At 45.7% G+C, this 288358-nt stretch overlaps 1 protein-coding gene and 1 pseudogene across 3 annotated transcripts; one reads left to right on the forward strand and one right to left on the reverse strand.

Moving 5' to 3' along the window:
• Nucleotides 1–4215: 4215 nt before the first annotated feature.
• Nucleotides 4216–204332, forward strand: BMPER (BMP binding endothelial regulator). Of its 3 annotated transcripts, none has more exons than XM_070424770.1 (15): nt 4216–4702; nt 5730–5815; nt 37605–37704; nt 55779–55861; nt 59013–59103; nt 63385–63467; nt 114461–114560; nt 116133–116242; nt 118911–119051; nt 121629–121733; nt 125863–125908; nt 142016–142345; nt 149389–149725; nt 198024–198154; nt 202573–204332. In XM_070424770.1, the coding sequence occupies exons 1-15, from the start codon at nt 4570–4572 to the stop codon at nt 202752–202754; spliced, it is 2058 nt and encodes a 685-aa protein (XP_070280871.1). In that variant the 5' UTR covers nt 4216–4569; the 3' UTR covers nt 202755–204332. The 3 variants fall into 3 exon arrangements, with proteins under 3 accessions (XP_070280871.1, XP_070280873.1, XP_070280874.1); XM_070424772.1 differs by having other exon boundaries at nt 4216–4563; XM_070424773.1 differs by lacking the exon at nt 142016–142345.
• LOC139016659 (S-phase kinase-associated protein 1 pseudogene) lies at nt 153764–154285 on the reverse strand (annotated as a pseudogene).
• Nucleotides 204333–288358: the final 84026 nt, after the last annotated feature.

Below are 288358 nucleotides of genomic sequence, written 5' to 3' on the forward strand. Positions count from 1 at the left end.
CTGGGGATGTGCCCTTGACCAGAATCAAACCTGGGACCCTTCAGTCCTCAGGCAGATGCTCTATCCACTGAGTCAAACCAGTTAGGGCAAGTTCTTTTTTAAGGAAAGAATATTATAAGCTCCCCTAAATCTCCTAAAGCTCATAAAACACATGTAAATGGGGACCACAGATCTGTGGTCTTTGGCTCTGAAGGTGCTTCCATCTTTAATTAATAAGTACGTTAATGAATATATTTAGCTTTTTATTGGGTACTTATTCTTTGGTGCTAAATATTTCAGAAGATTTATTTGGAAGTAACATGGTCAACAAAGAACGGCTATAAGATAGGTGCTACTTTTCCTTCAAAGTCAGGAAGGTTGGAGAGAGTCAGCCCAGGGCTCATGTTGCCTAGACTGGTATCAGAGGCTAATCTTCTTTCCTTGTAGTGCCCCATCCCTGAAGCTTTCTTCTCAAGGTCTTTTTTTTTTTTTTTTCTTCTCAAGGTCTTTTGATGAGTCAAGGTGGTTGCTGCATTATTTATGCCCGCATTCCAGCCATCAGAAAGGAGGGAGAGAAGAAAGAGTACTTCCTCCTTTAGATCCCCTGCCATTTCCACCCCGTTGGCCAGAAGTTAGTGGAACGAGGGTGGAAATGGTGCCCTCCATGTTGGGATTAACAATGACTCAATGTGCACATTGCTGAATATGCCCACAGGAATAATTTCCATTCTAAAGAAAGGTAGCCTGGTTGTTTCAAAGAATTAGGAACTTACTCCGAGGTCAACTTCCTGTTGCTCAGGGGTGGGGTGGGGTGGATCCTTCAGGCGCTCTTTATGCATTCCTCATTATCTCTGCCTTCCCCCAGCTTCAGTTCAGCCTACAGAGCGCCAGAGAAGGACTGCCCCCTTCTCTTTACAAACCCCGTGTTTCCTGCAGGTTCTAGCTCTATGAGGTTCCCGGACTGCCCTCCCCACAATGAAAGCCTCCCCCTCCCCCACCTTCTTCAAGGCTCAGCTCTGGAGCGGCCTTCTCCAAGAACTTAATCTCATCTCTCCTTAAGCTTCCAAGGCAGGGCATGCTACCTCTTCCTCTTACATTCACTCCCTACCTTGCACGGCATTCATTTACAAACTTGCTGTGTCGTCCTTACCAGACTGTGAGCTCCTGGGTAGCACCTTCCCTCATCAGGTCTACAGCGCCTGGCCTGGCGTCCTTTGTGAGGTAAAGCCCTGGCGTATTGAGGAAGACTGTGGGCCCTCGTCAGGGTTGGTACTGCAATTCCTTTGCCAGGGCGCCTTTGGGAAGGGTCTATTCACTTCTGTTTATAAGAAAATGGGTTGATGTAGCTTCTCTTGAAGTAACTTGGAATCCGCATTACTAAGTTCTATACATAGTGGATTTTTCAGGGCAAAGTAAGCATCAGAGCTTTGCAAGGAGCTGGAGAGAATTTCTCCTGCCTGTGTAGGCCTGGCTCCCGTTGAATCTGGTTCGGTTCCATACTTCACCTTAAAGAGGAGGAGGCAGTGCTTTGCCTGAGACCGGGCAGGCCCTGAGTTACATATGGTCTTATGGACCCATGACCTCCATCCCCTTGAAAAGTATCATAAACAGAGAGCCAAACACAAGTCGTTCACGGTTTGATTTCTGGCAAGAGCATTTTGGATTTGGATAGTGCCGCCATGTATTTTTAAAAGTGAAAGCAGATCTATGTGCCTTTCCGTAGAGGCCTGCTTGGTCATCTGGTTCTTTTCTGACCCCAGCGTATCTCAGTCTTGTGTAGGCAGAGACCAGCGGGCAGCTGTAGACAAGTCCCTTGGAGGGTGGTGGTGGTGGCAGTGGCAGTGGGTACACCCAGACGCGTTCTGATCAGCCGTTTGGGGAGGATGCTCATTCACAAGTTGGGCCCATTTGCTGAGAAGACAGCAAGCGAGGTCACTGGTGGCAGCTGATGAGAACAAATAGGAAGACAGACAAATAGGAAGCGTTTGCCTAAGGCTTCTGTACATCATCCGGGTAGACCAAAGGGTTTTCCAGATGGCTTGGGGATTTGTACCTTCAGGGAGAGCACCCCCAAGCACCAGGCCCCTGGCTAGAGAAGTGCCACACACACTTAGGTTCCTCATGAAGGACTTGGTCATGCGAAACCTGGAGGCTGTGTGACCGGTGCCAGGGGAGGCCTATCAGAATAAGTCACCCGCAGCTCTTCCCAGGTCCTGCGAGTCCAGAACGTGTACTAATTCCAATCTACCACTGAATCTAGGTAGGGCAAGGAAAGGCCGCCCAGCCGCCCCACTCTTCCATTTCCTGAAGTCCCATTAACACCCTTATCTGAAAAACCCTGCAGGGGGAATCTTTGTAGATGGAGGAGATAGTGGTTTCAATTGATGGTACGTATCTGTAGTGCAAGTTCTGATTATATTTTTTAGGCAGTCACTATAGATTGGAAGGCTGTTTTTTTCTTTTGTTTTTCTTTCTCTCTTTTTTTTGCACGTTCTCTTTCTTTATGATTAGTAAACACATTAAGCACATTCTGATTTTCAAGAAGCTGCCTGGCCATGGTTGTTATTTGAAGGGGGGGGGGGGGCGAACCCAACCACACATCATCTTTCATCTCTTTTAATTTAAGTTTTACCCTAAAAAATCTGTTTTGAGAAGGAAATGGAGCATGCCAAGCTAATGACAGCCTTCCCGTCTCTTGTTTTTCCCACGTCAGAGCAATGCGCTCCTGTGAGCTCCTTGGCGTGCCGGGATGTTGGCAATGCTGCATTAATTAAGTGAAACCTCCAAACCACTCGAAAAAACGAAAACAAATAAACACCACCGTCCCCTCCCCAGAAGCGGGGAGGGGTTAAGATGAAACTAGACTAAATGTGTCAGCAAACAAACTAATTTATTTTCAAAGGCACGGTCTCTGGGAAGGCAGACAGCCTGCTCTGCTGGGAGACTCCTAGTTGCGTGCGTCCCGCTGAGAAAAGCGCTTGGCGAGCCAGGGACAGCCCCTGGGATCCACCCAGGCCAACCCGGGAGGATGGCGTGCGGGTCCCAGTCTCCACTCTCGGGGAGAGGAAGCCGGCGAACCACGGTCAGCTCCGAGGAACACTGACCATGAGGTCCCACACTTCCCAAGCACCCCCTGATTCCCACCGCACCGTCATAATTTGGTTACAAAAATCCTTCCTTCCTCTGCTGCACCTCCCTTTGAGCAGAGGGCGTCTGGGCTTGGGCGGGAGGCCGAGATTCGGACGGGAGGACGCGCCGGGCGTAGGGGTCCGACACCCCGACACCCGCGGCTGCGAGGCGACTAGGGCGCAGCCGGGGCCGCGGCGGCGACAGGACTCCCAGCCGCCTGGCGAGTCCCTCCCTTTTCGCGGGTGAATGAATGGTTAGTCAAACAGCATCTCCCCGCCCGGGCCCGCCCGAGGTTGGAAGGGAGGAGTCTCCGAGCCACTGTTCCTCTTTTTTCGGGGCTGAAGAGCACTCGCCTCCGCGCGGGTATTAACCGTCCTGGCATGTCGTGTCGTTTCTGCCTCTGCCCCCCGTGGTGTCGGGACGCGCAGACACCGGAGCACAGGGCGCGGATCGCGACCCCTCCGTCCGCCCAGCCCGCGCGCCCGCCGTCGCACCCCCGCCAGAGGGAAGCAGAGCGGAAAGTGAAAAGTTGCGCCTCCCCCACGCCCTTGCGCCCCGTTTGTCGCTCCTTCCCAAAGCTGGGGCACCTGGGAACGAGCAGGGGTGGTATGGCACCCCCGAACCCCACTTTCTGCTCCCCTGTTAGAACTGGGGCACCCCGGCGTGAGCAGGGGTGGCGCGGCACCCCCGTTAGGGGAGGGTTCCCCGGGGAAAGGGAGGCGGCACCGAGTGCGTGGGGCGGCGGAGACACGCCTGCCCCGCTCCCATCTGCACTCCGCGGCCGGTGGCCTCCCTCGAGGGACACGGGAGCCAGGGCGCCCGGCGGGGACGGATCCGGGCGCGGGGCTCCGGCGCCCGGGCGCCCCCAGCGGGTTCCCGGAGGCTCCCGGTGCGCCCAGGCTTCGGCGCGGGAGCGAGCGTGCGCGCCGGCGGGCGGAGAGCCGGCGAGGCGGCCGGAGGTGGAAGGCTGGAGCGGAGGACGCGGCGGCGGCGGCGGCAGCGGCAGCGGCAGCGGCAGCGCCCGGGGCAGTGGCTGCAGCCCTGGCGGCGCGGAGCGCGGTGCGCAGCGGGCAGCGCTGCCAGTCCCGTCCGCCTATCTCCGGCCGCTCCGACACCCCCTCCTCCCGGCCCCCTATCTGGCGAGGAGGCAGACGACTAAGCTTCGGGAGCAACTCCCTAAAAAAAGCCGCATTGGAGGAGCCTGGCCGCAGGACCCCTCCTCCCGGGCGCCCCCCACCCCACCCCTCCCCTCCCTCTCCCGCTTCCCCCCCCCCCGTCCCCCCCCCGTCCCCCCTGCCTCTCCGCCCTCCCCGCCCCCCCTGCTCCCGGGCGCCCGCCTCCCTCCTTCTCGGACTGTCTCCCGACTCGCCCGCTGAGAGCCCTTTCAGATCGCGAGCGGTGGTGGCGGAGCCGAGGCGGCGGCACGGGACCTGCAGTCGCCGGGATTCCCTCCAGGTGACGATGCTCTGGTTCTCCGCCGTCAGGGCTCTGGCTGAGCTTCCCCGCCGGCGCTCGCCCGGGATTACCTGCTGCGTCTTGCTGCTGCTCAATTGCTCGGGGGTCCCCATGTCTCTGGCTTCCTCCTTCTTGACAGGTAGGGGAGGGGGCTGGAGGGACCGGGCCTCCCGGGCGCCGGCTGGGTACCTGGGAGAGGAGGCGCTGGCGCGCCCGGGGATGGGAGGGTTCGGAGCGAGCACCTAGGCGCCTGCCCCTCTCTGGCTGGTGGGGATGAAGCGAAGCCCGCGGGGTTAAGGGGTGGGAGGCAGTGAGTAGGTTAAGGGTGGAGAGGATGCTGACATCAATATAGTAATAGAAATTCTTCCATCTGAACTGAAACCCCTTGATTTGTTTTTAATATCCCCCTCCACCTTTTTTTGACCTACTTGCCCCCGGTACAAGTAAGGAAAAGTGCGCACCGTCTTTCACACATCCTTCTTTCTGACTCTCTAAGGTTCCAGTATATCTCGTGTTAGGAGTGCTTTTTACAGCACCCGCTCTTCAGACCTTGAATTTAGAGAAACGACCCTATTTTAAAAGGGTAATAGTAGCGGGATATAGTAATTACATGCTTCCCGGCAGGTGAGGGCCCCAACTGCTATTCTGAAGGACATACTTTACTGACACCTGGTGCAGAAAAGAAAATATTGAGTCAATTTCTAAGAGAAGAGGAAAGAAGATATGATTTCAAATCAAGACAATAAGAGGCAGATTCATAGAAAGGCCTTTTCATTGACGCGGTCCTGAATGTTGTTCAAATTTAAAATCTGCCCGAATGGCCAATTTGAATTTATTTGTCACATGGGGGTGTGTGTTCAGTTGAAATGCTTGCGTAAAGGAGGAGTATTATTAAAGATCCCATGAATTGTGCTTAACCCCTATGGCTACAGTCCTTTTAAAAATAAAATCTGTTCAAATAAAACTATTTAGGGTAGTTTTTTTTTTTTTTTTTTTAGAGGGGGGTGGAATTATATTTATTTCTGGTGAGTTTGATCATTTAAAACTCATTAGGAATTTCTGAAACTTGGGTAGTCATTTCAAAAAGCATTAGTGTAAAAATTTTAAATGTTGTAATAATGCCAATAAGCTAAGTTTAAAATATTTTTTTTTTCTCTTCATTTCAGGTTCTGTTGCAAAATGTGAAAATGAAGGTGAAGTCCTGCAGATCCCGTTTATCACGGACAACCCCTGTATAATGTGCATCTGCTTGGTAAGTAGGGAGGGCAGGTCATGGGAAGCCAGCCAATTGCTCCCTCTGACCAGGGGAACCCATTCAATGTAATTATATAACCAGATCTTAAACATGGTTTTTGGTTATTACAAAACTGCGTATAACTGGAGAATAGAGTTCAGTTGAATTTCCGAGTTTTATGGACTTTGGCAGTTTCTATGTCATCTGGCTGGGAATTCTTCTCTTTGACCTCATCTTTACTGAAGTAACTTAAAGGATGGACTTTGTATGGCATTGTCTCGGTGACAATTACCATCTGCACTGTCTGCTCCCAGGAATGGCCGTTGCCATCAAATCACAGGCGCCATCAAACTTGCTGCCTTGATTCTGTCATCTGAGCTCAGTGTGAAAATGGCAAGATAACATGTAGGTATCTTACCAATGATAAGGTGCGTGACAAGGGGAAAGAGAAGTGACAGTTACAAAAGACAAACATGAGGACAAGATGTAGCCTGGGATTTCTTGGCCTGTTAGAGCCTAAACTCTCAAAAAACCGTCCTGATATTTCGGATTTGGAAACATGAGTCAGGAAGGACATTCGGTTCTTAATAGAGAATGACACTTGGCTGTCAGCTGCTTCGTTAACCCTGGCAGTGGCAGTAGATTTAAAAAAAAAAAAAAAAAGAATTTGTTTCAATTTATTTTAGCTTAATAGTTAATGATAAGAACCAGTAAGTAACCACATGGGGGAGATTAAGTTATAGGAATAAGAATCTCTGAGATGAAATGTAGACTCACAAAGAGCAGCGTTTTTGTCTGAGGGAGTGTTACCTGCCAATCACTCTTGGCAAGCCTCGATGAGAAGCTACACACCACGAAACCCTGTTGGAAACGCATGAAGGCGTCAGTGCGAAACTCCAAAGAGAGAGGTGATGGTTTGTGATCAGATCAGCGTTCTGCAGGGAACTGGCAAAGGGGCTCTTCTCTGTGTAGGTGGGAGCCAAGCCATCTGGGTTTAAACTACCCAAACTTTGTCATGACGAGAGATGAGGTCAATGTTGTGAAATGATAAGTGGGTGAAGGTGCGTGCCTGGATCAAATGATGATCAGGCCCTGCTCACGAAGGGAATCAGCAGAATCAGAGGTGAACATGCCTTTCGCCGGCCGGGAAGAGAAACATTGCTGCCTTGATAGGAAAGGGCTCCGAGAGGCAGGCTCTTCAGATTTTGTGTTTGTGAGCTGCCCTTAATGATCTTTCACTAAATGGCCTGTTGAAAAGAAGCTCTGCATTTGAATTTTGACGCAGTTCTATATTTACAAATGCAGTGTGTGTGTGTGGGGGGGGGGGGGGGGCAAAGAAAGGGGAGATATGACTTTCCTTTCATTTTCTCTTATCTTGATATTGTGAGTGAATTATTTTATCTTAATCTCTTTATAGGAAATTACCCCGATGAACATTTAAATGTGCTAGCTCCGAGCACATGTGAAAACATTGTTTTTCTTCTCCCCGATATTACTGTGCTTAAAGTGTAAATGGGCCGCTTAGGTTTTGCACAAGGTTCCCAAATTACATTATGAAAAATTTCCCACAGAGCGTTCCCCTTTTCGGGACCACACCCTGGCGGGAAGAAGTTCTTTCTCTCAAAGTGTGGCCTTACTGATTATCCGATCAGGGCTAGAATCCTGCCCTTTGAGAGTAAGGAGTGACTCAGAAGAGAGAAAAAAAAAATGCATCTGCTGGTAATCCAGTGAAAATCATGTATATTTCAGAAAAGTATTGATTAAGCTTAGAAGGATAGTAGGTCTATGTATGTCTTGAAGTAACATTCGGAGGTATCTGCCTTGGTGGAATCCTTTTGAAATGTGCTCAGGGGGAACTCTGGCGCCCCAACTCAAGTTACTCAGAAGATGTCTCGGAGCCTCTCTCTAGCAAAGGCTCAGTCACGTGCTCTGTGGCCCGTGCATGGGTTTGGGGTCCTGGGCCCCAAGTTATCATAGTCATTATTGCTTCCTAAACATTTGTAATGACTTGATAAAATGGAGTAAGAATAGCCGGTTGGCGTGGCTCTGTGGTTGAGCATCGACCTATGAACCAGGAGGTCTTGGTTTGATTCCCGGCCACATGCCCGGCTTTGCGGGCTCGATCCTCAGTGGGGGACGTGCAGGAGGCAGCCGATCAATGATGCTCTCTCATTATTGATATTTCCCTTTCTCTCTCCCTCTCCCTTCCTCTCTGACATCAATAAAAATATATTTCAAAAATACTGAGTAAGAATAGATGGATGACCAGATCTCTATTTGTATATGCTCTTGTAACTTTCCACTGCAGCCCATGGATGTCGGAGTGGCCCGCACTGCCATGAGGCTGCTTAGCATTTTGATACTTAGGATTTTGATACATTTAACAGATGGATAATATTATCAGTAGCAGCTAATATTTATGAGCCACTTTATTTGTGGCGCTTATCTACATCTGCATTATTTCACTGAATCCTCTGAAAAATCTTTCGAGAGCCTTTACCCCCATTTTACAGATGAGGAAACTGAGGTCAGCAGACTTAAAGGCATATTTTAGCAAATATCAGAGCTGGAACTCATTGTTTTCCTCTGCCTCCAAGGCAGCGGTTCTCAACCTGTGGGTCGCAACCCCTTTGGAGGTCGAACGACCCCTTCACAGGGGTCGCCTAAGACCATCCTGCATATCAGATATTTACATTGCGATTCATAACAGTAGCAACATTACAGTTATGAAGTAGCAACGAAAATAATTTTATGGTTGGGTCACAACATGAGGAACTGTATTTAAAGGGCCAGCAGGTTGAGAACCACTGCTCCAAGGCACATGCCTACTAGCAAGTGAAACAGGCTATTTGCTGAGTGGACGCGTGGAAAAGCGAGGAGAAAGTGGAAAGATCGTCGCTTATTTTACTACTTGGCGTCGCTTTGAGTTATTTTGTTTTTTTCTTTGGAGTCTCTCAGGAGCCCGCTTAGCTAACATTTGTTAATCAGATTAGATGAAAGGAAAGTCTCCTTAGGAGTTGGGCTGACCTGTGGGGAGCTCTGGTTGTGAGCTGGTTTTGTGTATGTACGTTAAGAGGGTATGTAATAGTCAAAACTGTATTTTGGATAAAGAAAATAGTCACATTTAGTTTGTGTTGGTCCAGCCTTTTGGCAGAAAGGCACCTAAGACTGAACATAAGCTCATATCTTATTTCATAACATGTATTAAAAAGAAAAAAGCTAACCTCAACGTATGCTTAAAGAAGACGTAAAATGTTACAGTTGGGAGGAAATAGGTGGCACAAAGTCCTGCATATAATTACGCTTTAAAAGCTTGAAAAACCCCACAAAATCAACTTGGCCTGATTTAAACTTTTAAGCTCCGAAATGTTTCAAAGGCGGAATGAGCTCATTTCTGTGGGAATTCTGAGGATGACAGCGAGGGCAGTGGCCCCGGCGAGCAGAACGGGAGAATTTTCTTCTCATTTAGCCTCGCCTGCATGGCCCCCAGCATCTTGCCAGAACCAGCCGGGGTCAAAGAATAACCTGTTTGTTAGCTGGTGATGGCTATCGCTCTAAAGCGTGTGGGACAAAAAGCTTGGGTGCCTCTGTTCCAGGGGGAAGGTGAGAAGTCGGGCCACTGGCCTGAAATCTGGGGGAGCGGGAGGCAGTTTAGGTGAAAGCGGCAAAGTGTTCCATTGTTTAGTTAGGAAGCAAAGCAGGGCTGCTCACCGCCTTACAAAATGGTCTTGTAAGAGCCGCAGGAAGGCGGGCCCAGACCCACTGCTGTTGTGTGTGAGTTTCTTTACCCCGTTCTTGCTAGAATTATTTTCCCATGATGTCTGGGGAAGCACATCAGTGCTGACCCTGAGGCCCAGCCCACAGGAGCCAGCCGCATCCAGATCAGGAGTCTAAAGCAATTGTCTGGCTCTTTCGGGCGTCCCCAAAGCCACCCAGTGGCCCTGAGAAGTGGGGGTTCTCCGACTTCTCACCCCTTTTCCTAACGGGAGCAGAGAGGGCGTGGCGCAAGCTGGTGCCTTCGGCCCAGTCCTGGAAACCCGACACAGCTTCGGAGGCCGGGACTCCGAAAACCAGAAGTCAGCCAGAGAGCTTAGTTTGGCAGACATTTTGTTCAGCAAAAAACATTGTTCCGAGGTTTAAATTCCCTCTTTTAAATCCAGAGGTGCCATGTAGAGGTGGACCCTCTGCCCATGAAAAGCAACGTGAAATTCGGTGTCACACAAAGCGCCCCCGCCCCGCACCCCACCCCCCTTGGAGCCCAGCAAGTGGTGAAAACAGAGGAGACTTTGTCTGCTGTCTTCCACTCCTTAATCACAGAAGTCTTCCATCACCGAACAAGTAGCTACCAGCATCTTGGGTTCTCTTGGGGGCCTTATCTCTATAAAATCCTCATGTATTTTTATTGTTCAAATTAACTGGCTAGAGAAAAGATATCTATTATCTGAACAAGTGTTAGGCACATGTTTGGGAATGAGAGAGATAACATTGCATCAGGATTCAATTCGTGTGAGTGTGCATGTGTGTGTGAGAGAGAGGGGGAAAGGAGTTGGGGTGCAGATAGGGAGAGAGAAAGAGAGAGAGAGAGAGCTAGAGAGATAAAGGAATCCAGATGTGTTCAGAAAGATACAGCACTTAATATATGCACATATACATAGGTTGCAGTAATTTTTTGAAAATTGCTTTGTATCATTTTTTAGATTTTGCATTCTCACTAAGGAAGTGATTAGGATCCCTCCCTCCCTCCCTCCCTCCCCCCCTTCCTTCCTTCCTTCCTTCCTTCCTTCCTTCCTTCCTTCCTTCCTTCTTTGTATAGAAAGTGTTGTGACCAATTGCCTTTCCATGGAACAAGGTATTCAATAGAACAGTTTCAGGGAAAGGTAATTAGTTTGTGGCATTGTGCTGGCCAACTCACCAACACCAGCTCTGAGGCCATTGTTTTTACCGATGCCTTATTGAAACCCAGAGAGCAGAGCAAATGTCCTGTGGTCACACAGTTACTAAGAGACTCACTGGGATGTTAAGCCAGTGCCTTCCCCACTAAGCCAGTTCGCTGCTTAAACATGTCGAAAAATACCTCCAGGGATGTCAGAGAGTGGTTCTGACCTCCGCAGAGCTGACCCAAGCACTCTCCGGGGGCTTTTAGAGTGGTTCTGGTCTCGTAGTTCATATCGTGTCTGGAACTGGGAGAGCCCTTTCAAAGGAAGACACAGGCCAGGTAGCTTTTGGTGGGCATCATGTCATTTTCGCCAAGGGCTTTGGCTCCGGCATCAGCTAGGCCTAGGTTCAAATTTTGGCTCTGTCACTTACTGGTGGTGAATTTGGGGAAGTCACCTCACCTTTCTAAGCCTCAGTTTCCTCGTCTGGACTGTGGGGTGGATAGCAGTGCTGAGCTCACAGGCTGCCGTGAGGATTAAATGAGATAGAGCACCTAAGGCCCGGCATACAGTGTCTCTCACGATGACGTTCTTGCCTCAGTTCTCATTTCCTCACCTGGAACAGGCTGCAGAGCCTCATCAGAAAAGGGGAAAAAGGGGAGCTGGTGGAGAGGAGACGGAGGGATGAGGATGCCAAGCCCACCCACCGTGAGGCATGACCGGGGCTAAGTCAGTAACAATTAGCGGGGTTTTCTGTCTCTCCAGGCTGGGACTGGGCCGAGCCACGCTGCTTCCTAATTGGTCCAGCGGTCTGTGGGCCCGGGGATAAGTTTTCCTCTTGTTCTCCATTAAGCACAAAAAAAAAACTTTCCATGGAAGAGGGGCCTCACTTTTCTGCGGAGTATTTACATCTCGGAGCCTGTGGGGTCACCTTCACTTGTACTTTTGTTGGCAGCGGGGTCGGGTTGGGACCCAGGAGCGCTGTAATTCTGGAAAAACTGCCGAGTGGTCTGGCATCGCGGGGATTTTCCTGGCCCGCCTGGTGGAAGGCCCTCCATCCAGACCCCGGTGGGTTTTGCTGCCTAACGCACGTGCTCCCGGCCCGGCCCCACCCCATTGGAAACACCCTTTCATTTTGTTTGGCGACACCGCTCTTTCCAGCGCACATCAGCAATCAACTGCGTTCTGCGACTCGCCATCAGGAAATACTGTGAGACACTAACATGGTGCGGACAGAGAGTAGGACCCGGTGCTGGGAGAAGCCAGGCCAGGCAAAACCATGGCGAGTGAAGGCGATCAGTAACAATCTGCTGAATAAACACAGGGATCAGTTTTTCACACCCTCTTCCACGGGACTTCTGTCCAACCGCCGGGATATGGACTCCTTTGTGCCATAAAAGAATAGAAATAACACCACCTTTCGTGGCACCGGGGGGTCAAGTGTGCTTGTTGAACTTAGCCAAGTCCAGCCAATGAGCTGGGTGTATATTTTAAGACCTCTTGATTTTCAGCTCTAATTCTATAAAACAGCACTCAAGGCACTCGGGATCGCAGGTTATAAACTCCATAATATTATTCTTTCTTCCTTCTCTCCACACTTCGTACTCCCCTTCCATTTCATGTTATTATTCTTAGCCTGCGCTGTGTTGGAAGCATTGTGCCGCGTGGGCACCTTGGGGAGGCCAAGACCAACAGGACGGATTCTTGCTCGTAGCCGAATGGGGGAGACAGACACAGGCATAAATACGTCTTACAGGAGCGACCCAGACGCAGGCGCTCGGGGACTTGTAGATGCGTTCTGACTGGGTCACCCAGGGCCTGGAGGGCGGGAGACGGGGGTCCTGACAAGGCCCCTTTGGGGGAAAGGCACAGGGAAGTACATGTGTGAGACCCTTAGGAATGGCGGAGTGCCCTGCACCCAAAGCTCTGATGGAGCCCGAGTCAAAAGCTTGGTGGGCACCAGTGAGGGGAGAATCGTGAGGGCCATAACAAAGACATTAGTTCCGCTCATTAATCGGGGGAGCCACTTAATATGTTGTGCAGTCATATGATCTAATAAGGTGTGTTTTATGCCCGGCCGGGATGGCTCAGTGGTTGAGCATCGACCTATGAACCAGGAGGTCATGGTTTGATTCCCGGTCAGGGCACATGCCTGGGTTGCAGGCTCCATCCTCAGTGGGGGGCATGCAGGAGGCAGCCAATCAATGATTCTCATCATGGATGTTTCTATCTCTCTCTCCCTCTCTGAAATCAATAAAAAAATATTTTAAAAAAAAGTTGTGTTTTATATGAGCTCCTCTGGGTGCTTTTATGGGGGGTGTTAAGAGTGTGCAGGGGCTGGAGCTGGGCTAGGGCGTCCAGGAGTGAGCAGTGGTCAGGTGGAGCAGATCGGCAACAGGAATGGGAAGCAGGCTTTGGGATAAACCAGCGTGGCTCACCCTTCTGAGTGTCCTTGAGCACCTTTTAGTTCTAGAATATTTGGATCAAAAGGCTCTAAACCGTGCCCAGCAAGACACGGCAGTTAGCCTGCAGCTGCCACCACAGTGGAGCCAGGAGTCTCTGGAGCAGGACGCTGCTACCTGATGGTTTACTTCCCAGAGTTCACTCTAAAAATTCTATTTCGGGTGCCAGCTCTCACTTCTTACTCACAGTGACAACCTGCTGTGCACGACCCATTTGGCCAATTATGTATTACCATGATTGCATTCTCAGTGTTAGCCAGATTTTATGCAATAATTGGAATTGGGTGGCTCACTATAGAAAGGGGGTACCAGTATGCTAGGACTCCTACACTTGCACAGGAGTTTTGGAGCCCAAGTTGATAGCACTTGGCAATAAAATAGATAGTAGAGGTGAGAGAGAGGGCGATTGAAGGGAATTTTGAGACTCACCAATGTTTTTTTTCCCTCCACACTTTAAAAATTATTTTTACTGCTTTCAGAGAGGAAGGGAGAGGGAGAGAGAGAAACATCAATGATGAGAGAGAATCATCGCTTGGCTGCCTCCCGCAGACCCCACACTGGGGATTGAGCCTGCAACCCGGGCATGTGCCCTGACCAGGAATTGAACTGTGACCTCGTGGTTCATAGGTCGATGCTCCACCACTGAGCCACACTGGCCAGGCATTTAGCCAATGTTATAGCCCATGTAGGAAGAGAAGAGACCAGGACGTGGGTGGGTGGCGATAGATTTAGACTTGATGAGTTGGACTGCGTAGACCTTCCAAGTAGAAAAGCTGAGAAAATGTGGATCTTGGTCTCAGTAGAGAAACCAGGACTAGAAAACACCAATTTGTTAACTGTCTGCAATGAAATAAACTTCAAGACTTTGGGGACAAATGACTTGTCTTGGGAAGGGGTCTAAACTGAGATGTCAAGAAATGGGCTTAATATAGTAATGAGAAGGGTTATATTTAAGAGCATAGAAAAGGGAGAAGCCCATGAAAGAGGTTGGAAAGTGGTTATGGAAGAAAGAGGAGAACCACACAGAAGATGTTTGAAGAAGAGACAGTCCAGTAGTATTAATGATTGCAGAGTTAGACGGAAGATTCTGGAAGAATATGAAAGAAGGACTGCTTACCGTCTCGGATGATTCAGAACAGGCAGTAATGGTGCCCACCTCCCTCGTACCTGCTGCACATTTGCCCATGAATTGAGTTGTTGGTAGATGGAATTTGACAGAAATCCAAAACTTAAGGCTGCTGTAGGGATTTTGAAAATTGAGTGCAAAAATCACAGATTTTCCAAACCTGGATTTGAAAAGACCTTAGAAAAAGGGGCTAAATACCACATGAAAATTTCAAAGGTACCAAAACAAAACTAATTTCATGGATAAAACTAATATACTTTTTGCAAATGTCTTCGGAATGTTTCTGTCGTTAAGTGCAAAGTGGACCAGGCCACACTGAGGCATCTTTTTTTATTATGAAAAAAAGCAACAATATAAAAGAGGCTAATATAAAAACTTACCATTGTAAACTTTCAAGTTTGCTCTATTAAACTGTTAATGGTGCTTTTAAAATATTATGATATAATTTGATCTTCAAGAAAAATATTTCCCCTTTCCACTGAATTTTTAATGCCCGTTTTATTATTGAAGTACAGCGATGGCGTGCTGTCTGAAATTATGGATTCACGTCTCATCTGGGCTGCCCGGTGGCTGTGCACCACCACGCAGGTGCCTGGCTCTCTCTGAGACTTAGTTGTGAGGACCGGGCAGGCCACAGTGGGGTTTGTGCCCTTCAGCTTCATCTCTGAGGAGGAATAACATTGCAGACCTTGGCTGTTGGCAGTCGCAATGGACAGAAGGGCTGTATATGGGTTAAATCTGCTGATGTCTGTGAAAGCCCTTTGTAAGCAGTGTAAGTGGAATTATTTAGAACAGGAACTTAAATAGAAGAAAATGAACGATAGGCCATAAACCAGTTTTTAGTACATCATTTCAATATATATTTTTTAGATTTTGGGTGAGTTGCCTAGTATTCTTGTATCTCGACATCTTTATTTTCATCGTAGGGCTTTTGTCGGATTTGTAAGTTAAAACAGGTAAAAAATTCTTAAATCAGGGTCTGGCCCATGGTGGGCACCTCAGAAATGCCAGCTGCCGCCACCACCTAAATGCTGTGCAATTACTGTCTAGAGCAGTGGTTCCCAACCTTCCTAATGCCGCGACCCTTTAATACAGTTCCTCATGTGGTGGTGACCCCCAACCATAAAATTATTTTTGTTGCTACTTCATAACTGTAGTTTTGCTACTGTTATGAATCGTCATGTAAATATCTGATATGCAGGATGTATTTTCATTGTTACAAATTGAACATAATTAAAGCATAGTGATTAATCACAAAAACAACATGTAATTATATACGTGTTTTCCGATGGTCTTAGGCGACCCCTGTGAAAGGGTCGTTCGACCCACAGGTTGAGAACCGCTGGTCTAGAAGGCACTTCTAAGAAGTGATGTAATGCACTGTTCTTACTACAATTTATTGTCAACTCTATGAACATGTGTTTACTTGGAATTTCTGTTCGCATCAACAGTGGAACTGCAGTGAGGTGGCAGCTAGCCTTTCTGGGAAACCCTGGCCGTATCTGGGGCTTAGCAAGATGGGTCGCTCCTCCATTTTTATTTAAAAACCGGCGCATCTGCTTGGCTGGTGTCCATCTGCGGACAGCTAATCACAGTGTTGCATTTCTTTTTAAATATGTTTTTATTTATTGACTTTAGAGAGAGGAAGAGAGAGAGAAACATCCATTAGCTGCCTCCTGCACGCCCACTACTAGGGACCAAACCCGAAACCTGGGCATGTGCCCTGACCGGGAATTGAACCTGTGACCGTTTGGTGCACAGGACGACGCCCAACCAATTGAGCCACGCCAGTCGGGGCCACAGTGTTGCTTTTGTGGTGAGGGCCAGATGTCGTCCTCTGGCGCTGAGTCAGGAAGTGACAGGTGGGCGGCAAAGATGTAAAACTAATTCCTGAGTGGGCCCACCTGGCCCGGGACCGTGAGTCCTCCCCACTTTGGAGTGTGCAGAGGCCCGCTATGGGACTGACCACGGTCGCTCGCGCGTCCCCGCGGTGTGGGCCTCACAGCGTGGCTCCTGAGGGGCTGAGGTGACCGGATTTGGACCCGTGGACCTGTCGGACGCGCACCGCTTTGTGTGTTGGCGACCAGAGGACCCGGCAACTCCTCTGAGAGTCTGCGTCGTCTTCTCTCCATCTGTGGCGTGGTTACTTGGGCGAATTCCTGCCTGAGAAGAGGAGGTCCTCAAGTCTACGAACCTCGTCCTGTCCTCTCTGCGAGCCCATAGCTGCGGCGAGAGGTCCGCAACCTTGGACTTGAGTGGGAGTCAGGCTGGAGTTTCCTGTTTATAGTTTGCGTTGTTAACACTCGGGAGAGCTCCCCGCAGCATGGGACTCCAAGTTCCCAAACACGATTCTCCCAGGAAGCTTGTCACAGGAGGTCAACCTCCGCTCTAAAAGGCATCCTAAGGAATCATTACAAAAACACACTCTCCCCTCCCCCGCCTATAAATGGATTGTACTCACATTTGAAAATTTAGTCATATAGACACCCAGATCTGCTTTTCTTGGCGACAAGAGGAACATCCTCCCTGACAGAAATAGCAGCGATGCAGGCTTTGGTGCGGGCACCTGGGATCCTCACTCCTGCTCTCAGAAGTCACAGTGAAAAATGCCTCGGGTCCCTGGAGCTGCGTCCCCCCTTCCAGCGAGGCTGACTCCGCAACCTGGACACAGCCTCGTGTTTATGTTCGGGTTTGGATGGTAGCTCCCTTGGCTTCTGGGAGCTGCTCTGTGGAAAATTATGTTTTTCTTTTAAGGACAAAGGCCTTATTGTATGTGCATGTCGTGTAGCATAATGAGGTTTTTTTTTTTTTTTTAATGTTAGGTCAGGGGTGGTACTAACCCAGGTCTGCCAGATGAGAAAGGCAGAGGTCTCTACCCTGAATGGCGAGTTAAGGTTTCGCTCAGGTAGCTCAACGAGAGGAAACCAGAGGGGGGACAAGTGGCATCTTCACTGGCCAGAGCATGTCCCCAGGTGACTTGCTTTGATGGAATAACCATAAACGAAGGCGGGAGAGGACCTGCAACACGAGAGATGGCACCCAGACACTTGGCACAGAATGACAGTGACGATAGAAGTCACCGAGATAACAGCGTCACGCGTTCACTTACAAAAGCACACACGTTTCCAAACAGCTCCTGCGCTCTTGGTCAGATAAATAGGTGTGGCCGGATGTGTTCTCATGGCTGCGAAGGCCGCTGGGCGCAGGCGGATCCTCTTCTCAGACCCCGTGCGGCGGGCCTCTGGCCGGGCTGCTGGCCTCCTGGCCGCGCCCGTCCCGGGAGACTGTTGCCAGCAGAGAAGCCCAGAAAGGAGCTGGAACACTAGGAGGCCCAGGGCTGTTCTAACATTTCTTCGGGCCTCCGTGAGAGGCGTTTTTAGCATATATATATGTTTTTATTAATTTCAGAGAGAAAGGGAGAGGGAAAGAGAGATGGAAACATCATCAGATGAAAGAGAATCGTTGATCGGCTGCCTCCTGCACGCCCCTACTGGGGATCGAGCCCGAGACCCAGGCATGTGCCCTTGACCAGAATTGAACCCGGGACCCTTCAATCCACAGGCTAATGATCCAAACCGGCTAGGGCCGTTTTTAGCTTTTTTATCTTCATTTCTTTTCCTCCTTCTCCATAAACATTTTGTTTGTTTGTTTGTTTTGTTTTAACCTAACTTCTTAGGTTTCTCTTCGAGGCAAATGTGTGGATGGCAGCAATAATTAAGGTTCCTTGGGCCTCACACTGATTTCTTTGTGATGAGCAAAGAAATGGCATTTTTATTCTGTTTTCCCCCCTTTTTAAAAAAATAAACTTACCTTTATTGTCGAAAGTACAGATGTCCCTTTTTTCTCCCACATTGTCTCTCCACCTTGCTCGTCGTTTTCCTTCTTTTCCGTGTTATCCTCAGAGTTTATTACTTAAAAAGTCCCGGGGCTTCCTAGTCCATATGATGCTCTAATGCAGCGGTTCTCAACCTGTGGGTCGCGACCCCTTTGGCGGTCAAACGACCCTTTCACAGGGGTCGCCTAAGACCATCCTGCATATCAGATATTTACATTACGATTCATAACAGTAGCAACATTACAGTGATGAAGTAGCAACGAAAATAATTTTATGGTTGGGTCACAACATGAGGAACTGTATTTAAAGGGCCAGAAGGTTGAGAACCACTGCAATGGGACAGAGCGGTTGGAGCGGAGCTGTGGCAGGTGCCCCCTCGGCTCCCTGAGCCTGTGTGTGGCAGGGGTCCCAGGAGCCCGACCCTTCTGCTCCATAAAGCCTCCTTGTGCTGTATTTGCCTCGCTCTGTCCCTTTACTTCTCAGAAATTCACAAATTCTCGTGGCCTGCGGGGTCCCTCCTGCTTTGTGGATTGTGGTGTGAGAGCAGTAGATGGGGACATTCACAGAGCAGTGCTTCCTGGGCTCCGGGGGACACTCATTTCCTGATTGAGAGGACATGGAAGATCAATCAGATGTTTTCCCACGTGAGAGCTGCTGTGCCAAACCAGTTTGTTTCCCGCCAGTACCTGTGTTCATGACCCTGGCTGGGTGGGGGAGCCCGCCTATTAGAATTGAGATGTGGCAACTTCTGTTTTCAAGCCCGTGTGAACAATGGTTCCTGTGCCAGTGGGACCCGCCAGAGGCCAACTCTGAGTCCATTAGCGCACAGGTGGCCAGCCGGGGTAGAAATCCCTTTCCTCTGGTGACCTAAGTTAGAATTCAGGGAGGAGCTGGATGGCCGCGAAGGGCCAGGAGCCTGCCCTTTTGTGATATGGCTGGTCCAGGAGGAACCAGCTCCTCATCCTCCATGCTGGGATGGGCCGGGATGAGCTGGGATGAGCTAGAATGAGCTGGGATGTGCTGGGATGGACCCAGATGTACTGGGGGTGCAGGTGCCAGAGGGCAGTTGCTTCCTTCTGTGAATGTCATTGTGTGTGGGGAAGAAGCTGGGATTTATTACAGAATGTGATGTGGGTTTTTTTCCTGTAAATCTTACCGTGGACAAGGACAAAGGGAAGTGTGCTGAGAGGACTCTGGACACGAGTTCAGGTTTTGGTGTTCTGCTGAAGCATACGGACTTTCCATCGTCCGTGCTGACCTGTAGAATCAGCAGTTCCTCCTGTGGTTCAACCTGAGAGCCCTTTGAGCACCTGGAGACTTTTTCCGAGGGAGGAAGTCATTGGTCAGGTTATTGTGATGGTCTTAGTGAGGGGACTTTACATTCAGCGGGACTTCACTCTGGGTTCATAGACTAACAGTGAAATGCAGCCAATACAGTAACATGCAATCGCCTCTTAATCTCCCACCCCCAGCTCTGAAGGAACTGGCCTTCCCTCATCCCCAGGAGCCCTCTGACCGCGGTGGGGAAGTTCCCTTGGTACCGATGATGGGAGCCCCTGGGTGCTCTGCAGGGCTGAAGTGGAGCAATGATTGATGGTCATTCGACTCAGCTCACAGTTATTGAGCATTTATGTTAATAACGGCCCGGGGCACTGTGAGATTGGAAAAGATGCTTTTTTTTTTTTACATGAACAAAGAGATTAAATTATGTTTCCGAAGGTTTTGAAGTTAGCTATCTTTTATTGCTTTAGAGTTCTTTGAAAACTGATGAACTCACGCAAGCCACAGATATTAACCCTTGGTTGGAACAGTTGATTAATCAGAACTGACCGCTAGATTACATATATGGATATATATGAGCACGTGCATATACACATACATATGTAAGGATATGTATGTACCTAATATAAAATTCGGGTAATGGGTTTAGGTGGCAAACTACCTTCTGTCATTTAAAAAAAGTGTGACCATGTGATTGAACTCGAACTTGTGCACAAGCTGGGGGTGGGGCGTTACAGTGGGGACAGGGGGCCCTGAGCACTGGGGACAAGGAACAGACAGACAATCCTGTTCCGGCCCTGGCAGCCTGTCCTCTCCCTGCCCCGCACCCACACTGACCTGACTCCCACCTTCTGTCTCACAGTTGTGGGTCATTAACAAGTCCCTTCCTCTGTTCTCCCACCAGGGCCCCAGCCATGGTGGCTCTCACATTTAATGCACAGATAAACCATCAGGGAACTTGTTAAACATGTAGATCCTGGGGCCTTACTCCAGAGGGTCTGACTCAGTAGGTCTGACAGAGATCACAGAATCTCTGTTTTTTCTTTCTTTTCTTTCCTTACCTTTCCTTTCCTTTCCTTTCCTTTCCTTTCCTTTCCTTTTCTTTCTTTCTTTCTTTGTAAAGGAGGGATAAATGGTGAAGGAAGGAGACTTGACTTGGGGTGATGAACACAATGCAATATACACATGACTTATTATAGAATTGTACACCTGAAACCTATAAGAATCAATGTCACCGCAATACATTTAATTTTATGAATCAGTGTCACCCCGTAAATTCAATAACAAAGACAAAAAGAGATTCTCTATTTTTTTTTCTTCTCAGGCTTTTAAAAAAAATGAAATCTTTATTGTTGAAAGTATTACCTAAAATAATCTCTATTTTTAATACTCTTCCAGGGACTCTATGCAGGGGCTAATTTTTGAAAAACTCTTCCATTTCAGGTTAGGGAAAGGGAAGGCTATATAAATATAAGTCAGTTCCCAGTGAAGCAACATATGAACGAGTGGTTAGGCCCAGCCGTCCTGTTGTTGGTACAACCCAATAGTAGGTCAGCTCTCATTCACGTACCGTTATTGTTGTGGGGTATTCTCAGTCACCGTGCACATTAACCATATTCATCCAAGTGCCACTTCTCCTCTTGTCCTCTCCTCTACCAAGCTTCCCCTAGTCACTGATCAGAATTACTCATCCTCTGAAGCCTCACTTTGTCCCTTCCTCCTGTCCACCCTGAAGTTGTATGATTTGCACGGCCATCTCCCCGACTGGACGCGAAGCTTCTTCGGGGCAGGAATAGTGTCCGGTTCTCCTCAGCATCACTTCCAGCACCCAGAGCAGCATCTTGCGCACTGGAAGTCTCCACAGCTATTTTACGAAGAAATGCCACATGGGCTCATCTGGGGCAGCCTGAGTGTCACTGTCCAGGCTGCGAGGTAGGGCCGGTTTTCTCAGGAAACCTGTCCAGTGTCGAGATCATCAAGGCTCAGGAAAGTCAAGCAAGATGAACTCACACTGCATGTCATGGAGCCTCGGGACTGTAATTCTAGTTGGGAATCCTGGCCAGGCCGAGGCTCCATGAGATAGGGATCTTGCAGACAGTGCCTCCCAACCGCAGGGTTGAGAAAGCGCCCCAGGCCGGGAGTGAGAGAGACCCAGCAAATCGCTTCCCTGGGGATTCTGTTTTTCGCAGTCCTTGTGGTTTGGTTAGGTAGGGTCCTGCCTGGCGCCTTTGGGTGGGACAGGCTGGCCCTCTGGGGGACAGCCAGCCCTTTCCCGGGACGGATTCCCACGGGGATGCACTCCATTTCCTGTGGTCTTTCTGTGATGGGCAGCAGCTGCGCGATGCAGCTGATGTGACGTCTGTGTGTTGATCCTTCAGCGTGAGCCAACTGGATGGAGCAATTCGACACAACGGCCAGGGTTTTATGACGGACCTGCCGGGCCCGGCAGCATCTGAGGGAACCGGGGACAAGCGGTGGCCCCGCTGATGGCCATGGGAAAGGGGTTGAGAGATGCCCCACCCCCTCCCCTTCCATTCTTTCTGGCCATGCCCACCCAGCAGGTGCCTTCCTCATCCAGAACAGAAGCCTCCTGGGAAATTTTAGCTCTTTCCTCTTTCTTTAGGCCGCCGATTGCTGCCCACCCCGGCCTTTACCTGATCTCGGAGAGAGCGAAGCCAGGCACACCTGGTGCTGGTTCACCCGCCTCCACACAGTTCGGGTCACGTTGATGAACCGTTGTCCGCGCTTTAAATGAGAATCCTTAAAAAAAATTTTTTTTTTAAATTAGCCTGGCATTCCATTGTCCCTGGGTTTTACCTTTATCATCCCGATCTTTATTATTATTTTTTCACCATGTTATTTTCTTTCTCTGTAATTAGCCCAGCATTTCCATGATGTCACCACTCCCCAAGTTCTGTGGCTTGTTTTTCTCGGTTTCGGTTTTTAATTCTTGGTTTCAGCCTGATAATGAAATGCACCAACAGAACCACAGTGGGGTGGTTGTTCTTCCTACACACACTGGGCCAGATGTTTGGGGGGGCGTGGAGTGTCCAGTGGGGAGGTCTCTGACACAGGCTGTTGGTGATCATGACTAAGGGGTCAAGACCAGGATGGCTGGGAATAGCTACGGGGCCAGCTTAGAGCAGAGCTGAGCGCCTAGGTGGGGGCTAGGAAATATTTTTCACCAATGATGACGCACTGATATAATGTAGCCTGGTGGAGAGAAAGCCCGGAGGGACTTTCAAAGCCTTCAAATGCATGGGAAGGAAATGTCTCGAAAGGACAGAGAGGAGTACAAATCCCACAGTTGTGTCTTTTCCTCAGCTTGGCTTCTCCACCGGCCTCTGCCTCTTGCACACACATCCAGAGTGAGCCCCAAGGCGGTTGTGGGGTGTCGGCTCCTCAGCGTCTTGGCCGATGCCTCCCGTGAATGCAGGCATCTTCCCTAGAGCCCTACACTCTAGGTACCATGGAGGAGCTCTGCTCAGCCACGTGTGTTGGGATCAGAAATTAAAAGCAGGGCCTGACTGTGGACTCGGTGGACCCTAGGGCCTTGTCTTCAGACCTTGGTGTCATGGAGAAGGAAGACTTAAAATGAGGGATTTCCCCCCTTTTCTTTCTATGACTCCATAGGGTTTACTATCCTCTCACCCCCACACCCATCTTTAGCACTTACCTAACCTTTGGTCACGAGGCTCTGGTGGGTCCCAGCCCTGTAGGTTGGGGACATTGGTCCTAGAACTTTCCCCTGACATTCTTGGCTCTTCCAGCCACTCAGAAATTTCCTAAACTTGAGCCTGTTCACGCAGGGATGTAGCGTGGCAGGAAAGGTGGGTCTTAGCACTCGGGGTAAGGAGTGGCCGGCATGGCCGAGACAGCGTCTTTGTGAGCCTCACGTGGTGGACAGGGACAGGGAGAGCTATCTTGGTCTCTAGGTAGCTGGCACAGAGGCAGGTGCTGAGAAAAGGTGACCTCTGGTGATCACTAGATTAATGTCATAATCTCAACCAGTGACCGAGTACAGTTGTGTATGTGCGTGTGTGTGTGTAAGGACTTACAAATATAGAGTTTTCAGCATTTGCGTGATGGATTTATAAGAATTCTGTTTATTTGGCTATTCTTTACCAGACCTTTTTTGGTTGGGTCTTCCTGATCTTCTCAAACTTTGAATGTTGGAGGGCCCCAAGGTCCAATGAGGGTGTGTTTCCCGTTTACAGCCCTTCCCGAGGTGAGTTTATCTTGATCCATGGCTTCAAAGCCACCTGTCTGTTCAGAGTTCCACTGTGATGCCCAACACGCCCTCAGCCTCCGAGTGCACACTCGTACATCCAAATGTCTCCGTGACCTCTCACATGCGTGTCTAGGAAGCGTCTCAAACTGAAAATGGCTCCAGCAGAGATCTTGTTCTCTACCTTCCTCCCCCGTGAATCTAGCTTTCTCCAACCAGCAACCTCAGGCCACCAACCATGGGTCCTTTATTCTGCTTTCTCTTACACTCTACGTTCAATCTATTAGCAAATCTTGACAGCAAAGCCTCGAGCATGTATCTGATCATGTCTAACTACCTCCATGATCACTTTTGCCTCCAGACAATAGATTATCAACTAGTGATCATTAAAAACAAACATCCAATTTTTTCACTTTTTAATGAAAAACCCTCCAGTGGCTTCCCTTCTCTCCGAGAAGACACTCTGAAGTATAACTTGGTCCACGAAGGTCCTACCTGACCTGGTCCTGATGCTGCCTCTGGCCTCGCCTCCCAGGGTATCCTCCCCTCTCCTCCGCTCCAGCCACACCCCTCCGCTCCCTGCTGCTCCTGCACAGTGCCCGGCACTCATGCTGTCCAACACCCTCTCAACAAGAGCATTTGTGCTCGCTCTTTCCTGCACCCACAATGCACTGTCCTCTGTTTATATCTCCTCATTCCTTCTGGTCTCCGAGCAGTCGGTTCCTTGTTAGAGGGTCCTTTTCTGGCCATTCTCCCCAGTAGTACCATGTCTGACCATTCTGTCCCCTTGTCTTGCTTCATTTTCTCCCAGATCCTCCTCCGTGCCCAGTAAATGGTATATGTACATGTCTCCTGTAGGTCTCCCTACTGGAAGGTCAGTTCTGTGAGGAGGTAGACTCACTGTCATGCTGTAGCCCAGGCCTGGGCCAAGGCTGGGCCCATTCAGTGCGTAACTGTTGGATGAATGAGTGTGTGCTGTTTACATTCAACTTTGTTGTTGTTGTTGTTAATCCTCACTCGAGGATATTTGTCCATTGATTTTTTTTTTTTTCAAGAGAGAATGGAAGGGTGGGGGATAGACAAGAGACAGAGAAAGAGAAACATTGAGATGAGAGAGATACGTTGATTGGTTGCCTCCCACATGCGCCCTGACCAGGGCCTGCAACCAAGGTATGTGCCCTTGACCGCAATCAAACCCGGCTCTTCAGTCTTCGGGCTGACGCTCTATCCTCAGAGCCAAACCAGGTAGGGCACGTTTAACTTTTTTAAGTCAGTAATTTGAAGATCTAATTCTCTTTCCCTAAAATAAATTATACGTTTTTTTTTTTTTTTTTTTTTTTTTTTTTTTTTTTTACTTTACACTCTGCTTTTGCTGTAGTGGTGACTTGCCTTTTTCATAACTCACATTACTTTGCATATTGAATCTGGTAGCAGGAAGATTATACAAATACACTGGCTGGAGGATGAAAAATTGTCTCCAATGACCAATAACATAATCACAGGAAAATATACAATAAGCAGTAATAATTATAAAATGACTTTTCTATAGAAAACTATTTTAAAAAATAGATAGTGCCGTTCCCACTCGGCAGCACGATTCTTATTGCTTTTGGGATGGAAATTAAAGTTCAGTGTGTTGCTACTTTATGCTTTACCTAAAGCATAAATATCCAGGCGCAAGGCTAGCGACCTGTGTTCATTATGACGGTTTCGTAGAGAAGAAGAAAGCGGCACAAATTATTTCCCCACGACACACATGAGACGGATGGGTGTTCTGCTCGCAGCACCGAGCCAGGGGCCCCACCCGAATTGGAGTGCCCTGGGATGTCATCACCGAAGGAGGCCCCTTTGTGGGTTGTCACATCCCAAGGTGCTGACGTATGTAGGTCACATCCTGCCTTGGTGACAGTTGTGCAACAAAGCTTTGTTTGGGGCTTTTTCAGGGGCTCGTGTGGGGGGCTAAGGAACCGAGATACACGGATGGGCCCTGGGAGTTTGTGGCAGTGAAATGCGGTTGAAACTGATCTTTCCCTCTGAACTCGGGGATGGCTGCGTGCCTGTCATGTTGAGGGGTGAGCGGTGCTTTTGCTGTGTCTGTGCCCTGGCCCCGCCCTCCTGGATGTTAAGCTCTCGTAGGGCAGAACACGTCTCCGATTCATATTTTCTGTGCCCAGCAAAACCTGGCACAGTGCCTGGCCCACAGCAGGGGCTCGAAAAATATTTGTTCAATAGGTTCGTGGATTTTCCGTCAGGTAGACTGGAGTTCCGTAGCGCTGAGTTTTAACCTGCAGGAAAATCCAAGCTCAGAGTCAAGATGTCTTGTTTCCTAAGGGGCATTTGTCTTCCGTTGACACTTTCATCTTAATTTAGACTAGAGGCCTGACGCATGAAAATTTGTGCAAGAGTAGGCCTTCCTTCCTGGGCTGCCGGCACTGGCTTCCCTCCGGCACCCGGGACCTGGGACCCGGTACCCAGGACCTGAGCTGGCTTCCCTCTGGCGAAACCCTTTTACTAGTAAAAACCATTTTTTTTTTTTTTTAATGGGGCACATGTTACAAATCTCATTAGCGACAAATTCATGTTCATGTTTTGTGGGTAACTAGTCCTTTTCTTTTTCTTTTTTTAAAAAATATATTTTATTGATTTTTTACAGAGAGGAAGGGAGAGGGATAGAGAGTTAGAAACATAAATGAGAGAGAAACATCGATCAGCTGCCTCCTGCACACTCCCCACTGGAGACGCGCTTGCAACCAAGGTACATGCCCTTGACCGGAATCGAACCTGGGACCCCTGAGTCCGCAGGCCGACGCTCTATCCACTGAGCCAAACCGGTTAGGGCAACTAGTCCTTTTCTTGATCACATCTCAATCAGAAGTGGATTATTGCAAAACTAGCATTTGTTGTTGGTTTAATGAGTTTAAAGTGGAGGCGAATGGACCCACATTTTGTCCTGAAGCTATGAAATACATCAGTGAGCCCTGGCCGGTTTGGCTCAGTGGATAGAGTGTCAGCCAGCCTTCAGACTGAAGGGTCCCAAGTTCGATCCCGGTCAAAGGCACGTACCTCGGTAGCAGGCCCTGGTGAGGGCGGGTGCAGGAGGCAATCAATCCATGTGTTTCTCTCACTTTGATATTTCTCTCTGTCTTTCCCTCTCTCTTCCACTCTTTCTAAAAATCAATGGAAAAATATCCTCAGGTGAGGATTAAAAAAAAAAAAAAGAAATCCATCGGTGGCTTCTCCGGTTCTTTCTGACATCTGCATGTGGCCCTCGGGGAGCCATGGCGAAGAGTGGGTGCTGCCCAGGGCCCTGGGGGGTGAGTCGGGACAACCTCGCTCACGGGGCCGCCTTCCTGTGGGGGTCGCTGTGAGAGGCTGGCCTGTCTGTGTCCGTCTGTGAGCGCCCAGCCAGCCAGGGGCTCCTGCCCCCTCGCTCCCCCGCCTGGCGTTCCTCCCTCGGGCTCACTGGCCACCCTCTGTAGTGGGCACCGCTGTGGACATGGCCCAGGAGCCGGATCCTCCCGCACCTGCCACATCGCGGCGCCCTCACTGCTCTCCGGAGGCGGCTGGCGGGAACCGGCTCGCCAGCCTGGCGTCCCAGGGGCCCTTTGAAAGCCTCTGCGATGGCTGGGGATCGGGGTCAGTTGCGCAGATGTCTCTGAAAGTGTCTCACCAGCGACCAGAAAGTTACTTTGTCAAGATGACAGATGGGCTGCGAGAGGCCCCTCTGCCGGCCTAGTCCCTGGATGTCAGCTCCGGGCACTTGTCAGAGCAGGTGTTTCTCAGCTCCCAGTGGTGCGTGGGCTTTCCCGGGCGGCCCGGGAGCAAGCCGCTCTGTCCTGTGAGAAATCGGCTCGGTGGGCTCGGTGGCTGGCTGTCTGTTGGCCCACAGGAGGGAGAGGCAATGCGGATCTGGTGAGTCCCACCATCGTGGGTGGGGGACATGGGGAGGGACAGGTGCCTGGGGTTCGCCACCGCCGGTCACAGGTGGGAGCGGGGACGCCGGCTGCCGTGTGGGGGAGGTGTTCCCCTGCTTTGGCGGAGAATCACTTCTGTGCACGGGTCCACAGAGTTCTCCGTTTCTTTGCAGAGTCAGGGAGCTCGGCTTCTCCTAGTGACTGAGTCAGAAAAGGGGCGCTCAGCAGAGCCCCTCCAGCCTTCACACATCACATCGCAACCTTCCGCAGGAAAGTCACTCTAGCTTTATGATTATTTATTTATTTTTAAATATATTTTTATTGATTTCAGAGAGGAAGGGAGAGGGAGAGAGAGAGATAGAAACATCAATGATGAGAGAGAATCATTGATTTGCTGCCTCCTGCAGGCCCCACCCTGGGGATGGAGCTTGCCACACAGGCATGTGCCCTGGAATGGGAATCGAACCGTGACTTTCTGGTTCATAGGTTGATGCTTAACCACTGAGCCACGCTGGCTGGGCTATTTTTAACTCCTTACCTTTCACTCTACAGTTGCTCTAATGCCCCTGCCTACCTGGCGGACAGCCTCTGTGCGTCCCCCCTCCCTGCCCCCGCCCCCAGACTGGAGAGCCGGCTGTGACCCGCTGAGCTGTAGACCCTGCTGGTGGTCAGAGTTGGACCCCATCATCTTCTGGAGAATTCACAAGAACTCAGTAGAAAGGCACGAAAATGTTCCTAGAATTGTACCTCCCCTTTCTTTTCTGTTTTCTTTTTTGGGCAGAAGCAGCAGCTGATCCATTATTCCTCACGCGCTGAAGGGCGCCCTGCCCTGTGAAATAACCAGAGATGTTGGCAGAGGCAGCGGGGCCGCGTGTGCGTGAGGCCGGGTTGCTTTTCAGGACCCCGTGCCCCTCACCCTGGTTCACACCTTCCTCTTGTGGGGGGGTCTGTGGCCGTTCCTCTGTGGCACTGACTCCGTCCCACATCCTACTGTTCGAGTCCCTTCCGGTTGGGTAGACTTGGGCATGTGGGCCAAGTAAAGGAAGGGTGCTGACCCGGACTCCGCTCCTCCTGGTACCTGGCTCCTAGCTCCTGGCTCCTGGCTCCTGGCAGATGGGGACACAGTCCCGTCTGGCTTTCAGGTCTGCCCCTGGGGGCCCGAGGATGGTGGCAGCGCTGCTCCAGGACGGCCCTGTGCTCAGGCACTCTGACCCTGACCCGGGTGGCGGCAGGCCCCTTGCTTACACACACGGTAATAAAAGCCAGGCGGTGCGGCTTTCTTTGGGCTACTACTTTTATTTGGTGGTTATTTCTTTCGTGTTCTGCCATCTCTAATGCGTTGGTTCTATTTCAAAATACGATTAAACAGAATAGGGAGCTGTTTGACACTGCCCTGTTTTAAATCAGAGCTCTACTTGAGGAGCCGGGACATTCTAATGGCCTGTGTTTCTTTGTTCTGAGAGTTCCTTGAAAAGGCCAAAAAAGAAAAAAGAAAAAAAAAAAAAGCCAGATCTCAATCCTTAAATGGCATAGGACCCACAACAACCCCTGCAACAAACGAAAGCCCATTAAACGAGAATTGAAATGTTAGGTAAGTTAAATATAAAGGGGGCCTCCTTGTTAATCCCCCGTTGCTTCTGCTGGCACGCGTCGTATTTTCAAGGTACAGGATCGGGAGAACACTGTCATCTCGTGATGTATGAGGGCCATAGATCACCCGAACATCGTCTTTGTAGACGACACGGGCACTAAAAGACACGATTCTGGCCAGACGGAGCAACGGGGGGTCTCGCTGCTCTTCTGCACCCCCTGCCTTTTTCTTTAATCTCCCTCTGTTTTGTGTTGCAGAGAAGTGAATTTCTTCATGGGATATGACTTGTTGCAAAATAATCGGGGGCCCCCGTGGGCTTCATAAAGTCTTTTAAACGGCTGGGCTTCAAGGGCAGCTTTGTTCGGCGTGCGCACTGTTAGCCAGGCCCAAGGAGGCGGCGTTGGCCAGGGTCCGGGCCTCTGGGGGATAGGCCCGCTCAGCCTAGACGGGCCGAAGGAAGAATAGCACTCTCAGATGTGGTGCAGTGAGTTGTGGGATGTTTTTGTTGTTCTTGCAAAATGCTTCAACACGAAGCCTCCAAAAGCAGGGCTGTGGGGTGCTGCCGGCCTCTCAGGAGAGACGCTCAGGGTAAGAGAGAAATCAGAGGACCTGGAGGCCTGGGGTCCGGGCCCTGGGCCGTCTTTGCAGAGACCCAGACTCGTTTTCAATGGTGAGGTCAGAGACTTCACCTGCCTTTCCGACCAGGCACCGTGTTTGCTCCTGGGTTCCAAGTGAAGCTATCAGCCACGGAGGTTTATCATGTCTGAACTGGAAGCGTGTTCCTCAGAGGCAAACATTTAAATTCTCAGCTGCGAGGAGTACATGGCTCATCTCAGCCTTGAAAGCCGGCTGGCTGGAGACCGCAGCCACAGAAGCACCGACGGATACCACTGCCCTGGGTTTGAATCTCTGCCCGGCCAGCTGGTAAACCTGGGCGAGCCACGAGAGAGAGTATTTTCTTACCCCAAATAGGGGTAAATCAGAGCCTTCCTCGGCTCGTGGCAAGGGTTGAAAAGGACATAATCATGTGCGTTCCTCGCAGTCTAGAAGGTGATAGACCTGCTCTGACGGTCAGGGGTTATTATTCTTAGTCGTTCAACAGCTGCCTGCAGCACCATGTGCCCTCCGTTGGCCGGAGGTGGCTCAGCTCCGTGGCTTTGACTATCCAAGGGACCTGCCAAAGCAGTGGAAGTTGGGGGTTCAGAAAGATCTGGAAATGCTAATTTACGTTACCCCCACCTCTCCTGCCGACCCCCCTTAATTGGGAAAAAGGAGAGATCTTGGAAAACCATTCTCCTGGCTGGGAAGTTTGGGTTATTTTTCCTCTTAAACAGAGTTTCTTCACTTTAGAAATGGTTTTGCTAGTTGTTTAAAAAATTTTTTCCTCCCATTATTTGCCTCCTCCCCCACTTTGTTTGAGCTGAGAACCGTGGCCTACAGCCTTATACTTGGACCCAAAGGCTTTGTAGTGGACCAACTGCCTCCCCACCCCCCTCCCCCCAACACACACTTCCAGCTCTTTCTGTGCAAGAGTTATGGGGAAGTCAATTGCACTATTGGTAACAAAGAACAAGCCAGTAAAAGCTTAATTAAAATAATAAATTATCAGTCAAATTTAATACTGCCATTGGCAACCACTGAGCTATCTCAGCCCCCCCCCCACCTCCCTCCCCCCCCCCCCCCCCCCCCCCCCCCCCCCAGGCCTCCTGTGATTCTTTTCTAAGAGATGAAGACCAGAGTTTGTCCTAAGGAGACAGGCTGGAGCAGGTCTGAGCTTGTGTTGTCTCCTCTGGGAGGGGTCATGCTCGCTGGCAAAGGATTTCCCCTGACCACCTGTTCCAGGGAGGGAGCCCCTTTATTTAACATTGTTCATTATCATAACTGGTGACAAGCAATGGAAGCTGCCCCCTGGGGTCTTTTGCCCACATCTCTGCATTCTAGACCCCTAACGTTTTGAAGTCAGGTCTGATTCCCCAAGTTTTGGCCCACCCCTTCCAGGTTACCTTAGAACAGGGCGGGGATCATGGCAGGAGACCTGACAGGTCTGGCCAAGGGGACCTATCTTTCTTGAAAGTTTCCCGATCAGCTCAACTGTATGCTGATCTCTTCCTAAAATCTCAGTGGTCACGTGGAAGCTAACCGAACACTAATATGATGCATCCATGCATTTTAATGCTGTGCCTTAGCAACCGGCGTCCCTGGTCGGCCCCGGGGACCAGGTTGCATTCCCAAGTCCGCTGCTAGCCAGCTGTTGGAGGGACCCGAGCTGCTCAGATTCATTGTGGGCTGTTCCTCCGCCTGTAAATCACAAGGAACCTGTGAGCGTAGTGAACTGATGCCTGCAGACTTCGTTAGAAGAACGGCGCTGTTCAAACATGAAGTCTTCTGCTTATGAGAAGTTTTAGGATATTGCTTAGAAGATGTTGCGGCCTGTGTTCAAAAACACCATAAAATTCCCTTTGGCTCTTTGGGGACTGGAATTGGGTTACCCTGGGGGCACTTCAAGGAGAAGCTGACCTCTGTGACCTCATGCAAGCGGGGGTGGGGGGGGGAGGCTGGAAATTCCTAGGAGAATAGTGTGCTGATGTTGGATCACCTTCCTTGGGAAACTTGACCTACGACATCATATTCCCCAAAAACGAATTCCTCTGTGAGCAATTTCGAGACTCTCCAATAGTAAAACCCTATTGTGTGTCTGCTCCAAAGGAATTCTTCAGTAAAAAGAATTCAATTACGGGTCAAACTGTCCTACGGGTTCGCCAACCATGATGGCTTTGGAGCAGGCGAAAGTGTCCCCTGTAAGCCTCTCTGGGGACAGAAGCTACCGCAGTGTGTGTGTGTGTGTGTGTGTGTGTGTGTGTTCGGCAAACGTCCGATGTCTTGTTTGCTCGGAGACGGCGTACATCTCTGGAGAGTGGATAGCACCGGTGTAGTGTGGTTTCATTCTCATTCCCACAGCCCTGAGTGCAGCGGCACACATGCCAAGTCTTTGGTTCGGGCCATTCTAGAACTTCCGCTCCGGTATTTCTCAGAGCCGCTGGGTGTCTGCGGGGTGTTCATCCCCTGACAGTAGCTGATGACAAAGGGAGCAGCTCATTCAGAATTAATATGGGTTCCCCTCCCCCCATGGATATTTGCATTGTGGTAGGGCAATTCTTGTTTGTTTGTTTGTTTTAAATCAGCAGGGATGAAACTCATTTAAAAAAATGTGTTTTATTGATTTTTTTTAGAGAGAGAGAGAGTGAGGGAGAGGGATAGAGAGATAGACATATCCATGTGAGAGGAACATCGACTGGCTGCCTCCAGCACACCCCCTACTGGGGAACAAGCCTGCAACCTGGGGAATGTGCCTTGACTGGGCATAGAACCAGTGACCTCTTGTTTTCTGGGTCAACGCTCAACCACTGAGCCACACTGGCTGGGCAAGACGTAGCTCTTTTGGAACCACATATCACTGTATTTCTATTTACTGATTTTAGAGGGAGAGAGGGAGGGAGGGAGGGAGGGGAGAACAGAGAGGAACATCGATTTCTTGTTCCACTTATTTATGCATTCATTGGTTGATTTTTGTATGTGCCTGACCCGAGATTGAACCTGTAACCTTGGCGTATGGGGATGACGGTCTAACCAACAGGGCGGTTGTTAGGGCGATTCTTGAAGGCAGCAGCACCTATAGAACCACTTCCCAAATAAGACACAGTGATGCGACGACAGAGGGGCGTGTGTGTGTGTGTGTGTGTGTGTGTGTGTGTGTGTGTGTGTGTAGGAGGGCGGGTGGCCTTGGCGGCTTCTAATTTAGGACGGAGAGTTGCTGGCACCTCTGTACCCCCTCTTGTGATACCGATGCTGCCTGGCCTGTGTGTGTCATGGACGTACTGAGTGCTGTTCGTGTGGGCGGGGAAAAATATTGCCACGTCAGAGCCTTCTTGACTTTTTAAAAGCGGGGCTGGCACTTAGAGCTTGCTGGCTCGCCAAACGACAGCTGTTTGCCCCCCAGGCAGGCGTTGCTTTCATGGGAGAGGACGCCAGGGAACGGGTGCCACCTTCTAGAGGGGGCCTCCCTGGCTGCCGCCTTCCCCATGGGGCTGCGGAGGGTCGCAGGCAGGGCGCCAGGTATTTTTGTTTACATTCTAATTTCAAGGAATTTGTGGTTCCGTTTCAGTCTAAACGGAGGGTCTCTGCCCGCTGCCTTTTCTCCCTGCCCTGACCACTCTCACCGTCGTAGCTGCTGTGTGTCCCTCCCCAGATTTCTATTTTATTATTATCTGAAACATAGAAACGGAAGGCCAGGCAATACCTCCCATATTCCTGGAAGAATCTTAGAAAAAAAGTATCTTCAAGACATTGGCTTGACATAGAACCAAAGCATCTCAAAACTTCTTTTTCCTCCCTTTTTTCCCCCTGGTTTCTCTGCGGAAAGCGAACAGGAAAATCTCACGGGGGTGATTTGTTCTCTTCTCTGTCTCCAGCCCCCTCCCCGCCTCCCCCGGCCCCCCATCAGGAAGCGAGATCCTTTCCTTCCGCACCAGACCCTGGAAAAGGCTCCGGAAGGAGGTCCTTGCAAGGTCTCCGGCCCACAATTCCCAAGGCCAGGGAGCCAGGGAACTCGGTGCTGCCATCTGGTGGCGCATCTCTGACACAGCAAGCTGCTAGCCAGATCCTGTTTGAACTTGGCTGTGGCGGGAGCTGTGGTTTGGCGCGCATCCTTACGGAGCTTTGTTGCCAGCCATGTAGGTTTTTTCCCTTTTCACTCCTGATGCCCCCGTTCGTTTCTGTACGTTGGCGCTTAATTTCACGTGTCTCCAGAGGCTGCATTTGGGGTTTTGGTATATTTGGTCTTTGAGAAAGGAGACACTAATGCCAGCGGGTGCCTTTGACGAGGGGTAGATCACAGGCTGGGCGGCCCTGGAAAGGGCTGGGCTCGGGGAGACAGAGGCTGTGAGTGAAACGCGCGATGAGGTCTATTGCCCGTCTTCACGGGCGAGGTCGGTGTTTCAGAGCGTGGTGACGTGTGCCTCCGTACCTATGTGCCACCCTTTCTGTTGCTTAGACTTGGGGAGGCTCAAACCCAAGCTGGGATCTTGAGGGAAATTTGTTTGAGGATGCCAGTCTGGTTTCCAGAGGTGTGATGTGCCCAGAGACTTGTCCGTATCCAAAATGGCACATCCCCCTCGCTGCCAGGAGGCGGCTGGTGTTTGCAGACCTCCCTGCGGTTGGTGATGACCCGGCTCCTGGGAGTGTCTCTGCGCTTGTTGGGGAGCTCGGGGCGCACCTGTGGGACTGCTGAGGCGGTGCCAACCTCCCCCGGAGCCTCGGGGCCCGGCATTGTTTTGCTCTGCTGTGCATCCTGCACACCTGGAGGCAGCCACGTGTGACCTTTCGGTGCATGATGCCTTTGGAGTCAGACACCGGTCTGTGTGTGTGACCCGGGGGAGCTCCTTAACCTGGGTTCTTCATCTGTAAAATGAGGACCATGAGGAGCTTTTGGTGATTTAGTGTATATAAGATTCTTAGCACAGAGTCTGGTCCATAAAGGTGTTTGGTAAGTGTGAGCCGGTATCCGGGAACCAAATGAGTCGTGACCTTGAATCAGAGCAGAGGACACCTGGTCCCGTGGGGGATGAGGCGGCCAGTGGAAGAGGACTCTGAGGCCTGGCTTTGTGGGTGTCGCTCCTCACCGGAGCCGCTGGTTGAAGACCAGTGGTTTTGTCTTTTGGCAAATCAGGAAAAGTGAAGCGAGGGGGCCTGGTTGACCTGTGCTCGATCGTCCTCTGTCGCTGCTGCACCCACTTAGGGGATGGGGGCATCAGCCTCTCCCCAGGGGCCCGTGTAGCTTTTCCTTCTTTCTCGGAGGGCCTGGGGCTCTGAGCAGGTGCTCCGTGTCCACGCCGACCAGACGCCAGGGGGATGATCCAAGATGGCAGCTCCGGACCCACGTGACCTTTGGTAGACTGTAAAAAAGCTCCAAGGGTTCGTCGAAGGAAGGAAGAAAACTCCCACTAACAGATAAGGTTTAGGTTTGTTCCCTGTGTGTGTGGACAAAAAAAAAAATTCCAGATGTGACTCTACAAGCCATCTGGTTGGAATAACTTTTGTGCGGGGCTGTAATTACAAGCTATTTACTCTGAAGCTTGGGATCCTGTTATGGATCTTGACTGGCTCCCAGGTTTCTAACTGAGCACAGAGTTCCTGTACTTAGGAGTGTGCATTCTATGTATCCAAACCAATCCGATGCCCTCGGAGCCTGAGTTCTTGGGCCTGAGTCTTCCCTTCGGAGAGGAGATGCCCTTGAGGTGGTCCTTTCCTAAGGCTGAGCCAGCTTGGGGTGGGGAGTGTAAGGGGGCGAGGCGGGGGAGGGTGACAGGCTCTGCTTGGGAAGGGGATTGGGGATTGAGGCCACAGCCAGGGCATGTGCCCTGACTCGGAATCAAAGCATGACCTTCTGGTTCATAGGTTGATGCTCAACTACTGAGCCATGCCGGCCGGGCCTATTACATTTTTTACTAGTAAATGTGCTTCTTTAATGGCCATTGTGGCCATAACTATACTACATTTGTAATATGAAGAGAATTATGCAGTGAACTGAAGGGCTGTGACTCACAGCGTCTCCATGCCACCACCTCTGCCTGCCCGGCCACAGGAACGCTCTGTGGCCCTGGCTGCCCCTTGGAATGACCTGGGAGCTTGGAGACCCGTCTAGGCCTGGTCCTCCGAGACCTCAGACCTGAGCTGCAGGGTGGGAGGCAGAGCCGGGCGTGTTAGGAGCTGCCCATGTTCTGAGTTGGAGCCTTGTGTGGGGACCACGGCCTCACGGGGCTTTCAGGAATTAATGAGGGCCCTGACCATATAACAGACACTCGGGGAGAGGGGGGCGGAAACTGGATTATTCAGGTCAACCACCAAAATCAGACACCGACAGCTAATAAATAAAAAAACCCAAAAGGTCTGCAGCGCCAGCCCATGGAGTGGGTGCAGGTGGCTGAGGATGGACACCCTCCCTGGGCCAGGCAGGCCCTGAGATGGCCTCGCCAGCGTGTTTACCACGTTGGCCTCAGGGGTCCTGACCTGAGATGCTGGTGAGATGCTGTGTCGTCCAGTGGAAGAGGGAGCAGTATTCTTCCCTGGTGGCTCGTGGTTCCCAGCTTCATGGCCAATCAAAGTGAAGCAGCAGCCTGGAGAAACAGCTATTGGGATGGCGAGGTCCCAGGCTCCATACACTCCCGCTGGGGGAAGCGGAGTTCTGGAGGGAGTGGGGTTCTGAAGGAGTGGAGATCTGAGGGGAGTTGAGTTCTGGAGGGAGTGGGGTTCTGGGTAGTGGGGTTCTGAAGGAGTGGGACCCTAGGGGGAGTGGGGTTCTGGGGGGGCAGTGGAGATCTGAGGGGAGTTGAGTTCTGGAGGGAGTGGGGTTCTGAAGGAGTAGGGTTCTGAAGAAGTGGGGTTCTGGGGGAGAGGAGTAATTGGGGGAGGGGAGTTCTAGGGGGAGTCCTGGGGGGAGTGGGGTTCTGGGGGGGAAGGGAGTTCTGGGGGGAGGGATGTTCTGGAAAGAGTGAGGTTCTGGGAAGAGTGGGTTCTGGAAGCTCAGTGGTTCTGATCACTTGGAAGGGGGAGGGCTGACAACCTGGATTCATTACAGAATTAGACCCTGGGAGCATCTTGGGGGCTGGTGAATTCCTAAGGACTTGAACGAGAATGAAAGCCACAGCCCCTAGCAGTTAGCAGACACTTGTTAACAAAGCCCGAACTCTGCTGAGTTCTGGGACGTGGCCATTTCGGTGCCTGTGCATTCAGCCCACAAACAGGCACGTGCATCCCATCCGCTTGGGTCTCCGCCGAGTCCCTTTACCAGCTGACCTCTCAGGGTAAAACCAGGGTGCCAGTGCCCGCCTCCTCCCTTAGCCTCCGCGCTAATGGGCCGCAGCTGTCCCCGCTGGGCTGTAAACACTGAGCACTGTGTCCTGCTTGGCCCGGGGAGTATTCCTTTCCCTCTCCCCGAGCCCAGTCAGTCCTCCGCCTTCCTTGGCATTATTTGAGTTGGAACTGCAGGTCGCTGCATTTTAATGCACTCGACTCTGAAGGGTTGTTGGATGGCCCTGTGCAAATATTTTTGTTCTCACGATGCAGTCCTGGCTCAGGTAGCCCAATGGGCAAAATATGATTTACGCAAATATTATGGTTTCTGTGGTGCATGCTGAGCGGAGCCCTGAGGGTGGAGCGGAGGAGGCCTCTCTCCCTGTTGGGTATCGGGTGTCCAGGTGAAGCTGGCTTGTCAGGAAGGGCCTCTCCAGGCCCTCGCGTCTGCCCTTGATCTGAAAAAGCCGTGCGTGCGTTCCCGATGAGGACTTCTGCTCCAGAGAGAGCACAACCCTGTTGCTCTCACAGAGCTTTCCTGCCAAGATGCAGGCGAGCGGGGGAGGGAGCTGGGAGAGCTCCGCGTGGGCTGGGATTCGGGGCTTCTGCTTGAGGTTGATGTCGAATGTCTCTTGTCTCTTTGCCCAGAACAAGGAAGTGACCTGCAAGCGGGAGAAGTGCCCGGTGCTGTCCCGGGACTGCGCCCTCGCCGTCAAGCAGAGGGGAGCCTGCTGCGAGCGCTGCAAAGGTGACGGCTCCTGGCGGCCTTCTCTTGCCTCCCCTTTTATTCCTCTTTCTCGCCCCTTCCTCTCTCTCCCCTTCCTCTTTCTCCCCCTTCCTCTTCACTCAGCCCTTGGCACATGGGTGTTGGGAGGGAAGCTGGTGTGTGTGTGTGCATGCATGTATGCATGTGTATGTGTACACGCATGTGTGTATGTACATGTGTGTGCATCACGTGTGTGCATGCAGGTGCGTGTGTGCATGGTTGTGTGTGTGTGTGTGTTGGGGGGCTGGTGGTGATCAGGGGGCACTCCTGGTGGGGGTTTGAAAGTGTGGTGAGCATCTCTCTGCCTATTGCGTTTGTTTCTGAGGCAAGTTGCTGCAGTGTCACAGAGATGACCATGTGAGGGCTGTGCACGCCGGTACACACGCACGTGGGCATCTTCATCTGTAAAGTAGTTTCACTCTGTTTTTCCCAGGCTCCTCCTATGCCCTGCCCACCTGAGCCCGAGTCCCGAAGCCCAAATGCTATCACTTTGGTCCCTGTTGCCTGCTTGCTTTCCTTCCCAATGAAACGTAAGCTTTTGTCTTTGATGCATTCCCACGGCGCCCGCACCCCGACCTCCTTTCCTGTGGCCTGCGGTGCACATGTCCCCCCGGAACACACTGTTGGCTTTTTGTTTGCTTTTGCTTACTTGTTTATCATCGTCCTCAACATTCTAATTATCGAGCATCCTCGCATCCGAAGCATGTGAAGGCTCTCTGAGGCTATGATGGTGTGTGTGTTTGTTTTGATACTTTCAATATGGGAGAAGCATGGAGAGAAGAAGGCAGAGAAGGCGTATTGTTAGCTCATTCATTCTACTAAGGAAGTTGGACCACTGAGAATTCCCATATTAGGCCGTGCTTGTGTTCAGATTCATATTTTATCCTATGTGTACTACCATCTATTTGGGCACTTCTGTAATTGTGTTGATAGTTTATGTATAACTATTGGACCCTCATTTCATCCCTTAAACCATTACAGGAGTTTCTGTGCATTGCATCCTGGTAGTTATGACCATGGCCATTCTTGATGGGTTTTTCCTGGCTCATGGCCAGTCTTTGATTGAGGCCAGGCCGCTGGTCAGGAACATCTTTCCTGAGTGAGGACACTGTTCCTTGGAAAAGCCCCGGGCCCTGTGGGTTGTGAGGTGTGAATTACCTGGTTAACTTTAAGACCTTTCCCCCCACCTGTTGTTTTCATCATGGTCCAGAGGGACTTGCTTTCCCAAGATGCTGGGTAATGGGTTCATTGGTTTATACTCATCACATAGCCCACACAACAGCAGGTCATTTCTATCTCATTTTCCATATGAGGAAACTGGGGGGCCCAAAGAAGTTAAATCATAGACCCCCAAGATCAAGCAGAAGGGTGTCTATGCCTTCAAGGAGATTGCTCTACTGGAGGGGTCAGAGAAATGCCATCCGTGGGGGACATTCTCCAGGGAAGCAGCTAGAGGGGAGGCGGACAGCGGGTGGGCCCGGGGCTGGGAGTGTGCGGGGGAGGGTTTCCCCAAGGGGCAACCCACTGTCATGAACAAGAAGGAGTTAATCACATCCAAAGAGGGCTGTTCAGGGGAAGGCTCCCAGGGAAACCGGGGCACACAAAGGCATGAAATAGTTCTTAGGCACCGCCTGCCACTTATAATCACCCAGGGAACGTGTTAAAGTACCAGTTCCCGGGCTTCCCTCCAGATCTGTTGAATTAACACAAATCTGGAATAAGTTTTTGTTTGTATGTTGCTGATTGTTTGGGGGAGGGGAAAGGGGCAGGCAAAAATGGAACAGAATTCTACCATGATTTCTATTTTCCTCTGAAAGAGTTGTTGCTATTGAAAAGGCAATTCGGGTTGAGGACAGAAATATGAAAACTCTGGTTTCCAAGATGGTATGTGTGTGTGCATTTGTGTTCACATTTGTGTTCCTGTTTGCTTCTGATTACTCATGTGATTCATTCGTTCATTCATTCATTCATTCATTCATTTATTCTACAAGTACTTACTAACCTACATGCCGGGTGTTTATGGCATGGCACTGGCTTACCAATTGTTCTTAACTTTTAGGAAGCCAGAATATTCTTTTTTTTTTTTTTTTTTTTTAAGTAAGTAAATTATAAGGAACTCTTCTCAAGCCAGTGTTTCAGTGTACTTTTCAGATCATTTTATGTTAGGAATGGTTATACATTTTTACCCAACTATCTAACAACACTGCAAAAGAGTCATCTAATTAGAAAACACTCAATATTGCTTGATGAAAACAAATGAGATCATTGAGAGTCAAACAGGCATTTTTGGCCTGTTTTCTGTATTTACTTGGACTGAGAATCACCCTTTCATTTGGGGTTCTTTCATAAACAATAATGTATTTGTTATCCAACTATATGTTTGTTATTAGTGGATCATAAACAAATAAGGTGTGTTTCAAATATTTATAGGTCAGATTCCATCTCCATCATGTGGAGCATAAAATATAATTGTCTGCAATACTTCGACGAAAGACGTAAGAAAAGAGTCTTTCATTTGTCAACTGGGGTTTGTTTTGCACAGCCTTCTCTTGTCTTTGATTTCTGTGAGCTGGGTCTTGTTTTTCTGAGTGGTGATCCCATGGGCTGCATTTTTTAAAACAGTTTAACTTTCATATTTGATTTAAAAAGTATCCTACGATGTCTCAGAAAATGAAAGAGGTAAAATGTAAATATTTGCACACCAATTTCCAAAATTAGGACAGCCTTCCTCAGTTCTGATAAATAAGATTTTGAGAGCGAAACATGCATGGAAAATTTTAAGGGGATTGGGCTCATTTATGTAGACCGAGGGCTGACCTGTGTAGCTGTGAATAATAGTTAAAGATGGAGCCTTATTAATTATCATTTGCTTTTCATACAGTACAAGGCCATGGATTAGGGGCCTCTTCTCAATGTTGCCTTGAGAATGACCTGGAACATGACCGTGTCTTTTAGAATATTACTATGTGGCTGTTTTTGAAGGGGTCCAGCCACTTATCATATACAGGAATGAGCATTAAAAAAAAAACAAAACAAAAAAACACACAACTAAAAAAAAAAAAAATAACCACACTCTCTTTGTTGGTGGAGTAAATTGACTTATTGTTTAAACTGTGGAAGATAGAAAGGCTGAGTTAGCCATGCATGTGTCCATCTGTTTGTTTTTAACAAACTTCTTTTGACAATTGCATCCATGCATTGCCCAAACAAAAGACTGTCACTTCCCTCCACTTCTGTGTTCCTTCCCCTTAGTCACAACCAAATTCTTAGTAGCATCGGTCGTATTTATGATGCCGTTTGCCCAGGTTTCACATCCCAAATACGGAGCGACCTGGACTTGCTTAAGGTCTGTGCTCTGTCATTCATCTTCACTACACTGCGAACGAGACTAGGAGACTGTTTGGATACACACAAACCCCGTCTTTAGATAGTCATAGATACTGCTGTCTTCGGCCCTGTGGTGGTGATGGTTATCATTCTGCCTTAACAGATGGGGAAACAGATGTTGAGGGAGGTGATCTTGTTTTCCAAGATTACACAGTTGTGAGAAGCTGCAGGGCCCCTGGTGCAGGAGGCTCATTCTTGCTGGTATCACACTGCCTGTGAGATAAGGAGGGAGGAGAGACCAGGGCAGTGAGGAGGGTTCTGGAGATAGAGGAAAGAAAGGGAGGGAGAGAGAGAGAGAGAGAGAAAGAGAGAGAGAGAGAGAGAGAGAGAGAGAGAGAGAGAGAGAGAGAGACCTGAGGTCAGTTTGCCTGCACCAGTCTGCCACAGCCTCCTGGGTGGACCACCGCGTCACAGGAAGGATGCGGATGGAAGCTGTGTGTGGACGCAATTGAAGATGGCATGTGGCTTAGAGGCAGGGGCTTTTCTTCCTAACTGACATTCTTTTGGGAAACTCTAACTTACTCTTTTCCTCTTCAGTATCCAAGATGAGCTTGACTCCTTTGTGAGGATGTGTGTGCCTGATTTCCTAAAAGAGTTTTAATAGGCAATTCAAAGTATACAGAGGCATCGATTGTAAAACCAGGCTTCCTCCCTCTCTTGACCCCAGCCATCGGGTCCCCTTTCCTGGGGACAGCCACTGAGCAGGTTCCTGGGGACCCTCCAGAGCCAGGCTCTGCATGCGGTGAGCGTGGTTTTCCATTTCCCGCCGCACAGAAGTCTCCACCAGTTTACTCCCAGCTGGGTTGTTGTTAACCCTCAACCGAGGACATTTTTCCGTTGATTTTTAGAGAGAGAGGCAGGGAGGGGGAGAGACAGAGAGAGACAGCAACATCAATTGGTTGCCTCCCACACGTGCCTGACCAGGGCAGGGGATGGACGCTGCAACTGAGGTATGTGCCTGTGACTGGAATCAAACTCCAGATCCTTCAGTCTGCAGGCAGATGCTCTATCCACTGAACCAACTGGGCTAGGGCTGCTCCCAGCTGTTTTAACGCAGAGGCTGACCTAGCACTTAAAACATCTTGGAAGAGTGTGTTGCTCTGAAGAACATTCCCACCATGGAGCTACCGCGGTCTACTGACAGTGCTGTATTTTCCTCTATTTAGAGCTGAGGAGACTGATGTGTTTCTTGATGAAAATTGTTAGATGATGGTATGCCTGGAAGTACATTTAACCGATAATTATTTGAACCTTTAGCAGTATGACTAATTTTGTCTACCCAGCCCTAGACATTTGAGTGGGGTTAGTAATATATTTTTAAAGCTGAGGGGGAAAAAAACAAAATAAAAAAGTATGGGGGTTTCTTTTTCACTCTTCTTTTCTCTAACTGAAAAAAGATGTATAAGAAGTTATATTTCATAGTTTGGCTTTTCCATAATATAAACCAGGCTATTTTGGCATTTAAATAAAAATGACCCTATTTGTTTGAGAAGATTTTGTGAACATTAAAATCATCCTTTACAAAAATCTGTTTTCATTGTTAAAACTGGTCAGAAAATTTAAACCAGAGATCAGCTTTCCCTGTCAAGTTTGTCCCAGTCCATCTCTCCCGGCCTCTGTCTTTCGCATCCTGTAGGATTTTGGAAGGCAGTGTAAGCGGGGAGTTTGTGGTTGCCTCTGAGTTAGAAGGCTCCATGGCCAAGGCTGGCTGCTGACTTGGGCTGCACCAGGTTTCCCTGTTCTAAAGTGGGTGCGTTGAGAATGGTCGCCATTGTGACGAAGGAGGCTGGGGGCCCTGTCCCTCTGTTGAAGTGCTGCTCTCAGCACCTGGGTGTCCTCTCCTGTGGCCCCCAGCCTGACAGTGCTGCCTCCAGTGACTGATGCCCTGTCTGCTAATTTCCTATTGATGTGTGACAAGTTCTGATGAGCTTAGTGGCCTAAGATAAGTTTGACGACTATGAAGTGAAATGTATGTCTGTGGGTGTGACTTGTGTCTCTATATAAAGATGTATGAATGTGCATGCACCTCTTTATTATTTTAAAAATAGTCACCAGGCTGCAGTTATAACCATTCTTATTGGGCTTTGATCAGTCTCTTCACATGTTGGCACTTTTTTTTTTATTAACATCAAATGTTCCAGGTTTGTGCCCTGGTTGAGCAGTGGTTAGAGCTTCTGCCTTCAGACCTAAGGGTCATGGGTTCGATTCCCGGTTAAGGGCACACACCTAGGTTGCAGGTTCAATTCCTGGCCCCAATCAGGGCATGTATGGGAGGCAATCTATGTGTCTCTCTCACATCAATGTTTCTCTCTCTTTCCCTCTCCCTACCGCTCCCTTCCACTCTCTAAAAACCAATGGGAAAAATATCCTTGGGTGAGGACTAACAACAGCAAAACATGTTCTAGGTTTGCTTTTCGAAAGGAACCTTGTTGAGAGCTCATGTGCATCTGCCTTAGGATTCTGTCTGCTAGAGAGTGCATTTACCAGGACTGATGTGGTAATGGAGGTGAACAAAGTACATTGGTATGCCCGTGAACTTGAGTGCCTCCTTCACTCAGATGAGCTTATTGGCACCAAAGCCAACTAATTATGTCTCCAGTAGCTTCATGGTGAAAGGGCCCGAGATGTTTATCTGCAGGCGTGCTCGGGCAGCGACCACTTGATGTAGAACACAGGCAGCCTTCCGACCTCTGGGGAACGTCTGGGCATCCTCCGAGCCAGGCCCGGGACAGGCAGAGGGGTCCGATTTAAACATGCACTCTGAGGTTTTGACATTTTGAGTTCTGGGGACTGTGGGATGGCCAGCTGCATGAGGCTGTGAGTGCAACTTCAGACTTCAGGAAACTTTGAAGGCCGCATTGAGGTGCTGAATGAGAGGGAGTTCCTGTGCCGTGGGGCCTGTGCATTGGAGGGTAGTGATCACAGCCCTCAGTCACCTGAAGACTGGAGGGAAAGGGGACTGGACTTGGAATTAGGTGTGGAATTCGTTTCCTCCTCTGCCGTTTGTATGACTTGACCTTCACTGAGTATAAGTATGTGCTCTTTTGTGTCTGACTTGTTTCACTTAACATCAAGGCTCATTCATGTTATAGCATGTTTCGTTACTTCATTCTTTTTTAAGACAGCATAATATTCCATTGCATGCATATGCCGCATCTCGTTTATTCATTCACCCATCAGTGGGCATGTGGGCTGCTTTCACTGGGCAGCTGTATTCTTATTAGCCCCCAGCTGGGGAGCTTGGGAGCCACGGGAATGAATGTTCTCCTGGTTAAATGATGAGTTCTTACGTGCTAGGAGGAGAGGAAGGCCAGGTGCAATGCCACAATGGAAAAGATGCGAGTCCTGGTATTCTTATGTATTTTATCTAAGTATCAATAAATGTCTGTCCCACTGGTAGCTATGACACGCACTCACCACCAGGGGGAAGATACTCAACACAGGAGCCGCCATGATGCGTACTGGCCAGCTATAATAATAACAGCATAATATGCTAATTAGACCAGATAGCTGAACGACCTTCTGAACGTCATTCCGGACATCCTTTTGGATGACCTTCTGGACAAAGCCGCAGCGATGGGGGCTGAGGTAGAGATGGTTAGGGGTGATCAGGCAGGCAGGCAGAGTGGTTAGGGGCAATCAGGCAGGCAGGTGAGCAGGTAGGGGCAATCAGGCAGGCAGGCGAGCAGTTAGGGGTGATCAGGCAGGCAGGCAAAGTGGTTAGGGGCGATCAGGCAGGCAGGCAGGCAGGTGAGCAGTTAGGAGCCAGTGGCCCCAGATTGCGAGAGGGATGTTCGGCAGCCTAAACTGGCAGTTGGACATCCCCCGAAGGGTCCTGGATTGTGAGAGGGTGCAGGCTGACCTGAGGGAACCTCTCCCCTCTGTGCAGGAATTTCATGCACCAGGCCTCTAGTTTAAAAATAAACGGCATCACGGACCTGGCACTGACAAACTAACACTTGGCTTCCCCCAAGTGGGACACAGGCCCCGCTAACACCCCAGAGCAACACCCCACCAAATCGCAGCAATGCTGCCAAGACCCCATGTGGCCCACAGCCCAGCCCAGCCTGAAAACAATTGCTGTGGGCACCAGGTAATGACATCACATAGCAATGCCTGGCTTCCTCTCCCTAGCAACTAGCCTCCTTGGAGTTTCTTCAGACCAGGAACGAGACTTGCTTTATAGCCAGGTGCAAACATTTTACAGTTTAACCAAATGTTTGTGAAGCATTTTCACATGCCTCATCTCATTTGATTCTCACGGAAGTCCTGGAGTAGGTAGATAGGAGACTTGGTGGAATCCTATTTTCTTTTCATTAGCCAGAAAATGGAGATTTAGAAAGTTTAGAAACTTGACCCGACTGAAAAGAAATAAGAAATGTTGAAACTTTGAAAATGACTTCAGGTTTTCTCACTGCGCAGAATATAGTCAAACACTGCTGCAGTTAAATATTTTACCCTTTGTTCTCCCTGTGTGATCTACAATAATAATCTGCTTCATGTTGACATTTGCTGCTGTGTTGCTGACAATTACCTGAAAGAGAAGTTGGGGTGCTTCACCAGGCTGGAAAAAGTTTAGCTAAATTAGAAAACAGGTCTAATTAAGCAAGTTTATTCTCTATATATAAAAGGCTATGTATTGCGCATGCGTGGTATATATAAAGCTCTCGCTGATGCCAATCGCACACGTGTGTTTCGATCTGTCATTGTTGATTGTGAATTTGGTTGACACTTCTGTTATAGAGGGCGAATAGTGATATTAAAATACTTCTTCTAATTAATTTTCTTTCAATGTGCACGAATCCGTGCACCAGGATAGTATAGAATAAACAGCTTGACCTCTGATGCCCATTAAATACCCTAAACCCTAGTGAAATGTTCCTGGTCTGTTGTAGGCAGAGAAGAGGTTTCACAGACCCAATAGCCTCTGATGTTAATAAATAGTTCTGGGTACAGTGGTGTGTTGGTAGCTCGAAATGACCATCGTGGGAGTATTTACACCTTAGAAACTGGAACACACTAAAAATCGGGGCTTTTAGCAGCATAACTCAGATTGTCCGTTGTTTTGTGTTTTTTAAATTATCAACTGTTTTTTGTTTAATTTTTAATTTACAATTTTTTATTGTTGGCAGTATTACAGATGTCCCCCCCCCGCCCATACCTCTCCTCCAAGCCCCTGCTGCACCCCAGGCCTTCACCCGCTATTATCTGTATCTATGGGATCATGGACAGTGTGTACATCAAGCCTGACTTTCTCACATCCATAACCTAAGAAATGGTATGAAAAGGGATATGCCCAGCATGGGTATTTTGTAACCATAAGCAAGTTTATTCTAACATTTCAATAAAAAGCAAAGGACCTACAATAGCTAAAATAATTTTGTAAAACAAGAATGAAGTGGGGAGACCTTATTTTCTTAAGCTGCTACCATGTACCCTGAGCTGTGAAACATGTGCCTATCTGAAAAAGGCATGAATCCACCTGTGGTGTCTGAATTTAATCTGGTGATCTCTTAAATATTTTTTATTTTTTTATTTTTTACAGAGAGGAAGGGAGAGGGATAGAGAGTTAGAAACATCGATGAGAGAGAAACATTGATCAGCTACCTCCTGCACGTCCCCTACTGGGGATGTGCCCGAAACCAAGGTACATGCCCTTGACCAGAATCTAACCTGGGACCCTTCAGTCCGCAGGCCGATGCTCTATCCACTGAGCCAAACTGGTTAGGGCTGGTGATCTCTTATTGTTTGTCGCTTCACAGCGTCAGAAGCCTGAGGACCAGCGTGATTGGGAGCCAAAGGTTCAGGCGTTTAGAACAGTTTAAACATAAATCCTCAAAACCAGGTTCTGCCTCGTCGGCTACAAGGCCTGCATTTTAATTTATCATATTGGCCTTCAGACACCATGGAACATGATGGTAAAGCATCCCTGAAAGGCAGGGGCCGTCTTCCCCAGGGAATCATCTTTATTCCTGAGACTGCCCCTCTCTGAGCTGCTCCCAGGCTCCCGGCAGGACGCAGCTAATGAGCGGAACGTGGATTTCGGAGCAAGATAAAGAGTGTGTGCGTGACCTGCACAGAGTGATGTGGCTTTTGTGGATCCTGCTTTCCTCGTTTTGAAAACTAGGGGTAAAATGTTCTCTGCCTAGAATGCATTTTTGGGGATAAAATGTGAAAACTCCAAGTCTGATGCCTCACCTATAATAATTATGCAGTGACTTTAATTTTCTCTCTTCTTTTCGTTTCTCCTGTTGGAGGATGATGGAGCTAACGTTTATGAAAGTGGTTTTTGGAACTCGTCCTTGGCAATCACCTCGGTGACCAACGTCTCCTGCCCACATCAGAAAACCAGCCTGGTGACCTCACAGGACGGTCTCTCCCATGTTTTCTCCCTTCCCCACTTCTGCTCAGCGTGAGCTCAGCTTCCCTCTTTCTCCTCTGCCCACAGAAGCAGTGGGCGTGGGCTCTCTGAACGTGGGGCGCAGAGGGTGGAATAGCAGCTGCAATGCTGACTTAGCCGGGGGTGGACGCACTCCCACATTTAGGGGTGATTCTGAAAGAACCGAGCAAATGCAGGAATGATGGACCATGTGCTCATATAAAAAAAGTGGTTGCAAGTATTTTTTTTTCCTTAACACATCGCATATTTCCTTTATTGTATTAAAAATTTTTAAAGTTAGAAAACATATTATACCTAATAGAATACTGAATTAGTTTTGGCTCATAGAATCTGTGTTACAACCTTGATGTAGGCCAGATAGTGTGTATGTCATAATCCTAGGCAGTTCAGAGGCTGGTTCTGTAAGCCACACAATTCCATCACTTTATAGACGCCAATAAACACATAGATATCCAAAGCAGTCACATGGAGATTTTGCGTTCCTTTTTATTGGTGAAATGAGCTGAACTTGCACGCCACCTGTACTCATCTGCTATTTCTGTATATTCGGGGTTTTATTTCTAAAGCCATCAAAATTAAGTAGAGTTTTCTATCATTTATCTTCCTATTGCTGATGATTTCATTTCAATCATATATTTAAATCCTAATTGGAAAACAGAACAAAGAAGTTATGAAAACGAATGTTGTGGCCAGAAGGCTCCTCTTTAAGAACTCGGTTCATGGGTCTGATTCTTTCTCTTGGGATCGAGGAAATGGTTTGGCTATAAAATCTCCATTAGCCCCAAATAAGCAGCATTGCCTGCAGGATCCCTGGGAGGTAGGGCCTGGAAGAGTAGTAACGGCCTGTTTTCAATGAACTCCTAAGGACACCATTTAAGCCCTAGAATGGCTGGTCCGATTTTATGTTTATCCCTCCTGACTCTGCTTCTGCATGTTTCTGGAGAACAGCGTCTGAAAAGTGGTTCATTACACAAATTGGATGGGCCTGGGGGAATTGGGGCTCACTGACCAAGTCCAGGGCTGGGTGCCGGATCAGGTGGCCTGGAAGCCCCAAAGCCTGGCAGACCCGCCTGCTCTGCCACCCTGCTCCATGAACTGACTTCAAAGACCCCAAGTTTGGTTTAATTTAAGTAACTGTGGTAGTTTGCATGCTAACTCTGCCCCCAACGGACAAGAATAAACTAGTAATTTGGGGGAGAGAAGTGGATTTTGGAAAGAAAAAGACACCTGAAAATCAGCTGGAGGTGAGTCTTGAAGAGTGTGGGAAGAGGGGCCGGAAAGTGTTGATACACTTGTCATTTCAAAGGTTTGGTAGATGGTGGGATGCTCAAGGGCTTTCCAGAATGTGTTCCGTCATAGCCTGCCTGGTCCGCAGAGGAGGAAGGAGTCGGTTAGGAGACACAGATCTAGGAAAGCTGGCTGTTTCTGCGGGTGGAATAGTGAACTGAACTGTCCACCTGCCAAGAGGAGAAGACAGGAGGTCCAGGGAATGTCATGCTTCCTGTGTTCGCCGCCGTGGTTTCTGGGAATGGCTCTATGTTGGAACTTACTGTTCATTACCAGTGAGAGCAAACAGTGATGAAGCACAAGCTACACACAAAGTACTGTAAGGGATTTGGACATGGATATTTCAGAGGCCATGTGTGCATGGAGAAGGGGCATGCCCTGAGTGGGGATGGCTTCCCAGAGGCGGTGACCTTGAGATGAATCTTTTTTTTTTTTTTTCGCTTAAAGTATTACAAAGGGTATTACATAAGTGTCCTTTCCACCCCCCCCCCCCCCGCCCTTGACAAGCCCCTGCCCTCCCTTACCCCCCAGTGTCTTATGTCCATTAGTTATGGTTATATGGGTGCATACAAGTCCTTCGGTTGATCTCTTACTCCCCTCCCTCCTGTCGCCCAACCCTCCCTGGCCTTCCCACTGCAGTCCGACAATCAGTTTGAGGCAGCTCTGCCACTGTATTTATTATTGTTCAAAAGTTTGTAATGGTCTTAATTATCCATGAAAGAGTGAGATCATGTGGTATTTTTCCTTCATTGACTGGCTTGTTTCACTTAGCATAATGCTCTCCAGTTCCATCCATGCTGTTGCAAATGGTAGGAGTTCCTTCTTTTTAACAGCAGCATAGTATTCCATCGTGTAGATGTACCACAGTTTTCTAATCCATTCATCTACTGATGGGCACTTAGGCTGTTTCCAGATCTTAGTTATGGTGAATTGTGCTGCTATGAACATCTGGGTACATATATCCTTTCTGATTGGTGTTTCTGGTTTCTTGGGATATATTCCTAGACGTGGGATCACAGGGTCAAATGGGAGTTCCATTTCCAATTTTTTGAGGAACCTCCATACTGCCTTCCATATTGAGATGAATCTTGAAGGAGGAGTTAGTTAAGTCAAGGAGAACCTGGGTGACCTGGGTGTGTGTCACTGTGGGGATGATGGAGATGAAGGGATTGGGTAAGATCTGGGTTTTTCAAGCAGGGACCAATATTTGCAAAACATTGGGATGAGACCTTCTGGCCATATTGGTGGGGTGGGCGGATTCTAAGTGTGGCATGCCTGCAGGGAGGGAGTTTGGGAACAGCAGGTAAGAGAATGAAGCAGTGAGCACAGGCCAGGCCCAAGAGCTCTATATGGTACGAAGTTTGACTTGTAAAGGCTCCACTTCCTACCTCCAGAGACTCGGATCCAGTTGGTCTGGAGAAGGAAGGTTGGGGGTACCAGTCTACACCTCAGCCAGGCTGTGAACTGCCGGGAGCCGGTCCATCCTTGCTGTTTCAAGGGACCTGGCATATATGGCATACTGTTCTTAATATGTTTGCTCACCTTCTTGGCGCTATGTGTTTTAACCAAGGTCACCTCTCCGAGAAAGGTTGTTTCCCCAGGTAGGGATTTTTCCCTGAAGTTAGGGAGGGGATAAAATCCCTTAACTAAGTGCCAGGTGGGTAGTTAATCACTTTAACTACAAACAATCATGCTTAAGCTACATAATCTTTACTCCCTGGAATGGAGATAAGAAACGCCCTAACCTTTGAAATAGAGATTGATAGGATTGGAATCAACTGGTATAAATACAGATGTAACAAGACAACAGGACACAGAACCCAGAGACAGAACCTAGACAGAGAACCTAGAGAGAGAACCAAGAGATAGTACTTGGCTGGAGATCCTAGACAGAACCTAGAGACAGAACCTAGCAAGAGAACCTGGCTGAAGAACCTAGACACAGAACCTGGCTACAGAACTTGGCTGGAGAACCTAGACAGAACATGGCTGGAGAACCTGGCTAGAACCTGGCGACAGAACATGGCTGGAGATCCTGGATAGAACCTGGCAAGAGAACCTGACTAGAACCTGGCAACAGAACCTGGCTGAGGAACCCAACTATGATGATCACCTGAATGCTGCCTCCGTGTCCTTCCTTCTTCACCGACTCCGTCCACACCTTTGGGGACCCCTGGACCCGCTGGGGTTGGACCCCAACAGTGAACCAGTCACTGTAAGAGTTCAGCTGTGCGAATGAGATAGTAAGACGGGGATTTGAAAGAGCCCACACTTGTAGCTGTGCAGGAGGATGCTTGAGAAAGCCCTGTTTCTTTGAGAAACAGTCAGTGAGCCTCTGTGATGGTCCAGGTGAGAAATAACCAGAGGCTTAGTGGAGCAGGTGTGGAGGGAGTGAGGATAATTGGAGGAGAGCATCTAGAAGGCGTGTGGGGTGTATGAGAAGCAGAAAAGCGTGGTCAGATGGCCACAGAGAGGACCTACAAGGTAAAGACTGGGTGTCCTTGGTTTTGGCCCTTCAGTGGGATGTCAGTGGGATGGTGGAAGCCAGATAACCTTGGTTGAAGAACTTAACCTGTTTTAAGAAGCATTCAAGTTCATTATGATCAAGGAAAGGTGTATAATCCCAGGGACCTAGATGGAGTTCCAGTTGTGAAGGGGATGGGGCTGGTAAAGTAAGTTGGGGCCATGGCATGGGCTTGACTTATTGATAGCGGGAAGATCAAGTTCTCTGCTTCTGGCCTGATGTGAACTTGAGAAATGGACAGATTGAGATTAGAAGAGTGCAACCAGGTGGGATGAAGGCTGTTATAAGGCCATTGCTGTTTTTTTTTTTTTTTTTTTTCTAGTCCTGATGATATTTAACAGCTATTTTAACAACAGAGTGATGAAAATGTGTGGTATTCTCTCTCCCTTGGGATACTGTGGCCACTGAAAAAGGCCACCACTAATAGGAAAAATGTATTTGATTGCTTAATTGTGGACTCAATTTATTTGTGTTCTTCCTGTTTCCCTTGCCACATGTTTTCTGAGTTGACTCATTGACTACGCCAAGTTTCTCTCTAAGAGTATGTGTGTTTACCAAAAAAAAGCTCTGCAATTCTTCTCCACCCTGAAAATATTAAACAAGCAAAAAAGGCAATATACACACAGAAGAAAAGTGTAGCTGGCTTCGTCTTGTTTTTGTGTTATTTCAGTTTTGTAAAGAAGAACCACTTGGGGCGACGTGTGATGGTTTAGATCAGGGTTTCTCAGCCTTGGCATAGTTGACAGTTTGAACTGGTTGCTTCTTTTTTGTGCATCATGGGATGGTCAGCAGCATTTCTGGCCTCTCCCCACTAGTGTTTGTAGCACCTCGATCCTCCATTTGTGACAACTGAACACATCTCCTACCATTACTCAGAGTACCCTGGGTGGGGGGTGGGGGAAGGCAAAATTGCCCAGATTGAGGACGATTGGTTCAAATGAAGTCTAGTGATTTTATCAGAAAATAACCACTTCCTCCTGCTGCAATGGTTTTATTGAAGCTTGTGGATTCGGCACTGCTTTTTTTTTTTTTTTTTTTTTTTATTGCCAGACGAAAACTAATGAATGTTTATAAATTCTTTTGTCGAAAGTTTATTTAAAATATTTAAAGAGCAAGGAAACGCTACTTTACTGGTTGTCTAACCATTCATTTGCTTACCCCACTTACCCAGTCTTTCATTTAGTTCTTGGATCTGCTCATTTAATTTTATAAGGATAGAATTGGCTTTTCTCCTGGGCCTTTAAGTCCTCAGTGCAAAGGTATTATGAATTCGGAAGTGCCCAAATAATACTGCCAGTTTAGACCTGGGTGTGTACATGTCGATTTCGCACAGGACTTAGATTCCAGTGTTAATTTCACACGTGATGCCTTCTTACTTTGAGTAAGCTACTCTGATTTTCCTGTACAGTGAAGGAGATAATCTATATTATCAATAAGTTGGCTTCTAGTTCTAACTATCTAAGGTTGAAATATTTTGATTATTTCTTTGGGTTGGTCCTGACCCCACAACACATCCCCCAGTATAGTGCACCCCAAAATGTGCTTTGTCGGCCACTGATGATCCATAGACCACGACTGGTCTACAATTAGGTATGTGCAGAAATGGAGAGTAAACAATTAGAATTTTTTTTATTTTTATAATTCAAGTGTGTAATTCTATGCGTGTTAAGTTTAATGATAAAGCATTAGGCCTATATTTTGTCCTAGTCTTTTAAATTTAAATTTTCTAGTAATTCATTTTGATTATAGTTTATGGAAGTTTTAGTCCACGTTTGATTGGGAGAACAAAACAAAACAAAACAAATTGGCCTTTCACCAGAGGTGGTTTGAGGAGCACTGTCGAGTGTGCTTAAGGTATAATGGAACCTTTTCTTTGCCTGCTCATCTACCGTGGCCAGTAGGAGATATGTAGTATATTACTCCTCTGGTGAAAATAAAAACAAAGGCAAGATAATGCCTGTCTGCCGTATTAGCAGCATAAAGTTGGTGGCTAATAGAATTTATTATAAAGAAAGTTGCCTTACAGAGAATAAGAATTAATTCTAGAGTAAACCCGAGATTCTTTTTTGATTGCATGTACATGTGTCTTCACATAGCTCGTGTTAGTGTTTGGCTTAGGATAACATGTTTATCTTAGACTATGAACCAGAGAGCAGTGGGCATAGCCTTTCTTTCAATATTTTATTCCCTAGAATCCCTTAGGTAGAGAATCTACCATCATGCTTGGTATACTGGAGTCTCCATAACTAGCCGATGCTGGTGAGGTTAGGCGAAGAAGGAAAAGGTACGGATGTGCATGGCATTCACTAAAGAGATTATCACCGGTGTTTTTGAGTGTGTTCTGTCACTCAGACTCCTCCCACATTTGGGAAAATCTATTCTATGGAGTCAGGTGTGGTAGGCTGACAGGCAACAAGGGCAGTTAAGCAGTAGAGCAATTTACAACTTGACCTTGGTCTTTGCATGTTGAAATAGGGGAGAGGAGCCAAACTTCCAATCGACAGTTACTTGAAGCAGAAAACCTTGCTGGATTCCCTGCACCGAGACCACTTGTTCCAATAGCTTTTATCCCACATCGAGCGGGATGATTCAGAGAGGCCTTTCCCCTCCTGGGAGCTCGTGCACATGAGCTGGCCTTGCTGAGCAGCCTCTTGGCCAGCAGTCTCTTCTTGGTCTGTGTGGGTTTTGTAAGCACTTCCTCCTCCACAGTCAAAAGGCAAGAGCTTTGCCTGCCCTATTAGCGGCATAAAATCACCCTTTCTTTCGTTTTTTTTTGGTGTTTTTTTTAATCCGGAGGATGAAAATATATAACATATTTGGAAACCCCACGGGCGGACTTGGCAGGCATCTCATATTTACTTGGACTGAACACGAATTAGATTTGGCCCCTGATTTCCCCGCCTCCCTCTCTCAGAACAAGTTATTTATTATCCGCGCGAGTCTGCCTTAGCGGATCAGACATGCACAGGGCGCGTCTGTTGTGAGTGCGTGAGTGCAGGAAGATTTATGCTCGCCCAAATTGTTTTATATTGGTTTTCATTGTTGAAAATTCACTGTATTCATTCTTGGTTTGGCGTACGCATTTGTAGTGTGCTAGGGGTTCCGGTGGTTGAACGTTTTATCGCTGTAACACTTCATGCAAAGGAAATTAAAAAATATATAGTGAAAGCATTTCCCTAATATGTTTTCAATCAGCTGTGTACTTTCGTAATTTGATTTGTAGGAACTAGAGAGGAGAGCATTACTGAGCTCTTTTCAATCATTCATAATCCTCTGGGAATTCAGAGCATGGTTCCAAGCCCATGAAAATGTCTATCGAAATGTTCTGAAGCCCTTTATCATTCTGTTTGTATGTAGTAAGAAGGGTTTATTGTTGTTACCACAGCAGAATTCAGGGAAGGAGGTGAATCTCTTCCCTGTATCCTGGACAAGGAAAACTGATGTGAACTGATGTGATTGGCTTGGCAGACGTCAATCATTGGTACCGAGAGGCGGGTCCTTTCAGTGCTACATTATCCCATGTGTGTGTCCTGCCTCTGTACTCTTTGGGCTTAGCATTCGGATTCTCACTGATAAATCCCTTTGCCCGGTGGGCTCCTAATAATCTAATATGTGGTGTTTCTTCCCACAAAGTGTCACACACAGGAAGGAGGGTGTTATTTAGACAAATGAAATCAAGATCTAGGCTGTGAGCTTTGCGTCATTATTTCTTTGGCTCTTTCTACAGGGACTTAACTGGCCAAGGGCCTCTTTTGAGGATCTTTGGCCTTTGGCTCCTGCTTGTTTCTATGAGTGAGCCTGACTTCTGTTTGGCTAGTGAATTAACATGTGATCATCTATACATTGACCGTTTCAGATTTCCTTAACCTAGTTCACAACCTGAAATAAATAAAAGTGAAATATGAAATCAAAGCTCTAAGGGCTGGGAGGCAAGACTTGGGGGGTTTCAGCTGGTGAAGATCATAGCTTATCATGAGACTCAGATGGAAATGTAATTTTGCAATTATTTCCTGTATTTTAATTTTCTGATTTTAGTTCCTACCATGTTTTAACCTTCCCTCTTGACCTTCAGCAATTTTGAGTCCACTGAATCTTATATAAGATCCCTTTCACCGTGTTGTTTTAGCCTCGGTCCTCCTCATATTTCATGTGGCATAGATAAAGTCACGCACAAGGTTATGCATTTTGGCCAAGAGGGCTCATCAATCCATGCTTTTTCATGTGAAAATATAGTCTGTGCAGTTAATCTTCTCAGTAGTCAAAGAATTAATGCAAGTGAAAGCCAAGTGGATATTTTTAAAAGCTTAGTTGTGTTTTGGGGAGAATAGCAAAGCAATTTGATAGGTCCTGTGATCACCAGTCCCTGCTGAGATGACATGACTTCTTTTGCTTCAAAGATAAAGGGAAAAAACCCATATTCATCGTTGGCCTGTCTTCCTGCTTCCGTTTCCGGTCTAGGTTGCACCTATGAAGGAAACACCTATAACAGCTCCTTCAAGTGGCAGAGTCCTGCGGAGCCCTGTGTCCTGCGCCAGTGCCAGGTACAGTCCAGCGATCTTACCCTCCCATGAAGGGGAATCTGTAGAGTCCTCCTCAGAAGTTCCTTTCAGACAGCACAGCACAAAACAACAACAAACAACAACAAAACCCAACTGTGTTCTTGTACATATTTATTGTGGAATTCACTGAACCAAGACAGTACAGGATAGATATTGTATAGGATTTGCTTCTAGAAACACACAGCGAAATTGTTCACCATTGTTACATTGTGCCTGAAAAAACTCCTGGAAGATGCATACGTCCTTGGGGAGAATTCATGACTTCCTGTGAGCCAGCTTTAAGCAAAACCCAAATTCCTGTGAGCAGAAAGAGGTACTGTTAGAGGTAATGTTTTCCTCCTTTGATTCAGACACATTTTGAACTGGAGCCAAGCTGTGCACTATATTCAGTCAAAGCAATTAGTACGCTGCAACCTCCATGATTTCAACCCAACTCATTTAAGAACCACCAGGTCCGCTCCTGAGGAGTCCACTGTGGCTGGTGCTTGCGGAACTCAGAAAGAGCGCTGACCCCATGCGGCTCTGATGGTGACAGGTCTGAAACACAGCGAGATAAACAAAAGAACAAATGCAGAATCTCAATGTTCAAACTTCTTTTTTTACCCCTTGAGAAATGCTCTTTAAACAATGCTCATTGGGTTTGGACATAATTTTAAAAGTCTCCTCTGTAGAGAAGGTGCTGTTAAATCATTCTACCCCACCCCATTTCACTGTCCAAGCATATGCTTTTGCATTTAAAGGAGGAAGGTTAGTATAATAATGTATATTTCTCTCTGATCTTTTTCTTAAAAATATGTTTATATTGATTTTAGAGAGAGAAAGGGAAAGGGGAGAGAGAGAGAGAGAAACATTGATGTGAGGTGGATCAGTGGCCTCCTCTATGCATCCCCAACCAGGGATCAAGCCCACAAACTGGGTATGTGCCCTGACCTTTCAGTGCACAGGATGACACTCAACCAACTGGGCCACACTGGCCAGGACTCTCTCTGATCTTCTCTCAAACTTTTACATTTAGCCTGGCCAGAGTGGCTCAGCGGTTGAGCATCAACCCATGAACCAGGAGGTCACCCATTTGATTCCTGATTGGGGCACATGCCTGGGGTGTGGACTCAATCCCCAGTGGGAAGTGTGCAGGAGGCAGCTGATCAATGATTCCCTCTCATCATAGATGTGTCTATCTCTCTATCTCTCTCCCTTCCTCTCTCTGAAATCAATAAAAGTATACTTTTAAAAATTATATTTACATTTAGTTTACTGAAATCTGAATTTTACCTATTCATGTTCTTATTAAATGCCCACAGGTTCAGTAACAGAGGAGAGAGTGCAGTGTAGCAAGGAACCTATGGGCCTGCCACTCATGGCACTTGCTATCTAACCTCCCTGGACCCCACTTTCATCCCCCGCAAAATGAGGCTGGGACTGTCTCACAGGGTGGTGGTAAGCAATGAGGAGCCTGGCGTTAAAATCACTTCAGGCAGAGCCTGCGTGTCTGGGGTCCAACTAGGTACCAGACAGGTAACAGCTGGTCTGATGATCTGGTTTATTTCCATTTGCGTTGAATTCGAGCTTATTTCTTAGACTCAGACCCTCCTACCAAAGGAGTTCTGATGGTGAAAAATTCACCTTGATTTTCTGCTTCTCGTTTTTTACTGGCAGAGGATGCTCTGAAGATGAGGCAGGAAATTCATGCAAACCTGAATTCTCCATCTGGATTGCAGATAATAAAGGGAAATGGATGTTGAGCCATAGCTCTTTGCATTGCTTCAGTTATATAACTAAAGCACAGATCCTTTTTTGATGTCTCTTACAGAAATTTGGCAGCTGTTTTGTTCTTTCCCACTGTGATATAGATCACAATAAACTCCACTGGTGGCAGACGCCTCAGGCCTGACAGATATGAAGACATGTAGGAAAGAACCCTTCCTTGTAGGATTGAGATGCGCTGGTGGCGGACACGATGAAGAAAGGCATCTATTTATTAGATGGTTACTTTATTTTTAGCCTGTGCTACACCTCCCCTCAAAATAAGACTAAACAGTCAGCAAACACACATACACAAATCCATGTATAAAATAGGTAGAGAATATGGTGAACATTCTTCAAAAGCCAACTCTAAAAATTAATTTAAGTAATGTTTCAGTTGACGTTAAAATACTAGAATCCCAGGATCAGTTTACAAATGAGTCACTTGATTTTGCTATTAAGACCTGAAGTCTCTCTTTTGACATAGGTATTCTGAACTTAAAAATCGTTTTATCTAATCTCTTCAGTGGATGTTGGCGAGCCAGTCTCTCAAGGAGGCAGAGTGGAATGCCTAAATTGCGGAGCTGGTCTAGGTATTTCTAGAAGGGTTTAGGATTTAGGTCTCCAGATGCCCGTCTGGGATATTATTGTTCATACTCTTTGCCTCAAAATTAATGGCTTACATACCCTTTGTAATGCTTTAAGCAATAAAAAAAAAAAAAAAAAAAAAAAAAAAGAGTTCTAAAGGCAACTACTGAAATGAAAGGAAAACTTAAAAAAAAAAAAAAAATTAATGGCTTACAGTATAATGACAGTGATAGAAAATACAGTAAGTGTTGAAAATTTAAAAACAATTGTGAATGAACAGCAAGGCACTGCAGGCTACTAACTGACATCAGGGTCTTAAACACTAGATTTATTTATTTAAAAAATTATTTTTATTGATTTCAGAGAGGAAGGCAGAAGGACAGAGAGATAGAAACATCAGTGATGAGGGAAAATCATTGATCGGCTGCCTCCTGCACACCCCCTACTGGGGACCAAGCCCGCAACCCATGCATATGCTCTGACCGGGAATCGAACCATGACCTCCTGGTTCCTGGGGCCACGCTCAACCACTGAGCTATGCTGGTCAGGCTTAAACATTAGATTTAAAAGAAAGAAAGAAAATAGGGCCAAAGAGAAAGAGTAAGATTAGGGTGAGGAACTAGCCTCCGTGGGCTGAGCCAGGGAGATCTGACCTCATCTGGGCCACGTACCTCTGGACCTGACACCACTCTCGCTTTGCACGTTTGTGTTGGGACTCCTCTCCAGTTACCTTGGTTACTTTCCAAAAGTGAATGAGTCTGCAGCGGGGATTCTGGGCTGACCTTGCTGTTCTGTTTTTCAGGAAGGCGTGGTCACCGAGTCTGAGGTGCGGTGCGTCGTGCATTGTAGAAATCCCTCCAAGCATCTGGGAACGTGCTGCCCCACGTGTCCAGGTAAACTCCCAGGACGGGGAGGCTGCAGTGACTGCTGGAACCTCTGAGCGCTGTCCAGAATGCCTGCTGTTCCCCTCTCCCGACCAGACTGTTTCTCCCTTTACATCTGTGCACCCAGTGGGTTTAGAGAGCAAACTTCTTTGCCTAGAAATGTCCGGTCGGCCTCCCTGGGAGCCCGGGATGAATGCAACGTGCTGTAGGTCTTGGCATGTGGCTGCTCGGGGCTCAGCGGCCTGCTTTCCACTCCACGGGCCGCAGGTAACGCTTATTTTGGAAGGAGAGGCTGTGGCTTTGCCTCGCTACCAGAAATGTCTTTACTGCTTCAGTTTGCAATCCCTTGGCCAGAGCTTGCCTGGGTGATGAGGTAACCAGATGTTTGCTGAAAACCGAGAGCTGTGGCCCCGAGGGAATTCAGCCTCGGCTTGTGCTGGCCTCCGCCGTCCGCCTGGTGCAGCAAGTTGGGCCCAGGTCTTTGCGGAGGCCTCGCAGCCCAGCTGACGGTGGGGGGCTCCTTCCTCTCAGTGGCTGGAGGGCTTCCTCTCGCTTCTCTGAGCAGGATTACCAAGGCCTCCTGCACCTTCGCTCGCCCTAGGTCTGAGCCCGGGATTGTGAGGTGAGAGATTTTTTTCCTGAGCCCTTAAGCCCCTGGCCCATCCTCTTAGACAGATGTTCTGCATTTTGGGTTTTTCACAGAGTGTTTTTCCTCATTGGAGGTGATACTCACAACTCCTCCTTGCTTTTGAGGTTAATCTCCAAAGAGCCTTCTGTTCTGCAAACCTTCCTGGGTCATGGCTATGGCCACATGGTGGGTCGCTCGGCAAAGATGAGGCTCCCTGCTCAGGCGCCTGCTGTTCCCCTCCATGCTGTCTGAAATATATCCAGACCCGAGTCCCTTCTGAGGTCTGGTCTTTTTTCATCTTCAAATGACATAAGGACAGGCCCCTCTCCATTACTTCTGACCTTCCTAAGTTCCCCGCACAGTTTTTTTCTCATTTTTTAAAAATATGTTTTTATTGATTTTCAGAGAGAGAGGAAGGGAGAGGGAGAGAAACATCAATGATGAAAGAAAATTATTGATCAGCTGCCTCCTGCATGCCCCCTATTGGGCATCGAGCCTGCAACCCAGGCTTGTGCACTGTTGGGAATCAAACCATGACCTCCTGGTTCATAGATCGATGCTCAACCACTGAGCAACACCAGCCGGGCCCTGCACAGTCTTTACTGAGCCCATCTTCCTTTTCACAGTGGGACTGCTGTGGAGTATTATTGGATGAGCTTGCATGAAGACCAAAAACTGGTTGATAATTCTTTTTTCTTCTGAGTGCACTAAATATGCTTTGTATCATGTAGCATACTCATAAATGCCTAAAAGATCTTTATTAAGTTAGATCACTGGTTTTCAAGGGTGCACATTAACAGCACCCAGGAAGTTTTAAAAAATAAATCTTGATGTGTAGGCTGCATCACAGAGCAATTTCATCAAAATCTCTGAGGGTGGAACCCAGCCCTCCCAGGTAATTCCAAGCTTGAGATGGATAAAAGAGCAGTTTTTTTTTAATGCTGTATAGATTTTAAAATTGTCATAGCTCTTAAATATGAATTCAGTCATGTTGAGTAGACTGTTGTTTTATTGATACAGAATCCATTGAGCACATATAACATTCCTCTTCAGTCAGGAGATAGTCATATTTTTTTGGCTGCCTTTGAAAGTGTGAGTGTACAAACATCAGAGTGACAAAGTGACTTTATTTCAGCAATTGAAGTTATCATATTCGAGCAACTGCTTCTTCCATTTTGTTTTTGGTTGAGTTCCCCGAAGGAAAGGGTGAACTCCATGATTGTACGTACCATACTATTGAATGCACTTGACCCACCAGTGAGGTACTGCCCGAAGTTCATAGAGGAAGGAATGAGACCCAATGGAAATAAGACCTGTGAGTGAGAAAAGGCCAAAGGTGGAGTTAGGGTCTGGCTCCCTCTCTTTCATGGCCACCATATTGTACTACCTCCCACCTCCCACACACCATGGTAACTCTTCTGCTTGGTTTCAGATGCTCTGTGAGGCAAATCTTTAAGTTAGCATGCCAGTGGCACACACTAGGCCCTGACAGCTGGGCAAGCTCTATGCCCTCCACTATGGTGTCAAGAATCAACTGTTGCTAACTTTAAAGATTTGCTCAGTGGTTGAGCATCAATCTATGTACCAGGAGGTCATGGTTCGATTCCCAGTCGGGGCACATACCTGAGCTGTGGGCTCAATCCCCAGTAGGGAGTGGGCAGGAGGCAACAGATCAGTGATTCTCTCTCATCATTGATGTTTCTATCTCTTTCCCTCTCCCTGCTTCTCTCTGAAAATCAATAAAAACATTAAAAAAAAAAAGAATCAACTTTGCCCCCCCCCCCCCCCCCCTTTCTCAATTTCAAAGGCCAACCTTCGGGATGCAAATCAGAGGCCACATCCAGAATGTGTCACCCTTTGTCTTGGGAGGGTGGTCTCAGCTAAGTCTAGACAGGGACCCTCAAGGGAAGCTGTGGGACATTCTCCTTCATTAACTCAGGACTGGCATCTGTCATTGATCATGGGATGGTTTTTCCACATAATGACAAACATGCACCGTCTGTGGTCAGCTTCTTCCTGAGACACATTTCAGGGCATTCTTGGTTGTCTGCTCCTTCCTTTCCTCCTGACCCTTTGTTCAAAGATGGCGAGTTGTGATGGGAACAGTTTGCATGAATTTTCATTTAAAATTCCCTATTGAAGTTGTGAAACGTAGATTGTTGTGGTTAATCATCTGGAAATCTGTCTGACAGAATCAGTGGTGCAAACATATGGAAGAATGGAAGACCCTCTGTTGGCAGCGTCCTTTGTAAAGAGATGACCGGGCACCTGCCTTTATGAGCCAGGCTGAGCTACAGCCACTGGGAGGGCCATGGGTTCACCAGGTCTTCCCTAATCAATGGGAACAGCAAGGAGGTGGGGAAAGGCTGGGCGTGGGCATCAACAAGCAGTTTCACTCAGTTATTCAGCTTCAGACTCAGTAGTGTTTGTCTCCACGTCTTTCAGTGAACAAAGGGCTCTATATCCAGCTTTAAAGTGAACAGGTCCAGCAGCCACATCAGGTGGATGAGGGTCATACTTGTTTCTTCTTGGAAGGTACCAGCTGCTTCAAGGCTTTGGTGGGTTCTGTTGATGAGTTCAGTTGGCGGGCCTTGAACACTCACTCCCAGGGGTATGAGGCTGTCTTTTGCAAGAGCCCCCTTTGCTGAGTGTCGGCCGGCAGACTGCTGCCTCCAGCACTGTCTGTTATGTGGAGAGTGACCTCGGCTATTCTGGCCAAGTGCCTCCTGAGCAGGGACCTGAGAAATAGCTGACAGTCCCCCCATGGCCTGGGTGATAGGGGATTACTGGCTAGGTCATTTGTGAGATTTGCTACGAATATAACAGTGTCCTGAGCATCTTTCTGAACGGGAGACACCTCCTGGGCTTCTGGTCCTATTTTTATCCAGACTTGGTGGGGGAACACAATCCCTTTAACAGGACAAAGGGTGGGACTGAAAACCTGTGGGTACCTCCTGACCTACCTTTGTGTCTTCTTGTCTTGGTGCCTGGTTATTTGTACAGTGTGGCCAGTGGGTCAGAACTGAGTTTTAATCCCAGCTCTGCCACCGGCCAGCTGGGTGAGGTGAGTTACTTCTTCTCGCGGAGCCACGTCTTCCCCATTTATGGGGACAGTGACAGAAGTCCCTACTTGGTAGCTCACTGGTGAAGATGGAGTAAAATCATGGGTATGGAGGGCCTGGTAGAGGCTGGGCAGTTCCTGCTACTCACCGAGTGGCAGCTCTTTATGTCATTTGCTGTTTAGCTCATTATTGATTTCTCTCACTGGGACTCTTCTGTTTGTCTCCTCTGGTCCCTGTGGCGTTGGTTCCCCTGGCCATGGTCAATGAGGTCATGGTGAGTTCCACAGGCTCTGCAGGGCTCACCACTGTGCACTGTCCCCCTCAGGCTGACCTGGGCCCAACTTCTGATGTGCTTTCAAGCATCTTGAGATTTTGGGGCCCATGTCAATCTTTTGTACTCTTTTGGTCTTTTTTTCCCTCCCTCCCTCCCTCCCTTCCCTCCTGTCTTTCTTTTTTCTTACTACGAAGCGATATTGTCCTCTGGTTAAAGAGGATGCTCTTCGAGGTGGAGATGGGAGATGGATGAGCAATGGATAGAGAAATAGGGTCAAATTGAACAAAGGCTGCTGCCCTCATTCGAAACTCTCCTTTGCTTTCCAGGCTGTGTGTTTGAGGGTGTGCAGTACCAAGAAGGAGAGGACTTTCAGCCTGAAGGAGACAAGTGCACCAAGTGTTCCTGTGTTGTAAGTACAGCCCTGGGTGGTCCGAGGATGTTCCTTCTGGTTAATTGCAGCCCTGACTCTCCTTACAGTCTCTCCTTCTCTCCCTCCCGCTGTGGAACCCGGCGGGGGAAGCTCATCTCTCTACCGCAGGTGTATTGCTCGATCTTGGCACTGTTAGCATTCGGGGCTGGGTAGGTCTTTGTCGTGGCAGCTGTTCTGTGCAATTGTAGGATGATGAGCAGCATCCACGTTCACCCTCAGTTTTGACAACCAAAAATGTCTGCAGATACTGCCACCTGTCCCCTGAGAACAAGGTCGCTCCTGATTGAGAATCACTGGTCTAAGGAATGAGGGGAAGAGGCTGACTTTCCTCCACTTGCATCTTCTTTGGGGAGACACGGATTCGCTGTTCTTTGGGCAAAGAAGCTTCTTGCTGGAGCAGCTGTTGAGTTTTTTAGTCAAATGGGAAGCAGATGGGGTCAGCTCGCCTCAGTGTATTCTGTGTGGTGGAGAGCCTGGTCTAAAGATTGGTCAGTTGCGTTGGGGGAATAAACAGGAGGAAGTGGCCCCTAAGCTGTGGGTTCGGGGTGGAGTAGGGATTGGTGAGGCAAAGCCACAGACCTGCCTCTCCGAGCATTGCTGACTTGTAACTCATGTACCAAGGATATCTTCAGAGTGCTTAGGAATGAAAAAGGGAACTTGGCTGATGTGATGATGTTGAGGGGATCTTTGTTTTTTAATTTCTTTATTGATTAAGGTATTACATATGTGCCCTTACCCCCCCATTACCCCCCAACCCTCCCACTCATGCCCTCACCCCCCTATTGTCTGTGTCCATTGGTTAGGCTTTTACGCGTGCATACAAGTCCTTTGGTTGATCTCTCCCCCTTACCCCCACCCTCCCCTACCTTCCCTCTGAGGTTTGATGGAGGGGATCTCTTTTATTTATGTATTTTAAATTTGGAGTAAAATCATTGGTGATGATGGTGGTCACAGTGATGATGGGAACCTAGTCTTAACAAGCCGTTCCAAGTTATTTACACCATATATTTTTAAAGCTTTTAATCTTTTGTCATAAAGAACATACAGTGTGCATCTCAGAATATTAGAAATAATGGGGAACTCTAGCATCGTAATTTCACCAAAGTAGAATCATATGTGGATCATCGTAAATCACAGCATTTGTCATTTCTCTACACGTCTTTCCTAAACCCTTTCCCCTTCCTACAGCACATAGAGCTGAGAGAGTCCCGAGTGAAGTAAGCATGACCCAGAGGAGGGTGTTTTTGTAAGGGGAAGGGGGAGGAAAGTAGGAAGGGGGAGGGAGACTGGGAAGGAGAGGATATATGTGTATATGTATGTAATATGAGGTATATAATGCACATCATATTGTAATATATAAAAACAAAGATAATTGAGTAATGAAAATGAACATGATTTTGCATATTCAGATTCCACTTCCATGTGGATAAATAGCTTTGTTTTTTATATAGATAATTTCTATTTGCTATTAAATATTGCTTATTTTTTTCCTATTGGCAGCTGTAAAGTTTGCTGATAATTTTGTGTGTGTATCCCATTCTTTTGGGTAGATTGAGGAAAAACAAGGCACCTCTTAAGTAGGAAATTTTAAATCTGCACCTAAACAAACCATCTTTCCCGGAAAGGTTTGCCAAGGCTGAGCAGATGAGCCTCCTTGAGGGGGTGGGGATGGGGTTTAGGACGTGGAAAGAGGATGGACGATCCTGTAGATTTACCAATAACAGTCATGCGAAGTGATTCAGTGTTGGGGAGCGGAAGTGAGTTTGGAGATCATATGCCCAGGGTCACAAACTCAAATGCACTCAAGGCATTCGGAGTCCATGTGTTTCTAAACACAACACACCTGAGGGCCAAGCCCAGGGCCCTGGAAGTCCTGCTTTCAATTTTGGTTGAAGAAATAAAAGTTCAATGATGTTGGTTGCCCAAGCTTTCCTGTTCAGTGAGTTCTCTGCAGCCCTATATTCGATATCATTTTCTGTACCCCTATATCTGATGGCCCATGTTCTTATAGTCCTAATCCTATATTCTTTCTAGTTCCCTTTTGCTATCCTCAGCACTTTGGAGCCACTAGTGGCTCTGATATCCATCTTTCCACTGATAGGACGAGCGGCAGAGAGGACGGAGCCATGCTTGGGGATAGGACACTTGTGAGTAAGTTTGGGTATGAGAGGGCCATCAGAGCGTTTTTATTTTTGAGAATACAAAAATTTTTTTGCAGCTTGTTATTTTTTTTTTTTTTTATTGATTAAGGTATTACCTATGTGTCCTTATCCCCTCTGCAGCTTTTTATTAAAAATAGCCTGGGCGTTTTTTTGTGTTTTTATTTTATTGATTTTTCACAGAGGAAGGGAGAGGTTTAGAGAGTTAGAAACATCGATGAGAGAGAAACATCGATCAGCTGCCTCCTGCACACTCCCTACTGGGGATGTGCCCGCAACCAAGGTACATGCCCTTGACCGGAATTGAACCTGGGACCCTTCAGTCAGCAGGCCAACGCTCTATCCACTGAGCCAAACTGGTCAGGGCTTGTGTGTGTTTTTTTTTTTTATTATTATTATTATTAATCCTCACTCGAGGATATATTTTCATAGATATTTGAGGGTAAGGGATGTGGAGAGACAGAAACATCAATGTGAGAGAGATAGATCAATTGGTTGCCTCCCGCACATGCCCTGACCAGGGCCGGGGATCAAGCCTGCAGCTGAGGTACATGCCTTTGTGACACAGAACACTAAAACCAGGACTGTCTTCTCTTCCAAACTGTGACATTCTTGCCCTTTAAAGCCACCAGCCCCTTCTTGCTGGGGAAGAATAGCTATTGTTAGATAGATATCCCCATCTCATTAGATTGCTCTCTGCCTCAGACCACCGCCTCTGGAGTTGTGCACCTGTGAGGAATCCTTCGTGAATATTACCCATCTCTGATAAATGAATCTCCAACCCTTCCAGTTGCCACGCCCCCCCCCCCCCCCCCCCCCCGCCCCAACTCTCCAGTAAGTACTGTATATGTCAGCTGGCTTGTGTTTCATATCCAACCACCTTAGTTACACTTTTCAAATTTGGGAAGCTCTGTCTACCCATGGTTTTGTGATGTGGTGACGGAGGCGGACGACTGGAGAGACACCCATCTCATTGAGATGGCTTCTTCAGATAGTGAAACACATGCCTGACCCATGATTTTACATCCTGACTCGGGTCGGGCAGTCTATACGGCGGGCGTTCCAGACAGCTGAGCGCATGCTGACGTTTGAAGATAACTGGAGAGGATTTCACAATTTCACTCTGACCTGTTCCAGAAGCAGAGCGCCTGACATTTTTAGGGGTGAATATCATCATGACTCATGTGAAGAATCCTTTCCTATTGCTTGTGAAACCATATCACCCCCATCTACTCAGATACGTAAGAGAGCCAAGAGAATCCCCTCTCCAGAGTCCCAGTACTCACCAGGGGGTGCAGACCTGAGCCCCTCTGGCTGTTCCTCGGAGTTGTCTGAGTCATTTAGCGTGTCTTCCTCATGGCCTGTGTTCAGTCTGAATAAGTCCTCTATTTATTTTATTTTTAATATATTTTTATTGATTTCAGAGAGGAAGGGAGAGGGAAGGAGGGAGGGAGGGCGGGAGAGAGGGAGGGAAGGGGAGAGGGAGGGAAGGGGAGAGAGAGAGAGAGAGAGAGAGAGAGAGAGAGAGAGAGAAATATCAATGATGCGAGAGAATCATTTATGGCTGCCTCCTGCACACCCTACACTGGGGATCGAGCCCACAACCTGGGCATGCACTCTGACTGGAAATCCAACCATGACCTGGTTCATGGGTCAACACTCAACCACTGAGCAACACTGGCTGGGCTCTGTATGAATTTTAAAAGGGAAAGAAGTTGACTCTCTCCTAAGGCAGAAGGAAAGCATATAGTTTATACCAAGCACTGGTCAAAGCACACATCTGCCTCTCTTTTGCTTAATCTTGAGCTTTTATTACCTGCCTCATGGAACAGCACACAGCTCTGCATGCCTTTGTCAGGCGATTCGCAAGGAACGGGGTGGTGGCAGTGGGCACAGACCTTTCTGTGAAATCCCGTGTCTCCCAGGCCTCTGAGACCAAAAACCAACGTGCCACTGAGAGATGTCTGCGCTCTCTTTTTGAGAGAATGATTTTAAGAAGCCTCGGTGCTCTGGGAAACTGCTGGCTGAAGGGAGGGCAGCCCCCGGAGCTGTCGGACGCTCTTAAAAGAGTGGCAAGTCCTCAGTCTGTAAAAGCAGCCAAATTAACCGGCCAAGATCAATTACTTCTGCTGACAAAGGCGTATTAAGTTCCGAGGATTTTTACTAATAAACATGGGTTGTTAATGGGCTGTCTGTGATGAAGGAGCCGTGCTTTATTGGCTCTTGGAGGCCCTGAAGTCCATAAACACCTTTGCTCTCACTTACACTTCGGAGATTGCAAAGAGCTGTCTCCCGGGAAAATGAACTCTGAGGATGGTTGTTTGGCGAGAACAAAGGAAATGGAGATCTTCATGGTTTCCACCCCTCTCAGACCCAGGCCCCTGACCTCTGCCAAGTTCTTTGGCCTCCTCATCGGCCCTCCCTCGTTCTCTCTGCTCTGGCCTCTGGGCAGAACCTCGGGTCCTCACTGCACACGGTGTGGACCAGACCCGCAGCTTTGGCCTCCCCCCAGAATTTCTTAGAAACACAGAACCTTGGGCCCCTCCCCAGGCCCACTGAGTTGAAATGCAGTTCCACAAGCTTTTCAGAGGATTCATTTGCCGAACAGAGTTTGAGGAGCACTGGTCTAACATTGCATGGCCTTGACTGGGCTGCTTTTTCTTCCTTCTGTCCTTTCGCATCTATCATGCTCCATACCTAGTTAACACCCACCCATCTGCCTTTAGAAGCCCACACATTCCTTCTGACCCCCAGACCAGAGAAGTCCTGTTGCCGAACCCTTCAGAGCAACCATACTTTACTTTCCAGATATTGAAAATGATCGCTAATATTGTTGTGATTGATCATTTTAGTATTTCACTTCACTGGGGTACAAGGCTGACTGTGTACCTTCAGTCGTGGTCCATAAAGGGCATTCATAAGCACCGCTCAATTTTCCTGTATCCCCCACTGCCTCTCCCGCACTCTGCTGCTTTATTTCCCCGGCACGGTTAGCCCTCACCAATTCAGCAGGGAACAGGGAGATGCGCATCGCAGTTGATGGCGCTCAGAGAGGAAGACGGATTTATAACCCGCTGCTGGAGCACTTATTATAAATTGCATGGAATGTGGATGACTTCCCTGGAGATCTCTGGCTTTGAAAAGTGTTCTCTCAGCCTCAGAAATTGCCACGGCGCATGGCAGCAAGACGCAGTGGCAGGAAGCGCCCGCGGATGATCTGGGCCACGCTCAGACTTGACCTTGCCCTGAAGCAAGCGGGGGGGGGGGGGGGGAGGGGACCTCCAATCTCTCCCTGTAACAGTGTCTGGCTTCAGGGTGCGCTTTGCTGTAATAGGAAGCACTGGGCCATCCCAGCAGCTCCATGGTCACAAGAAGCCATGGCCATGCAGGTGCCGTATTCCCAGCCACACTGCTGTTCCTCTGGCAAGACTGGGACCCGCAGCACAGAACCCTCTCGTGGCCTCCGTCTTACTTGTAACGTGCAATTCAGCGCATTTCCATTACAGGCTGTCTCTTTGTCTTTTCTGTCTAGAGGGAGGAATTTGGCTACATCTGGGCAATAAATTGGAGAATTGAGCAACTATTGAGTGAATTAGATCAATGTGGGCCCCAAACCCTCCGAGTTGTTTGCAAAACTATGCTGAAATATTGGTGGTGTTGCTGCAGTGTTCCTTTTGGCATCGTGGGTGTACCATCACTCTGAGGACAAGATGGTCTTGGTTTGGAATAGTCAATGGGGGGTGGAGGTAGGGTAGGCTTTTCTTTAAGAGCTGGATAGCATTTAACAATTAGGAGGGGCCTCTAACTTGCTTAGGAACTGGCCGGCGCTCTTGGTGTTTTATGTTGGATGGATCTGTGCAGTTGTGATCCATCTGTCAGCTGAGGCTTCCATTGGAAGGTCTGCTGCAGTGCCATTCTCTTTAGATTGAATCCAACTATTGTGCGGGAAGCGGGGTGTTGGACTGTTGCTTCTTGAGAGTACCATCCAGATGACCTGCTTAGAAGACAAAGTTGGGTTTATTGCTTTCTGTGGTTGTTGATCATTACCTTGACAGAGCCTTAAAATAGTGTCTTAGAAGGAAAAGTTTCCGAAATCAATAGGGGGCCTAATTTTATTTGATGTTGAAAAGATTGGGAATGATTTATATTTTTTGAATTCTATTTCAGCCCCGCCTCATATGTTTTCAGGCCAAATCCAGAATTTTAATCCCCATATATGTCTTTACTTTTTGTGTTGTCTAAGGTTCTTTATATAATTTATAGTTGAATCACCCTGTAAAGTTATTTTTCTACCCAGGAGCCACCATCCTATAAATGAGTCAATAGGGAAAATAGTCAGAAAGAAAACTTCTCATATGGCATTTGAGCATTTAGAGGAAAGCACACAGTTTGGAAACAAATCAGCAAGTGAATTAATTACAGAGACATTACTAATAACAATAGCTATTTTACTAAGAGTATACCCCATGCCAGACGCTTTAACGTTCATTTTCAAAATTGTTTTGCAGCAAAGGAGGTATTAGTATTAGCCCCATTTTTTTGATGAAGAAGCTGAGGTTCTGATTAGTTTAGTAGCTTGCCTCAGGGCAAAGAGCTAATAAGAGCTGAAATCCTGAACTGCCTGATTAAAAAGCCACATGTCATTTCTCTTCCATTCTCCATCCCTCCCCACCAACCAATGCAATTCTGGGACAGTATGTATGAGTGTTTGTAGGCATTTGAAAGTGGGAAATGCCACTTGGATCTATGGAGTGAAGAGCAACCAGACATTTTGAGGGAGAAATAACGGTGACGTGACATGAGCATCTGCAAAGAACCCCAGTTTTGGTGCAAGAGATATGAACACACGAAGATGTGAATTATTCTTCCTTTCTCTCAAGTTCACAAGTCTAAGCAAGTTTAAACTCAGACCAGATTTCAGCCTTGGGCGCTCAGCCGAGTGTCTGTCACCGTGATGCCAGAGGGGGTGAAGAAGGCATATCTGTTACCCTCAATCAGCTGGAGAATGGAGACACCGCATCTCCAAGCCAAGAAGCTGTGAATACACACAGAAAATGTGATCGTTGCTGGGACAGAGCCATTCTTGTTGTCTGTACTTCCAGAGATGGATAGAAATACATGTTTATCTGATGGGACCCATCTATTCCCTCTAATGAAATTGAAGCATCAATTTTGGAAAGCCTTCCTTGGAGATTATATACCTAGACATGCGTCTCAGTGGTTCTGTGAATTAAGTGCATCCTCCTGGTAGGTCGAAGGGGGCAATTGTGTGATTGCTTTTGAACAGTTGCTTTCTCCTGTTTCTCTAAGAAGCAGATGCATTTACAAATTTGAGCAAAGTGTGGAATAGACATTGCGAGTTGGTAGAAGAATGAGCTCAATCAATGAAATCTTAACCCATTGTATCCTTGTGAAAATCATTCCTTTTATTTTTTCCCCCTCTTCCTTTATTCTCTTAAAGGCCTGCCACACGATGAGCCCCTTTCAAATCCCGAAAATCCCAGGAAAGATACCAAGTTTACTAAATGCTGAAGAGGTTTCCAATTCTTTATGCATTCCTCTTTTCATCTTTCCATCCATCACTTATGAAAAGTGGTCATTTATTAATTTAAGAATGATAGAATGTCTCCTGTGCGTTAGACACTATACATTAGGCACTGAATGCCCAAAGATGAAGGGATTTCACTTTTTCTCTACAGATAATTACAGTGCATTGGCTTAGATATATTTCTTAAAAATAACCCCCAAATCAAATCATTCTGCAACAGTGCTGTGTTTGCTATGTATATGGTAATAAGTATATGTGCCAACATAAGATATATGGTAATTATAAAAAGTCCAGATATATTGAAAAACAGAAATAATTATACAACTCAAAGTTAATTACTGATGATATAATTTGACATATTTTCTTCCAACCTTTTTTTCTTTATATTTACATGTAGCTATATAACTAGATAGGACCAAATTTTGTATGTAGTTTTGCATCCTGGTTATTTTCATTTAATATTATATTGTGAGCACATCTCCATTTCATTAAAAAGTCATTGTAAAATAATTTTTAGTAGTTACATAGTATTCTATCAGTACAGTACGTCCTTGGGTTACGTCGGAGATCCATTCCTATGGCGAGGTAACATGTTTTCACTGTAAGTCAGAACCCACCTACATAAGCACCTATGTCACTCATGTGGAGCACATACACAGCAGTAATGAAGTGAAACAGTAAAAAAAATTAAAAGAAAGAACAATTCCTGACCTTTACTTGTGGTAAATAAATAATAAAAAACATAAAGCACATATGTACATACATCGAAATGACAGACTTTTTTTTTTTTTATAAATAAATGGGAGATGGCGACGTAACCACAAAACGACCTATGTCGAGTCTGACGTAACCTGAGGACTGCCTGTATACTGTCATTAAAAAATAAATTTATTGGGGTGACATTGGTTAAAAGGATCATATAGGCTAGAATTTATTTAATAATTTTTCTGGTATTAAAATTAATACTGTTTTCAGCTTAAGCTATTATGAATGATGTAACAAACATCTTTGAAAATTAATCTTTTCTTGTTTCTCTGAGTATTTCCTTCCAGTGGTCAGCAAACTGTGGCTCGACAAACCGCGGCTCGTGAGCCACATGCGGCTCTTTGGCCCCTTGAGTGTGGCTCTTCCACAAAATACCGGCTCTTCCACAAAATACCGACTTCTGCACATGGGCCACGAAGTTTCAATCGCACTGTATGTGTGCACCTGCACGTGGTATTTTGTGGAAGAGCCACACTCAAGGGGCCAAAGAGCTGCATGTGGCTCACGAGCCGTGGTTTGCCGACCACGGCCTTAGGCTAAACTCAGGATAATTAGTGAATTAAGGATACAAACATTTTGAAGGAGGAGTGTGTGTGTGTGTGTGTGTCTGTATTGCTATAATACTTCATATAGGTACATACATGTACATATGTGTATATTTTCCTGTCTCAAAACTATTTCCATTTGAGAATCTTGTTTTCACTGGTGTTTGGCTTCTGAAACTGAATGTTTTTCATACATTTATTAGTCAGTTGTGCTTCTGTAAATTGTGTGTTTTTATTCCTCATTTTCTATTGAGCTATTCAAGTTCCATTGAAGTCGACGTGTGCACTATGGATATGAATCTTCTGGTAGTTCTGTAAAGGTATGTTTTTAAGAACTCTGAAAAAACGCTGTGTGCGCACTTTGACCTTAGTGTGTGTTGCATGTTGGATAATGGCAGAGTTTGCTGAAATCCCGTGTCTTCTTCCAGACTTTTCTTAAATCTAGATCCAAATATATTAACAAGGAGAAAAAGTGAGTCAACATTGTCAGCTCCCAAGTTTAATTAGTCCAAGACTTTTCTTTATTTACACTCCTCTCTTTCCATCTCTGACTCCCTCATTTTAAGATAGCGACCTTTAAGATAGTGACCCTGCTCCCATACTAAAATGACGCTATTCTGTGAGTTCCTACAATGCCTCTTCCCTTCCCCATGGATCTGCAGCCTCCCGCCTCTCTCTGTCTTGGCCCAACCTTCTCTTTCTCTCCTGACTCAGAGTGAGGAGTGTTTGAGCTGCTTTCCAGGCCTGATCATATATTTGGGCTCTTCCTCCCATACCTTCCTGCCTCTTGGTCTTCTTTGTTTTAGATTTTAACTTAAAAAAATACTGATTGTCTGCCTCCTAGATGCCCCCTACTGGGGACTGAGCCTGCAACCCAGGCATGTGCCCTGACCAGGAATGGAACCGTGTCCTCCTGGTTCATAGGTCAATGCTCAATCAATGAGCCACGCTGGCTGGGCATAGATTTTAACTTTCTTGAGGACAGGCCAGTGTACCTCACATCTTTGAGTATAGTGTCTTGCATGTCATAAGCAGAAAACACTGGACTAAACGCCTGGCCTTAACCGTTTTTGATTGGAGTATTTATGTTCTTGAAAATGAGTGATATGATCTAGAACTTTCTTTCTTCTTACTTGGCTCTTTGTTTCAATCTATTCATTGTTTTTCAGTGAACATGGTGACATGAAGGATTTATGATAAATCTGTAGAGAAAGAGAATCCAATCTAAAGCATTAAAAGAACCACCTGTTGAGAAAGCTTCAGAGTAGCTGTGTGAAGAGGATGGGGTAGGGCTAGGTGAGCTCTGGCTCCTCACAGATAGGATCACAAGTATAAGAATGCATCTTCCTGTATGTGAGAGGAAGAGCAAGGAAACAGGTATTAATGAAAGGAAAAAGAAATACTCTATTTTGTTAGCAAAATCGAATAAAATACAGTGATACAGTACTGTAGAGTATTTCTTCTTTTTCTTTATTATTATCCTGACTTTTTTTTCTGTTTTTTATGATTTTATTTTTTTGTTGTTATATTTTTCAAATAGAGTTGACATTCAGTATGATTTTGTGTTGTTTTAGGTGTGCAGCATCATGGTTAGATGAGACCTTACCTGTTTTTTTTAAATGGGAGCCTATGGGTCTGCTCCTCTCTTGGTTGCCTTGTTTCTGCTTCATGGTGACACCTACCTCCCCACCCACACCTCTACCCCTTTCCCTTCCCCTCCCACTTCCATTTTCCTTTCCTGATAATTTCCGGTCTCCCCCTAAGCTGTCCATCTTGGATTCTCATCAGGAATCTCCCACGATAGCCTGTGTTAATAAAGCAGCATCATTCATTTTCATTGCTATCCTGGTCTCTCCTTGAATAGCCATCCCAGAGTGCTGTATACACTAGATGTTCAGGAAATATTTTTTGGATGAATCGATTACACAGTTTGGCACCTTTTAAATGTCATTCAAATGTTCGATTTGGAGGGTGGCAGCGTTTTTGTGGTCCCATGAATGGCTTCAATTATCATTTCCTTTGAGTGGAATTTTAAATGGTACCACTTGTCAGCATAAGCAGCGATGTGTTCGGTTCTCCCAAAGATTGAGGGGGTACTGAACCGCAAACACAGGAGAGAATTATTTCTCCTGTGTGCATCCAACACAGTTTTCTAAAGTCCATCTCTGAGCCATCAGCGTGAATCATCCCCCGTAAGCCCACCAAAGCCCTCTACCTGGGCTGAGAAGAGCCAGCTTGAAAAATTGAGCAGCCGTTAGTGTTTAGAACGGGGACAGGCCTCCAGGATCGGGGTGAAGCTTCTGTGTAAGGAGACCGTGAAATGTATAAATTACCTGGAGTTATATCCCGTGTCAGATGCCTCAGTCATATAATACCTCGCACTACTGTTTCCCTCCAGTGCCTTTCTGTTCTCTATGAGACACATAACAGAATCAGACAACGTGGTCCCAGTTAAAAGTATCATGTTCCAAATGTCCTATGCAAGGACTTTTCAAACCTCGGACTATGGCTGGAGTTAAACAACAGGAAAACAGATACATTCATAATGAATAAGAGGACATTCCCTTCAGTGAGGGGCAGAGGTACCTGTTTCATTTTTGGTCAGATTAAATAGAAATTTGTAATGTAGTCAAACATCAATAAAAATAGTTATGCATTACACAGGAATATCCCTTGTTCCTACTTCAAGAACTAAAATTCAATAATAGAAAAATTACTTTCTAATTTCGAAATGAGAATGGAAATTTACGCTCACCGCTTCAACACGGATACATATCTTAACGTTGTCATCCTTTAATGGGACAACACAAGCTTCCAATGTACTTCCCCACGTTTGTTGCAGGGCTGTGTTGATCTTAGGGCTCTTCCCTCACCAATCTGAGCTGGGGACTGTGATTGGTAGATGACAGGACTGACTGTTCCTGACATCGGTGGGAAATGAGTGTCTTTTCAGTTTCAAGTTCAAGAAAAGGCGAAGCGGGGACTCTTGAGACTTTCTGGTTTTGTTATTAGGTTTTCAGCATCCACAAAATTCATAAACAATGGACACAGCTGTCTTTAATAACACAGCCTGCTGGCGGAGAGAGCCGAGCACCGCCAGGGAACATCAGGCTGCAAGAAGGCTTCTCCAACACAGAGATTTTCATATGCTGAAGCAAGATTGCATTTTTAACCAAACTGGATATTTACCCGAAATGTCTATCAGTAAGCAAAATCATTTGGCCAAGCGCTAGGAGAAGTGGAATGACCTTTTGGTATTTTTAAAAGCCTTCCATTTATTACTGTATGGTTCTGAATGGGTTCAGGCGTGAAGATGTATCCCTCAGGAGGCATTGCTGTGGGCAAAGGATTTCAGCATTGGTTAGACCTGTGCTGTCCAATGTGGTAGCCGCCAGCCACACGTGCTGCTGTATTCGCAACATGGCTAGTCTGAAAGAAGGCTGTTTGTGTGAAATACACAGCAGAAGTGACATCCACGGCAGGTATGAAAAGAAGAAAAAATGGAGAGCCATTTCTTGGCAAAAATAAAATAAAATAAAAATAGCCAGGGACCTTATGTTTTCTTCCTCTAGCTAGAACATACCCAATATTAAGGCAAACAGGACCTACAAAGCCGTTCCATACGCAAAGGGTCTTATGCAAAACGAAAAGGAGAAGGTCCTTTGCTTCCTGTTGTAGAAACAAAATAGAAGATTTTAGAGAAACCGCTGCCACCGCCATCTTTTTCTTTATTAAATAAAAGAGGTCCCAGCCCGTTGTGAGGATTTCGTGCGTGGGGTGATGAATACAAACCCCCTTGCCTAGTAACCAGCGCTTAGTAGGTGCCTTCTCTTCTCTGCGGGACCAAATACGTTTCAGTGACAGTCCTTTCGATGGTGACCTGTTTCAGTTCAGGGCATTTATGTCTATATCGAACCTCATTATTTAAAGGCAGAGTTTTCTGATGGGTTATTCTGCGGAGAAACCTACCAGACAGCTGCTTGGTGTCCGATTGCTGCCCTTCGCCCAGAAGGCTGCACGGGGAAGCTGCCTCATTGCCCGCAGATGCCAGCGCCTCGCTCTTTGCTCGGTGGGAGATCGGTTTTTGAAGTCGGTCATTCTGTCTCTTCCCTTAAGGAGCTGCTGCACTTTCTTAGGATTTCATGATGGGGAGGCTTGAGCCCCATCCGGGTCACAGTCTAACCCGCCCTGTGCAGTGGGAGTATAAGGGAGTCACACATACCATTTTAGATTTTCTAGTAGCCACATGGAAAGAAGAGAGAGACAGGTGAAATGAATTTTGATAATACACTACATTTAATGCTTTGTATTAGAATATTATTTCAATATATAGCATTATAAAAATATAAATGGGACATTTAACATTCTTTTTACTTTTTTCCTATTTGCTATGTATTTAGCTTCCTGTGTGTATTTCCCATGAACAGCGCTTCTTTTAGACTAGCCATGTTTCAAGTACAACAGCACCCGCGGCTCCTGGCTGCCACGTTGGACAGCTCAGGTCTAGCCAATCCTGAAAGATAAGGAAGGACCAGGTCTCACACCCACACTCAATGGGACTTCCCTCCTGACTAGCTCCGTCACGTACCACATTGATGTTCTATTTGTGATCTGCCTGGTTGATACGTGCCAAGTGCCAAGACATCAGCATGGACGTTGTAACCAGCTAGAGTGGTCCTTTCTAAGGGTTTGCCTCCCTCTTCTCTGAGTCCTCCAAGGGCGCCCCCTCTTTTTCAGCCAAAGCTCTACCCCCAACCTTATTTTCCAAGATTCCCCCATCACATAAGCTTTTCCAGACACAATGGACTCCGTGCAATTTCTCCAACGTTCCAGGCACACTCTTACCTCAGGGTTTTGTATTTCTAGAGCCACCCCTGTGTCTGGAACATTCTTCCCCAGATGCCTAGGTCTGGCTCCTTCATCTCCTTCCAGGCTTGGCCTGAGTGTCACCTTCTCAATGATGTCTTTCCTCATCAAGTATTGTCTAAAATGGTGACAATGCTTTGCTACCAAAGTCCCTCTGACAGCTGCTACTCCTTATTAAATCCACCTTGGTAATTTTATTGTCATCTGAAGTACTTTTTTCCCCTCTGTCCCCCCCTGCCCCCACACCCCCCCCATCCTACCTCCCTGAGAATACAAGCACCATTAAGACAGGAACATGGCTTTGCTCATTGCTGTGTTCCACTACCTAAAATGGAGCCTAGCATATAGTAGGCTCTTAACAAATATATGCTGGATGAATGAATGAACAATACCAAGCAATACTAAGAATGCAGAATTTTAATCATAGTATTTACCAACAATTGATTAATACTTTGTGCAAGTCCTAACTACCACCCTGCCCCAGATAAATGGAGTTGCTTTGCTTCACTTGGAAAACACAATTGCATCGTCGGTGCCTTAGCTTTGCTCTGGTTTGGGGCTCCCTCATGTACCCCTGTGTTGTTCAGATCAGCGAGACCCCAATGGGAGTCTGGTCAGCGCCTTCCAGTAGGCCCTGTGCACTCTCAAATGGGGACTTGTTGGACTGTCAGAGCAGATTCACATGCATGCGTTCCTGAAGGCTTTCTTTCTTTGCAAGTAGATCCTTAGGAATTCTCAAAAGTTAGCAACTCTCAAGTTGACTATTTAACAGAGACAGGTTGGATTACCTCCTGTCTTTACAAATCCACAAACCCTACAAACAGACCTCTCCCGTTCAAGCTTAGCAGAGTCCTTGAGAACGTTGAGAGCATGTGCACAGGGTCAAGGCTGAATGGGAAGGGGGGGGGGTGTTGTTGTTGGCCAGATACGTGGGGAGCAGTGCTAACCATGGGGTCGTGCAGCCAAACAGTGTGATGTGATCCTCCGGCTGCCGAGGGCCTGGCAGACACCAGAGTCTGGCGCAGTGGCCGCCTTGCTCTGCAGAGGAAAGGCCAGTCTAATTTAGGAGCCAAATATCTTTCTGTTCTCTTACTCATTTTTTTTTTTTCTTCAAGAAGGCATCGTTTCGAAGGCCTCAGCAGGAGGGAAGTGTCCTGTGTCGGGGGCTCTCTCAGATGAGAAGACAAATATCCTGTCTAGTGGCTGCTCAGCTCCTGACCTTCCCACAATCCTCACTGAACAAGCCAAATGCTTTTCAAGGACTGATGTTAAGCTATGTGTACACTTGGGGCCTGGGGTGATGAAGAGACATGGGGACAGGGAACCCATTTTATTCTCCGGTCTCTCTTTGAAACCTTCCTTCTGTTTCCTTCTTCTGAAGACCTCTTTGGTTTCTCCTACCTTCTCAGAACTTCAAAGGTGACCATGGTTGAAAGTAAGTTGGGAGACCTTTGCCACCCCTCTAGTAGGGGGTATAATAACCAGAGCTTCGTGGTTAAGATCTGCAAGTTTTTCACTTGTCTGGCACAAATTGGCTGATGATGGTGTTCTCTTTTTCTGGTTGTGATTTCTGTAACAAACCTATAAATCCCATAATATTCATATGCTGAGTGCCCAGGAGGGAGAAGCGAAGGTGGGAAGGAGGGTTGGGGACACCTTGAGCTTTAGAAGCTGTGTGACTCTAATATACCAAGTCTCAAGTGCCCTTATGACTCTGACACATGTGAGTGTGGGAGGTGAATCCATTTACCCATTCTTCCCCTCTTCTCCCAGGGTCAGCAGGTTAAACAATTACTTTCAGCTGCAAATGCTTTTGTATAGCCATCCTTCCTCACACATTTTGTAAACCACATGCTTCTTCAAGCATGCCATGTCTTCTCATCTCTGTGACTCAGGACAGTGATATTTTATGTCTGCAGTCTCTTCCTTCTGTTCCTCTTCTAGACACCTTTGAAAAGGAGCTTAGATGTCATCTCTTGTGGAGCCTTGCCTGGTCACCCAGATTACTTCCTCCTTTCTCTACATGCGCTTTGTACATGGTTGATTATTACATCTATCACATTGTTGTGTATATTTATTCGTGTTTTCTGCATTTTAGGAATACTCTATATGTCATAATATTAGGAAGGATAGCCTTCATTTTTTTCATTGAGAAAATTCAACAAAAAACCTTTGTGGTCAACTTAGATAAATATATTTTGGGGGGTTTAGATGGGCTAGTCAAAAGCATACATTTTAATTTTTAACTTATTTAGTTATACATACATATTTAACACCACTTGTTATATAAAATGCTATCTAAAGAACATAACTGTTCTATTATCATATCCCAAAAAACAGTTTTATTCAAACTGATTACATGCATCCTCATCATGGACCTTTGACGTTGGTAGGGCTACTCTTTGAGTCACATCTTGGTTTTCTAGAGTAAATCATCTTCATCTCCATTTACGGTGTCTGGGATCCAGTACTTACGAAGTCCACAAACTATGTTGTCACAAGTACCCACTGATAGGACATTAGAGATACTGGTTTGTTTCACTCATCTTTAGGGTTATATTCATGTGTTGAGTTTCACCATGCAACTACATGCTGTACCACTTTTTAATATTTTGTCTAGAATAATATTCTATGCTTATTAAATGTGAACTTTTGCTCCAGGAATAATCACCTTATCTTTGTTAAATTTCTTTTCTTTTTTACTGATTCCACTCGGTGACCTTTTAGTTAGTATTGATTAGCATACATTCGGGCTAATAGGTCTTACTTAAATAGTAATTTAGAAAATGCCTTCTTAATAAGAGATATTTGTGAATGTTTCAGTTTAAGAAGAATCCCTTTTTCTGAAGTATAATTTTGAGTTAAAAACAATCTCTTCAACTTATAGTGGGAATCTGTGGTGTTGTGTTTTGTGTGTGTGTGTGTATGTGTGTTTGTGTATATGTGTGTGTTTTTGAGAACATCATTTTTTTGGGGTCTTTTGTTTCTTTTTATCTAGGTACTGATTCTAATAAGGTTACCTGTTAGAAAATAAAGAGGTTAATTTAACCATTGTTAACATATCTGTCTTAGATCATGGGAAGATGGTAAAACCAGAGCTTTATTTTCTCCCCTGAGAATTGACCAAATCTAGCTTTGAAGTCATGTACCCTATTGACTTCTTGTTTGGTTATCATGTAAGCTACTTAAACTCAAAGAATCTCAGTCTTCTCTATAAAAAAGTTGAGAATATGTACTTTGCAAGACTGTTATGAAGTTTAGAAATTATAATACACATATGCACATATACAGGCATACATACATATAGTGCATACATATAGATTCTGTGCATACATATAGATTCTGGCATCTGGAACATAGTTCATGGGTCAGCAGCAGCAGCAACAACACCTGGAATCTTGTTGCTTCTCAGACTTGAACATGCACATGCATCACCTCAGGCTCTTGTTAAAATGCAGGTTCTGACTCAGCGGGTCTAGGATTCTGACGAGCTCCCAGGCACATTGAAGCTCTTGGTCCCTTCGAGTAGCAGGGACCAGGAATGATGCTATACCTTTAAAAACATTTTTTTAAATCTTTATTGTTGAGATTATTACAGATGTCCCTCTTTTTTCCCCATACCGCCCCTCCAACTGGTTCCCACCTCATCCCAGGCCCTTGCCACCCTATTGTCTGTGTCCATAGGTACTGCATACATGCATATAAGACCTTTGTCTAATCTCTTCCCACACCCCCCACACCCCCTTCTCTCTGAGAATCGTCAGTCTGTTCCATTTCCATGCCTCTGATTCTATTCCACTCACCAATTTATTCTGTTCATCAGATTTTTTATTCATTTGATTTTTAGATTCACTTGTTGATAGATATGTAAAAATTTATTAGAAATTTGTTTGGCCGCCTTGGAAGGAATCACTGAAAGGAAATAAAAAGCATGCGTTGCTTATGCAAAGTTTCACAATGCAACTGAGCTCACTCACGCTCATACCACTCTGTATGGAAGACGAGTCAAAACTTCCATTAAAGGAAAACCTTATAAACCAGAATATAAATAAGGGCTTTGCTGCTTCCAGTTGGTCAGGGCAAGAAAAGCAAGTTTACACTGTACCTTGAAGTTTCACTGGAAAAGGACAACACGCGCATGCCAGAGATCGGGCCCTGCTGTTAGAAAAGACGGCTCCTTCGCTGGGGTTTTCGTTGCTGGAGATATGAAAAATGAAAGCCAAGTCCGAACTGCAGGCCAGGACTCAGCGTTTGGGGTTGAAAGCCAGCGATATTTTCCCTGTGAAATCTCTTTGGAAAAGCTTTCAGATCTGAGTCAGCGAGGGTAAACCCATTTTCCGAACTCTTGTTTCTGGAAGCATTTAATTGAAAGGAAAAACCCCAAAAATGCAACCAGAGTTGAATGTCATGCGGCAGTGGGGAGCGCCTCGAAATAGCAACAATGGGGATAAACGAAGCCAAATGAAATCTGCAAATTATTAGGATGAAATTGGGAAGGGGCGTAGAAACTTAATAAGAGGGAAGGAAGGGAAATCAGTTTTCCAATACAAACTCTGTACTGAGATGATGTACAAAGGAAGACTGGGAACAGGAAACGTCTGTAAGTTAAAAAGATCAACGAAGATGAGCCTTCAGAAGAGACTGGCTGCTTCTTCTTGCAGTTTGATTTCCTCTGAGAGATGTTAGCTTCAAAATCTCATTTCCATGGTAGTCCTCAATGCAGCCCCTTAGACTTTCTCACAAAATATCAAAGACTGTACTCCCGAGGCGCTGAATGCTGAGATAGGCGGAACCCTGATGCTGGCATCTGGAAGGAACTGGCGCTGATCATAGGCAAATAGGTCTGAGTGAGGACAGTGACTTCATGTTCAGCTTGCGACTGTTTAATTTTCTGTTGTTTAAATGCAGAGGACGTTCTGTAAGACTTGTTTTCCATACGACCTGATACGCCACACATACAGGAAAATAGACACATCCCTTCGCCATCCCTTCTGTAGGGTGTTCTCACGCAGGGGGAAGGAATCACCTTCTCAAACTCTGGAGCAAAACAAAAATCAAAGGAAATGCTGACAATATACTCACAAACAAATTATGCCAGCACCAAATTATCCCCATAAACTTCATAGGACAACAGTCTCAGCCAAATGAAATGATCCACGAAGTCTAAACAGCAGGCTTAGAGCAGACCGATAGGAGGAAAGTCAAAGGTATCAATCATTGTAATAAACCTACTTGGGTTAAACTAACTGTGCTTTAAATTTGATCTCAAATGGGATAAATATTAAACATTTAGCGTTCTGTTGTTTTATTTTGTTTTTTTTAATTACCCACACAGAATTTTTGAAAGGGCAACATCTTTTGTTGCCACTTTTTGGGGTTGTCCGACCTCTGGAATCCCCAGATATCTCAGCCTGGATGCCCTGGCTCCACAACAGGCAGACGTTCCTAAGAAAGAACCGAAGACCTAACCATCGCATGCAGAAAAATCACATGCGGACACTGTATCCTGGCTACACCGCCCCTGCCCATCTCTGCGTGCTGTTCCTCAGGCGCCATAACCGAACGCATGGTCACCCCCACCGGTCCTGCTTCTGTGCAGCTGCCTGTCTCAGCAGGCGCACCACTCCTCGTCCTCTTGCAAACCAGACACCCAGGAGCTGTGCTCTGCACCTCCTCCTCCTCCCACCACACCCTGCAGCCACCAAGTCTTGCAGAGTTAGTGTCATGAGTATTTCTGGGATCTATTTCTTTCCACCTCCGCTGTTTCCACCCAGTGTCATCTATATCATCTCTCTGTCTACCTCTAGTGATGGCTTCCTAACTAGTCTCCTCACTTTTACTATTTTTATTTTATTATTTTAAAAGTTTTAGTAGGTTTAGTAGATTTAAAGTTTTAATAGGTTAGTTCGAAAGGGAATATTGACCACTCAGAGGGGACATCAGGACACAGGAACTGCAGCCTTTATAAACCGTGGAAACAGGAAGTCGGTGGGACTCTCCCCCTCCCCACGTGGGAGTCTGTGCTGTGAGAATCGTTCCCTTTCCCCATGTGGGAGTCTGTACTTGTTCTTCAATAGATTTCCACCTTTACTATAAAAAAAAGAAGTTAAAGTGGAATAGAGCTCTTATTTCGCATTCTTTTAAAAAACAACTCTATATAATTTAAATATAATTTACATACCACAAATTTCATTTGGTTCAATGTACAATTCAATGATTTTTAGTACAGTTAGAGTTGTGCAACCATTACCAAAATACTACATTCTTTCTTCAAAACTTTTATTATGTGAAATTAGTATATACAAAAGTAAGGAGAATAGTATCATTTCATCTGTAAATATTTCAGTATGTATTTTTAAAAGGGAAGCGCTCTTTAAAATAACATGACCATGATTGCATTATCACACCTTTAAAAAGCTACCAATAATTCCTTAATGTTACTAAGCGTTCAGTCTTTAAATTTCTCTTTTAGTTTTCATGATTGGTTTGCTTGTATTCAGACAAGGTTCCTATATTACAGTTGATTTATTCTCTTAAGTGCAAATTTTCCTCTTCTTTTTGTCACTTTTTTTGTTGAAGAAGTCACATTGTTTGCACACTGAAATTTCCCAGCTTCTAGGTTTTCTGATGGCATCTCCCCATGGTGTCATTTTTTATATGTTTTTTAAAATTGATATGAGAGAGAGAGAGAGAGAGAGAGAGAGAGAGAGAGACGTTGATGTGAGAGGAACATCAATCAGCTGCCTTCTGCACAACCCCTATTGGGGATCAAGCCTGCAACCTCAAGCATGTGCCCTGACCAGGAATCAAACCAGAGACTTTTTGGTGCATGAGACGCTGCTCAGCCAGTTGAGCCACACTGGTGTCATTTAAAAATGTCCTCCTGTCCTTTGGAAGCTGGTAGTTATGTCTAGCAGGTTGATCAGACACAGGTTTGATTTTCCTAAAAAAATTTCATTATAGTTGGTGTCATGACCTTCCACCGGGGCACCTAATGTCTGGTTGCACCTGTTTGTGAGGTTAACTTGACCTGTGGATTTGACCCGCGGGCTGTTAGACTGATCCACCCATTCCAGTTTCTCACCCTTTCCTCTGAGATTTTATAGCAGCTGTTGATAGTCATTGCCCACAGCCGAACTGCAGAACTTTGTTTTTCACCCAATGAACTTTTAAAAACAATAGCTTCTTTTTTAAAAATATGTTTTTATTGATTTTTTTAGAAAGAGAGGAAGAGAGAGGGTTAGAGAGAGAGAAACATAACGGGTCGGGGGAATTGAAACAGTGGCCTCTTGGTTCCTGGGTTGATGTTCAACCACTGAGCTACACCGGCCAGGCTACACAATGAACTTTTAAAAATGAAAATCTAATCATATCTTTCTTCTGCTCAAAACACTTACAGGTTTCCCGTGGCTCCCTCTGCTTCCCCTCCTTGCACAGGCCCCTGAATAGAAGTGGTCGGTGGGGATTATTCCGTGGTCAGTAGCTGGTCACTCTACAAGCCTTGTGAGGGCACAGGCCCTGGGAGCTGCCCCCCCTCACCAAGGGATAGTGCTCACTGAACTCGGGTTGGATGGATGGAGTGAATGAACACGCTCATAGGCTAAACCTAAGGAGGATGACAGCATCCATAAAAAAAGGCATGTGGTGCGGGTTTTTACATTTTCCCTTTCTGATTGTGGGGAAATGGGAAAGGAAAGTAGAGATCGAAGAACCCGAGAGAGCAAAGCCAGGAGGAGAGTTTTGGAAGAGCCCTGTGTTTTTGACGGTGGTGACAGTGCGGAGCTGTGCTCGTTGCTCACAGCGGAGAGGTGGCAGCCGGGGAGGGCCCTGGGAGTCCAGGATGACATTAATGTTTGAGGATCACAGTGAGGAGGGAGGAGAGGTGTCCTTGAAATAAGACATGCTGTGCTCTGCGAATGTGTGAGGCAAGTGTCCCATGTCAATGGCCCTTGAAGGCGTCACTGTGATGCGATGAATTGGGGCCAGTCAAAGCAGCCCATTCATCTCCCGCCGCCTGTGGGGTCTGCAGGCCGCACAGCACAGCACTGCGCCAGGCCAGTAGCGTGCAGGATGGAATTTCCTCCCATCGGGGCACTCAGGCCCTGAACACACCGCGTAGGAGACTTCATGGTTGGTCAACTTGAGGTCTTATAGGAACACGATGCTGGGGAATCAAGGTTGTAAGGGACCCCCGTAGCCTTTATAGTGTGTATGTTCACTGCATGAAACAGTCAAATCAGTGCAATAGAGAGACTGGCTGTATATGTTGCACATCTACGTGAGCAAGAATAGGTACCAAATGATTCATTTTCATTCATTCATTTTAGCTTGTTGGCATATTTTCAGTATTTTCCTCTTTTTTAAAGGATGCTTCCAAATTTGTTTTGCTTTCTCACCAGTAATATGCGCATCAAACCAGGGTTTCTAGCTCCTGTGATGTCCTGTCCCTGTGGGGGGAGCAGAATAGTGAGCGCCCTGTGACTTCTCAGGAAGAGCCTCTTATTTCACTCTGCATGTCAGGACCGGGCGTGCTCTGAACGTTCAGCTACCTGGGCGCTGAAATTCTCTTGGGTTTAGGGAGACATATACAGAAGTAAAGATAAGCTAAACACAGCAAAGGCATTGAGAAAACCACTCCGGAGTCCGCATACCTGGGTTTGAATTGGAATTTCACCAGCAATCAGCTGTGTGAGACCTTGGACGAGTTACTTCACTGCTGTGTGTCTTCATCCCCTCATCTGTAAAATAGGACAATAATACCGTTCAGCTGTGTGATCTTGGACAAGTTACTTAACTGCTCTGTGCCTTCATTTTCGCATCGGTAATATAGGACAATAACATCAACACTTCAGTGTGGGACAAAAATGGCATGATTTGTTAAAAGTGCTTAAAAGAGTGCCCAGTACACAGTAGGAGGTATTGAAGCGATGCCTATTGAGGCTGATGTTATCAGTGAAATCAGTCCAGACCCATGAAAAACTGACCTGGGGGAACCTGAGGGGAGTGAAGTGTGCTTACGGTGCCTAATACCTGTAGGTGCTGTGGACACAAACACGTCCACAGTTGCTGCTGTGACAGCATTCCCAATCTTTAGTGAGATGCTGAGCAGCCACAAAACAGGTCAGTTCATCATGACAGGGAACTGCACATTCTCTTTAGAGCTGAGCACATGAAAGATGTGATTGATCAGTGCAATACTGGCTTTTCTCAATTATCTGATGATTCTGATCAGAAAGAGCTTCTGTTGAAGATGAAGTGCTCACCCCTGTGAGGCTGAACAGTGGGGCATTTTTCCCGAACCTGGAGCTCCGAGACCCTTCTCCCAGCAACGGGGCTGAAGCAGAGACCGGAGGGGGTGCCCGCCCTCCGAAACAGCACTTTTGGAAAATAATGCAAGGGTTTATCAGCAGGTGCAGTAGAATTTGGGGAATAATGGCTTGGGTATTTCATTCAGATAGGACCATTGCAGTTAGAAAGAAAAAAAAAAGGAAAAATGAGAAGGCTAAAGTTTTAAGGCTTTTAAAGAAAACGCAATCAGGGCCTTAATCTACTTCCTGGTCATATTTATTGCACTGGTGGAACACTTTAGTTTTCGGTGGCACTTACCATTCGTCTCACATAGTTTCCTGTCCCCAGGAAAATAACGGGACGTTTGCCAATTACCTAACAGAAATAGACAGACAGCACAGCTGAAATAGCCTTTGATCCCCAGTGAACTACGTGAAACAGACCTGAAAGGGTTTTTCACTATGATTGCTTCATTAATAACCACTGCACGTGACTGCAATCACTTGACTTTCTTTCCTGAATGTTCAAACCTATGTGTTCAGTGCAATGCCTGAAAAATTTCTCAAGCGAGTCCTTAAACTCCTGGGTCTGAAATCTGCAAAATTCGACTTTTCTTTCCTTTCAAAATTGAGCTCTCCACAATGTCTCTGATTACTGACTGCATTTTAAGATAATACCTGCAATTTCTCTTAGTTCCTGGGATGAAATCAATCTGGACCTGAGACTTGAATTTCTCTGAAGTGATTGGATCACCTCTATCAGCTCACCTCCAGTGGATGTGAAATTCTTCATGCTGTATTGTCCTCTATGCTTCCCAATTTTCCAGCTTTATCCGAGTAACTTGCCCCTTGTACAAAACACCTTTGTTCATCTTGCCACTCTCCTGCCAAAGGCATGCTTCCAGCTCATTGGAAAAGCCATTTTTGGGGGGAGGGATGGAGGGAAAGGGAGGGAGGGAGCAATTGGCAGCGTACCACTTAATATATATTTCTTGCAAATTCAGAATTTTCAGGTAGAATGTTGGTGTTAGTCAATGTTACCATTGTTTTACTATCATCGACAGAAATCAACTTAATTTTAAAGCAGAAATCAACTTGATACTAAACCCAGGAGGGATTTGAGAGACTGGACTGAGACTGCGTGAGGCCGGAATTGGAAGATTGTCCACATCCCCGTGGAATGCCGGGCACTCGCTCCACAGAAGTCTCCTGGTGATCCTGCTGGTTGAGTCCTGAGTTAGTCAGTGGTCCCTTATTGCAGGCTGATCATTTGAACGCGAGGGAATTCCGGTTCAGTATGTGTGAGGTGGCCCTTAGAGTCAGAAAACTTTCAATTGCTGCCTTGTGATGCTAGTGAATAGCCAGATTTGGAAACTATTGGATGAAGCAGTAATTTTCAAACCTGAATCCCCTGAAGTGCTTGTTAAAAACCAAATAGCTGGGTTCTGGCTGGTGTGGCTCAGTTGGTTAGAGCATTGTCCCATACACCAAAAGGTGGCAGGTTCTATTCCCAGTCAGGGCACAGACCCAGGTTTCAGGTTCAATCCCTGGTTGGGGCACTTGGGGGAGGCAACTGATTGATTCATTCTCTTTCCTTCTCTCCCTCTCCTTCTTCTTTTCCTTTTCTTCCTCCCCCCCCCCCCCCCCTTTCCTTTTCCTCTCTCTAAAATAAAGAAAAACAACAAATAGCTGGGCCTCACCTTCAGAGGCTCAGATTCAGTGGGTCTGGGGTGAGCCTGAGAATGTGCATTTCAACGTGTTCCCAGATGGTGCTGGGCTGCTGATCAGACCACAGAACCTCTGGGCAGAGGGGTAGTGAACTATGGATTGGCATGGAGACCTGCATGTCTAACTTCTTTCTTGTTATCCCTGACATTTTAACCTCCCCCGGGAGACCCAGGCCGTTCTGTTGGGTGCCTCTACTAAAGACTCGCTGGTCAACAAAAGCCAGTAGTTGAGTTTTCTGAATGAGTACTGGGCAAGCGGTATATTCATTTCCGTGTGGCTTACCATCCACTCCTTATCTTGTCACTGCTGGTGTCCCAAACCACTGTGGCCTGAGCTGCATTTGTGGGGTTTGAAGTCACCAACCACATCTAGTCTGCCATTCACCTGCCTTGCTAGGAGGAAACAGAGAACATGCTGGTTTGAAGGTTTTGATGATGAGCTTAGAAAAACAGGTTGACTTCCAAGAAGAGACCTGGGAATATAAGGGGATGTTTCCTCTCCTAGCAACCAAATGGTAGTCTGCTCCTTCCACCCTCCACATCCCCATGCCCTGAACATGACAGGAATGGTCAGCTTTCACGCAGATGGAGAAGCTGTAGATGGTTCTGATCTTTGCCAGTTAGCAGGAGCAAGTGGAGGTCTGGTGTTGAAGGTGGGCTCAGCTTTGTAGCCGTCAAACCTTTATTTAGAAAGTCTGTAGGAATCTTCACCATCACCTTGAAGGGCCGTGGCCAGATTCTGCGCACCTTGCAGAAGTTCCGAGATGGAGCCAAGTTGGCTGTTTCATTTGCAATCTCAATGTGGCTCGCACTTGCTCCATGCTTCAGGTTTCTGACCCTTTTGATGTAGGACCGCCTTGGCTTTCTCACACCTGCTTCCTGCGATGCTCCGTGTTGGAGAGAAACCACGTAGCAGAGGAGTCTTCCCTTCGACCTTGTCTCCCTTTCCTCCTGTAAATCTGGAAGATGAAAGGCACATTCCCAGGAGGTAAGATCACAAAACAAAACCTGAAAAAAAGAAAAAGAGAAAAGAAGAAAATCATATGGCTTTCCGCCTCCTGTGCCTTGTCTCATGTTGGAATTGCAAAGTGCTGCTGGCCTTCACTCAGAAAGGGTCTGGCGGATGGAGACGTCAGTTGGCCACAGGAAAGACCCCAGTGCCTGATCCACGTGTGAAATCCTCGTGGGTGCTCAGGGTGGGGCAAGGTTTGCAGAGGACTGAAGGGCCACGGCCCACAGAGGGATGACCTGCTCCACCACTGACTTAATGACTCCCGGATAGACGGGGAATGAACGCCTTGTTTTGGAGATGAGTTGCTTGCAGGATTGCGTCACCGTGTCTAGCTTATAGCTTTGGAGGAAAAGAACGTCACTCTCGCCCTTCAACTTCCAAAGAGCTTGTCTGCAGTGGAGACTTGGGTTTCAGTTCTCTCATAAATCACAGGGTCTGGACAGCTGGGATTAAGGAGAGACTGTGCCTGTTTGCAGACTAGGAGCCATTCTCTGGTCAGGGGACAAGATCAAGGCCTCTATTTATTACCAAAGGGTTGACTCTTGGCTCAGCATCTCCCACTCCGATTTTACCTCTGGGAGCCAAGATGCATTCAGAACATTTCTCCCTCCTCCGACTCTGATCTGGGTAATTTGTACTTTCAGCCTCAATAAAGTCCTTAGAGGATGAGCTCACGCAGCCTCCGTGGAAAGCTGCCTGATGTTGCGGAGTTTAGTCTCTTTCTTGAGTGATGTCACAGGTACAAAAGCATCTGTCTCCTATTCCAGGGAGTTTAGGCAGCAGGGACCACTCCTCTGTTTGTTGATTCATTTCACAGGGACACAGGGAGCTCCACTGTGGGCGGGGCCTCATGCTTCCTGCTGAGAGTACCGTGGTGGGTCGGACCCACGTGGTTCCTGCTTCAGGGAGCTGTGATGAAGAGTGAGAGGAAATAAGCCAGCAACCACAGGGCAGTGTAATAAGGACCGTAAAATGCTACGAAACATTGGAGGCTCTGGACGAGTCATCGGTGCCCAGAGACTGGGAGAAAGTGCCAGTGAGTCTGCGCAGGAGGAACGGGCCTTAGTCAGGGAGACAGGGAGAAGCTGTTCTTTTGGATTTTCTGGAAGAAGTACTAGTAGCAGCCAGGCTGAAATACAGAAAGTGAACGTGGATGTGCCAGAGGAAAGAAGAATTTGGAAGAGAAGCAGACAGCCTGTGCAAAGGCTCAGGGACCAGAGAAAACACGGAACATTCTAGAAAAGGTTTAGGGTGAGTCAAGTGGGCAGTGGAAACAAGAGGCAGATGGAAGCAGTTGGAGATTTCTTTGCTGACTTTTATCCTGAGAGTAGAGAGGACCCCTGGAAGATTGAAGCAGTGACACAACTTAATCGGACTTCCCCTGGATGGAGACAAGGGATTTTGGGGGCGAGAACTTGAGAGCTGGATGACTGGACTGAATCACCCAGAATTATTCCTTGGGGGGGTGGGGGGTGTCTACTGAGCCCCAGCAGACAGGAGTGCCAGTCGGTTATGGGCAAATGAGGACAGAGCAAGACATTGTCGGTGACTTCACGGGCAGCATGGATCTTCCAGTGGGATTTTACCTTTTATAAATGCTTCTTCCCCAACAGGAAGATAACAAGTCAAATCATCTCTCTCTGGGGAGCATATTTCTGTTAAGGAATGTGAATATACACATGCATCCATACACCCACACTTGCATATTTCGTAGGTGTGTATGTGCGTGAAGAGAGGTTTAAGATAAATCCCATAGGGGTTGGTTTAGCTGGCGCTTTCCATTCCAGTTTGTCAGTTGCTTTATAAATACTCATGTTTGCTGTGGAGGGAGGTGCTTCTCAAACCTTGAGGAATTTTTTAAGAAATGGCTCTTGAGTTGGACAAAGCTAATGGAACTATGGCAAGAAAGTTTTTTAAAATGTTTTGACACTTTTGAACAAATAATTTAGGATGACTAGCTTTTTAACATGAGTTCCAACCACTGATGTTTATCATCTCTGGATTTTTGGCAACGATGAATGATCGATTGTGATAAAGTTTTCTTTTATCTAGTGAAGTGAGACTATTTTCCTTGTGCAACTATGTAATTATAATAAAAAATTCTAGATATTCCCTCATTTAAAAGATATTAATCTGACATAAATAATGGAAAGTTAATAAAAATGAATATTTTTTTATACATGCCAGGGGCTGTGAATGAGGGTGTAGGTGAGACATACACAGCAACCATTTCAGAGGAGGCATTTATGCCTATGTTCACATAAAAATTAAATGACTGAGCTAGAACTGGAACCAGTGTCTGGCTGCAAAGCACATCTTCAAAGAATTTGTTGGAGAATTGTGACTCGGGAGTTCGTTTTCCAATGCTTTCCTGAAGGCAGCATATTAACATCTTTTTCTCAGTGGTTGTAATGATGTGAAAACATAAACAATGTTTCCCATGTCTCTTAGTAATACTTTTGTTCTTGCGGACATGATTGTCCTAAGAAAATGCCAAGTTCTCATCCTTTGTGTCTGGGGCATTCATTCATCTTCCATCCATTGGAGATTCATTGCGCGCTAGAAGCTGTGCAGGAGTATGAAACATAGAAGTGGACATAGTGCTGAGCCCCCGCCATCAGGGAGCTTATGTTCTTGTGGAACATCGCTGCTCTTGACATGTGATGACCATGATGGGATACTCGTGAGGACAAGTAGTACAGGGAGCTCAGAAATGTTAATGATCGTTCTGCTCCAGGGTCCTTGTCAGTCATGGCTTCTGGGGCCATCTTGGCATTCATGACAGCTGTCCCGCTTATGTAGAAACTCCCTGTCATCTAACGGGCTGGGTCCTTTAGGTATTCTTTCCAAATTACAGGGCTCAGGAAGTTGCTTTAATTTTTGAAAATATTAGAGACTTGCAACTGAAACATTCCCCATTCAGCAGGACTCGCTGTTCTGGTATCTTTTTGACTGGTGCCTTCCCCTGTGTTGTGCTAGGTTTTGGGGAATTCACAGTGAAGGGAGCTATTCAGGCGACCTCTTTCTCCATTTCCCTGGCTTCTTAGGCGAGAGAAACTCTTGAATTCCATCAGGTCATGAAGATTTCAAAACATTTGAGACTTCAAAAAACTGGAGGAAGAGTCTGAACTCCTTTATGAAAGTTTTCTCAATCAGGAAACTCCAACTCAATATTTAGTTAAAAATCTTTGTGAAAGGTCTACAGGCCATATAACAGACCTTTGTTATAGCCAACTTTCTGCATTCTACTGCTCGGCCTGGAAAAGAAATAGCCTGCAAGAGTAATTTGGATTTGGCTTCACTTAACAAGATTATGACTGGGTGGACCAATCCCTTTAACATTTGCCAAAAAAACCAAAAAAAAGTCAAAAAAGAGGCGGAAAAGGAGTTATCATGTTGGCAACTTGCTCAAACATCCTTCGCCTTTCCCAGCAATGGTCCAGTTTGTCTCAGATACCGTAGTTGTCTCAAGCTGTCCGTGGTGATCATGTGACTGATTACCCTCTGGGCTTCCCCTTGGACGTCAGATGGGAACTGTAATGTATCTCTGGTCACGGAGGTTGCTATGTGATCTGAGGGCTTTGAGCCAACTTGGAATGCCCTTGGGAACCAGCTAGAAGATGAATTCAGACGGGTTGAGAGGGCCACAGAGGGGAGAGGGAACCTGAAGGAACCTGCATGGCACTGGACACAAGAAAGCTCTTCTCTAGAAAGTGGCTTCCCTGCGCAAGGGTCCAGTTAGTCCCCCTCAAGTTAGGCCTTTAGACTTTCCCAGGTGACACAGAAGGAATTACGGCTTCGAGATAGATGAATCGTTTGTCCTGTTTGTGCCAGTGCCCAGCGCTGTCACAGTCTGTCACCTGTGGCTGGTCATCGTGCACCTTAGGCAAGCCAGATCCTTCAGTTAAGATATTTTCTCATTGTTATCCTTGGCTGGGCACTGATGCAGCGTGATGGACCTACAATCCAAAAATCCTTAGCTTTCTCCTGTAGGAAACACATGTGATGTCAGGGGATTGTGCCGTTAGAGGGGCTCCCCGTTGGCAGTGGCTGGGAGGGATGTTTGTCGTAGAATCCCCTCTCCTCTTAGCTCGCTGTCCTTCTGTCACATGGCTCCTGTCCTCTGACGCTCCCCTGCCTCGGTGCTGAGCACATCTCTCCCAGCTTCCAACATCCTCTGCCAAACTTCTCAATGATTTCAAGTCTCGTGAGACCCTAAATATAAGAACTCCAATCCCAACAAGTTTGACATGAAGATTGGGCAAAGAAAAATTACAGGACTTAGAAAAAATTACAGTGAATATTGAATTATGCCATCTGCCCTCCTATTACATTTTAATAGGAATTATGTAGCTGTTGCACAGGAAATCTGAAGTGATCCCTTGTAGGAACTTAATGGTGTTTTTGCACCATTAAGAGGTTCTGTGAAAATTTTTTATTCATTTAATGGGATAGATAGCCAAGCTAAGGGTTAGAGTAATATGTTCCTTATATTTTGTTTTGTTTTTTTGTTTAAAGTAAACCAAAATTTAAAAATCATTCATCCTTGATTCCTACGTTTTTTTCCCAAGTAGTACCATTTTATAACCATAGATGAATGGAAATATGGTGGAAACACTAATCTGAATAGATTTTTAAAAATTTGAATAATAGAGTGTTTTATTTTTAATACATTTTAATTTTTAAATTAAATTAATATGTGTTTATGGAAAAAGTCAAATAGTGTTTAAGGTTAATAACAAAACCAATAATTCCCCACCTCCCCACTCTATATTCTTTCCCCAAAGTGACCAATTCCAGTGCTTTCAGCTATTTCTTTTGATGTCTTTCTTCTCCATATTACTCAGTAATACAAATGTACTGTTCATTCTTGATTAATCACTTTTAAATATTACTTACAGAATTCCTATAGTGGTTGATGAAGCTTATTTTAGCTCTTATGCATGTTCCTCTCTTTACTGACCTATTATCCGGATATGTGACGTATTAATAATACTCCTACTACTAGTACAAATCTTGAATGTGAAAGCATTCATTGAAATCCCCGGCTCTGCACTCAGATGCGGATACAGCTGCAGCCTCGCTTTCATGCAGTACGCACCTACACAGTGACTCAGACACTTCTGATGCAGCCTCGGTGTCAGGTGTCGTTGCATGTCCAGAGGTGTGGAGGATGGAAAGCATAGTAATTTGTAAGCAGTGGCTCAGGGGTTCTGCTTTAATAACTAGATGAATTTAATCTGTAAACCCCATGCAAATTGTTTGTATATAACTATGTAATTGCTAGTCATAAATAAGATTTAAAATGGTTTATTCCCCCAAAACAAATATGGACCCCGCCCCCAAATGGTTTCCCAATGAAAACTTTAACTTGACCTTTTAATCCCGTGATTATAATGTTTGAAAGAATGTGCTAATTTGTATCTTTGATTTCTAAATATATGTTTGTCTGTGTCTAGGAGCACAGACGCTCCCAGAGGGTGGAGAGAGGAGGTAGTGGGTAGGCTCAGAAAGCCAAAGGTGCACCCAGGCAGAGGGCTTGGCACTGGGTAGCAACACCTGCACAGCCCAGCTCAGACAGATGGATAGTGTCGGGGCCTGAGGTGAGCTAACGGGATCCCAGGAAACAGCGTATCCTTCTGGGAGCAGAGGAGTGCACGGTGCTCACGCATCCAGGGAGGCAGGTGTCACGTTCTCTTCAGGAACTTCTACCCCGTGGCCTGAGGCTCAGGGGCAGAGAGAGAAGTGATGCTAGGCCCCGGGTGTTAGGCACAGTAAATGTTCAGTGATTTTAAAGGGGCCAAGGTGGATGACCAGCCTGAAAGCATGATGCAATTTGGGTGCGAGCAGATGGGGAGACTAGTACTCATCTCAGACCACAGGAATGTTAGTCTGTGAACCAGATTTGGGGAGAGCAGGGAAGCCTAACGTGTACGTATGCACTGGGTTCCTAAACGGACAAGCTCTGGAGATAGAGCTGCCAGGATATTTCTGCCCTACCTGTGAGGCTTTTGCATTTGTTTGGAAGCTGAAACAGGCTTCATCAGGTAGCTTGTCTAGCTCTGGGGATGTGGGGAGGGCAGGAGAGGCCCATGACCAGGAGGTGTCAAGATAAAGCTCAAGAACTCTTGGGGTTTCAGGAACACTTCCAGATTCCCCTCCTTTGGGTTCAGCATTAGAATTTGACCTCCTAGCCCAGCCTTGTGAGAAAGGTGATCCGGTATGAAGTACCGAGAGAGAGTTAGGAAGATAGAGGGCTTAAGACTGGTTGGCCCCTTACTTTGTTTTGCCCTGGAAACTGGGATGGTGATGTGGCTCCAGGTACATAGATTTGGAGCACTGGTGGGGAAACAGGATTAGAGAGAGTTAAAAGATGACCCTATTAGACAATCAAACATTCTAATTACCATCACAGATTTTCCATTGGGTAATATTCTCTGTGGGTCAATTTTATAAAGAATTTCTTAAATTTTGAAATGAGGGGGAATATGGAAACTTCTCCTTCAGCTTTCTTTAGGTGAAAATTTAACCATTTTTATGCCATAAGCGTCTATAGACGCAAGCGGTGGACCTTTTTAAATTAAATTCAAAATATCGTGGCAGTTAACTGGCTAAGCAAGTAGCTAAAATATGCTATGTTGTTGACTTTGGTACACCAGGCTCGACTCTTGTAGGTCCTGTGTACACAACAGAGTGACCGTCTTGTGAGGACACCCTGCCTGAAGCCCATCGGAGAAGGGTTAGCTGGAGTCCCACAGGCATCAGATTGATTACCCAGAGCTCAGAGTCCCTAAAATGAAAATGGCCACTGTGTTTATTTATAAAAGTACTTTGTTGGTCCTCTAAGTTGAAGTTGATGACAGATAATGTTTTTAGAGAAAAAAGCACAAACTCTGGAGACGTAAGCATCTGCTCTTTCTCAGTCTTGCCTCCTAGGTTTATACTTCATTTTTTAACCCACACAAAGGGCTGTCTTTTTTCTACTGAGTACCTGAAAATATGGGTGCAAATGACTAATATGGATTCTTGACAGTTTTACTGGAACAAAACTGGTGTGTTCAGGCTTTGATTGCCCAGATCTGGCTGCTCTGGGGTGGTGTTGATTGTCCTTTTCCGCCCATAGTCCATAAGGCCTTGCAGTCCACTAAGTGAACTTGCTGGGTGAAGTGATGATGTGCAGGGTTTCCCTGGGACCATACAGTTCATTTCTGTGACCCAAATGAGCGGCTATACTTTGGTTTGTTTTTCAAGGTTATAAGAATCACTTCATGGAGGTAGACCTCCAGAATGTGAATGCCAAAGTTTTTGAGTCAGCGGTCCTTAAAAGTGTGGCCCATGGACCTCTTATAGTCCCCAAGACTATTTCAGAGTGTTCATGAGTTCAACACTACTTTTATCATAATACTAAAGCATTACTTGCGTTTTTTTGGGGCGGGGGAGGAGAGGCTATGTTTACATTTGCATTGATATTGAGTGAAAGTGCGAGAACCTCAGCATGGTCATGACAATGGCACCAAAGTGGTTGCTGTGTTGGTCAGTAGCATGTACTCTCGGTTAAATAACAAAAGCCACTTTTACTTAAAAATGTCCTTGATGAAACTAAAATTATTTATTTTTATTAAAGCATATCCTTGAATATACCTCATTTTAACATGGGAAGTATGCAGAAGGCAGGCTGCTGAATATTGAGATGAGTGGACATCTAAAGGGAAAATACAATGCGTTTTTGAGTTGTGAGCTGATCCAGCCACTTTTTTCATGGAATTACGTTTTTACTTGAAAGTATGACGGACAGACACATTGTTTGGATTTGGGCATTTGGTAGACATCTTCTCAAAAATAGAAGAAGCAAGCGAGCATGTCATTTTCAAGAAAATAAATGGGAGCCTAAGTCACCAGTGATAAAATTTGAGCTTTTGTGGGAAAAATGAAACTTTGGGAAAACTTTTATTTGCCACTGTGAGCTTGTCAGATTTCTGATAATGAAAGACCTTTCTGAAGATGTAAGAGAGAGTAATACATGTAGTTTTTGATATTTGATAATGAAGTATACCTACATTCGGAAGATCTGCCTAAATCAATATTTTCCAAATGACCAGTGCTCAGTGTTACCAGAGTCATGCGTGGGGAATATGTCCACCCAAAAAGATATGGTTTTGAATTCTGCATTATAGCCAATCTTTAAGATTGTTGAATATGGCATAGTATCAAAGAAGAGTATTCATAATGATATGAAACAGGTCTAAAAATGTGCTTCTATTCTCTAGCTCCATATCTGTGTAAGGCTGGATTTTCTTTACATACTGCACCCAAAAAACAGATGGCAATAAATTGAAAGAAACTAGAAAAACCCCAGATCTCCTAGTAAGCCAGACATTAAAGAGATATGCAAAGAGGTAGAACAGTGCCACTTTCCTCACTAATTTTTTGTTTGTTTTGGAAAGTATATAGTTATTTATAATAAAAACATGCTACTTATGTTAACATAATTGATTTTTGTTATTTTATAATGAACAAGTTTTAAAAATTTCTCAGTTATAATTTCTAGTACAATACATATTAATAGATAGAGATAGCCCATGTAAACAAAAACTCTTGGGTAGGTTTTATAATTTTTAAGAGTGTAAAGGGATCCTGAGATCAAAAAGTTTGAACTACATTTTCACACATATGGCCTAGTTTAGGAATCCATATCTTGTTTAAATATAAAGCAAATCGTCTTTCACATTTCCCCTCCAGTTTCCTTAGCATTTCCACTATTTGATTCCCGTGTGTTTATCCAGAAATATCCATAAGATTATCTATCTATCTATCTATCTATCTATCTATCTATCTATTTAAATATATTTTTATTGATGTCAGAGAGGAAGAGAGAGGGATAGAAACATCAATGATGAGAGAGAATCATTGATCGGCTGCTTCTTACATGACTTACACTGGAGATCGAGCCTGCAACCTGGGCATGTGCCCTGGCCTGGAAATGAACTGTGACCTCTTGGTTCATAGGTCAACACTCAACCACTGAGCCATGCTGGCCGGGCCATAAGAGATTTTTTTGCTGACCCCATTCTGAAGGCTCCTAGGTATGCACACTGTCCACCTGGGAGGAGGTATGAACTGCGGTCTCCATCCACCTGGAGGGGAAGGGAAGAGCTGTGTGCAGTGATGGACAGCTGTCACCATGTTTTATATCTGGCTAACTCCTTTCAAAGGAAAGATGGACAGCCAGCTGGGCTGTGCTGACTAACTTGAATGCCTCTGTGTAAAATCTTTCTTATCTAAAGACACAACTGGAATTTGGAGGTGTGCTCATGAGTTCATCATAAAGAATACCCTCCATAGGATGGAATAGAACATGGCCAATGCAATGTTAATTGTGGAAAAATCATGAAAACTGCTTGCTAGGATTTAAAGCAGGGAAGGTAGAATACCTGAGGGCATTAGTCTATCAACAAAAGCTTTCATTATTGGCAGGTACTGGGGACACGCTGGTGAACAAGAGACACAATCCTGGACTATAGATATACAGTGATGCCTGCATGTTGACACAAATTTGACAGTGAGGAGTAAAAATGAAAACAGATTAATGGGGAAGGTGCTGCAAACCTAATGCTTTTTGAAAGTGGTGTTTTGTTTATATTAATATTTAATTCAATACTAGAGGCCCAGTGCACAAAATTTGTGCACTGGTAGGGTCCCTAGCGGTTGCGGCTGCCAGCTGGGTATTCCCTCCCTTCCCCCAGCCACCTGCCAGCGCCAGGGCCTTCCTCTCTTCCCCTGGCCACCTACCGCCGCAGCTGGCAGGGCCTCTCTCCCTTCCCCCAGCTGGCTCGCCCCCTGTTGAACTCCCGGAAGACTGGTCAATGGGACAATTTGCATACTATGCTTTTATTATATAGAATCATGGAAAGAGGGGCTGGAGATATGTGTGATATTCATGCTATCTTGACCCCTGTCTCCTTAAAACACTGGGCACTGGAAAGGCTGCTGATCCTCCTGGTGGCTCCCAGCCTAGTGTCCTCGCCTGATCCCCAAACTCCTGTTTCTATTTACCCTGTTTACACAGCTCCTTGACCTAACCTAGTCTGGGGTTGTCACAGCCTCACTGTGGTCCCAGGGGCTCCCACTCAAAGGGAGCTACATCAGAAAGCAAGCCTTTTCCTTGGATCTTGCGTTCTGAAATTGCCACCTTCTGAGGGTCCTACCAGGGTTCTATTTGTGTACAATGTGCCATTTCTTAAAGACCACCCAGAGGTGGAGGTTGAGGGGCAAGTTTGCTGGGTAAAAAAAGACAAGAGAAAGACACGTCTGGAATAGTCCTCAGCGTATCCTACAAACACGCCTTTTAAATACGGGCTGACCACATGTGCCGCAGAGTCAGCCCAGGAGGGAGCAGCCAGCTCTATTTTCAGAGGATGTGGGAGGTGGAGTTTTTGTACTGCGGTATTTAGAAAGATTCCAGAAATGCCAGGCGTTGGTTGGGTGACCTGGTTTATGGAATTGGGAAAGGGCTTAGAATTCTATTCTTCTGTAGTAAAATATGGAAAAGTTCTGAAAAGAAAATCAAGATAATCCTGAAAAAAATAAATAAAAGAATGGGAATCCCGAGATAGCTTGTAACGATAGTATCCTGCAAACAAATAAAAACCACTGTGTTTTTTGAAATGTATAAAAATATAACCTGAAGTTGACTTTGAAGAGCCAACTATTTAATATAGTATTTACGGGGGTGAGAGAAGGTTTTGGGGAACAGAATTGATTGCTCAATTAAGGAATATTGACTATGCAATATAAGGACTTATATAACCAAAAATTGTCACCCGCAAATTTGTGCCAAAGACAAAGAATGCTATAGTTACAGATGCTGAGGACTGATGTACAGTAGTAAATTGAAGGTGGCCATCATTTTAATTGTGGTCCTCATTACACTGTACTGGAATATGTTCATGTGCTATGTCAAAAGGGTTCTATGGTCAAATAAGTTTGAGAAACACTGGATCCCGTATTCTTCCTATTGAATATGCATATGAGTTAAAGGATAAGAAAAGTCCTGCGATAAAGAAACCTATGTCACTTTGGTTAGCACAGCCTAGCCCATTTCTTTGTAGGAATATTGTGTCAGGGAGTCCCTGTTAACCTCGTAGGAAACAGGATTCCCCAAAGTACTAGTTTAGGAAATGCTACCTGATGATTTGGATGGAACGATTCAGCCAATCCAGACACTTCTTCCAGTGCCTGCAAAAGAGGACAGGTAAAGGTCGGGACGTGCTGGGAAGAAATTGTCATAGTCTTTCCCATCTGGCTAATGCCTTTGTATGAGAAGATGGCCAGCCAGCTGGGGCTGGGACAATCTGCCTGAGGGATTCTGTGTGCAGAAGGCCACCTATCCTTCCCTCTGGACCTCAGGTGGACTGTGGTCACAGCGCCCCTCAATGCTGTTTTTTACAGAAAAAGCATTTTTTTAAAAAATGGTAACACAGTGACCTATTCTATCTGCAAATAGGGGAGCAGGCCAGCGTGTGTTCCTTTCTATAGCGAGATGAAATGGTTTCCCCCCAATGCCAAAGCACACCCCTCCTTAGGAAAACAAACATTTGCAAGTTTATTTTATAAAATCTGCGTAGAACTTATATAAATATATTGTGACAGCCGCTGTCACACTGCACATATCAAGAAAGTGCTTTGAAACTTTATGCAAATACATGGGTGATGTATACACTACTGTACACCCCAAAGACTACTCCATGTGTTGCTGGTGCCAAGGAAAACACCAGTGTTCTCCGGCAAATTCACAGGGAGAGCCACCGCAGCCCTGGACCCTGCACGGCCGTGTTCTCCTGGCCAGTGAATGGTACCTTGAATGGCTATGGGGTAAGGGAGCTGAAGGCTCGATTTTTATCGGTAAGTTTTATAGGTCAAGTACATAGGTTGGGTACTGTTCCGGGTACTTGAAGCACATTCACTCATAAAATTTTCACAACAGCTTTGTGAAGAAAATGGCATTGTTTAATAATAATGTAACCAAAACTCAGATGAAATAAATTGCCCAAGGTCACTCATTTATTCATTTATGGAGTTGGCTGGGATTCAAAATTAATTTGACCCTGAGTATTTGCAAGAGCCAACATTTAATGAGCACTTACTGTGCACCAGGCACTGGGCTAAAAGCTTTACCTCCTTCGTCTGATTCTTTATATGTGCTCTGAGAGTGGGTACTGTTGTTTTTCCTAATTTATGTTGAGGAAATCGGAGCTTAGGGAAGTTCAGTCACTTTGGTGCAAAGTAGTAAGGAAGGTGCAAACTGGGGTCGGAAGGAGCCCTTAACCCCAGGGTTTTGTTCCTTTGAACCATGAGGGTTTCCAGTTTTCCTTCTTATTTTTTAAAAATGTTTTTATTGACTTTAGAAAGAGAGGAAGGGAGAGGGAGAGAAGGAAACATCCATCGGCTGCCTTCTGCATGCCCCCTACTGGGAATCTAGCCTGCAGCCCAGGCATCAAACCAGCGACCTCTTGGTGCATGGGACAATGCTCAGTCCACTGAGCCACGAAGACGGGGGCCAGTATTCCTTCTCGATTTATAATCTGGAGCCTTTCTTGATTTGCACTGAGCTTTAAGGTATAACTGATTTGCTCGTGTCGCCACCGACTAGGAGTTCATAAACATTTTAAGAAGTCATTATTTTCCCTCAAATTTTTGATTCATCATCCAGTTTCTGGAGTTTGGTATCATTGCCACATTCATGGATGTTATTTCTGCAACTCTAAGAATGGATAAGATTTGGAGTTTTGAGAATATTTCAATGCAAAGACCTCACATATAAATATTAGCTAAAGGACATGGCCTTTTTGCAAAGATGTGCAGCCCTTAGCCCGTCACATTAGGACACGTGTAATACTGAGCTTCTCCTACTGGTATATCCCATGGACCCCGTGGACCTGGGAATGTTTGAGAACAGAATCATTTAAAATTTTTGCTATGAACAATTTTGGTGCTAGTACTCCTCTGGTCATTTCCAAGTTCTAAGAACTCTTATGTTTTTTATTTTTTATTGTTATATTTTATTTCAGAGAGGAAGAGAGAGAGAGAGAGAGAGAGAGAGAGAGAGGGAAGCATCAATGATGAGAATCACTGATCGGCTGCCTCCTGCACACCCCCTACTGGGGATCAAGCCTACAACCTTGGCATGTGCCCTGACTGGGAATCAAAGGGCTTTTTAAAGTAGAACCCATGAGACCTTGTGAGAATTATGGATTTTGAATCCTTATCCCTGTGTGGTTGCCCAGGTTTCCACACCAAGGCATGTTTTATTACAATTGTAAAGAGAGCAACAGTTTTCCAGGGAGAATTGGTCCAAGGGAATGGGCCACTTGTGATTTCAAAGTGGATCTGCCAGGGGAGGAGTTTGTAAAAAAGGGCCGAAACCGGTTTGGCTCAGTGGATAGAGCGTCGGCCTGTGGACTGAAAGGTCCCAGGTTCGATTCCAGTCAAGGGCATGTACCTGGGTTGCGGGCACATCCCCAGTAGGAGATGTGCAGGAGGCAGCTGATCGATGTTTCTGACTCTCTATCTCTCTCCCTTCCTCTCTGTAAAGAATCGGTGGAATATATTTTAAAAAAAAAAAAAAAGGGAGCAAGACCTGAGCCTAATGGGCTCTCAGGCCACACCTGTTCAAAGACTCAGTGGGTCATACTCCTGGTCCCAGACCACTGGAAACACCTTTCCAGAACAAAACCACAAAATAGTCATTGCACAGAATTGTCCACACTGTACTGTAAGTAAAATCTAGAACATAAACGAGTGTATTTTCCACCTTCATGTTTTGTCTGAGGGGAGATGGTGACAGTTTATTTTGGAGTCTCTGAATAGACTTTATGAGAGAGCTCCCCAGAGAAAATATAAAAAATTTATGTCACATCTAAAATTTAAGGGAAATACTTCACTGCAAGGGCAATATTCACCATCTCCACACTCGTGGATATGCCAGACATTCTTCAGATCACCAATGTAGTCAACCAATCAGAAGTAGCATTGTTCTGCTCAGCAGTTGGTCATATACTTTGAGTTACTTGTTGACATCAGCTCTCTGACCACGGCAACCAACCTGTTGATGAGGCTCTTTATAAATAACACAGATGAATTTAAAAAGTGATTTTTCTGGATTTCTTGGTCATAAAAGGGGTCGGTGTTCTGCCTTTAGTATGTAAACTTTCAGTTAATCTGCCTGTCTTCAAGGCATTGTCACCATCCTCTGTTTGGCCTGGTGTAATAAAATGGTGGATGATTTTGAACCACCGCCTCCTGAGTTCTGGACATTCGCTCCACAAACACTCCCGTTCAACTCTGGTCTTTGAAGAGAGCCTCTGGGCATGTTCTGAGTGGCTGGTCTTGGTCCACTGACCATGGAAGTCCTAGCTGTTCTACGAGGGTTGGTCTTTCCAACCCCAGGTGTCCTTTCACTCTCCTTCCATCAATTCCTAGGAAGCCTGGGGACGGCGCTGGTTTGTGTTGAGGCCTTTAGGGTAGTTCTCTCATGCACTTAAACTTCTGTCCTAGTGATGGCCTACAACAATGCGTTCCAGATTTCTGGCCTTTCCGTATCGTCCTCTCATAGAAGGTGCTCATTGTGTTGTTCAGGTAGAACTTTTCCCCATTCCTCTAACAAGGTTGACTTCATGCTATGGTTCTGCATCTTTTTTGAAAAAACTCTGGGGTTGCTAAGCAAGTTGTCACAGTTACAGAGTTCTTGTCCACTCAGACCTTGTATGTGTCTGGGCAAGCTTCCTACCCAGCTGCTACCTCACTGAGCTACCTCCTCCCTTTTGGCCTCTCCACAGCATGTACTGGCCACGATTACAAGACAACGCTTCTGAACCTGACCTGATATGATTCCAGGAGAAGCTCAATTTGTAGAACTCACTGTTTCTATCAGAAACCAAACACTTTCTCTATCTGGCCAAATATGTAAATACAGTTGTCAGAGGATACACCTGGGCCTTGTCCATAGGTGCTATCTTATGCTGCCCTGTGCTGGACACTGAGGCCAGGCTTCCTGAAGTCAGTGCTTGTGAGAGAGGAGATGCCACTCTCTGGGCTGGATGAGTCCCCTGCTGCTGTGTCTGCTGATATTACTACCATGCACTGCCACCACTTGGCTGGCACTTGGGTTCTCAGCCTGGCATGACTGCTGCTGCCACGCGCTTGGATTCTGCATTGCTACTCATGTCCTGGCGGCCTCTGATGACAGAGCAGGTGTGGAGGGGAAGTGGGAAGGACCAACATCTCTTTCCTCTGTGTATGTTTTACTCAATTATAGGAATCCCAAATTCCTGGGGCCTGTCTGTGAATATTTCACAGGGGTTTAGTGCCACAGTCCTTTCAGGCTTTGCTTTCAGCATCTTCCTCCCCTTGGACCAACGCAGGCATCCATGCGCTGCATTTGGGATGAGTTGAGTGGCAGATGCCTAGATACACTCAGATACCACCTCCCCCCTGTCCGTCGACTCAGTGACTGGTGATTCTATTGTGCTGCCTCTCTCCCTCCCTCAGGATGGATTTTTTTCTCTCTCTTTCTCATGAGAAGCCAAACGAGTGAACCTCTCCCTTTCACTGGACTTGCCCAGACATGTCAGAACACTAGCGTTGGCTCAAACCGGGACCCCCCACCACAGCTGTTTCCAACAGCCTGGACGCTTCTTTTCCTTTGATCATAGTTGGCCTCGATCGCAATCATCCCAAGAGCTTGCCAAGATTGGGTTGCAGCCTGATTATCTCAGAACATAAACTTCGAATTGGTTGACAAGACCAATACCCAGGGGTATTACCAGTTTGAATGAATAGTGCCAGAAACCTCTAGTCAACCTGGACCATGTCCCTTGATGGAGGCCAGAGTGTTTATGGGGCCCCATGACACTTTACTTATAACGGTTTAGTATTTTTTAGAGTTTTAGGCAATTGGCACCTGATACAAAATAGAGAAGTGTACATAGTAATTACACTGAGTGGAGATTTTGAAAAAGTTCTCATTGTAAGACCACAGTGTCTAACACATAGAAACTCACAATGTGTTGAATAGGCAAAGCCAAAATGCTGTGACTAGTCCACTGCTATTTGGAAATTAAAATAGACTTTAAATGTAATTTTATTTTTCAGGAGTGTGTTCAGGCATACTGTATTAGGGAATAGTTCAAAGACTTCTAAGTATAATTTTGTCAATACACTGAGGGAATCCAGACATATGTTGTTTTTAAAATATGTTTTATTGATTTTTATAGAGAGAGGAATGGAGAGGGAGAAGGAGAGGGAGAGAGAGAATCATTGATGTGAGAGGGAAACATCCATCAGTTGCCTCCCACACGCCCCCTACTGGGGATCAAACCTGCAACCTGGGCATGCACCCTGGCCGGGAATTGAACCAGCCACCTTCATTTCAGTGCATGGGTGACACTCAACCTCTGGAGCCACACGGGCCAGGGCCGGGCATATCTGAATGAAGACTAGTTCATTTCAAGACAACAGATATTTTGGTGCCTCGGGAAACTTCCCTGGAGCATACACACTTCTGAATTATTTTCAGCTTTAACTGACAACCCAACAGGTAGGTGTTGAACTGAAAAACCAAGCAGGTCTGATGTTACATTGGTCTTGCTGTGTTGCTAGGAAGGCACTTGAGGACGACAGAAGAAATGTGAAAGGGGCTCCTGCCCTGCATGAACGCTCAGCCTAGCTTCGGGGCGATGATAAGTCCAGATGTAACAGTAAGGAAACAGATGAAGCAACATGCAGAGCACGTGGTCTGCATAAATTAGTTTTGGTAGCCGAAACTGAATGGTCAACAGGAAGATTCTAGAGAAGCAGTTCACCACGGACGCCCGTGTTTCTGTCTCTGCGGGGCAGTATTTCCAGGGACTCTTGCCCCATCTGAGGTCTTCGCGTGCCTTCGTCCTTCCCGCACGTCCAGCGCGTCCGCGGTGTGGACCGCCTGGCGAACGTGAGAAACGCCCCTTCTCCCGCACAAGGGTGTTAGTTCCTTCCTCTCAGGACTGGCTCATAACTCAGGGAAGGTGTGAGTTCTGAACGATTGTTCCTTTCATCTCCCTGGCAGCGGGCCAGCCTGTGGATAGAGTGTTTGATGTGCAGCGGTGGGCTTGCAGCAGCCCTGACTCCTCACATGATGATGAAAGGGTGAACTCGGATGCAAAAGGCAAGAGGAGGAATGGGGCTCGTTTCCTTTCCTTGGCTCTTTCTCTCGGGTGGCAGTTGAGAAACGTCCTACCCGGGTGGTCTCCGGGAATGTGCACTCTTGGGAGGGTGTTCTCTTGTAGATTTATTTGTTTATTTATCGATCGTTTCAGAGAGGGAACACCCGTGCTCGCTGGCTTGGCCGGGCCAGACTCTCAGGGTCCCGTCAGCAAGCCCTACCTCTCTGCTCTGGGAACCTGGGAATGAGGTATCACGTTCCTCGGGGCAGATCGCTTATGCTCAGCTGTCCCTCTGCACAGGCCTGCAGACACCAAACAAACCGGGGCTGGCAACTTCATCCTGATGGCCAGGGCTTTCCTCGCCCCGCCCTTCCCAGGGTGTTTGCTCAGCCATCTCCTCTGAGCTTGGTGCCATAGGATGGCCTTCTCCTCCTGCTTCTGAAATAGAAAAGAAAGGAGTAAAGTATCTGTGGAAACCCAGAACTTGTTGGAATTTGCCGCAAATGGTATCCCAGTCTTGTCAGTGATGTGTGTGTCTGACTGTGGAATGCTGGGTTTGGGGAAGAGGAAAAGTTTCTAAATTTTATTTTTTAAAGCAAAAATATTAAGAAAACAAACACAAAAACCTGCCATTCAGCTAAGCGACAGGAAAGAGCTAAGAGCAAGGACTCAAAGAAGACACACTTCACCTTTAAATATGAGGCTTAACATACAATAGTGAACGCATGCATACCACCTGTTAATCGGGGGGTCTGATGTTTATTTCAGGGGAATTATGAGCTCTGGCTCTACCTCTGTGCTCACTCAGGTGGGCGATAGCCGGCCTGGAGCTGTGCTGTCAGCAGGGAAAGGCCTCACTGTGGTGCCCGCAGACCCCTGCGGAGGCCACACAGGCACTTTCCTATAATTTCTGCAAGTGTCTTTCATCAGGATGAGCACAGTCAACCTCTCTGGGACTCATCCCTCTGGCCCTCAGAACACACTGCAGTCCCGACAGGGCTGGTGGCGTGGGCCAGACGATGACTGGCCAAGTCATACAGCTTGGTGGGAACTTCAACTTAGGGGCTTTACTACTCACCAACAGGGCTGGCATTGCGGCCTTAAGGAAGCCTGTGGGCAACCTGGGAGATTTTCCTACTTTATTAACGCCCTGAAATTGTTCCTAAAGCTGTCCATCAGCATGTGGGATTTTGCCCCTGACAAGGAGAGAATAAGGTGAGAAATTCAGATGGTTTGCTTGCAATGTCACCTTCTAAATTTAGGATGAAATAACTAGGCACGCACATAAGGAGAAGAGCAAACAACTTGTTCAGCTCAGCAGCCATGCAACCAGGGTTGAAACTGAGGTTCTTGACTATCTTTTCTTTCTGAAAAACATAAGAAAACCAAGCCTTTTCAGTGAGGGGAAGGTGGATGGAACAGGTTATATTGGTGTGTTGTAGTGACTTCAGGCCTGAACTATTACAGTGAAATTATATGTCATTTCTTGACTAATAATTGTGCTAGGCAGAATAATGTACCCCTCGACTCATGAGATGTCCCTGTCCTAATCCCCCAAATCTGCGACTGTTACTTTATATGGCAAAAGGGACTTTGCAGATGTGATTAAGTGGAGGCTTTTGAGATGGGAGATTACCTTGGGATATTTGGATGGGATCTGGTACAAAATCCTTATAAGAGGGAGGCAGGCGGGCCACGATCACAGGAAAGGTGATGACAGAAGCAGAGGGCCAGAATCAGAGCAGAGAGAAATTTGAAGATGCTACACTGATGGCTTTGATGATGGAGAGAGGAGGCCATGAGCCAAGGAATGCAGGCAGCCTGCAGAAGCTGGAAAGGGCCAGGCAATGGATTCTTCCCTGGAGTCTCGAGAAGGAATGCGGGCAGCCCTACTGACACTTTGATTTTAGCTCAGTGATTGATTTCAGACTTCTGACCTCCAAGGACTGGAAGATAATAAATGTGTGTGGTTTCTAGCCACTAAAGGCTGTGTGGCAATTTGTTGCAGCAGCAATAGGAATCCAACACAGTGACATTGGCAACAGCACACTTGGACTTAGACACATTAATTGATGGGAAAAAGAAAAGGGATTTGCTTCCGGTTTGATTCCCAAGACAGAGCGCGAGGTCATGGTTCTCTGAATAGGCAGTGAAGGACAGAAGGGTTTTTATTTTTTGTCAGCCCAGAGGGTACTTCCCACAGGTATTGTTTGCTTAAACTGTATGGGACAAAATAGGTTATCTTGGCCAAGCTTTCCCCACATGTCCTTGACTCAGTGTAAAATCAAAGTTGGGTTTTGTTTTGCATTTTGCAAAATCCGGTGCCTCAGGCAGCAACATCTAAATCACCAGGGCAGGTTATTAAAGATGCAGATGCCTGGACTGTGGTTGGGGAAACTTTGATCTCGTGCTATTGCTGTCCACTGGGAGTGTTTTTGTTTCCTGGGGACACTTGGCAAAGTCGAGACATTTCTGTTCGTTACAACCAGGGGATGAAGGGTGATACTGGCATCTAGTGGATGGAGGTATCTACTAAACACCCTACAAAGCATAGCACCGACCCCAGAGAACACTGATCTCACCCAAAATGTCAATGGTACAAAACTCTAGTCCAATGGGTCTCACAAGCGCACACCTAAATTATTATACCACAGTGGTATATGCCTGTACGCCAGTGTAGTGTGTGTGTGTGTGTGTGTGTGTGTGTGTGTGTGTGTACCTTTCTCTCTCTTTCTCTCTAAGTAGGCTCATTACCCACCAAAGTTTGGGTGTCCTCTCTCCGCTTTCCACACTACTTCTGTTATTTTAGTTGGACAGCTCACCTGCTGCCCTCCACTGCTTGACTTCCTGCCTGCACTGGCCAAGAACAGGGAAAGTCAAGCACCAAGAGCTTTACGCCTGGAAGTAACTGCCAGGCTCTGAAACTTTACCACAAGAAATATCCAGGTCAAAGGGAGGTAGGGCCAAGGACAGTTGGTTTTTTCATGTGTGAAGTTGTTTTGTTAATCCTTACCCGAGGATATTTTTCCATTGATTTTTAGAGAGAGTAGAAGGGAGGGAGACAGAGAGAAACATCGATGTGAGACACATCACTTGGCTGCCTTCCACACGTGCCCTGACTGGGCCTGGGGATCGAGTGTGCAACTGAGGTACATGCTGTTGACTGCAGTGGAGTCCAGGACCCTTCAGTCCATAGGCCAATGCTCTAGCCACTAAAGCAAATGGGCTAGGGCTCATGTGTGAAGTTTTTTGACCCAATTTGTAACTCAGAGTAGGTGCTCCCTCCGCTCAAAATCAGCTTTGCACCACTGTTTGTTATGACATAAGTATTCTGTGTCACTCACAATGTTTTTCTCCCCTACACCAGCCGCTCCAGTGTTCCTGTCCCCTTGTTCCCACCTTCATCTGGAATGAGTGAGAACTCCATTCTCTTGAAAGAATTGAACACTGGACAAAACAACCATTGTAGAATGTGCCCAAGTGCAGCTGATTGGCTGTAACTGGTTAGAAACGTACTGCTCTGCTTCTCGCCTCCCGTTAGAGAGCTGGGCTCTGAGTCCTGGTCCAGGGATGGGTTCCAAGCCGCAGGACGGTTTCCAGCCCCCACTTCTCAGTGGTCCTCAGGGGTAGGAGAGGCATCCTGCCTGCACATGGCTATGGTTTTATCATCCTGCACTCATCGCTCTGTTCAGGAAGATAGAGTTTTATTATGCAACAACTGCTACTCTAGGGTAAACTTTGACACAAAGCATTGTGTTCTTGACTGAATCAGCTAAAACAAAAGTCAGGGGGCAGACAAGAGACCTGGGACATGTTTCAAGTCTTTTAAAAACAGCTACTTTTGGAGAAGCATTCAGATATGCAATTAGAACAAATGGCCACCTCTAAAGAACACACTTGCCCTTCCAAAAAAAGACAGATGGTGAATGTCATGCCTCATCAGTGCTGGGGAAGGTCCTGGCATTCCTTCTTTGTTGACCAGGTGAGACTATAGTAGTTACATGAAGATGTTCAACTTTATGGGAGGGTGACACCTCTCACCCCTGAGTTGTCCAAGGGCCGGCTGTAGTCAGTAGTCTCTATGTATTTTAACAATCTAGTAAATTTCAAACATTTAACAAAATACATAAGATCCTAGGAATCCTACCAGCTTTCCAAGTTGAGGTTGACTGTTGGTTTTTGAAGTCTCAGCACCAACAAATATTTGATTATTACCTAAAATGCACAAAAGTCAAGGACATACAGACGTCAGTGGATGCAGACAGCCCTCAACTGTGCCTTCTCATCAGCATCCTGTGGTTAAAGACATCTGAAGAATTCAGGCAGTTCTAGAGCTCAGCAGAGTGGTGGCTTTGTCCTTCATGCAACAAACTTTTACTGAAATATTCCTTGAGCCCATCGCTTTTATGAAGGATGTTGGGCTCTAAGGACTGATTCCTGCCCCAACAATAATCTAGTTTGAAGACAAAACCAGTGTCATCTTGCCTGTGTCAAAAATACAGGAGAATAGATGAGAAAAAAAGAGATTTGAGAAGATGGAAGAGGTTATTGGGACACAAACAGATTTAGAAGGCTTCATAGGTGAGAAGAGGCTTGAGGTAGACCTGGAATGAAGCGGGATTTCCATAGGGGTCAATGATGGGGGGAGAGAGGGGAAGAGGTATGTTTAACAGGCAGAAGTTGTAAGGTGTGCTTAAGGCAGTGAAGAAAGAAATGAGGTACCCTGGACCTTCTCTGTAGGTTGGAGTTGGGAGGGAAGAAGATTGGAAAGAAGATTATGGGTATCTTGACAAAGTAGGCTAACTGTGGTGATAGAGAACTAATGTGTCCGAGGGTTTTCATGCAGCGTTTTTTTGTTGTTTTTTTCTTGTTCATTAAACAGTGGGTAGATTTCCATATGGTGACTTAGGAAGCAAGCAGGCTTTTTCCATTTCTTGCAAAGTTCTTGATGTGCCCTCCATTCAGCCTGTTATCCATCCAGAAGAGAGAGAATAGAGCATTGCAATTTTTTAAAATTTTATTATTTTGAACTTATTGGGGTGATAATGGCTAATAAAATTATATATGTGTACAATTCTATAATACATCATCTATGTATTGTATGTTTACCCCACGCCAAGTCTTCTTCCATCATCATTTATCCCCCCCTTCACCCTCTCCTATCTCTTCTCAACCCCCTTTCTCTCTGGTTGCATCAAAGACTTTTGTGGTATATTATTTCCATTCACCTCCTGTTGGTTGGAACTGAGTCATATGGCCACACCTAACTGCAAGGGAGTCTGGGAAATGTAGTGCCTCTGTGTTGGAAGAAAAAAGAAACAAATGTCAGCGAGTGACTTCTAGCCTGAGTGGGTTGAACTTGATCCTGAATGCAGTGGTAATTCATCCTCTACCTTAGCATGGGGGCATGCTCAGTGGTGATGCAAGCTCCATCAGGAGAGTGATTTATGGATGTTACATTCACTGCTATATCCCCAGCATATGTGAGGCCTCGCCTCCAATATTTGATCAAATAACGAAATGATGGATAGATGCTGGAAAGGAGTCCTGACCATATGGAACCTTCCAGGATCAATTAGGGGAAGAGAGTTGAGGCAGGGACGCCAATTAGAAGGCGATGGCCATCATCCGATAGAGCCCGAGTGTGTGCAGGTACCGTGGGGATTCGTACATTTTTAGAAACAGGAATGTTTACTTCTGCTACTTTAACATTTTTAGTTTACAGCACAGCCGCAGCTTATAGTTTAACCAGAGTCCCTGCGGAGCTGAAATCATAGACACAGCTTGTGAGCCAACCGGCCTGGGGCTCTGTGGAGGCATCCCTGGGCAGGCAGCCTGGGGACTGGGACTGTGCCACAAGCTGCAACCCAAACCAAATAAAACTCGACCAAACCAGCAAACCCCCATTGGAGTTCAAGTTACTTTAGGGGACTCTGGGGAGACACACTCCGCAGCTGCATTATGTATGCAAAATGCGCTCTCTGACCTCATTGTAAGGAAAATTACTGGCGTCCACAGAAATCTTTTGCCAGCTTTCCAAAGTGTTGGACAAGTTCACTCCTGTGCAATTATGCAACATTTAAAAAATTGTAATTTTAAAACATGCCTGAGAAGTAGATGCTGATCCAACAAGAACAGAGAGTGTCCCCGAGAAGAATCCGTTCTCTGTGCTCCCGAGAGAAGCCCGCACACAGCTCGCCCCGTGCGGCCGGGGCTCCCACATTTTAGGGAGTTATTTGCAGATAGATTTCTTGGAAATGAAAAGCTAAGGGCAGCCGGTGTCCTCCCTCTCCATCTGACATTTGTGGCTTATGTGTAAGCTGGGGCCGACCTCAGCGTCTGGTCTCTCCTCGGAGTCCGAGTCCCTGGAGTCCGGTGAGGGGCCAGCCTCTCGGATTCTGCGGAGTCTGGGGAGGAGCTGTCCCTGGAACAGCCAGGATTCTTAGGAGCTTTTTAGTGATTCTTGCTGATCTGAAAATAATGGAAAAGCAACAGAAGAGCTCTTTGTGGTATTTTCACATGTTCTTTATTGGTTTGGGGAAGGATCCAACAGTAAAGTGGTTTAAAAATCATAAATATTTAAAAAGACATCATGTGCCCTACCCTTTTCACCCATCCCCACCAAAAAATAAACTATAATAATACAAATGGCAGGAACAGGAAGAGAAGGCAGCAACAACAGGAGACGGCAGCGTGCTGGGAGGGGATGGCTGTGACCCAGGGGGCTGTGCAGCTACGCGGAGTCCCTGCAGAAGGCGCTGGGGACTGAGGAAATGCGAGGGGGGTCTTTTCCCACCAGGCCCGGGCTCTGGGAGGCCAGTCCCTCCTTTCCCGAGGCCTCTTGAGATATAAGTTATCAACCTGAGACAACGGGTGCCTGCGGCTCTTAATTTAGTTTCTATCTCAAATCCCAGAGAAGCCAACTGGTGAAAATTAGTCACAAATTTGTTAGCAAATTCATTTTGCACAGGGTAGTTTTCGCATGAGCCTTGCAGAGGTGTTGGATGTAAGTTGACTGAAAAGCTGCTGTTTTTGTTGTGTTTCGTCTTGTTTTCCCCCAGTCCCGGCTTTCTGAAGATTCAGTTACAAGTTTGAAAAACAGGTGCCTCTCTGAGGGCGAGAGAAGGGAGTGGGCATACTGTGTGTGCACCTTCTAGGAAGAAGGAATGGGTGCCAGCAGTCACAGAGGCTGGAGGCTTGAGAATGGGGAGTAGTGACAATATCTGAAGGCTCTAGGCTTCTCCCTGGGCACACGGAAGCTCTGCCAGCCTTCTCAGTGTCATATACCTTCTACCGAGGTAATGGACAGGTTGGGTTAGCTTGGTAAATTCAGTGCAGTTGTTTGTCTGAATACTGGCTTGCAGTGCACTCATTCTGAGCAGATTTGCCGCCTCCCTGATCCCAGCCCCACTGAGCCATCCCAGCAACACCCGTAAGCTGTGGCAGGCAGGGGAGCCTTCCTGGAGGAAGATGTACAGGGCCTACAGAGCGATGGGGTCTGGAAGAGGGGCTTCCTTGGCTTGCTTGGGGTAGGGGAGGGAGGCCAACTCATCCTGGTTTGCCTGACAGTTTCCAATTTTAGACCCAAAAGCCCCAAATCTCAGGCATCGAGACATTGGCTGGTCCTCAGGAGGACAGATAGAGGCCTGGCCAGGGTGAAAGTGATGCCCTCACCGCCTCTCGGAGGGCAGGCTTTTGGCTGGTGCAATTCCTGTGGTCTACAGGGAAGGGAGGAGGAGGCTCGGGAGAAGTTACGCGGGTCCCAGCAGTCACCAGGGAAGGCCCTGGTTTGGTCCAGAAACCTTGGTCATCGGATCTGCATTCACTGACTGTGCTAAATGTGCTTCTCTCTCTCTCTTCCTCAGGGAGGCAGGACACAGTGTGTGCGCGAGGTCTGTCCCATTCTCTCCTGTCCTCAGCACCTTAGCCACGTTCCCCCGGGGCAGTGCTGCCCCAAATGTTTGGGTGAGTGACAGTTCTAAGGTCAAAGAACATTGTGATATATTCTCACTGGTTTCCACTGAGCGTGTTCATCCTCATGGTTGTGCTGGGTCCTCAGAGTGTCCTGTCTTCATGGCAACCTCTCTAATTAAAGGAGCATCAGGTGGGCACGAGGTGCAGGGTGGGGGAGGGTGTCTCTTTTCCGAGGCCTCCGCGGAGGTTTCTTCTCTCTTGGCCTCCCTGCATCTGTGACCTGGTGCCCCAGGCAGCCTGGGGCAATGCCTTCTTGTGGGAGAACAGTATTGAAGACCCTACCTGTAACCGGGCATCTGATGAGTCGGAACAGATCCTAAAGGCATGTGAAGTAAACAGAGGAATACAGACTCCTGGTACTTTCAGAGGGAAAAAATAACATGCCAAAACAAGAGGCTTAGAAGGGAAGCATGGGTAATAGCCAAAAAAGGAAGCACTAGCTCGCTCTCATTGCACATTTCCTATGTACTAGGCACCATGAGAAATAGTTTATATGCTGCTTCCCATGTAATCTTAAGAATCTCCTGTGCACCTGAAACCTACGTAATTTTGTTAACCAGGTCACCTCAATAGATTCCATAAAAAAGAATCTTAAGAAGCTGTGCTATGGAGGTGCCAAAGACATGACATCATTCGAATGTGTGGTCTGGGTGCGCCGATTAGTTTTATTGTCCTGAGAGGGAAGGTTTCTGGAAGGTGGCGCGGCCAGGGGGTGACGGGTTGGCACCTGAACACGATCCCTGTGATGCCTAAGCTTATGCTTGAAGCTGCTGCAGCCCGACTGTCCTGGTGGCATGGCGGCAGCACGCACGTCGCCACCGGGAAGGAGACAGTCCATGATGGAGGCTCTAGAGCAGCGGTTCGCAACATGTGAGTCGCCAACCTGTGGGTCGCAACCCCTTTGGGGGTAGAACGACCCTTTCACAGGGATCGCCTAAGACCATCGGAAAACACATATATCATTACATATTGTTTTTGGGATTAATCACTATGCTTTAATTATGTTTAGTTTGTAACAGTGAAAATACATCCTGCATATCAGATATTTACATGATGATTCATAACAGTAGCAAAATTACAGTTATGAAGTAGCAACGAAAATAATTTTATGGTTGGGGGTCACCACAACATGGGGAACTGTATTAAAGGGTCGCGGCCTTAGGCAGGTTGAGAACCACTGCTCTAGAGCATGAGGTGGTTTGGCGGTCGTTTGTCGTCCACATGCCAGCTTCCTCCATATGATCCTTAGTCTCTTGAGTTAGAGGTTAGACTATTTAAGATTCAAATTAAAGTCTATGTCTTAGTCCTCTTGGTTCACTGTATGGATATTCAATAAAGATTTGTTGAACTTATAGCGAGCAATCAAACTCTTTGTAAGAAAAACTCTCTAAATGAGTGATTCCTGGGGATCCCCTGGGAGCGTCTGACCCATGGCTCTGTTTTTGTGCATCGGCTGGACCTGGGCTTGTGAGAGTGTGGAACTGCCTGTGCTGTAATTGCTGATAAGGAGGGGGGCGTCCTTGGCTTCTGCCTTGCTTACACTCTGCCGTTGCTTCCCTCTAGGTCAGAGGAAAGTGTTTGACCTCCCGTTTGGAAGCTGCCTCTTCCGCAGTGATGTGTATGACAACGGATCCTCGTTTCTGTACGACGACTGCACGGCGTGCACCTGCAGGGTACGGTGGTTCCGAGGGGCTGCTGTCCGACAACAGAGCATCTTGGGCTTTAGTGTTAACATTGTGGCCAAACACAATGTGCCATTTCTCAGAGGGAGGCATTATTGATGCCAGTGTAGGGTGAAATCACACTTAAGGTCACAAGGACCCAAATTACAATTCACTGTCATCTTCCCGAGAACAGCAAGTTCGTTTTTGGTGGTGAGAACTAAACTCTGAGGGGCCGTCTGCGGCACTTGCTAAACTCAGACAAATGCACGCGGCGGTGTTCTCTGGAGCTGCTTATCCACAGTGGAACCTCTGGCACAGTGGCCTTACATCCGAGAGAAAAGAGCGGCATGGATTTTCAGTGCATCCATCCCAAGATCAACCTGGGAGTTTGGGAAGAGAGTATTTATGTTTTGTTCACCGTGTCATTCCTCCTTTGAGGCATCACTCGCTTTTCTCAAAAGGCAGCCAGAAGCGGAATGACTGGTAAAGAAAGAATTCCACCACTCCCCAGTTTTAAAGGGATACACATCCCACATTTCTAGACTGGGCTTATGTGGCGATTTATTTTTGGAACCAAGAACAGAATCATTTATATGGAGGACTTTAGGATCATTCATTAGTGAGCTAACCCACACATCTGTGTAGCCTGTGTGTGGTGCTGTTGGCGGTGGTTTTGTTTTTAATAGCTTAAGGGCAAGAGAGGGCCAGAGGGGAGGTTTGCTCAATACCAGCTCTGAGTCAGTAGCCATGATGAGGGTTCAGAGGTCCTGATTCCTCGTGGCAGGCTTTGTGACGTAGCAGTAGCAGCGCTGCTGCAGGGAGGTGGCTGAGTAAGGGCTGCCCTGTGTGCTCCCTGGCACTGAGCACCCACCCGTCCCTAAGCCTGAGGTACTTTCCCGAGGCTCCCTCCTCTCTTCGTGGCTTGTATTAGCCTGTGGTGAACAGACGGCCACTCCTGCTGTTGGCCTGACCTCCATCCTCAGGACTTCTCTTTCTCTCCAGGAATTTCACAGGTTATAGCTTCCTCTTGGGGATACTGAGCTTTTGATAAAACCCATGTCATTCCCAATTCTCTTGATTGCAGGAAAGCCAGACATCCCCTGAATGGGAACTAGTTCTGCTCACAGTGCTTTGGGTCTCATGGATTCCATGAGAGATGACTAAGAAATATGTCCCAGGACTCAAAAGAAGTGTCACCAACAGTGTTCCTTTAAGAGGTTGTTTTATCATGGTTCGCAGTCATCTTGGCAAACTGAATGTCTGAATAAGCAGGCTGCAGTCATTTAGGATAGTCAGTATGATTTTCTCTTCGCTTAGAGCAGGGGTGGGGAACATCCGACCTGTGGGCTGTGTAAGACCCGCGAAATCATTTGGTCTGGCCCTGCCAAGGCATTAGGGGTGAGTTAATTCAATGTTTGACCAAATATAACTGACTAATTTTTAAGTTGATAATTTTGTATCGCCCGAGAATGATGTTATAAATATCTAAATGGCCCTTGGCAGGAAAAAGTTTCCTCACCCCTGATATAAAGGATATCAAATGGCATTTTTTGAAGGATCACCTCAGTGTCATATTAATCTTGTATAATTAATCCATGAAACTATAGTAGATGGTACCAGAAGTACCTCTTGAAGTTATATAATTAGCACAGAATCTACGGACATTACGTAAGGTTTATACAACCTGCATGTATATAATGTTCAGAAATGCGTCCTGGCTCAAAGCTTACCAGTGGGGTCTGTATCCTGGAGGGGGGGGGGGGGGGTTTCATCTCATTTCTCTGCCGTTGTTCGTTCTCACCTTAACTCAACACTCTGAGGGGATTGCTGATCTACCAGGGACACTTCTCTTCTCCATCCCTGTCTCCCACTAAATTTCATGGATGTTTGGCTCTTCCAGTCCTTCCAGCCATCGACCTGCTCCAGGTGGAGTTGTGTCTTGTTGGCTGGGGAACTAGGGAGATTTCCTTTTCTTAAGCTGCTCTGAACCTCTCTTCCATGTGTGGTTGAATGAATCAGTAGACTCAGTTCAATAAGCCATTTAATTCATGGAATACCACTTCTTAAGAAACCAGGCCACGCCCCTTAAAGTTACAGATATCAGCTTGTCACCCTCAGAGGTTCGGTGGCCTGGTGTAGGTCGTGTAGTTTATGGAAGAGCTCTGGAACCCAGGTCCAGTTTTGGAATTGCTCCCTCCATTCCTGTTCAAACACAGAAGACACTAATAGATTTCATTTTGAGGTGGAACATTAACTGTTCATTTTGCTCTTTGATCAGAGCTGTCCTGCCTTTATGCTGAATTCCTAGAAGGTGGCACAAAGCCAGGCAGGATCCCCAGAAGGCACTGTGAGTGAAGAAGGAAAGAGGAACAGGATAGGAACTGACTGGCCCATCGTGAACTGGGCCTTCTTGCCACACGGTGACTGAAGCAGAACGTTAGTCCCTTGAGCATTAAATCATAAACCCTCGGAAGGTAGGGACACTTTTCATAGTCCAGATATTTAATCAACAAAAAGTATTTTGAAGTGGATGAAAGATCGATTGCAGTCAATTAAAATTCGGAATCTTCAGACTGTCTTTGAAAGCAGTGAGTCGTGGGTAGTTAACACAAGGCAGGGAGGATGTTTGGTGCGGGTGGGAATCATTTTAATCTCCAGCTTGCCTCTGGGCCCCCAGGACTCCACTGTGGTGTGTAAGAAGAAGTGCTCCCGGGCCGGTGGCTGCGACAAGGGCGAGGAGGCCTGCTGTGAGGAGTGCCTCCTACACGTGCCCCCCGAAGACACCAAAGTGTGCAAGTTTGGCAACAAGGTTTTTCGGGTACGTCATGAGCCAGGCTCACAGAAATGACTGTATACACTGAATTGTAAAAAGCTCCAGACAACATGCACATTGGGGTCTTCCATATTGTGTGTGGGTATGTGTATGTATATATGTATATATATGTATGTGTGTTCATCTATAACTGCACTTATTTATAGTATGATATTTATATGTGTCTATATTTAGAATCCAGTACACACGGAGACAGAGAAGCAAGTGTTTGAAAAAGTTTTTCTTGGTAAAATTTTTCTTTGAAAAATGCTTTGTTTTTTTATATTTTTGCTTTATAAGATATTTTAAACTTATAACAGCATCATTGCCTTTTCCCAATGTGGTCGGCCCGTGGCTGGGGTTGGGCTGAAACTGCCCCCCTGGTGGTGCCGTTACGGGGCCTTGAATGCCCGGGACCCTCTTGGCCAGAGCGGCTCAGCGCCCCTCGCCAGGGTCCTGATGGTCTGCAGCTCGAGACGTTCAGGACGTTTTTATGATGCTGCTTTTCAAAGAGAGATTTTCTCCTTCGGGAGATGGTCAGGTGAGGATGCTCACGGTGCACGGGGCCAGCACCGCAGTGAGCAGAGGTGAGAGCGCTGCCCTGGCCGAGCCAGCGGGGCTGTTTGCTGGCCACGTGCTCCCCAGGTATTTTACACTGTCTCCTGACGGCCGAGTAGCAAGCTGTGCAGTGGCCAGTTACTTAATTTATTTATTTTTAATCCTCCCCAAGGGTATGCTTACTGATGTGTGTGTGCGTGTGTGTGTGTGTGTGTGTGTGTGTGTGTGTGAGTGTGAGAGAGAGAGAGAGAGAGAGAGAGAGAGAGAGAGAAAACATTGATGTGAGAGAGAAACATTGATCGATTGCCTCCCATCCCTCCCATACCTACTAGGGATTGAACCCCCAACCTGGGCATGTGCCCTGACTGGGAATGGAGCCCATGGCCTTTTGGTGTACAAGAGGATTCTCCAACCCACTGAGCCACACCCACAGGGCTGTGCAGCGACCATTTAAATATCAGGATGAAGATTGTTGACTTTGTCCGAAGTCCTTCCATCTTGTCCTTGTTCCCCAGGGGTGGAGGAGTCCCTCTGTCCCCGAAGGTCTTTTTGTGATCCCCCTGAGAACTGAGACCCCCAGAACCAAGCAGATGGGGAGCTCCTCTGGCAGGCTGCACTGAACCAGGCCTCCTGTTACACTGCGGGATCGGAGAGGAGCCCAGGTTCTTAGGGAATCAAGAAGATACGGTGTGTCATGCCCGAGGGAAGGGGTCTTATGCGTGTGGTACTGGCACCAGGGGCCCAGAGCTCTCGGGTCCTCTCTGCACGCAGTCACCCCGCCCAGAGCCCCCGACACAACCGACTCCCCCTCGTGATGGTGCTGTGTGCCAAGTGCTTTCCAGGCCCCTCCTGAAGAAGTTCCTTTATGTGAACTGAGGCAGAAATCCCTGACGGGTCATCCTGGAAATGGAGTCCAGGAACAGGCTCAGAGTCTGAAATAGTCAGATGCCCTTAAGACAGAGTCAGTCGGGTCTTCCTCTCCTGAGAAGTAAAAGGCACTGACTGGAGAGCAGGCAGTTCTTGAAACAGCTCCAAAGAGCGAGAAGGGAGAGAAAGAGGTGCAGTCAACCTTGCAGACCTGAGCTGGTGTCTCTGTTTTTAACAACATTTGCCGCTGAGACCCTCAAGGAAGGAGCCCTGGTTTGTTCTCAGGCCCAGCTTGATTGCCTGTAATCTCTTTTCCCAAAAGCAAGGGTGCCCATCCCTGCCTGTTCTCCGGAGGCATGGGGGTTCCTGTGGCCGGGCACTTGGCAATGGCTGGTCATAAGTCCAGTGAGCCCAAGCAATTCCCCAAGCAGCGAGAAAATGTGTCCCCGAGTGCTTCCCAGCTTGTAGGGAGCAGAGCACCTGTCAGGCAGGGACACGCTTGAGTGGCTCCCAGCGTTTGGACAGACCCCTCGCTTTCAGATGGCTTCCCGGCCAGGTGTCTGCCTGGGAAGTGTGAGTCGTTTGAATTAGTCTCTGTCCTTGGCATGTTTGTGCCCGATGTGGTCCAGAACCATGTCCCATCTGGGAATAAACTAACCACCTGCGGACATGTCAATTAATGGCTGGTGCCTGGCTCAGCTTTGAACATATCCGTCTCATCAAATGGGAAAAATTAGACCTTTGTTATGATATCATGTATGAAATTCCTGTTTGTCTCCTAGTGCAGGAGGAGCAAGATGCAAATAGGACTTAGCTGCCCAAGAATTCTTTTTATATCCTGGAGAGGAACACACACACACACACACATACACACGTGCGTGCACACACAGACACACGCACGCATGCACACACACAGGCACACGCACACATGTACACACACATGCACACACGGGCACACATAGGCACACGTGCGCGTGCACACCCCTTAAATCTGATCTTACATTAAATCAGGTAGGTGCAATAGGTACCTCAGAGTCGTGTAATCTAATGATGGCATCCATCACTCATTAAGAAAGGCTTCCCGTGACAGAGTCCAGCCTGCTGGTCTAGCTCCCCACAGCACCCCCTGATGGCAGAACCCTGTGCTCTCTCCCCCAGGACGGAGAGATGTGGTCCTCCGTGAACTGCACCATCTGTGCGTGTGTGAAAGGCAAGACCGAGTGTCGCAAGAAGCAGTGCGCCCCCATCAGCAGCTGCCCGCAGGTACGTGTGGGATGCAGGCTCCTGTGCCTTTACCAGGATTGGGGAGCGTCCAGTGTGTGGCAAGTCCCCTGGGCACCGAACCCTGTTCCCCTGAAATGTCCAAGTGCGCATAGAGCCCCCTGCCCCTTGCACAGCGCCCTCCGAGGCCCCTCTGCAGCTCCCCCGGAGTCTAGCCTTGCATGGAGACAGCTCCCACCTTGCTCTCGTCTCCGCTCTCCTGTCTCTTAGTGACTCTGCCCAGGTCTGTGTTTTCATGTCTCCAACGCCTGTTGGTCTGCTCCCTGGTCTCTTAGGCCGGGTTTTCTGTTGAGTGTCAGCAGCGGCGCCCTTTGCATTCTCCTCCTTTCTCTCTCTCTCTCCTCAGATCAGAGTCCCTTCCCGTAGTCATTCAAGTCACATGTGGTTGTTTCTCAATAAATTTCCCAAGGGTTTTCTCCTACCTAGCAGCACCATCCCCCCCCGCCCCACTCTGTTCCCCTCTGAGGTTTTCCCTCTCGAACCCTGGCTTCCATTGTAGGCCCGAATGGAAATTGCGTCCTGGTGGAAATATATCTTTTCAGAAGCCCGAGGTTCCCACTCACTGAATAAAGTGCCCATTATCTTCTAAAACTCGTGTTCAGTGAATTCGCCTCGGCAACTTGAAACCCATGCATTTTGGGAAAATGTCAAACCTATTCAATACCTTGCAGTGAATGAAAAAAATACATGCACGGATCCAGGGCATGTGCTCTCTCCTCTGGTATCGACAGCCTTTCATTTCATCCACATCTGTGGTTATTGTAAACAGCAAGGCGCTGCTGTTGCTTGACTCCCAAACGCAGCATGAGAAACAACAGCTGCTGCTATTGCACAACCGAAGAAAGAGGGAGAAAAAAAGCGGAGAAAAAAAACCCCATCTAAAAAAACCCTAATTAGTCTTGCTTTAAAAAGCCTCGGACATAAAACCAAAAACCTCCCATAAAAAAGAAGAAGGGAGATCCAGTCCACGGACTTGAACACGGTCTGCTTATAAATATTCATTGGAGAATAAGATCACTTCTCCGCCAGTCCTGGGGGAACCCTGGCTGCTAATGACCGCTTGCCGCACATGTTAGTAATAACGGGCTTCCTATTCCAGAGACAAAATCAGGGCGCGGTGCCAACCTAGTGGCTCCAGTAACAAGCTCCATGGGCCGTGGTGAGAGTCCGGCTTTACGGGGTCCTGCCGCCGTGGCGGGGTCGCTGGTTTTCATTGTCCTCCTGCTGTGGGGAGGTCAGTGCTTTTTATGTCACCGGCAGCATCTCGTTAGCCTTTCTTCTTGGCGGGCCACGTTTGGGCCAGGGGCATCCATGCCTCCAAAGACAGGCCTTTCCCTGGCTCCCTCCTCGGCTTGTCAAAGCTTGTAGTGCCCAGCTCCTGCCTCGGGGGCCGCCTTCATGTTTCTAGGCATCTTTCCAACCATTCCTCCAGTGCACACTCTCCCTCCTCCGTGGCCAGCACAGGACTTTGGGAGAAAACTTAGTTCTACCATGGAAATCCTGTTGAACACTTCCTTCCCCTCCCCTGTGTTGCCCGGAGAGATAAAAACACTCCAAGGAATGGTCCCGCGTCCCCCGCTCTGTCCTGGCCGGGCACTGCGCATCTCTTTCCCCAGAAGTGTGGGTGCCTTGTTGAAGGAGGATCTTATGGTTGGATTCCTTGTCCAGCCTCCCTGGCAGCTCCCCAGAGGCAAAGGACTACCTTTCGTGAGAAGGGCTATGAGGGTTCCAGTGGGGACAGGGCTGTGATGACACCATCATCTCACCATCGCTCACATGGACTGAGACTTTCTCTGCAGTCGCAGGGCTGACCCCATTTAATGCTGAGACCACTCCTCCAAATGGTTGTCATTACTGCCCCCTTCTTACCGCTGAGGTGGGAGCATGCCTGGAGTGCCACAGCCAGGAGCCCCGACCTCATAGCACGTGCTTGAGTTATCCCCCCTAGTTTAGTAATATGACCAGCCCCCCTTCCGTTGTCTAAAGAAGTTGATGGCAGTTCTGCCAACACGCAGATGTAGGGGATCACATCGCCATGTGTTGTTGGGGGCTTTGGACGTAGACAGCTCTGCTCTATTTGGATAGAGCCCCTCACTCCTCTCCCCTTGGGGTCATCATGCCATTGGCCAGAGCCAAGCACATTTGGTTTTGTCCTCAACTGCTTTCAGTCCGAGAAACCCAAGGAGACCTGGCTGCCCAATAGAAATAGAAGAGAGAGCTCTAGGCAATGAACGCATGTTGTGATGCCCCACTCCATGGGATGGCTGAATGGGACTGAGTTTAAGTCTTATTCAAAGTCATCATGGCCCTTATACAATTTAGGTCTAGCTCAGTGAGTTTCAGTTGGTGTGCTGAGACATACTGGTGTGCTGTGACATACTGGTGTGCTGTGACATACTGGTGTGCTGAGACATACTGGTGTGCTGTGACATACTGGTGTGCTGTGACACACTGGTGTGCTGTGACATACTGGTGTGCTGTGACACACTGGTGTGCCGAGACATAGTGGTGGGCCACAAGAATTTCTTAAATGTGCCATACCTATTAGATTGCCAAATAAAAAAATGACAACAACCAAAACAACAATAGCCATCTGGTGTGAATAAGTCAAAATTATACCTATTTTTATTTGTCAGATTGGCAAAACATGCTATATATTTTTTGGTGTGCCATAGAATTTTAATAATTTATGGGTGCCATGAGATAAAAAAAAGGTTGGAAATCACTGAGATAGCTGGTGGGAAAATGAATTTGACATGGTCCTGGTTCTTCGATTGCTAACTAGCATATTTTGAATCAGTATTATTTTCTCTAGCTCCTAAATCTGTTCTTGATGCCACTGACCAGTAGTGAATGAGTGGATCGACCCTTATATTAACTGTGTGGCCTTGACATAAGCCTTAGGCCACCTCGCTGTGATCTCTGTTTCTTAGTTTCCTATAAAAAGGCGTAGGGACACCTACATTTAGAGGGTCATTGTGAAATTTAAATGAGATAAAGTATGAAGGATGCACAGCACTTGTATATAGCAGGTGCCCAATGAATATTACATCCTCTTAGAGATAAAGGATGGAAGAGGATAAAAATCTGGAGTGCCAAGCAGATGGCCTTTAGGGTTACGCAAAATTAGGTTTGATTTTGGGTTCTACCACTGTTGCATTGCATAACATCAATCTCTTCACCTATAAAAAGGGAAATACTTAGCTCATAAGGTTATTGTTCATCTTAATAAGGATAATTATAATAATATATACTTTATTAATTGAATCTTAAATGCTTTAAGTATTAAGTTATTAAATCCTTATAACTAACCCGAGGTTGGCTAGCTTATGGGAAATATCTGAAAGGGTGTTTGTCACATAGCAAAGCGCTCTGTAGATGCTCATCTTTCCCACATTTCCTTTTCTCTGTGAGTCACCTTGAGTCAGAGATAAGGCACTGCCATCTGCTGATAGGGGCCCTGAGAATAGGTTTCCTCCTTGAAACGCCATGCACTAAAAAAAGGGGAAGAAATGAATTTTAGGAAATTACACGGTGTTTCCAGAAAGGTAATGGAAAATTACTCAGCATTTCCCAACTCTCAGCTTCATTGGCTTCGACTGCAAAGCAGTTTCTGAAAGAAGAAATGTGACTGAACTTGATCTGTAACACAGATATTGTCCGGATCCGTAGACCCCCACTTGGCTTATTGTTTGGGCCCCTCCCAGAAGCAAAACAGAACAGAGGCCTTACATGGGTTGGTGGTTGACAGCCGATTCCTATTTTTATGTGTGTGCTCTCGGTTTACAGAGGGCTAGATTCGGGTATCGGTGAAAAGGTTGGATCCAGACAGTCCCATCTCCTCTCTGTGTGAGAGGGATCCCACCAATGAGTCCGTTAGATATTCTATTTCCTGGCGGATAAAAACAGGAAAGCTTTCTGAAAGGCTTTGCCTGGCCTGAGACCCTGATACTTGAAACTTCATTTTCACTGTCATCGTCACCATCCGGGCATTGAGTTCAAATATAACTTGGACTGATTTCATTGGTTTGTCTGGTATTAGATTTTAAAAAAGTCCTCAGCAGACTCTGTTTCTTAGCATTAAACTCTTGTTTGTTTTTCTTTTGATTAGGGTAAAATTCTCAACCGAAAAGGATGCTGCCCTATTTGCACTGAAAGTAAGTATATTCCGTTGGAAACGTGCGGTTACTATTTATTTTGGTTTCATGGTGCGACAAGAAAAGTGGTGGTGTAAGTTTCTGCACATATTGTTCCTATTGGTATAGGATGGGGTCCTCCCTCTTCCCTGCAAACACTTTGTCAATTACAATCCCCTCCCAGAAGCACAACTGGAATGTGTTGCTATGGGAAATTTGGGAGATGAATGGTCTGATGAGGTCTTAAGAAGGACCAGATAACTCTGTGCAGTTTAACTGCTCATCGCATTTGCAGTCCTAGTGGCTAAGGTAGTGGCATCCAGTAAAACCAAACAGTGTGCATCATCGAGGAGGGAAGTTCCTTCCCTCCCTATAAAGCCAAGCAGCTGTGCTTACTCCCACCTCCCTCACCCCACGCCCAGCTCTTCACCATTTCACCTGGGCACATCCAAGGATAAAACAAGAGGTCTCTGGTCTGGTGATGGTTTGGCCATCCTAGTATTTTTTAAAAAAATTAATTTCAGAGAGGAAGGGAGAGGGAGAGAGAGAGAGAAAAACATCAATGATGAGAGAGAATCGCTGATTGGCTGCCTCCTGCACACCCCCTATTGGAGATCAAGCCCAAAACCTGGGTTTGTGCCTTCACTAGGAATCCAACCTGTGAGCTCCTGCTTCATAGGTCGACGCTCAACCACTTAGCCATGCCAGCCAGGCCTTCCTGGTATTTTCAACTGAATTCTAACATGGCCCATTCTCAGCACCATCTGAGGCTGCATTACTAACCGCACAGACCAAACTTAGCAACGGTCTGATGTCCTCCCCACGTGCAGACAGCTGCCTGGATCTATTAGCAAATTTAGTATCTTCCTCAAATTCATACGGAGTTGAGACAGCTCTCTGAAGGGTTTCATTGAAAGAGGAGAATTAGTCATGTCACCATCAAATTAGTTTCCAAGTATGAAAAGCAGAATTAACAAAGCCATGACATCTATTAGAAAGTATTTTATGAGCCGGTCGGGCTGAGAGAAATGGGCTCTGTGGATGGCTGAAAGCAGTTTTCATGTGGGAGCAGGTTTGTTTATTCCACTTGTCTAAAATATTTTGGACAATAAATACAGAGATTTTTCAATATCATAGTATATTATATGTAATATATACACATGTCATGGAGTTTTGAGATGGAGAGCTATTAAATACTTATGCATTATACATTGGATAAAAGTACTGATCGAATCAATGAACATTAAATTATAGATTTAACAAAAGAACATTTTTTTAAAGTACATGAAATAACTCAAAGGAGGCCAACAAAATATGACTTAATAGATCCCCAAAATTAATGCAGAAAGAATTAGCTAGGATTAGCACACCAGTTAATTTCTTAACACATGTGGAAGCTATTATATTTGACCCTCCTCCCAGGAGCCCTCTGAGGAAACTTTGTTTACAGGTGGTTTGGGGGCTGCCTCCAGCTCAGGTCCTTTCTGGGTGAGCAGAGTGGAGTCTAAGTGGATGGTTTTCTCCGTATCCATGTCAATGAGTTGTTTGCATTTCCCGAGAGAGTATCTCCTAGTTGAAGGCGAGGCGGACTTCAAAGGAGCCCCTCGGATTTTTCTAGCGAACCTTTCAGTTTGCGTGAGCACAGATAGGTTGCATATGCCCATCACACCGCTTAGCAAAAACACATGGCCGGTCTGTACCAAAACAGCCAGGGTCTGGAATAACCAGGCTTTATCCTACAAGAGTCAGGGTGGTGATTACTGGGAGAGCTAGAGAAAAGCTGCATTTCATTACTGCCTTATCCGTGATGCGTTAGCCTTTCCATATTTAGCTGGGTTAGCCTTTCTATATTTAGGATCTGTGTGACTTATCAGAATAAAAGAAAGGAGAGAACTAGAAGGATGGGCATGACAAAATCAAACCAAGGTTCCAAGCAGTCATGTTAAATATTGCGTGAAGCATGTGAAGGAGCCCATGACCTCTGTTCCTGAGAGAGGCAGTTGGCACGAGGGAAAGCCACCCAGCTGGAAGGCACCCGGGAGACATGAACTCCGTGCACCTGCATCCAGCAGGGCAGTGCGGGGGGCGGCGGGGGGCGGGGGGCATGTGGTTCTCGGTCCAGCTCTCAATGACATCATCAGATGGCTATTTCTCAGCTTCCTTCGGCGCTTCTTCCATCTGTTTACTCTCTTGCTGTCCAGCAGTTCTCCCACCAGGGCTGCAAAACACATCCTATTGGGCGAAGTTTACTTGCTCAGATGGTGTTAAGAGGCGAGTGACTCCCACCTTTTGTAAGCACCAGCGCATCCAGGTGGACGTGTCCTGGTGTCCTCCAGCTGTGGCCAGAGGCCTCCTGTTTTGAAATTCGCTTGTCATTATAAGCAGGATCCAGAAGAAACCTTCAGGCTGTTTTCCTCCTCCATTCGTTGGGAAAGCTCCTCTGATATGTGGGTTTCTAGAGCGGACACCTAGAGGCTGAAGTAGAAACTAAGGCTAGTGTTTTCTGAAACCAGAAAATGGTTTTACTCCAACAAAATCACACGTATACCTACCCCATTAGCTACTGCAGGATTTTCAACCTCGCTCTTCTGATAGGTCGGCCAGATACTTCTCAGTTGTGGGCCTGGCCTGTGCGTTGTAGGATGTTCAGCAGCATCTCTGGTCTCTACCAACAAGATGTGGGAGCAGTCCTGTCCCCAACGCTGTGACAGTCAACAGTGTCCCCAGATGTTGCCAAAGGTCCCCTAGGGAGCAACATCGCCCCTGGCTGAGAGCCATTGATATTCCAAACGGGTAACAGCAGAGGTGAGTGTGGAAAGAAACACCTGCCTTACTAGCAACAGTAACTCCCTCTCAACTCGCCGTGATTACGTGAGGTCGGCGAGTGAGGCGAGGGTGTCCTGCTGCCAGCGTGAGCCGGTACAGACCAGAAGCCTCCGGATGCAATTGACATGTTCTGGAGTTTCATTGCCTCACCCTAGGAAAAACTATAAAAGCATAATTACACCGTGGGAACAACGTCACCATCTAGTCGCGAGGAAGCTAGACATTAATTTGCAGCCTGCCCCCGGTGGCATGCAGTTTTCACCAATGAGCTTCCTCCTGGCTTCAGCATCTATGTTTGCCCTCAGTGTTGGGAATCATCTAGTCCGCACGCCTGTCAACTACGTGCAATCCTTTCTTAGACAGGCGGGCATAAACGATCCATATATGCACATGCTTAAGTGAGATGGGTTATGGCATAGCCTCAGTACTGGATTATCTGCACAGGTAGAGGCGTGCCAGGCACCTGCTGTCAGCAGGAGTGACATTGCACTGTTTAAAGCCCCACAGAATTCCTATTCCCGCCCTCTGGCTGTGCCGGCCTGTCTTGCTAGTGCTGGGCACTGTTCAGGCCTCTGAAAGGAACAGGAAAGAGGACAGGAAGTCGAGGTAGAACATTTCACAGGCTTCTCTCTGCAATAGTCAGAGGTAGTGGTTAACTTAGAATTCGGTAGGTAGGAAGCTGCAGCTGAGGCACTGACTGGTTGCCCTCCCCGGATTAGGGTCGGCTTTGTAGGGTTGGTCTGAGAGGGCGATGGTGATGCTATTTAAAAACAGCAAAAAAAGAGTCCTCTTAAAATCAGACTCGAAGGAAATATGAAAAGCATCGTTGGGTTCTACTAACACAGGAATTCTCCCTTTCTCCTTTCCCGACGCAAAAGATTTACGTTGGGTTTAGATGAGTTATTGAAAATAAAATACTGAAAGTGAGCTGAGCAAACTTGAGGACACTTTTATACACTTGCTGTTTCTTGCCAACGTATGAGCTGTAGCCCAAAGTGAGTCCCGCTGTGCCTGGACCAGAGTCATGGGACTGGGGGTGAGGTGCCACGAAGGCCACTGTCCCTTGTGCTTATAGCCCTTGGTTTATGTAAGATTATCTTACTGTGTGTCGGCAAACAGTGGGTGGAATCTTGACCCAACCACCCAACAGAGACCTGAAGCAGATAAATTCTTTGCTGGCAGGATATCTGTTTTTAGACATAGAAATTATACTCAGAAGCAAACTTTTCACTGATAAGAGAGGTGTGTGTGTGTGGAGAGAGAAATTGAGAGAGAGAGAGACAGGACGGGGGGAGGGAGAGAGAGAGAATGAGAAAGAATTTAATCTCAACCATCTACAAGACCAGAGGCAGCCAATGACACCCACCATGGATGCCCAGCCCCGGTCTCCTAGGTGCATGAAGCTGTGCCTGTAGCTATAATAGTCCCAACCATTAGTCTCCCAAGAGGAAAGTTCACGGTTACATAACACGGGGGCGAGCAGGGCTACACTGAGCACAGATGTGCGTTTAATTGAACTAACCTCAACAACACGTCCCACAAGTAACAGGAAATATCAGATTCCAGCAACTCGGGGTGCAAGGAGGCTCACAGTTGCCAGGTGACCTCCTTAAACCCCCCAAGGGTTAGTTTCCAGCTGTTGTGCAGCCCAGTGAGCCTGCTGTGCGGAGGGCTCCCGCCTGCTCCACGCACCCACCTGGAAGCGCCCCGGCTGGTTTTGGCACATCTTACTGAAGCCTCTGGCACGGCTGCTGCTATCACCAATTAAAGAGTAGCTGCAGGAGGGGGATTGCAACAACAATTTAATGAAACAGCGACCTTGGGGCCCATTTTATGAGAAATCTCCCCTGACAGAGGTTCTGCAAATTAGTCATTCTGTGTGTGAGCAAGGTTTCTGGCCTCCGAGACTGTAAGCAGCTCCAGGTCCCTTAACACCAAGAGTCTGTCCTTAACTTGGGGAAGCAAGGAAATTTGAAACCAGAGCTCAAGATGCTTGTAGAATAAGCATGTGTGGTGTGGACCCCAGCCCTGCCAAGGAGGTGTTAAGCTCAGTGGCCACTGAACTTTCTGCATGAGCACCTGGAGCTGGGGTTGTCACTGCTCCTGAGGCCCAACCAGCAGACAGGGCAGCAAATGAAACCCAACTGTCCCACACGTGGCGGCTAGGAAACCCCACACGAGCAGGGCCATTGGAGGGAAGAGGAGGAAATCTGTTTGTTTTATATGCTGTTCTGTCTTAAGGGATATTGTTACTTTAAATTTTCTGGGGCTGTGAATTGGTGCAAAGTTGAAGGAGGAGCCTGAAGTAATTAAGGGTCATCCTTTTTTATAATAAATGCTTTTATTGATTTAGAGAGAGGGGGGGGAAGGGGAGAGAGAGGGAGAGAACATTGGTGAGAGAGAAACATCGATCCGATCGGCTGCCTCCTACATGTCCCCTACTGGGGATCAAACTTGAAACCTGGGCATGTTCCTGACCAGAAATAGAACTGGCAACCTCCTGGTCCATAGGCTGACCCTCAACCAACTGAGCCACACTGGAGGGGCAATGGTCATCTTCTATCCACCGCCTACTGTTGGTCCCCACAGTATGATAGTACTCCATCAGTTCTGACTGTTTAGTTAACAGTCATCATCATTTTCATCAAATAACAACAATGGCAATAACAGCAGTAGCAGCAGCAGCAGGAGGTAATATTTACTCAGCATCTGCTACGTGTCGGGACCCTGACATGGACTGTCTCATTTGATCCTCCTTAATTTCCTCAGCCATGTTATGGTCGAGGAAGCTTAGTGGTTCAGAGGGATGCCCAAGGCAAGTGTGGAGCCTGGATTCCCATAAGGAAGTCTGGCCCCAGGGCCTGGGCTGGAAAGACCAGGTCTGTGGGGCTTCAGGACTGGTGAGGATGGGACAGGAGAAGGACATTGGGAGAAGTTTCTCAACTACAGTGCCCAGGCTGTCATCTGCCCGAGGACACCTCCACCTTCCCAAGTTCAAGTGCAGAGCAGTGATGGTTGGTCTCCTGGGCACTCACCCACATGGCGAACTGGCTTGGTTGTCCATGTCCACTCATTTTTCCAGGTTTTTTTCTCTCCTGGTAACTCAGGGTGAGACATTTCCAGTGATGATCTCCCTCAGTCTTTTTATTTACAACATTAAAATATACCCAGTTTTAAACTGAAATTAATTGTGTGTAATTTCCATCAGGAATGAGAAAAAGCAAAGTTGTTATGTCACTCAAGTTCATCAGCATTTAGCACCATGGGATTGTATGAATGAACAGACTTTAACAAGTCAACCCTCCCACTTCCTAGGTGAGGACACAGAGGCTCACGTTCACTGTTGAATTAACTGGGCATACTGGGATGAGAATCTGCTGTTTTTATTTTACCTGCTTAGGTTAGTATTTATTCCATCATATCATGTGGTTTCCTCGGACCTCTGCTTGGGAAAGTTATTTTTTTGTATACAATAGATGGACCATTATCAAATCTTTCAGTTACAAGTGATTTTCTTGCCTAATTTTTGTACATAAAGAGATCTATAAATTCATTATTAGATACCTGGTGCATTTTGGGCAAGGCCGCCATCTTGAATCTTAAGAAAGATTCAGTAACCCAGTTTTGTTTTGTTTTTTAATATATTTTATTGATTTTTTACAGAGAGGAAGAGAGAGGGATAGAATTAGAAACATCGATCAGCTGCTTCCTGCACACCTCCTACTGGGGATGTACCTGCAACCAAGGTACATGCCCTTGACCGGAATCAAACCTGGGACCTTTCAGTCCACGGGCCGACGCTCTATCCACTGAGCCAAACTGGTTAGGGCAGGAACCCAGTTTTGACTGAAGGAGCTGGTGACTAAAACCCCTGAACCAAGTTCCACCTAAAATACTAGTACAGTGAAGAGAGAACACATAGTAAGGACACAAATCCCAAACTCTGACACTGAGAGGCGCACTGTGTGGGAAATACATCCCCATATTATCTTACCTAATAATAGACAAACATGTAAATTGACTGTCCCTCCGCTACGCTCACCAGCCAATCAGGAGAATATGCAAATTAACCCAACAAAGACAGCAGTTAATTTGCATACATAGGCACAAAGCAGCGGAGCAAAGACTGAAGGCTCTGGCCGGAGCGGCGGCCTGGGTCCCGGGTGCCGGAGGAAAACTGGTGCCGGCAGCCAGGGGAAGGGAAGGCCTATTGCATGAATCTCTTCATGCAACGGGCCTGTAGTGTATAATAATTGCCCTTGACTGTATGCTGGGCTGAGGCAGTTTTATTCTTCTCTGGAGGTCACATCTATGAGCAAAGCTTAGCACAACAATTGCTACTTCTGCTGGCATGCCATCGCTCCTAGTGCCAGTGCTGATTTATGACTGGGAGGTCTGTGTCAGGCCATGTGATAAACACTCTCTGTGCATCTGTCAGTTACTCCCCACGGTGATCCATGAAGTACAAGCTGTTGTTATCCCCATCGTACAAAGGAGGGTCTGAGGTCTGAGAAATTAAACAGGGCAATCCCCTGGCCCAGGAGACTCCGGAGCCCACACCTTCAAGCACTGTTCTATGTCCTCCATGGACTGCACTTTCATTCGTTTTGGAGGTCTGCCTTCAAAGATATATGAAGTTTGCCAATGTCTTTTCTCTCTCCATGACTGGGGACTATTTGAAAGCAGTTGTATTTGCTCACCTTTTAAAGCTATCGATGCTCATGAGGTCACTTAACCTCTTCAGGCTCTTGGGTTACAACATTCGAGTTTTAACCTTCCCTGGGAGTTTGGAGAACTGACTCCTGAGCGACACTCCACAGTTCCCTCTGGTGTGAAGTTCAGATTCATGGATGTTACCACTCGTTCTCCTTACCAGGGGCCCCAGCAATACCCCATGTCTCTGCACTGTCCTTTCTTTCTCTTCTTGGTGCTCACATCTCCTGCTTTGATTTTTCGCCCTTTCATCCTATAAGCTCCCAGCTCTGCCTCCCCGGAATCCCTCCCATAGGTACTCTCTCCTTCAGGGTTCAGATGATCCAAACTTCGAGGTCCCTAAGATATGACTTCTTGATAAGATGCTGTTTCGGCAGATGTCAGCTCTTAATGATTTTGGAGACCACATTCTTCTTTGAGTACTGCATTTGGACTGCATTCACCGTTGCTACCTTGATTCTCCAACTGTTCTGTGTGGGGAGTTGGATGAAGGGTTGAATTGGCTGTTTCCAATCCCTGTCTATTGACTGGGTCCTGGCACCCCCATTATCCCAGCTGCACAGGTTGTGAGCCTCTGTGTGATTTCTCATACTTTTGGCATTTCTCTCCCATGTTGCTAATCAGTCATCAAGTCTGTGGATCGGCTCTTTGTCTTGTTTTTCTAATAAATCGTTTTCTTCCCCTTTCCACGGCAGTCGCACCTTCTTCCTACCGCCAGCAACTAATTTCTGCTTTTTCTCCAACAACCCTTCTCTTCTGCATAGCCTGTCAGAACCCAAACTTGGCTTCCCTGAGACCCGGCACCAGCTTCCTGCACTGGTCCCTCGCACAGTCTCCCAACGTTTGTTTTATAAAACACTGGTGCTGAGGGATAGTCATGAGTAATGTTTTCAAAACAAGACTCTGTGATTAAATACGTTCGGGAAGTGCTGGGTCAAGTAAACCGAAATACGTTTTCTTTCTAGAGAATTCTCAGAGCCTTTATTGCGGCGAGCGGGGTAAACTTTCAGGAGGGGGGTGGAGAGGAGGGAGCCTTGGACGTGTTGGAGCTCCAGAGCTTTTGTTTATTTCTACTTATTTTGGCAGAGCCACGGGCAGGATTGATGTCTCAGAGGAAACACGTTAAGAACTGTTGGTCCTTTTGGAATATATTTAAACTTCTTGGCTGGCAATTAATCTCAAGCCCATTTATTTAGACAGCGCGGGTTCTCACATCTCTGAAGCAACTCCCCACTCCAGTCAGATTGCTCTCTGGATCTTCTTGGGCTAGTTGTGAGCTTTTCTGTGTCTAAGACTTATTCACAGTCTTTTTTTGGCCTAGAAGGCTCACTCCATTCTAGCCCCCAATCCGCATCTTATAGATGGACTCAAAATGTCAACAAATCTACGTTTGCATGTACTTTCCCAGCCTTATTTTAGCCAGCGGCAGATATCTATTTGCTGGATTTGCATAAAGTTTGTAAGAATAAATCTAACAATGACTTTTCCCTGAGCATCTGTTATGTTCTCGGCATTCTGGCAGTGCTACCCTTATCATTATAACCACCCTTCCAGTAGCTGTTCTTAGACCCATATTTTAAGTGAACAAACTGAGGTTTGTAGGTAGTCGGTCCTGGTTTTGTATTCATTACACAGTAAGACTGGGATTCAAACCCAGGGCCTTTTCAAAGCAGGCCGTGTTTACAGAGCTCCAAGGTGGTGGAGGTGTGAAGCTCATCTCTTTGGCTGAGGTACACACCTCTCTTCATTGATAAATGGCAGTTTCTAGTTTAAGGTCAGAGCTTGGATGATGCTGAGTGGCAAAAATGCATGTTCTAGAGCAAGTTTGTATTAACACTTGGTGAGTTTCCAGCATTCTGGAAGGTGCCCTCAAGGGCACGGATAAGAAGCTGATGCAGACCCTGAGTTTAGGAATCTCTACTGTAGCTGGGGAGATGAACTATAAGTACATTAAATATGAAAACCATGGAATATCGTTTCTAATTAACTTCTAGATAGGCATGCTGTAACTGAAGTTCATGCTCTCAGGAGGTTACTGAGCAGTCTCAGGACAGGGTGTCTATGAAGCTCTATATTTGAGCAGACACACTCGTGCATCTGGAGGGAAGAGTGTCCACACACTTCTTCAGACGCCCAAAGAGCTCTGTGATCTCAACAGTTAACAACAGCTGCACAGGATGCTGTGGTATTGGAAGCGTCGGGTCATGGTAGGGAAGAGACCGGGTTGGACTCTGTCTTGACTGCTATTGGCCAAGTGACCATGGACATCATGGCAACCTCTCCAAATTCACAACTAAAAAGTTAGGGTAATAATATACAACGTGTAGAAAAGCAGTGAGAATTAGAGATGGTGGCGATGGTACCCGGCATAAACTAGTCGCTTTAGACTAGCTGCCTTGGTTTTCACGAAGTTTATTAGTTTCCTATTGCTGCCGTAATAAAGTACCACAAAGTAGGAGGCTGAAACAATACACACCTATTATCTTTATTATCTTACAAGTTCTGGAGGCCAGGGGTCTGAAATGGATCTGAATGGGCCAAAGTCAAAGTGTTGGCAGGGCTGCCATCTTCTGGAGGCTGCTGGGCAGAATCTGTTTCTTCCCTGTCCAGCTTCTAGGGGCCTCCTGCATGTCTTGATTTGAGGCCTCCTTCCATCTCCAAAGCCAGCCATGGCGAGTTGAGTCCTCCTCACGCTGCCTCGCATGACACTTGCGTGCCTTCCTATTGCACCTGTAAGGACCCCGTGATAGCACTGCTTTGGCCTGGAAGATCCAGGACCATCTCCCCATCTCCAGGTCAGCTGGTCAGCATCCTTCATTCCAGTTGCAGCCTTAAGTCCTTGTCCTGAGAGCATTGGTCAGTTAATCAATCAATTAATTAATTAAGCAAAATTCTATATGCCAGTCATTAATACTTATCTATTTTAGGAAATTCAGTGGGGGCAGTTTATTTTTTTTCCACTAAAATATATTATTTAATTAATTAGCTCATTCATTCAGCTAATATTTATTGATACCCAATATGTATTGTACCAGGCATTGCTGTGAGTAGTGCAAAGAGGAATCAGAGAGAGAGAGAGAGAGAGAGAGAGAGAGAGAGAGAGAGAGAACTCCAATATATAGGGCAACAGGGCAGCATGCCAGGCACGGAGAAATTACATAAAATATACATCAGATCTGATTTATATAGAGTTTAAGGCATTATAACTATAAGCTAGGGTAGAAATTGATCATCATAATCATGCTATGGATTTGGTGGCCATATTTTCAACCCCTGAACTGAAAAACATATGTGTCTCTAGGGTCGAGTATTTGAAATTATGACCATCCCAGAACCTCAGAGCCATGCGTCAGTCCCACTTTAGAGATTTGGAGGGAAGAAAAGTGGGGCATTCATGAAGTTGCAGCTGGAAACTAAAGGACTCTGTGCTGGGTAGTGTCAAGTGTGGGGCAGACACGGGCCACTACAGAGCGAAGGAGGGAGATGGAGAAGGGGACTCAGTTGGGAGGCCTAGGATGTCAGCCCTGGCTTTAGGGGTTAGATTTATCTTAGATTAGATCTTGAAGGTAGGAATGCTTTCCTTTGCTCTTCTGTCTGAAGTTGGTGAGTATCTGGGGTTCTAGAAAATATGTAAAAAGACATTTACATTCTTAACAATATCCCTACTTGACGCTTTCTATATAGATTGGTTTCAGGCACCTACTAAATATTAGTTTTGGCTTTTTAAAAAATTAGATTTTATATGTAGATGTGTAACTCTACCTGGTGGATTATAGATTGGTGGAAAGAGAGCCACAATCCCTTTCTCGCCACATTCACACAGTAAAGTTAAATTAGGTTCTTGTAAGAAGCCAAGGTTGTAAAACTTGTAGGGATGCACGTGATCCTTGGCGGGACATCTGTTGGCCCTTTGGTCCCCAGGTGACACCTGAACTAGTCCAGAGCATAGAAAAGTCCAGGTCATACACAGCCTGTTTAGGAGGAGCCGAGACCCTTAACATGGGGTCTGTGTTAAGGTCAGTGTTTCCTATCCCACCCTTTCCTGGTCCTTGACTCAAACTTGACATCATTGGGACGACTCTTCCCCATCTGGGCTTCCCAGGAGCCCCTGCATGACCCAGGGACCCTGGAGTCCGACACGGCCAGTGTCCCTGCAATTTGTGTGAGGAAAGCTGAAAGCCTTTATTTTTTTATTTTTAATTTGATAGATTTTCTCGTGGTTAGAACACTTCTCTGGAAATGTACTGATCCGTAGTGGTGTGTGATAGGATGAGTTGAAGAGAATTTTGTCTTTGCAGAAGTAATGGACGGACAATGAAAATCACTTTCTATGTTTTCAAAGTGATTTTAATGACTGGGGAAATCTTGTGACATGTTCAGTGAAGAGGAAGTAAAATTTCGAGTACAGGATATTCTTAACTATGTTAAAATACACAAACACACACTCCCCCCTCCCCCGCCCCCAATTATAAACAGTGGTTATTTCTTGATGGCAGAACCATGAGTGATAGGTTTTTTTTCTTCCTTATGCTTTTCTGTTATTTTGTTTGTTTGTTTGTTTGTTTTTTATGTGTTTTGGGGGAAGAGGTTTGGAGTCTACTCAGTTTCTCTTATTTTCTTCCTCCATATCATGGAGTTGTATAATTTCCCCTTAATTTTCTTTGATGGATATTTTGAGAATAATCACTACTCTCAGAAGGAAGGCATTTCATTAGAATAAATACACCCAGGAGAGAAATAAATGTACTTGATGACGTTAAAGCAAAGCATTGGAATGATGTTTTCAGAAGTAGTCGACTTTCTTAATTCTCATAGCAATCTTATTAAAGTATCTAACAGCAAAGTAATATGTTCTAACCTAATGTTTTTAATTTTTTAAAGCAAATATTCTTATTCCAAAAGTGTACATAGTCATTTTAAATCATGAATGTAAATGTATAAAATAATGTAAATACACATAAGTGAGAAAGGAAAATAAATGTCACCCATAATTCCATAACCTAAGAGAAAAAATGACACTGTTCATATTCAGATTTATATGCTTCTAATCTTTTTTCCCCTTTGCCTAGACCCTTGTATACATATATTTAAGACAAACAAATAAAAACAACATCTGATGATTTGACTTAAAAAAAAATAAGTACCACCAAGGGTAAACTCGCATTTTCCTCTTCTTCTGACTTACACATTCTCGAGGTTAGTTGTAGAAGAGTCTGCTTATTTAGCTCCAGCTATCACCCCGAGCTCTCCAGAAAGTATGACCAGACATCTGGACACCCTGGATTGCAGCTCATTCCACTGCGTCTGCTGGAAGAAAACTCGATGAGAATACAATGTCCGTGTGTGTCCCTAAGAGTCTCCATAGCCTTAATCCTTCTCAGCCCGGCAGACTTGTGCAACCCTGGGGTTCTCACTTTCAGTCACTCTTCAGTGTACGTGTCTGCTGTCCCTGCAGGACCTGGCATAGGGACCGTGAGGTGCCAGGAAAGAGGGCCAAGGCTTCCAAATTATTTTAGCTCATGCTACAAATGTCCCCAAATGCGACACATAATTCTCAGGCATCTTTGCGGTCATGACATTTTGTTGGCCCCTTCCATATTGCTGTTACCCAGAAAAATCATCCTGATCTCCAAACCCTTCTCTTCCTCAAGTGAGGGCCTCTTGAAAAATCGCTTTCCTGACAGCCCTGCTCACACATGGCTTCCCTTGCCGGTCTCCCATGTCCTCATCGCTCTCTGCCCGGCTCTGAGTCAGCTCAAGCTCCCCCAGGGCCACTCAACACAGTATATTTTCTGTTTCTTTTTTGAGGATTTGCTTTGTCACATAATTGGCCTTATCTACAGGTACCCATATTTTGACTCTCTAAAAAAAACATAACAACGAAAACAAAATCAGAAAGGCATAAGGAAGAAAGAAAAAGTATCACTCATGATACTGTCACCAAGAAATAACCACTGTTCACAATTTTAGTGTGTGTGTTTCTGTATTTATTCTAAGACAGTCAAGATAGAACTTTGGCCCAGCCGACGTGGCTCAGTAGTTTCAACATTAACCTATGAACCAGGAGGTCATGGTTTGATTTCCAGTAAAGGCGTATTCCCAGGTTGCAGGCTCAATCCCCAATACAGGGCGTGCAGAAGACAGCCAATCAATGATTTTCTTTCATCATCGATGTTTATCTCTCTCTCTCTCTCTCTCTCTCTCCCCTTCCTCTCTGAAATCAATAAAAATATATTTTTTTTAAAAAATATAGAACTTGTTTCTCACTTTCCACTTACTATGTGATAAGCATTTTTTCAATCATGAACATTATTTACACACTTTTTAATGACCAGATAATAATTCACTTTATGGATTTGCTACCAAGTGCTCAGCTGTTGTTTTAATGTTAGGAGACCATCTAAATACTTCTTTCCTGTAGTGTAGTCACGATCAGCAGGCATAGAGAACATAGGGCATGTACAGAATTTTCAGAAAATGGCAGCCGTCACTGTTTTTGTTAATGATCATTTTGCTGCTCAACTGTTGTCCGGACACCAGGAAAAGCCGTGGTTGCTTCCTGTTCAGGAGAAGATGACACTACGGACTCTGGGTAGAGGGCGGGTGTTCCCTGAGCCTGCGCACAGCTGAGAGAGGATTTCTCCGAAGGATAATTTCGAATCCAGTAATGCGCTGGCCTTTCCAAGCTGAGATCAATCCGTTATAAGCTCAAAAGCCTTGATGGGTTTCGGGTTTTCTTGCTGAGTATGGAGTTAAGAACTTGAAAGAAGCCCTTCTCTTGAGTTTGGTGCGTCGGGTGGTCAGGCCCTTGTGTGGCACATGGTAATATCAACTGTGAATTATAATTATCCTGATGTCACTCAGGGAGTCCCCAGGAGAACTGCCTTGCTCCCTGTTAACCAGAAAGCACCATGTTTATGCCAGGGAGAGACTGTTAGTCAGAGGGTGAGGGAAGTGTGTGATAAGACAATTTCTAAAGTAATCACATGGAGAAAGGATTGAAAAATTGCTGTATGGGGTGATTTTGACTCTTAAAAAAGTATAAACTAGTGGTGAGAACACTAGTTGAGGGGGGATATAGAATCAGAAAGGTGGGGGTGAGGTAAAGGCGTAGCAACAAATGAGCAAAATTGGAGTCAAATGGAGAAAACTACCACGAAAAGGGTAAGAAAGAAACAGAAATGAAAGGCGAATTCAAATATTGCTGCTGACCTTGTAGAGCCTGCCTCTCCTCCCCATTCTTTTACCTGCCTCCCTAAATAGTCTTTTACTCAGACCTCCAAATATTTGTTCACTGAAATTATTGTACATGCCCCAAACTCTCTTTTTGAGTTTCTATCAACTATTGATAAGGAAAACTTAGAACAATTAATCTACCAAATTCCAAATACATATAATTTATATGGAGTAACATAACATTGCCATTGGAAATGACGTATCACAACATAAAACAAACATAGTCCCCAAACACTTTAGACATGAAAAGCAAATGTTAGCTGTGAGTCCCATGGATCCTATCAGATCTGTTGACTCATCTGCCTCTGTCTTGACTTTTAGGTATTCAGAACAATTGCTTATGTCATATTCTCATAGTTTTGACCTGTTCTGGTGTTGACGGGAAATTGTACCTTTTGTTATAGTTCTTTCATCATTTGGGCTAATTTCTCTCAATGAATTCCTCATTACCTTGTTGTACAAGCTTCCGTCAAAACAGATAAAATAGCTTTAGATGGAGAACAGATCAATGTCAAATTTTGTTTTAAAAAAATAAATAATATTTAATTTTCTATAAAAAATCTTTGAGATGCTCCAAAATGTCAAACTCTCCTTGGGTCTTGTAAGTATTTGAATGAAAGGTATTTTGAAGTGGTGAACTCATTGGAATTAGTTAAATTTACTAAATGATGGGTTTTACGACTTATTTTTTTTATCTAACTCAGATCAAAATATAGGAACCTTGTATTTCTATAAAACACATAGAGACTCTTAACTTCATCAGAACCTGATTCCTTGCGGTATTGAGCATGTATTTGGCAATTCTATTTATTTGTCCTTAGTAAATATGTATGTTGAATATACTGCTTTAGTTTAAAACCGCAAGTAACATTTAGACTATCATGCTTACAAATTTTTTAATTAGTTAGATGGAGATAACACTGTGTTGGTATATTGTCATTTATTTTGCTGCCTCTTATTTATTTATGTTTGTTCTTGTTTATATGGGTTATAAAATTAGTCCAGTTCTATTTACAAAATTATCTTAGTTCCATTTCTCCAACCCTTACATTAAGAACACAGATGCATATCAAGGCTCCAAAACAGAGATGCAATGCAGAAGTGTTATAAATAAGAAGCACCAGGAACATTCCATGTCCTATGAGGTTTGGCACAGACTTTTAAAACCACCAACCCACCAAACTTTATTTTGTGTTAAGTTGGTTTTGCTTAGAGCATCTCTGTAAGGCCCTCCCTTACCAGGCGGGTGCCCCTTCCAGGTTTCCTGCAGGGACCCCCCCCCCCCGCCCCCCATGTTCCCTTGAGTCCTGCGCTCGGTTTGTGACCCTGCTTTTGTCTCTCGCCCATCCGCAGAGCCCGGCGTTTGCACGGTATTCGGAGATCCCCACTACAACACTTTTGACGGACGGACATTTAACTTTCAGGGGACGTGTCAGTACGTTTTGACGAAAGACTGCTCCTCCCCTGCCTCGCCCTTCCAGGTGCTGGTGAAGAACGATGCCCGCAGGACCCGCTCCTTCTCGTGGACCAAGTCGGTGGACCTGGTGCTGGGCGCGGGCACCGTGAGCCTCCAGCAGCACCTGACCGTGCGCTGGAACGGCTCGCGCATCGCGCTGCCCTGGCGGGCGCCGCACTTCCACATCGACCTGGACGGCTACCTCCTGAAAGTGACGACCAAAGCAGGTGGGCTTCCGGAGCACGGGGTGTCTGTGGCCCTCCACCTCTCCAGCCCGCACAGCAGCATCACCTGAGCGCTCAGGACCCGGCTCCCCCTCTGCTCAGGGAAACCCAGAGGCAGGGAAGTGGCCCAGCTGCAGGCAGCAGATCTTGAAGATGCCCCTGAACAGCCGGAGACGTTGGCACACCCTCTGCCTTGCAATCCCACGCCAGTCCCACCAGCCTTGCAACCCCCGGACACCCAGGGCCTTTCCATCCTCATTCCACAACCAGCAGGCCTGCTCCCCACATAACCTCTTCTTGTGTTTTGTTGCTAATTTTAGGCCACTGATGGCCAGCTTGGAATTGTCAGTGTCCCTCCCAGCTGAGTCAGTAGTGTGCCGTTTCACATCTGTGAGAGCGTTTCCTTGTCAGCATGGGTCCAAGGAGGGGGAGTCCTCCAAAGGAAACCGCAGTGTGTGGGTGTGCAGATGCAGTGCCGGGGCAGGGCTGTGTGACCGGCAGCCCTGTCCGTTCTGGACCCTGGGGAAGGATGCTCACGGGGTTGATGGCTGGGACCATTGGCTCCTGCTGGAGGACCCTTGGGATGCTCGCTGAGAGCTCTTCCCCTGGCCTTGGGCATGTGGAGCTGACCCTGAGGCCCTTTCTCAGCAGCCCATGTTGCCTGAGGCCCACTGGACTCTGCCTTTCCATTGGAAGGGTTAGCCACATCTCTAGCAGTGGTTGTGAGGTTCACCGTTGCTAGGTTACTCCTATGGGCTCAATGAGGTGCAAATTTTTGTCTGTGATGTGCTACCTAAGAGAGGCATTGTAGGAGCAGAATTCGGTTCTTCAGTATTGGCTCCGAAGTATGAGTTCAGCTCATTTACATGGTTTGTTATATCACATGTGGTTCCTTTCATGTTACCTTTGGTTCATTCATACTGTTTGTTAATTGGGTGTTAGTTTGCATAATTTCCTGGCCTATGCTATTTGTTTAAGTGTGATACTTGAGGAAGTCAGGGTATGTCTTGCTTTTTGCATTGATGAGAATTTAACAAAGTGAAAGCATCAATTGGGTTCCAGTTCCTTTCAGCAGTTCTCAACCTGTGGGTCTCGACCATCGGAAAACACATATAGCATATCAGATATTTACATTACGATTCATAACAGTAGCAACATAGCAGTTATGAAGTAGTAACGAAAATAATTTTATGGTTGGGAGTCACCACAACATGAGGAACTGTATTAAAGGGTCGTGGCATCAGGAAGGTTGAGAACCACTGCTTTAGATAATATGGATCCACAAGGGAAACATTGGCCAGGGCAGGCACTTTTGAGGGGCTATAGAGACTGTTTGGCTCTACTCTACCTCCAGAACCCTGTGAACTGTTTCAATTCAAGCCAAATATATGTTTGATAAATTGATTTAGCCTATGGAATGCCAACCTAACTAAACAAGGCAGGAAGCCAAGGAGAAGCCCAGAGAGCTTTTATTTAGAGAGGACAGCATGGTTCCAGTGAGAGCACGTTCATTGTTAATGTACTGCAACATCCTATAAAGGGGGAAAGATTTCCATGCTTGACCTTGAGTGTGGCAGATGTGCGGCGCTCCATTCATTCAACTTTAGAGGGATGAGTCCTGCTCAGAAATACAGCCACCTGCTGTCGGATGCAAATGACAGGCCCCTCTTCAGATAGAGGCCTCGGCTCATTCCCTCAAAGGAGGCAGCAGTTGGTGGGTCCCCGTAAAATGTGCCAGTGACACATGAGTAAACAGCACTAATGAGAAGCGCCTGGCCTATCTGTGCGCCAGCCAGCTGAACACAGTGGGTTCTACTGATATGGAAATTATTAGTCACCCACAACCCAATTCTCCCATGGATCCTGGATGCTCAAAGATTGCTAACAGCTAGGAGGTTCCACACCGCTCTGTTCCCAGCTGGCGGCACCTTATGGAATAAATGTGCTCTTTGTAAAGAGTCCACATTGTAAAAGTGAACACAAGGATGAGGCTGCTAAGAAAATAATAATGCATCATAGGCACCATAATTCAATTAGTGAATCTAACTCTTCTAGGCCGTGAACTTAGTTTGCCAGTTTCATTAATTTTTCCATCTGAGGATTCAAGTAATTTATGTGGTTCCCTTCATACTCAGCTGAACAGTTTCTTGGAGCCGCGAAGCTCACAGGCTCTCTGCTTCCTGGGGCAGAGCCGTATTCCTCTGGGCATTCAACTGGCGTTGACACTACCCTTTGAATGGGACAATTGCATTTCCAGGCAAGAGTCTTTTCCATTCTGGTTGACCACCCTCAGTTTGTACTACCCCTTGGGGATATTTTGTTTTTATCACCTATTGATTGTCTGTTTAAAATATCCTTTGAGGGTTCTTCTTCCATCATTTTTTTTTTTCCAGTTTCATAAGCTCATATGATCAAAGGATACTTTCTTTAGAGTATCTGCTTAAATCAAGCTTGCGGCTGGAGGAAGGGGAAATGGGAGACATGACTTTGCCCCTGTGGTTTATGGACTCAGCATTTCAGGACGGGATCACCTGCAGGGAGCACTGTGGTCTGTCACTGGGGTGGAATTCGGTGGTAGCTGCTTTCCTGGTAACATCGGGGTCGTACACAGGGCTCTAAGCAACGCTCAGTAGCTTAAGAAAGCACTGCCCATCCCGTCACTTCCCCCACCCCACTCTCGGCACTTGGCAGATAATTTAAAAATATTTCCTTTCTGCCATCTGTTCGTGTCATCAGCTCTACCTGAAAGAGTTACAGCAGACCCACCTGAAAGGCATTAGCACATGTGAGTGTGGCTTTTTATTTAACTTTGTTTCCGGGTTTATCAAGAGTTCTACACTTGGACCTGGAAAATATATATTTTAATTGTTTTTCTTTTGATGTAAACTGAACAGAAAAGCATCCATTTTTAAGCACCTCTCTGGTATGTCGGTTGATTTCCCACCTCCTCTCTCCTTTAATGGATAACAACAAAAGCAACAATAACAACATAAAAACAAAACAAAGCAGAACAAACAAAAACAACCATGAAATAAAAGAACAACTCCCCATATCTGCCCCCACCCCCCTGCCCCCAGGAAATCCCCCAAACTAGGGGTCTGGAACTAGGTCACATGTTTGAAAGATGAAGAACAAGTTAGTAAAACACGCACTGGTGAGGAGGGAAAGTTGGAAGGCCGTTCATACAGCGGAAGGAATGCGGCCGCTGCTCATCCCTGGAAGGGATATGTGCTTCAGCTCCAGCCTTCTGACTCTGCCAGTGGTTTCTACCCGGTTTCCAGCAAGAGAATTAGGAAACTCATCCCAGCTGCAGAAAAGATGAACCCTAGCCCACACTTCCATGATATTTCATCTCCTAAGATGCTTATTTAAAATATCTTTTGGAAGAGCAATCTCTTCAATTACAACTTGTTAGGGTTTTTTTTGCCTGTCACTACTGTAATCTAGTTTTAATAGATTTTACTAATGTAGAGAGTAAAAAAAAAAAATAATGTCAACACATATGTATACAATACAGCAAGAGACAAAGGCATCGGTAGTTGAATAATATATCCCTTCAGAATATGAAAGCTAGCATCGGCCCATGAAAATCCTTTTAATGTAATAAAGAAAAGAGGAGGAAAAGAAAGCGAATTACAAAGTATGCTCTTACTTTGGGGACCATGTTTTATGAGTGAGATGGTAAGAGTTTTAAGAAGAGTTCACTGAGAACACAGTGGGTCTCCTCCCCAGGCCTGCACAGACCACCAGCCCATTGCAGAGAAAGAACACAATGACCGCCTTGTTCACTGTGAGTTGAATTCCCATGAATTTAGTTGCCAAAGTCTCAAATTTATTATGTTATTGTCAGTAGTGATGTTGGAGCTTCTTTGGATAGAAATTCTCAATCATTGTGGCACTCGGAAGAAGAGTGTTTGCCTGCTGTCTAGGAAAAAGATTTGTAGTTTGGAAAATTTTGCAGCACAGAATAGTCTTGGAATTGTGCTGTAAAAGTTAGAGTGTGGATGAAACTGATTTCCCCCCTCATTTCTCTTGCTGGGCAGCTGCCTGGCTACAGGCTTGTAAGGTCAAGTTTCCTCTATACCGTAGAGAGTGTATTACAAATCATATTATAGTTTGCTTGTCTTTTCTCAAAATTGTTATTTCAGTGCCTTAACCAGCATGAAATTCACAATTTCCTTGGCTTCGCATGATATATCAATTTACAGGGCAATTCATTCATTTAGTCAGTATACACTATGTGCCAGATACTGTGCTAGATGCTGGGGTATGTACACATATAAATTAGCGTATCCGATAGTTGTGGTTGTCAGAGTTGACACCATCTTCTCAGAGATCCACATGGGAGGTCAGCCCAGCATGTGGCATTCTAGCAGTGTGTCCCTTCTCTGCTCGCCTTGGCCTTGTCCTATCACTGTCTTCTCCTCATCAGATTTCTCCCAAGAGAAACTTTCTTAGGATCATCTCTCTTGCTTCTTCACCTAACTCTACTTCACTGCTTTTCTGAACTCAGCTTTTATCTCAACCCAAAAAGCTTTTCTACCATTTGTTGTGAACTGAGAATGCATCCATTCCTTCAATTTACCATACAGTGATTTACATATGGGCTTTTCTGTTTATTTCTTGAGCTATCCAGTTTTAGACCACTGGTTTATTCTACCAATAACTCTCCCTAAAGCAGATCTGTAACTCTTTCTTGTGGCAGTTATGTGGCCTCCTCACAGGAATGCTATTTGACCAGCCTTCTCTCCTCATGGCCCACGTCCAAATGTAGGGAATATTGGCTTTAGAACCTTACTTCTTGGTGTTTTACTGATCTCACTTTGATGTTCCTTATGCCAATTTTTATACCCAAGTAAGATCCTTTCTCTTCTGCTTCCTTTTCCATCACTACCTTATTCCCCAACTTCAGGGCATCTTCTGAACATTTGCTCATCAGCCTCATTTGATACTCCAAGAGCAAAGGCAGGATCTTTCAGGAAGAGAGGCATGTTGCTCTTTCCAGATGCTCAGAACTGGCTCAAGGAAAGACTAGTTTTTGTAAAAAACCCAAGAGAGTAAGATTAAAAAACACACGGGGAGACTTTTTTTTCTATTAAAAAGAGCTTTTTTGTGTGTGGGTTGTCACTCTTAGGAGAAAGTGGCAGTGAAAAAGGAGAAGTCCCAGAGCAGACGTGCACATTGACCTGTTGTAGATGTTCCCTGGGTGGTCATGCCCCAGGTGGCTCTCTTGCATTCATTGGTTTTCTAGTCCAAAAATTCACTGGGGGCTCAGGCACTGCCAGGGTATTACCAGAACAGTAGGAAACACATCTAACACATATTTGTGACCAAAAGAAACCATCTTTGACTAGAAGAGCTTGATATTTACTTTGCATTGAACCTCAAAAGGCTTTTTAAAAATAAGTTTTTGTTGATATTTAGAGAGACAGGAAAGGAGAAGGAGAGAGAGAAAAACATCAATATGAGAGAGAAACATCAATTAGTTGCCTCCCACATGCACCCCTACCAGGTATTGAGCCCACAACCTGGGCACGTACCCTGCCCAGGAATCAAACTGATGAGCTTTTGTACATGGGATGACGCTCAACCAACTGAGCCACACTGGCCAGGGCCTCAAAAGGCTTTTCATTAAGGCCTTTCCCTTCTCTGGGGGCGGTGTCTCCTTACACAAGATCAGGATGGGAATGAGGACATTCCTTCCTTACCTTCTAGTCACACTGATCTGTGTGTGTAACAGGGCAACATGTGGCTGTACCACCTGTGACGGCATAATCTGGATGTTCTATGTGACACAGAAAATCCACCTTTCAGTGGCTGGAGTGGCTCCTGGAAGCCTTGGGCAAGCATTTCTGGAGAAACATGAATGTTCTCAGAAAAACCATTCAGTGTTTTAGATGGTCAGTTCAGCAAACCAAGTCTATGGTCTGGCCAGTGTTTCAGTAGTTGAGTGTCAACCCATGAACCAAGAGGTTACCTGTTTGATTCCCGGACAGGTAACATGCCAGGTTGCTGGCTGGATCCTCAGTAGAGGGCGTGCAGGGAGCAGTTGATTGATATTTCTCTCTCATAGATGTTTTTACCTCTCTATCCTTCTCTCTTCCTCTTTCGCTAAAATCAATAAAAACATATTTTAAAAAAAAGGGGGCCTATGTTCTCTACCTTCTGGAGTGAAGATTGTTTCCATGGTAAAGAAGACTGTGCTGCCCTGTTGATTCTCTGCAGCGCAGGGGTAATTTTTGCCTATGGCCTGGTAGCCCCCAATGCCTCCAATGCTGAAGCAGTCCTTTGAAGAGGATGTATTTAGAAGCTATACATTTATTGATTTACTACAGTCACTATAGCAAATAATTTGAAATTTTTCACTTGGTATTTGGTGTAATCATATGGGGGATTTGGAGATAAAGAAAAAATACAGTAAAAATTATCATTTTTTTGTCATCTTTGCATTTTTTGCATTAGAGTAATCATCAGACAAGTGAAATCATGATTTGGGCCAACACAATTCCTTTGGAAAAGGGCAAAAATATATACCCTAGAACTGTGGTCGGCAAACTGCGGCTCTCGAGCCACATGCGGCTCTTTGGCCCCTTGAGTGTGGCTCTTCCACAAAATACCATGTGCGGGCGCGCATACAGTGCGATTGAAACTTCGTGGCCCATGCGCAGAAGTTGGTATTTTGTGGAAGAGCCACCCTCAAGGGGCCAAAGAGCCACATGTGGCTTGCGAGCCGCAGTTTGCCGACCACTGCCCTAGAATAACATGGTCAAGGAGTAGTTATTTACAAGTCAAACCAGGATATATAAGATATCATTATAAGGGCAAACCATGTATAGTTTTAAAATTCTAAGTCCTAACAAATAATTGATTTGTGTAATTTCACATGACATTTAATATTGCAAGAATGAAAGGTAACCAAGAATGTGGACCAACCCTTAGTATTCCTTGTTAAGGGATGGTCATATGTGCTGTATAAGGATGTATACACTTGGGAATTATTGATGAATTCAAGAGTGGTTGATCCCCTTTTTCTTCTTTCCCTCTAGGTTTGGAAATATCCTGGGATGGAGACAGTTTTGTAGAAGTCATGGCTGCCCCTCATCTCAAGGGCAAACTTTGTGGTCTCTGTGGCAACTACAATGGACATAAGCGTGATGACTTAATTGGTGGAGATGGAAACTTCAAGTTTGATGTGGATGACTTTGCTGAGTCCTGGAGGGTGGAGTCCAATGAGTTCTGCAACAGACCCCGCAGAAAACCAGTGCCTGAACTGTGCCAAGGGACTGTGAAGGTAAAGCTCCGAGCCCATCGAGAATGCCAGAAACTCAAGTCCTGGGAGTTTCAGACCTGCCACTCAACAGTGGACTATGCTACTTTCTACCGGTAAGTGCAGTGCTCTGGGGGATGGGATTGAGTTACAGACAAAGGATAGACTTGACCTTGTTGTGGAGTGGGTCAAATCTCTTGGTGTACAGAACAAGCTCCCAAAGTACAGGGTAAACACTCCTACGTCTTTCTGTTCAGCAGCTGATTTCATCTTGAGTCAGTCCCCCATTATATCCCAAATTAGGAAATTTCAGGGAGTGTTTCAGAGTAATACCCTATAGGTTATTCTGTTTTTGAGTGTCTACAGAGTCATCGGAAAGCTGGTGTCACCCAAGATTTTACCAGGTGTTTGCTTTACTCGAAGGTCAATGAGTACTTCCCAAGTTCTGGTCTAAGCCACAGTGGTATAGGGCAGAGGTGGGAATCTCAAATCCCTCTGGCTGCCTGTGGGGGTTTGAACGAACTTGGTTATTCTAAGTCCGAGGAAGAGTTCGGGTCTGTCTCGTCGTCTAGACCAAAACAGATTTGCATGTGGAAAACAGGGCAGTGAAGTGATGACTCCTTGGATGTTGGCCAGCTAGGTGTCCAGAGTCAGGGAGAGTGGAATCAGAACGTGAGGGTGAAGGAAGGAAGGAAGGCCTCTCTTTGAGAGTATGTTTCCTGGTTTGACTTGGAAATAACTACTCATTGACCTTTTCTAACTCTTATTAATCCCCTTCCACACAAAGCAACCAGTTACACAGGAGACTTGCATTCGACTTCCATGTTACAAGTTGCTTTTGTGAGTTGATGAGTTTGGCCTGATTGTACTTCTACTTACTACACAATTCCATGGGCTCAAGAGCTATGACTGCCTGTAACTTTAATCACCATGGGTGTGGGAGGAAACGTGAGACCAACTCAGCCTAAAAGGCCTTAAGTGATTTGCCTGTGCCTCTTAAAATGAGCAAACGCCTGTGGTCTGAAGCCACAGAGAAGTTATTTTTACTCTTTAATTGCCACCAGTTTATTTCCCCTAGTTCTCATTAAATGTGATCTTTTTTGTTTGATCTTTGGACATAAAAGATAAAGTTATATAAAGGCAGCTCAAAGAGGGGTGGAAAAGGACTGTCCCTGTCATCACAAATCCCTGAACATGGCTGCATCTGCCAAACCATTTGGCTGCAACACATACGTTTAGCTCTTTCAATCCATTTTCCTGTTATAATTTGAATCCTCTGGATTCCCCTTCTCCTCCCCTACATTGAGCCCACCTCCTGCCTAATGAAATGGAAAGATCTTAATGTTAGACTTTGGAGTGAGGTAAGCAGCTAGACAGGCAACCTGGGTTTTATTTGGAATCTAATGCCCATCACTTGAAGGTCTGATGGGAAGCAGTAGAGCATAGCAATTAGGAACTGTGTGGTCTCCCAGGGCGAGAAGTCTAGCCCAGCTCTACAACTTTGAGCAGTCATCTAAGCTCTTAGATCAAATTCTCCTTATCTGTAAGCTGGGGATAATAAAAGAAGCTACCTTGAAGAGTTGTCATTCAGGTTCAGTGAGATTATGAACATAAATGCATATGCACAGCCAGTGCCCAACATAGTACATATTCTATAGTTGTTGGCTGCTGTCATTTCCTCTGTTAATTAAATGATTGACAAGTGTAAGTCCTCTTTTGGAAGCTCCCTACCTGAGGAATAGAGTTTGATTGGGTCCTTGTCTGTCTAAAATAGAATGAAAAGCTATGCTTCTCCCGGGGCCCAGCAGTCTACACTTTTGGTCTTCATCCCATGTCCAAAGAATGTGTTGAAAACAAAAATTGGAGAGCAGGCCTGCAGAGATTAGTTCCTTTTTTTTTTTTTTTTTTTTGCAATTCTATTTTTTCCCCTTTGGTGATTTATTTTGTATTATGATCCCTGGACTGCAAACAGAAATATGATGAACACCTTGGCAGAAGCTGTGAGAAACAACTTTGACATGAACAGAGACCATTGGAATGCTAGGTGGCCAGGCAGATGCTCACCTTCTGTCTCTAAACGCTGCCATAGCGGCCACAGCAGCACAGTGGGGCCACTGGGTTGTGTAAGGGGCCTGGTGCATGAAGTTTGGTGCTCATGAGAACTCTCCGGGGATAATTGTGCACGGAGGTTGGAGGATAGGGTGTGTGGGAGATGGGCTCGTGCTCGGCATGCATGGTGTGGTGGCAGAGCACCCTCCCACAGTCAGCCACCCCTTCCTGGAAGAGGCAGGAATGTGTCAAAAACCTTTCTCAAGAGGGGAGAGCTAGAGACCCTGCCTGTCACTCGCCCTGCTGGGCATCTCACTCCCCAACCCAGAGATGCGTCTTCATGTGTTTTCAAGTGAGGGGAGAACCTTAGTTTCTTCTCTTCTGCCAAGCACACATGTGGCAAAAGAAAGGAAATAAACTTGGACAATGTGGGAAGGCAATTTTGTTCTCAGGGGATCTCCGGGGAGGACCAAAGCTTAGGGAGGCGTGGACAGAGAACACCTTGGGTGATGCCAAGCTGAATCTCATCTCAACTCTGCCACCGTCTAGCCGTGTGGCCCTGGCAGCTAGCTGAGTTTCAGATTCTTTTTTTAAAAAAAAATGTTTTTATTGATTTCAGAGAGGAAAGGAGAGGGAGAGAGAGATAGAAACATCAATGATGAGAGAGAATCATTGATAGGCTGCCTCCTGCACACCCCCTACTGTGGATCAAGCCCACAACCCACATGTGCCCTTGACTGGAATCGAACCCAGAACCCTTCAGGGCGACGCTCTATCCATTGAGCCAAACCAGTTGGGGCTGAGTTTCAGATTCTTTACCAATAGAGTAGGTGTGACAGTAACTACCCGGTGGGTGAGATTGCTCCTCCGAGGACTGGGGTCAGTGGGCACTGCCGTGTTGTCACATGATAGATGGAAAGAGTTTTGTTGTCTTGTGTCCCCTCTTCTCTATGGAGAATCTGGCCCCTGGCTCAGCCACTTATCTTTCTGATTTTTGATCATTTCTCCTCTCTCGTTGTGGAGAACTGATTAGATGGATTCTCACTGATGAGTTTGTGGAACAGTTTTAAAATGAACCATATGTCTTCCATGACACTGACTGCGATAGTGTAAGAAAAGGCTGCATTGCAGTCCTTTAAAGATTTTTTGTTGTTTTTGTTTCATAAGAAGAATAGCAGGTGTTCACTGTACAACAGTGAAGTCATGTTGGAAAGAATAAAGAAGAAAATAGCAACCCCATGATATTCCACACCTGGACGCTTTTGACTGTGTGTTTTATGTTGCTGTTGCAATTGCTGGAACGAACCTGAAAGCACAGTCATGACCGTGGCTGTGAGCTTTTTTATGGGTCGTCACAGAACCAAACAGGTCTGCCTTGATATCACAGGTGGGCATACACATCAACCGAATACAAACTTCTTTCCTTCAATTTCCCCCTCATCCTCCAAAGAAATATCTGTACTTTCCTTTAAGGACAAAGAACAAAATCTCATAATGTACAGAGTCAACCTTCCAAGCATGAGCACGACTATGCTTGTAACATCAAGAAGGGAGGCAGCAAAGTAATCTGTCTGAGGAAATGTTACTTCTTTGGCATTTTCTGAATCGTATGACAAATTCCCAGGGGCCAGTTTTACTATAAATATGAGGTAGCTCTTCTTATAAGGTCAAAATAATTCTAATTTCTATGAATTAAACTTTACTTGTGAGATGTCTAGGATTTAAAACTCTTATTTTATTTTGGTCTCCCACCCAGTTCAATATTTTTAATATACCATCCATTGTCTAAGAACTTGAAGAACTTTATAAATGAATAAGAAATGACTACATATTAACCAACCACGGCCCCCCTTTTTTTTTCTTTTGGGAACCTTTATTTTTTCTATAGCGAACGCACAATTCAGTTTTATTCAGAGCAAAGGAAAAAGATACTTTTGATCACACTGGAAGAAACTCAGCCATAGGTATGGAATCTGTACCCAAACTACACATGCAGTGAGGATAATGTTCGGCTAATACAATTGATTTGCTGCTGCATTTGTCTAGTGTTTGTCTAATAATAACAATTATAAACAGAGCAGGGCAACTAGTATTTGGAACAATCCTTACAGTGTTGCACTGTCAGGCACAACTTTCCACTTCCCTTCACACCACTGGTTCTCTTTGCTTACCTGGGCTTCCTCTTCTTCAGTGAAGTCATTTTTGATATTGAAGGGCTTGCGAATCTCTCCAGGGTTTGCCCCTTGATCATATTGGCAATAGTCTTGCATATAACATCAGGCAAACCTTTGATGTCTAAATAGTGTGCAGTCAGAATAAATTCAAAAAGTGTTCCTTGATCAACTTTGAGGAATTCTTGGTCCCAAACAGGGATATCATCTGTTCGCTTTTCTTTGTTCTCATCTCCCTCAGGAGGAGGAGGGTCAGCCCTGTGGTGGGTGCACCACTGAATGACCTTTTATAAGTATTGCTGCATCACCATTGGGTAGAGGAACTGGGTCATCATCGCCTTCATCATCCATTCCCAGCTCTTCTAACATGGTCTCGATAGTCACAGATTATTTGGCAATGTCAACATCAACTTCAAATATCGCTCCGTCAGAGCGCTGCAACTTAATTGAAGGCATGGTACTCGGCCTCAAGGAGAGAGCAGGCCGGAGGCGGATGAGAGCAGGGCAGTGTCAGCAGAATCAAAAGAAAAAGGTGGAGAACAAAGTCACTTACAGCCTCTTTTGGGAACCTTTTTAAGCTTTGCTGATTTGTTTTGTCACAAATGTGGTTCATCCATCATGGCCTCATTTGGCATGAAAATGAATACTTAACTAAAGTCTTTGTGATCAGCAAAATTTGCTATAACTATCTAATTGAATCTGTTTGGGTGCAAAATAATGTAATTATGAATCATATTACATTTTTAAAAAAATATATTTTATTGGTTTTTTACAGAGAGAAAGGGAGAGGAATAGAGAGTTAGAAACATCGATGAGAGAGAAACATCGATGAGAGAGAAACATCGATCAGCTGCCTCCTGCACACCCCCTACTGGGGATGTGCCCACAACCAAGGAACATGCCCTTGACCGGAATCGAACCTGGGACCCTTGAGTCCGCAGGCTGACGCTCTATCCACTGAGCCAAACCAGCCAGGGCTATATTACATTTTTAACTAGTTACCTTGTAACATGTTAAGTCCTAGAGTTGCTAATTGACTTGTCTTTAAATCCTCTAATAGTTGTTTGTGTTATCCTTCACTGGTGTGTTATGGAGCAAATTCCAGTAGATGGAGAAGCCAGATAGTGTGGAAACATTGATGTGGCATCATTGGAATCACGTTTGGATTGAAGCAGAGGCTCTCCCAAAAGGAATGTGTTGAGTGTGTGATCATGTCTCCTTCCTCATTCCTTACTTGCACCCCCTTTCCCAGCCTCGGTTGTCTTCTCTGCTTGTGTTTCCCATGCCCACTGAGAACTCCACGAGGAATAGGCAGACCCCACCCCCAAGGCTCCCTTGAGATTCCAACAGCTGATATCAAATCCACTGCCCATGCTGACTGAGGCCACACTGACCAGGCCAGCACTGGGCAGCTGCGGGCAGAGAGAGGCCAGGAGATGGGCTGGGCTCTGCAACACACCAGAGAAGGAGCAGACCTCAAATATTTGGGGCTCTTGGATGAAACACCAAAAGGGGGATTTTTCCTTAACTCAGACTCAAACCTTAGATGAAATTATTACGGGTAATTGTATCCTGCCAGCCAAGCAGGACCTTTAAGTCAGGGCAGGCACAGAGTTCACAGAAGTCCAAAGAATGAACGTGAGCTGCTGTGAAGCCCACACTTGTACAGTTCACAGTCATTGAGGACGCTTTCCTATCTCCACTCCCCTTAATGCAGCGTAGTTCACCGGGCAAAAGCACTCTTCACTTGTTGGGTTTGGGAAAGTGTCTGGGGACCCCCAGTCTAGGAAATGTTCCTTTCTTTCCATGCAGTGGTTTTACAGCTGTAAGGAATTGAAGGAATGCCAGAGGATTCGCAGATGTGTTCTTCCTGCGGAGGTGCTGGGAGGTGGAGGTGGGAGGTGGGAGGTGGGAGGTGGGAGGTGGAAGGTGGGTGGTGGGAAGTGGAAGGTGGGAGGTAGGTGGTGGGAGGTAGAGGTGGGAGGTGGTGCAGGAGAACATTGGACCTCGGAGAGCATAATAGGGCTGGACATACTGGATCCCAGGTGGCCAGTGGCTTCCTTCCAGGAGATCACAGACTCCGTGGATGACACACTTTGTGTTTTCCTTTAGAGGAAACTAGTCATTTATTATAAAGCAAAAGGAGAGATCCCGGCCAGGAGTCCAGACTTTTCGTGTGTATATGGGAAAATTACATAACAATAACTGCTGTTCTATAATTAAAATCAAGTCAATTTTCCTTTGCTTCAAAGAACATACCTGAAGCATTTCTGTTTACATCTTGTAATGCTTATCCCAAATTGTCATGAGAGCTAGGGCCCTAAATCACATGAGATGTTCGTTTTAATGCGTAACATTCCTTTTTATTTTTCCTTTAGCAAGTCGAGTTTTAGGATGAGTAGTTACTCTGAATCTGTAATGAAGGTATGCTGTCACCAGGTGGCAGTAGACACCTCAGTTGTATCACCTATTAGACTTTAGCCCTTACGTGTCCAACCTTAAATTTCAAAATATTCCTACTCATTAGCGTGCTCTCTCCCTCTCTCTTAAATCTCTGGCCTACTTAAACTTCTGTCACTGCATCTAAATATACAATGCACATGTATGTTTCTGGGTCATGTCATTTCCCTGCCTGTGATGCCCTTGTTTTCTATATGGATTTAAGCTGAAGGTACAATACAAGTTTCATCTAGAACTCTATAGAAGTTTCTTTAGTTTCTTCGATATGCTGATTGTGTTTATTATTATTTAGCATGCATACTAGTTTGCACTACCACTGTCTCCCTAGGATTGGATTCTAGGTTCCCTGGGAAATGGGGAATGCCTTTCCTACCCTTTTGTATTTCACCAGCATCACCCTGGAAGGTTGGCTCTCAGGAAATGTTTCGCACCTTCCTTTCTGGCCTCTGTCCCCTCTCCGTCCTCTCTGGTCCACTGGTGACTTTTGCTACTCCCAATTCCAAGTCCCTCCTAAGTCTTCATTCCCACACTTGGTTACACACTTACAGTCAGAAGTGCAGCCGTCTGTGTTCTTCCAGGGAAATGACTAGTCAGAGCAGGCAGAGCCTCTGGTCCACCTCCGATGCTCCAAGAACTGTCATTACTCCTTACTACATGCGTCTTCTGCTGTGACTGCCAACGGTAGTCCCATATCAGCATCTGCCTCTGCCTGTCACAGTTCACTTCTGAGCCGCTGGGACATCCCAGGTTCTCTTCTATTTCTCAGCTCATATTTGACCTGTCCCTCTCCTTATGCACTAGTTTGATCCCTAGATGTTTCGACATTGGTCCCTTGCAGTTGATCTTAGGACCTCAAATTGGCCCCTCTCATGGAGGAAAAACTGACCTCCAACAGGCTAATTTTTTAAAATATATATTTTTATTGATTTCAGAAAGGAAGGGAAAGGGAGAGAGATAGAAACATCAATGATGAGAGAGAATCATTGATCAGCTGCCTCCTGCACATCCTACACTGAGGATCAAGCCCGCAACCTGGACATGTGCCCTGACCAGGAATCGAACCGTGACCTCCTGGTTCATAGGTCGATGCTCAACCGCTGAACCACACCAGCGAGGCCAGGCTGATCCCACCAAGGCCAGCTGACCCTCTGCCCTGGCATCACTCAGCACTCACTGAGGGGCCACAGTCCTTCTGCTTTGTCTCTGCCCTGAGCCTTCTGTCTAGTTGCTACCCAAGCCTTATTGTGGTTTCCCTTGAACCATTCATTCATTCTTCTTTACCTCAGTCACAGGCAGTTTCCTCTCTGTTTGATCCACCAAAGTAACCCAAGAAGAAGGCCTTAAGTTTCCTCCTAGCTTTCTGGATTTTAGCTCAGAAAGGGCCCTAGCTAGTTAACCTAATTTTCATGGGACTAAAGCAGGAAAAAAGACATACATACACTGAGAAAGGATATGAGGATGTTTGAGGATTCATTTTTCCAAGATCCACATCCTCTCATGTTTAATTTTTTCATGTCAAAATGAGGCATGTATGCATGGAACAGACTGACAGGTCAGAGGGGAAAGGGATTGGGGGAGCTGGATGAAAGAAGGTGAAGAGATAGCTAAAGAGCATGTATGCATAGTCCATAGGCACAGACAACAGTGTGGTGATGGCCAAGGGGAGAGGGGCTGGGGGCTGAAGTGGAGGGAATGGGGGACATCTATTATAGTGTCAACAATGAAAAAAAAAAGAAATAAACATCATCTTTTAAAAAAGAAGAAACAAAGAAAACTGTATTTTAACCTTTGAGGAGAGTTTAGGTCACCTGTACAATTAACCAACCCAAACGTTAGAGGGAGCACAGCGCACCCTCACTTCTGACATTACCCACTTGGAGGTGTTCCCAAAGCCACATTCAGGGTCAGTGATTTTCTAGAAGGACTCACAGAACTCACAGAACACTGGCCCACTCGTGGCGATGCTCTGTTATAGGGAAAGCATCCAGGTGAACATCCAAGGGGATGCATAGGGCGGAGTCCAGGTGGGGTCCACACCTGGAGCTCCCGCTGTCTCCTGTGGAGTCAGGGACAGACTCACTCCCCCGGGTTACACTGTGTGACACTGTTCCTGGGGTATTTCCAATCAGGGATGTTCACCTGAGACTTTGGTGTCCAGAGATTTTACTGGGACTTGATCTCGGGCTGCCTGTGTGGTTGACATTTAGTTCCCAGCTCCTCCCGGAGGTTGTGTTAATGCCTTTAATTTCCAGCCTCTCTGGATGTTAGCACTATTGCCATGTGGGCCAAAGCCCCCATAATAAATCATATTGTTAGAATGGGCCAGAGCCTCCAGGCAAAAATGTCACTCCTGTTAAGACAGTCCAGGGGCATGCAGATCACCTGCCAGGAACCAAAGGCCAAGGCCAGCCTCTCTCTGGGCAAGGTTAACTCTTCACTACTTAAGCTGCCTGGCTCAAGGTTAATGTAACTTCAGTTTGGTTTCAATTTTAGCTTAGAGTTTATTTCCAGCATAAACTTTCTAGAATCCTGCAGTGTTTCCCCTCAGAAAATTGCATTCTTGGATGCAATTAGATGAGGCTTTTAAACACAGATTTGAATAAGTGTCATTGTCACAGGTAAAACACTAATTATTTTGTAGCATCTCTCTTGGCTGCATAGGGGACTTCTTGATTACTTCTTAGTAAGCAGGAGGCGGTCTGTGTAACTTCATTACATTTTCATTATTTATGAGTGTAAAACCCTTTTCATCCATGAGAGCGAGGCTGACAGGAGTAGTGTTTTCCTCATTTTATTCCACTGTTCACAGCTAATGGGGGCACCAAGAGGTGAGGAGACTCATTCCAGGCCACCCATGGAGCCCGAGCAGCCAGCCTGAGAGCACACCTGCTCTCGTGTCTCTGTCAGAGAACTTGGCAAGAGCCGCCAGGGTGACAGCGGGGTCCAACGCTGTCCACTCAGGTTTTTAATACCCTGCTTCTGCCATGAGCTTTCAGAGGAGGATTTTAAAAACCACTTAATGCGCTCCTTTGACAACTTCCAACTGAGCAGTTGTTACGTGACAGGTACCATTGCAGGTGTGGCGATTTGGGACTGAACAAGGGAGACAAAAGCTCTTCCTCCGGGAACTCGCAGTCTAGGGTGGGTGGACAACTCTAATTAAGAAACAAGGTCACTGCCAACTGTGAGAGGGGTCATGCGGTGATGTGATAGGTGGGCTGGCGGCAGCCAACTTTGAATTAGGTGGACAGCAAAAGCCTTCATGAGTTCACCTTTGAGTGCAACTCACTGTGCATGGGAAGGACTGGTGAGGAGGCCTGTCTGGGGCAGGCAGAAGGGCAGGCCTGATGCTGGAAAGGGTGTGGCCTGTGTGAAGACCAGAAAGGAGACTAAAGTGACTGACACTTTCAGAAATTGATGGGTGTTCTGCCAGCAACTATATGAGCTGGGAAGCAGATCTTCCCCAGTCGAGGTTCAGATGAGCTCACAGCCCCAGCCCACACCTTTATTGCAGCCTCTGAATCCCAGAGTAGAGGCCATGCTTGGACTCCTGATCCACAGAAACGAACATAAAAGTGTGTTGTTTTACGCCACTAAATTTATTAGTAAGGCCACTAAACCTGTTGCACAGCAATAGACCACAACTTTACATAGAAACCAATTTTGGCTTATCTTTAGTTTTGTTGTCCATTAAATATTGACAGAAAGTGAAATATGAGCACTTTGCTTTCCCCTCCCCTCACCCATTTTAAATTTATCATTCTGTATCAGTTGATGTAACTCCACCAAGTCTGCATTACCTGTCCCTACTACAAGGTCCCATGGCACTCTGTACTTCCCTTATCGTCCTAGGCATTAAAAATGCGTTGTAAATGTCTGCTTTTAAAAAATCTCTATCACCACAAAGCTGTAGCCTCTTTGAAGCCCCTAAGTTTCATTCATTTTATATACCCAGCACCTAAGGTGGTGCATGACATGTTCTCTGGTTCTCAAAAGATATATATGTTGAATAACTAAACAGGAAAAAATATGAATTAATGAAGTAAAAATATTTTTTAACAAAGCTATGGGTAGAGTGGTACAGAATGAGTGTGGCATAGTTGTCGAGCAGACTTGGGAACCTGAGATAACTTCTGAGCTCTTCCATGTCCAAGTTGAGAGTGCTGTTGAGCAGGCTAGTTCACTTGGGGAAGTCCAGATGCCCCGTGGGTCAAAGGGAATGATGAGAGGACCACAGTGCCCTGAGATTTGTGGTGTGGATTGCAGGAGGCACTCCATGTGGTATGGACTCCAGGCCTGGCATATGGTAGATACTCAGTCAAAAGCAGTTTTTTTTTATTAATACTAGAGGTCTGGTGCATGGATTCGTGCACCGGTGGGGTCCCTCAGCCTGGCCTGCACCCTCTTGCAATCCAGGACCCCTGGGGGGATGTCAGAGAGCCAGTTTCATCCCAAGCCACACAGGCCAAGCCAAGGGACCCCACCAGTGCATGAATCTGTGCACCAGGCCTCTAGTATGCATATAAGATCTTTGGTTAATCTCTTCCCACCCTCCCCCATCCCCCCTTCCCTCTGATATTCACCAGTCTGTTCCATGTTTCCATGCCTGTGTGTTGAGCATCTGCCCTCTGGTGATCATTGCACATCATAGCTACTGGTTGAAGGGTTGAAAGGTCGCTTAGGCTTTAATATATATAGATTATTTTGTTGCCTGATGGGAGGGGACTGAGTGAGAAAGGTAAAGGGATTAATAAGTACAAATTAGTATTTACAAAATAGTCACGGGGATGTAAAATACAGCATAGGGAATATAGTCCATAATATTGTAATAACTATGTGTGGTGTCTTGTGGATGGGTACTAGACATGGGGGTGAGGAGGAATCACTTCGTAAATTATAAATGTCTAATTTCTAAGTTGGGGAGTAAGTGGCGGTGGCCACGGGAAAGGGATCTAACACCTCAGAACTTCCATGGTTTTCATTGTGAAATAGAATAGTGTCCCCAGCATGTGGCTCATGTTGCTGGAGGAGGTTTGTCTTGTGAAATCCACATGGAATGACCAAGGAGCCCACTTCCTCCGGCCACATCGCCAGCCAGTCTAGGGGCACTCATGAGGACAGGCCTGAGCCCTGTGGTTTCAGGTTGTCCTTTGGACAGTCCGGGAACGCAATAGGGTGCCAGAGCTCCCCAGTGTCCAAGAAACCCGGGGCGGGGTGTCCACAGAGATGGCCCCATGTGGGCTGGCTCCCATCAGCCCACACATAGACCTGTTGCAACCTGGCTGGGTCATGAGTAGAGCGCTCTGACTCAGTGAGACACAGCAGCTCGTGAAACTCGCTGGGGTCCTGGCAGCATCACGGGCTTCTCCTAGGTGGCATTCTGGCCCTTGCTGCTCTGGGGGCACTGACGGGCTTCGGTCCAGAGCTCGGGGCTGTGCTGTTTGGTGGCCATCCAGGACTCCTTGACTGGTTCCAATCAAGCTGGCACAAATTACGGTTGTTGGAGAGTGCAAATCCGAAGGAGGGGGAGCCCTTGTGGTCTTGGATCTTCCTCCGCACTGTTCTCTATTTACTGGAAATCTAATATTCCATCTCATTTTTCTTCTGCCTGGGCAAGTTGCAGGGGCGTAGGCCTTCACACACTGGCTTTTGGAGGAGGCAGTGTCAGCCAGGGACCAAATATTTAGGAGTGTGTATGTGTTTTTTTAAAAAAGAAAGAGAGAGAGAGAAGAAAAAAAACACTGAGCAGGGGGCAGTTTCTATTAAGAAAGAAAATGCTGAATTATTTTTTATATCCACAGGCCTCATTTCTAGGCTAATAGTCAATTACCCTTGTCTAAGTCAATGAAATTAATCAATAATAAATGAAAGCCCTGATTGGATAGCTCAGTTGGTTAGAGCATTGTCCCAATATGCCAAGATTGCAGGCTCAATCCCCAGTCAGGGCACATTCAAGAATCAACCAAGAAATAAATGGAACAGAAATGTTCCTTCCTCTAAAAGTCAATAAAAATAATAACAAATTAAAATAGGTATATATTACCTATTACAAAAAAAACACAGATTATTTTATAGTTACCATTGATTGCTTGATTAAACAGTTCAGCAGGCACTGTTGCAGGTGCTGGAGCCGTGGCTGTGAGTCGGTAACTGAGTCCCCTGGCTCCAGAGCTTGAGTGCCAGCGAGTGGGTGAGACAGACAGAGTGCAGACAGGGAGGGATGCTCCGGGCACCTGCCAGGGAGGAGGCTTCCTGGAGGAGGTGACTTCTACCCTGAAGCCCAAACCAGATGTAGGGTTCAGTGGCACAAACAGAAGAGTAGGGTATTGGGGAAGAGAAAAGGGAAAAGTTCCAGCCATAGAAGATTGCATATTCAAAGCTATGGAGGCCAGGAAGAGCCTGGTGCAGCTCACAGAAAAATATCCCATGGAGGGGTGTGAGTCAGGAGGCAGAGGCCACACCCAGATCATGGCAGTTTATGCCCCAACACCCATCGGACAGGAAGGGGGACACTGTAATGTCTTTCAGCCATTACCTGGGAGCTGGGTATACTGGGCAGTGCTTGAGTAATGCTGAAACTTTTCATTCATTCATCATTTGTTTCGGTCTCATTTTTATACACCTGTCATTTGCTCTACGCGTGAGGTCCTGGTTCCGAAACTTCAGCAGGAATCAGAATCATGGGGAGGCTGATCCAGTGGGTCTGCAGTGGGGCCTGAAATGTGCATCTCACACAAGTTCAAGGTGATGCCGGGGTCAGGAGCCACCCCTGGAGAACCTCTGCAGCAGGTGAAGGAATTCTAATAACTGTTGGTGGTCCCCAGGGACTCACTCCTCGGAGACTTTGTCCCCTGAAAGACTTTTTCTTTGCTGACAGGGCTTTCATTTCTTGTGTCCTGCACAGTCAACCTCCAAACAGCGACTACAGTGCAGACTGGGTCCCTGCGTGCAGGGATCAGGAGCTAAGCATATGCCCACCTAGGCCCACGTGGTCATTGGCGCTCAGTGGCATTTTCTTGGTGTGTAAAGCATAGCCACCAAAGCAAACCGTTTTATGTCTTTTTTGTAAGCCAGAGGGCATGGGCCTTACTGCTTCTTCGTAAGACCAGGCCCAGCAAAAGTATGGCCTCGTTTGACTGGGTCATTTGTGGGCCAGAGATAGAATCAAAGTTCTCCTAGTCACTGAAGTACTTTTCACAGGGAGCCACCCTGGTCAGATGGATTGATTGAATGAATGAATATATTTTTATTTATTTAGGAGAGGGAGAGAGAGATAACAACATCAATGATGAGAGAGAATCATTGATTAACTGCCTCCTGCACTCCCCACACTTGGGATCAAACCTACAACCCGGGTATGTGCCCTGACCAGGAGTCGAACCATGACCTCCTGGTTCACAGGTCGATGCTCAACCGCTGAGCCATGCTGGCTGGGCCACCCTGGTCGCTTTTAGGTGAGTGACCAGGGCCCACCAAGTGTGGGAGGAGAGAGCACTGGATACAAGGCAGCTTAGTTGCTGGACCAAAGGGAGCCTGGGGTTCCTGTGCGGGTGGAGACAGAGTTACCCAAATCCTCTCCCCGCCACAAACAGGACCAGAGCCCGGGGCCAGGACAGTGTGCCCAGAGCGGACAGGATGTATCTGTAAAAATCTGCTTCCTTGCACTGGCTTCAGGCTTTCAAAGAGCCTGGCCACTGAGCACAGAGAGTAGAGAAATGAATGCTTTGCAAGGAAACGGGGAAATCTGGTGACAATGCTGGAATTAATAATTCTTTTCACATGAAAGAGCTGTTCTCTATGATCTTTATTTACTGTCTTACCTAGAGTTTGGAGTTTGAAAAAAGGGAGAGAGGGCGAGCTGGTTTCTTCATTGTATCCCAAGCCAATGGCCCATGTGTGAGCGCGAAGGTAGAATCTTTGGAGCTGCTCAAAGAATATGGGCCAGGAGACCTTTCAGAACCCTGAAAGCTTTTCCATATGCAGAGGAAACCAGGAAATTGGAGTCTTCGTGTTGTCTTTGCCATCAAAGCCAGGGAGGAGAGATGTTAAGCAGATACTGACCCGGCCTTCCGTGGCCACCCTTAGGATTTATTGACCTGGAAAGCAAGCGAGGCCTACGGGAAGGCTCAGGGGGTATTTAGTGCTTGACGAGTGGAAAGATTCAGCTTCAGAGGCCGACCGAAAGCAGTGGGCTGCATGACTGCAGATAATGAGCAATAGAGAGTAATGAGCACCCTTAGCCAGCGTTGATTGATAGACATGCATTACGCCCCTGAAACCGGAAAGTCTCATTCTATGTTACAGTGTTAATAATAACGGGTCAGGGCTTTTGCATTTGAGTGCTCGCTATGTGCTAGGTGGCAGCGAAGGGCTTTACCTGCATATATTGTTTCATTTCTGTGGATGAGGAACCTGAGCCTGAAGGAGTGAAGAATGTCATCCAAGGTCACCAGGCAAGAAGGAGGCAGAGTCAGGATTTGAAACCATTAAATCTATTTGATCCAGAGCTTGTGTGTGTGTGTGTGTGTGTGTGTGTGTGTGTGTGTTTTACCATGACCACCATCATCCAATAATAGCTCCCCTTACTAAGCCATCTCTAACCCTAAACTTTCTCCGTTTCCTAAAATGAGCTAAAACACTCAGATTTTGCAAATGTTCCATGTATAGTTGACCCTTGAATAATGTGTTTGAACTGCACAGGCGACTTAATATGCAGATTTTTTTTTTCAATAAATACAGTCAGCCTGGCTGGCATGGCTCAGTGGTTGAGCATTGACCTATGAACCAGGAGGTCATGGTTCAATTCCTGGTCAGGGCACATGCCCAGGTTGTGGCTTAACCCCCAGTAGAGGGCGTGCAGGGCACAGCTGGTCAATGATTCTCTCATCATTGATGTTTCGCTCTCTCTCTCCCTCTCCCTTCCTCTCTGAAATCAATAAAATAAGCATAGATGTTGAGAGAATGAACTGTGCCCTTCTGTTCGGTTATTGTCCAATTATTGAACATCGGCCTTGGGCCCTAAGTGGACCTGGCGTTTTGTTCCTTACCCTACATGTTTCCCATAACCACATGTTTTGAAACTCAGTATTCTGCCCCTCTGTCTTCCAGTCTTTGCCTCTTGATCCCCAGTGTGAGTTCCTTTGAGTCCAATATAAGATTGTTTTCTTCTGAATTTAAACTCTGAGCAACCCCTCCCCTCCCCTCCCCTCAACATCATACACATGTGAAGCTAGCCACTTCTCCTGTTCCTCCTCCAGGCGAAGGGGGAACGCACCTCCTTGTCCTCATTTGGACTTGCCTAAGAGAGGTCTGCGGAGACAGGCTCAATCTGGGCTTTGTTCTTCTTCCCTCTAGTCGGCAGTGGAAGGAAACTAAAAGCACCTGAGACCTGTCCAAGTCAATCATATTTATGCTGATAAACCAAGTTCGCCATAGAGGGCTGATCGGTTGTGTGTGGACTCACCCATGATGAGAACAGTTTGATCTCTGACTCGTGAGCCCAGTTGTATTTTGAGGGGAAGATGAAATAATTTCAACATGTGGATTCCTCGGTGGACATGAAATTAGTCCTTTTTTGACTTATGGACCACGAGACAATTTAGTATACAAAGTGCACATGTACTTGACAGTCCTAGTTAAGAAAGATGGTTGTGTTCCTTCCAGAGCATCCATCTGCTTGGAAGTGAGGATATCAACTATCTTTTATTTGAGTTGGGGACACTATTTCATTTGAGCTAACAGTGCCCTTGAGCTGAGGGAGCATTGAAACAACTTTTACTGCTGCCTTTTAGTGGATTAAAGAAGTGGAATGAACAGGTCACATGATCCATTTTCTCCAGGTGACCCAGACTATGAGAGATATGTAAGCATTGGGTTGATGCTTAGGCCAGCAGTGTCCCTGCTCCCAAAGCCTATCTTCCAGATGGTATTATTGACTCTGATCAATATAATAACCTATATAGACCTGGTACCAGATGCCACAAGACCATGTACCCAAAGCTTATGTCAAATAGGGGGCTCATCTCAGGCCTGGGTGGAACTAAAAGAATGCAGTCTTTGATGTGGTTCTCCTGGGGACAACTCCACACATTTATAGGAAAAAGTGCTATCCAGGAAGGGGACACTGTTTCCTGTGCTCTTCTTGGTCCATATTTTTATTAGGAAAGATCTGGAGCCTTTTCTGCTTGAAACCTTCTAGGCATAATTAGGCGTGATTGACTTTGCCCAGTCTTTCACACCCTCTTCAACCAGTTGCACCTCCATTCCTTTATCCTGTCTAAGACTTTATGCACCTATCTCTTTTCCAATTACTGGTCCTATGATTGGGTCACTCCCTGAGCTTTTGTTGTCTGTGAAATGGGGTGAGTGAGCACTATGCTGTGGGTGGTGGTTAGAACCCAGTGAGACAAGGAGTATAAAACACCTGGGCACAGTGCGCAAGTGTATATCAGCTCAGCCAGCATTGCTCACCTCTCCCTGCCTTTCTCCCTCGAAGATGAAGTCTGAGCCCTCATCCCCATAAGCCCGCACTACACCATAGACCACTTCATTGATTTGGTTGTCAACCAACCTACCTAGCTTCTTGTTGTGGTCATTGATGGGAACTTACACCCTCCGTCACTGTCTATCCTTTTTGCAGCTTATTTGCCATCTTCTCAACTAGAGGGAGTAAATGTCACAAAGTGAAGGACTATGTCACGGTTACATTTCACGTGTCCTGACATGACCTTCCTTGCGTTGGAGGCTTCTAGTAATTGATTCAATGCAAGAGAGGTTCATCATGATTAGAATAAATGTTTTCTTTATAGAATTCTGTTTTTAGCAGTAGATGTTGCAACTCAACATGCAACATCCTACTGTCGTTTGGGACATGCCAATTGGAATTACCTTACTAACCGTGCAGCATTCTCAAACTAACTTGTCCTGTATCCTTGGACCCTAATGCTGATTCTTTCAGACTTGAAAACTTGTGCCAAACCTCCGAGTGTGGCTCTGATTCATATCCTCCAGAGATCTACCTGGAGCAGAGCAAATGACCAAGTCCACTGCTGGGAGTGTTATGTAATTTGGTTGTAGACTGAGTTTTTTTTCGGAAGTAAAATAGAAATATGATACTGACTCAGGCCCAGGTATTTTCCCCCTCTTTTCTGTGTTCTGGTCTTTAAAAAATAAATTGAGGGCAGCTCTCTATGTTTTGGAATTGCTTTTCCAATGGGACTCTTTCTCATTTCATGGGATATCAGGCCCCTTTCCTAGTAGAAGCTGTGTGGTAGCTGAGGTTTGATGCTCCATGGATGAGGTGTACTTTGGGTTCTTTGGTGTGCTGAGTTTTGGTGCAATGGCTAAAAGTGAGGGCTTATTGTCTAGTCACTTGGGTTCCAATCTTGGCTTCACTGTTACTGTGTGCGATTAGGAAAATGACAAACTTTTCGGGCCTCAAACTCCTAATCTCTGAAAGGCATAGCAAAGTAACATCTACATCGTAATATTCTTGTAACTGTTACATGAGATCATACATTTAAAGGACTTAGACAAAGTCTCTGATAGAGTTAAAACTCAACAGATGTTTGTAATTTTTAAAAAATGCTGTATATTCACTTGCCAATGAGTGATAATCACATAAAACAAAACAAACAAAACCCCTTTTCAGTGTGTGATTCTGCATCTGTAAGATTTTGTAGAGATTTTAAAAATATCAATGAAAGGTCTGTGCTGATTCCAGAAATCTAATTAACAGTGTTGTTGGCACAGAGGTGGAGAAAGTTCATCTTTCCATACCCTGCTCCCTGGAGTACTGGACCTCTTTGAAGGGGGTACAGTTTTGGCTTTTCTAGTGTTGTGAAATGAGGCCGGCTTATTGGAAATGGTCTTGCCTCATAACCCTGGATAAGCCAAGGACACATATGAAGCCAGTGGAGGACAAATGTCTCTTGAATGTGAAGTCACTCACTCCTAGAGCCTCTGACCTGCCCAAGCAGGTCACACCAGAGCTCCTGGTTTCCACGTTAGTTTTTTTTCTTTTACTTTACATTTTAAAAATTATGTATTTTTCAATTACAGTTTACATTCAGTATTCCTTTGTATTGGTTTCAGGTGTACAGCAGAGTGGTTAGATAGTCATTTACTTTATAAGTGATCCCCAGTAGTTCCAGTACTCACCTGGCACCATACATGGTTATTAGAATATTATTGACTGTATTCCCTGTGCTGTACTTTACATCCCCATGACTATTTTGTAACTACTTCTTATTTCTTTCACCTTTTACATCCAGCCCCCCAACTCCCCTCCCCTCTGGTAACCATCAGCCTGTGCTCTGTATCTATGAGTCTATTTCTGTTATGTTTGTTCATTTTGTTCCTTAGACTTCACATATAAGAGACATCATATGGCATTTGTCTTTCTCTGACTGACTTATTGCACTTAGCACAATACCTTTATGTTAGTTTTTTTCACTGTCTTCTATTGGTTGCTGATGTTCAGGATGCTAGAGTATATCATGATCAATTGGGTGGCACCTAGAGTATGTGTTTGCTACTGACTCCCCTACTCCATGTTCTTAGGTTTCCCTGGAAGGTTTCTGTAACCTATAGGATCTTGAGTATGAGAGTGGAGAAAAGAACCAGAGTTTTCTAACTACACTGTTTCGGTCTGTATTTTTTGAAGTATTTACCCAGGAAACATGAAGGTTTAGAGCAATTTCTACCTGATGCCAAATTCCTGGGTTGGAACAAGAAAAAGGTCCTGACAGTCCCATGGATTTTTGCGTGTTCCTAAACATTTGATACTCCCTTGAGAATTATATAGTTCTCATTTTTAGCCCAACATGGGCTACCAGAGGGTCTTAGTCATAGAGTCGGCCCTGAACTATTTCTTACAAGAGAGGGGGAGTATGATTTTCAACCGGATTGGTGTATTAATCAGGGTTCTCCAGAGAAACAGAACTGATAGGACCTATAAAAAGATTTATTATAGGGAATTGGCTCCTGTGATTATGAAGATGGACAAGTCCCAAGATGTGCAGGTTGAGTTGGCAAGGTAAGGGCCCAGGAGAGCCAATGGTGTAATTCTAGTCCAAAGGCAGGAGGCTTGCAAGACCCCAGAAGGGCGGATGTATCCATTCAAGTCCAAAGGCAGGAAAACAACCAATGTTCCCATAGGAAGGCAGTTGGGAAGGATTCTCTCTTTCACAAGGAGGGTCCGACTCTTTGTTCTGATTGGATGGTCCCACCCACATTGGGAAGGACAATCTGCTTTACCCAGTCTACCGATTTAACTGTTCATCTCACCTCAAAACACCATCACAGGAACATCCAAAATAATGTTTGTCCAAATACATGGTTAACCCATGGCCCAGACACGTTGACACATAAAAAGAAGCATCCCAATATGGATTTTCACTTTGATTCAATTCTCCAAGTCATCCAACAGCTGTTCTATTAATTTGCTATCCTTTCTCAGATTTCCTGACTGGCATGGTACATACAATGGTAAAGAGCCTTCAGCTCAGGAAGCAGTTACCGAGTTCCCACTAAATGTGGTCGCTGCTTAGACTCTGGGGACAAAGACGGACTAGGTGTGATTTCTGCCTGAAGGTTAAGACTTCCTCCATACCAGACGTCTGCTGCCAACCTAGTTTTAGAAGTTCATTTTCTTCAAGCTAATCGGCCTTGAGTGTGTCAGCATTTGGAAGGTTTCTTTCAAAATTGACTTTCTTGAGTTTAACCAGTATCAGTGGGTTGGTTCCACTTGCTCTAGTTATTTCTTTTTTTCATCCTTGCAACATGAACGAGCCGCTTTTTCTCCTGGTTCTTAATGTTCTGTAGAATCTTGCTGACAGTCACTATACAGTGAGAGGGGAAATGCCATCCAAGGAAAACCCTGTGCTGCTCCAAAGCCTTTCAAATGAAATCATGCTTCTGATGAGCTTTGGAAGCAGCGATCCGATTTTGACCCGTGTCTCAAGGTTTCCGCTGGCTCTCCTGTGCAGTGGACTTTGCTGGCTGATAGCCATTGGCTTTGCTCTGTAGTTTGCATTTTTATCATCTTTGGTTGTTTTCATGCGCCAAGAACACCTGACTTTATAAGCACCAAGGTCTTTTTACCTCCGGTTGCCAGTCCTCGGCCAGCATGTCTGAACAACTTCGCTGCAGTTGCCCCATCTCTATCCTGTCCCCCCCCTCCCCCCAGCATCTGTCTGTCCAGGTGAGGGTGTGGGGCAGCAGGGAGAGAAGGAAAGTGGACGCGCAGGTTAGCATCTGCTTCCTGTTCGGGGTGGTGAGCAGAGCGCAGAGGGTAAGTGCCAGATTGCAGAGCCTCTAAACGGTTGGGAAGAGAATGTAGTGATGAGAACAACAGCTGGCCTGCTGGTCTGGGAACCACAGAAGGAGTATGTTTGTCACTTTCCTCATCACTGTTGTATGTGCTTTCAGACTTTATATACCGTGTGTTCCTGTGAAATTTGGAAGAATCCGTGCAAACGGATCTAGGATGGAAAGGTTTAGTGTTGTCATATGGAGACCCTGGAAGGGAGTTGCCTGTGGGAGCCAAAGGTGCTGGCCTCCCACTCTAAAGCCATTCTTTCTCATCCAGGTCAGATTTTTATTTTATTTTAGAAATTTATACTTGGAAGTGAGAAGTGAATCCAGACTGAATAGTCAGACAAGAGTGAAGAGTTAGAAGTAGCACAACTAATGTTAATCTTCGGGTCGTGAGATGATCGTAGAACTCTGGGTTAAGGGGTAGGGAACACAGGAACCTCTGGAAGGATGAAGATTGCTTCTGTTCTTAAAATATTTTCAAGGGACAAAGTCCTTCTGGTTCTGTGGTTTCCTTTTAAGACGAATGGCTGAGCCATGCTTTCAGAGCAAGGCAGGGAAGCTAAATGCTGGGATTTCCATAAGGAAGATTGATGCTTAAATTAGTTTTCAGTGACATGGGCCTGTTAACAACTCCTTGGAAAAATTACTGGGGGAGAGACAGCTTTTTATTATTTTTTTATTAAGCTTTTATGGAATATCCTGCTGTTTCATAGAATTTAAAATGGGAAACCAGAGAGTCGGTAGCATCCTCTTTTGGCCCTAGGCTATTAGGGGAGGTCTTGTCCTGGTGAGCTCCAGGTACCTCAGGTTTTAGTTACCCATGGCCCTGCATCAACTCCTTTTATTCAAATGTAATTTGGCCCCCCCAGTTACCTTTGCCTGGATATGGCTTGTCTGCTCAATCAATCAGATGGATTTTGCTGTTGGTTGATCCAACTGGGTTGTCAAGACTTTGTTGATTGGCTGGCGCCTGAATGTTCCAATCATTTGGAGGCCGCTGGGTGGTCTGCTGAAAATTAAACTCTTTTAGGGATAATGAGGTGAGGTCAATCTGCATTCAAGATTTTGGTTTGGATCTCAGCTGGCATTGGGCGATGTTAGAAAGCTTTCCTTGGGAATCTGTGTGCACCTCCCAGGTTAAGTCCCCTTCCAGCCCTCCAAAGAAAAGACAATTGAAGACAAAAATCTGGCCCTTGGGGAATGCCGTTAATTCTGAAATGAACCTAGAAGAAAAATATCGTGTATTATCTACATGGTTGCTAAAGAATGGATATGACTATTTTAAAATAGAATTTATAGAAACGTTCATATAAATTTTTACATTTAAACTCTTGGGCAAGTTTATAAGATTTATAAAATTCTTTCTTTTAGCAAGTTGAAGTTCCAACTCAGTATGCTTCTAAAATGTATTCCCCATGTACCATGATGCTGCAGGCGAGTTAGGAAACAGAGACAGTGAAGAAAGTAAAAACACCTCCAGCAGTATGCCTGGTTTTTATTATTTTCAGACATATGCATATATGTATACACATATACATTTATTTTACAACAGCCAGATCATGTTGTACATAGCATTATAAGCTGTTTTTCTCCCACCTAATAATATATCATTCATATCCTCATATATCAGTAAATACTATTCTATAGTATTATTGTAAATGCTTGTATAGTGTTTTATTTATTCTTCTTTTCACTTAATAAATGCCTATATAGAGTATATAATGTTCCAGGCAAACTTCTTTTTAGGGACTAACTCATCTCATATAAACATAGATGTAACAGTTCATTTACCACCATTCCACCAATGTTGGGCTTGTAAGGTGTTTTTATGATGATTTTAAGTATCCTTGCAATGAACATATTTCAATAGTTGTGATTACCTTCATTTCCTTGAGCTAAATGTTCAGAAGTGGAATTTCTAGGTCAAATGGCATGCAAATGGTAAGGCCTTTGATATGTATATTGCCACCAGGAAGGCCAAGCCAATTTTATATTTTAACCAGCAATAGAAGAGCAGGCACTCTTGCTAACAGTATTTTCATTAAAATAAACAATAAAAATCTAGAAAACTCAAAAGCAGAGCAAAATGGTAGGTAAACAGTAATTTCTCATTTTTAATGACATTCGTCTTTTTCTTATTGATTTTGGGGAGTTCTTTTGATATTAAACATATTACCCTTTGGTAGCATGTTGTGGTTTCCCCCCAACTCATTTGTTCTGTGACTCTGATTTGGGGTAGTCAATACATCTTTTTATTTTGTGGTTTATGGATTTTCCCTTTGCATTTATGCTTATATGAGTTGTATTTGCTCCTCGATTATATAAAAATATACATAAATTTCACTCAAGAGCTTTTATGGTTTCACTTATTTCATTTTGAATCTCTAATCCATCTGGAATGTATTTTGGTCAGCACACATTTTTTAAAACCATCCAGAACGCTTTCCGTCCATAGGAGCAACTGCCGTCCATACGGGTTTGGAGCAAGTTACATAATGAAATATGACACCTTGGGCTTAATAATCACAGTTTTAAAAAATCAATATTTTCTTACTTCTTACCACATGTTAGGTAATGTGCTAAGGGCTTTGCATGAGCTTCCAGCAAGAAGCTCAATTTAAAGTGTCCTGTAGTTATCATGGTAACCAGTCATCTTTCCCAAGTGGCCCCCAGACATTGCCTGGTAATTGGCATCGTTGCCCACACACAATCCCAGGTTCACCTGTGGGTTCCCTCCTCCTGTCCACGTCTCCCCTGCTACTAGGATGTAATCTGGGCGGTGTCCCTGTCCCTTCTTTTCCTGCTAGATTCTTCCTCTAATGCAGCTGTTCCCCTGGATGAGTGTTGGTGCGTCTTCCCTTACTGACAGCATTTATTGACACAATTGGCATTTTTATTGCCTTTCTGTTTTCAATCTTGGGGAGATGATTCCTGCATAATAGGCCTGGGTTTCCATTTTTAGGCAGCTGTCTTCATGTGGCCGTGTGTTTCATCCCCTTCCTCTAATAAACTCCACAAGCAGCCCCATCTGCACATGCTTTTCCGGGATCTCTGGAGTTCACCTCCATCCGCGTGGGCCCCAGGCCCCAGGGAGTTGCCTCTCAGCCCGCACCTCCGCCTGTGCAGCCAGCCAGGGGCCTACACAGCTTGTCTGTTTGCTCCCGTGCCCAGCAGTTACTGTTCATGCGTTCTCATCGTCCCTTTGTGCTTTTGGTTTTTAAACCAGATTCGACACGTGAGTTGTTAATTTATGAAGCCTTGCTCATATGAGCACTTAGGGTTTTCTGCACTTTGTTTTTCTTTATTTACTATTAAAAACTCAATGCTCAGTGGTTGAGCATCGACCTATGGACCTGGAGGTCATGGTTTAATTCCTGGTCAGGGCACATGCCGAGTTGGGGGCTCAATCCCCAGTGTGGGGCGGGCAGGAGGCAGTCGATCCATGATTCTCTCTCGTCATTGATGTTTCTATCTCTCTCTCCCTCTCCCTTCCTCTCTGAAATCAATCAAAAAATATATTTTAAAAAACTCAAAAATCTCAATTCACGAATTCACTGGGAAGCATTTCCCAAGTGCCAAGAACTGTGCTGGACTGAGGATGCTTTCGCAAAAAAAAAAAGAAAAAAAAAAGGGCAGGGTGTAGCAAGGCGAGTTTAAATGTAGTGAGGAGAAAAACAGTAGGTCACCACACAGGTGAAAGTCATTGCAATTTGTGACAAGTACAAAGTGTGATCTGGAGAAGTGAGAGGAGTTATAAGAAGCTATAATGTAACCTGCCGGGGTCTTGGACCCCAGGGAAGATGTTGCGAGGAAGGGAGCCTGAAGCAGACATCTAAGGAGATGTGGGCATGAATCAGGTGAGGTCAGTGCAGGGGAACTCAGTGCAAAGGCCCTGGGGCAGAGAGGAACTGAAAGGAGACAAGGGGCAGAGGCTGGGTAGCTGAGACGAGGCTGGCGAGGTGGGTCCAGGCCTGGCTGCATAGGTCACAGTAATGATCTGGGTCATCTCAATGTCACACTAAAAAGTGTAGTAAGGAGTCAAGAAAGTGTGAAGTGGGAAAGATTGTCATTCACTATGTGTTGTTTTTTTTTAAAGTTATCCAATTATAAATTAGCATTAATCAAATAATTCTTAATTTTTAACCAATAAATGGTCCAATCTCTCAAAAGTATATTAAGTGGTTACTATGTAAATGGCTTTATACTGGGTGCTTCAGGGTCACAAATATGACAGAGGTAGAAGCCCTGCCCTCCCGGAGCTTGCACTCTAACAGGGACACAAACGTGCACAAGTCACTTTAACACAACTAAGAGCAGCGCAGATACACAAGCACAGATATTCCCAAATGGGACGATTGTCTTGGCAGAAAGGTGACTAATCTCTTCAGAAAATGGCTATGACATTACTTCTTTTTTAACAGTTTTATTTAGGTACTAGAGGCCCAGTGCACAAAATTCGTGCATGGGAAAGGGGGGGTGTCCCTCAGCCCAGCCTCCACCCTCTCCAATCTGGGAGCCCTTGAGGGATGTCCAACTGCCCTCTCACAATCCAGGACTGCTGGCTCCCAACCGCTCGCCTGCTTGCCTGCCTGATTGCCCCTAAACGCTTCTGCCTGCCAGCCTGATCAACACCTAACTGTTCCCCTGCTGGCCCAATTGCCCCTAACTTCCCTCCCCTTGCCAGCCTGGTTGCCCCTAACTGTCCTCCCCTGCAGGCCTGGTCGCCCCCAACTGCCCTCCCCTGCTGGCCTGATTGCCCACAACTGCCCTCCCCTGCTGGCCATATTGAGGCGGCCATCTTGTGTGTTGCAGTGATGGTCAATTTGCATATCACTGCTTTATTATATAGGATAATTCACACACATACCATTCATCCATTTAAAATGTGCAATTCAATGGCTTTCTTTACCTTCACCGATATGTGCAACCATCTGTGCAGACCAGGTAGCTCAGTTGGTTAGAGTGTCATCCCGATATGCCAAGATTGCAGGTTTGATCCCCAGTAAGGACTCCTTCAAGAATCAACTAGTGAATCCATAAGTAAGTGGAACAAGAAATATCGATGTTTATCTCTCTCCCTCTCTCCCTTCTCTCTCTCTCTCTCTCTCTCTCTCTCTCTCTCTCTCTCTCTCCCTTCCCCCCCCCCTCTCGAAAAAGGTGTAAAAACAAAACCAAACAAAAAGAAACCGCTTATGCTTTAGTTACATCCTTCCTATTCTCCTCCTCCACCCAGCCCTACGAAACCACTAATATACTTTCGATCTCCATCTATTTCCTGATTCTGACATTTGTATGAATGGAATCATTTATCAAGTGATTTTTGTGACTGGCTTTTTCGGTTAACATATTATAAGGTTCATCCCTGTTGTAGCATGTATTAGTATCTCAGTCTTTTTTTATAGTTAAAGAGTATTCAATCACATGGCTATGCCAATTTTGTTTATCCGTTGGTTTAGCTGATGGGCATTTGGGTTATCCCCACCTTTTGGCTGCTGTGACTAGGACTGCTAATGAACAGTCATGTACTTGTATTTATTTGAACACCTGCTTTCAATTCTCTCAGAGTGAAATTGCTGGATTGTGTGGCTTCTCTGTGTTTAATCATTACAGGGATCTGCCAGACTGTTTTCTAAAGTGGCTGCCATTTTTTTACTTCCATCAGCAGTGTATTTAGGTTCCGGTTTCTTCACATCCTTGCCAACACTTACCATTATCTCACTATTCAATGATGGCCAACCCAGCAGGTGTGAAGTATCTCTCATTGTGGTTTTGGTTTGCATTTCCTTGATGACTATTTGATGTCCAGCATCTTTTAATGTGATGGCATTTGTTCTCATGTTAAAAAATAATGGATAACTCCTGTCTTTTTGCATTGAAAGAACGAAGTTAAGAATGAGGTGGAATATAAATTCTATGAGGATAGGAACCCTTTTGTCTAGATATTTGCAGGCCCAATATCTAGTACTAGGCAGCAGTAGTACATAAAATATTGCATGGATGGGTGGGTGGGTGGGTGGAAGAGTAGATGAGAAGATGAATGGATGGATGGATGGATTGGATTCCTTATTACTTATGATGAAGTTAAAGATTTCCAAGATGGAATGTAGTTTTTTCCATCTGCCTTTCCCTTGACTTAAATTTAGTTTATTGACTCATTCCTATATTTTCCCTTGATGTATTCAGTTTGACTCATTCCTATATTTACAAAGAAAGAAAAGTTGTCAGGTAGAACTCTGTAACTTATTTTCTTTGTTTCTCTGAATTATTCACTTTCCAGAATTACAGAATTGTGGAAGTTAGGAGAGACTTTTGAAGTCTTTAGAAGCCCAAGTTTTTCATAATATTGTATTGTTTTTACCTTTCCAAACAATTGTTGTCATCTGTTTAGCTGTTTTCAGGCTTCTCAACAAAATCAAACAACAACAACAGCAAAAAGATTATCCCAGTCCAGCAATCGTGCATGAATAAACTTCCAAAGCAAATTGGGATTCTTAAGTCATTATTTTTCCTTAATGGGTACTGTTATTGGAGGACATAGGCAATAACGCTATTAAAAGCTGGTGGGGCAGACTCTTAAGTTTGAAGTTAGACCTTCCCAAGAAGAATCTCATCTATTCTTGAGTTTTTGGAAATGATTTTTTGATACAGTAAACTGTCAGAGCTTCAGGGTCCGATTGCCTCATTCATCAGTGGGAGGTCACCTCAGAAACATAGGTATTTCTGAATTTAAAACTGTGCTCTTTCCACTTGTCACAGCCATTTTATAACCATCAGAGTCAAAAGTACTAAGCTCGCAGTCTCATCGGGATGTCTCAAGGGTCCCTGAGTCAAAAGCACTGAACTCAGCTCTTAGGAAGAATTTATCAAGAGACCATATGTTGTCCCACGTCCTTTTGGGGTCAAAAAGTCCTTAATAATTTTCCTACCAGGCGAGTAAGCTGTTGACAATCACTCTTAATATTCAGTTTCTCTAAAGAGAAACAATAAAATTACTGTCTTGTTAACCCCAGGGCCTTTATGATAACAAGAAGAAAGGTATTTTTAAAGTGTTGTTATTATTTCCCTATTTACTATTATCTTTACTTTTCTTTTTGGTCAGCTGTTATTTAATACCTTGGAAGCTGTGGGTCTCTGAAAAGGCTGCATAGCACAAGCCAAACTTGCTTCAAAAATCATTTTTCACCCAAAAACAGAAGGTTGAGATAGGAGACGTTCTGCCAATTTGGCCCCAGAATGGTTGCTGGAAGGCCAGTGAAAAGGACACTCTGCTAATGTAATAAATACAGGCCATCCTAAGGGGATGAAAAAGCATTTTCCAGAACTCCTATTCCTTGTGTTAAAGATTTAAGCATAAACCTCTGAAAATTCCTGAGAACGAAATTTCTACCTTCAATGCATTTCTTTGTTATGGTTTTTCCACTTTCTCTCTTCTTAAGAAAGCCTTGAATTCACTTAACCCACTTTATAAAAACAAAGCAAGATAAAACTTAGAGTCACAGGAGGTAATTTCAAAGAAATTATTCTATTCTACCATCTCTGCACAATACTATTTCTATTTGCATCTTTTTTTTTTTTTTTTTAAATGGGGCCTTCCCTCCTCAAAGGGATTAGAAGGGTTCCAGAGCCAAGTCCCTGTGGTGGGAGGGTGGCCTGTTCACCCAGGATTTATTGCCACCAGGGGGTGCACTGCCTTGGGAAAGCAGAGGACAGCAATGACCTGCACATAGTTGCTATTCAATGAAAATTTGCTGGGTAGATGGATAAATGAATGAATAATACAAACAATGGGACTGTGATGGTTAATGTTATATGTCAATTTGCCTAGGCAAGGGTGCCCAGATATCTGGTCCAACATTCTAGATGTTTCTAAGGATATCGATTAGATTAGGTCAACTTTTAAATCAGCAGACTTTGAGGAAAGCAGATTACCCTCTATAATGTGGGTGGGCCTCATCTAGTCAGTCCACGATCTTAATAGAAAAAGACTGGCCTTCCTCAAAGAAGAGGGAATTCTGCCAGCAGCATGCCTTCGGAAACCACGGAATCCTTGTGTCCCTGCATCTCCAGCCTACTCTGCACATTTTGAATTTAACAGCCTTCATACTTGAAATAACTCTTTAAAAATAAATATCATAAATCTCTCTTAACCTATCCATCCATCCATCTATCCATCCATCCATCCATCCATCCTAGTAGTTCTCATTTTCTGGAGAACCCTGACTAATTCAGTGAGTTCAGGAGAGCTTTCTGGTTGAGTATGTACATCACTGGCTAGGACCTGTGAGAGTGAAAAACAGCAGAGGTGTGTGACACAGGTTGAGTCAGATGCTACAATTGCATGTGCCAAGGCATTTACATGGCAGCCACAGCCAAGAAGGGTAATGGTGCTCAAGGAAACCAGATGGGCTGGACATCTATCAACTAAACACTGACATACCTCTACATGGTTGAAATAGTGGTCCACATGGAACTTTGGATTCCGCTTCTCCTCCTAATACTAGAACATCATTCAACATTTTTTCATTATACTATATAGGCTTCAAAAGTAGCAGCGGTTATAAAATATTTCATGATGTTCTCTATTGTTGCACATATGTTTCTAGGCCAACATTATAGATAATGCTTCATGGGATATCTTCATATACATGTTCTTTCTGACCTCTTAATTGTTCTATAGGGTGAATAGCCAGTAATGGGATTGCTAGGTAGGACTGTAACAATATTGGTTGTCTTAAAGGAAATAGAAACTAGAAAATGGAGAAATAAAGAAGAAAAAACATTATAAATAAAAATATGAAAAGATAGAAGACAAAAATCCAAATAGATCAATAATTGGAAAAATTATGAGTTGATTGAAGTGGCCTATTAAAAATTAGACTCATTATGGATTTCGAAAATAGTAGTTACATATGGTTATATGTGGTTTGCAAGAGCAATACCTAACAGAATGCACAGAAAGATTGAAAATAAAGGGGTGAAAAAATATATCCTAATACCAACCAATGAAAGCGCTATAGCAGTAATAGCAGATAAAATCAAATTAAAGGTGAAAATAAGATACTAGAAACAATATGCTACGAAGGTGTCACATGTGATTTCTGTCACATTGCCTTCACATATACATCAAAAATTTTCTAATTTACTAGTGCAAGTAGAATTTGGCAACTCTTGAGTCATAAGGAAAGATTTTAAGGCACTACTCTTAGGTCAGCTGAAAAAATAGTAAAAAAAAATATAGAAAATGTAAACAGAATTAAGTGTTATTTAATAGACATATAGAACTCTGCATTCAAGAATTGGAGTATCCGCTTATAAGTGGAATTTGTGAGAAACTGACCATTAGACTCCAAAAAGTCTCAACATGTTCCGAATATTGATATAACATATAATACAATTAAACTTTTAAAATTTTCAAAAAGATAGCAAAAGTACATATACAAGGATTTTTATTGGGAGCACTTTTAATAGTAGACACAGATTGGAGATACCTAATTGTACATGATTAGGTGAATGGCTTACAAAAATAAAACATTAGAAATTGGTTAAAGTGAATGAACTAGATGTTCCATTATTAACACTCATAAATTTTGAAAACATAGTATTGTGTGGAAAAATCAAGAAGAATATACAGTGTGATACCATTTGTGTAAAATTAAAAATATAAAAGAAGACCACATATTGTCCATGGGTATAATTATATGTAGTAAAAACATGAAATTATTGTGAAGAAAGAATAGTCGTTTGCCTCTGAGGAATGAAATTAGGGATAGAGGGGATGAAAGAGAATTTCTACTATACCTCTAATGTTTTCTTTGTTTTAGAAACCTAAAACAAATACAGCAACATGTTAACATTTGTTCATTCTGAGTGCTGGAAACATAGCTACTTGCTATATTACTTTCTATTCCTTTCTGTTTGAAATATCTCATTAGGAACAAAAGTTTGAGTTACTTGCCCAGGGGTACACAGCTAGTGCTTGGTATTTTAGTTTCAATATTTTGGTTTCTTTATTTTTTACTGTACAAAAATTCTTAATGTTTATAATTTCAAACTGAATTCCTTCCATTTTTTCCTAAGTTTATTTATACTTTAAAAAGTGACTTGATTTTTAGTCTTTCACTCTTGAAGTCTAGTCTTTGTTTGCATTCTTACTCACTTTTCTCTTTGACCCCTGAGGATTTTGGTCATAAATATTCAACAAGAAAGAATTATAGAGTCAGTCTTCCTTGGGAGGACCTTTGAGTACAGATGAAATACAAATCTACCTTTGTCAGCTCTGAATCAGACTTGGTTGCAATTCACTGAGCGTCACCCAGGACTTCTGAAGAAAAGTTTTCTTTTCCTTTTTAATCAAGTAACTGTCATGTTTACTGAGCATCTTTGACACACTCGATGCAGTGTGTCGGAATCTAATACATTGTGGAGGACCCAAGAAATAGAGAGGGAGAACTTTTTCTACACCTAGAAAAGGTAACAGTCTACTTCGGCCCTTTTTTAAAAATCTTCACCCCAGGGAGGGTGAGATGAGAAAGAGAGAGAGAAACATCAATGTGAGAGAAACACATCCACATTGATTGGTTGCCTCCCACACTCACTCCGACTGGGCCAGGGATTGAACCTGCAACCCAGGTATATGCCCTTGACCAAGATCAAATCCTCGACCAGTGGTTCTCAACCTACTAGCCCTTTAATACAGTTCCTCATGTTGTGACCCAACCATAAAATTATTTGCGTTGCTACTTCATAACTGTAATGTTGCTACTGTTATGAATCGTAATGTAAATATCTGATATGCAGGATGGTCTTAGGCGACCCCTGTGAAAGGGTCATTCGACCGCCAAAGGGGTCGCAACCCACAGGTTGAGAACCGCTACCCTAGACCCTTCCATGTGTGGGCCAATGCCTCTTTGGCACTTTTAAGGTTGGAAAAGCTATTCAGCTTGTAGAAGATTCTAAAAATTTGCATCTTAGTTTCTCTGTTCTAAAAATGTGAGTTTATGGACTCTGAGGATTCCTGTGGAGAATTGGAGGCGAGTGCAATCTGTGAACTATATGAATAGGACCTTCCTGGCTGTGTTCGATTGCAGGTAATGTCTAGACCATGAACCAGTTCTGCTAGGGATGAGGACCATTTTCTGGGGTTTATCAGAGCTGCAGCACAGAGTCACTGGCAAGTTTTTTGATACCCTGGCCACTCCCGGACCAATGAAGTCAGAATCTCTGCAGGCTGTGGCCCCTGGCATCACTGTTGTTTCAAGCTCCCTACTGATTCCAAGATGCAGTCTAGACTGAGAACCAGTGATCCAGAGGTCTGAGTCCTCTTTCACGTCTACATTTCACTCCGCATTATAATCCTCTTGGGTTATGGTCTGGTTCTTCTGCATTTGCTCAGTTTGGCCAAATTTACCCATCAGTTTTACGCCCACCCATCCTGGTAGTTTTAGGTTCTTCTCCATTAGTCAAACACTTAGGTTCTCCCCTGGTCATTCTGTAATGTGAAAGCATACTTGCTTCCTAATTTCCTGCTAATCATGAATTGAATTCCATTAGATTTTTGTTTGTAGATAATGAAATACATGTAGGTTTCTTGTGTGTTGAAACTGGTTTTGTTTGTTTCTTTGTTTCTCTTTCCTGGTGCCTAATTTAGTGCTTGGTACGTGGAAGGTATTCAGCAAATATTTGTTGAATGTACAAAGCCATGGATTCTTCTCTCTCCTTTAACTCTGATGCTCAAATATTCTGACAGTTTCTGAATCATGTTGATGTAAGCTCTTAAACATACCTAAACTCCATTTCCTTGGTTGCATTAGCAACCACTGTTGCCTTGGTGATGGCCATCAGTATCTCTTCAGGGGTCGAGGTCCACCCCCTCCTCCCCTAGGTGCCTTCTCCTCCCATACTGGACACTAACTCTGCCTCTACACCCCAGCTGCCACTGTGCAGCCACAGAGATTTTTAAAAATGATTTTTTCACATTTATTACTTTGATTCTTATCACATTATTAAAACTTACCTAATGTCAAATTTTTAAACATAAAAATAAAGTCTGCTATGTTACCCCTGGAAATCGCTCTTGGTTTCCACATGTCCTTGTTATTGTTTGCTTCATATAGCTTCTGCATTTTTTTTCTAAATATATATATACATATATATATATATGTATATATATATATATATATATATACATACATATATATATATATATATATATAATTTCAGAGAGGAAAGGGAGAGAGAGATAGAAACATCAATGATGAGAGAGAGTAATTGATAGACTGCCTTCTGCATGCCTTATACTAGGGATCGAGCCCACAGTCTGGGCATGTGTCCCGACCAGGAATCTAACCATGACCTTCTGGTTCATAGGTCCGTGCTCAACCACTGAGCCACGCTGGCTGGGCAGCTTCTGCATTTTTAAGTCTTACTTCTGTTACATTGATTTGTTGACAGCATGACTTGTATCTTTTTGTACAGTGTGCTTCCTAAGAAGTTCTATGTCATTGATAAATGTTTCGTATGTTCTGACGGTTCTACCGACTGCCCATTCCCATCTTTCTCCCTCTCCTCAGGCCTCCCTGAGACACAACAATATTGAAATTAAGTCAATTTTTTTTAAACCTAAAGTGACTTCTAAGTGATCATGTGAAAGGAAGAGTCTCACATCACCTTAGATCAAATGTTAGAAGTGATTAAGTTTAGGGAGGAAGGCATGCCAAAAGCTGAGACGGGCCAAATAGGCCTCTTATGCCAGACAGTCAAGCTGTGAATGCAAAGGAAAAGTCCTTGAAGGAAGTTAAAAGTGCTGCTCCAGCGAACACAGGAATGAAAAGACAGTGAAACGGCCTTATTACTGATGTGGAGAAAGTTCTATTGGTCTAGAGCCGTGGTCGGCAAACTGCGGCTCGCGAGCCACATGCAGCTCTTTGGCCCCTTGAGTGTGGCTCTTCCTAAGCCTTAGGAGTACCCTAATTAAGTTAATAACAATGTACCTACCTATATAGTTTAAGTTTAAAAAATTTGGCTCTCAAAAGAAATTTCAATCGTTGTACTGTTGATATTTGGCTCTGTTGACTAATGAGTTTGCCGACCACTGGTCTAGAGGGACGTTAAAATCAGCCACAGCATTCTCTTAAGCCAAAGCCTAATGCAGAGCAAGGGCCTAACTCTTAATTCTGTGAAGCCTGAGAGAGGTGAGGTAGCTGCAGAAGAAAAGTGTGAAGCTGGCTCATGAAGTTTAAGGAAAGAAGCCATCTCTATAACATAAAAGTTCAAGGTGAAGCAGCAAGTGCTGATGTAGAAGCTGCAGCAAGTTATCCAGAAGGTCTAGCCAACATGATTAATGAAGACAACTACATGAACAACAGACTTGCAATGTAGACAAAACAGCCTTGTGTTGGAAGAAGATACCAGCTAGGACTTTCATAGCCAGAGAGGAGAAGTCAGTGCCTGGCTTTAAATCTTCAAATGATAGGCTGACTCTCTTGTGAGGGGCTAATGCAGCTGGTGACTTTAAGTTGAAGCCAATGCTCATTATATCCTGAAAATCCCGGGGTCCTTAAGAATTATGCTAAATATACTCTGCCTGTGCTGTACATAAACAGAAAACCAAAACCTGGAGGAGAGCACATCTGTTTACAACATGATTACTGAATATTTTATGCCCTCTGTTGAAACGTACTGCTCAGAAAAGAGATTCCTTTCAAAATATTACTGCTCATTGACAGCGCACATGGTCACCCAAGACTTCTGATGGAGATGTACAATGAGATCAATGCTGTTTCATGCCTGTTAACATAGCATTATTCTGCAGCCCATGGATCAAGGACTAATTTTTACTTTTAAGTCTTACTACTTAGGAAATGCATTTCTTAAGGCTATAGTTGCCATAGAGAGTGATTTCTATGATGGATCTGGGCAAAGTAAATTAAAAACTTTCTGGAAAGGATTCACCATTCTAGACACAATGAGGAACATTTGTAATTCATGGAAAGAGGTAAAAATATCTACACTAATAGGAGTTTGAAATAAGTTGATTGAACCCCTCATAGAAGATGACTTTGAGGGGTCAGGACTTCAGTGGAGGAGGTACCTGCAGATCTGGTGGAAGCAGCCGGAGAACCAGGATTAGAAGTGGGTGGAGCCTGAAGATGGGACTGAATCACTGCAATTTCATGATGACACTTCAGCGGATGAGGAGTTGCTTCATGGCTGAGCAGAGAGCGTGATTTCTAGAGGTGGGATCCACTCCTGGGGGAGATGCTGTGAGGATTGTTGAAACGACAACAAAGGTCTTAGAATATTACGTACGTTTAGTTGATAAAGCAGCGGCAGGTTTGAGAGGATTGACTCCAAGTTTGAAAGAAGTCCTGCTGTAGGTAAAACAGCATCCCGTGCTACAGAGAAATCACTCATGAAAGGAAGAGACAATCGATGTGGCAAACTTCATTGTTGTAAAATTTTAAGAAACTGCCCCAGCCACCCCAGCCTGCAGCCACCACCTCCCTGGTCAGTCAGCACCATCAACATCGAGGCAGGAACCCCCAACAGCAAAATGATTACAACTTGCTGAAGGCTCAGATGATGGCAACACGCTTTAGCAATCTTTTTAAATGAAAGTATGTTCATTTTTAAGATAATGCTACTTCATATTTAATAGACTACAGTACAGTGTAAATATCACTTTTCTATGTATTGGGAAGCCAAAAAATTCTTGTGGCTCTCTTCATTGTGTTATTAACTTTATTGAGGTGGTCTGGAACTGAGCCCATACTATCTCTGAGGTATGCCTGTAATTAGAGAAATTCCTGATTTGACAGGGTGGGAAAGTGGGTATAGAGGGTTATTTTAGATCCTGGTGGTCCAAGAAGGAATGTCTGAGAAGGCAATATTGGCCTGGAAGTTGAGAAGGTGCAAGCCACTCCTCCAGTGAGAAGGTTCCAGTCAGAGGTGGCCATGAGCTTGGCACATTGGAGAAGCAGGAAGCCTAGCCTGGTGGAAGGTCATCAACTAGGGCTGGTAAACAGCGATAAAGAGGTAGATCAGGAAGGGATTAGATCGCCAGGGGCACATGAGCCAGGGTTAGGGGTCAGGGAGATTATAGTTTTATTTTTTTAAAATACATTTTTATTGATTTCAGAGAGGAAAAGAGAGGGAGAGAGAGAAATATCAATGATGAGAGAATCATTCATCGGCTACTTCCTGCATGCCCCACACTGGGGATCAAGCCCACAACCCAGGCATGCGCCCTGATCAGGAATCGAACCCTGACCTCTTGGTTCATAGGTCGATGCTCAACCACTGAACCACACCAGCTGGGCAAGGAGATTGTAGTTTTAATGTGATGAGACATCTTCAGAAACTTTTGATTAGAGGAGTGATATGATTTGTACTTTTAAAGGAACATTTGGCTGCTACATAGAGAATGAAGAATGTATGTTCCCCTAAGTATTATTATAAAGCATGGCTGCACAGACATGCTTGCCTGGCTGCTGTGTCTGGAAGAAGGCACACAGTGATCTCTGTGCCATCACTGGAAAGGTATGGGTGGGAATGATAGCATTTTACTGCTGAGTCCTGGTAGAATAGTTTTCAACCATTCCCTTTTCCTCTCTTCTTTCCCAGTGCATGACTTTCAACCATCATCTTTATATGGACTATTCACTTTTCTCACCTTTTAAATTCCTTGTTTCACATAATACCCCTTACCAACTTCATGGCATCATGGACTGCCCCAGTATTAATCAGGCATGTTGCTAGATTGTTATACTCCTGGAAAGAAATCAAGAGTAGCATATAGTTGATGTTTTTTAAGCCAAATTGCTTCAGCAATATACTATTTCATGACAGGCAAAACAATAATAAATCTTAAAAGAGGAATCTTTCTGAGACATTATGAAAAATAAAACGAGAGTAAACTCATTGGTAGCTGTCAGTACTTATTTTCATGATGTTGACATGAATATTGGTAACAGAATGAGAAAACTTATTTATGGCTTTCGGCTGGTGTTGGGGCACTCTAGTCTGTCACTAGTCATGGTGTTAACTTTGTCTCACAAAGAATCACATTTTGTTTACTGGACAATAAGGAATGCTCTTGGCTCAACTCCTGTCTTCCCTCTCCACCATCTGTTAAATATTTCAGCTGGGTGCAGTGGTGTGCTAGAGCAAGCTTATGAGGCTCTCTAGACCCAATTGTTAGCATCCCTTCCAACTTTGATCAGTGATCTCATGTTGGTAGCTTGAAAGTGCTAAAGTGGGAGAATTTACACCACAGGCATTGGCAGAGACTGCACATGAGGGGTTCTCTCTTCTTCCCAACACCCCCAAGAGCCAGTTGCTAAATATTTACAATCACATCACTGCCTGGGTATTTCACTGGAATCTCAGCATGTTTAATTATGAACCCCTTGTCTGTCCTTCCACTCCCTCTTTTCACTATCAGCTCCTCCTCCTGCATTCCTCTTATTCGTTGACAGACCTCAAACCTAGTCTCAAATCTCCAGAGGATCTTTGACCCCACTTTTCCCTCTTGCCCCAACATAAAACCCTTTTTCAAACTCTACAGCTTATGCCTCTCCTATTCCATGGGCTTTACATTTCTGAATTTCTGCTGGCATTTCCCCAGATAAGACCCTGGTTGTGTCTTTTTTCTCTCATAACCCCACGCTGGGTTATCAGCAATAGCTCCTTAATTCCTCATTTAATCCTCCTTCTCCACTTCCCTCAGCCCACCTAACACACTGTTATCAGCTTACTTTCCGGAGGTGTATTTTGTATGTTATCACTTTGTGCTCAAATCTGTCAGTGACTGCTCTGATCTTCACAAAAGTTTTATGCTTCTTTGTAGGTTGGCCTACAAGGCACTTTGTTACATGAGAACAACCTACCTTCCCAGTCGATTCCTATGACTTCTGTTTCTGTTCTTAATGCTCATGAGTCCCCCACCAGTACCTGAAGCATTTCAAACAAAAGTATTTCTAAAACATGAGTTTTCTGAAAGACCTTCCTTCCTTTTTGCCTGGGTAAAACTTCTTCTTTCTTTTAAGATATAACTCAAATGAAGCCTCCTCCTTGAAGACTTTCTAACTTCTCACTCCCTACCCTACTCTCCCTCCTCTCCCCGCCACCTTGAAGTTCTTTTGTAATACTGCACTGTTTTGTACAGCACTCATCATTTTCCTCTTTTTATTACAATTTATTGTAGCACGTTGTGTAGTTTGGAGTTGGAACCCTATTACATCTTTGCCCCTAACTTGGAGGCATGCACAATGTCCCTGTTCTGTAGAAAGAATAAGTACCAAGGAAAGAAGGTTTAGATGTCCTTTCGCTGGTAGGTGTAAAGGAAATAGAAGCACAGGAATTAATACAAATATTTTAATTTGTATTAATTAATGTAATTAATATAAATATTTCCGGAAGTCCCCCCAAAATTCACATCTAAGTGGAACATTGTTCCTTTTTGTAATGTGTTTGAAGAGGATACCACAGGGAAGCTGGGATAGCACAGAACAAGTCCACAGGGTAACAGAAGGCAGAACCTGAACAAATGGGTGGAAGCTACAGAACACACTCCCATTTAATCTACAAGGAAGCTTCTTTAATTGTCTATTACAGGAATGAGGTTCCTAAAAAGCTCCTGAGCCCTTATTACAGACGATGCAGATGTATGACCATCTGTCCAGGATGTTATAAAAGGATTTCCTGCAGGGAGTAGATGCTCACCAGTGTCTTTTTAAGACCCTTGATTTTATGATTCTGTGACTGTTTATGACTCACCCAGCCTCTTGGTTGGGTTTTTGAGCCCTCCCTGTCCTAAACCAAGACGGGTTCCCACAATGGTTCCCATGACGACCTTTGTTGTACAGTTGAGAGCATTAAAACATTCAGAAAGAAAACATCTAGAGAAGCCAACCCCCACCATGAGGAAAGTATTTCTAAATTTCAGGTTGTTTGATTTGGGGGGAGGGAATCTTCCATCACTCACCTCAGATCATAGAAGTAAGGTCTGGAAAGCCTGTCATAGTATATTTCTCTCCATGGGAGCTTAGGGCCTATGTCTCCAGCACCAAATTTCTGTCTGATTAAAACCGGAGCTCAGTTTTATTTCAGTTCATTCACCCTTGGTCCCCACGGTCATAGACGGAGACCAAGTAGAACTCTCCTTCTCTAGAGGTGGTCATTTTGCCCTGGTCTGGAGTCTTTCCTCACCTGCCAACACCATTTGAAAATTTCATTCCATTCTACTCCCTTCTTTGCTAGATATTTACATTGGGGCCTTGGACTTCCTTCACCCAACTGTGTATCTAGAACAAGCATGTCGAACTCACGGCCCACAGGCCGCACGCCTCATTTATTTGGCCCGTGTTAGCCTTTGAGTTTGACATGCTTGATCTAGAAGGTAGCCTTGATTTTCACCCCTTCCCCTACTGTGTCTTATATAAGTATAGGGCATTTTGTGTTGTTTTTTTCCCCTTTTTAAATTCATTTATTTAGTTATTTATTTAGGAAATTATAGCAACTCTAAGTGAAGAGAATGGCAATCTTTTTACTTAATTCGTGACCCATCCTCACTTATTTTCTTCATGACATTACTCTAGGGGTTAAGTGGTTCACCTACCCCCTCCTTCTCTTTAGCTTCAACACCTTCTCTTGGATTTCTTTATTCTTGGAGCAAAATATGTTTAACTCTTCTTGATCCCAACACACACACACACACACACACACGCGCGCGCGCGCGCGTACATGCACACACACATACACCTGCCTTCCCTCCAACCTATTGCCCATTTCTCCTTCTCTTCACTGCCAACCTACTGAGAGATGGTGTTTGCTCAATGATTCACATATTTTTCACCTTTAATATATGTCCAGGTGATTTCTTTCCCCCCCCCCCCCCCATTCCTGTGAAACCAGTCTAGTTAAGGCCACCACTGACTTCCTAGGTGCCCAGTATAGTAGCCAGTTTTTAGCTCTTATTCTACTGGGCCATTGGAAGTACTTAAATCCATGGCATGCTCACTCCTTCAAACTCTCTTGGGCCATTTAACCATCTGATTCTCATTGTCTTCTTAGTAATCACCTCATCAAGACTTGACTACATGAGCATCTGTAAACAATTCATTCAGAAAAATAGGTTTTGAGTATCTACTCTTGACCAGGCATTGCACTGGGCTGGTGAAAGGTGGTGAGCAAAATCTGCCCACCCTGGAGTGCAATGGGGTAGATGGAGTGAGGGGCCAACCACAGGAGAAGGGGTAGAAGAACATGCCAGTATTAGGAACAGCAAACAGCATGCGCTATAGCAGGTAACATGTTGTAGGGGAGAGAGTATGGACCTAGCTTTGCCACCTACTAAGAGTGTGATGTTAAAAAAAAAAAAAAGGAAGGAAAACTTCTTGACTTCCTTGGCTCTTAGTTCTATTCTGTTAGACATTATGCAGTTAAGATTATAGATGCTCATATATGCAATGCACCTAACACATAGTAGGTCCTCAGGAAGTGTTGCCTCATCCCCACCTCTTCCTCTCTTGGGCTGTGAGCAGTCTCCTCGGTAGCTTCTGGGAAACAGGCCTTGCATCCTATCTTTCAGGGGCTCATAGGAGGCGCACCCACTCTGGAAGAGGCAGCCGAGGAGGTGGCTGGCCTGTAGTGTTTATGGCTTGGATTTGGGGACTGTCTGCTCCATGACCCTCTTTTCCGCGATGTGAGAATGGCCGCGTACCATCCCCCATGGCAGGGGGTGGGGTGGCCCCTGGGGAAGGGTACATCTCCTTGGAGGTCCAGCGGACTGAGTTTTCCCTCTACATCCAAGCTTCACAGAAGATGGGGTGCAAAAACCCGTCCTTGTGCAGCGATTGGATGTGAATTCTGGTTTATTGTGGAGCCAAAGGGCTGGGCTGATGCTTGATGAAAGGCACCCAGCATCTGACAAAGCTCACCCGCGCACCACATCCTTCAGAGGCGGCCGCCCCGCTGCCCTTTATTCCTGCACAGAGCGGAGGGCTGTGGGCCTTGGCAGCCATCCACGGCCTAATGCAAAAAAGGCCTCCGGAGGGCTCGGCCCTTTGAAGCAGTTGGGCGGGTGGCGGCTGCCGCGTGTGGCTGGGGTGTGGCTTCCAGATGCTGGCTCCTTCTCTCATGGCTTTTCCCCATGGCCACTTGTGTCTCCACACTCCCCACAACTGCCCTTCAGCAGGCAGCCGGCCACCAGACAGGCAGACCCATCCTGACTCTGGGCCATAGGTGGCCGGATGGATGTGACAGGCACCGCTGGGCAAGAGTCCCCGAGAATGGTGCCCAGGGGCTGCCACCCTAACATGGGAGAAACGGAAAGACGAACAGCCTTCTCTCTGAACTTCAGCTGGCAAAGCCAGGAGACCACGATGCCCTGTCCCCGGGCGGCTGGATTTCTCTCCTCATCGGATTGGCAGTGGCGGGAGGGGGATAGTCTGCTTTCTCGTGCACTTTTCACTGGAGCCCTATGAGAGATGCTCAGGGAAGACGGGCATAGAAAATGGGAAGAATGGGCCCCACGTGACAGCCCTTTGCTCACCTGGCTGCCTCTTGCGGCTCCCACATCGCTCGTTCTATGGGGACACCTGTGTGGGCACAGGTGTGCAGAGATGAGTGGGGCCCTGGAGCATGATTCAAGGAGCCACTCTCTCCAGGGAAGTCCTGCCCTTCCAGGAGCCTCCCTAAGGATGCTGTGTGTTACCTGCTGCCTTGACGGGTCTTGCCCTGCCCCCCTCACTCACCACCCCATGTTGAAGGTAGGGCCCTCTTTCCTTCTGCCTTCCCCACAGAGCCTTGCACACAGCAGACACTCAATGCATGTTTGACGAGTTGAATGGGACAGTCTCAGTGATGGTGTGTACCCGTCCATGTGGGGTTAGAGAGCTAATGAGACAGCTCGCTATGGAGAAGAGGGATTGCTTGAGATGTTCTGGATAGAGAGCCCCCTCTTGTTTCTGGAAGGTCTTTCTAAGTGTGACTGTCACCTAGATTGGGGACTAGCTGAGCGCTAGGTGCAGTGCATAGGTTTAGGTGCAGTGCATAGGTTTAGGTTCAGTGCGTAGGGTTAGGTGCAGTGCGTAGGGTTAGGTGCAGTGTATAGGGTTAGGTGCAGTGCATAGGGTTAGGTGCAGTGTGCAGGGTTAGGTGCAGTGCATAGGGTTAGGTGCAGTGTGCAGGGTTAGGTGCAGTGTGCAGGGTTAGGTGCAGTGCGTAGTGAAATGAGATTTACAGAAAGTGGAAAAGCACAGACTTTTTCCCGCTGATGCTGCACCTGGCCTGCTCTGCAGGTGCGGCTCCCAGAGGCTCCCCTCGTGGCTGCACCTGGGCAGGCCCTTAGGCTTATGCAGGAATTTGGTGCACCAACCAGCCTTCTAGTTGTTTCACAGTGGACGTGACAATGGTGAATTGGACGTCTTTAAAAGAAAAGTGATTGATTTTCTGCCAAGCAGCCATTTTTTTTTTCGTTCTCTTTTATCAGCCAGCATCCCCCAAAGCGTGAAGATTAAGAAGCAAATGCTGCAATAAGAATGAGGGTTACTTGACGCTCTAACTCTCGGCCACTAGAGGGGGGTAGTGACCAGGCTTCCCTTCTCCCTGGCTGGCTTGTGCCGCATCTTCGCCCAAACTGAAAAATGAGTTATCCCTGGAAGAGGGACAGCTCAGCAAATGCCTGTGAATCATGGCCCGCCCCTCACCAGCACCCCCCACTGTGGAGGCAGTGTTTCCTACCCCAGCAGAGAGAGCTCACCTTTCCCAAGAGCAGTATTTCTGACCCATGGTGGTTCTAGTCTCTGGCACTGGCCCCTTAAAAGTCATCACCCCTGAGCATCGGGCGCACCCCTCCCTGGGCCCTGAGACACAAGACAACTCCGGGCACACAATTATATTCTCCACAGAGGATCTGAGAAGTGGCCTTATCGAGGGAGAAAGACTGTGGGTCCAGAAAATGCACGGTGGTGGTTTGGTCTCCTCTCTCAGCATCTGTGGGAAGCTGTCAGCGTTGCTGCTCTTGAAAGGTGTCCTCTGTGTCCTCAGATGCCTCTGTTATTCCACAAAACCGATCTCCAGCTTTAGGAGGGCGTCTGGGGCTGATGCCCAGGATGGAACTTCTGTACCCCACTTGCGTCTGCTGTGCAGGAATGGCGCTGCCTCCTGGGGAGTGCTAACAGGATCAAAGCAGTCAGAATTTTCCAGTATCTAGAGCAGTGATGGCGAACCTTTTGAGCTCGGCGTGTCAGCATTTTGAAAAACCCTAACTTAACTCTGGTGCTGTGTCACATATAGAAATTTTTTGATCTTTGCAACCATAGCAAAACAAAGATTTATATTTTTGATATTTATTTTATATATTTAAATGCCATTTAACAAAGAAAAATCAACCAAAAAAATGAGTTCGCATGTCACCTCTGACACGCGTGTCATAAGTTCGCCATCACTGATCTAGAGGGTCTCAATTAGGTAGAAATGTAGAGCCCTAGGTTTTTTGTTGTTAATCCTCACCTGAGGATACCTTTTCCATTGATTTCTTTTTTTTTTAAGAGAGTGGAAGGAAGGGTGGAAGGGGAGAGGGAGAAGCGTGGAGGGAGGGACGGAGGGAGGGAGGGAGGGAGGGACGGAGGGAGGGAGGGAGGGAGGGAGAAACATCCATGTGAGAGACACATTGAACATTGATTGGTTGCTAGGTACCTGGGGCTTTCTGCCCTGGTGACCTTCATCCTTGCTCTGCCCACACCTGTCTAACTGACCGCCCACCAAGCTTGGAGACCCAGCTCCCATGTCTCCCACTCTGGGATTCCTTCTGGACAGACACCCTGGCCCGCCCGCATGGAATTGGTCCTCAGGATCTATCGCACTGGCTTCCTGCCCATAACAGCCCTTGGGTCATTTGGGCTCTGGCATTTGGGGTCTGCACACTCTCCCTTTCTCGGTGGGTCCCGCTCTGTGCATCTCGGAGCCTCGCTTAGAGCCTGGAACATCAGAGCTCAGTAACCTCATTCTTGGCCCGTGGGAGGCCTGGTGTGTGTCTGTGCGGGGCGTTCGGTGAGGCGGGGCTGCAGGTAGGCTCCTGATTCACAGCCAGAGACCCGGCTGCCTCAGGCGGAGTGTGTGAAAGGGACAAGCCCATCCAGCAGCCTGGCCTTACTGTGCTGTCCCAGCAACCCCGGCAGCCATAGGACCAAGACTGAAGCCAAGACTTGCTGTTGAATATTCTCATCAACATGTAAGCCCCAGAGGTGCCGAGCTAGCTGGCCCAGGAGGGGTCTGGAAGGAGCAGCAGGGACTCCCTGCTGGGGCTCTGGGGGCTTGCTCCCCCTTCATGAACAACTCACTGAAGCGACCCCCTGTTTCCCAGCATTGAATCTTCAGCCCTGTTTTTAGTGCTGCGGGAGCACTGTTTCCGGTGCCTGTGCGAGGGTGCCCACAGGGTACTGAGGAGAAGGCAGAGGTAGCCACTGCTGAGTTAGGGATGAAGTGATGCTCCGAGGGGTCATGTGACATGGATATGCCTTCTTCCTGTGCTTACTCCCTCTAGTTACTTCCATGCAACTCAGGTGAGGGAGGGCAGGGCAGAATGTCAAGGGTTAAAGTATAAGCGAATGTTTTGATAGTCTCTTGGAGGTTAAACACACTGTGTCCACCCAGGTGGGACTCTGCCTCCCCGGTCCTCCCCCCACCCCCCCTTCTATGCCAGGTGCTGACAGGCCTGAGGTGCCTTCACACGGGTCTGTGAACTTCGCTGGAACACGCAATAAGGAGAGCCAGGGATCGTGTGTCGCCTTCCAGCCCCGATTCCACTGTAGCTCCCAGAAAAGCTGACCTCACGTCATCCAGCCACGGGCTCTTCCTGGGCAGCGGCCTCTGGCTGCTGCCCTCCCTCCTGCTTGCCTTTCTGTTCTCTCAGAAGCAGCGTGGAGAGTTCCCAACGGCTCAGACTGTGCCTGGGTATCCAAGGCATAAGTGCTTGCCTCTCCCCGACAGGGTGGCCCTTGTGCCAGAAAAAGCAGAGGCAAAACCACCCGGTATGCTGTTGCTAGGCAGCCGAGAGATGTTGGATGTTTTGATTTTAGCAGCTTTGGAGGCTTGCCTTTTTAATAACAGGGAGATCTATAGGTTATTCTGACAATATTGAATGCACTTTTCTGAAAATATGTCATGAGAGCAGAACTCTCGCATCCAGTTCTTTTTTCCACCATTAAATGAAAAACCGTAGATCCCCTTGGACTCAGGAGAGCAGGACAAGAAGTTCAGAGTGAGCCTGGCAGTAGGAGGCCCTGGGAGAAGGAGCTTAGTTCAGAGGTGGCTGCAGCCGGCAGCGCCCAGGGCCATGGCCGTGTTGGGCAGCCGCCAGGGCATCCGGGCAAGGACATCTGTGCCCAGCTTTCCGGCCTGAGGACACGAGGACCGACCGGTTACTGAGCCGTGTATGGCTGGATGAGCCGGATACATCCTCGTCCTCCTACAAACAGGGATAGGAGCAACTGGGACGCAAAGGGTCTGTGCAAGAGTAAAGGCAGGGAGGGGGCAGGAGCCAGGAGGAAGGGACTTGGCCCGAGAGCGCACAGGGTTGCCCTGCTGCCAACAGGGTTCAGACTGTCGATTTCTACCTCCTCTCCCAGACCCTGGGCACAATTTTGTGTAAAAAATGTCAACCTGACAAGTGAAAAAAGACATCTTGTGTTTTCACTTCTGTGATAAAATACATCTTCCAAACCCTCCGAAATGTGTGAAATGTTTCGAGCGAAGGGCTGGCTTTGACAAATGTTTTTGGCCTCAGATGTTGTCCCTCACGAGTGCCAAGTATCCAGTCAGCTCCCATCTAGCTTCGTTGTCAAGGGCAGACAGATTAGCAATTGTGTGTGAGGAGCGGTGGGTCTGGGCTGAGGTGTCTGTACGGGGTGGTTATTAAGTGTGTGCCTAAACCATGTTCTCTCACAGTCTCCGGGAATGGGAGTTAGCTGTCCATACTTTAGTGTAACCTGAATAAACAGCTTCCTAAGACAACCAGTAGGAACAAAGAGGGAAGAAGGGAAGCATTCACCAACAGTCCTTCCACCCAGAAAAAGGAAACTGAATTCGTTTCCTGTCCGCACGCCTCGACAGAACCACAATGGATGGTTTTCCAAATCAGAGGATGCATTTGCTCCTGTGGAGACCGGCTCTTTTCCATACAAATACTGTCCTTTTTCCAGGCCCATGAGGTGCCCTTCCATCACTGTCACCTCAAGGGTTTGTGGACAAGGGAAAGGGACCCCCACCCCAAGGGTCAGGAAGGAGTGTGGGTGACAAGTGTCCCCTGGGAAGGGCAGTAGAAATGGGATTAGACAGGAGATCCAGGGGCGGGGCGGCTGCAAATGCCGCCGTGGAGTCTGAGCTTGCATGTGATGGGCGAGGGTGAGTCGGAAATGACAATGGAAACAGCACAGGGCATGGTGGTGAGGAGGGTCCGTTCCCAGGCATCAGGCCGTTTTAAGGACCGGCTTCCTTTGGCTTTTCCTGGAAGCCTGGAGGCTCCACATAGATTTAAAGACACAGCACTGTGTGTCTTGTCCCAGAAAGGGTTCGCCAGGGAACATGAATTTGCAGGATTTCTGTAACGTGAGTGGGAGACGCTATTAGGAAATGCAGCCTTGGTGATCACAGAGAGGAGAGAGATCAGTGCTTCCGTGCTGATCACCGTGTCATCACGTCATCTCTCGCTTGGTGATGTGGAAGAGGCTCTTTGGGTTTCAGGTTTGCTCCTCTCCTGCCCCTGTGGTTCACGTTTCCTAGGGCTCTGCCCTGGAGTGTTGGGCTGCAGTAACTCTGGGGGTGCCTGGTGAGTCTAAGGTCCTTCCACATGGTTTCTGCCATTCTTGTTCGGAGCAGGCGGGAATGCTGGCTGGTCACTCTCTGATCAGGTGGGCAGACATGTCCCACCAGGAAAAAATGATGACATGTTAACACTGGGTGACCGTGTGTGTCCTGATCACTTTTCAAGGTCGTCTGTGTTACTTGTCATCTTGAATTCGGTCCTGTAAGGAAGAGGTTTTGCTGAGAGGGAGTCTGACAAAACAAGGGTAGTGGATTTTATTAATCTCGGAGGCCTCTTGCATAAATGCTGAGTCAAAGTTGTTAGGCAGGGAACTTGCTGGAAGGTGAAGATAGAGGACGGTGGTGTAGTCTGATAAGAAACAGAAGCACTAGGCTCAGAGTTAGGAAGTATAATTCAATTCACTCTTTTGCCACTTGTTCATGTGACTGTGGGCACATCTACTCACTGGTAAAGTGACCTCTTCGTTTAACCAACAGAGACTGCTCGATGTCCTATTGCCTCACAGTGACAGGCTGCACCTCATGAACTGTCATATTACAGGCCAAGGGCAGGTTATTATTGTGTCTTTGAGGTTAACATGTCTTAAAACTTGTTACTTTTGCATTTAAATATATTTCTGTTCTCTTTATGTCCTGGTGCATCATTCCATATTTCAAGTTAAGCTAAGGAGATCTCAGTTCGGTCCTCTTTCCCTTCCAGTCTCATGAGGGGCCGGAAGTTTTGCTTTCTTAGGACTTTGTCACACCACCTTCTTAAAAATGGAGTTCAGTATTTCTTAAGAGACTAAGAATCAAGATATTGCCGTGGGATTTTGTGCTTTCATCCCTGGTCACTTTTTCGGTTCTATTGCAGTAGTGCCTACCATTCCCGTGTCAGAGCTAGTGACCAAAGGACAACACCTTGAACGGCGGCTATATTCTAAGAGTTGCATTTCCAACGTGACAACCCCTAGGCACACGTGGCAATTTACATCTAAGTTAATTAAAATTAAACCAAGTAGCCCAGCCAGCCTGGCTCAGTGGTTGAGCATTGACCCATGAACCAGGAGGTCACAGTTCAATTCCCGGTCAGAGCACATGCCCAGGTTGCTGGTTCCATCCCCAGTAGGGGGTGTGCAGGAGGCAGCTGATGGATGATTCTCTTTCATCATTGATGTTTCTATCTCTCTCTCCCTCTCCCTTCCTCTCTCTGATAGCAATAAAAACACTTAAAAATTTAACTTTAAACAATTTGACTATAAAACAAAGAAAAAACAGATCGGTTCCTCAGTCACACCTGATGCATGTCCAGTGCTCGGTAATCAGGCGGAGACAGTGGCTGCTGCTCTGGATGGAGGAGAACCCAGACATGACTTTCCCTGGGGAACATCCTGCTCTGGGAGAAAGGGACTCTCAAGCCAGGCTGCTGGGAGAGAGCCAGCCTAGGTTCCGTGCAGAATTGTCATAGCAGTTTTAGGTGTCCAACCTGAAACAGCAGCCTGGAGTGGCCAGGCAAGCTTCCCCCTCACCCCTCACCCCTCACTCCTTGCTACAAGTCATGTTTAGGGTGTTTGATATTCCTGAATGTTTCTCTTTCTATTGGTCCCCACAGGTCCTGCGTGACAGACATGTGTGAGTGTCCAGTCCATAAAAACTGTTACTGCGAGTCATTCCTGGCATACACCCGGGCCTGCCAGCGGGAGGGCGTCGGCGTCCACTGGGAGCCCCAGCAGAGCTGTGCAGGTGAGCGGGTCCGGGGCCCACCCAGCAGAAGTTCACCTCCCTGCTCAGGCCAGCCGTGGGGGAGACTTGGAGACTTGGAGGCATGAATGGCCACATCCTCCCTGGGCCAAAGGGAAATCCGGCAATGGCCTAGCTGGATGGCAACTTGACAAAACACAGGGCTTCCCACGAGGGGTGGATAGAAAGCGCTCAAGAGAGATGCTCAGTAAGGAGCACATTTGAGCAATCGAAGGATTTCCTCTGTTTCACAACCTCCCAGCCTCAAGCTGCCAGCTGCATGTGCTTAGCACTTGGACAGTCTCAGCTCTGCTTGGGGTCTGTGTGGGGCAAAGCAGACTCAGGACAACTGCAGTCATCTCAGGTCTTTAGGATAGCTGTGATTTTATTTTTTTCTTGAGAGAGAGAGATTGTGTTGCAGACCCTAGCAGAATGTTCCTTTGCCGAGGTAGGTTTCTATAATAGTTGTTTCAGCTCTTTGATCTCCAAGGTCCTTGGCTTCTTGGATATGTATGAAATGGACATCTTTGTTCATCCAAAAAATACTTCCCACGACGTGGCTGAGCACTGAGCTTCATGCTAAGCACTGTGGGTACTTTGGTGACTCTGACCCCCTGTCATTGAGGTGCTGGCAGTGCAATGGGAGAACCAGACAACAATGGTAAGCTGCACTAAGTACTTGCTCAGGAAGGTCAGTGTGATGAAGGAAAGAATCGCCTGGAAGCTGTGTTTTCAGTGTATGGACCTCTTGTTCACTTAGGCTGGTGGGTCTCAGTTTGGCTGCACCTTGGAGTCACTTTGGGAGCTTAAAAACAACACAGACCCAGAAACCTATGCCTGGGCCCCATGCCCAGGCAGCCTGTTTTAATTGGCCTTGTGTGTCTTTAAAAACCTTTCAGGTGGCTCTGACCTGCAGCCAGAGCTGAAACCACTGAGTCAATGTGACGGCTTATGCTGAGGTGGGTGGCTTTGGGGGAGTAGCTGGGAAGGTGTTTGGAGGTTACTAAAGCCTCCTCCAGCCGCCCCTGACGCAATCACTAGTCTGTCCTTGCAAAGCACCGAGGCCCTTTCATCTCCTCTGACGTCCCCTATGGATGTGCTCCCTCCTCTGCAAACCCAAGTCCAGTCTTTATGACTCAGTTCACTTTCCACAGCCTGGGCGCCTCTCTCAGTGCTGCCAGCATCTGGAGGAATGTGGATTTGGTGAAAAATAGCTCGCACTGAGGTGTGGCAGTGGCTCCTGAAGCTTCAGTGCGGGTTAGCATAGAAGGGCAATGTTTTTGAGGTACTGGCCCCCTTCGGTACATCTTGAATACGCCTACTGAACGCTCCTTCTCTAAGTTGAGTCCTCTTGCCCTCGAATCGACCAGAGGATGAATAAAAGATATGGAGTCAAGCCCCCTCACTCCGCCTGGTGTAATGCTGGGCTCAGCAGAACTTGGCGGATTTGTTAGCTGCGGTGAGGATCATATTAGATACAGAATCTATGAACTCTTCCTGGCCCAGAGCTATAGTTAGCACCGTTTCAGTGCATGCATTGCATTTGAAGGCTACGCATTTCGTGTCAGCATCCTGATTTCAGGGGCTGAATCTCAGAAGCTAAATTTACTTTTCTAATGGAAAAGGAATATAGATCCTGAAAGGTTTCATTTACCACTTACAATTATGGAGCCATCTGAGTGAAGTATAATTCCATCAGTGTGCTGCTGCAGGGGAGCCTTCCACACACACACACACACACACACACACACACTGAATTTCTGCAGATTGACACACACACACACACACACACACACAATGAACTTCTGCACATTGAGACACACGCACACACACAATGAACTTCCACGGATTTACACACACACACACACACTATGAATTTCTGCAGATTGACACACACACACACACACACACACACAATGAACTTTTGTACATTGAAACACACACACACACACAACGAACTTCTGCAGATTGACAGTGAGTACGTGAGAAATTTACAGAGACATGTAGGATCCCTCAGTAGACTCATCTGCAATTGTGAAGACTAGAAGAGCACTCTATCCTTGGTTTTAGCTCCCAGAGAAGGGAAATTTTCCAGAGTAAAAAGCTTGGAAGTTGAACAAATAAGAAGCCAGCCAGGCTTGAAACTCTGAATGAATGAGGGACTTTCCACGTGTAGCCTGGATTTTGACAGTATGGTGACTACCAACCTGCACATGGCCACTAGCTGTGGGAGGAAGGACTAATGGGACTCCAGGGTAGCATGTGAATTACCAAATACAATGCATTATGTGAGTCACCATTTTTTAAGTACCTCGTAGCCCCCAGGACTACACTGGCATTTTTAAAAAAATATATTTTACTGATTTTTTACAGAGAGGAAGGGAGAGGGATAGAGAGTTAGAAACATCGATGAGAGAGAAACATCGATCAGCTGCCTCCTGCACACCTCCTACTGGGGATGTGCGCACAACCAAGGTACATGCCCTTGACCGGAATCGAGCCTGGGACCTTTCAGTCCGCAGGCCGACGCTCTATCCACTGAGCCAAACCGGTTAGGACTACGCTGGCATTTTTATTACCTTGTGACCCATACGATTTTCCCTTATCTGGCTTTATTCTTTTGATACATTTTATTTTAAATTACAGTTTACATTTGGTATTATTTTGTATTAGTTTCAGGTATACAGGATAGCCATTAGACAATCATACTTTACAAAATTCCCTCCCCGATACTTCAGGTACCCAGCTGGCAGTATAGTTACTACAATATTATTAATGATACTCCCTATGCTGTAATTTACATCCCTGGGACTATTTTGTAACTACCAATTTGTAGTTCTTAATTCCTTCACCTTTCTTATCCAGCCCCTTAACCTCATTCTACTCTGGCAACCATCAGTCTATTCTCTGTATCTATGAGTCTGTTTCTATTTGTTTGTTCATTTATTTTGCTCTTTAGATGCCATCTGTAAGTGGAATCATATGACATTTGGCTTTCTCTGTCTGACTTATTTCACTTAGCATAATACCCTCTAGGTCCTTCCATGCTGTCACAAATAGAAAGATTTCATTCTTTTTTTATGGCCAAGTAATCGATTTACCACAGCTTTTTAATCCACTCATCTACTGATGGGTAGGTACTTGGATTGCTTTCACAGCTTAGCTATTGTAAATAATGTTGCAGTGAACATCGGAGTGCATATATCCCTTTGAATTTGTGTTTTGGGTTTCTTCAGATGAGTACCCAAAAGCAGAATCACTAGGTCATAAGACCGTTCCATTTTCAATTTTTTCTTAGGAACCACCATACTGTATCCGTCATGGATGTACCAATCTCAATTCCCACCAACAGTGCATGAGAGTTCCCTTTTCTCCCCATCTCGTCAACACTTATTGTTTGTTGATTTATTGATGGTCGCCTTTCTGACATTTGTGAGGTGGTATTTCATTGTGGTTTTGATTTGCATTTCCCTGATTAGTGATGTTGAGCATCTTTTAATATGTCTATTGGCCATCTGTGTGTCCTGTTTGGAGAAGTGTCTATTCGGGTCCTCTGCCCTGTTTTTAATTGGATTGTTTGTTTTCTTGGTGTTGAGTTGCATGCGTTTTTTATAAAGTCTGGATAGTAATCCCATTACCAGATATATTTAGCTTTACTCTTGCTCTGAGTTGCCTCAAATTGATTAATTCAACACATAATTAAAATGTGATTAAAATATGTGAACACATTTTCAATATCTTTGGTGGTTTTTTTTCCTGTTATGTAATTGTATTTATTTGAATATTGGTGTGTTTGCACAAAATATTTGTATTCATCACAGCTCAGTTGCTTGAAGGATTCTCTGGAGTTCATTTTTCACAGTCTTATCAATAACTAAATGACCTTATAGATTTTCTTACAGCTTTACTAATGTATAGTTTGTCTTATCTTGGGATAAAAGCTTTTATTTTATTTTATTTTGAAGTTCACTGGCCCAGCAGCTGGATCTTTGATGTTATTTTTTTAGGTGCAGGTGATCCCAGGGTGTTTGTGGAATGATAGGTGGTTATTATTCCTTTGTTAAAATGCAAAAGTATGAATCTCAGGGGGTGGGGAGGTGGAGGGGGGGAGTTGGAGGTGGATGGGGGGTGAAAAGAGATTAACGAAAGAATTTATATGCATATATGCATAACCCATGGACACAGACAGTAGTGTGGTGAAGGCCTGGAGGTGGAGGGGAAGGTTAGAAGGGGTGAACAAGGGATAAAAGGAGACACCTGCATTACTTTCAACATTAAAGATCTTTAAAATACAGAAGCGACCCGCGTTGTGGAAAGGCCTGGGCCGTGGGTGACATGAGCCTGCAGGATGGCATCAGGCTGTGGGTGAACTGATGAGGCCATTTCTCTGCATCTCACCTTGGTCTCCTCCTTCCTTCCAGCCACCCAGTGTAAGCACGGGGCTGTGTACGACACCTGCGGCCCAGGATGTGCCAAGACCTGTGACAACTGGAATGAGATTGGTCCGTGCAACAAGCCGTGCGTGGCGGGCTGCCACTGTCCCGCCAACCTGGTCCTTCACCGGGGAAGGTGCATCAAGCCAGTCCTTTGTCCTCAGCGGTGACCTCTGTTCAGCAGCTAAAGACTTTGAAACCTGGTGCCCTTGACACTGGCGTGGAAGGGCCAGTGAGGGACTGCCGTGTTCGTGTGCCCTCCTGTGCGCACACACAGAGTATATACGTGTACATATATAGATATAGAGATATATTCAGAAACATTTCGTCATTTATATGAACTACAGGTGGATTATTATATGTATATTTTTTGCTATAAGACATGTATTGTTTCTAGAATCGTAATCTGTAAGCCATTGGACACATTGTATAAATAAACCAGGTGTTTTTAATTTAATCAGGCAGCATGCGGACATCTTGGATGGCTTTAACATCACATACGTTGTCATTTAGAAGGAAGTTTTTCTAAAAAAAACCCCACAAATCCTCAATTGCCTGCCTGCATTAATTTTAGCTTTGAATCAGGATTTGCAGTTGAGTGAGAAGTGCGTTTCTCTGGAAAAGGGCAGCTCTGTCTAGGGGTATTTTGTGAATGCAGAGAAAGGAATGTTTCCGGAAAGAGATGGCTGCTGAGTGGGGATAGGCCCTAATGGTGCGTGGAAAGCAAGGCGTAGCTTCTTAGACGTTATTGGGTCATGATCTGGTATGATTTCCCACACTGATTGGCGGGTCGCCAAGAAATAGATATTTGTTACTGGAGCATAACCAAAGAATCAAATGGGTTCTTACCATCTTTGTATATTCCTGGAGTCTCCTGCTTGCATACGTGTGTGTGTGTGATGGATGCACTCATAGAGATTAAGGGGTGTCTGGGTGACAGGTTAGTTTTATTGGGCATGAGCAAATATTTGGAGAAACTTGCACAGCATAAGAAAAGCTACCCATTTCTCTGAATCTCAGAACAATTTAGGATGGGCAAATCTGATGAGTCGCTGTAAGCCATCCCCATTTTGTGGCTGTTCCATTTGTAAAGTGAAAGCCTTTAATTATTTATAGAGGATCCCCAGTTCAGCGCTATTTGGTGACTGTTAACACGTCATAATTATTAGACAGAAGGAAAGCCTTTACTGAGCTGTCGATTTAACATTAGTCCAAATGAAGAATGGTCTATATTCTTGCGCTACTACCCTGATAGGTTACTGTTAGTCACCATGTGATTTTCCTGACTTCTTTTCAGCTGCATACGTGAAAATGTCAACAAAACAAAACCCACTGATGTCTAAAAATAACATGTTTTGCATTGTAGTCAATAAAGGGCTTAAGATTTAAAACTACACATTTTCCATTTCAAGATGTGCTGTGCTGTACTTTATAAATAAGCTATGCCAACGTCAGGTTCCTTGATCTCTAACAGCTCTATTTATATACATTCTATATACCCTATAATGCGTTATAAAGAGTATTATTAACAGGTAACAGCGGAATCCCAAATTGTTGAGAGTCAGCATGTTGCCATCACTTGTGAAGACATTTGCGTTCAGCAGACATTCCTGACGGATGGACTGGATTTCTTCCTGGGACATGTCTCGTTGTTGGAGTGAGCAGAATAAAGCGCACGGTGGAGTAGTGACTGAGGCTCCAGGGAGTGTGGTTGTTATTGTCATGCTTGGGCCCTAAACACCCCACTATCTGGGACCCACGGTAGCCAGGCCACCGCGTCAGTGCTGTGTGTAGAATGAGAGCCTGGGTTTAGGAGACCCCTTCCAGGTGTAGTTTGTGACCTTGTCCCTATTGTTTGAGGACTTGGAGCCCCTCTCTTGCTTATCTGTAACGCAAAGAGGTAGTGTCCAGGCAAGGTTAAGAACCAGGCGGTCTCGACCCGCTGCCACGACTGAGATGACTTGCATAGTCATCCAGACACAATTTGCAGTCACGTACTTCTAATTTCATCTACTCCCACGCTGTGCTAAAAGGAGGCAGAGGGAAACCAGTTGATCTGCCTTGTTCTTTTTTTTATTTAGATCCTCTTTCAATTCCTTCCCAGTTCACTCTTTATGAGAGAGGGATGCAGCAGGAAGGTGATGCAGAAGGGAAATTGTGGGTGGTTATTTACTGCTCATGACTCATCCAAGGGCTGAGTGTACCCAGCGAGACGCAATAGCCTCTTTTCAACGTTGTCAGTCACAGCCAACCCTGGGGGATGAATGATGAAGGCCCTTTTTCATGGATCAATTTCCTGAATTTGGGTGGCTTGATTACAAGTTTGTGTGACATTTCTTCTCTGGGGTTTAGTTTAACCTTCGATCTTTTTTTTTTTTACCCCCATGCCTATTCGTAGAAGAAGGAAAGAGAGAAGACAGAGGGGAGTTTGGGCCTACTAAGTGAAACAGCTGTCTGATGAGGGAGGGAGGGGATGTCAGCTCAACAGTTGGTTTCCGTTTACTGTTATTGCCATGGCTATAGTCAAGCAATGATTTTCGGCTCATGACTGATCGTAATGCAGATTAACCAAGTGCTTCAGTGATAGTGGGCCCACTCTGTTCACATGGATGTTTTTGTGGGTTCTCAAAGGCAAGCTCCTGCAGAGTTAGGTGACTGAAGTGAAAATGTTCCATTTCACTCATTAATATACATAACCGAGGCTAGCAGTGAGTATGGGTTCCGTGATACCTATGGAATTAATAGAGTGGTTGATATTGCTCTGTCTACATGTATAGAATCCCTGTGTGGGTTATGCTATCAGCTATGAATATTGAATTTGATGAGGGAACCAGCACTATTATGATTGTCATTACACATGGTTCTAAGGAAAAGTAAGTTCTTTCCTTTCTTCCTATGAGAATAGGAATGTTTGAAAGTGTTGGGGTTTTGTTTTCATTGATTTGAGAGAGGAAAGGAGACGGAGAGAGAGAAATATTGATATGAGGGAGAAACATCTATCAGTTACCTCCCATTTGTGCACTGACCGGGGATCAAATCTACCACCTGGGTTTGTGTCCTGACCAGGAATCAAAACCCCCGACTCTTCAGTACACGGGATGATGCTCCAACCAATTGATCCATAGCAGCCAGGGCCCAAATGAAAAGTTTTGAAGTAGGAAGGAAAGGGAAACGTTGACATTGAAAGCAGTAGTTATTTATTAAAATGTTGGCTCCGTGTGGGTTCCGTGATACCTATGAAATTCACTGAGAATCACCAACTCTTCCCGTCAAAGATCTCTCCCTCTGAACTAATAGCATGTGTCCTGAGCATCTGACCACCAGCCTGTGAAAGGCCACCGCCCAACGAAACAAGAAGGACTGGGAGGACTCATCCCTCAGCTTTCAATGAACATGGATAAGCCATTTAACTGGAAAAGTCTCTCTTATTATGAAATATTTCAGACGTACAGAAAGGCATGGAGACTAGTGTTGCAAACACCCATGAATACATTACCTAATTAAGAAAAATAACCTGATGGGTAGTCAGTACATTTTTGTTGGATAAATAAAATCAAGCCAAGAGCCATGGTTGCAACAGCTCCGTGTGGAGTGTTTGCTTGTTGAGCTTCTGTGTACTTTGCTGCTTTTCGTCACTCACATTCTCTGGATCTGACAAGTGTCGGGTACGTGAGCCAGAAAGCTCTTGGTGTAGGAGAAAGAATGCCTGAGGGGACAGGCGCCAAGATATTTTAATCAGTTATCTCCTCCAAACATCACCCTCAGGAACAAGCAAAAATTGTCTCTGATTCTAAATCCTGATGTACAAGCCTTTTCAGAATCCAAGATTTTCATTCTGAAAAAAAGACAGGATTCAGGTGGCCGAGAATGAGTACACGGGGAGAAAAAACGAATGCTGGTGATTATGCCGACCCTAAATGCAGACCCAGACACCGAGTCCTCTAGGGACCTTTTGGGCCTTAGAGCCACGCTGCTCAGTTGGACTTCATGAACCTGACTGAATGACACCCGTTTGAGATCTGTCTTCATCTAAGTTCCCTTTCAGCTTAATTTGGAGCAGCTTTCAAAAGATTAAGGTGAGGCAGAGTGAGCCTTAGGGATCATTCCGAGTGAGCCTGGCTAAGCAAAGTGGGAAGGGTGTTCCAGGTAGGGTTTTGTTCCTTAGGGAAATACTTTCCAGAGTGCTGTATGCCATAGTGCATTCCGAAAATAACGTTTGTCTGGGTCCTGGGGTAAATAGACAGAGCTGCCTGTAACTAGCACCCCTAGGGACATCTTAGGTCCCGTCCAACTGCTCCAAGAGTGGAATGGATGCCAACCCCTGTCACCCCTCCCCCACAGCTCCCAGTGGGCTGTAGCACTGGCTGGGAAGAGCCACTTCAGGGCAGATCCAGCTACGGAACAGTGTTAAGCAATGGAGTGACGTGGCCAGAGCGTCGTCTCAGCAAGTGGAGTGGAGGTGACATTTTTGGATAAAAGAGCAGGTGGGAGGCCCCTGAAATAGTCCAGGTGAGACACCATGAACCCCCAAACTAGGAGATAAAAAGGGGAGAAGTTTGTGACAGATTGGGTGATAGGTAGGAAGGTTTTTGGCTGGAGTGACAGGTGGTGATGGCGCCAGTCTGTCACCCGAGGAACACTGCTGGGGGAGCAGCTTTACTGGAATTTCTACTGTAAATCAGATTTCTTTTTTGGTTGTATCCGGTTCAGTTCAACAGACATCCTTAGCTTTAGGACTAAGAGATGGTCCTTCTTAAGACAATCACAGCCCAGGATGAATGATTTGTAAACCAGAGGATCACACAGCTGACCGTGGAGTCTCAGGAAGTCCAATTTCTGCTTGGGGGCATGGCACAGTAGCTGGTCAGGGAAGGGGACGCCTGAGAAGAGCCTTATGAGGTTGAATAGGTTCTACCTTTGCAAAGACCAGTGTGTGTGTGTGTCTGGGAGTTCAAGGCATGAGTCACTGTGTGGATGAGAAGAAGACAAGCAACAAGCCAGCTGACTGGGAATGTGGAGAACACAGGTTTTGGGGGACTGCTGGGGTACAACGAATTCACAGAACTTTTTTGAGCTGTGGCAATGGAGCTCGCATACCTTGAGAGGCCTTTGCAAGCCTCCCTTGGTTTTTAGTGAGTTTCAGGAAACATTGGCATTTTGTGATAAGCTCTCTTTCCTTCTTGCGTCTGGGTGTGTGCGAGTTTCTCTGGTGTGCTGCTGAGAATCTAGAGGGGAAGGAGAGGCTTCTAATGGGCCTTCAGTGAGGAGGCATCTTTCAGACCCTCCAGACATTGGTTTCTTTAGCAGAACTGATCCAGGGTAAATACATTTAATCACCACCTTTACGGACTTGGCTGTGGCCCCATGGCAGGGCTGGGGGATGCTTAGGGTCCAAACAGTTGAACCTGCCAATGTCAGCAGCTCTTGTCACACCTACAGACAAAAGGCCTGAGAAAACAGCTCACCCAGAGTTCTGGTTGGAGCAGATCTGTTATGTTGTAGCCCTTGGTGTCATAGTCCAGCTTATGCTTTAAAAACTGACATCAACACCTTCTCCGCTTCCTCCAACTGGAACTCGGCTGCCTAGGAAATTCCTCCAAGGGGTGCTTTCAGTGGTGAAATTTGGAGCTTTGGGAAATGTTTGTGGAGGAGAAAAAGTCTCACGTTGGCTTTGAAAATGTAAATACCATTAGTTATGTCATCATTTGCACCATGTTCCTGCATATAATTTAAAGAATCAGACTCAACAACTCCTCCTGGCTCAGCTGCTTAGACAGGCATGGAGGGGCATAGAAGTCAGCAGAAAGCCTGGTGATCCCACCACGAAGAGCAGGCCGCCAGGAACCCGCATAGTGATAAGTCACTGTAAGATCCCTGCAAACAATATGAAGACTGTGACTCAATGTATCATTGACAAACAGTATGGATTCCAAACACTAACCTTAACCCTACCTGGAACCCTAACAATAACCTCTAACCCTAACCCTAACACTACCTGAAATGCTAACCCTAACTCTAACTTCTAACCCTAACCCTACCTGAAACCCTAACCCTAACAATAACCTCTAACCCTAACCCTAACCCTAACCCTAACCACACAATATGGATTCCTAACCCTAATGCTAAGCCTCCACACGATATGGATTCTAAACCCTAACCCTAAACATAAACCTAACTCTAACCACTAACCCTAATCCTAACACTAACCCTACCTGAAACCCTAACCCTGACAATAACATCTAACCCTAACCCTAACCCTAACCCAAACCCTCACCACAGAATATGGATTCCTAACCCTAACCCTAAATCTAACCTATTCCTAACATAAACCTAAATCTAACCTATAAGCCTAAGCCTAACCCTAACACTACCTGAAACCCTAACCATAACAATAACTTCTAACTGTAACCCTAACCCAAAACCTAAAGCCTAACAATAACCCCTAACCCTAACCCTAACAATAGCCTCTAATGCTAACCCTACCCTAACCCTAACTCTAACACTAACCCTAACCCTAACCCTAACCCTATCCTGAAACCATAACACTAACAACAACCTCTAACCCTAACCCTAACCCGAACCACACAATATGGATTCCTAACCCTAATGCTAAGCCTCCACACAATATGGATTCTAAACTCTAACCCTAAACATAAACCTAACTTTAACCTCTAACCCTAACCCTAACACTACCTGAAACTCTAACCCTAACAATAACCCCTAACCCTAACCGTAACCCTATCCTGAAACCCTAACCCTAACCCTATCCTGAAACCCTAACCCTAACCCTATCCTGAAACCCTAACCCTAACCCTAACCCTATCCTGAAACCCTAACCCTAACCCTAACCCTATCCTGAAACCCTAACCCTAACCCTAACCCTATCCTGAAACCCTAACCCTGACCACAGAATATGGATTCCTAACCCTAACCCTAAACATAAACCTAAATCTAACCTCTAAGCCTAAGCCTAAACCTAACACTACCTGAAACCCTAACCATAACAATATCCTCTAACTGTAACCCTAACCCTACCAATAGCCTCTAACCCTAACCCAAACCCTAGAAATAGCCTCTAACCCTAACCCTAACCCTAAACCCAAACCCTAACCCTAACCATTAACCCTAAACCTAACTATAACCTCAAACCCTAACCCTACCCCAAAGCCTAAATCTAATGACTAACCCCAATCATAACCACACAATATGGATTTGTAACCCTAATCCTAACCCTACTCAAACCCTAATCCTAACTGTACCCCAAACCCTAACCCTAACTCTAACTGTAACCACACAATATGGATTCCCAACTCTAACCCTAACTCTAACCCCCCATGCAGTATGGAGTACCTTGACTCTCTTGAAGACAGTTGGACCAGGGGTGTATCTGTCTTAGGAAACTTGCTTGCTCACTTTACTTGCTCTCAGAGCTAACTGGCTATGATAGAAAATTAAAGCAAGACGGAGGAGAGAGGATGGATAGACAGGTTTATCCGCAGTATATACCCCTCCTATGTACCCCTAAAACGTAAGGGGGACATAGGGCAAAATGCTTGATGACACTAAAGAACATTCCCTATGCTGTTCAATGAGATGACATTTGGGGAATATCTCTTTTCATAGTCAAAACAGCTCAACCTGAGCAGTTTCATTCCCATGATGGACCCACTCAGCTCCTTTGATTCTGTGATTCTCTGAAAGGAATTGGGAAGAATCCTTCCAATGGTCTGTTAATAGCCAGGTCACCCCACTCAAAGGCCCTGGCAGGGTAATGTAGACCCTAAACCAGTTTGGGTTTACTTGATTGAGATCCCCCCCCGCCCCCAATAGAATTCATGGCATGATTGTCTTGCCCATTTCTTTGCTTTGTCCTTGGCTCCGGCCATAGAACTGTTGGGTTGCTTTGGTTAAAGGAGATAGAGGTGGCAGCCAGGAGAGCATCCCAGAGGAACTGGCATGTCCAACTGAGCTGGGAGATGTTTACAATACCTGCTGTTCCTGGGGGTCAGAGTGCATGCATCAGCTTCATCCTTTTGTTTGGGGATGGAGAGTGGGCAGAAAGGCCTTTCCTCTCTGAATTTGCTATTTATCTTCTTTGGTTTTACTTTCGGGGGGGGGGGGGGGGGGAGAATGTCAAAAAACAATATGCTGAACACATTTTAATTTATCATCTTACAAAAATGGGTAAAATAAAAACAGTTTTCAAATTTGGGGAATTTTATATTTCTTTGGACTCCAGTGCTGCCTAATCTATTCTTAACATTTATTGAATGTTAAGATTTTCATATTTAGTTGTTTTCAAGTACATATATTTGAATGTAATTTTCCAAAGCAACTCTGGTTTTCCTTGAAATGGGTTCCATGAGTTATTGTTCATGATCAGCTCATTTGGGCTATCTGTTCAGTGACAGCAAATGCATGGCAATTCTTGCCTAAATAATGCATATGCACATTATTTTCCTCACATAACATTGATTATTTTTAAATCAGTAATGCACGAAGCTTCGTTTGTTTATGTTCCTCCGAGCACAAGCACACGGTCCTTCTTACTATGAAAGAAGAGGCCCAGGAGGAGCCAGGGAGAGGCTGCCAGGCCAACAGCAGAGACCCAGCAGATACAACCACGTGTGTCTGTTTGCAGCACAACCCCAAGGTCTGTCTCACGCAAGAGCCATGCAGATGTGATTTATCCATGCTGCCTTCAAACAAAGGCAAGCAAATAAAATCCAGTTCTGAGATTCTCACCCTCTGAATGGCATGGCATGACCCACAATGTCTTCAAGAATGTGCCTTTTATGACACATGGGAGCAGGGTCCCCATGTCTCAAGACATCCACTGAGCACCATCAAAGCTGTGATCTGCCATCCAGATGTCTAGGCTGTTGGGGGTAGGGGCCAACTTCCAGATGGACTGGCCTTCTTATGGCGTGAGCTGGCTGGATGCTGGGAGTTGTGTGGACCTGGCCTGACTTGGTGCTTAGACCCGGATGTGAGCAGGTGCTCTAGGCAGGCCACCGCAGGTCATGGGCATGGGTATGTACATGGCTGGGGAGGGGTTCCTGCCAGAAGTCTAGTGAGCCTGTAGGAATGGCCTTGCTCTTTGTGCTCATGCTCCTTCTCTGGCAGGGAACGGAAAGGCCTCCCTCACAAGACCAGAGGTTCTCAGTATTTCTAGCCAATGATCCCAGCAGCTGGATTGGAGCATACAGAGCCAATAATAATTCTTCCACTCAGAGAAACAGACCACAATGTAGCTTTTTGAGATTGTTCACCAAGAATTAAAACAAATTGGCATGTTATCTATTAATGTATGCCACTCTCCCTTCCATATGTGCTCCCTGCCCCTTTATAATCCTCCTCTCTTCTCCCTAAATCAGATGCCCCATGCTTCTTTCTACCATCCCCCTGATCTGCATTCCAAACTGGCCTGCCCTCCTGGCAGCATCTTAAGTTCCAGTCCTTTCCTGGCACTTTAAAAAATGTAGCTGACCAGGTTTCTACTCCCTCAAGAATCAATTTATTAAAAACCTATTTGAGATGCTCTGAGATTTATGCAGCATCAGTTGTAGGTACCATGCTTTCCTTTCCTTAGCTTGAGTCTTCTGGAATTTAACATCTTTGACCAGTAGACTGGCTCTAATGTGGGCATTTAAGGCACCATATGAGATCAGAGGGCAGGTGGACAGTCTTTTGCCTCAGCAATGTAGATGTGATGTAGACTCTACCTAAGTAGGGGACTGGCTCTGTTATGTGGCCTTTGAAACCTTTCTTGTAACTATTTTTGTTTGTAAAACATTTCTTCTATTTTTAGGTAGAATGTCTATAATTTCTGATGTCAAAAAGCCATCAGAGAAAGAAGGTGTTATTTAATTTGTCCTCTGTGTGTCCTGACCTGTGTTCCCCTTCTCATGAAGAGTGGCCTCAGCTACTTCCTTATAGCAATACAAGTGAAGGTCACAAGACTTTTCCTTCTAAGGGACCTGGATAAAATTCTAGAAATAAGGCATCAGAGTGCAGCTCAGTAAAATCAACTTTGTTGCACATCTTAAAAGATAATGAAGTTCAAATGAGACAGTTTTCTGATCAGATGATAATATGTAAAATGTATTTGTCATCCCTCTGCAACATGGCTTATCTCTCGAGCCAAATGCAGTAAATGTTAGTTATTGTTTATGTGCAGGGTTGGTGGCTGTGAATCCTTTCCCAGACTCTGTGGGAAAGAGGGTTATGAGCCACTGGCAAGGTCTTTGTAAGAGCGGACCAGTTTGATCAGCCCTCCTGAGCTTAACTGATGGGATGGATTCCATGGCTACCCGAGAGTAGCTTATCGTCAGCGAGCACATTCTAAAAAACTCAACATACACATACACACACACACACACACACACACACACACACGGACACTAATGACAACGGGAATTCATGGCACCTTTAGGAGTCTTTTGGGTAGAATTTTATGTTTCATTTGACCTTCTGTTTGTGATGCAGACGTTCTCAAACATAAAAACGAAACGAACCAGTTCAAGCTGCTTGTCAAATTGCAGAGCGGAAACCTCAACTTACTACAAATTGGCCTAATTAAACCATATTAACACTGGTACCCTAGGGTGAATTTTTCTCCCTTGCACAAAGGATGACACTGCCAATTTCCATGTACAATGCGGGCGAGTCTGATGCTTTTATGGGTGATTTTCCAAATGGGGATAGTAAATGTGCCAGGGACGGCGTCTCTAAAGCAAGGGGGAGGTATAACTGCTCCATAATTGCCATTTTCATTTGGGCAAATTAAATGGAAATGAAAACAAAAACCCCATCCTGCCTCTCCTGTGGCTCTGCAACTGAGCCTCGGGCTGGGGTTGCGGCTGCGGACTGTCAGAGGTGCTCCTGGCGACTTAACTGCTCATCCTCTCCAACCCGCAACCACTTCTCTCACTTCCTTTTCTCCTTCCTGAAACCTCAGAGGGGATCTGAGTGGAGGGAAAGGGCTCCCGCCAGACAATGTCCCTCTGCAGAGGTGGCCATGCTGACTTTCGATGACAAGCTTTCATTCTCATGTGACTGTCCTTGCAGTCACAGGCCACGGCGCTGTCTGTGGTTTCACTGCTCCCTGCATCCCGTCAGCTCTGGGAAGAGTCACCATCAGGGATACAGTGGGATTCAGAGACCCATTAATGTGAATGTGGGGGGTGCTGTCCCCCCCAACACAAGGACCATGGAAGACAAGTGGCCTTGTCTCTTCTGCACAATCTGTTCTAAATTCCAGAGTCAAGTCATCCAATTGCTTCCGTGCCATCTCCGTGTGGAGCTCTAACAGGCAACTCAACCTTTCTGTGTCGTCCTGAGCTAAGCTCATCGTGTCTGCCTGCCCACTCACCTCACCCTCCTACAGGCTCCTCATTTCAGTAAAGGAGGTGAGCTTGGAGTTGCAAAGCCTCTGCAAGGAAACTCAGGGTCACCAGTGAGGGACTGAGAAGACCAAAGAGGAAAGAGGGGACTCCCATCCAAGGGAGTGTGGTTGAACTGATGACTGCCATGGGCTCCTGGGGGCTCAGTTGCATCTGGCTCTCTCTGAAGAGCTATTGATGTTATCCACCTATTCCAAATCCCCAGTCGTCAAAAGATGGCCCTGCGGTGTGAACTTCCTGGATCTCTCAGGCTTCCACAGGTACCCAAATGCCCTGGGACAGAAGGCAGGAGCCACAAAGTGCAGGCAGCCAGGCCAATGTGCCGCCAGGACAGGCAGACTATTGCTGCTCACCACAGCTCGAATAAATTCCAAATCCCTTCTGAGATCTACGGTGTGTATCCTTGGTGTTTTGGTTCTTTGCTCCCTTTCTGGCCTCATGTTGTACGTCTCTGCCCCTCTCTCACTCTGCTCTAGACGCTGGTCTCCACTGGCCTCTTGCTGTCTCCAAATTGCCAGACATGTTCCCATGTCAAGGCTTTTGCACCTGTTGCTCCCTGTTCCCACAATGCTATTCCTTCAGCTACGTGTATGTTTCATTCTTCATTCAAGTCCCTGCACAAATATCACCCCATCAAAAAGTTTTTGTTCTAATCATCTTTTCTAAATAATACCTTCCCCTCCCAGAATTCATTTCCTTTCCCTCGTCTTTCTTTCTTATCTAAACATTATGAATTTATTCCTTTGCTTTTGTCTTCCCTTCCCCCAATTCAATGCTAGTTCATGAATGCAGGGACTTTGTGGGGTTTTTCTTTTGTTTTGTTTTTTACTGACATGTCTCTGTGCCTAGATCAGTCCCTGGCACACTGTAGACAAAATTGCACTCAATGAGGATCCTCCAGAGGGGTGGGTGGCAAATAGTCTAATCAGACACTTGCTTTTGGACATATACAGAGCAGGTGACAGTGTGAGGGTAGAAGGTCTCAGACCTTGGTGTATCCTGGAAAAATGCTGTCCTCTTGTACTGGTTCTCCATTTTCCATGTTGGATCCTGCAGGGGCCAGGTTGGCAGCATGGCCAAGAAGAAGATGTTAGACATGGTCACCTCAAATCTGGGTATTCTTACCAAGATCTCCAACATCACCGAAAGGAACTTGAGCACACACGCCTCTTCCTCCTTCACTCCAGGAATCTGATGAAGAGAGCCATTGAGTCAATGACTTGAGTCTGGCCACCAGGTTTCTTTTAGCACAAATATGCACTTTCTTCTTTGGGATGAACAAACCTGCTTCTCCATGACTGTAATGAATTTCAACCTAGGAGAGGAGAGACGTAAAATTATAATCTGAGACCTGGTTTGAGATGTCAGTTTCATGCATGAGGCCACCCTGTGAAATAGGAAGGAGGAAAGGTGAGTCGGTGCCTTGGTGTTGGGTTGGAAAGTACCTAGCATACAATTTAAGAACCTGGCAAAGGATGCTGGTGCTATATGAACCAAGGTAGTGTCCTACTTGGGTGGGGCTCATATGGTTCATGGGGAAATCTGGCCCATTGCCATTTTTTTAGAAATAAAATTTCATTGGAACACAGCTATGCTCATTCCTTACAAATTGTCTAGAAACATGTTCATGCTGCAAGGACAGAATTGAGTATTTGTGACAGAGACATTAGACTGAAATATATACTAGCTGAATCTTTATGAAAGTCTGCCAACCCCAGAGTGGGTGGGAAGAGCCATGTTCTGAGAACCTGATTCTTTAGGATCCCAGTCCCTGCCCTATAACTTAGGGTGTCTGCGAGCAACTGATCTATCCTCAGTGAGACTCGGTTCATTTAAAAGCTCTTAGCCTAAAGAAGGTACTCAACACAAACTGGCTGAACAATAGCAGAAAAATAAATTACAATGTCATGGGAGTGTACCCTGTGCCTGTCAAGTGCACGGGCTACAGTGACAATCAATGAAATGAGAACACTCACTGGGAACATTCTGAAATTCTCTCCTAGTGATCACGGAAGGCCAGACTAGACTTCTACTGTCTACCCACAGTGGCACCTCAGGCACTGGGGGAGGTGGTGGCTCCACAGGTGACCTTGCCTGACCTAGGAGATTGAGGGAGAACCTACAGCTGCCCCTTAGAATGCTTGCTATGCTTAGAGGAGAAGACTTGCAAATGATTCCAAATGACATATGGAATAGGGCGGAATATGAAATTGGGTTGGGGTAGAGGTGGGAGGAACCACCTGAGGTCCATTTGCCCTTCTCTTAAGACTGTCCTCAGGGTCTGGTCTCTTATGGTGTTCTTGTTGCTATTTAGCGGTGTCTGTGCTGTTTCTATATGTATAACTTGGATGAGTTTTTGTTTTTTGTTTTGTTTCTCATTCTGGGAGCCCCCTTCCTTATTTCCAGGAGTGTCCATGGGGCTCCTGGAGATAGCACGGGATTTGCAGTTAGAGGAAGCTGGCATTATATTCTGGGTTCCTCGTTATCATGTAGTGTGACCTTGAATAAGTTGCTTCCTCTTTCTGAACCCCTGTTTCATCGACTATGAAATGAAGACAATCCATCCTCATTAAAGCACCGTGAGCATTTTAATGAGACTGTACACCTCCCACCACCCCGTTCCCTGCCCTTTATAAAAATAGCTCGCTTCCAAATGAGATGTTTAAAGTCTGAGGCAGCCTATTGTCATTTCCAAGAGATGAATCCTGGCAGGCTGGTGTCTGATTATTTTTAAACTCTGCTAACATATATATAGAAGGTATGGGGGAGTGTACCCCTTACTTCTTTTAGAACAAGCTCCTGAAGATCTGAGGATGTTAAAAGCAGAAATGTATTTAAATGCAGACATAGGTCATAGAAGGACAAGAGTCTCACATGGAGCCAGATGTACGATGGTTCAGTGAGCAGGTAGCCGGGAACCCACAGGTATCCTGGGCTTTCTCTCTGTTGTGTGTTCTTTGGGAGGCCTGTGCCAGGAGAGTCAGAGAAGCCCAGTGTCCCTATCACTCATCTGAAAGTTCCAGGTACGGGATGAAGCACTTGTTGTTTGCCAGAGAACATTTCACTTCAGCTACTGTGAACCTGGGGCCATGAGAAGTTGTTTGCGTTCTTTGGGCCACACTCTGTGCATCACTCATTTGATGGAGCCCTCGCTCCTTACGGAGAAGAGGGTTAGAGAGGTAGGGTGACGTGCCCACATACAAGCAGCTGGAATATGGCAGAGGCAGGAGTTAAAAAGCCCATTTGACTTACATGATTTCCCCAGCAACCTTGAAGCCCCAACAGGATGGCCTGCAGGAAGTGGGTGTTCTACTGAGTTCAGCATCCTGCTAATTGCTTAAGGGAGGAGACAAGTGTGGAGAATTGAGCCATCAGCAGTCGTTGCCCTGGGAGGGGTGAAATGAAGGCTTCCCACTAGATTTCTGCTGACTCACCCTGTTACATGTGCTCCCCACACGGCTTCCACTGTCATCAGGGGTAAAAGGAGGGGCTCCTTATTACCACCAGGTGGGTAGGAAAGTCCTCGTTCCCTCCTCAGTCTTCTCTGACACGACCCCACCAGGGGAGTTAGGCATCTCATTACAACCTGATGAGTGTAGAAGACTATGCTTTCCAACCACTTGTCTGATGGGGGTGCTGGTGCTGAGTCGGGTAGTTGTTGTTTTGCTGGAATAGGGTAGTTGCTGCCTAAACGTTTTCTGTCTTGTAGGCTGGAGAGAGCAGGCATTTCTTAGAGGTCTTTTGTCTGTTCCCATCGGCAATCCTGGGTTGCTGGTTTCTCCAGCTCCTACTTTAGGGTATCTTAAGCAAAAAAGAAAGCTGGAGGGACTCACTCTTGTGTCATCAGCTGGGTCCCAAGGACCTCAGCCAGTCTGCCTTCTCCTGTCTATGATTCTGAACTTGCTTGTTTGTCTTACGCATGATGTCCAGCTCTTCCTGTACTTTCCCCGATCGCTCTTTTAACATTTAATCCACATGGAATCTATGCTGACAAAGGGAGCTACTGAACCACTGTTTGGACACATGTCAAATAAACTTATGAAGAACCATTAAAAAAAAAATCCCTTTGCCTGTTGGCTACAATTGCACTGAATTTTGTATATTTGCTTGAAGATTGAACCTTGTTGGTGTGAGTGAGGAAACTGAATCTAAGACTATACAATGAATTTTTACTGTCCCTGAGGTCTAACACAATTTACATTCAAACAGCTTCTTTAGGTTAAAAATATTTTTATGTGTATCAATCATATATGCTCTGTGCCCACTGCTTTGCAGGTAGTATCTCATTTAGCTCTCCCAAGAACCCTGTGCAATAAATAATATTTTTATTAGACCAACAAACAATGAACTACCTTGCCTATGGTCACATGCTAATTAGCAACTGAGTTTGGGTCATAAGTTAAGTTTCCTGATTTATACTCGATTTTTCATTCCTTGTGTGTTACAGAGCCTGAATGATTTTCCTCTGAGGATGATGGATTGCTTAGAACCTGCCAAAATTAGATAAATAAAGCACTGTGACTGGATATCCATCACTAGGAGTATGGAAATGCCTCACTGAGATGTAGCAGCAACATTCTCTTTGTAATATATTTGTTACAGTGAGTTTTTTAAATAAATGTGTCAGCTCTCCTCCCATGGGAGGAAAGAAACAGCAAGCATAGACAACTCAAGTCATGGAACTATAAACAAAGCAACATTTTAAATAATTCCTCAGATAGTATTACACTTTTCCCTTTATGACAAAGTATTATGATTGCCTTCAGTGGTTTGGGTTCAAAGGAGAAGAAAAATACTTGCCCTCACCCTCCCCCCCTTTTTTTTTGCCAAGTGAATCCTCACCCACATCTCCTTTAAGAACCAACTTTCTAAAGTAGGTGAATTCAACCTGGACAGGTTTAATGAAACAATAATTAAAATGTTTCTGAGATAGTGTACGTCTTTATTCCCAAATATGTTCAAGCAGGAGCAATTTGAACGTAAGGACCATGGGCTGATGTCTCATGACTCATGGAAGCTGTGGAAATAATTCTCAAGAAAAACTTCACAGCAAGTCAACAATGTAGCTGGTGTTTGAAGAATGGAGGGAGGTAGAGGATGAGGAGCTTGAGGTGTGGACTTGGGTCTAGGGAACAGGCTGGGACTCAGGCAGGAGGGCCCTGGGCATGAGATTCTTTTTTTTTTTTTTTTTTAAATATATTTTATTGATTTTTCACAGAGAGGAAGGGAAAGGGATAGAGAGTTAGAAACATCGATGAAAGAGAAACATCGATCAGCTGCCTCCTGCACACCCGCAACTGGGGATGTGACCGCAACCAAGGTACATGCCCTTGACCGGAATCGAACCTGGGACCTTTCAGTCGGCAGGCCGACGCTCTATCCACTGAGCCAAACCGGTTAGGGCGGGCATGAGATTCTTGAACTTGGCTCTTGTGACAGCCTCAGCTGCTCAGCTAGGTGTCCACTGTTCTGAAGTCTCCTGGCCCAGGCCCGGAGCATGCTGGGGCCTGGCCCTCCATGCAGAGGCAGAAGTGACCTTCTGGGAGTGAACGAGTTATCTACTCCTGTCTCACAATTTACTCTCAAACCCAAAACAACAGCTTCTACCATCTCACAGAAGCTGTGATCAAGGTGTCAGGCCTGGGACCTCAGTCCACCTTAAGGCTCAGCCTGGAAAAGATCAGTGTGAAGCACATTGATGTGGTGTTGGCACGTGATTAGTTCACCCGAAGGCGAGGAAAGAGGTAACAAGGGCCCTGCTGGCATGACAGTGCTTGAGCAGAACCCGGAGGTCCCAGTTCCACTCCCAGTCAGGACACATGCCTGGGTTAAAAGCTCGATTCCCAATAGGGGGCACGCAGGGGCAGCCAATCAATGATTCTCTCTCATCATTGATGTTTCTATCTTTCTTTCCCTCTCCCTTCCTCTCTGAAATCAAGAAAAAAAAATTTTTTTAAAAAAAGAGGTAATTAGATAGAAATAATATTTGAAGAGATAATGAATGAGGTTTTCTAAAACATAAAAGACACTAACTTGTGGATCTAAGAAGCACTGTAAACTCTTAACAGGATTTGCTTTTTAAAGAGCAAACATACCCAGGTACCCAAGACCAGGCACATGACTTTGAAATAAACAACTATAAGACTGACACCTGACTTCTCCACGGGAATAAGAAATCCAGAGAACAATGGATTTTCGTAGTTTAGTACGATTAGTAAGAAAAGAAAAGCCAACCTAAAAGTCTACGCACAGCAAAAAAATATTCTTAGAAATAAAACCGAAATGGATTTCTGAAAGTATATTTTCAGAGAAAAAAAAACACAAAATCTGAAAGAGTTTATTGCCAGAAAGCATGCACTCGCGGGAATTTTCAGACAGAGGAAACCGATCCCACAGAGACACATGAAGATTCAGACAGGAATGGAGATGCAATCAAAAGGGTATTTGTGTGGGCAAATAAGATTGTGGGGAAGTAAATACTGACTGTGTGAACAGGAATGACAATGTCTTATTTTACAAACACAGAGAATAACAATGGCATAACAGCAATACAGAGAAGATGGGGAAAGAGGGAAGTGGCATGAAAGTGCTCCAGGGAGCTTTAAAGAGTAAAAATTTCTACTAGACTTAGTTAAACCGCCTGTTGTAGGTTCTGGGATAACCACAGAAAGACTCATGAAAAGACAGTATAGCTAAGATGCGAATGGGAGTAACACTGAGTGATAACAGAGGGAAAGGGTGGCTGTCCTTCCCTCTCTAAGTCAGTGGTTCTCAACCTGTGGGTCTCGACCCCTTTGGGGGTCGAATGACCCTTTCACAGGGGTCGCCTAAGACCATCGGAAAACACATATATAATTACATATTGTTTTTGTGATTAATCACTATGCTTTAATTATGTTCAATTTGTAACAATGAAAATACATCCTGCATATCAGATATTTACATGACGATTCATAATGATAGCAAAGTTATGAAGTAGCAACGAAAATAATTTTATGGTTGGGGGTCACCACAACATGAGGAACTGTTTTAAAGGGTTGCAGCATTAGGAAGGTTGAGAACCACTGTGAGTCTAAGTGGTCTATGTACTCAGGAAAACCCCTGGAGGGACTGAGCGTGACATGATAAATCCTTATTCTGGTTTGGATGGCAGAGAAATGAGAAAACAGGTATAGCCTCTATTCCACACGCAGACATCCGTGAGCTTTGCCCTGGAAGCTAAAGATATTCAAATGAGCCCTACAAAGAGGAATCGGAAAATACGGTGAGAGGCCAGCACCCAGGTGGGACGTGAGCAGGGAGTGATACTTCGTGGTGGCTCTTGGGTTGCCTCTAAACCTTCATACAATCATGGAATTCACAAGCCCAGGTGACAGGGGACAGGTGACTCGGGGGAAGGCCTCACCTGAGCACAGCAGGCAGGCGTCAGATGGTGAAGAGGGGGTGAGAGTTTAACCAGAGCTCACACTCCCAGCAAGCAGGCCCCAGAGAACAAACCCCTCTGGGAACGTCTGAGAAATCTTTATGATTTGCTTGTGTACTTGTCTGTGGGATGAAAGGGTGGCTGGACTTCCCCCGGTGCTGCGGTGGTAAGCATTTTATCTGGAAATTCAAGCGCCCCAGAGAACAGGGGAATGGGGCGGGGGGGGGGGGCAGGTGCTGGCTGTGCATGTGATATGTTCCTGCCCATGGTAGCCCTGGGTAGGTCCTACTATTCCCATTGCAGTGTCCACAGAAGATAAAGTGTTTTCCATTCAATTCCTTCTCCAGCCCCTCCCTCTTCTCCAATCTCCACTGAAATGAATGGAAGACATTAAGTTAGGGATGGTTATCTGGAATCCTACCTGGAAGCTTTTTTATCACAGACAAAATCCACTAATGAGGAAACAATGTCGTCTTTCACATATAAAACTGCTTTGAAGAAACTAATTTATGGCGAGTATTCTCTCCTCCAGGCTGTGTCCTGGGCTTTCTCCCTTCTAACCTCCCCACCCCCACCCCATCACACCTCTACTTTCATTAACTCAACCTGCAGGAAATCAAAGAGAGAGTGCTTTTCACACCTTTTACAGGAGAGGAAGCAAGGAGGTGGCCAGGACCGGCGCCAGGCAAGATCGCCAAGTCTCCATGCTTTCTCAGGGAGCCTCTGGCTTTCCTTGGCAGCCTCCCCTCACACCTTTGTCTCTCCCATGGGCCCACTGTCATTTACTACGTGGCTGGTTGAAGTGTCTCCTCTGTCCTCACCGAATGGATCCTCTTCCACGCTCTTTATTGCTTAGAAACAAGGAGCTGAGCAGGCTGCGGGCTGGCTGCCTAGGTTGAGAGCAGTGTTTTCCTGCCTATGGGGGAGGACACGATGTGCAGCCTTCGGGAGGTGGAGGCTGGGGAGAAATCCAAGTTATTTGTTGCAAAAATGTCCAGGGACTTCCAAGTGCTATCACAGGAGGAGGTGGGAAACACCAAGCAGGGGCCAAGAGAGTTAGAGACAGTTACAGATGAATAGGCCTCCTGTTTTCATGTTATTTTTCTTTCCCAGCTGCTTCTCTGTAGCATCAGCAATAAAAGCCATACATTGGCCTTTGCAGCCGCAGGTGGGCTTGGCCAAGGCCACTCTGTATCCCACCAGCACCCAAGGGGACCTCCAGGGATGTCCTGGGTGGTGGCTGCTCCGGAGCAGGGAGGAGAAGGAGGCAGGAATGCCCAGTCTCTGGGGCTGTGACACGGGAAAGGAGACAAGTGAGTCCCTTGAGGACCAGGCAGTGTGTCCTTCTTCCAGCCTGAGTCCTCCAGGAACGGGCCGGGTCTTTTCACTTGTGTGTTCTCATTTCCTTCAGTATCTTGACACATACCCTAGGGGGGGTTCAACATGAAGATGCCACAGAAGAATGAAGGAATAAATATACGGGGGCCACAGCTCCCCGCTACCATAGATGATTTATGCCAATCTTGCACCCAGTATGTCTTGATCTCAACACGTTTGGCCCTCGGAGTACACACAGGCTGGCTCGCTAGTCCCCTTTGTGCTCACACACCTCTGTGTGGGCAACCAGGGCACCGTGTGGGTCCATTCCCAGAAGCAGGGAATGGGGCCGGGGCCAGGCCAAGGGTGGGGTCTGGCCTGAGGGTGGGGACTGGGAGGAACCACAGCAGAAGCCAGTGGTCTGAGGACTCTGGAGGCTGGATGATGCAGAGCGAGTTGGGGCGGGCTGGTGGTCTCAGTCAAGACTAGTTTGGACATGGCAAGTGTCTGGGGGCAACGCCACCAATTCTGCTACTCTCAGCTCACCTGACCTTGGGCCGGTCACGCGTCCCTTGCCAGATGAAGCCACCCAGGTGCACCTGCCGTGGCGACGCAAAGCTTCGGTGGAGGCCAAGACTGGAGGGCACCTGTGGTTCAGGCCACGTGCCACTCCCTGAGGTGGCAGGGCTGGGTTGGTCCAGGAGGTCAGATCTGGATGGCCCAGGGGACTCTGAGCCATTACAGGGTCTGCCCTGAAGGAAGGAGAGGTGGCCCGAGGGCCGTGCATCTGCTGATCCTGTCAAGGCTTCTGAGCGTCCCTCCCTGGATCCGGGCTGCCAGGCCTACCTGCCCTGGTGCTTACAGCATCTCCACAGCAGTCAGCGCTGTTCGGAGCCAGACGATACAGATACACAGGAATGGTGAGTAAATCACTTCCACTTGCCCTTAGGGGCAGGTCGGGAGGCATGGAGGCCTGTCCCTCTCGGGTCTTCCATTTGGAGCCAAGACCATTTTCCTGTGGAGGAAAAGGAGGCTCTGAGACGGGTCCAAAAAGGGGCAGAACTCAGTTCCCCAGGCCAGGCCCCTGGGCAGCGCACAGGCTGCCGGGCCGGAGTCTGTCTGCTCCCAGCCTCTCCCGCAGCGCCACTCCCGAGCACAACAGTTGACCCCCTGGTCCGTCCAGATGGCTGGAGAGTGCTTCACCTTCTTCAGGTCTTTGTTTCTTCTTTCCAGGCCCCAGGAGCAGGCTTCCGGAGGGGAGCAGCAAAGCCAGGCTCTTTGCTGGACGTCACACAGCGCCTCTGGTGTTTCCAAGCGCAGGGCTGGCGTGCCAAGAATGAATTAAACATTTCCACAGAATCATTTGCGTCGCTCCTACTCGGTGCTGTGAAGTCTTTTCCTTCCTCTCACTAGTTTCAGAGGGACTCACTGGCTCCCGTGGTCGGGACTTTTGGGAAACAGAGAAATAAAAAACAGGAGAGGCCCTTCTAGAAATGCAGGGGGGAGAATGGAAAGGTCTGGGCTGAGCACAGGCTCCATGTTGAGCAGCAGGGAGGACAGAGAACAGCACTGTTGGGAAGCAGGGACCTCTGGGTTCATGGCCCTGGGACTCCACAGGGTCACCCATGGGAATCACAGACGCAGTACCGTGACTCGCTCCTGATGTGAGATCCTGGCAGGCCAGCCCCTCCAAACCCATGTCTCCAGCTCAGAGGGGACTTCCCTTCCCAGGGTGGCTCACTCCCGGTGATCTGCCTCCTGGTGGCCTTCTGGCTACCGGTTGCCGTGGTGACCACCTGCAAATGCCCCACAGGTCTGGGTACCCACATTACCACTGCAATGCTTTTCTCTCCCCTGTTCTGGGACACCCAGTGGGCTCTCCTTTCCAACCCAGCAGGCCCCACACCGAGGACTGGGAAGAGCCTCAGTTTTCCCAAGAGTATCACGTTCTCTTTTGGAACCACAACACAGCACGGCCCATGTCCATCCATGTCCAAAGTTTGCTTTGGTTCTTGTTCCATGACAGCTGTCCCTCTCTTCTGAGGACTCTGGAGAACCAGGCTGGAGGCGAAGCGGCGTGTCAGGGCTCTGGGCCACGGACTGGCCCGCAGGCTTGTCCCAGGGGTCAGTCCCTCGGCGAGATGTGCACAAGGCTCCCTCCATCAGCTCAGCATCGTGCTCCGCTCGGACACTACTTCAGCCTGTTGCTCCCCTGAAATGTGGGGGGTCTTCTGGGGAGAAGCTGTTACTTCCAAAGCATTCAGGATGCTCTGGCCCCCAACTGCCCCTTTCTCTCCCACGAACAAATCATCACTGGGCTTGTCCCGCAGCCTTGCATCCAGAGGCCTCTACATAGCAGAGGCTCAGGGCCTGGGCCAAGTGGTGCCCCAGGCACCACTCCCGCTTCCAGCACAGAGTGGGGACGTGGCTAACGGAGCAGCTCTCTCCTGGGAGCCTCAGACTCCTTTGCGACACCACGCACCAGCTTGCTGCCGCCGGCTCGTCAGCGGGGATTCTTAGGGGGACACCTTTGTGCCTTCCTCCGCTTAGGCTCCGCACTGCCTCTCCCCTTCCTCTAACCCAGTGGTCGGCAAACCGCGGCTCGGCAAACAGTGGCTCGAGAGCCACACGCGGCTCTTTGGCCCCTTGAGTGTGGCTCTTCCACAAAATACCGGCTCTTCCACAAAATACCGACTTCTGTGCGTGGGCCACGAAGTTTCAATCGCACTGTATGTGCGCGCCCACACGTGGTATTTTGTGGAAGAGCCACACTCAAGGGGCCAAAGAGTCGTATGTGGCTCGCAAGCCTCGGTTTGCCGACCACGGTAACCAACACACCTAAAGCGCTCAAACATAGCAGATACTTAATGGCAGCCTGTACGTGACTTTGACCTTAATAGAGCCTGCTTTCTGCCAGAGAGCTTACCGTCTGTTTCCGATACACCAGCGAGATGTAGATATAGGTGAATGGGGAAGAGGTGCTGCAGCACAATTCTATTGAGGACAGAATGTGTCCCTTTTCAGAGCTGGGACTGTGCCTCTTCTTCCTGCTCTGTTGTCTCTCACTGGCCAGGTGAACAGAGGTCATGCTCTGGAATTCATGGGCCCAGAGGAGCTGGAACTCGTCCCGGGAGGCAGAGAGGGAGTCTGATTCAGCAGCAAACCCTGTCATAACCAGGCCAACCCCTGGGCGTAGGAGCAGCTGTAATAAGCAATTCTCACTTAACAGAGGTCATTATGTAATTAGCTAACTTATTACGTAATAAGTGCCATGTGCACACTCTCCCTGACACAAAAGAAGAGGGACAGGATGAATTGCAGCTCCATTATTTTCATGAGTTACTTGTATTTTGGATTCATTAATAGGTGTCAGAGCGGGGTGAAGGGAAAGATGAAGGTAAATGAAATAGGAATTTATCATGTGAGAAAGTTAAAAGATGTTTTCTTTATCATTGCAGCAAACAAATAAGTCCAAAAGCAAGCAAAGAGAAATAAAATTCTCAGTTCTAGCCTTCTTTGAAATACAAGACCCAGTTATGTAGCTGAGGGCTAGAAATCAGTTTCATCTGACCACCCTCCCGCCTCTCTGCCCCTCCCCCTGGCTCCCCACGGTCCCATTACCCAAGGGCTCTCTGGCCAGACAATGGGGACTGTCATGTTTGACTGCATTCCTTCCCATGCCTCCTCATGCCCCCAGCTCTTCTGTACCCAGTCCGCTGGCTTTGCTTGGCCCCCCAGGCAGCCCAGCCTGCACTCAGGGGCTCCAAGGGTCCCAGGTCTCAGGGTCTGGGACCCTCCTCTGACATGGGACCACCCTGAACTCTTGCTTTGGCCCAGGCCTTGTAACAGAACTCCCACCTGCTTCCTCCGCCCGGCACTCCAGCTGCTCCGGGTTAGGGGTCGGAACTCATCCTGACTTTCTCCAGCTCAGCCGAGGGCTCCTTCCAGGCCCCAGTCGGTCTCCCACTCTCTATGAGGCCCATGTTAGCAGCCGCCCTGTCCCTGCGCCTGGGGTGCGTGAACTGCCGCTCACCCAGCTTTTCCTTTGCTGTGCGGTCCTGGAGAAGAAATTCACTTACATTTCATCTCAGCGGGGTTGTTGCTGTGTACTCCAGGGGTGGCGACCAGCAGCCTTGGCCTTGGTTTCCAATGGTCCCTTTCTGAATGGCTGCTGCACTCTCTCTTAGCTTTTTGTCATTAGTTTTTACTCGGAGGGCTGGACCCATTCATTCAACCTGGAAGCAACTTGTAATTTATCCCTCCAAGGTGGGACAGTTTTGAGGACGAAAGGGGTCACTATTGATAATTATGCCAGAACAGCAGGAATAAGCCAGGACCTCCACAGGCAACAATTACCTTCGTATCCTGACCTTGTCCTTGGCAGCCAACGCCCAGCAAACTTCCCTTGACCAGGGGCTGTATCTCAGGCCATTTCTCCAAGAAGCGATAGATGGACGTGACAGCCATCAGATGGCTTTCAGTTCAGGAAGATCTGTGGGCAGCTCTTGCATTGACTGCTTCTAAATGAATGGACCTGGACAAGTAGTTTTCTTCGGTGACTCTTAGTTTTTCCATCTGTATAATGGGTATAACAGTAACTAGTTCATGCCTGGCTTTAAAGATTAAGTAAGATAATGTGTATAAAGCATTTGTCTTAAGATAGTTCAAAGAATTCTAGGTTTTCCTTGTCTTCATCCTGCCCTAATGAAACCCCTAGAGCAGTGATGGCGAACCTTTTGAGCTCGGCGTGTCAGCATTTTGAAAAACCCTAACTTAACTCTGGTGCCGTGTCACATATAGAAATTTTTTGATATTTGCAACCATAGTAAAACAAAGACTTATATTTTTGATATTTATTTTATATATTTAAATGCCATTTAACAAAGAAAAATCAACCAAAAAAATGAGTTCGGGTGTCACCTCTGGCATGCGTGTCATAGGTTCGCCATCACTGCCCTAGAGCATGCCAACTATAATGTGTACAAAGCATTGGCTTGGGATAGTTCAAAGAATTCCAGGTTTTCCCTTTCTTCATCCTGCCCTAATGAAGCCCCTAGAGCACATCCATTCAGCTCCAGTTCCCCTCTGCTGAGGGGAAGGGGTCTGTGATCTACTCAGTATTCCATCTTCAGCCTGATTCTGATTTTGTATTCCTCACATCTTCTAATGTACCAAATAAAAGGGCTGAAATTCACTGCATTAAGTGAAGTGACTTTAATAGATGAGACAGAGATTTCGCTCATGAGCCAAATGTGCAGGAGCGTGCGATGCATCCAGGAGACGGTGCTGCTGGGTGATAAGAATGAAAAGGATGACTGGGGCGCTGGGCGTAATGAAATCACCGACAGGACGGCTAATGGCTCCAGGATGACCCTTTTAGCTGCGGGCCACTGGCTTTAATTCCACATCGAAAGCTATTATGCCCGTTGCTGACTGCTGGGCGAGGAGACAGACCGGAGCCGGTTGTCATGTGCAGAGAGTGAGGTCTCAGCCAGAAGCCCTGTGCCCTGGACTCGGTCTCTCACTCTCTCAACTCGTTTTCCCACCTGCAAAATGGGCACAACAGTAGGCCCTGAAGAGGACTGTGATTATAGTAAAAAGGGACCCAGCAGACCCGGGTTGTGTGTGACAGTCACATATGCCCTTAAATGGGTTAACACCTTCATTTTTCCTCTTTAAGAATCCAAATTGCATCTGGAAGACCACGTGCCCTTGCAGCTCTCCTTGTAACTTCAACTGGCTTTTTCTACAGGGTTTAATGAGAATGTCTTGTTTTTAGAGTTTTGGGGTCTAGATCTGGAACACCGACTGATCTCAAGTGAGAAGTGAAGGGGCACCGGGTGAGAGATCCCCGGGACCCTCATCAGGCCTTTCTAGACGACAGACCCCCAAAACACGAGTGCTGTGCGACGTCATAATTGTTCCTCCAAAAACGGGATGCAAGCTCAATGTCTTTGGGAAGTGCTGGGTCAATGAAATGCAATAGCTTTCTTCAGATATTTAAATGAACCCGCAAGCATCTCCAAGATGGGGCCCTGCCACTTATGCTGTATCACAAGGGTATTCCCCTGGCCCTCACACTTCCTGCGGCATGTTCTCCAAGACCATTGGTCCTTGGCATGCTTTGGCAAATAGTTTTCTAATCATTTTTTTCGGACGTAGGAACATGCTTATGTTATGATATTCAGTGAGAAAGCAAGCTAGTAAACGGTACGCACTGTAAAATCCTGATGATGTTAAAGTATGTACGAGACTGGCAGGAAATATACCCAAATCTGAACATATTCACTAAAAGCGATCATCTCAGGAGAGGGGAGAACAATGGGTAGTTTTTGTATTTATTTGAGTCAGCTACGCTTCCCAGTATTCTTTTATGATGAGCACGTATTATTATAGCCCAGACATGTTACTCTTCTTTCTCCTCTTGGTTAAACAGCAGCAGGAGGGACAGTTTCTTTTCCGGGGACCATGTTAGACCCGCCTGCATGAAGGTGCCTTTCCTTGCATCCTGAGAAGATGGACGGAGCATCAGCAGCCCTGGAAGCCCTTGAGGAATGTTGAGGGCAGTAAAAGCAAAGGCTGTAAACCAAAGGAAAACACACCCAGTGCTGAGAATGGTCAGAGGAAAGGAGGGGAGAAGGAGGGGGGGGCGGAGCAAGGGATATTGGGTATCCACAGAGGAAAAATAAGAAACAGTCTTTCCTGGAAAAGAAAAAGAATCTCATGGTAAAAAATCAACTGTGGGTTTCTGGGAGAACTCGCCAAGAGAAGGAAGCAGCAGCCAATACCTCATAGCCTGACGGTTCCCAGGAGGGTGCCTCATCGCAGCCCACCTTCCTGCCTCAAGCCAGACAGACCGCTTCAGAGTCACCCTGAGCATGTTCACATATGACAACAGAGGGATCCGCTTACACGGAGGCTCCTTGAACCCATGTCTGGATCCTGAATGAAGAGGCTGGATAAGGAGCAGGGGGCCCAGGAAGAGCTATCTGTGGGTGGGGCTGGGGGAGCGGGAGGGAGGTATGAGCAAAGTGCTGTGAGCCCCACGGATTCCCAAAGGCAGCCGTGCGATACGATCTGGATGTCTATTGTCTGGGTTTAAATCTTGGCTCCACTGCTTACACTTGTGTGGTTTTGGATGCTTCTCCTAACCCCTCTGTGCTTCCATTTCTGTATAATGAAGATATACACATACATATATGACCTGTCAGGGAGCCCTTTATAAATGGTAGTGTTAGTATTAATGAAGAAATGAATCACACCTCTAAATAGTTATCCAGGGTTTCCTCGATTATAACACATGGGCACACCATCCTCATTCTTGGACTTCATGTTACTTATACAATGAGTGGCACATCAGCCACACATAGGCCATATTCAGACAACACTGAGTGAGGGAAGTTTCTTACCTGGCTCACCCCTTCTGGATCCTAGGAACTTAAGTGCAATTATCAATTGAGTCGAACTTCTCATAGGTATTATGGGAAGTCTCTTTAACCTGGGATTGTGTTAACCAGGTTATTCTGCAATGATGCCATGTAACAAACAGCCCCCTCACCCCTCACTCCTCACCCCTCATAGTAACAAATATTTATTTCTTACTCACAGGCTTATGTCAGCTATGACTATGAGGGGCCTTGCTGGGCTCGTCGGGGCTTGGTTTCAGACTGTGGGCTGGATTCAGGTGTGCTCTGTGGGAGTCTCTTTCCGAGACAAGCTGAAGGTTACCTGGGTGGTGCTCAGGTCATGGTGAATGAGCAACACTTGAGACTCCATGGGGAATGTAGGAAACTGGCCACATCTCAGCTTGCAACATGCCGTCACCTCCACCAACAGGGGATTTCGGTTTCTGCCTGCTTGTTGTTTTAGGTTTAGAGCTTTTGTCCATTGAATGTCTATTACTCTGATAATTTTTGTGTTTTTGCCGTCTGTGTGCTCTCATCTCCAGAGTTGCCCACGTTGCTCTTTATTCGTTCATTCTTGAGTTAAGGATGCTTGCTTATTCTGATGCTCTTTGCAGGACAACTGTCCTAGTTACAGGTGGCCATTACTTCCTGGTCCTGAAGCCTTCTGTCTCGCTGACGACCCTGTCTGCCACCCTGTGCTTCGACAGCACTACCTCACTGTCTGCCATGCTGGGCAGTGAGAAGGTTATCTTTTTAAATGGAAATACAGTTGACAGACAATTTTATATTAGTTTCAAGTGTACAGTTTAGTGATTTGATATTTATATTCTTTATGTAACGACTAGAGGCCCGATGCATGAAATTTGTGCAAGAGTAGGCCTTCCTTCCCTCGGCTGCCAGCACCGGCTTCCTTCTGGCACCTGGGACCTGGGCTTACCTCACAGCCCCAGCTTCATCCAGAAGGTTGTCCAGAAGGATGTCTGGTCTAACTAGCATATTATGCTTTTATTATTAAAATCATCACAATTATTTGTCATCATACAAAATTATTATAATGTTATTGACTACATTCCCTATGCTATACGTTACATCCCTGCGACTTAATTACTATATAGGTGGAGCTTTGTGCTTCTTAATCTCCTTCACCTCTTTCACCCATCCTCCCACCCTTCATCCCTATGGCAACCATCAGCTTTTTCTTTGTATCTGTGAATCTGTTTCTGTTTTGTTTTGTTTTTAGATTCCACATACAAGGGGAACCATGCGGTCTTTGTCTTTCTCTGTTTGACTTATTTCACTTAGCATAATACCCTCTAGGTCCATCCATTTTGTTTCAAATGGCAAGGTTTCATTCCTTTTCATGGTTGAGTAATATTCCATTGCATATATGTACCACATCTTCATCCATTTGTCTATCGATGGACACTTAGGAAAAGTGTCCTGGTCCTGAAGCCTTCTGCAGAAGGGTACCTTCCTGACCGGGACCTGGTTGAAAATTAGTTCCTCCTCCTCAGTATTTAAAGAGGTGAACATAAGGTGTCATATCAGTGAGACAGCCATGAATAGTGTCTCTTAACTTCAACAGGCTGCTTAACCAGGTAATTCTCAAAATTATACGGGCGATTCATCCTCCAGAGGCACTGAAAGTCTTACCTATACAAAACTAAACAAACAAAAGGACTGCAAAGACTCTAGGGCTGCATGTGCCTAATCACTTGGAAATATTTGTCAGTCCTCCTCCTTGCACTTGAGAATCTCGGTTTCCCTTCAGTCATCCACAAGTCCATACGTCTGCCTCTGGGGTAAGAGATACATTGAGGTCACCCAAATATGGACACATGGCACATTTTCCATTATCCCCCCAAATCATTACTCATATAAGGTGGGTTGTGTCTAATTCACTGTCACTGAAAATGTTTGGGGATATCAGAGAGATGGCGACCCAGAGCAGGAAGCAGCCTCTGGTTGTATTGTCAGGAATTACTATTCCTGGTACTGTGTCTGCCATCCACTAACCCCCAGCAAAGTCTCCACATGTCTCTCCTAGTGGGACCTGGCTTCCCACCACATTGCCAACACCCCGTCTTCCTTCATGAGAGCTTCTCCTCTCACTTCTCTCCATTCCAAGACCCTCTGTCTCCTATTAAATATCCAAGATTCCCATTTCACTATTAACCTTTTTCTCTTAGATTATGGCAAAGCCTTACCTTTTAACACAGCAGGGCCATTCCTAAGATCACCAGTTTCCCTTGAGATTAAGCTCTCAGAACACAGAATTGATGACAGTCACTAAATATATAAAATGTGCCATCTCCCTCCACTGAACATGAAGTAGCACAGCCCTTATAGACTGGTCCACCCAACTTCCATCTTGGCTATCAACATCCACACACACCCCTCTCCCATTCTCGCCCTTCGCCTGCCTCTCTCCATGGGTTCTATTTATGCAGCCAACTCTGCAGCCCTTCTCACTTTGCTGGGATTGTAATTGATAGACCCAGACACCCGAACTCTCTGCTTTCTCTTGAATAGCAGGGACTGGGCCAAGATGTTTAACGCCATTCACCTCAACACATGTTATCAGCCAACATCCACTTCCTCTATTTCCATTTCCTCTTGCCCATGGGGCTTCTTGAACTGCTGGAGACCATTCAAATAGTACACTAACCAGGTCTTCTTGAGGTTTATTTTTCTCTTTCTTTGACCTGCACCATTTAGTAAGTGATTGCTGTAGCACACCGCTTGGTTGAAGGAGCCTCACAGAGGTCCTTCACCTCTTTCTTGAGAAAATGCGTGATGCTTAGAGATGGGGAGGAAGCCTTAGCCATTGCTGCCAAGTGCTCTTACCCTGCTCTCCTTCAGAAAACTCATCCATCAGCTGGCCTGGCCCTCCCACCTGCCTTAAGACGTGCTCATTTCTCACGAGTATAATTCATTGCCGACACTGAGAGCTTGGCGTTGATTCATATCCACTGCCTCCTGTGGCTTCTAAATAAAAACATTTTAAGCAAAGAATAGACAAAAGGGAAGGCTGAGGACAGTGATGAATTCCTACATCACTCCCAGCTGACAGGTGCTCCTCCCAGACCAGGACCAGAGCATTAGGAGTAAAGGGATCACTCATATCATGATATTTTTGTAATAAATTACAATGATCACTGTAGTATGATTGAAGCCTTTTTTTATGCAGGATGCTTTTAAAATGAAAAAGTTCTCCCTCTGTTCAGATAAGATTATACTGAGATTTTGCTAGAAAGTCTTGCTGGTTAACCTTACACCGAGAATTCAGCCAGGAGGATGCTGCCTCCATCTGAGATGCCGGGACCCTGGGACTCCATTGATACATCTTTGCTCCTACTTCACCTGAATCCAGAGCTCACCCCAGAGCTCACTACCAGAGGTGGGTCTCAGGGCTGTCTAGTGTAGGTCTTCCCTTTGTTGGTTACTCCCAGGGACGTGAAAGAGCTGCTCTCTTTTTCTTCAGGAGGAGGAAATACTCATCCTACCAAAGCACTGGGAGCACAGGGCTGGAGGTGGAGCATGTGCTCTGGAAAGGGGACTAACCATGAGCAGGGAGGAGAGAGAGAATACGACGAGGACTTCTAGACTGTGCTTCTCCGTGGGTGGCCTGCGGACCAGCGGCAGCAGCATCCCCTGGGAGTTTGCTAGAGCTGCAGCATCCCTTCATAAACCATCATCGGACTCCTGACGGTCTAACCCAGCCGTGGGCAAACTACGGCCCGCGGGCCGGATCCGGCCCGTTTGAAATGAATAAAACTAAAAAAAAAAAAAAAGACCGTACCCTTTTATGTAATGATGTTTACTTTGAATTTATATTAGTTCACACAAACACTCCATCCATGCTTTTGTTCCGGCCCTCCGGTCCAGTTTAAGAACCCATTGTGGCCCTCGAGTCAAAACGTTTGCCCACCCCTGGACCCCATGGTTCCCAGATGGTGATCCTGGGGCCGGAGCATCAGTATTTCCTGCAAAAGACTAAGTTTTTTTTTCTAAAACTATAGTTTTGGAAATGCCAAGTCTCTGTTCCTATCCAAGTCCTACTGAGTCACCAGACTTTGGGGACTGAGCCCTCCAGGAGATTCTAGGGCACAAACAATATCTTTTCTGGGAGTTGGTTTAGAAACCCAGGCTTCAGCCAACTAAAGGCCATAGGATTGCTTTAGGCATGTGCATGGGACCCCAGTGCAGGTTAAAGAGACTCCAGTAGCCTGGCCGGTGTGGCTCAGTGGCTGAGCGTGACCTATGAACCAGGAGTTCCAAGTCCAATTCCCAGTCAGGGAATATGCTCGGTTGTGGGCTCAATCCCCAGTGTGGGCATGCAGGAGACAGTCGATCAATGAGTCTCTCTCATCATTAATGTTTCTATTTCTCTCTCTCTCTCTCCCTTCCTCTCTGATATCAATAAAAAAACATGTATTTTTTAAAAGAGAGACTCCAGTGGAAGGTTATTTGAATATTTGAGAGAAGTTTTGTCACATATAGACAGAGCTTTGGGGATAACTGGTTTCTCTCACTGTAGACAAGGCTGCAGCCCTCTAGTTGATATACTAAAGGGAGCAAAGGCAGGGATGGGCACAGAGGAGAGGGGAAAGCAGGCAGATGGCCTGGGAGCCTGCCTTCCTCTAGATTATAATTATATAAGCCACTTCCTTTCTTCACTTCAGCCAGCTCAAGTTGGTTGTTATTTATAGCTTCAAGCATCTCATCAACACAATTCTGATGCAGTGAAAAAAGCTGCTTTTGCCTAGTTTTGCTGATGACCTCGACCCTCATCAAACACTGGCATGATATTCAAACTATATTTCATCACTGGTACAGTCCAAGCACTGACCAAGGGGAGGGGGTGATGGCTGGAACATTTCTACTATTCATTTAGCAGGGCTCAACCTAATCAGACCAGCCTTCTGATCATGCTTGTAGCAATGGTGGCACCTCATCAACAATACACCATCAGTGAAGAGCCTGATTTTTTCTTTCTCTAGTGGGCCATTTTTCCTTTTCTGAAATCCTACAGGCTGGCTGGCAACCACAGGGACAGGTCCTACTGAGAAATTTCTTGTACTCCAATTTCAGGACTCTTTTTTTCTTCTCATATATTTCTACACATGTACAAGGAATAGCAAGTACTCATATTTTAATAAATCATAAAATACTTCCTTCAACTCTCTTCCTCCCCTTCCTTAACATTTCATAAAATTTTGACAAGTAAAAATTAATAAAATAAAAATTATTTTTAAAGATATATTAAAATTAAATAAATCAGGGTTTAACACATTTATAGTAGCACAATGTATGTGAATCTAAGGTAGTAACTTTTTTCAGGACTATTTTAGTGTTAAGTTAATTCTGTTCAAATTCTTTGAAAATTAGTAATGCCTATATAGTGTGTCTACATGGTGATCGCTCTTTATTAGTCAGGATATTTGATTCATTAGAAAGTCATTGCATCTATCTCAAACCAAATAGTATGGAATTTTAATGTACTCCATAAAGGAGAGAGAAAGTGGTTAAGTTAATTTATTCAAATCAAACTCCAGAGCCTTTAACATAATGATCATGGGTACAATGGCGTATGAAATGAGACTTTGCATTTTAATAGAATTTTTGCCTTCAGAGCCATTGGTAATAGCTGGAGCATGAGAGCCTGAAATTCCAATCTGTGTGCCGGCTCCTGTTTCTCCTGCCCATCAAAGGCATGCGATTTCACTTGAGTGTGAGACACCGGTGATCAACAACTAGATCTTTCCCTTCTGGAAGCAGACAATACTGAATATTTCATATCTCATTGTTTTCAAAAAGCAATACCATAGTGGGATTCTACTTTAATTCAGACCGAGATGTCACCCTGGTCACACCAATAGCTATGTAGACATGTCATGTGTCTGGGCACAGCTAAGCCAATTATGCTTATGCAACAGATCATGGCTGCTGCCAAATGGTACTTAGTTTTAACCCGTATGTTTGCTTTGACCCAGTAAGTCTTACTATGTTAGATGATTTCTCTTCCTTTGCTTAACCGTATCAAGTGAGGTGTCACTTTGATCCAGTCTGGAAGATGAGGGAACTTCACTTAGAAATTGTGGATAAGCCTTATCAAAGAATACAAGTGCAGGCAAAGGGGGAAGGGGAACTTCAGATAGGCCTCTAGATAGATTTGACTGTAAATATTGTCTATGTAAATGGCTTTGTATATTGGGGCCGGAAGAGAGCTAGAGCCAGAAGCACAGCACAGTGAGATTCCTATTGAAGAATTTATCTTTCAAGTCAAAGTTAGCGTGGGCAATGCTGTCCCCTTGTTTATCTGGCATGAGTGCAGTGGAGGCTGTTGTGTTTTATTAAAAACATGCTCTCTGGGAATAAGCTGGGAGTTAGCTACTTCCCATACCAGCCTTGGCATACTTCCCAAGAAACTTTATTATCTTCTGTTTCTCACCAGCTGTGCTAAAGGTTGTATTCAGCTCCAGCCCCTGCAGCTTCAAGTTTGGGAGTATTTGGATGTGTCCTGTGGAAAGTGCTGTCCACTTTCTGTCCACACCCACTTCCCTCTGTGAAAGGTACGTCTCAGCTCCACCAATCCCTTCCTCGAGCCGATTTTTCCTCCTCTAAGTATTACATTATGTTCGTGGCATTTGGATGGCACCATTATTGGTTTCAGTTCTAAACTAGGTTTTCACTTCCCTTTTTGCAACAAGGATCGACACGGAGTGGAAATGATTTTGGATTTGATTGCAGCAACTTTCTCTCTCACACGTGTTTGCACTGATGATTTGTAGAGGAGGTCAAAAGGGAGAATGGTAAACAAAAAAATCCTGTCTATATTGTATTCAGGCACATTCTTCTGGTAATAAGCAAACCTCTCTCCTCTAGTGGACACCTCAAGTTCATCTCACCAGCATGATGTTGCTAAGTCTGGGGAAGGACACATATGAAGCTGGCAGAACTTGGCCTCAGCACCCCTCACTCCCCTTTCCTGTGTCCCTTTCTCCCCTGCTGTGTCCTCTCTCCACATCACCCACTCTCCCACACACACGCTCATGTGGTTTTTCTGGAAAGAGGAACAATGAAAATTTAGAATAGAGTCAACTCATTAGGGCTTTTTCACTTTTCAAAGAGTAGCTGGAGAAGAGGAGCAGTCTTTAACTAATAAAACAATAACATTTCAGGCATTGCATCCCTGAGCAACTTCCTGGAGACTCCTTAATCACACTGCTCAGTTTGCTGCCCCAGCTGTCAATTTGGAGAGCCAGACCTCTGATGAAGGTCTAGATCAGTGATGGCGAACCTATGGCACGCGTGCCAGAGGTGACACATGAACTCATTTTTTGGTTGATTTTTCTTTGTTAAATGGCATTTAAATATATAAAATAAATATCAAAAATATAAGTCTTGCCCTAACCAGTTTGGCTCAGTGGATAGAGCATCGGCCTGTGGACTCAAGGGTCCCAGGTTCGATTCCAGTCACGGGCATGTACCTTGGTTGCGGGCACATCCCCAGTGGGAAGTGTGCAGGAGGCAGCGGATCGATGTTTCTCTCTCATCGATGTTTCTAACTCTCTATTCCTCTCCCTTCCTCTCTGTAAAAAATCAATAAAATATATTTTAAAAAACATATATAAGTCTTTGTTTTACTATGGTTGCAAATATCAAAAAATTTCTATATGTGACACGGCACCAGAGTTAAGTTAGGGTTTTTCAAAATGCTGGCACACCGAGCTCAAAAGGTTCGCCATCACTGGTCTAGATTATAGAATCTGAGCTATTTTGAACCTGGCCATCAGCCATAGAGTCAACTACTTCCTGTCCCATCTCCAGCCCACCCATCTGAGGAACCTCACATTCAATCCCAACTACTGTGCAAAGAGCACCTAGTACGGGTTGCCTTCTTTTACGCATCTTTTCCCACACTTGTATGTTCTGTGGAGAATGTGGTTGAACATCTCATTGAGTCGTTGACAGTCAAAGTCACACAGCTATGAGGACTTAAAACAAGAGCTGATCCTAAATCCAGCACTGTACCATCCTCCTCCATTTCACCCGTATCTTACCGTTATAGACATTTAACTCTTAACCTCGAAGGGCTTGCTGATAAAACCATCTAGGTTCTGAGCTATGTTTTCTCTTGACCAATTTTTCAAAAGAAAATCTCTTAAAGGTTCTCACCTCCAGCAGTCATGGAACCAACTTGCCAAGTGTGGCAGAACCTAGAATGTGCCTGCCACCCTACGGATCTTCGGGAGGGGTCCCAGAGTCCCCACACCTTCGCTTCTTCTCTTTCCAGATGATCCTTTGAAGCTCTTTACATGCCACAATGTGGTTGAGCGGTTCCCAAACATGGTTTCATAGATTGCTGTCAGGTTCCTCACAAAGGTTCTTACTCAGTGGACCTGGACTGGGGTCTCCTCTGTGGTGTTGATGCACAGCCACGTCTAGAAGCTGTTGGACTGGTTAAAGGGTATGGTCATGATATTGGAGACCAGAGGATTGGCCCTGGCATTACTGCCACTCCCTGGGGCCTGGTGTGCTCACTTGTGAGCTGGGAATGATAATTCTTGCCTTTACACACCCTCTGAAGCAATTCATGTCATGGATGCTAACATACATGGTAAAATGCTTAGTTTATCTCTATTTCTCTTCTCTACAGGCACTGCCAAGACAGCATCGAAAGTATAGTATATCAATTCAATATTTAATACCCATCAAGTGTTTTTCCAAGGGGAAAGATGTTATGACTTCTTCCTCATAAGGAATGAAGAACAGTTTCTTTCTTGAGACTGCCCAGGTGATCTTCCTGTCAATATCTAGTCTGCTGGGCCTCTTCCAGCTCTAAAACTTCATGACTCACCCTTTCAGCTTTAACCTCACTTTCACACCACAGAGGGAAAAGCTTTCTTTTGCCTTCCAGGAGATGTCATTCAGGCTCCTTTGTCTGCAGGTCTGTCTCAATAAGCTTCCATGATCATCATTTTCCTTTCCATCCATTCAGTGCTTGGGCCACACAAGGTTTTCTCAAATGTGAATGCACATTCTATGCACCTGGGGAGCTGGCCATAAATGCACCTTCTCGGGTCTCACTTGCTATGATGTTGGTCCAGAAGGACTCAGGTGATGCCCAGAATGTTGAATTTAAAAGGCATTCCAGCGAATTCCTTACAGATGGTGCAAGAAGCACACTTTAGGAGACACCTTCTCATTAAGGCAGCATGTGTTCATTTTGATCCAGGACATGGGATTCTGGCATTAGGAAGGGACTGGCCTGAGGAAGGCCTTTTCTCTGCGATGAAAACTTTAATTGAGCACTATAGAGCTTGCTACTCAACTTGTGGTCAGCAAAGCAACAGACTCTTCTTACCTGGAAGATCATCACAAATGTAGAATCTTGGGCCCTGCCCTAGACCGTCTAAATCACCACCTGCATTCCAACAAGTCCCCCAGGTGATGCGTGTGCTCATTAAGGTGTCAGAAGCTCAGCTGCCAAGACAAAACATGGGTTTGGAGTGAAGCTGACTTTGGTGTTAGTGGCTTGATCTCTCTGGGTATCTCTTTCTTAATAAGTGAAATGAAAAGAATAGAAACTGCAAACATTGTTTGATTTACTCTCCCCTATGATCTTAATAGAATTCACAGACAGAAAATAGTGCCTCATAAATGACAGTTTCTTTGCACTCTTTCTACCTTAATAATGTCCACTATTTATAGGGGAGAATATGGAGATTGCTGAAGAAACCAAGTTATTGTTTAAACACCGCTGGCAGACAATTTAGATATACATTATAGAATTACACAGGGTGGCACCTGAGAGACCTGAGACCTGTCCGAGAAGAGCAGGCCAAGGACACTTTGTGTGACTAAAAGAAAAGAAAGATGAGGATTTGCAGAAGAAAATGTTGGGGTTGGGTGACAAAGGACTGGGTCCCCGCCCCCCCCCTCCCTCCAGTGAATCCACAAGAGCTAGGCGAGTGGCACTGGAGGCTGAGAGAGGAGGCGAGGCAGCCACCAGTGACAGTGTGCCTGTGGCTTTCTGGAAAGTCCTGAGAGATGGGGCTATGCTGGGAGTGAGTCAGAGAACATTTCCCACCTGATGCCAAGTCTCAGCATGGGCAGGGTCAGAGTGAAGTCTGTGGAAGTGGTGAACTTCAGAGGGGGCTCTGGTCAAGGCATTCAGGGGCAGAGCTGAGCAACAAGAAGGTTTGTTATCAGACTAAAGGGGTCCATTTGTCTGCTCAATAAGAAGGAGCAGGAGCTTGCAGCAAAGAAAGTATGGGTTTCTTTTTAGGAAGTGGCCCAGCCTAGAGTCACAGGTTGAGCTAATACTCATAGGCCTGGCTTCCCGATGGCTTCTAGGGGATGGGTTATATAGGGGGAAGTCATTAATCATGATGACAAAGGGAGCTAGGCCAGCACTAGGGTAGGGGTCATGGTCATTGCATCTGGTCCTGATGTCAGCCATGGTGTGGCTTTATCTGGTTTTGCTGCTTTTCTGGGCCTGGAGCAGAAACACAACTGAGGCCTGGATGTTATTTCTAGTTTAACTGAAACTCTGACTCTGTGGTCAACAGACCTGAGGCTTTGTTCCTAAGATTATCTGATGCTGATCAGGACCTCATTGTCCTGATGATTAAGGCAGAGGATGTACAAGGGAGAAGGAGGCAGGTGAGTCAGGGTGCTGGGTGAGGCCAGTGTGAATCAAAAGGAAGGAAAGTGAAAAGGTCATATTTAAACCAGAAAAGTTCATGGTCGTGCTGCCTGTGACAACCAAAACCAATAAGCAGAGACAAGGATTGAATCTTTATGGGCGCTTTATTCAGATGGCAGGCGATCTGAGAAGACGGCAGGTCATATATTCTAAAAGACCATCTTACCATCCCAAGCCAACCCTTTTAGAAGAAGAAAAGTGTAGGGAAAGGGTTTGGAATTCAGGAGAAAGTAGGTAAGGGCTTTGGAATTCTGGAGGAAAGATTGAATCAGATAAAAGCTGCAGTCCGGTGATTTTCCCAGCATCCCTTCATCTGCTGACCCGTGATTCTCTATCCGTGTCCCGGGTGGTGGATGTTCTCTCCCTGGAGCACAATGACTCAGAGACCGTCTTGGTCACTTGTGTCCTCCTGGGGCACAAAGGTCCTGAAGTCAGAGCAGGTCCAGCCACACATTCCAGTCCCTGATCAATAGCTTTCTGCGTGCATTAATTACCAAACCTATTAACTATATATCTAAAGCCAAAAAGATGTTAACTCCTTGAGTTCCCCATCAATATTAAATGACGTTTCTGTGCAGTTACAGGTTGCCACCGCGGCCAGAACACCCTACCAGGGTAACGTGTGGATCTGGAGGAGAGGCGGTTGCTCTATGCTAATGAGATGGCCTCTAAAACCAGGAAGCTCCACCAGCCTCTTACCACCTGTGTACTTTGGGCAGGTTACTTAACCTCTCTGTGCCTCTTCTTATTTTTAACATACAGCTAATGATAGAACCTGTGTCATACAATTAGTACGAGGTTTAAATCAGATACTGCACTATAAATCAGATACTGCATTTTTTTTTTTTTTTTGCTTATTTATAATTACAGTCACCGTGTAACATCCAGTGAATGAAGATTTTGATGTGGAAGTCAGCTAGGAAATCTTTGTATGTCTGAACAACTCTGAGGCTCTTAACATTTGTCCTACTTTAGAAAGTCAGTTCTGTTAGTTACATGTAATATAAGTTTATGATAACAGCACTTGTCTCATAATTTAGACATTTCCAGGAGACTCAGAAAGGGGAGTTTATAGGCAGTTAATGTCAATAAAGCTAATTACCCCAAGATTTCACTGACGAAGCTGCTTCAGTTCTGTTCTCCCCATGACTCTGTGGCGGGGTGAGCGGAGAGAGCGCTTCCAGCTCCTTAGCTCGCACCTCCCACTGTTTCCACGGTGTCTGCACTGGGCAGGAGAGAGCAGCCCTCGGGAAGTGCACCAGGCCCTTTCATCCCCAGCCCCAGCAGGTGACTCTCCCTGCCTCCAGTCCCCTGCTGAGCCCACTGTCCGGATCTGGGCCGCGCATTATGTGTTCTTGATTGAAAGACACCTTTTTCTTTTCATGCGATCCCTCTTGAAACATCTGAGGAGCCGCATTTCCAAGCACTGATTCAAGTCTGATCGATGGCAGAGAATAATTGTATAGGCTGCCCCAAACGAATCCAACTGAACTGTGGCCATTCTGATTAGGTAGCTTTGGAATTTATGTAACACCGTGATTTAAAATTCACATATTAAGCTTTTTGGTGGGGAGGGTTAATGTTGCTACTTCCATTGGGTCTTTTATTACGATGGATTTGTCACTTTTCGGGGGTCAGTACATGAAATATCCAAAGCGTGTTGGTAACCATGTGGCTCTCATCATTGCTGTCATCATTCTCATCGTCCTGACTCCCCACAGAGGATCAAGCCAGGTTGGAGGTCCAGGCATTGACTCTAGAGAGCATCACTGTATAAAGCTAATCGCTGGTGCAATGCTGGGGTTGGTCTGCCACAGGGAAACCATCACACTAGGCTGAAACGCAAAGGGAGCCTTGACAAAGATCTATGGGGACATAGGGGCCAGTTGAAAGGGGCTGGAGCCCTGGAGCCCTGACTGTGGGTGGAGAGCATATTCAGGCAGAGAGCAAACGACATAGGAAACAGCGTCCCTCGGCTCCTACACGCATTAACACAGTGGGTGCGGGTTTATACCCTTGGGAGTGGGCAAGAGCCAGGGAGAGAAGCCCAGAAACTGACGGTGACTGATCTCCTAGCCATGCAGGGCGGGGAGGGGGTTTGTCTTGATCTCGTACAAGCCAGGAATAGTATGTATAAGTGTAACAGGGTCAGAACCAAATATATTTCCTGGTAAAATCTGTGGTGTGTATAAGGAGTCTTCCAGAGACTTCAGGGATAAAAATGGTTTTACAAGAGTATAAATGTCACAGATTCAAGGCAGCTATGAAGCTACAATCCATTTCATCTCCCACGGACAATGGCGAAGCACCTGCATTTAGTGTTCACAATATGACTGCTCCACAAATAGCTGCTCCGATTTCCCCCGTACCTGCCTTGATGGCCACACGGGCCTCCCTGGGAGTCTTCAATCTTTGACCCTCTTTTCTATTCCTGCTCTTTCTTTCATGCCACCTCTCACTGCAAGTTCTCTGGGCAATATTTAAAGCTGTGACCTTTTAGATGAAATAAGTATTTAAAAGTCTTGCTAGCATTTAAATTCTGAGCACGAGCCAGCTGCTTTTTACCTAGACATGCCATGGGTACGAAAAATCGCTAGAGCAATTTAGAAGAGAATTTTCTGTTGCCAATTGGCGTCCAGTGACGAATCTCGGTGTTTTTCCATCTTTTACAACTCAGATTGTGTCACACAACAAGATCAGAATTCACTCTTGCTGCATTTTGAGGCACTTCCTGAATGATCATTAGCTAGCGCAGTCCTACTCGTAGAGAGATGGTGGGGCCAACTCTTTCTCACAGCTTTCAGTTTGGATTTATTTTTCCTCTGCTCTCTTCCAAACTATTATTTTACTGGCAGGAAAAAAAAAACGGACCTCTTACGCTATCAGATAATATTTTGGAACCAGTATCCTTTTCCCGCTCATAAAAGCCAGCTTGAAACAATCAGCAGGGTTATCGAAGTACCCATGTTTTGTCTTTTACAAATGACTGGAAATGACTGAGAGTCCTGACCAAGGAATTTCTGGACTCGACGAGGGTAATGAATTATGATTTAATCTTTATTTTGAAACCGATTATCCTAAACTAACTTCCAGTTTATATCAGGGATTTCAAAGAAATTGGGATATGTTCTACATGAGATTAGGCAACTGGCCTCAGTCAACTAATCCTGTATAATTGCTGGTTACATCTCCTGAAACACATGGTCTTTGTTACAGAAAGAAAGCATTTGTCTTTAGTAGAGTTTCTGACTATTGTCACTCTTTTTTTTTTTTTTTTATAAGAAATGGCAAATGTGTAAGGAAGCATTTGAGAAACTTAGAATTAACATGGAAAGAGCTGGGAAATGTGTAGGGAAGTGTTTGGAACACTTAGCATTCACATTTATTATTGTCACTCTTATTACTATTATTATAGTGAGGGTGTGTGTGTGTGTGTGTGTGTGTGTGTGTGTGTGTGTGTGTTTGTCTGTGCGAGTGCACGCTTGTGGTGGGCAGTGCGGGAATGGATTGGGGTGTGGAGAGCTCCAGGAATTCTTGTGGTGAGGGCTCAGGTGAGACCACAGTTGGTAACCTATGTGCTCGCTTGTCTCAGATAGGTAAGAGCTGGGAAACATAGGTTATTGTATTAGAATTCATACGAGAAAGCCAGGGGTATGAACAAAGTAAATGTAACCCCTTCCCCACTTCCACTTTCCAGCCCTCGGTCTTCCCATTAATGACTGCATGAGGCAAAAGCTCTTACTCTTTTTCAAGGTCTAGTTCTCAGATCAAACTGAGACTGTCTGTTCATGGGCAGTTTATAAAGCAACTAACGGATAGTTTGACTTTGAACCACCTATAAAGCCTTGGGCAAGGTAAGTTGGAGAGCCCTGGACACATGGCCTCAGAACAACCATGTTCTAACTTTGGCCCAGTCCTGGGCTTCCATATTCTTTTCATTTATTCATTCATTCATTTATTATTTATTTTTCCCAATTACAGTTTACATTCAATATTATTTTGTATTAGTTTCAGGTGTATAACAGTGATTAGACAATCCTATACTTTACAAAATGTTCCCGTGGATATTTCCAGTACCTACCAGGCACCATACATACTTTTGACAGTATTATTGACTATATTATGTATTCTAATAAGAAAGAATGAATGTGTGGCTGGGAGGGGAGGGAGGTAGTTTCTCTTGACATGAAAGCCACTGCCTTTATCCACACCCCTATTTCTAGTTCAAATGGATTTTGAGATTCATTTAGCATCCCGAGCTGAAAGTCCATTATCCCGTCACACTCAATATATGTCACTCCTACCGCATGAGCTCCTCCCTTCCTCTCTTCATTCTTATTTCCTCAGCGGAACATCTCTCCATTCTCTTAATCTCCAAACTTGAAAAACAAAATCTTTCATTTCTCTCCTGAAACTCTTCCAAGCCATAAAACAACACATCCTTAAGTTATTCTGACAATTATTCTTAAAATGGCTAATCTCTTGCTCTTTGTCACCACTGTCCCACCGTAACGAGAGCATAGAGCAGTTTACTCCTGGACTAGTGTGTCCCTCCTCTATCCGAAGGCCACTGGCACCCCTCGGTGTCCCTCTGCTGTTCAGAGAGCTAGTGTGCTTCCCTCTGCCCGAGCTGGCAGTTCAGGCTCATGCCCCGCTCAGCGCTGGCTGACCCAAATCATGAAATGCCCGTCTCTTCTCAGGAAACAACCTCAACGCCAGCCGAAGTCTACACAGAGCCCATGCATTTCCACATCGATGCCATTGCTTAGCTAATTTCCGAACCTGGCAACTCCTCCTCTTCCTCTTTCTCTCTCTCCTATCAGCCTTGCTCTTTTACCATCATCTAAGCCTATTTTAATTCTCGCCGAGTTAGTAACGTGATCCTTAATGACTTTGGCAGCCACCAACCTTGAATAGCTCTGGGCTACACATTTTTTGACTCATGGTGGGCATTCAATAAACACTTGAATGAAATTATATTCTGTCATATTAATTTCCATCTCCTTCATGTGAGAAAGTATTGTCCATTAAACTATAATATACGATTTTTGAATTTGATCACTATCTGCCAAATTGAATTGACTGGCTCATATCCTGGAATTAATTTCAATTTTTAAATCTGCGCTTGGGATCATCTAACGTGGCCCTTTACACACAAAGGACACATAAGCACATGTTTCTCTGCCACGGTTTATCTGAGAGGAGGAGGGGTGATGTGATCTCCCTCCTCTTTCTCCCTTCGGGGTACACGATGTCCTCTCAGGGGGCAGGGCAGGCTCTGCCACTTTCATTTCCCAACAGCATCATGGACCACATGCTCTGACACACAGCGCTGTGGGGGAAGACAGGTAAAGGAATGGTCCCTATTCTCTGAACTTCTGTGTTGTTGTTAAGGGAAAGGTAATGGAGCAAAGCAAGTCGATGCTATTGGAGGCGGGCTAGAGGCGTCCCAGAAGGGTTAGCAGTGGACTCAGAGCAATCAGAGGAGGCCTCAGAGGGAAAGAGGGCACCAGAGAGGAACCTTGAGTAGAGTTTGATAGGGAGTGTTAACGCTCTGTGAGGGTGGATGCCCCCTTATATTAAATGAGGAACTTGGGTGAAACTGTTTCCCAGGCTGCCTTCAGGGACCCTCGGCAGGGAGAGAGGGGCCATGATAGAGGAGAGACAGTGATCACAACAAAATCAAGGGCTGAACAAGTCTGGGCAGTGGCCTGGTGAGGGTTAGGAAAGCTCTTTGGGTGGTATTTCGCCTTTAAGAGGTAGATAGAGGTGCCAGGAGTTCAGGCTAATCCAGGCAAACAATGCAAAGTACTTGGGGTGTGGGGGCTTTTCCTGGTTGGGCACAGCTCCTGACGCCCAGCCCCTGAGGGTTTAGGGATGTATAGGTCAGATGCAGCTTACACATGGCTTCAAGTTATAGATAGATGTGTACGTGATGGGGAAAGGAGAAAATTTACCTGGCTAAGTTGGAAAACCTATTTTAAAGAGAAGAGTAAAATAAGGTCACCCCGGCTACATTTCAAGTGCTCAGTGTCCACATGTGCTCAGTGACAATCACACTGCATAGTGCAAATGTAGAGCATTGCCACCAAGGCAGGCAGTTCTGTCAGACAAGCCCGGCTCCAGAGACCACGGCGAGGTCGTCCTACACCCCAGAGTGAGACTAGAAGAGAAGAACACTCGCCCTCCCCAAGCTATCTTTGGTTTTATGATACTTCAAACATTCCCAGAATATCTCAAAGAATGCCACCAAATTATTTTAAGTTAATTCATTCTAATTCAGGTCAATAGAAACAAAGAAAAAGATATGACACACCACTTCTTTTTTTTCTATGAAGAGCAACCCTTTTATTGTTTATATTTTTCTATTTCCCAGGTGTTCAGGGACCCTCGGCAGGGAGAGAGGGGCCATGATAGAGGAGAGACAGTGATCATAACAAAATAAAGGGCTGAACAAGGAAAGGACTGGACAGTGGCTCTGGTGAAGAGTTGAGAGACTACTAGTGGAATGTGAAATCCCTGGCATGAATGTCACCCCCGTTCACCTCCCTCCCTACAACAGACTGTCAACATATCATTTGCTTATACAAATAGTAATTGAGTGTCTACTGCGTACTCAGATGGAGGCAGGCACTGGGGTACCAGAATATAAACATCAGACAAGGTCCTTGCCCTTGTGAAGTCTGCCCTTCGCATTCTCCTGTTGAACGCACATGTGACCTCTGAATCCTTCTTACCACAGTGCTCACTAGTTCCTTAGACTGATAGAGAAGAAAATGATCTCTATCCAGACAGATTCATACTCCAAATAGTATAGCACTGACTGACAAACACACAGAAGAAGTGCAATGTTTTAAGAGAACAAAGAAAGTAGGTGACTTACCTGTGTCCAGGGAAGTCAAGGAAACTCCTGAGAGGTAATACAGTTTTCAGGGACTTGACGGAAGCATAGGAGTCCGCTGATCAGAGGTGTGGGTAGTCGGTGGAGAGAGGCACTTCAGGCAGACAGAGGAGCAAGAGCAGAGCCTAAGGGGGTTAAGAGGGCACCATGATGTTCAGGGAACACATGATGAGAATCCCCTAGGCCAGTGGATGAAGTGCTGAGGTGACCAGATGTCCGGAGAGGGAAGATTGCAGAGGTAGGAATAGGCTCCATTGTGAAAGTCATCTATTCCATGAGGTGGAGTTGGGACTTTATCCTGATGGCAAGTAGGGCCCAGAAGAGCCTTTTAAGTGACATGATTAAACCTAAAAGAGAAACAGCAGAATTTAATGCCTAAGAGAACATGACGCTGAGCCCAACAGCCTAGGCTTGAATCCCACCTCTGCCACTTTCTAGCTGTGTGGCTGTGGGCATGCCACTTAGCTCTTCTGTGCCTCAGTGTCCTCCTCTGTAAAGCAGAGGTGATCATAGAGCACCCTCCCCATTGTGATGATTAAATGAGGTAATATATGTAAAGTGCTTAGAACACTCTGTGCATAGGAGCCTTCTGCGTGGGTTATTTCTATGCTTATCACCCTGTTTTTGCAAATTTGAAAACTGAGGCACAGAAAAAACAAATCACTTAGGCAGGACCACAATGCTCCTTTTGGGCGGAGCCTGGGCGTCTATCCATCACACCGAACAGCTTTGAACAGGAGCGCTATCAAACGCTCATCTCTCCTAACGGAGCCTGGAAGATCCATTTCTGTTTGTTTAGATGATGAAGAGGAAATTAATCCTTCTTAACACTCTGTCACTTCTCTTTCCCCCTTTTATCTTGAGATGCTCCAGCTGCTTCCCAAATTGTGTTCCTGCACTCCGTTGTTCTTTTATTGTAACGTGTACCATTTCAATTTCCCAAAACACAGTGCAATTCATCATAGTGCAAAGAAAATAAATAAATAAGTGAACCTGAGCAGAAACACAAAGCACTTTTTTCCCCTCCAGGAAACCTCCCGTCCTCAGGCACAGGGAGAGAAAGCCCAGTGGCACCTGCAGCGTACATATGCATCAGGCAGCGCATCCATCACAGCACTGGGGGAAAAGGGTCCAGCTCTGCTGTAATTCTGTGCTTACAATTGAAAGAGAAAGCATGTGTTTGAAGATGGGCCAGAACTGTCCAATCACCGCGCCAGTCCCAGCCTTTTAAAGTTTGCAAAACTTCCTACATTCACAAAATAAACACATTGGCCTTTAAATGGTCCTCGAGGGGGCATTTCCCCCAGATTTCTCTCTCTCCTTTTTCTTTTTTAAAAATATATTTTTACTGAGAGCAGAGAGGAGAGAGAGAGAGAGAGAACTAGAAACATGAATGATGAGAGAGAATCATCAATTGGCTGCCTTCTGCACACCCCCCTACTGGGGATCAAGCCCGCAACCTGGGCATGTGTCCTTGACCGAAATTGAACCTGGGACCCTTCAGTCCACAGGCTGATGTTCTATCCACTGAGCCAAACTGGCTAGGGCAAGATTTCTCTTTATAAGAACCTCAATCCTTTGCTCCGCAGATGAAGCGTACAATACCTGTGGCCAGAAGTAGAGAGTCTCCCCACCCCTTTGTATTAAGATCAGACGTGTCTACCTTCTCCCAACGTGATGTGAGTGATTAGCCATAGGGATGTGCGACCAGGAACAAGAAAAGGAAGGAGTCAATGTGGACGGCAGAGAAGACTGGCATCTTCAGCTGTAGAGCTTTGGGCAAGACGAAGGTTGTAGCGGTTTAGTAGCACGCACAGGTCTTGGCGCTCTAGGTTTCTGCCTTTTGTGGGAGGGAGAAGCTGAGGCTTGTTTGAGAGGGCTGATGGAATGGAGCATATGTTTGATATAGTCTAGTATTTTCTGGAGGAGGAGTTCTCTGGGTGAAGGCTATAAAACTCCACAGGACAGAGAAGGGGTGGGGTCTAGACCTACACTTAGGTGAGGGCTCTCCATCAGCATTGCTATGCCCAGTGGTTCTTGGAGTCCACAGGCCCTGGCTGGCTAAGGCTGCAGTTAGTGCAGTTGGGAGGTGGGGCCTTGCACTCAGCAGTTGGTTTGAAGCACAAACACCAGCCAACTGGTAAGTATCACACATTTTTATGCTTCTCAAATCTGGACCACATTAGAATTTCTGGAGATATGTTTAATATATACCTAGTAAAGTATGGAAATCCTAAGTGTATATCTCCATAAATATTTTAAATGATGCCTATCCCATATACCAGTATCGTCTGGATCAACATCGAGACCATTGCCAACACCCAGAGACCTCCCTTGTGCCCCTTCCTAGTCGGCATCTGCTGGGCCCACAAAGGAAACCACCATCAGACTCGCCTCACTATACAGTTGTTTTGCCTGCTTCTGAGCTGTGTCTAAATGAGATTATACAGGATGTGCTCTGTTGGGCCTGGAACTTTCTGTCAGCGTGATGTCTATGAGATCCATTCGTGTTGCCACATATGGGAACAGTTTGCTCTCTTTCACAGGCGTATAATATATCTCTGATAATAGATGCATACAAACTTATGTCTTATGGTATGTTTCTGTTGAATTATTATCTTACATCCTATTTATTGTCATGAATATGTCTTTTATGCCTAGTAGCACTCCTTGCCTTAAAATCTTTGTTGTCTGATCTCAGCAAAGCAACACCAGCTTCTTTTTGTTTACTTTATTTTAAATTTTTTATCTCTTGATTTGAGAGAGAGAAAAGAAACATCAATTTGTGGTACCAGTTATTTATGCATTCGCTAGTTGATTCTTGTATGCAACCTAACCAGGGATTGAACCTACAACCTTGATGTATCAGGACAATACACTAACCAGGTGAGCCACCCAGTCAGAGCTAGCCAGCTTTTTTTTTATTAAAGTTTACATGACATGTCTTTTCCTTTCAAAATTTCTGTGTTTTTATGTTTAAGGAATATTCTTGTAAGACATATTATTTTCCCCCCAGTTTTTGTAGTTGGATAATTTAGTCTATCTACATTTAGTGTAATTACTGACATATTTAAATTTCTATATACCATTTACAATTAGTTTTCTATTTGTCTTAGCTTATTTCTGTTTCTTTTTCCTTGCTTACTTTTATATCAGTCTAGTATTTTTAAATTTTATTTATATTTATATTAGCTTTTTAGTTACATATTCTTTTATTCTTCTCTTAGTGGCAGCCTATAATGAATAGAATCTACCTTAAATTTATACCTTAGGTACTTCTCAGATAATGCAAGGATATCACAAAATACTTTGATCTATTAATATCCTTTCCCACCTTTTGTGCTATGGTTGCTATTTCATTTCATTCTGTATTTATTTGAACCCTCATAAGGCATTACTTATGATTTAAAAGGGAATATTAATTTACCAACATTCCTCCCATTTTAGTGCTATCCATTTCTTGTTACCATCTAGGAGTGTGTGTGTGTGTGTGTGTGTGTGTGTGCAAGTGCGTGCGTGCGTGTGCGCGCGCGCGCCTAATAAACTCCCTTTAACATTTTTTCTTTTTTTTTTTTTGTAGAGTCTTGCTGGAATGAATTCTCTCAGTTTTTTGTTGGTCAAAAAAGCTTTACCTCATTTCTGAAAGATCATCTGCTAGGTATAGAATTCTAAGCTGACATGTACTTTCTTTCTACACTGTAAACATCCTTCTCCTGTCTGGTGGCTTCCATTATTTCTATGAAAAATTTTGGTGTCAGTCTTATTGCTTCTTTTAAAAGGTTCTATGTCTTTTTTTCCCTGGTAGCTTTTAAGATTTTCTCTTTGTTATTATGAGATGCCTACATGTACATTTCTCTGTATTTATCTTGTGTAGGTTTAAGAGATTCTTAAACCTGTGGCTTCTTATTTTTAATAAATTTTAGGTAATCCTTGGCCAGTTTTTCTTTGCATATTTCTTCTGCAATATTCCGTCTTCACTTTTTTTTAGATCCCAATTACAAAATTTAGACATTCTTCTATTTGAGTTGTACCCTTTTTTATTTCATCCCCCCTTTTTTATGTGCTCCAATCTAGATATTTTCTACTGACTACCTTCCAGATGCTTAATCCTCTCTTCTGGTTTTTCTATTCTGCTGTTACACTCATCTATTTAATTCTCAACTTTAGTATTTCATTATTTTTTGTTCCAGAATTTCTACTTAATGCTCTTTCTGGATATGTCACTTCTCTGGAGAATTTGTCTATCTTTTCATCTTAAACACAATAGTTGTATGTATTTTAAAGTCCATGTCTGACAACTTCAATATTGTGGTAATATCAATGGTCTGTTTCTATTTTACGTTTTCTTTTCTCTTGCCTTTTAGCCATTTGGTCCAGTTTCCTGGCACGCTTATTAATTCAAATGCCAGACATTATCTATGGAAAACAATACGGGGCTGGGAAGATTTTATCTTCCTCTGGAGTGGATCTAATACTTTTCTGGCAGGCAGATGGATGTAGGCTGCTCATCTAATGCAAGCAGCAATTGCCACGAGTTTAGGCTCTGTGAGGCACATGCCTTTTCTGTTTGCCCTTACCCCTCGGGAGTAGCTCTCTGGGGAGCTGGATCTCAGGTAAAATTCCAGGACATTCGTAAAGGACTCACCTCCCTAGCAGGCCCAACTCCAGTTTTAGTCTCCCCAGTACCACGAGACTGCCCACATTTCTGTGTAGCTTTTAGCCTCTTGGATGATGCTTCTGACTTTGTTTCTTGCCCTCTAGCACCACCTACTCCCATCCCCTCCACACACCACCTCCGCACACCACAGATGCTTCAAGAGAAAGTGACACACTTGGAGCTCTCTTCTCTGTGGCTTTTTCCCCCCTCCAGGATCTGGTCCCTCATGTCCTTGTCACATTGGTACCCCTGAACTCTACACTTTTATTTTTCACTGCAGAGGCATGGCTGATGAATTCCACTGATTTTGGTTCATGATGCTCCATAACATGAATTGGCAAATGCCCCAAAGGACAATAAAAAAAAATACTTAAACATACACCTCAAATAAAACAACATAAATAAACAGCTGCTTATCTCAGTGTACCTTCCATCTTTCTAGGATCTTGATTCCTGCATTCTTAGGCTGGTTTCATTGCTCACTGGACTGTAATGTATGTACATACATTTATGTGCCTTTCTGTAATTTTGTAGCTTCTCTGACAGAATCTGCCTTTTTGTTATAGAAAGTTTTAGAAAATGTGAAATATATACAAAACTAGAGAGCATAGTATAAAGAATTTACAGGTATCTATCACCCAGTTTCAACCATTAAAAACTCAAAAGCAGCCCTAGCTGGTTTGGCTCAGTGAATAGAGCACTGGCCTGCGGACTGAAGGGTGCTGGGTTTGATTCTAGTCAAGGGCACATGACCAGGTTGTGGGCTTGATCCCCAGGAGGGGGCGTGCAGGATTCTCTCTCATCATTGATATTTCTCTCTCTCTCTTTCTCTCTCTCTCTCTCTCTGTCCCTGTCCCTTCCTCTCTGAAATCAATCAAACCTATTTTTAAAAACAACACTTTATTTTATCAATATCCTCACACATGTGTCCACATGTATGGCTGTCAAAACCAGGGGAGAGGGTGTGCTAATGCCATCTAGTGAGTGGAGACCTGGGATGCTGCTGAACATCTCACTGTGCGCAGAGTGGTCCCCCACAACGAAGAATCGTCCAGCCCCAAATGTCAATATCACAGAGGTGGAGAAACCCGGGTTAATTAAAGCCTTTTATCCTGCATAGAAGGTGTTTAAGACATTCAGATATGAGGTGTCCTGTTTAAATTCAGTTAGTACCAGAATGAAGGCAATCACCCAGGACTGCAGTCTTTCCCACTGCAGCAGCCCACTTCCTTAACAGATGTTCATTTAAAACAAGCCCTCGGTACCCACACCAGACAACTGCACAGGGAATACGGCAGCGATAGCTTCTTCCCTAGTAAATCTGAGACCATTTCTGCTTATTTGGCTTTCTAGGTCAACTTAAATGTGGGAGATACTATAAAACTTCAGTAAATTAGGACAGCCACATGGGCAGCAAATACTGTCGCTTCTCTGCAAAATATTAAATGTGAAGTACACAGACCTAGAGCTAAGGAAGTTTACCTAAGGGCCATCCCATTCCACCTCTCATCCATCATAGTCATCCAGACCGACTCCGCTCGGACAATTTCAGGGAGGGGAAGGTTCAGACACTCAGATGCAGGCTGGGAATGGTGATTACTGTAAATGCAAGGTATAATAGCAATTGCAACCGTGATTATGGTGACCATAAGGTAACAATTGAATTTATGTTCATAAATCAATCAGGAAAGAGTTTGTCAAACAAAACAATGTGGGTTTTGTTGAGCAAGGGATTCTGAGAGGGTGCAGAAGAAGGTATGGGTTTGGGCAGTGCTTTGGCATGACAGGTGATACAATCCAACTTTCCAGGCCCTACAAGGAATCTTGGCCTCCAAGGACAAAGGAGCCAACCCACTCTGTGGACCTAAGTTCCTGGATCAGAACTGTTCCTCCTGCGGAGAAAATTGTAGGAAGAAATTCAAGATTTAGTCATGATGGCTGGCTTAACTGCTGAGTTCATCAATGATCATAAGAGGGAGAAGAAAACCCCAAGGGTTTCTGGGAAGGAATCAAGCTAATAAGATCTCTGCGACTTTTCCTGTCACCTCTCTGGGAAAGGAAGAGAGGAGGAAACATTCTTTAGTTGGATCAACATTTTACATTAATATTTTGAGTGTAAACAGAGAGAAAGAAATCACCCCAAATCTATATACAAATGTGAATTCTAGTTTGGAAAATTATACTGCTGATGTCTAAAAGTGGACTTCTGTTCTATAGTTGGATTGTATGTTACTCCCACCCCTCAACCTGACCTCCTTCCCATTTCCCCTCAGTCTTCCCCAAATTAATTAGTGGTGCTACCATCCACCCAGATGCTTAAGTCATAGACCTAGAGGTTATTCTTGATTCTTTTTGCTTCATGTCCTCTCACAACCATCCCAACACCAAATCATAGGGATCCTATCTCCTGAAATCGTCTCAGTTGTAGACACTTGAAACACCTTCACTGCCGTGATCCGGGTCCAGGCCACCTTAGTCTCTTATTTGGAAACTTGTGCCATTTTTTTCTGATTACCCAGTTCTTGACCCCTTCTAATCTGTTCTCTACACAACAGAAAGAGAACATAGTTTCAGTTTGTTTGTTTGTTTGTTTGTTTGTTTTTAAAACAGAGATCAAATGATATCGTAAGTCTCCTCCTGGATGTGGACAACTGTTTTATCAATAAACAACTTTAATAATAATAACAATCATCATAATAATGCTTTTGATTTATATACCATTACCAATTGGTGCTAAAATGACATGATGTTGTTGTTATTGATTCTTGTTCTATGGATGAGGATATTGATGTTTTGACAAGGTTCAGTGGCTTGCTCAAGATCAGAAAATTAACGAGCGCTTGAACTGTGATTCAGCTCTGCTTGATTTTAAGATTTAACTGGCTGCGCTTGTTTCTTGTGTTTGAGAAAAGGCAAGTCCTTTTCTCCTCTTTGCAAGGAGATACTTTCTATGTGTTGTATAGCTGACTAGTCCCCAGAGCAGAAAGGGATTCTACTTCTTGTATTTTAATAATACTGTGAATATAAACTGGCTGTTGTGGTAGAATTTTCAGCAGTCTTCATTACTGTTTAAGAAAAGAACAGAACAAACAAGAAAACTAATCACAGCATTTCTGAGGCTAGGTTTATAATGGTTCTCTTCTTACAATGAAACATAACTCGAGTTTTTCTTAAACAAATGAAGTTTAACAAAGAATATCAGCCTAACAACGAAAAGGTGTCTTTTCAAACACTTTAGTTTGTTTTCCACATAAATTTGGGACTTTGCTATCAAGGACATTTGGTTTTGAATGGTATTTTGCATTTTACATTCAATTCAATTCAACACAATGTACTCAGTATGTAGATGGGGAAGGCAGGATATGGACAAAAGGAAGCTGATGTTCAATGATAAGATTTGGACCAAAAGACCTGTGTTAACCACCTGCTAAATGTATGAAGGTGTGTAAGTCGACTGCTCTCAGAAGTCTCAGTGAAACTCACCTGAAGAATGGAGGCTAATTCCTACCTCGAAAGGTTGTTGTGATGATTACCTGGGACAACATACGAGTAAGTGCCTACCTTTGCACCCAGGCCATAGGAAGATTTCAAAAGAACATACTGTATCTGAAGTGTAACAGAAGCATAAGCCATGCGGGGTGATGGAGACTGGAGGAGGTCACAGCGAATGAGTGATGTCGGAAAGAGTCCATGGAGTAGGTGACATTTAAGTTGGCATTTAAAGAATGGATAGAATTTCAACAGGTGGAGATGAGTGATCAGAAAATTCCAGTAGAGTAAATGGATTAAATAAAGGAAAAAAAAAAGTGTTGCTCTGATTCAGGAATCACTAGTGGTGAGGATTAGTGTGCTATAAAAGGGTAACAGAGGAAGAGATGAAGAATTAATAGAATTAGATTGATAGATCCCATTTCAATCAAATCGAAAAACGCCACCCACGGTAAGCTGCACTATTATTTCATGCTCCATTTAGAAAGAAAGAGATCTCAGCCAGCTCAACAGTGACACAAAATACTTATTTCATTGAAAGGGCTTTTTAAGAATTAGTTAGACATCATGTGCCATTCTCATGCATAAGGAGGAAAGAAAATAAAAGCAAAATGAGTTGCTTTAAGAATGCCTACAGTATCATCACGTTCGGCATGGGGAGTCACGTGGGCATTCGGCCCAGGTTGTCCTCTGTGCCACCCAGAGCTCTGATGATGTGGCGTTTCTCAGAGGAGGGCTCCCTGTGTCTTTGGGGCTCCTTTCCAGCTGCTGACACCCATTCTGCAAGTTCTGATGTGTGTTCTCAGGCAGTGGCAACCATCTCACTGTGGCCACATGGCCGCCCGAGATCCTGAGAGGCAAGCTGATTCCAGTGATGGGAAGATGTGCTCTTTAGAAACTCTTTGGAAGTTGCTGGCTGTGAAAGGTGTTGACAATATATTATGCATCGAATCTGTGCCTTAATCTGTGCCAACAGAGACAGCAAACTACTTCTGAATCAGGTGGGTGCTGGGGGTGGGTCATTCTGGGGGCAGGTTATGGAGGGATGGAGGGATGGAGGGATGGAGGGTGGGGCACTCTGAGGTCTGGGGGCTGCTGAGAAATGATGGCTTTCTCAGCGAGGGGAACGGCGAGCACAATGGAAAGAAGCCAGAGACTTCCCAGGGGGATGCCACCCTACTGAGCAAGTTCACAGTATTTCTCTTTGTTATTTATACATAAATCTAATCTTCTGAGTCCCATTTGATTTTTCAGCAATCATAGATCTGGGCCCTACACTAAGAATGGGGAGATTTATACAGGAAATCTGCCAAGCTCCAGTCTGACAATGAATGGTTTCCACCTTTTGAGTTTGTAAATGCATGGTGGCCCTGAGCTAAGTATGGAATATGCAAAAATGGGTGTGACTCGGTGCCTGCCCTGTAAGAATCCCACAGCCTTATAGGGAAGGCAGAGAAAGCAGGAGGTAGGGTCCCCCAGAAGGGATTCTGTGCGGAGTGACTCAGGGGAGGAAGCCTGAGCACAGAGGGGAGCGCGTTTGATGTCTCAGAGCCTGGAATGGCACCAAGGGAGCATCAACACAGCCGTCCATCAAGACATCCAGCAGCAGAAGCAGGGGCAACAGGGGGCGGGGCTTCCTGCTCAGAATCCCAATGGCTTTCAGTGGGCAGCTCTATTCCTGTTTCCCTCAGGGCAGGCTATGGAGATTGGTTCCCAGGGAGACAAGCAACATCCTTAGGTCATTTGTAGAGTCAGGGAGTGCCAGGACCACAGGTGGCCTTGGCCCCTGGCCCCTCCCCTGTCCTAAGAGTGACCCAAGAGGGGGACAGAGCTCCTGGCCGCACCAGCAGGCACCGCCTGGGAATGTGCATTCCCGGTGGAGGAGGGACAGCCAAGTCCTCTTTCCAAGCCCATGGTTTTCTGCCTTGTGTGTGTGTGTGGGGGGGGGGGGGGGGCGGGGGGGTGTTGAAATATGCCTCTTGTACATTTACTCTGTGCTAGTGAGGAGTGGGCTACATTGCCTGCTAGGTCGACATGCGTGACTTGCACCAGAAAGGTTTCCAGGGGGGAGTGTGGCGATACATGTAAGCTCCGCTGTCTCGAGTCATTATGCCAGTGATTGGCGTGTGCCCTGCAGCGGCTGTCTGCCTATGGACATACGGTGTGCTCAAGGCGAATGTCCTGTCAATTACTGAGGATAGCTCTGCAAAAGAAGATATATATATATATATATATGTATATAGCCAAAATAGAGAGTGTAAAAAAACCTGAGAATAAAATCTACCTAAATTCAGCACCCTGCTGATGCTTAGATATTGGCGAGGAAATAAATCTCTTCGGTGGAGTGATTATCCATATGTTTATGGCGCTTTACATTTAATCTCTTATATTTAATGCCGGAGAGATTTTCTGCTAGAATAAGTCCAACTGTGGTAATAAACAAATGGCAAAATGCAAAACGGCTCAATGAAAAACGACGGGCGAAGTCTATTTCTTACTCACACAGAGTTCGCAATGAGCCTTTGTCGTTGGCCAGCGGCACGCGGCCACGCAGGCTGGCTCTCCTGTTTCAGAATTTGCCCGGCTCACGGAAACCCAGCATGGAGAAGGGGGACATGGGTGGGGGGCAGTTTCTGGGGGACAGGCTTGAAAAGAGCCTGCACTTCTGCTCATATCTCATAGGCTAGAATTTAGTCGCCGGTATATACCATTTTTTTCTTGACTGCCCTGTTTTTCTATGCTTCCAGGTGTCTGGTGTCATGTGCATCTTCTCTAGACCCACTGAGCAGCTGTGTTTGGATGCAAGGGTGATGCTTTGGCCTGGCCATCCATCCATCCATCCATCCCCCAGGCTCATCTCACCTTTCTTTGCTCATGTCAAGATCGCTTTGGTTTCCATGTCTGCTACTTTAGAACATCCTCTCGTTCCGTGTGTTTTATTTGTGTGTGCACTCGATTTAATTCATCCTCAGATCCCAATGTGATATAGCCACCCTTGTTGAGGTTTGGTGAGGTAAGTCTCCCCCCAGCTCAGGGCTGGCCGCTTTACAAACAGAAAAGCCCAAAAGTCAATGCAGCCAGCAGACATGAAACATGTCTGGGCGAGGCATCTGAGCTATTGTTACCAGGGGAGTCATCTTCTCGAGTTTTCTGACTTTACTTAAAAAGCCTAAACGCCTTGACGTTTGCTTACACTCAAATCCAATTCCATCAGTGTGCAGTGTTCTGCTGTCTCACTTACATGCTAATAGAGTTCTGCACATTTGAGAATATATGGTCTTACAGTCGGAGGCCGTGGGACCCCTGCCGTCTTTCACGCTGTCCACACTCGAAGCTACGTGTTTGGGCATGGACTTCTGATTTTCCTGCCTTCAGCCTGTCTGGACCCAATTCAAGCTTTCCTCCAAAGCTGTGTGAGGGCTCACTTAGGGGACACAGTCCCTATTTCCGAGGAAGAACACTGAATTTTGAGAAAAGCAGTAAAAGGGCATTATGGAAATCGGTTCCAATTCTGTTCTCGCTCCCTCATTCTCTGTGTGATGCCCCAATGATGCAAATCGTCTGCATGCCTGGAGCCAGGCGCTGCTTTCTTTTCTTTTTTTCTTTTCTTTTTTAAAAAATATATTTTGTTGATTTTTTACAGAGAGGAAGGGAGAGGGATAGAGAGTTAGAAATATCGATGAGAGAGAAACATTGATGAGAGAGAAACATCAATCTGCTGCCTCCTGCACACACCCCTCTGGGGATGTGCCTGCAACCAAGGTACATGCCCTTGACAGGAATTGAACCCGGGACCCTTGAGTCCGCAGGCCGATGCTCTATCCACTGAGCCAAACCAGTTGGGGCAGACACTGCTTTCTTAAATTGAGTTTGGGTCCTCTGTAGGTTTCCCTGGTCCTTGGACTTGGACACAAAACAAGCTTGTTGCACTTTCGCTGCTGCTTTTTAAAATGTATTCCCTTGGGGCCCTGAGCTCAGTGGGTCCCCCACAATTTATCTCAGGCCTGATTGCAGCTGTTACCACTTTGCTCCAAAAATGGTTTTCTCAGATCCGATGACTTTGTCACTCAGCCTTGTTGTGATGTGGACATGTTATTCATACCTGTGTCTCGTTACCTTAACACTCTAATGTGCTTCGGAAAAGAGCAAATGCATTCGCTGTCTCCCAGTGGCAGTCCTGGACTGGGGGGAAAGGTTTATTTGTGAATTTGTCAGTCTAATTGGGCACTTTGCAAATCTATTCTACCATCATTTCATTTCTTTTGATTCTGTTTCAGAAACAAAGACTATATTTCTGGGGGACTAGTCAAATTCTTTTATGTAACGATGGATATTCCAGAAAGAAAAGAGTCCATTTATCTCCATTTTCTTTCCTGTCATTCCTTTACTTGTTTTCGAAGGTTTTGTTAGGATGCTGACAGCATGCACCATGAAATTTGTGAGGATTTATTTTTTAATTCATTTAACAAGAAGGCTTTAACCTCTGCCCTTTGAGGAAAATTCCATATTCCATTCTGCTCCCAGAAGGAGAACTGTATCTCACAGCTACCCTTCATGTTAACTTTCCTAATTTCATTCTGTTGTTTTCTGGTTAGAACCTGGAGGACTTCTACCTTGTCCTTTGTTCATAGAATTTTGGAACTGGAGGGGAAACTAAGAGAATGTCTTGTCCATCTTCCCAATTTCTCAGATACCAGAGTTAAGGGTGGTTTAATGGGTTGTCTGTTGTTACAAAACTGGTCTTAGCAGAACTGGAACCAAAGCTCATGCCTTCAGATTCCTTTAACCTCTATGACATTCAAGGAGACTGAGTAGTTCTACTTGTTTTGTCCAAGTTGTGTGAATTTTCTTCTTAGAATGTGTCACTTGGGTGTGCCTCGGGGTCCAGAGGCCCCAAGTGGTTTAATTTTCCTTTTCAGTGATGGAACGTTTAGATAGAGATTGAGAGGGGCATTCAAGCATTCATTCACATTTTGAAAGCAGGAACGGTGTTATACTCATCCCAGTTAGTTCTAAGCTGAGTACCATTCCTGGTATGTAGAATATTCTTCATAAATATTTGTTGAAGAAATGAAAGAATGAAAAACATCTCCTGTCTTACAACTCTAGGTGAACGATGAGGCATATAAAAAGAGGAAAAAGATTTACTGCCATCAGTGAAAATGTAATCTTGAAGTACAGGTGGGAAGTAACAATGCAAGGGACTATATTTAATTGCCAGAAAGAGAGTGCTATAAAAGTTCAGCAATGAAAAACTGGAAGAGCCGGTCTATAAAATATAAGGCGTGTTGCTAGAGGGAACAACAATAGTATATGTTGTGAAAAGTAGAGAAGTTTTCAATGTTGAGGGCATCTCTTCTTGACAAATATGAAACGGAGAAATAAAGAAATAATTTCATTTAAACAGAGAACATAGAGAAAGACACCTGTAACCTAGGGATGAGAGAGAGATATAGAAAGAGAGACAGAAAGGCAGAGAGAGAAGAAGAAACTGCTTAATTAATTTAACTAAATTCATGAATAATAGATTCATCGTTTTTATTTTTTTAATTTATTTTTTCTTTCTTATTGAATTTATTGGGATGACTTTGGTTAATAAAATGATATAGGTTTCAGGCATACAACTCCATATCCCAGTTTAATTCAGTTTAAAAATATAAACCATTATGTGGGTTTTAAGAGCCTCTCATGAATGCCCCCCCAGAGCCTGTCTCACTGCTGAGACCTCTGCTGAGTAGGACGAATTAATTAACGCCTTTGTTATCAGCCAGATTTTCATTAATTTTAGAAGTGAATCAGGGAGGCGCAAATGTATTTCTTTGCTATTGATTCAAAACATAAGGCAACGACTTAACTCGGGGCACAGCTTAGGGTTTTTGGCCTCAGAGAAAGCATCGCCTGAGAGAAGACTTCGTGACTGAGGTTTGCCCACCCCTGGGAACTGGGGCTCAGGTTGTTCCTGAAGAGGGTAACACTCCCTCTGTGGACTTGGACTTCATTGGCTGCCTCTGAAAAATGGAAACTCTAGCCCGAGGCCTGCTTCTTGTTTGGAAGGCATTGGGCTGGATGCCAGAAAGTCTGGGCCTTCATCCTGGCTACCCACCTGGAGCAATGACCTTAAACATCCTAGGGCCCCAGGACTTCCTGTGCTGAAATAGAACTATAGTCAGAGGCTACTTTCTCTCAATGTTTATGTATCAGTTAAGGCTTTTTGGTGGCAGGCACCAAAGGAATTCACTGGCGGGGAGAATTGGAATCTGTAAGGAAGTCCCATAACCGGGTTTCAGAAGGAAGAGCGAGGCAGGGTGGGGGGTTCAGAGATGCAGGATGCAGCAGCCCCCCCTCAGGGTGCCTTCTAGAGGATGCTCGGAACTCCATGTCACCCCATTGAAAGTTCAACTTCAATGTTGGTGTTGGCTGCAGCTGGGGAGCCCTGAACCACATCTAGGCTTAGCGTCTTCCCTCCTGAGCCTGTGTGCTCCCTCCCACAGTCTCCGTCTCAGGGGCTGCTTCTCGGGAACTCGGTCTAAGACCCTGGGCCTCCATGTCCTCACCTGCCCATGAGAAGCGTGGGACTAAATTGTATGTCAAGGCCACTCAGGCTGGGCTGGGGCAGGTGACTCTCTCCTGCTTCCCTCTCTCTTCCTCTCCGGGTTAACGGGGACTTTTTCCCAGACCCTGAAATCCATGACCATGATGGGCAGTAGAAAGTTCATAGTCTTTCAAAACACATGAATCTGAATTCACCTCTGGCTGTGGAGCCTTGGGCCTAGTCCTTCATTTTATCTGAGCCCCAGTTTTATCATCAGGAAAATGGGGTTATCTGTACCAGTATCTCTCTCACATGAATCTAAATTCACCTCTGGCTGTGGAGCCTTGGGCCTGGTCCTTCATTTCTCTGAGCCCCAGTTTCATCATCAGGAAAATGGGGATATCTGTATCTCTCTCCCAGGATGGTTAGGAGAATTAATGGCACTAACACTTGTGAAGCACTGAGAGGAGGCCTGGTCCGCGGGAAGGGCTTAATAAAAAGTATTCTCCTTTGGCTCTTTTGCTCAGAGGCTCCATCCTTCTGGGACTTGATTGCATTCCCTTCGGACAAGACCAGTTCAGAAGTCCAGGCGCAGCACTGACCCGGCTCGATGAGAGACCAGTGCTTCCACCACCTCCTTGGGAAGGACAGCGGTTTGGTGTGAAGGGTCAACAGCTGAGATTTCATCCTAACTCCTGACCCAGGGCTGGGACCCGTGACTTCCTAGTGTTTAAAAGAATAAACAGCTGCTTTGTTTCCAGGGTCCCAGAATTCAATATAGAAAAGCAGATGAGAAAGGGATTCTCCCCTTCTTCACAGTCACTCAAGGAAACACGACTTCCCACCCCATTCCTGCCTCGATTTAGGCTGTTGCAGGATTAAAGTCAAAAGCTCTTCAGACTCCAGGTTAGAATCTCACTGAGTGATTTACCCGTTTGCTTCTGGGTCTATAAAAGCTTGAGATTCAACTTCGGAAATGAAAACCACAAATTTGTTCATTTATTTTATGACCAAGCTTTCAGCTTTTATGTCTACTTACTGATAAGCCCTGAAGAAATTCCTAGATTTTTAACATTTTGCCGATAAAAAGTACAGGTAACAAGTCACAGTGACAGGTCAGCGATGGTTCAGACTGCACGGCCCCACCGCTGAACTTACCGGGCCCTGGTACCCCCTGAAGGGTGGCCTTTGAGAGCCTAGAGCAGGGGTGGGCAACCTTTTTGACTCGAGGGCCACAATGGGTTCTTAAACTGGACCGGAGGGCCGGAACAAAGGCATGGATGGAGTGTTTGTGTGAACTAATATAAATTCAAAGTAAATATCATTACATAAAAGGGTACGGTCTTTTTTGTTTGTTTGTTTTATTCATTTCAAACGGGCCGGGTCCGGCCCGCGGGCCGTAGTTTGCCCACGGCTGGCCTAGAGTCTGTCTCATGGAGACACTGCTTTCTCACTCGCATGGTTTGCCTGACAATTTGCGTTCCCTCCCTTTCCTAGAGAGCACAGACTCTGATTGCTCAATTACTTTTACCGCAAGACCAGCATAGGATTGGCAAGAGTGGCCCAGGATCGTTTTTTAAGCACCACGTTTCACACACCAGATAGCAATGAGAACCAACTTTCAAAGCGGTTACTTTTATTTACACACATTGCCAACTTGCCCAGCAAGTTAGATAGCATGCAGCAGCGGAGATTTCATATAGACCTGAGAAATAACAAACCACAGAGAATTTCCTGACGGGCCACGTTTCTCTGTGTAATTCACATTCCTATACCCATAATTTCAGGAGCCTTCCTGCTCCTTACCTCTCTGCTCCACTTTAAATATGGTTTATTATTATTATTATTGATTTTTAGAGAGAGAGGAAGGGAGAGGGATAGAGAGATAGAAACATCAATGTGAGAGCAGAACATCTATCAACTGCCTCCTGCACGCCCCCTACCAGGGAATCGAGCCAGCATCCTTTCAGTGCATAGCACCATGCCCGACCAAATGAGCCACAGCAGTCAGGACCCTAATTCCATTTTGTAACCAGGAGAGAAAAACCATGGTTTCACCATATTTCTCTAGTTTTTCATCTAAATTTCAAGAGCCTCATATAAACTTAAACCATGAGAAGAGTAGGAACATTGAAGCCATAGGGATTGTACGTGGTTGAAAGTATGAGAAAACAATTAGCAACTAATAATAACCAGGGATGTGACTTTTCTCATATTACAAAAAGACGAGTCAGGGAGGGAGGGCTGGTGTGATGGCTCCATGAAGTCACCAAGGGCCCAAGCACCATTATCTTCCTGTTCAACCATCACTTACATGTGATCCCCGTGCATGTCTCCCAGTGGAAAACCACTTTTGGCATCTTGCCTCTATTCCAGGAAGAAAGAAGAGAAAAAGCAAAGGGCAAAAGGCACATACTATCTGACTCGGCACCTTTTGGGAAATTTTTCCCAACTTCTGCTTACATCTCAGTGGCCTGATTTGGGGCATCTAGTTGGTCATTCCTAGTTGGAACAAAGTTGGCCAATGTGTTGTTATTTTTTCTTTATAGTTTCCAAAATAAACTGTTTTGCAGTAGTCAAGAAGCAGAGAGATGGCTGCTAGGCAGGCGACCAGCCATGTCCCAGAGGCATTCACCGTCCACACCAGCGTCTTCTGAGACATGGCTTCTCCTCAGGTAATGGCTCTGTTTGCACTGACATTTCCCTCCCATTGAGACCCAGTGGCCCAAGATTGTAATGGACTTCATGCAGGAGACTGGTTGGAGAAAGGTTGATGCTGCTGATCTGAGCATCTTACAAGTGAGCATCTTACTCATTGAGTAAGAAAACCTCAGGGGTGTCCAGGCCAGTCTCTTCCATTCTTACCCTTGATCTAGGACACCGCAGTAACATTCGCAATTTACTGTAGGCGAGACTAGATCTAAATCTCATGGAAAATAAACTGTTCCCTCGCTTGCAATGCTCAGATAACATTTAGTGTTTAATTAACCCCAGAACCTCAAACAACACTCTGTAAATTCTCTGTTGTTGAGCAGCAGAAGCTCGATGTTGTTCTTTTGTTCTGGGATGTGTGTTTCTTTGGTCAAAAAGACAAAACGCATTGGCCATGTTCTCTAGCCATTGGGAAGCAGGTGTCCAGATAATTTAAAGATAAAATGAGGCAACTTGCCTCTGCCCTCTGTCAAGATCAAAGTCTGTTTTGAAAAGGAATGAATCACTGTTCTTTCCTACTGATTATCTTCTAAGCACATTCCCCAGACTTTCCTTAACCTACTGTGTCTCTTCTGATGTCAAACGAACACATTAGAGCCAATAAGTTTGCATTGTGCTTCCTGGGTTTCTCTCGAGTTAGTGAATTATTTAGGCTCCTTTAGGATTCTCTGGCAAGTCTGGCTTTTCCGAAGCCCAGCATCCTCTTCTGAAAGCTCTGAATTTTTTTAGCAACTTCAGGGACTCCCCAGGGGACTGGTGCTCTGCAGCCTGTGGTCTATGACACAAGGAAGAACTATCCAGGGAACAGAACTCTCTTAGAGAGAACTGGGAGGGTGTGGGGAGCTGTGAAGGCTTGGGAGACTCTAGAGCAGCACCATGCACCTCTTTTTGGTCACAAACCCCTCAGGGTCTTTGTTCATAGAATTTTGGAACTAGATGACTTGCCCTGTCTTTGCTTATTTGTTTGTTTGTTAATGGATAAGTTTTCATTGATATTTTTAGCAGAGTGGAAGGGAAAAGGAGAGGGAGAGGGAGGGAGGGAGGGAGGGAGGGAGGGAGGGAGGGAGAGAGAGAGAGAGAGAGAGAGAGAGAGAGAGAGAAACATCTATGTGAGAGAGATCACATCAATCGGTTGCCTCCCACATGGGCCCCAACCAGGGCCAGGGATTGAGCCTGCAACTGAGGTCCATGCCCATGACTGGAATCGAACCAGGGACCCTTTAGTCCATGGGCTGATGCTCTATCCAGTGAGCCAAACTGACTCTGTCTTTTCAGAAGAGGAAGGAGTGTTGGTTGCTGGCTCAAACGAGGTAGATTTGGTAGGGGACGCTAATTCAAGGCCACCCATGGGAGAACATCACAGTCAGCCTGGTGAGTGGCTGGCCTGCCCCGTTCACAGGGCAAGGCCATCAGGATTCATTTTGTCCAGAAAAACAGGGTCATCTTTGTCCAATCACTATTTGCCACCGACCTCTTTGCTTGTCCCCAAACACAGTGCCTCCTTGGGAGTGACTCTAGGCTTTTCCAAACCAGTCCTAGGAAATGCTGTTTTATCTGCTTATTCTTCCTTCCAGTGGGACCTGGAGTCATATTCAACTGATTAATAACAAAACATGAAGGAGGGGTAAACATTCTCAAATGTGTGCAAAAACTTCAGCTCAGTTTTGCCTTTTCACACACACACACAAAAAAAAAACCGTAGAAATCGAGATGGAAATATGTGACAATTACACATTTACCTCCTCGCCGCCGTTTTCTCCTCTTCTGGCCCTTTTCTATGAATTTTTTGTTTGTTTAACCCCCTGTGCGGCTATCTTTGCCAGTGCAAGGTGAAGCCATTTGTCCACTAGGGGGAGACTTGCCCACATTTATAACCCAGACGTCAGGGGGCCTTGCCTCACTCTCAGAGATAAGAAATGCAATTTCATTTCTGCGGCCACTCATGTGCCCCCTTTCTTTTGCTAAGCAAGCATTTCAGATTGATTAACAAAACCCTCTACTTAAATATTCAACTCCTATTTTCGGAAGCCAAGAGGATATGGAGTGATGACTAATATGCTGATACTATAGTGACTTTTCCCCATTTCCCCGGTGACCTGAGACGAGTGCCAGAAGGCACAGCTGCAGAACCACGAGCTTGGATGTGGGCAGTGAGGGGACCGAAATATGCTGCCGGCCCTGCCCACCTGTTAGAGATCCTTTGCGGCCAGGCTGACTCACAGCTGAGGCTGCAAAATGCACCTGAAGCGATTGCTGATGCTATTCAGGCATCCTTGTTTGCTTTTCCATTTGCTCCCCTGTGCTCTGCCCCACTTCTGTCCCTTCTAGCGCCTCTGCCAACATATGCCTCAGGCGCCTGCACGGCCCTTGGCCATGGCCAGTCCTTCCATTGGTTCTCAGTGTTAAAGGAGCTACTGACCCTGGGGGAGAAAGGGACTTATGTAATACTTTCAACAATAAAGGTTTCTTAAAAAAAGAAAAAGGAAAAAAGGAGCTACTGACTCCGACCTTGTCTGAAGGTTACTCCCCAGTTCCTGAATCTCCTGAGCCCGTGCATTCAAATGCTGTCGGAAATTGCATCTCTTCTATCAAGACCTAAAATAGGCACGAACGTGCACACACTTTTGTGAGTTTTATTTTTCTAACTTCAGAAATCGTTCGAATTGGAAGCGTTTTCTTTGCTGCACCAGAGGAGGGAAGATGGAGGGTCCCTTACTTTCAGTCCTTTCATTCGTATTTGTAGTAGGCACCTGTGCTTAGAGAACATCAGGGGAGCCACGCTATACATTTTTATTTGCTTTTATTACCCGGAAAATACAATATTTGATTCAGAAGAGGAAGATTATCCTGGCATGTCCCTATCCTCACACCCGAGGACACATTCCTCAATTCAATATCCCAAAGCATGAAACTGTAATCTTTTGAAGTTGTATTAAACCAAACCAAATTGTAAGCATTTTTACCATCTGAGAGGAGAATTATGGGAAAATAAAAACTACATCTGTGCCCAACCACCTTCCCATAACAGAGATGTGGGGAGCGAGGCGGGGAAGAGACAGTGAAGGGAGGGGGAACGTTGATGAGGGTGTGGATATACCAAGGCAAGCCCTGCACTGAGTTTGGGTGGAGGGTCTTGGGAGGAGACTGTCCGCAGAATGGATGTGGGCAGGTCTGCTCCAAAGGGAGGTAGGATGGAGGAGTTGGAAAAGGAGAGGATGGAGGGTGAACAGTGGGGTGTCTGCAAGCCTTCAAGTAGATATTGACTCTAAGATGTAAATGTCCTCCATCTCCTCAAACCATTGGTAAACCTGCATGAGAAGAAGGAATTCTGTTGATAATTTTTTTAATAGAAACCAAGAAAAGTGTCTGAGTCTCATTTTTATGTGTCATTCTTTCAACAAATATTCAGTAAACATCTATAAAGCAGGTTTTATTCTAGATGCTGGTGCTACACAGGTGAACACGGCTATAGGAGATTCCTACTCTCTTTTTTCTCTTATTATGTAATTTTAATCCAGAGAGTTCTCCATCCTATTTAATAAAAGGCTAATATGCAAATAGACCGAACGGTGGAACAACTGAAAAACCGAACTGGTCGCCAGGACATCCGCTGACCACCAGGGGGCATGCACAGAACATGGTGGGCATGGGCAGCAGGAGACAGAGTGTGGAACATGGCCGGTGTCAGCAGTGGCAGAGTGGTGGAGTAGGTGAATAGGGGTGCCAGACCAAGGCAGGGCAACAGTCGCTGTCATTGGGGTGAGCCTCTGGTGGTTACTGAAAATTCTTTGCTCCCACACACTGCAGTCCCATCCAGTGCTTGAACCTGCTGCCAGCGCCGGCCCCGCTTGCACCCACAGCTGGCACCACCGGCCCCAATAGCTCTGTGATGTCAGCAGGTGCGAGTGGCTGTGGTGGGAGCAGGGCTGCTGGCAGACAGGGGAGCGGGGGCCGTGGTGGGAAGGGCCAGGCGGAGGCACAGAGGATGGGCCCGTAGTTTCTAAATAATAAAACAAAAGTTTACCAGAATTTAAAAATAGCTGACTAAACCAGCATTTTTAAAAATGACCAAAAAGGCCTGGCCAGGGTTGCTCAGTTGTTGAGCATTGTCTTATGAACCAGGAGGTCACAGTTCCATTCCCAGTCAGGGCACATGCCTGGGTTGCAGGCTCGATCCCCAGTAGGGGGTGCGCAGGAGGCAGCCAATCAATGATTCTCTCTCATCATTGATGTTTCTATCTCTCTTTCCCTTCCTCTCTGAAATCAATAAAAATATGTTTTGAAAAAAACTGGGAAAACTTTTTTAAAATGACAAAAACAATGCTTGATTATAAAATCATATCTTTTTTTTAGGCCTTTACACATTTATTGTTACCTTTTTTAAATTTTATTTTTTCAATCACAGTTTATATCCAACACTGTTTTGTATTAGTTTCAGATGTGCAGCATCATGGCCAGGCAGTCATACACTTTACACAGCAATGCCCCGATATTTTCAGTACCCCCCTGGCACTGCACACAGTTACTACAATGTTACTGACTGCACCCCCCCATGCTATGCTCCACATCCCTGTGATAGTACTTCTCTCTAACCCTGGCCTTTGAGCAGAGGAAGACAGACTAAAAACAAGGAGCAATGGTGAACAGACCGTGTCAAGAACACTCCAGCCTGTGAAGACTACCTGGGGCAGGAGAAGGGATGTGTCAATATCCAACCAGGACAATAGACATCACTGCAGGCTACTGAAATAAAGGAACTTGAGCACAGGACATTTATTCATTATTGGAAGGACTGGAGGATAAAATAGAAGATTCTGTCCCTGGGAGGCAAGCATGGGGAGGGGGAAGGCATGTCTTCTGCCACATTTGGTACCAGCGTACCAGCAGCTCCGTAGATAGCAGCCTGGGTTCCATCACAGGTCTCATAGGTCCAAACCACAGCAGATGCCTCGTCACTTTGCTCCTCCAGTCCGATGGGTGCCAACAGCTTCCTGTTCACAAGCTCTGGGTGCCTGCACCCACAGGTGTGGGGTTCACTTGAGATTCTGTTGAGAGAGCAGTTGAGCTCCACACCAGGTTCCTTTCCCTCTTCCACATGGCCATCTGGACCAGCAAAGGGGCACATGCTACACCGGACAAGCTCAGAGGAGGCCTGCATGGTGGTCCTTACAAACTCAGAGACCTAAAGGAACCGCATAGGGATAGTCTGGACACGGAAATCCCTAACCAAGAACAGGTCAAGGCGGTAGTCACATCCTGGTCCTGCAGCTTCCTTGACAAAGGTCAACCTTGATTTCATGTGAGCCTGTCTATTGTCTTTGTGCATCTAAGATAACACCCCTCTGCAATGTCAGAGTGATCCTCTTTTCCAGACCCTTCAGGGCACAATCTCCCACCGGAACGAGAGACCATAGGAGCCCTGGTAGTTATCTTATTTCCCGCATCCCATCTCTCTGTGCTGTAAATGTCAATTGTTCACCGTCCTGTAGCCCCCAATGCAAAAGTACGTGTTGCTTTCCTTTACTTTCTATTCAATCCCGGAGATTTTTCCACTTTGCTTTCTCCTGCCCCCTTCATCTACCACCAATGGATTTCATATAACCCACCTTCCATCTCTTCCTTTGATTCCAACGTATAAAATACGCTGCAAAACTGCCATTCTCCAGTGCATTTTCTGAATCCATTGAGATTTTGCTTCCCGGCAATTGGCATCATTTGGGCTCAAATAAACCCTCATGAGATGTTTTCTTAAGCAAGATGTTCTTTTCAACAGCCAGTTGACAATGCTAGCCTCCCCAACACACTCCATAGAAGGAAAGCTTTCTGTTGGCAAGTGAGTGGAATGAGTGGAAAGTTGCCGGAGTCCAGTTCTTGAGGAGATGAGGAGGGTTGGCTGGAGGAGTGTGGACGAGTCATATGAACTCGGATCAAGACCCAGTGTGAGCACGAGGATTCGAGGGTGATAGAAAATCAAAACCAGAGTGAGGATGACGCAGCACCCCAGGAATGAGCGAGCCTCCGGAGGAGGATATTAGGCATTTAATTGGGTGTGGAATGATGGCTTGTGTAAATCTCAACTAGATCTTAAGGGGCAGGGTGACCCGTTTCGCATCTGGGTTCATTCATTTCTCAAAAGGAACGTTTTAAAGCTGTTTCTAATTAAAACGTTGTCTTTCCCGTGTTTATACCTTAGCCTTCCCTTTTCTGGTTAAGTCTTTTCCTCTCTTACATGTACCTTATATGCTGGTTGAATTGGCCCACAGGAAGGACTCAACAAATATGTATCGAATTCATCCTCCTCACATCTCTGGAGCCCCCGGTTCCTGCCGTCCCTGTTTTCCTGGCTCTGCACTTTTTGTTGTTGTTACTTTTTTTTTCCTCCCCATATACCCTCTCCCTCATCTTCCTCTTCAGCTTCTCAAAATCTTATCCCTTCTTCTTGGGTCCAATTCATACGCAACTTTGTGAAGCCCTCTTTGACCTCCCCACTCAAGTCTGATACACCACCTTCCTCACACTCTTTGAAGAAACACACATACCTGCAGAGGCACACCTGGCACATAGGCACCTTCATGCTAACTCACACATTCATTTATATAGACACACTTTCTCTTGCCAGCTCAAAACAGAATTCTGATTAGTATTCTGAATCAGCTTTTTTCTTGTTGTTTACTGTGGTATAATTTACGCATAGTAAAATGTACTATTTTTAGGTATACCTATACATTCTGATAAACACGTTGTATGAGTTGGGTTCTCCAGAGAAACAGAACCATTAGGGAAAATTATATAGATATACATACATATGTAAAAGTTGTGTGTATGCATATTAATATATAAAGCTATTTATTCTAAGAAATTGCCTCACACGATTGTGGGGACTGATAACTCAAAAATCCCTTGGGAAAGGCCGCCTGGAAATTCTTGGGCAGGAGTAGATAGTGTGATCTCAAGGCAGAGTTTCTTCCTCCTCAGGGAAACCTCCCTTTTGCTCTGAAGGCCTTTCAACTGACTGGATGAGGGCCAACCACATTATCAAGGACAATCTCCTTTACTTAAAGTCAACTGATTGTAGGTGTTAATCACATCTACAGAGTGACTTCACAACATCCCCAGATTAGTGTTTGGTTGAATACCAGGGTACTACAGGCTAGCCAAGTTGACACATAAAACTTACCATAGCAGACATACAGCTAGCTCTGTGACTACTACCATAATAAAGATACAGAACACGCCCATCATTCCAGAGAATTCCCTCATGCCTCTCCTGGTGATCAATATTCCCTGCCCTCTACTCACCCTTCCAACACTGTCAACTCCTGATCTGTTTTCTGTCCCTACATCTGTGTCTTTTCCAGAACAGTATTCAAATGGAATCACACGATATGTGACCTTTAAGTCTGGCTTCATTCGCTTCTGAGTATGAAACTTATGAGATTCACCAAGTTGTTCGTTTATTGTTGAGAATATTCCCTTGTATGGAAGCACCATGTTTCTAATCAAGTTTTGTCATTGGAAGAGGTAATATCTCCTATAGATCTCTAACTCAGGCCCGTTACAAAAGTTTGAACATCTGTAGGCATGTATATCAAGTTAAAAAGACTAGAAAGCTCTCCTAGGCATAACCCAATGAGAACCAGTTATGAAGCACATGCCCCTTCCTCACACAGATATTTGGCTTGAAAAACATGATTTCATGAGCCACACAGAGTCAAGGCCAAGGTGGATTTTAAAAGCATTAATCATCATAATCTCATTGGCCACATGGCACAGCAAACCATTTCAGAACAGATTCAGTTGACTCTTATTGTCATAATGGTTAAAGGCTAAACCACCCCCCCCCCCCCCCACACACACACACATCTGATCAGGGAGGGGTTGGATTCCTGAACTAGTTATGAAGATGCCAAAAGGCATAACACTCATGATCAGACATGAACAGATGGCCAGAAATGACAGAACTTCAGGTTTCAGCCTAGGTATCAGTCACTCCACATAAAATGGAAGTGTGACTTTTATCCAAGTGATTTGACATAACAGAACTCCCTAGAATCTATGCTCAAGAACTCATGGGTAGTCCACAGTCTAGTGTAGTCCAGTTATGCCACCCCCTCTGTATTTAATGGGACCTCAGCCTGCTATGACTAACCCTCATCCCTGTCTATGGCATTCTTCTTTAGATAGGTGATGGAATCTGGAGCAAGATCCAAGTGTCCTGTAACCTCAACACCAACATTGACCCATTGTTGATCTTCAGAGTGTCAACACATATTCATCCAGCAGTTTCTAGGTGCTCCTATCAGTGCTCAGCACTAGGGATACAAGAACAAACAAGGCTGTCCTGGTCCCCGTCCTCAGGGAGCATACATTCTGTTGTAGAAACAAATTCAATCAAGTAATAGAGCAAAGAACTGAAAAATCATAAATTGTGATACATCCAAAGAAGAAAGCAGATAAGGAGCTGCGGTTCAGGATATTCTAGATAGGTGGTGAGGGAGTCCTCTCTGAGACTTTTGACAAAAGATGGCCAGAGGATGTGTTTGGGGATGAAAGCTACCAACAGTGTGTGTAAAGGCCCCAGTGGGATGCAGTGTAACTGGAGTTAAAGTTAAGCAGGTGAGAGAGGGACATGGGACCGGGTCCAAGGATGTGTAGGGTCACTGACAGCTCGTGGGCGGAGATAAGGAGTTTGGGTTTCCTTTAGTGGAAGAGGAAGCCTTTGGAGGGTTCAGAACTCAGGAGTCAAATGAACTGATTTAGGTTTTAAAAGGATTCTTTTTGCTTTTATGGGATAGTGTTTACAGTGAGACAGGATTTGTGAGAGTAGCGAGTACAGTTGCAAAAGTCCAGGTCAGAGATGAAAGTGATAACGGAGATAAGAAGAGAAATAGAGATAAGAAGAGAGCAGCGATTTTAGTTTTCCTATTTAAAAGGCACCATGGAATATTGAAAAGAATATGAAATTTAGGGGCAGACGGAACTGACCTTGATTCCTGACTCTGACACTAGTTGGCTGTGTTAACTTAGGCAAATTGTTCAACTTCTCTGAATCTCAATTCCCTTATCTTTAAAGCAAGGGTAATAATCATGTCCATCCATATACTTATTCTAAGGCATAAATCAATTAGAATAAGGAAACAATTCTGAAAATTAAAAGTTATATTCATTGTTAGTGTAGTAGGAATGAATCCTAGTCTACAACCATAGATGTGTAAGAGAAATTGTGTTTCATAATTTTCCTTCATATCATTTTCATTCAGAATTGGAGTACCCACCCACCTCTGAAAGGGCTGAAAATTCAACTTCAGACATTATTCAGCTGCCATCTCCTCCCACTCTAACAGGTAGTCAACAGGCCTGGGATTTTCTTTCTTTTTATTTTATTTTTTACTTTTCAATTATAGTTTACATTTAGTATTATTTTATATTAGTTTCAGGTGTATAGTGTAGTGGTTAGAAAATTTTACAATCTATGAAGTGATTCCCCCAGTAATTCTAGTACCCACCTGGCATCATGCAGTTATTAGAATATTATTGGCTACTAGAGGCCTAGTGCACAAAATTCATGCATGGGGGTCACTCAGCCTGGCCTGTGCCCTCTCGCAGTCCAGGAGCCCTTGGGGGATGTCCAACTGATGGCCATCCTTAGCACTGCCACAGAGGCAGGAGAGGCCCTTGCCACCGCCACTGCACTCGCCAGCTGTGAGCTCGGCTTCTGGCTGAGCGGGGCTCCCCCTGTGGAGCACACTGATCACCAGGGGGAAGCCCCTGCATTGAGGGTCTGCCCCCTGGTGGTCAGTACACATCATAGTGACCAGTCATTCCACAGTTGGGTCTATTTGCATATTAGCCTTTTATTATATAGACTATCCCCATGCTGTACTTTACATCCCTGTGACTATTTTGTAACTACCAATTTGCACTTCTTAATCTCTTCCCTGTTTCCATCCAGTCCTCCAACCCACCTTCCATCTGTCAACAATGAGTTTGTTCTCTGTATCTATGAGTCTAGTTCTGTTTTGTTTGTTTTGTCTTCAGATTCCACATATAAGTGTATCATGTGTTATTTTCTCTGTCTGACTGACTTCACTTGGGATTTTTCATAACACCACAACATTGCTTTGGAACTGCAGACCCCACTGGTTACTATGGAGACACGCTCTGATTCCTCAGGCCCAGCATCTTCTGTGGCACACGTGGGCAAGGGGCAGCCACCTAGAGGAACTACGCAGTTATCCCTGCAGAGGGGCTCCTGTGAGGGACAAAACCCAGACCTACTTGAGGAACTGGGGCACCTCTTCTCCTCAGCCTTGGGCAGTCATTCTTCTCCTTCCTTGTCCTCAAAAACTGTCCATCACCGTGCTTGCTTTCTGGGACCCTTAATATTGTCTTCTTAAAGAACTCTGGCATTTACAAACTGGGGAAAAAATCATGCCTTGGGAGTCTTTGCTTTCAGCTTTCCCCAAATCCATAAGATCAGGAATCCCCAAAGGCCCTGATTACCTCTGAGCAAAGGATGAGCAGAAGGGAATGGAGAGAAAACAATTACAGTGATTTCAATAAACTATTTCTGCGATGGTTACTCTTTTCATGGAATTTTTGGTGGTCTTGGATCTATTGCTTCATAAAGAGCTGGGAAAACATCAACTTTAAAAGTAAATGGGGTATATGTGAAAATTTCATTTCTTTAAAGGAAAGTGCTGTGTAAATACCAACCATGGAGAGCAGATACGGGCCACTTGCTAATGTGGACACTACCTTCTTGCTGTTGGGAAAAATGCCCAGTGGGTAGGCACCATGTTGGGAATCAATACATATGCACTGAACGCAGAAATGGATACTGATAAGCCACCTGCTTCCAAGAATGGCCATGGAGCACGGAAGCCAGTCTTCTGTTGAGGGTGTGGTGGTCATGTTCAGCCGACGGAGGGAATGAGCGTCAGTCAAATTAATGGTTGGAGTCAGCCCTACCTGACTGGACAGTGCTCCACCTGGCTGAGCACACAGCACTCGCTGCCCACGTTCCTGCACCCACACAGCAACAATGAAGACCTCATTAAAACACTGGCCTTGTGGGTTCAGAACAGTGACAAATCGAGTGTCACTCTCGGATATGTGCAATAAATCATCATAAAGGCTCAGGAGACGCCAACATCAGCAGAAAAGGCCCCTTCCAGAATTTCTGTATAATAACCAAAGTTCTTGCTCATTTTTCGAAGAGAAAACAAGGAACCTTGAGATGGTGTCTAGGTTTATTTCCTGCCTCCACACAGCCTGTACCCACCACACCCTTACCAATGTTTACCTCAAATCTCTTAAAAGATGTCTGTTGAGGTCTACTAGTATGTGAAATTCCCCCACCCCTTTCCCTCTGAGCCACCCTGTCTACTCCTATGGTTGTCCGATTCCTATAATTCCTAGTTCAGGGTTTTGTGAAATGTTTGTTTCAAAATGGCAGATTGAACCACTACTGCAGCTTAGTGTATATTAGACCCATTTTGTACCATTTGGAATTTTGGGAGGAAAATGGCCCATTTTTTTACTGTTAGAAGTTCACTTCTTTTTCTTAAGCTGTGAGGCAGATGGCAGACAGACAAATGTACAATATGGAACAGCAGAGGAGTACAGTGTTATATAATTACAGTCCCTGCTGACTTGTCTATATTCCTCCTCATGCTCTAAGTTCCTTGGGATAAAAGTTTTGTTTCTTTTATTATCCTATCCCCAAACCCAGCACAGCTCCTGGCATAAATACTTGGTAAATATTTGTTAACCAAAGGTCTGGTTTATTAAAATCCTATATAATAAAAGCCCAGCGACTGAACAACGTAATGACTGGTCAACCAGTGGCTATGACACACACTGACCACCAGGGTGCAGACGCTCAATGCAGGAGCTGAACCCGGTGGTCAGTGCATTCCCCAATGGGAGCGCTGCTTGGCTGACTGGGATGAGTGGCTGCTCCCACAGTGGGCCAATCCCTGCAGGCCCCCCCCCCCCCCCCCCCGCCCCAGCAGTGCATGAATCCCATGCACCAGGCCTCTAGTTAAATATAAGGCCTTATATGTATTTTTTGTATAACAATTTTCCTTAGAATTCCGTGAAATTTTAGAAGGAGCTCAGAGAAGAAAAGAACCAAAAACCAATTTACTTGGCCTCTGATGAGCTTGTGGGGTTGTCAGCTGGTTGGTTGGTACCCTCCTCCTGTCCCCCAACTTCCTGCCTCCTTTCTGCTCGCCTTGCCTCCCATTGCTTCTCTGCAGGCTTTATCAGTCTGTCCTGAGACCATGTTCCCCATAGAATATTTCTCATGTCCTCCACCCCAATGAACCCCAGCTGGAGGTCTCTGTCCTGGTTGCCACTTCTCTCCACGATGCCGTCTCCTTAAGGGACGCTGGGAGATGCTCATGTCTCATTTGTGGGTGATGTTTGCATCTTCCCAGAATCCTTGGATGACAGGGGTTTTACCCTAACACAATGGGTGCCTCTAATGGTGCTGAGACATATAGCTAAGGGCTATTCTGAAACCGACAATCCTTTCTTCCATCCTGTATATGCAAGCCTCCTCAATTTCACCCCAGGAATCCATTTACATACATAAGCTCCATTTTTCATGCTCATTTGAAGGAGACCTATTAAGGAATCATTAATTCCAATCTAAACATTCTCAGTTATCCTAGCTGTTCTGTTGTTTTGAAGATAGCCTCTACAAGTTGGTAAGACTGTTAGAGGGAAACCTTGCTAAACTGGATGAAAGAGGTCCTTGGACATATGAATTCTAAAGCCTTCCAAATCCATGCTGCTAAACCCAAGTTGTGTTTCCAACAGCCTCGGGTTACAAGGACAGTGACTAATGAGTTATAGAGGAAGGTAATTACTTCCTACGCTCCGCTCCCTATAGCTTGCGTGGTGCGAGCCTCTCTGACAGTCCCTTGGAGAAGACGGTGTCTTCTGATCAGCATGGTTAGAACTGCCCACTTCTCTTCTATTTCCAGACTCGGTTCAGACTGGGGGCGTAGCTATAGCGGACTATGGAGATTTGAAAGCGGATCCGAAAAGGAAGTGGGGCAGTCAGAAGTTGTCTTGCTATTCACCAGCAGCGGGGTGGGGGTACATCAATGAAACTCTCTATGCTACATTTTATGGGTAAAATGGGCGGGGGGGGGGGGGGGGGGTCAGACACATGAGTTTCCTTCCATGCCTTATGTTCAATGAGCCAAGCTTTCTCATCCAAAGGCTTGTGAAATGTAGGCTCATGAGGGTTTAAATAACCTTTAAAAGAAAAATCAAAACTGAACAAACTTTGCCACCTGGACAACCATTTTTGATGCCCGGGCCACTAAGAAAGGAGAATTACCGATTTTCGTTATGCAACTGACATATATTGAACACGCTCAATGTGTGGGCCAGAGTCAAAACACAAGTTCAATTTTATCTCCCCCATCCTTCAAATGCTACCCGTGGTGGCAATCTTTTGCCTGTGGTAATCTTTTTCCTGCAGGTTCCTGATTTTTCCCTTCACTCTTAGGAAATAGTACAACATTTGCTTTAAGTAGCAAACACTCTCAATTCAGAAGCACGGTTTCTTATAATCATCAACATGCCACAATCAGTCTGTGTAATGTTTTCTTCCCTCCACCATCTTGGACCTGCTTCTGGGAACAGGGAGCATGGTCCTGTGAGTTCCGTGGTAATAACACAGTGTTATTACCCTCAAGCGAGGCCCTCGCGGGGGAGCCTTGGGGGTCAGAAGAGGACAGTTCTCTCTGAGCGCCTGGTCGTTGTGCTTTATGATCCCTGGTGAAAGCTGGCTGTCTCCTGCTTCTCCCATAACGTGCTTTGGAGAACCCCTCAGAGGTTTTCTGCTGGGACCCTCTCTTCTAGTTTCCGCCATTCAAGCAGACACAATTAATCTGAGTTGGGAAGGGAGACTCCTTTCTCAGCCCTTGGTCACCTAGTGTTATCTCCCCAATTCCCCCTCTTCCAGCTTCTCTCTGCTGAGGTCTCCTTACTCTCCAGCTGACCCTACTGGACAGGACCCTGGACAATTCCATCATAGCTGAATGTCCACCCCTTCTCTCTCTCTCTACGGGGAAACTCATGTAACCCCCGTCCCTAGAAACCCTGGGAGACCAGGCTCATCTCAGCACAGCAATGACTTTGGCCTTCTCTTTTCCTTAAGATTTCTGGGGCCAGCTCAGACCACGTTCCACAGTTCGCTTTACTTTCTCAGTTGAAAATCAGGGATCAGTTGCCTGTGTCTCCTAATGTCAGGGAACGGAACTTGACCAGAGTGGACACCTTGGAGACCACCTGCTTCCTACACCAAGGGCTACTGCCTTGCCGGCCTCTAGGCAGGGGCCCTTGCCCTCTGATGCCCTTCATGTTCCCAGGAAGAGGAAGATGGAGAAGCAGAGCAAGACAACAGGTCTTTCTCCAGAGAAAAATAAATCTCTCCACCGAACTCCTCCCCAAAGCTTTGCTCTGATGCGTTCTATACCTTTGATCTCATGGCAGTATCTAAAATTTTAGGGATTTCTATTAACTATAAATTCTGTATTTGACAGTGATGGACTGCTTTGTCTTTCTGATATTTACTGTACTGGTGTTTCAGGAAACTAAGTACAGGAATAGTCTCATTCTAACAGCTATGAGGTTATGTTAAGCCCAGGGTGGACATGGTACTAGAAAAAATATTTGAAAAGATAAATGAAACAATGAGAAATATTTTAATTGACCTAACAAACATTTTTATTTTCTAGTTTATAAAGCCATACTTATTTTTAGCTGTAAACTAACTGGACACATGCATTTTCAATCTATTTTTTTAAAAAAACTTATTCCTCACCAACATTTTGCTAACTCATGCTTGGAATTATAATGTGAGCGTATTATTCCATATATCGATGTCCATTCCTTCATCAAAGACTCGGTGCATTCCTGCTCCAGGGTCAATACTGGTTTGGATGCTGGGGTTGCAAAAGTTAAAAGAATTGAGTAAACACGCTGTTTAGGGGAGTGCACGTTATTGTAATGCAATGCTGTGTTTACCCCAGAGTTACCACGAGAGGTGGGAGTAGAGACTAAGACTTCTGTGTTGTTGAGAGGAAATCAGGAGGGAAAAGCAAGGAAGTGTTGAGGGAGTGTGGGAGTTTGCCAGGCACATGAGTGGGAGGAAGGCGCCCCCATGGATGGAGCAGCTTGAGCAAAGGCTTGGGCCTTATTTTTCTCTTGAAAAAGGTGTGAATGTTTTCTTTTTTTCAAACTGATACTGAATTGTTCTAAAATTACTCATTAAATCGTCCTTTCTTCTCAAGTACAGAGTTATACAGAAAAGCTAGCTTTATAATATATTAAGTTTGTTGTGTTGTTTAGTCTACAAGTAGTCTATTCTTGCAATTCCAAAGATTTTTCGTCTTTGGGAGGGCCAGGACCACACTTCTTATTTTAAAAATATACACGTATTTTTTATTGACTTCAGAGGGGAAGGGAAGGGAGAAAGAGAGAAACATCAATGATGAAAGAGAATCACTGATCAGCTGCTTCCTGCATGCCCCACACTGGAGCCGCCGCCCAAACTGGGCTTGTACCCTGACCAGGAATCTAACCGTGATCTCCTGGTTCATAGGCCCAGCTCAATCACTGGGCCACACTGGCCAGGCCAGGCCAGGACCACACTTCTTAAATTATTATTGCTTGCTAATCATTTCAAATACCTAAGACAGTAATCTACTCTCAGAGCTTCTTTGAAAGCAATTCTTTTCCAAATTGTTATAATTATAACATTTTCCTCAAGGAACCTATTCTCTTTTGATGTTTTAAAATGTCAGAAATATTTTTGATATTGAAAACACTTTCAGACAAAATTGCTTCAAATTTGCAGCACTAATCATTCATTTCATTACATTCTCTCTGCCTTTGACTTTAGATGGAAAGCTTGCACAAAAGCTAAAACCTGCAGATTGTTGGAGAATGTTTTGTTGTTGTCGCTAGTGTTTTGTTTAGGTTTGTTTCTTCACGAAGCCTAAATGCATGTGCTTTCACAATCTCCTAAATGATTTCAAAGTACCTTTATCTTTAAAAGCACGGGGTTTAGTCTGAGCCTCCCAAACTGTGTACTTTGATCTATTGAGCAAAATCACCAGATAACTGCCTACTTCTCTTCTGTCCTCTACATAGGGAGGCCTTCTTACCGTCATCAGAAGATGGTTAGGCTCCTACTTTTATTCTCAGTGTGAGGTTTACATAAATTTAACTCTATATATTTCTTGCTCATAAGAAAATATACACAAAATAACACAAACATAGGAGAGGCTCCATCCTGAGCCAAAGTTCAGGTTCAGATGTGCCCCCAAAGCATCTGATCAACAGGCAGGATGGGTCCCCAGTGATCTAACTAACAGCAATTAGAGGGTAGGAAGGTTGTGGGAGGTCATGTGCAAATGTCAATTTTCTCCTTTTTAGCAGGAAGGCAATCGATTCTTTTAAATGAATACAAACCAAAAATTTTGGTTTTGTGACCTTTTACCATTTTCTAAAATTATGGATTCCCTTAGCCTTAGGAGGGGTCATTTGGGGGGATATTTCTGCTGTGGAGAAACATTTATACAAAAGTTTATGAATTGTTTACGTTCTGTGCATTCATTTTTCTTCTTTTAAATTCAGGTAAAATTACAGGTAGCAATTGAGTGACGTAGGATGACCTTTGTAAATGAATGACAACAGATCCCCGTTTTCCTTGCTTTAACCTGTGCCCCCCCCCACGCCCCCCTCCCCCGCTTTCTGCTATTTCTCTTTGTCACCCTCCCCTGAACCTTGACAAACCACAAAGCTTGCAAAAATAGCTCCTGAAAGAATTGCTCTGACAGGTGCTCAAATGTGATTGTACTGATAACCCTGAGCAAGGAGCCTGAGAAACCAGAACATTCTCTATCTCTTGCACCTACCATCAGTTTGGCAGCAGATGGAGATTTAAGATAAAAACAAACAAACAAAAACTGTACTACAGGCAGACCCCTCTCCTTGCCCGTGAAACTCGAGCCTTGCTTTGGTCTGGGGAGTGACCTGGTTTCAGGTTCTCCCTGGTACTCATTAACTGGTAAAGACTGAGTCGTTTATTTGAATCACTTGAACTATTTTTTCCCTTGACATCTCATTATTTTTAAAATTGTAATTCATGCCTCCCTTTGCATATTTACAGGGAGAGAGAGAGATGATTACTGACAGTTTTTCTAAGTGGTTAAAGTTTGGGTGTAATTTTACATCTTAAAATCCTATATAATAAAACCCTAATATGCAAATTGACTGAACGAGGGAACAACTGGTCACTATGATGCACACTGACCACCGGGGGCAGACACTCAACACAGGAGCTGCCCCCTGGTGGTCAGTGCGCTCCCACAGGGGGAGCACCACTCAGCCAGAAGCCGAGCTCATGGCTGGTGAGTGCAGTGGTGGTGGCAGGAGCCTCTCCTGCCTCTGCTGCAGGTGGGCTGTAAGGAGTCCCAGACTGTGAGAGCCCCGGACTGTAAGAGGGATGTCTGACTGCCCCTGGGGATCGGGCCTAAGCTGGCAGGCGGACGTCCCCTACGGGGTCCCAGACTGCAAGAGGGTGTAGGCCGGCCTGAGGGAGCCCCCCCCACACACACACACCACCCTCCCCCTAGAGCCCCCTCCCCGTGCACAAATGTCGTGCACCAGGTCTCTAGTTTGTTATAATAATCACAAATCATTAAAAGTGGCTAACTCCCTGTCTTGGGGCTTGACTAATATCAATGTGGGAGTAAAACATCTTGTTTTTGCCAGAGCACAAAGCTGTGTTGTTTACAGGGGCAGGGATTCACCAAGCGGTGGCAACTTCATCACCAAAAACCTAAAAACATGTGCGATTTCAGGAAACATATTAAAAGAGACTGTAATAGCATTTGCTTATTTTTGCTCATTGTCATACATATGGGAGAGTTGACACCGGTGGGTGAGTGTTGTTTCTATGAATTTTTCTGTGTAGGCAGGACCCAGTGCATTTGTGGAACTGTGAGCAAACAAAATATTTCTGGGAGAAGAAAGGATTTTATTGAGGAAAGGACTGAGGAGACTTGGTGCTCATTCATGACAACCAGGGGGAGAGAGAATTCCAGAGTGCGCGAAGGCGATGGACCAGCCTGAGGACCCAGGGGACGGGGGAAGGCACGGGCTAAACGCCCATCTCTTGAATTACAAAACCATGGGAAAGACCCGTGACACCAGGCTTCATTCCGTGGCAAGGAATCAGCTCTTTAATACAAACTCTAACACCCATCGCTTTGACAGGTCTGTGTGAGGTGCTGTTTCCTTCTGAGCCTGGAAGGGCACCTGTAAGCCTGGACAGGTATAATGTAAGTTTAGGAAAAAGTAAAGAAATGAGTCAAAATCCTAGTATCATGACGTTTGTATTGGGCTGAGTAAAAAATATAAAAATAAAATTTGAAATTATCCTGTGTGGGTGTTGTCTGTTTTCAAGGTGACAATTAATTTAAAAGTTGGAAACAGCCTAAATGCCCATCAGCAAATGAGTGGATTAGAAAACTGTGGTACATCTACACAATGGAATACTACGCTGCTATGAAAAAGGAACTTTCACCATTTCAAAGCATGGAGAACTTGAGAGAATTATACTAAGCGAAATAAGCCAGTCAGAGAAAGATAAATATCACGTGATCTCACTCATATGTGGGATATAATGAACAACACAAACTGATGAACAAAAATAGATCCAGAGACAAGGTAGCACTGAACAGACCGTCCAACCTCAGAAAGGAGGCAGGGGAAGCGGGGTTAGAGATCAACCAAAGGACTTGTATGCATGCATATTAGCATAACCAATGGACACAGACACTGGGGTGGTGGGGGCTTGCTCTCGAGGCGGGGAAGTGGCAGGGGGTGTCAATCTGGAAAAAAGGAGACATGTAATACTTTAAACAATAAAAAAATTAGATCACTCATATAAAAAAAAAGAAAGAAAAGGAAAACAGCTCTGGTCAGTGGCTCAGTTAGTTGAATGTGGTCCCATGTACCAAAAGGTTCCAGTTTGGTTCCCAGTCAGGGTGCAGGTTCCATCCCCGTCGGGATAGGCACTGGAGGCACCATCAATGTTTCTCTCTCTCTCTCCATCTTCCTTCCTCTCTCTAAAATCAATAAAAAGCCTTAAAAAAGGGGTGGGGGGTAGGACAAAACAGCCCAATGGAGAGTTCAGACTGTTATCACTCTAACCCAAGTCAGTTTAGTAACACTGATAATGGGCCATCAGGTCCTATGTGTCTTCTGATGTTATTTGACACAAAGTACCCAACATGAAGTATAGAACACAAAGTGTAATGAATTCGAGCCAAATGTTTATCTTGACTCTTTCGAGCTTTTCTTTAGAGGTTAGAGAAAATATTGGAGGTATAGGGACAAGCTAAATGGCACCACAAGGAACCAACTAGGCAAACATAGATGGTAGGTTAGTCTCCAGAACAGCTGGCCTGGTTTCTTAAACAATCACAATGTTTTCAACAACAATAAAAGGAAACTGTACTTGAATAAAAGAGACTTGAGGGACTTAAAAACCAGATAGTGTGTGATCCTGGCAAGGACAAACCACCTCAAGAGGACATTTTGGGATTTGTTGGGAAATCAGAAGATGGTCTGAGTATTAGATTATATGAAAATAAACTAAAATTGAGGCTAAAGATCATTAATTAAATAAAATGGGCTACATTTTTATGATTTTATTTTGGTTAAAATATGACATACATATGTATAAAGAAAGATCTGGAAGGATTTTCACTAAGATGTTAACAGAGATTATCTTTGTTTAAAATTTTAAAATTTCCTCTAAATTTCTATACCTGTAATGTATATATATATTGCTTCTATAACAATAAAAGGCTTATTTTAAAAGTTAAAAAAAAAGTTGACAGCCTTAATCTATTGAAATGTCTTGGATTTGGTAAATCAAGGTTTAAATATTTAAGAGCATTCATAAACTGTGTAAATGTTTATGTGTTTGTGATATTTAAATGTTTGGAAGCATCGTGTGAGGTAGATTTATAGATTTTAATAAGCCCAATGCTAGAGAAACACCAATGGAAGCATCCGTCATGCCCAGGTTGGGTGTATCACTAAGACAATCAACAAAAGCTACAACCAAAGGGTCACAGAGGGTGTCTCTTTGAGGCACGGAGACGGGCTGTCTGGGTGACGGTGGCGATTACTTGGATCAGCACATGGGATTAAGTTTCCTGGCACTACACATGCACTCCCACACACCAGCCGGGTCATTTCCCCAGCCCTTCCTTCTTCCACTGTCCCCAGCTTCAATAAACATCCTCTAAAATTCAAATAAATACATAAAGAGAGCAGGTAAGAACGGATGAAATCCATTTAAGGTCTGTACTCCAGTTAACAGTCATTTATCGACGTCAATGCCCTGGTTTTGGCATGTCCTATGGCAGCGGTTCTCAACCTGTGGGTCGAGACCCCTTGGGTGGTCGAACGACCCTTTCACAGGGGTCGCCTAAGACCATCCTGCATATCAGATATTTACGTTACGATTCATAACAGTAGCAGCATTACAGTTATGAAGTAGCAACGAAAATAATTTTATGGTTGGGTCACAACATGAGGAACTGTATTTAAAGGGCCAGAAGGTTGAGAACCACTGTCCTACGGTTACATAAGATATTTTGGTGGGAAGGAGGGGGAAGGACATATGGGAATTCTGTACTATTTTTGAAACTCCTGTGACTCTTAAACTATTTCAAAATAAAAAAAAATGTTATTTACAAATATGTAGCTATTAGTGATTGCATAAAAGAACAGGCATGCGCTGTCCTCATGGTACACGCAGGAGGGCCTGCTCCACCTGTGTCACCTTCCCATCGTCCCTCTGCCTCATCTGGATGCTCTGCCTGTGAACTCGGGTGTTGACATGACGTGTGAGGTAGACCTTGCTGAGTTTGCTAAGCCAGCCTATTGTTTTTATTGCTATTAATACACTTGTAGGATTTGATGTAACAAGAAATCGTTATACGCATAGACACAACAAAAACAATTATATACAGTAATCCTTCTCTCTGGAAGGTGCCTCCTTGAAAAATTAATGTTCAGCCAGCCCACTAGCTCATTCTCCCCTCGCAAAAGCTTTTTGGGCATTAAAGGTGCCGGTCTCCCATTTAAAACTGCCCAATTGTTACTCCTGGCATTTGAAAAGAAACACATTTCCTTACAGTGCCTCAAGGATCTATGAAATCTGCCTGCGGCTGACATCTCTAATCTCATCTTGTACACGCTCCCTCTTCCTCTGAGCATTAGCTACATTGGCCCTTTGGCTGCTTCTAGAACACACCCAGCACAGTCCTGCGGCAGGGCCTGGGTCTGCATCTCCCTTTGTCACGTGGTCACATTCCATCTGAAAAGACCTCATTTGTCATCTCAGCACTGAGTTTTAGTTTTCTTTACACACTTATCACTACCTGATGTTATTTTCTTTCTCTCTCTTTTCTTTCTTTCTTCCTTTCTTTTTGTCTTCCTGTCTTAATCCATAGAACTGAACACACAGTTGGTGTCAGTGAATACTGTTTGAATAGTGAATGGATGAATGAATGAATGAACGAATGGAAGCTCCTATTAATAGTGCTTATCTCAGGAAGTATGAGTAGGGGTGAGAGGACTTACATTCTATTTCTTACACATCTGAGCAATTTGATATCCTTATATCAAGCAACTAAGTTTTAAAAAGCTAACAGCCACATATACATGTGTGTGCTTGGAGGAGGTGACTTCAGAGGTCTTCCCAGCTCTAGCATTCGATGATCCTAGATTTTCAGGTGATTCTCGTAAGGTATAAGGAAGGGTGCCCAGTGCAGCTTAGCTCTCCATGGTAAGGTGTCAAGACAGAATCAATGGATTTCACTGTTCAATTATGAATTAATGGAAAAGCCAGGCGATATCTAAGAGCCTACACAGGTATTCCTTAATACACAGATGGATGGGTTCTCACCCTCCATTCCTACAGAAAGTAGGTCAAGAACATCAATTGCCTCTGGACACCAGTCATGCTTGGGAGAAAATAGAGGCGATGTAATTCTGGCGGGTGGAGGTGGGTGTTGAGGGAGTGTGAGGACTTTTGTAGATTGCTTCTCACTTCTCCATCTGGTCTCTGCATATGAGGAGGCAAGATGTGTGCTCCTAGATCTTGGCCCTCACTCCTGACTTGTCTTGTCTGCCTTGAAGGAGGCAAATGAGTGGAAATAGAGTGACTGTTACATATTTCGTATGCCCTTTCGTCTTCCTTAAAGTATTTAGGCAGCCTGCAAAGCTAAAGAAAAATACCAAAACAGGATCAAGGCAGAAAACAAAGAGAGGCTGAGAGGGGCATGAATATGAAATGGAAACTGAAATGAGGGTTAAACAAAACAGTGTCTTCCAGAGACCTACGCCCTTGCAAATGGGGTGCAAACATTGGCTGTGACCTTTCTCAAATCCAGTGTAGACACCCTTTGCGATGTTTCCAACAGAAGCTAAATCAAATCAATGACTCTGTCAACTCGCAGCGGTTCCGCACAGCAAAGCAGAAAGGAGGTCCTGAAAGTTTCAGGCAAGAGGCTGTTACTCTTAATCCCCTTCTTGCAGTGACGTTCAATATCATTTCTTACAATACAGGGCGATGGCTTTACCCCAAGATGCAATCAGGTTAGGACAATTCTATGGCCATCAGGGCAATGGCAGGGTGTGAAGTGAGGGGTGGAGCTTGTAAATGACATGTTAATATAAATTCACGTGCCTTAAAAATAATCACATACATTTTCTTTCTCCAGTTTTATCAGGATGGAAATTGACTGGTATACTTTTTTTATTTTTTATTTTTTCTGTACCAAATTAGGATCTGGCCCTAGGAAAGGGAAACAGAGCGAGAGAGACAGAGGATTAAAAGGCAGCACAAATCATTATCTCTGCCTCACTGGCCAGGCAAATTTCCGGCAAATGACTCAGCGCAGCGTGAGAGGGATGTTTGGGCTAGATGTGATCTAAAGTTACATAAATTCTTCAGAGTGACTAAAGCTGTCCTGGGTAGTTATTTAAGGCTCTGTGTAGGAGCGGGATTGAGGAGGTGGGGGCCTGAAACTTATTCTGTGACTGGGATCACTCTGATGAGGCCACTTCTCTGCTCTAACTCCCCCTGAAATGCCCTCTTTCT

This window comes from Myotis yumanensis, unplaced genomic scaffold, assembly GCF_028538775.1.
Source record: "Myotis yumanensis isolate MYYU_CA2020_CCGP unplaced genomic scaffold, mMyoYum1.0.hap1 SCAF_9, whole genome shotgun sequence".
Taxonomy (NCBI): Eukaryota; Metazoa; Chordata; class Mammalia; order Chiroptera; family Vespertilionidae; genus Myotis; species Myotis yumanensis.

What these genes read in the sequence shown, in the direction of transcription:
- BMPER (XM_070424770.1), top strand. Translation starts at nt 4,570, where the DNA reads ATGCTCTGGTTCTCCGCCGTCAGGGCTCTGGCTGAGCTTCCCCGCCGG. An exon ending in CTGCTGCGAGCGCTGCAAAG is followed by an intron (nt 37,705 to 55,778) that starts GTGACGGCTCCT and finishes TTTCCGGTCTAG; the next exon opens with GTTGCACCTATGAAGGAAAC. An exon ending in CCATCAGCAGCTGCCCGCAG is followed by an intron (nt 121,734 to 125,862) that starts GTACGTGTGGGA and finishes TCTTTTGATTAG; the next exon opens with GGTAAAATTCTCAACCGAAA.